The sequence below is a fragment of the Astatotilapia calliptera genome, chromosome 11 (genome assembly GCF_900246225.1).
Source record: "Astatotilapia calliptera chromosome 11, fAstCal1.2, whole genome shotgun sequence".
NCBI lineage: Eukaryota > Metazoa > Chordata > Actinopteri > Cichliformes > Cichlidae > Astatotilapia > Astatotilapia calliptera.
The window spans coordinates 19,935,362-20,179,154 of record NC_039312.1 but is presented as its reverse complement, the minus strand read 5'-3'; the positions used below and the strand labels follow the sequence as shown (position 1 = coordinate 20,179,154).

Here is a 243,793-nt window from a genome sequence, read left to right as displayed (position 1 = left end):
GTTTGTTTTTGATTTGTATGGTATTTCTAAAGGTTAAAAGCCAAATTAAAGCAGTGCTTCAGTACACCTGCACAGAAGCGACTTTTATCTGCTCCCTTATTCACGTGGAGTCGCCACAGCGGGCAGCTTTATTCAACCTGAATAAAGCGACCAAATTAAGCGAAGAGTCGAGCCTCGAGGAGCTTTCCTTTGTTAGGGAAATGCGTAAAACACTATTCTCACACACACACTTTGTCATAAAACTATCTCGGCGGCTTCTTCCGAGTAGTCAACAGGTATCTGTATTAAGTAATATCTCTTGGCTTTATGGTGTCTGTTTATGTATCAGTCTTTAGCTGGGCCAATCACGCTCACTGCGCTGGCCAATCGTGAGGTGAGACGACCGAGTAAACGAGTAGTGTTTGTCCAGCTGTGAATAGAGAGCAGAGGGTAGGGGGGCGGTGGGATACAGTGACAGAAGCACTCAGTTGCCACTGTGCTCAGCGGAGTGAGATAAGTGGAGGCCTTTCATTTCACTCCGGCTATGTTGAAGCTACGCGCAATGAGGGTGAGGTGTCCCCTCGTGCGAGAGTGCATGGCCGAATTTTTGGGAACTTTCGTCTTAATGGTGAGTGACTTTGAGTTGGATTGTAATTTTCAAAATCAATCAAACGGGTTTAAAAAAAAAAAAAAAAAATCAAAGCTGGAAAACAGTTTAGAGAAAGAGGAGTTGAAATGTGTATATGCATATCCCAAACCCTGGACAATTATCCTTTAATTTTTCAGGTTTATTATTTTTTAATTTTCTAAATTTATGCATAAAACGTGTAAGTAGCTTGAGTTTGATTTTATACCCTCACATTGACTGAATGTTTACGGAATCAAACAGCTCTCGAAAAAAAAATGAAACTACATAATAGCATCAGATTAAAATTGTTTTTCCCACTGTATCGGATGATTTGGGTTATTTTGCAGGTACAGGACCTGAACACCTACAGTCATTGAGTAGATCACAAGGTCCTGTGTATACCAAAGTATTCTAGAGTCAAATGTGAGGCCACCTGCTCAACAGTTCAAGCAAAAGGGCAATGATCCCAGCACAGCAGCAAATCTACAGCAGAATGACTGAAAATCAAAATGATCAACATGCTGCAATTTCAAGTCAAAGTGCAGACCTCAAGCTGTTGCGAGACCTTAAGAGAGCTGTGCATAAAAAAATACCCACAATGAGCTGAAGCAATATTTTAAAGGCTGGGGGGAAAAGTCCTCCACAATGATGTGGGAGACTCATAAACTGATGACTAATAGTCATGGAAAATTATTACTTCAAGTTATTGCTGATAAAGCTGGCTCACAAGCTACTGAAAGACTGGGAGCTTTCAGTTTTAAACAGTATTGCAGAACCTGTTTTGTGAAAACTTGTCACATGACTTTACATCTATCACTAAAACTAAGGCTGAAGCCAGGTGAAGGTAATTTTCTTAAAAATAAAATAAAAAAATTGCTTCCTAGAATGGGATTTATAAGGTGTTCTCAGTCTTATCTCTCTCAAGCATGTTTGTTTTCTGTAGGAATCAAAGTCAGCTCTGCAAGACATAAATGAACTAATCTGAAAAATGCAGGCGTATGAAGTTAGATACTGTTATGGTTCGTTCGATTTAGGGAAGAGAAGAAAGCAAGCCCAAGCCGAAGTAGGTGTCAAAAATAGTGATCTTTATTACACACTTTGTGCACTAAGTGTGGGAAAAGACAATTTGCAATCGAATCCTTTCGTCAACTGAAGCATCAGTCTCCTTATATTGCCATTATGACATCACAGTTGGATCTTTACTGGAAATGATCTCAAATGATGACAATTCCCCGCCTATCACAAAGTTTTCCCTTATATAGACATCAACTGCTACTCTTAAGAGAAAAACAAGTGTGTATTACATTGTGCATTTTGTGAAAGTGTATCTATCAGAGAAACTGTCCTCAGACGACCCTCCTATTATTACTAAATGTGTAGGTGAACGTGCGTGTGTGTTACATAAGTGCGTGCATGTAGTTACAGGCCGGCGTACGTGCAGAACTACACGCAGGCCTGGGCCCAACAGGACTAGTGGGTCTGTATGGTGTGACTGCACTAAAGTGCAACAACTTAAGTAGATAGCAAGAATGATACAGAACCTCACTGAACAGTCAGTGTGCATTAATACTTGCTCAAAGTAACACAGATGTAATTAAAAGATTATTCTGTCAACCGATTCAACAATGGTAAATGATTAATCAATGATAACTGATTGTGAGAATACAAAATAAAATATCTCCTGATCACAATACATAAATTGATGTAATGCATTTAAAGAAAGCACAATCCATATGAGTTGAAATTGAAACCCTTAATTGTGCCACATGTCTAAAACAGTTTTCACCTGACTGCAGAATCTCTACTGAGATTTTATTGGGAACTTTGCTTGGAGTTAGAACAGATTACAATAATTTATGCTTGTATATCAAATATTAAAAAGATTAAAATGAAGAAAAAGATCAAAAAAATATTAAAAAGAAGTTATATTTGCAGCTTACGTAATTTTCTACATAAATCTTCTCATCTGTGGTGAGATCACAATGTAACAGCCATACTGTCCCTTACATGGTCATTCAGATAACACGGGTCATTACAAAGTCTAAAGAGGAGGGCATTAAATTACACTTTAACAAGAACAAATTTGTCTCTGTTTATCAATTAGTTAGTCAAGAAAGGTATACTGAAATTTGCTCATGTGCTTTCCTCTACGTCTATTTAAGTTAGTTTTGATGTCGGGATTTTTAGCTGTGGAAAATCTCGTTTCTTTGTTCACCTGAGTTTTGCAGTAACTTCTGACTTCTCATGCACCTTCCACCTTCTCTGTCCTCTTTATCTGCAACAAAGCTCTTTGGCTGTGCTGCTGCTGCACAAGTAAAAACCAGCAATGAGACTAAAGGCCAGTTTCTATCTGGCAACATGGCCTTCTCTGTGGGAGTTATGTCAGCCATGTATCTCACCAAGGGCATCTCAGGTAAAAATTAAAAGATATCCATAATGGGCACTAACATTTCCTTTTTTCTTTTTTTTTTTACATAGTATTACATTTAAACTCATTACAATATGCTCTGCACAGTCTAAAATCCCTCAGGTAATTATGACTTTTATTGCAGTTATTAAATGAGTACACAAAATTTATCACCAGAGCTCTTTACAAATAAGATAATAGATAATAATAAATTATCTACTTTCTTTTGCAAAGTGTTTGCTTTGGCTCATACCTATGACAATCCACTGTTATATGATAACACAGATAATCAGAGACACGATCACCTGCCAGTGTGTCTAATTACCTTCATTTTTAACTTTCACCTTCCTGTATCCTTCTCCAAATATGTACCCTACATCCCTGCAGGTGCCCATCTGAACCCAGCGGTGACCCTGAGTTTCTGTGTTTTGGGGAAGGTGTCCTGGTCGAGGCTCGTGCCCTATTCCCTCTCCCAGGTGGTGGGGGCTTTCGTGGCGTCGGGGGTTGTCTATCTCGTCTACTATGGTTTGTCTTTTTAATTTTTGTGACATATAAATAAAAAAATTAGTTTGTTTTGTTTCCTGCAACACCTCTGTTTCGGTCGCAGATGCCTTAATGACTTTTAGTGGAGGAGTGTTGACTGTGTACGGCAGGAATGAGACTGCCTCAATATTTGCCACATACCCCTCTGACTACCTTTCTGTGGGCAGAAGTTTCTTTGACCAAGTGAGTATAATTATTAACAGGATTGGATCTTTTAGCAGCTGCTCCCGTACCCAACGTAATGAGTTGACATTTCATTAGGTAGTGGGCACCGGCATGTTGCTGTTGTGTATCCTGGGTTTGGAGGAAAAGAGGAACACCCCGGCTCCCTCTGAGCTGGTTCCTGTTGTAGTGGCAGCTGTCGTTCTGGGGATCTCCATTTCAATGTCGGCTAACTGTGGTGCTGCCATAAATCCTGCTCGGGACCTGGGGCCTCGCCTCTTTACCCTAGCTGCAGGCTGGGGGACTGAGGTCTTCACGTAAGTATCTTATCTGCTTAAGTTATTGGTTTTATTGAAACTTTGTTTATGTCTTAATTTCACAAAAGTATGTCAAAGATTGTTGGACAATGGAAGAGTTATCCTGAGGGTTTTTCCATGAAAAAGCTGTTTTCTCTTTATAATCTTATGATCATGTGAGACGTGTGGTTCCACAAATGCTCAGTGCACAGTGTCTTAAACACTTAAAGCTGCGTTATAACACTATGGGCAGAAAAACAGCAAAACAGGCCAAGAGAAACACAAATTTAACACAAGATCAACATGTAAGGCTTTTATTAAATAGACAAAGAGGAATTCATCTCATCTGAGTTGAGTTTATAGCTTCTTGATTAATTATTATCAGGCCTTTCAGCTTATTGTTCAGCTGTATTCGAAATAACAGATTGTTTTTGTTACTGATCGCAGTAACGCGATTACCCTTTCAAGTAACGAGTAAAGGAAGGGATTACTATTGCAAAAAAGGAATTAGATTACTGTTACTTTCCCATAAGCACGCTGCGTTACTAGACCGTGATTTTTTTTTTTTTTTCCGAGAGTGTCTCATGACAATGATGTAAGCGCGTGCGATGTTCGTGGTAACGGACGTGTGCAGATCAATGATCAACCATGGATAATATATAGAGGGTGGAAGCACTGACATTACTTTGAGTTTGATTATGTAAAAAGTGACAAAAACATTAGCGTACGCTGTATGATGCGTGGGAAGAAAACTTCTTTTTACAGCGAAAAAAACTCCCTAAACTTCTGAGCAAGTACCCTAGCACGCTGCCACGGGAATGTGAAATTCACAGAGAAACCCCCGGATCCTCCCACTGGCATGACCGCTACGCCACCGGGCAAACCCCCGCCTGCTCCGCTCCTGCTAAACAGGTTTAAATAGATTTAAGAGCAACAGGACGACGTAGTCTTTGATTTTATTTATTTTCTGCTATGTTTTACTTGCATCTCTTTGAAAGAGTGAGTGTAAACACAAAAAATAGTTTTATTTATATGTTGGAATATGCAGAAAATAGGTTTAAATGTTAAACAAATTTCTTCAAGTCAAAGACTGTTGCATATAATTTTTTTTTGCTAGATGCAATGTGCATAAAGTTAAAAGATTAAAACAATTTTTATAAAGAGACTTTCATTTGATTACATTTTATATGATGGAGTCTGCAGAAAAAAGTAGAATTGGGCTGAAAGGCCTATTGCTTTATTACTTTTTCAGGTTCCTTATCATGTTTTTTAAAAAGTAATTAATTAATTCTGAAAATAAGTAATCATTAAAGTAACGGGATTACTTTTTTGGAGAAGTAATCCCTAATTACTTTTTCAAGTAACTTGAACAACACTGCTGATGGCTGCAGACAGATTAATCGGACCTGGTTTTCTATGGAAATGATCTTGATGGAAGGTGTCGACCTACAAAACAAAAACTGCTGATCTTAGACTAAAGAGCTCTGAGTGAAGTTTGATATTTAAATATTTAATATGCTACTCTCTGGGGGGTTTTCACTGTGATAAATTCTTCTATCGAAGTAAAACCTGTTAAAAATAATGAATCTGCACTCTTTAACCGTTATGTCCTGCTGCTCTTTGTTCTGCAGGTGTTACAACTACTGGTTCTGGGTACCATTGGTGGCTCCGCTTGTTGGAGGCGTTTTCGGTAGTTTGATGTATCTCATCTTTATCGACTGGCAGCTGCCTGACCCAGACCAACTTGAGAGGATTTCCACCATCAGTGAAAAACTTGCAAAAAAGGAGATGAGTTAAAGGCTGTGAATTTTTAAAGTTTAACGCTGAAACTACTTTTCTACTGTTAGAAAAAACAAAAAGGAATATCTTCTTTCAAATGATGTAGCTGTTTGCTCCTTAAACACAGCCAGCAGAGGTGTGTGTCAGTCATAAGATAAAGCTGTTTGTTTACAATGAAATGTGTGTTTAGTATAATAATCACTGTGTGTCCTTTTTTGACTTTGTAGCTGGGAAAACTGCTAGCATGTTCACCTCGTTGTAAATCAGATATAGAGGACTGTGTAGATTTAAACAGTGGAATCCATCTTAGTCCACTGGCTGGTCTATTGTACTCCCCTCTGCTGTTTTAACGCATTCACATTCTGGCATTTCAGCCTGCAAATATTTCACTTTTATAGAAAACAACACCAAAAATTCATACTTAGCTATGACTTAATATTTGTGAAAAGGTTTTACTTTTATTTTTTTTTCCGTTGTGTTTTATTCCCCTGTTTTATGTTTTTGTTTTTTTTTTGTTTGTTTTTTTGTTTAACCCGTGTCTTGTTTCCCCTTGATGATAATTATGAATTTTATACATTAGTCTGTCAAAAGATGCATGTAGTATTTGAGGGACACTGTAGATAAGTTTTTTTCAGTGTTTTTAGGTTTCTGTGCTCTCATAAAGGAGATATCTATCTATAGAGAGAGAGAGAGAGAATAAACATATATATACATTATTTTATGTAAATTGAACAAATTATTCTCATTTCAAACTACTGAGGGATCTAGGAGGACATTAGAGGAAAAAGCATGACCTTCAAGGTCTGCGTTGCTTCTCCATTTCACTTTGTTCTGTTGTGTATTAATTATGCTACCTCAGTGTTTTTTGCTGATGGCATTAAAAACAACCCTCACTCCCAAGACATGTTGGGATTCTGTGCAAAATGAATAGAGTGCAATGATTTGTAAATCTTGTAATGAGTGCCACCTGGAAGTTTGCTGCTCTCTGTCGTGTGATTGGCAGAGAAGTCTTGAAAGCACACTGAGGAGGGCAAGGCAGCTCTCATCTGTGGAAGCTCCGAGACGATGGATTCGCTCTGGCATGAGTGAGTTTGTGCTACAGTAAAGGACTTTTAGAGCTGGATCAAATGATGACAAGTGTTTATTTATTTTTTAACATGTGTCTTTGGGCATTTGGGTGGTGAGATTAAGGGTTTGGTTGTTTGTTAAGATTTAAAAAATTAAACTGACGTCCGTTTCAAGTGTTTTTTTTTCAAACATGTTTTGCGGCGCTCATTGAAGTGACTTGTCTTTTTAATTTTCTTTCTTTTTTGAGTTGTACTACAAAAAAACTTGGATTGCTAATTGTGAAGACAAATCAACTTTTTTCTCTGACACTTGTCTTTCCCTAAATCTGCTACAGGTGACTCATATCTTTAATTCTTGGCAGGACTGAGACCCAACTTGCTTGCAGTGTATGTACCCACAGGTAAATGAATTAAACTGACTATTGGCAGCAGTGCAGTGGGATGTTTTAACTTATTTTGGAGGGTGTCGTTTTTGTTTTGTTTTTTTCTTTTCTGGGGGGCGGGATCTCATCGGAGTAGATGGTTTGGTTTTTTTTGCGGGCGTTTATTTGAAGTAAATGTCACTTTTAAAATAATTTGGTTTTAATTTAGTTCAGTGGACTCACAATAATGCTTACGACCTCATGTAACTAATTGGTTTAAATGGAAAGAGGTCAGTAACTTGAGTGATATATAAAAAGAGCATCTTGGAGAATTTCTTAGGAGCAAAGTTGGTCAGAGATTTACCTGCAAAAAAATTAATTTGTGGAACAATTTCAGAATAATGCTCCACTTCAGGTTTTTATTTGTAATATCAAAAAATCCAGAGAAACCTCTGCCTGAGAGTGTGTCACAGTATGCGGCAGCACACTGTACGAATTTGCGAAGAGGACCCAAAATGCAGACATCAAGGAACGTGGACAAAACTTGAATGTTAACAGAAAGTGAGCCGTTTATTAAGGCTGGTGAAAACTACACGAAACAAAAGGTGGCGATGAAGCTAAAAAATAAACTGGGGAAACTAAAAAAAAAAAAAAACATTAAAAAACAAAACATAAAACCTGATGTGGATACAAAGATACCTGGAATCTGGAGCATGAAACACAATGTGGCACAAAGGACAAACAACCTGACAAAGAATGAAGAGAAACACAAAGACTAAATACACACAAGAGTGATTAGGGGAAGTGGAAACACATGGGGAAACAGCTGACACTAGTCTGACATAACACAAAGGAAGCAAAGCTGGCTACACTGACATAGGATGCAGACCTTCAAAATAAAGCAAACAGAATGGAAAGCAGACATGACAATACAATTTCACAACATGGACAAGAAGACAAGAAACATGACAGACTAACGCAGAAGACCTAAGTGAAACATAAACTAAAGGCAACCAAAAGATAATCAGATTTACTCAACATATAAAGGGATAACTTAAGAACTCAAACTGAACACGCTGGGTCAGAGACGCAGGATCGTGACAGTGTGAAGCTCAGTACTAGATGACTGTAATCTTCAGGCCCTTTTGGGTGTGATATTTTTTTGTCATGACAATCCCTGCAGGGTCTCAGGAACACTTCCAAAAATCGCTGTCTGTGAACACAGTTCAACCTCCTGTCCACAAGTGCAGGTTACAGCTCAATAACTGCAAAGAAGCTGTCTGAACGTGATCCAGCATGTTCTTTGGGCCAAAGCTCATTTAAAGAGGACTCGGGCAAAGGGTAAAGCTGTTCTGTGATCAGCAGAGAGGGATTCTGGGATCAAACAGCCTCACACCTCTGCAGACTTTGTTCTGTAATATTTCACGCCTTGCAATGATATTAAGACATCAACTATGAGTGTTCACAAAATGTCCTTACCCATTTTTCATGCGTGCCATGTTGTCTGCACAGCCGACAGTTCAATAAACCCTGTGTTGATTACAGATTGTGGTTATGTCCTGAAACAAATGGCAGTTGCATTAGATAACTACAGAGCACTTTATGAGCCAACCTGCTTCTTTAATGAGAATTATGGCTCATTAAAGAAGCAGAAGCTCATCAGTGTTCACTGACAGTATTCTCATTAAAGGTATTGCATGACTCAGTGTCTTTCGAACCTCTATGTCCTGTGGATGTCAAATGATATAAATGGTCTAAACATACAACGTATGTTGGCGGCGACGTGGATGATGTGGATGTGCCCGCCCACTGCTGCGGCGGCTAAAGAGACACGACATACAAAAGCAACATGGACACATGGGAGATGAGAAACAGAACCATGAATACTATTAAATCAAAGGACACAAATTAAACCAGATTCACACAGTCCAAAAGATAAACCCTGGATCACTTGACCAAGGGCCATGACACTATCACACAAAATTTAAAGCTGTTCTTTTAAGTAAATAAACGAAGCAGTAGGGAAATTTAATATTTGTTTTTTTTTATTTTTGATTTGCAGCTAAATACACCTTTTTTTAAATTTGTTTTTATTTGCAGCTTTTTGTGCTCCCTATCAAGTGAACCCCTCACCTGAAATAATTTAAATAAAATGACATTTTAAAGAATAAATCCCAACAATCAAATGATCCCCTATGAACAAGCACTGGGCAACGGTGGCCAGGAAAAACTCCCTTTCACAGGAAGAAACCTGAGGCAGAACCAGGTTCAAGAAGGGGCAGTCATCTGCCGCGACTGGTTGGGGGGTGAGGGGCAAAATAAAACTTAAAGGAGAGCACTGCATAGTTATCGGAGGTTGGTGTAGTTGGTGGACCGTGGTTGGAAAGCAGGGGAGGTGGACGCACCTGAGCGCCAATCTGCAATCATGCCTTGCTGGTTTAAAGGCTGAACTAGGTCCTGCTGTGTTGTTGTTGTTACTGTGTGTGGCTGTGAGCTGCAAAGCTGCAGCCATCTGTAGTGGTAAACCTGTAGTAATAAAAGTAGATGATGAAAAACACCAGTATATGGTCAGGTCTGTCGTGCGTCTTTCACAAGATTATAAACAGGGGTGCACATAAGTGGTCCGCAGGTGCGCATCAGTTATAAACACAATGCCACAGGGAGCAGCTGGGTCATTCACGTCAGGTGGACATCTTTGAGAAGACCCAGAAAGCTGCAGGAACAATAAGGGCCGCTGTGGCAAGACCTAAACCTACTTTAAGTAGGCATTTGGCACCACGATGCCACATACCAGTACCCTGAACCTCATCCTGAGGTGGTTGAGCAACAGGAGTCTCAAGTCCCTCAGGTTCAGCAGCATTTTTGGTTTTTGAAAACTGTAATTCTTCCACTTGACCCTTAATAGTTTTCAAAGCTTTCTCGAGATCTGCATTCCGTTTCTTTAGTTCATTTCTCTCGCTTTCAGCCTTGGACAGCTGAACAACAATGGTGCTGTTCTGTTCAAGGAGAAACTCTTGCGTTTCCTCAAGTTCATGCACATTTTGCTCAAGTGCTCCAATCTGCAGTGTTATCTTTACGGGCACCCCCTCTATCTCGCTTATGCGAATTTTCTTTTTGGGCTCCATGCCCTGGACTATTCCTCTCTCCCCTGAGTTGGACGGTCCTTCCTCTCTCGTTTCTCTGTGAGACACTGAATTGCTGGACGGTTCCTGTGACATTTCTATAAAAGTTTCGCAAAAAACAAAACAAAACCGCTAACTGAATAATTTAAGTGTTAAACTGTTCTCTTTCCCAAGGATTCCTGGCTTGCGAAAACAACAAGGTGTTTCTTGAAATGCCGAGTTAAAGAAACTGGGGTCTATTTATAGATTTTTCTGGCAGCGACCGTGACGTCAGCCATGACGTCAGCTCTCTTCGATCCTTTGATCCTTTGATTCGATCAAAGGAGGACTAAGCCAACTAACCAACCGTCCTCGGTTTTACTATATTCCGACAGCGGATCCATGTGTGTGACGTCATTCATCCCCGTACTGCTGCTTTGTGAGCTCACAGACAGGACAGACAGCGCGTAGCAACGCGCCTGATGATGTTTAAAGGATCCCGAAGCGCAAGTCCATCTTTTCAGACAAACTGCAAAAGAAATTTCCCTCGTAATGACCATAGCTGGACTGGCCATCGGCCCACCGGGCAAGGTGATTTTTCGTGGAATTACAAAAATCTATTGAATCATATTTACTTTGGTGGACAGAAAAATAAATAAATATACCGTTTGGGTATATTTATACCTGACTGAAGTTTGAATTTCAATTTGTCCACAATTAAAGCTGGTCTGCACACATTGTTTTTTATAAAGGCAATTACGTTTTTCCTGGTATTTTGATAGTGCTGTTTGTTTTAAATGGAGCTTGTAATATTTGACCCTCAAATGAAATATATTTCCTCTATATCATAGAGAGGGCTGCCTTTACACCACCACCATCTTGGAGCTGTTCTGCTGGATTACTCGGGTACTAAGTAGAAAGTAGTAGTACATGTAACAACAACAACACAGCAGGACCTAGTTCAGCCTTTAAACCAGCAAGGCATGATTGCAGATTGGCGCTCAGGTGCGTCCACCTCCCCTGCTTTCCAACCACGGTCCACCAACTACACCAACCTCCGATAACTATGCAGTGCTCTCCTTTAAGTTTTATTTTGCCCCTCACCCCCCAACCAGTCGCGGCAGATGACTGCCCCTTCTTGAACCTGGTTCTGCCTCAGGTTTCTTCCTGTGAAAGGGAGTTTTTCCTGGCCACCGTTGCCCAGTGCTTGTTCATAGGGGATCATTTGATTGTTGGGGTTTATTCTTTAAAATGTCATTTTATTTAAATTATTTCAGGTGAGGGGTTCACTTGATAGGGAGCACAAAAAGCTGCAAATAAAAACAAATTTAAAAAAAGGTGTATTTAGCTGCAAATCAAAAATAAAAAAAAACAAATATTAAATTTCCCTACTGCTTCGTTTATTTACTTAAAAGAACAGCTTTAAATTTTGTGTGATAGTGTCATGGCCCTTGGTCAAGTGATCCAGGGTTTATCTTTTGGACTGTGTGAATCTGGTTTAATTTGTGTCCTTTGATTTAATAGTATTCATGGTTCTGTTTCTCATCTCCCATGTGTCCATGTTGCTTTTGTATGTCGTGTCTCTTTAGCCGCCGCAGCAGTGGGCGGGCACATCCACATCATCCACGTCGCCGCCAACATACGTTGTATGTTTAGACCATTTATATCATTTGACATCCACAGGACATAGAGGTTCGAAAGACACTGAGTCATGCAATACCTTTAATGAGAATACTGTCAGTGAACACTGATGAGCTTCTGCTTCTTTAATGAGCCATAATTCTCATTAAAGAAGCAGGTTGGCTCATAAAGTGCTCTGTAGTTATCTAATGCAACTGCCATTTGTTTCAGGACATAACCACAATCTGTAATCAACACAGGGTTTATTGAACTGTCGGCTGTGCAGACAACATGGCACGCATGAAAAATGGGTAAGGACATTTTGTGAACACTCATAGTTGATGTCTTAATTATGGGAATAGCTACTATGTAATTGATGCTTCCTATTCTATCAGATAAGGTGCACCTTGTGTGGAAGTTAAGTTGGCTCATTTTTGCCTATGAGGTCTAAAACTTCTGCTTACATTTCAACATGAATGTACTACTACTTTCTACTTAGTACCCGAGTAATCCAGCAGAACAGCTCCAAGATGGTGGTGGTGTAAAGGCAGCCCTCTCTATGATATAGAGGAAATATATTTCATTTGAGGGTCAAATATTACAAGCTCCATTTAAAACAAACAGCACTATCAAAATACCAGGAAAAACGTAATTGCCTTAAAAAAAAAACAATGTGTGCAGACCAGCTTTAATTGTGGACAAATTGAAATTCAAACTTCAGTCAGGTATAAATATACCCAAACGGTATATTTATTTTTTTTCTTTCCACCAAAGTAAATATGATTCAATAGATTTTTGTAATTCCACGAAAAATCACCTTGCCCGGTGGGCCGATGGCCAGTCCAGCTATGGTCATTACGAGGGAAATTTCTTTTGCAGTTTGTCTGAAAAGATGGACTTGCGCTTCGGGATCCTTTAAACATCATCAGGCGCGTTGCTACGCGCTGTCTGTCCTGTCTGTGAGCTCACAAAGCAGCAGTACGGGGATGAATGACGTCACACACATGGATCCTCTGTCGGAATATAGTAAAACCGAGGACGGTTGGTTAGTTGGCTTAGTCCTCCTTTGATCGAATCAAAGGATCAAAGGATCGAAGAGAGCTGACGTCATGGCTGACGTCACGGTCGCTGCCAGAAAAATCTATAAATAGACCCCAGTTTCTTTAACTCGGCATTTCAAGAAACACCTTGTTGTTTTCACAAGCCAGGAATCCTTGGGAAAGAGAACAGTTTAACACTGAAATTATTCAGTTAGCGGTTTTGTTTTGTTTTTTGCGAAACTTTTATAGAAATGTCACAGGAACCGTCCAGCAATTCAGTGTCTCACAGAGAAACGAGAGAGGAAGGACCGTCCAACTCAGGGGAGAGAGGAATAGTCCAGGGCATGGAGCCCAAAAAGAAAATTCGCATAAGCGAGATAGAGGGGGTGCCCGTAAAGATAACACTGCAGATTGGAGCACTTGAGCAAAATGTGCATGAACTTGAGGAAACGCAAGAGTTTCTCCTTGAACAGAACAACACCATTGTTGTTCAGCTGTCCAAGGCTGAAAGCGAGAGAAATGAACTAAAGAAACGGAATGCAGATCTCGAGAAAGCTTTGAAAACTATTAAGGGTCAAGTGGAAGAATTACAGTTTTCAAAAACCAAAAATGCTGCTGAACCTGAGGGACTTGAGACTCCTGTTGCTCAACCACCTCAGGATGAGGTTCAGGGTACTGGTATGTGGCATCGTGGTGCCAAATGCCTACTTAAAGTAGGTTTAGGTCTTGCCACAGCGGCCCTTATTGTTCCTGCAGCTTTCTGGGTCTTCTCAAAGATGTCCACCTGACGTGAATGACCCAGCTGCTCCCTGTGGCATTGTGTTTATAACTGATGCGCACCTGCGGACCACTTATGTGCACCCCTGTTTATAATCTTGTGAAAGACGCACGACAGACCTGACCATATACTCGTGTTTTTCATCATCTACTTTTATTACTACAGGTTTACCACTACAGATGGCTGCAGCTTTGCAGCTCACAGCCACACACAGTAACAACAACAACACAGCAGGACCTAGTTCAGCCTTTAAACCAGCAAGGCATGATTGCAGATTGGCGCTCAGGTGCGTCCACCTCCCCTGCTTTCCAACCACGGTCCACCAACTACACCAACCTCCGATAACTATGCAGTGCTCTCCTTTAAGTTTTATTTTGCCCCTCACCCCCCAACCAGTCGCGGCAGATGACTGCCCCTTCTTGAACCTGGTTCTGCCTCAGGTTTCTTCCTGTGAAAGGGAGTTTTTCCTGGCCACCGTTGCCCAGTGCTTGTTCATAGGGGATCATTTGATTGTTGGGATTTATTCTTTAAAATGTCATTTTATTTAAATTATTTCAGGTGAGGGGTTCACTTGATAGGGAGCACAAAAAGCTGCAAATAAAAACAAATTAAAAAAAAGGTGTATTTAGCTGCAAATCAAAAATTAAAAAAAACAAATATTAAATTTCCCTACTGCTTCGTTTATTTACTTAAAAGAACAGCTTTAAATTTTGTGTGATAGTGTCATGGCCCTTGGTCAAGTGATCCAGGGTTTATCTTTTGGACTGTGTGAATCTGGTTTAATTTGTGTCCTTTGATTTAATAGTATTCATGGTTCTGTTTCTCATCTCCCATGTGTCCATGTTGCTTTTGTATGTCGTGTCTCTTTAGCCGCCGCAGCAGTGGGCGGGCACATCCACATCATCCACGTCGCCGCCAACATACGTTGTATGTTTAGACCATTTATATCATTTGACATCCACAGGACATAGAGGTTCGAAAGACACTGAGTCATGCAATACCTTTAATGAGAATACTGTCAGTGAACACTGATGAGCTTCTGCTTCTTTAATGAGCCATAATTCTCATTAAAGAAGCAGGTTGGCTCATAAAGTGCTCTGTAGTTATCTAATGCAACTGCCATTTGTTTCAGGACATAACCACAATCTGTAATCAACACAGGGTTTATTGAACTGTCGGCTGTGCAGACAACATGGCACGCATGAAAAATGGGTAAGGACATTTTGTGAACACTCATAGTTGATGTCTTAATTATGGGAATAGCTACTATGTAATTGATGCTTCCTATTCTATCAGATAAGGTGCACCTTGTGTGGAAGTTAAGTTGGCTCATTTTTGCCTATGAGGTCTAAAACTTCTGCTTACATTTCAACATGAATGTACTACTACTTTCTACTTAGTACCCGAGTAATCCAGCAGAACAGCTCCAAGATGGTGGTGGTGTAAAGGCAGCCCTCTCTATGATATAGAGGAAATATATTTCATTTGAGGGTCAAATATTACAAGCTCCATTTAAAACAAACAGCACTATCAAAATACCAGGAAAAACGTAATTGCCTTTATAAAAAACAATGTGTGCAGACCAGCTTTAATTGTGGACAAATTGAAATTCAAACTTCAGTCAGGTATAAATATACCCAAACGGTATATTTATTTTTTTTCTTTCCACCAAAGTAAATATGATTCAATAGATTTTTGTAATTCCACGAAAAATCACCTTGCCCGGTGGGCCGATGGCCAGTCCAGCTATGGTCATTACGAGGGAAATTTCTTTTGCAGTTTGTCTGAAAAGATGGACTTGCGCTTCGGGATCCTTTAAACATCATCAGGCGCGTTGCTACGCGCTGTCTGTCCTGTCTGTGAGCTCACAAAGCAGCAGTACGGGGATGAATGACGTCACACACATGGATCCTCTGTCGGAATATAGTAAAACCGAGGACGGTTGGTTAGTTGGCTTAGTCCTCCTTTGATCGAATCAAAGGATCAAAGGATCGAAGAGAGCTGACGTCATGGCTGACGTCACGGTCGCTGCCAGAAAAATCTATAAATAGACCCCAGTTTCTTTAACTCGGCATTTCAAGAAACACCTTGTTGTTTTCGCAAGCCAGGAATCCTTGGGAAAGAGAACAGTTTAACACTGAAATTATTCAGTTAGCGGTTTTGTTTTGTTTTTTGCGAAACTTTTATAGAAATGTCACAGGAACCGTCCAGCAATTCAGTGTCTCACAGAGAAACGAGAGAGGAAGGACCGTCCAACTCAGGGGAGAGAGGAATAGTCCAGGGCATGGAGCCCAAAAAGAAAATTCGCATAAGCGAGATAGAGGGGGTGCCCGTAAAGATAACACTGCAGATTGGAGCACTTGAGCAAAATGTGCATGAACTTGAGGAAACGCAAGAGTTTCTCCTTGAACAGAACAACACCATTGTTGTTCAGCTGTCCAAGGCTGAAAGCGAGAGAAATGAACTAAAGAAACGGAATGCAGATCTCGAGAAAGCTTTGAAAACTATTAAGGGTCAAGTGGAAGAATTACAGTTTTCAAAAACCAAAAATGCTGCTGAACCTGAGGGACTTGAGACTCCTGTTGCTCAACCACCTCAGGATGAGGTTCAGGGTACTGGTATGTGGCATCGTGGTGCCAAATGCCTACTTAAAGTAGGTTTAGGTCTTGCCACAGCGGCCCTTATTGTTCCTGCAGCTTTCTGGGTCTTCTCAAAGATGTCCACCTGACGTGAATGACCCAGCTGCTCCCTGTGGCATTGTGTTTATAACTGATGCGCACCTGCGGACCACTTATGTGCACCCCTGTTTATAATCTTGTGAAAGACGCACGACAGACCTGACCATATACTGGTGTTTTTCATCATCTACTTTTATTACTACAGGTTTACCACTACAGATGGCTGCAGCTTTGCAGCTCACAGCCACACACAGTAACAACAACAACACAGCAGGACCTAGTTCAGCCTTTAAACCAGCAAGGCATGATTGCAGATTGGCGCTCAGGTGCGTCCACCTCCCCTGCTTTCCAACCACGGTCCACCAACTACACCAACCTCCGATAACTATGCAGTGCTCTCCTTTAAGTTTTATTTTGCCCCTCACCCCCCAACCAGTCGCGGCAGATGACTGCCCCTTCTTGAACCTGGTTCTGCCTCAGGTTTCTTCCTGTGAAAGGGAGTTTTTCCTGGCCACCGTTGCCCAGTGCTTGTTCATAGGGGATCATTTGATTGTTGGGGTTTATTCTTTAAAATGTCATTTTATTTAAATTATTTCAGGTGAGGGGTTCACTTGATAGGGAGCACAAAAAGCTGCAAATAAAAACAAATTAAAAAAAAGGTGTATTTAGCTGCAAATCAAAAATAAAAAAAAACAAATATTAAATTTCCCTACTGCTTCGTTTATTTACTTAAAAGAACAGCTTTAAATTTTGTGTGATAGTGTCATGGCCCTTGGTCAAGTGATCCAGGGTTTATCTTTTGGACTGTGTGAATCTGGTTTAATTTGTGTCCTTTGATTTAATAGTATTCATGGTTCTGTTTCTCATCTCCCATGTGTCCATGTTGCTTTTGTATGTCGTGTCTCTTTAGCCGCCGCAGCAGTGGGCGGGCACATCCACATCATCCACGTCGCCGCCAACATACGTTGTATGTTTAGACCATTTATATCATTTGACATCCACAGGACATAGAGGTTCGAAAGACACTGAGTCATGCAATACCTTTAATGAGAATACTGTCAGTGAACACTGATGAGCTTCTGCTTCTTTAATGAGCCATAATTCTCATTAAAGAAGCAGGTTGGCTCATAAAGTGCTCTGTAGTTATCTAATGCAACTGCCATTTGTTTCAGGACATAACCACAATCTGTAATCAACACAGGGTTTATTGAACTGTCGGCTGTGCAGACAACATGGCACGCATGAAAAATGGGTAAGGACATTTTGTGAACACTCATAGTTGATGTCTTAATTATGGGAATAGCTACTATGTAATTGATGCTTCCTATTCTATCAGATAAGGTGCACCTTGTGTGGAAGTTAAGTTGGCTCATTTTTGCCTATGAGGTCTAAAACTTCTGCTTACATTTCAACATGAATGTACTACTACTTTCTACTTAGTACACAGCAAAATCCGAAGTGTTGATGTGAGTTAAAATTACTGGTGTTAAAAATTTCGAGTTGAAAAGTGTTGGTTTGAGAGTTACAGTAACACTAACGGTGCTGAAAAAGCTCTGTAGCCGGAGTTATTTCAAAGAGTCAATACTATAACACTCATTTGGAGTTGATTTCCACATCCGGGTTTTTCGCGCTCATGGGCATGAGGAGTCCGCCAGAAGTTTGCTGTCAAGATCGAGGAGGTTGTTCAGGTAAGAACTATACAACAAGACCTATGTTATTTTATCATTATTAAATATTGTAACTAACTAGCCTATAACATTATTTATCAGAAGCATGCAATATTTTCCTAATGTGGAGTGTATTCATCTGCGGTAAGAGATGGGATTCGTTAGCTTAGGTAGCTAAACTATCCTCTATAACAAGTTAATATTGCAGCGAAAATAAATGCGTGCTTAATATAATTCTCAATTCTAGTTAGTTCTAATGTCATAAGAGAAATGCTTTCCAGTGTTCAATGCTTATTAAATGAAACGAGGGAGGAGTTAGCTATCCTCTGGATATGTTAAATGTAATGTTAAAATTTGAATTTGTGGTAGCCTAGCTGGCAGCTAAGACAAATGCGTTTAGCCCACTGCTTTTAAGGGAAGGAACATTCGCCTCAGAAATATCCTATTTAAAAGTGAACTAAACAATCACATGGAGACATTCAAGTCAAGTTTTGGAAAGCGTCAAGATAGGCTAATTACACGTGCTACCAGCGAGTTTAGCAGTAGCCTAGCCTACAAATCTTTGAAGTGGCAGGGGGTTATGGAATTCTGTTAGATGTTAGTGACCAAGCAAGGCGCGCTGCGTTTGTGCATGGATTGCTTGCTAACGGTTAGGATATATCATACATGTTGTAGTAGGGCTGCTCAATAATCGAATTTTAATCACGATTACGATCTGGGCTTTCAACGATCATTAAAAATGACTGAGCCGATTATTAGCCCCTCCCTCGTGCTTTACTCTCGCGCTGCTCCGTGTGGCAAATCGAGCGCACCTCTCTGCATTTCGAACACGTGTCACAACAATTAAGAGGACGCGAGGGAAGCTCGGAAAGCTAAGCAGAAGTTATTTGGAGAGGAGAGTGACTGCCGTTGGTTGAAAAGAGAGGTAAAAAAAACTTCAGTGGTGTGGAAACATTATGGGTTCGCGGAGTCAGACGTGGATCAAGTAGACATAGTGTGTAAACTTTGCTACAGTGTTGTAGCTGCACCACAGAGCAACACTGCAAAGTTCACTAAACATAGATGTTTACATTTTTCATTTATTTTTTATATTGCAAACATTTGCACTGTTATCAGTATTTGCACACTATTTTATATTATTTTTTGACAATCTTTAAAGTCATTATTCAATACATTGTTATTGTTAAATAAATATCGTCAAATAATCGAGATCTCAATTTCAGTGAAAATAATCGTGATTATCATTTTTGCCATTATCGAGCAGCCCTATGTTGTAGTAGGCCTAATCTAAGGGAACATTTTCCCCTTTTCTACAGTTTTAGTGAAATAGGCTACCATCCAGTGTTTAAGACAAAGCGGTATAACGACTGAGGGTCGTTGACGTCGCCTCCACTGATAATCCTAGCATGTCGTGTCACAAAACAACCACCACAAAGTAGCAACTAGCCAGACGGCTGTGCATGTGTCAGAAACTCCCGATATAAATGTAAGACTTGCACTCATTAATTTACAGTATAAGGGATATTTGTTGTCATAAGTGAAAGCGTGATGAAGGCAGGTGTGCGTTCAACAGGAAATTTTATGTGGATTATCATCCTGACATGGTTTAAACAGAGATGCTTTTCCCCAAGTAGGCTACAGCGATTTACTCGCAACATAGCAGAACTAAGTATCTAGCCTGCGTGCAGACGAGAAGATCGCCGTTGTCGTCTTATAAACATGTGGATGGGTGGATAATTCATTGGATGCTATTTCTGTGTACCCAAGTTCAGCTATTTTAGTGCGCAGGGGGAAGCCAAATTATGTTCCTGAGGTTGAAGTGGTCTGTCACCCCTTCACAGATCATCACACAATGTATAGCCTAATATTTTCTTAAAGTTGTCCGGATTTGTTGCCACTTAAGCTATGGTTTAAATATATGGTAAAAAATATTCTGTGCCCCCTTCTCTCCACCAGGTGCTGTTGTAAGACATGTTGCTGAAAGTGAAATACCTCAATGTAAAGAAGTACATTAAATTGCACGCAGGATTCACTTATCTAGAATTCATCAGTGAAGGTAAGATAACCTGGCAGAACAAAATTTGTTGCACATGTATCAGTTCATCATGTTTGCATCTCATCTATTTAAAAAACGAATTAAATGTTAACACATTTTATTTTAATGTGTGACATTAAAAACAGTACAGAGCAGTAGGCCTAGGCCTATATTGTTGCTGCAGACTTGTCTAATTTAACCATTTTAAAGACAGGTAAAACAGCTGTTAATAAATATTAGCTAAATAAAAAAGTCAAAATTAGTTTTTAAAAAAGTTTTTCAGGCATTTTAGGTGACATTATGCTTATCTTTTTGTAAAGCCAAAACCAAGTTTGGACTTCCGGATGCTGCTGACCTTGATATTTTCGATGAAACTGACACAGCTGTCGAAGAAGACATTTTTCTGGAGTTACTGGAGGCCCAACCAGACCTATGCCTGACAATACGTGAAAAGATTTCAGATGAAGGTAAATGTTATCATAACTTAAATTTTCAGAGTATAGCCCACTCAATGTAGAGCCAAGTTCTTTTGCTCTTGATGCAGATGACATTGACCTGTCTTCATGCAATATACATGACAGTGGACAGGGCTGGGTCATATTTGTATAGAATGTTGTCTGAACATGAACATTGAAATTGTGTTATTAATGGCATTGTGGAGTAGCCTAAAGAAAGTTAACCAAATCATCTCTCCCAAAGATTTTTGTCCTTTAGCTCATTCCACACCATCCTCCTCGGATACATTATCTTCCCTCACGGACACTATATCACTTTCATCAAGTGACAGTGACCTCAGGGAAAAGGGCATTCCTGCAGGCCGCAGTAGATCCAGCAAAGACAGTTCTGCACCAAATGTTTCTGTGTCAGAGGCTGCAAAAGAGGTAATTGAGAACAGAAAATGTCTTTTGTATTTTTGAGTTGACACCATTTATACTGTAGATTGTTATACAAATTGAAATTCAAAACATGGTGGTTCCCAACTTGCCCTGTATGAAAAAATGTTAGTAGAAGTTAGTGCTTCTTGCTAGATATGTCTTTCACAGGTTTGTTGACATTCCTCTAAACTTTCACCTTTACTGACAAACAAGTTTTTATTGTTATTATTTTCCCTTTTATATGAGCAGATGGTTAAAAATGCCTTGACTAGGAAACCTGGTGGAGAGGAAATTCTTGAAGAATACAATGCCGAAAATTCACTGAGCCACCGCACCCGGCGGCAGCTTGTTAACATATTGGCAAGTGATATGACTGAGAGACATGGGTAAGAGTAATAGTACCTAATAAAAAAGTAAAGATGGGCCATATGGAATATTCTTGTAATGTATACTGCAGTAAAGACACATACTTCTGATTTAACATTGTCAATTGTATTTCCTCTATAGCAGAATTCCCTCCCGTAAGCAAAAGGAGAAATATGCCCTTGGAATAATTACACTCTTTCCCTCATTGAAGGATCCATTTTCTCCAAACGGCTATGTAAGTCATGCAGTGATTGTAAAACAGCACATTATTTAGTTTTCATCATGGAATAATTACATCAGCTAAATGATTTAAAAGAAAAATCTTAATTCCTCTTTCGTAATAACTATTGTCATAAAACTGTATTGAAATTGTGGATGTTGTTTAACATGTATTGCACCTGTTACATGATAATAGTCCTTGGGTTTCTTTTTGCTGAATCTGCAAAGTCTGTAAGATCGCATTTGATGTTTATTTTTCATCTATGTTTAAATGTGACAGGAGCATTTCTACGACGGAGTGAAAGGCACTGGATATATAGCGTGGCGCCTCAAAACCATGTCCAGGTCTACAACCAAACGGCCAGTGAAGGAAGTCCCAGTGCATCAAGAACAAGGGCCTAAGCGCAGAAGATTAGCAACCACATTGCCTCAGCAACTTGATGGAGATGCCTGCAAGGAGGCCATCTCATTTCTTGTTCACTCTCCTGATGAAGCAAGTGTATTTCAGAAGATGAAAATGACGTTCCAACATCGCCAGGATCTGGTGCATGATCCACAAAGAACTGCAGATGTCTTCAAAACATTTCCACGCTTTTTGGATGTCAAAGGACTAGTAAGTCAAATCACTTGATATTTTCAACTGTTAATCCTTTTTTTTTTGTTTTGCTGATGTGGATGGCAACAGTAAAAGATGTGATCATTGGTCATCCCAGTCAGGCTATATCCCATATTGGTCAAAATCACATTGCAATGTAAACAATGTTGAGCACTGTCTTTATGTCCTGTGTGTATGATGAACAGGTCAATCAAGACTTCCTGCTGCTGTTTGGTGCTGAAACAGCCACCAAGTTGCTTGAGAAGTGGGACATGTCATTCAAGCCAAAGGTTATTAAAGAAGCCAAACAGCTGACTCAGTCAACTGACCTGTGTCGTTTGATAAAAGCTGCTGAGAAACCAACAGAGAGTGATGTAAATGGTAGGCGTCGCACCATGCTTGTTTGATTTTAATAATATTTATTTTTACCTGTCATTTTGAAATTGTTTTATAAATTCAACCATACACAGACTGGGACAGTGACATGGCCTCTCTGCTGCTACTCCTTCAACTTTTGCCACCCACAGCTGGACGAAAGAGGAGAACCAAAATAAGTCCAACTGATGCAGCACACAAAATGGTGCACTTTCACAAGGTAAATATGTTGTCTCACTTTTTAAAATCCTACAAAACACTTTTTCAGTTTTTGCACTTTTTAGTTTTCCTCTCCATGAAGTATGTGTCTTAGTATTTTGTAATAAGTTAGCAAGGCACATAATGTCAAACTGAATGAATGGTTCATACTCAGCAAGTATAAGCTAGGCCTATATGTCAATATCTCATTTGTTTTTAGTCATGCTGCAGCATTGATGAACACTTGCAAGCAAGAGATGGTAAACAACCATACATCCTCGCTGTTGGTCGAACCCAGAACAGCATTGACACCTTCTACATCGCAGTGGACAAACAGCTCATCCCCTGCCAAGCCACCAGCTCACTCAGTGCTTTTGATGAACTTTTCAAATCCCACTACGTGTTCAACTTATCTTACGACGAGTCACTGGTTCATCTCTACAGTTTTGTGCAGACCACCATATTCAACATTGATGCCACCTCAACAGATGAGTCACCACGTGTTCGTGAGTTGCGTGCCAAAATGTTGAATGAGAACCATGTTTAAATGTTTTATCTGTCAAACTCTGCATAGCACCAGTCAGGCTTTGATAAGTCATTTGCGACTAGGTCACAGTTTTTATCCAAGCACCAAATTTAATGACTTGTTCAAATTGTTGTATCCAGGTAGGAACATGATTCCCAAACACCACTTTATGTTGCACTACCCAACTTGCATCAGAAAAATTGGGCCATTATTGCATGTATGGAGCATGAGAGGTGAGGCTAAACATAGGGTGTTCAAAGACACCCTTAAGAACTTTAAGAACATCACAGTGTCACTTGCCAAAAAACATCAAACATCCATAGCATACAAGTGGGAGACATGTCCTTTAAGCCATGTTGAGTAGGGGCCCTTGAAATCATTTGATGTTGATAGTGAGGAAAATAGTGAAATGATCTCCCTAGGCTTGCCTGCTGTTGCAGAAGAGGCTTTCGCTGCTAATTGGGTTAACATTAATGGGACTGAGTACAGAACAGGATTGGTCATTTGTTGTGGTTCTGAACATGAGATGCCGGTGTTTTGCAGAATAAAAACAATAGTTTTGGTCAATAGTCACACCTACTTCATAGTTCAGAAGCTTGTGGTTGAAAATTTCAGTGAACATTGCCATGCTTATAAAGTGTTTGAAACGGATGAAAAAGATGTTGTTAAAGCAGACTGTATTGAAATATACAAGCCCTTTGATTTGCAAAGTGCTTATGGTGATGATGATGGTCTGTACATTGTGCCATTATTTTTGTTGTGAACGTATGCTGTATGGTGCTTGGAATTTAATATTTATTAAAATGCTTATGTGACCAATTTTATGTTTTCTCCTTTTATCCTGTAAAGGGACTTAACAAGGACTTTCACTGAATGTAACACAGTAGTCATACAGTAATTGCACTTTAATGCATTTTTGTATTCAGACAATTAATACAGACTAGTATTTAAAAGCTCATATATGTCACTTTAAAGTGCCAAAATAACACTGTAAAAGTTACAGAATAACACTCTAAGTGAAAACAGTCAACACAATCCAGTGTGAAAATAAACACTTAAAAGTGTCATAAATAACACCATAGTTGTTGTGTAGTAACACCCTCAGTGAAAAGAGTTAACCCAAGCCAGTGTAAAAGTGAACACTTATCAGTGTCCTAAAACAACACTATAAATGTTAGGTAGTTACACTCTGAGTGAAGACACTTCACACCATACAGAGTGAAATTTTAACACTATGGGTGTTATATTTTTAACACTACAATGGAGTTAAAATAATAACACTTTGCAAAGTGTTACTTTAACTCTAAACCAGTGAGAATTATATAAACACTGGAAAAGTGTTAACTTTAACACTATAGGAGTTGAATTAACACTGGAGATTTTGCTGTGTACCGAGTAATCCAGCAGAACAGCTCCAAGATGGTGGTGGTGTAAAGGCAGCCCTCTCTATGATATAGAGGAAATATATTTCATTTGAGGGTCAAATATTACAAGCTCCATTTAAAACAAACAGCACTATCAAAATACCAGGAAAAACGTAATTGCCTTAAAAAAAAACAATGTGTGCAGACCAGCTTTAATTGTGGACAAATTGAAATTCAAACTTCAGTCAGGTATAAATATACCCAAACGGTATATTTATTTTTTTTCTTTCCACCAAAGTAAATATGATTCAATAGATTTTTGTAATTCCACGAAAAATCACCTTGCCCGGTGGGCCGATGGCCAGTCCAGCTATGGTCATTACGAGGGAAATTTCTTTTGCAGTTTGTCTGAAAAGATGGACTTGCGCTTCGGGATCCTTTAAACATCATCAGGCGCGTTGCTACGCGCTGTCTGTCCTGTCTGTGAGCTCACAAAGCAGCAGTACGGGGATGAATGACGTCACACACATGGATCCTCTGTCGGAATATAGTAAAACCGAGGACGGTTGGTTAGTTGGCTTAGTCCTCCTTTGATCGAATCAAAGGATCAAAGGATCGAAGAGAGCTGACGTCATGGCTGACGTCACGGTCGCTGCCAGAAAAATCTATAAATAGACCCCAGTTTCTTTAACTCGGCATTTCAAGAAACACCTTGTTGTTTTCACAAGCCAGGAATCCTTGGGAAAGAGAACAGTTTAACACTGAAATTATTCAGTTAGCGGTTTTGTTTTGTTTTTTGCGAAACTTTTATAGAAATGTCACAGGAACCGTCCAGCAATTCAGTGTCTCACAGAGAAACGAGAGAGGAAGGACCGTCCAACTCAGGGGAGAGAGGAATAGTCCAGGGCATGGAGCCCAAAAAGAAAATTCGCATAAGCGAGATAGAGGGGGTGCCCGTAAAGATAACACTGCAGATTGGAGCACTTGAGCAAAATGTGCATGAACTTGAGGAAACGCAAGAGTTTCTCCTTGAACAGAACAACACCATTGTTGTTCAGCTGTCCAAGGCTGAAAGCGAGAGAAATGAACTAAAGAAACGGAATGCAGATCTCGAGAAAGCTTTGAAAACTATTAAGGGTCAAGTGGAAGAATTACAGTTTTCAAAAACCAAAAATGCTGCTGAACCTGAGGGACTTGAGACTCCTGTTGCTCAACCACCTCAGGATGAGGTTCAGGGTACTGGTATGTGGCATCGTGGTGCCAAATGCTTACTTAAAGTAGGTTTAGGTCTTGCCACAGCGGCCCTTATTGTTCCTGCAGCTTTCTGGGTCTTCTCAAAGATGTCCACCTGACGTGAATGACCCAGCTGCTCCCTGTGGCATTGTGTTTATAACTGATGCGCACCTGCGGACCACTTATGTGCACCCCTGTTTATAATCTTGTGAAAGACGCACGACAGACCTGACCATATACTCGTGTTTTTCATCATCTACTTTTATTACTACAGGTTTACCACTACAGATGGCTGCAGCTTTGCAGCTCACAGCCACACACAGTAACAACAACAACACAGCAGGACCTAGTTCAGCCTTTAAACCAGCAAGGCATGATTGCAGATTGGCGCTCAGGTGCGTCCACCTCCCCTGCTTTCCAACCACGGTCCACCAACTACACCAACCTCCGATAACTATGCAGTGCTCTCCTTTAAGTTTTATTTTGCCCCTCACCCCCCAACCAGTCGCGGCAGATGACTGCCCCTTCTTGAACCTGGTTCTGCCTCAGGTTTCTTCCTGTGAAAGGGAGTTTTTCCTGGCCACCGTTGCCCAGTGCTTGTTCATAGGGGATCATTTGATTGTTGGGATTTATTCTTTAAAATGTCATTTTATTTAAATTATTTCAGGTGAGGGGTTCACTTGATAGGGAGCACAAAAAGCTGCAAATAAAAACAAATTAAAAAAAAGGTGTATTTAGCTGCAAATCAAAAATTAAAAAAAACAAATATTAAATTTCCCTACTGCTTCGTTTATTTACTTAAAAGAACAGCTTTAAATTTTGTGTGATAGTGTCATGGCCCTTGGTCAAGTGATCCAGGGTTTATCTTTTGGACTGTGTGAATCTGGTTTAATTTGTGTCCTTTGATTTAATAGTATTCATGGTTCTGTTTCTCATCTCCCATGTGTCCATGTTGCTTTTGTATGTCGTGTCTCTTTAGCCGCCGCAGCAGTGGGCGGGCACATCCACATCATCCACGTCGCCGCCAACATACGTTGTATGTTTAGACCATTTATATCATTTGACATCCACAGGACATAGAGGTTCGAAAGACACTGAGTCATGCAATACCTTTAATGAGAATACTGTCAGTGAACACTGATGAGCTTCTGCTTCTTTAATGAGCCATAATTCTCATTAAATGTCAGGGTCCTGGGACTGGGCGACCCAGGATCCCTGAGCAGTCATGTATTTTTTTATTATTATTATTATTATTATTGTTGTTGTGTATTTTGGTGTTGCTCCTCCTTCCCTGTGCTAGTGTGTATGTGTGTGTGGGTGGCTGAGCACTTGTTTATAGGCGGCGTCAGGCCTGGAGGGTGTGGCCCTGCAAGGGGACTGGCCACACCCGAAGCCACACACCTGCTGCTGATCAGGCCTCGTCGGGGGAGCTACTTAAGAGAGTCTTGGAGCTCCCACCGACGCGGGATCATTGCATGAGACTCCACGTTAGTCACCCTGTCTAAGTTTAGTCAGAAAGTGTATGCCTGCCATTCTGAGTGTCCTGACAGCTGCCGTTATTGTTTCCCGCAGGGAGAGCGTGGAAGGCACGGAGAGCAGCGAGCACCGGGGGGTGCTGACACGGGAGCAGAGAGCACACGGACTATTCACGGGAGACACGACACGGGAGTCTGGGAGAACACGGGGATTTATTGTTACGTTGTTTTCACTCTGTAAATAAACACACTGCTTGAACTTTGAGCTCCGCGCCTGGGTCCTCCTCCTTCCCCACATCCCCACGGTGTGCCATGCCGCACCGTGACAGAATGATCCCGCCACTTATGGACCCAGCGGTCTCCGAGGAGAGGCTCAGGAGGGAAATTATGGACAAAGTGTACCGCATGTGTGACTTATGGTGGGAGAAGCCAGCGGAAGGTTTGCGTCGCGCCGTGGAGAGGCGGCTGCAGGAGATGCTTTTTAAATTCCCCTGGCTGGTGGACTCCCTTAATGCGGTGGTCCTGGACTTTCTACTTTCCACCCTCCACCTCCACTCTCCTCCTCAGGCTGCCCACCAGCTCGGACAGCTGGTGGATTCACTGCCTGAGACGCCGGCCCCGACGTCTACACGGAAGCGACGTTCGCGCCGCCAGCGTTCCTCACCGCAGCCACATCCACGGTCATCTCAAGAGCCGGCTGTGGTGAGTAGTACGGACAACTTTCCATTTCCCTCACCATCTGTGTTTGTGTCTGCAGTGGACGAGCTGACAGCGCAGGTAACATCACCTCGGTCAGAGGTCTTCACACCACTCGCTGCTTCACCATCTGCGGTTGTGGCGCTGTCGTCATCTCATCCACATGCAGTCATCCCTCAGCCATCTTCTCCACCAGCGGCAGCCTCCATTCCACTACCCACTCCAGCAGCCCTGTCCGGAGGGGGCGACCTCACACGCGTCCAACGCCTGATGGACTGGGTAACTCACACCTCCAACGCAAGGGCAAGAGTGGTGGGGTTAAATGCCATCGAGGCACTCCTGGAGGGAGACCCCTACCTCGGCCAGCTCAAGGGAGTTTCCGCCTGCCTTTGCACCCTGCGTAAAGCCCGGGGGGTAGTGCAAGCTCGGGAAACCTCAGACTTCGTCCAGCTGCAGCAGGAGCTCAGCATGCCCGAGCAGGAGCTCGGCGAGCCGGAGGAGCCCGCACCGCCAGCTGAGGAGCTCGGCGAGCCGGAGGAGCCCGCACCGCCAGCTGAGGAGCTCAGCGAGCCGGAGGAGCTCAGCATGCCCGAGCAGGAGCTCGGTGAGCCGGAGGAGCCCGCATCGCCAGCTGAGGAGCTCAGCGAGCCGGAGGAGCTCGGCATGCCCGAGCAGGAGCTCGGTGAGCCGGAGGAGCTCAGCATGCCCGAGCAGGAGCTCAGCGAGCCGGAGGAGCCCGCACCGTCAGCTGAGGAGCTCAGCGAGCCGGAGGAGCTCGCACCGTCAGCTGAGGAGCTCAGCGAGCCGGAGGAGCTCGGCATGCCCGAGCAGGAGCTCGGTGAGCCGGAGGAGCCCGCATCGCCAGCTGTGGAGCTCAGCATGTCCGAGCAGGAGCTCGGCGAGCCGGAGGAGGAGCCCGCTCTGCCAGCTGAGGAGCTCGGCGAGCCGGAGGAGGAGCTCAGCGAGCCGGAGGAGCTCGCACCGTCAGCTGAGGAGCTCAGCGAGCCGGAGGAGCTCGGCATGCCCGAGCAGGAGCTCGGTGAGCCGGAGGAGCCCGCATCGCCAGCTGTGGAGCTCAGCATGTCCGAGCAGGAGCTCGGCGAGCCGGAGGAGGAGCCCGCTCTGCCAGCTGAGGAGCTCGGCGAGCCGGAGGAGGAGCTCGGCGAGCCGGAGGAGGAGCTCTCGCTGCCAGCCGAGGAGGAGCTCTCGCTGCCAGCCGAGGAGGAGCTCTCGCTGCCAGCCGAGGAGGAGCTCTCGCTGCCAGCCGAGGAGGAGCTCTCGCTGCCAGCCGAGGAGCAGCTCTCGCTGCCAGCCGAGGAGGAGCTCTCGCTGCCAGCCGAGGAGCAGCTCAGCGAGCCCGAGGAGCAGCTCAGCGAGCCGGAGGAGCAGCTCAGCGAGCTCTCGCTGCCAGCAGCCGAGGAGGAGCTCTCGCTGCCAGCAGCCGAGGAGGAGCCGGAGCTCAGCGAGCCGCCAGCCGAGGAGCAGCTCAGCGAGCCGGAGGAGCAGCTCAGCGAGCTCTCGCTGCCAGCAGCCGAGGAGGGACCCGCTCAGCCGGAGCCGGAGATCAGCGGACCGGAGGGACCTCCACGTCTAGCGCGGCCTCCTCGCCATCTACGTCCGGTGCGTCCACGTCAGCGGTCGGCGCGTCATGGGCCTGGTGCCACGCCTCGCTGTTGCTCACCGGAGCAGCGCCGCCGCCACCGGACCCGTGGCAGGCCACCGGAACCGTTCCACCGCCACCGGACCCGTGGCAGGCCGCCGGAGGAGCAGCGCCGCCGCCACCGGACCCGTGGCAGGCCACCGGAACCGTTCCACCGCCACCGGACCCGTGGCTGGCCGCCGGAGGAGCAGCGCCGCCGCCACCGGACCCGTGGCAGGCCCCCTGAACTGTTTTGCTGCTGCTGCCAGACCCGGGGCCGTCCGCCGGAGCTGCTACGTCACCGCCGTTGGGCTCGAGGTAGGCCCCCTGAACTCTCTTGTTGTGTTGATGGGCCACCTGTGACTGTTTGTGGCGTCTTTTCGTTTTCTTTTTGCACCGCTGCGGGATGCGCGGTCTGACTCTGAGACTGTGGACTGGGTCGGTTTGTTGTTTTGTTGTTTTTGCTTGTTTTGGTTCTGGCCCTCCGTCCTGGTTCCCCCAGCCGCCCGCCCTGGGTTGGTTGTGCTGTTTTTTTGTTTTGGTTTTGGGGTCGTCGGGAGCCGACCCTTAGAGGGGGGGTACTGTCAGGGTCCTGGGACTGGGCGACCCAGGATCCCTGAGCAGTCATGTATTTTTTTATTATTATTATTATTATTATTATTATTGTTGTTGTGTATTTTGGTGTTGCTCCTCCTTCCCTGTGCTAGTGTGTATGTGTGTGTGGGTGGCTGAGCACTTGTTTATAGGCGGCGTCAGGCCTGGAGGGTGTGGCCCTGCAAGGGGACTGGCCACACCCGAAGCCACACACCTGCTGCTGATCAGGCCTCGTCGGGGGAGCTACTTAAGAGAGTCTTGGAGCTCCCACCGACGCGGGATCATTGCATGAGACTCCACGTTAGTCACCCTGTCTAAGTTTAGTCAGAAAGTGTATGCCTGCCATTCTGAGTGTCCTGACAGCTGCCGTTATTGTTTCCCGCAGGGAGAGCGTGGAAGGCACGGAGAGCAGCGAGCACCGGGGGGTGCTGACACGGGAGCAGAGAGCACACGGACTATTCACGGGAGACACGACACGGGAGTCTGGGAGAACACGGGGATTTATTGTTACGTTGTTTTCACTCTGTAAATAAACACACTGCTTGAACTTTGAGCTCCGCGCCTGGGTCCTCCTCCTTCCCCACATCCCCACGGTGTGCCATGCCGCACCGTGACATTAAAGAAGCAGGTTGGCTCATAAAGTGCTCTGTAGTTATCTAATGCAACTGCCATTTGTTTCAGGACATAACCACAATCTGTAATCAACACAGGGTTTATTGAACTGTCGGCTGTGCAGACAACATGGCACGCATGAAAAATGGGTAAGGACATTTTGTGAACACTCATAGTTGATGTCTTAATTATGGGAATAGCTACTATGTAATTGATGCTTCCTATTCTATCAGATAAGGTGCACCTTGTGTGGAAGTTAAGTTGGCTCATTTTTGCCTATGAGGTCTAAAACTTCTGCTTACATTTCAACATGAATGCATTCATGTTGAAATGTAAGCAGAAGTTTTAGACCTCATAGGCAAAAATGAGCCAACTTAATGGAATATGCTGTTCTTTTCGCCTTTGTGAAGCTCAACTGAGTCGGGCACACATTACAATGTTAACTTCAAAAGTGTCCAAGAATAATTCAGAATGAATAGTTATACGTTTCAATGTAATGCACCACTTTTAGGCTGAACCCTTAAATGATTAAACCCGAGGCAAAGTCTCAGTAATGTTGACCAGAGTTTTCCAAAATAAGTTGGAGCAACTTGTAGCAAAGCAGCCACAAATCTTCACTATAAATAATTCATCAGAAAATCCGACTTCCCACACCTGGTAGTATGAATGAGTGGAGGCTTACAAAGATGTTGGAGGAGATGGCGCTGACAGACCTGTAGAGGGCGATATAACACAGAGACCAAATAAAACGCTTGAAAGGCGATGAGGTGTGTTCAGGCTGCTGAGGGAAGGAGCGACTGTTTATCAAGTTTAAAGTGTTAAAAACGGGTAGCGTGCCGTCAGCACGTGCAAACAGCATGAGTGAAATGCCGCAAGACTGTGCTGCCACATTAAATACAGAAGTAAAACACCTATGGGTTGTCCGGTGTGATGTTGGCTTCCTGATTGCAGGAAGTTCAGAGAGGAGAAAGTGAAGGAGGTGCAACCCCTCCTCCTGCTCCTTCTTCTCCTCTCCGGCAGCTGAAGCCAAACCCTCCCTTACCTCTGCACGGTGCCTGTCTCCCCCCTCCCACCTCACTGGCCTTTATCATATATCACATAGCGTCGCCTCTTCATCCCCCAGACCTCATCATGACCTCAGCGACAGGAGCAGCGAGGACGTCTCCAAAACCCTGTTTATAACGCAAAGTTGCCAAGGTAAGATCCCTATGCTGGTCTCTCTTAGCTTTGGGTAGCTGCTCCCTATCATCATCTTCTTCTTCTAACATGGTCATGAGGATTTGCTATGCAGTCTCTTTATCCTCTGCAAATATTGACGCGAGTCTCGCTTTTCTTGTGAAGCGTTCAGCTCTCATTGCTGCTCCAGTGTGACCAGGCTCATCCTGTACAGTAGGTACGGCTAGTTTCACCCTCACACCTCTGCAGTAGAGTTCCTGTATGTCGGTATTAGTCATAATAACATTTCCAAACTCAAAGTGAAACTCAGTCCCGCCACTGTGGCGAGCATCACTAGACTGAAAGCATTCGCTCTTAAGGTTACTTAAACCAGGGCCGTGAGCTTTGTGGTACACTAAGCTTACTTAATAAACGACTACATCCAAGGCAGAGCCTGATGGCTTTTACCTATGATAGCATTATTTTTAATGGGATGCTGTGCAGCTATACTTAAAGCTACATCAGTGTTTATTTACATACTTGTGGAGAGGAGCAAATATCCTAAAGCACACAGATAATGTCCTGAGTGCGTAAGCATACAGTGGAGGATATTAAACCAATGCTGTGCTTTTTATTCCTTCTGGAAGTTGCCTCAGTGGCATACAGCAGTGTTGTTGCTTTTTCTTTGAACAGATTGCATTGTCAGTAGACAGCGCAACATGTTATTAGCAAGTTAGTATTTATTATGGTATCAAACAGATTAGTCTTATAATGGTGTTGAATCAGACAGGCATTGTGTAAAAGAAGGTTACAGCCTGCACAGCCTGTTATCAGAACATCAAGTGTATGCTGGTTTAACTCTGAAAGTGTTCCACTTTGTTGGCTTCCTGATGACATTGTTAATAAAAGGCAGCTTTGTGGTGTTTGTAACATTACTGTGATAGAACATAATGCAGATTTCATGTGCGTAAGGTGTGCTATAGCGGTGCCAGTGCTTTGCCTGCAGAATGCTTTGATGTGACCATGTGTAGAGGAGGCACGGGGACTATAGCACATACTGGGAGCAGATCATTTCAAAGCGATGCACCGCCTACAAGACACGAGGAAAAACCAAGTCATTTAATTTTGCCTCAGGAAATATATAGCCTGGTCTGTTAGCAGGCTCATTGCATAATAACCTAACTTTGTTAGTTATCTTTTAATCTTTTGCTGTTTCGGTTTCATGTTCTGGGCTTCCTTACGAAAGTTGTGACGTGAAAGTGGTGATCTTGAGATTTATTTCAGCAGGCTTGCATGCAGCTATAGAAAAATAAGTGATTGCAATACATTATTGAAAAGAACTGTAAAATCTGTTCTATAGCATGGATCAAATTGAACCTAGCAGGTCCCTTCTGACCATTTCCCTAATTACATCCCAGCAGGCTGAGTTATTATCCTGCTGTATCTCAAGTTTTAGCTTTTTAGGTGATTAACAACACTGTAAAATAGCGTAATAATGAATTTCCAAGCTTCAAATCCTCTAATACATCAGCCTAAATCCAGCAGGAGCAAAGAAAGGAATTCTGCTCAGAGGCCAAGAAAGGTGTTTGGATATTTACTGTGCCCTCACTCCCCTGGCTGCCAGCGTTATTTCATAATGGCATTTCTTGGGTCCTGTGGGTTATAGAAGATGCCACTCACAGATGGAGAGTGTGTGTGTGTGCATGTTTGTGGAGAGATGTGCAAGAACATGGCAAACACTCTCACTCATTAGTACCTGTTAGAATTATAAATGGGTGGTATATATAGGGTGGAAAGTGAGCAGAGGACATGGAAAAAGGGGACTGTACGTCAGGCTGAGAGATAATGTTGGGAACTCTAGCTGAAAACTGATCAGCTCAGCTCACATGGAGAAAAACAAAGCAGCTCTTTCTCAGGAGTATTGATTAGATCCTGGCTCCCAGTCAGCTACCCCTGACTGTCATATTGTGTGTATCTTGTAGTATCCACAACAAAGGCAAGGCAAAGATTATAATGCCTCACCTGTCATGCCTTTTAGCCTATGTACTTAGCTGTGGCAAAAGAGTGAATAAAAGCAGTGAGGTGTGTGATATTAATAGGTCAGCATAAATGATGACAGGAGAGAAGAGAAGATGCTTAACTGTGCTATGCATGCAAAAAATGCTGCTCCATTACTCTCTTTGATCCACTATAGGGAGAGGCTGACAGTGGATCTGGCCCCAGCCACCAGAGACAGTGTGCTACAGAGACAGATGCAGCTCTCTGTTGAATGTCACATCCTCGTTATGGCTCAAAAGAGACCAGAGAGAGCCTGGTGTGTGTGTGTGTGTGTGTGTGTGTGTGTGTGTGTGTCGTGTTGTGCAGTGGTTTTAATGCTCGACTGATTTTCACTGTCTAAATGGGAGGGCAAAGCTGTGAAAAGAAAAAAAAAAGAAACATTACAGTAAGTAGGTTGCATCACCTGGCCGTGGTTTGGCTTGAAACTGAAAAAGCTATTTCCCTTCCACGCACAATCACATTTTTATGGCTCCCATTTCACTTTTTTTTCCTGCTCGTGCTCTGTAGACGGTCAGCTCTGTAGTCTCCCCTGTATCCTCCTCAGTCTCACCCACCTCCCTTCTTTCCCTTGGCAGACAGTCCCATGGGCCAGAGCAGAAGGACGCCAGCAGAGTGGAGATGTTCAGAAAGAGGCCTCCCCCAGGTCAGTACATTAATCACATCTGCAGTTAAACTAGTTTCATCCAGTGTGGCTTGACAATGAGAAATGCAGTTAACCAAATGACAACGTAGACATGGAAGGTGTGATGCATGCTGCTCGATAGCAAGAATGCGTTCACATATTTATCTACAGGCAGAAACAATATGCTGGAAAACAAACATTCAATACATTTCAGACTATCATAATGTATTAAACAGCACTTATTACTGAAGCTCATCTGCAGATTCTCAGACAGACAATGTATTATGACACCAGTTCTCTGGAGGGGAGGGTGGGGGCTCTAAAACAACCAGATGGAAATGACTGAAAGATAGAAGTTTTTACAAACACTGGCCGAACACAGCTTTAGCCTTCAGTTCAATTCAATTTTGTTTATATTTCACCAAATCACAATAACAGTTGACTCAAATGACTTTATATTGTAAGGTAAAGACCCTAAAATAATAGAGAGAAATCCCAACAGTCAGACAACCCCTTCTGAGTAAGTACTTGGAGAGAGTGGGAAGGAAAAACTCCCTTTAAACAGGAAGAAACCTGCAGCAGAACCAGGCTCAGATTGGGGGATCCATCTGCCACAACTTGTTTTACATCGTTTGACAGTATCATTGAATGCTTCTGTGGTTAATAAAACAAAGGAGGTTTCCAAATTATTACTAAATTAACTATATAAGTTATTTATAGCTTACTGATTGCTCTTAAACCCGGTGGGGCAGCACATTGGTTGCTTTGTGTGTGGACTTCGCATGTTATCGCTGTACCAGTACGGACTCTCTCCTGGTATTTATTGTCTTGTTGTCTAGTAATTTTATTTGTTCTATACGCTGCTGTGAGAAAGACTGCCATCGAAAAGACTTTCATTGTACAAGCTGCACAATGACAATAAAGAATCTATCTATATAGTAGTAATGTTCTAGTTTGGTTACTGTGGGGTTATAAATATGGCTGTAGGTGTGAATGGTTGTTAGCCCTGCAATAGACTGGCAACCTGTCCAGGATATACCTTGCCCTGCATCAGCTGGAATAGGCTCCCAGCCTCTCGACCCTGAACTGGATAGATGTTAAAAAAAACAAACACTTGGGAATAACATTCTTAAACCTGACTTTTGTGTGTGTGGCATTGATGTAGATGTATGGTAATGCCTGACTCAGGCTCCAAGCACCGAGAGGCATTTTAGCCATGAGAAGTCACTTTTCAGACCTCAAAAAAGTAATTGGGAAAAGGCCAAGTGTCTCAGGTATGTGCTAAGTCCGCACAGAACCAGAGTACTAGTTCAAGCTAGTGAACACTAACAAAGGATCTCCAAACAAGTCATATTGTCCCCTTTTCTCATTTCTCATTTCCTGCATTCTCATTTCCTCTCATCTTGGTCCTTCCCATCAGAAAGATGAACAGAGGAGGCAAGGGAGAGAGAGCACTTTAACAAAATGAGACATTCTGGAGCCGTAACCCAATGTGAAAAGATTTTTAATCAAACCCACACAAACTGTGAAGGCCTGAAAGTTTGATCACACAGTTAAATAACTGAACGGCGTATGGACTGAAAGGACTGTAGAGTTTGTTGCATATATTCCAGCTGTGTGACACCGCTTTTATAAAGCGCTCCTGCAAAGGATACATCTTTCCTGGCAAGCCTCCTCTCTCCTCAGTCCTCCAGATGCATTTTAGGAGCTGAGACGTCCTTCAGTGAGGTGCACTGACATGGATTTCAGGGCCAGAAGCAAGACGACAGAGGAAAGGGGAGACTAGGAGGGACAGATTATAGAAAGTGAGAAATGAGAAAAGTTCTCTGTTCTCACAGTCTGACGGTTTCGTAAAGCGTGTGTTTTGACTGCAGTTGATGCTCGTTTGGAGAAGAGGCACTGGTGTAAGCAGAAAATGCTAATTATTAGAATACAAGAAAAGAATAGAGATTAGGTACAGGTGAAACACGAGGTTTACGCACGGTAAAAACCTGACTAATGTTGAATGAATAAATTAATTAATGAATTGCCATCATTGATTAGGTGGTAAGTGGACTATGGTATTTATATACTGCCTTTCTATTCAATTTGAGCTCTCAAATCACTTTCTACTGCAGTCTCATTCCCCCAATCGCACTCAGAGTCATACAGAAGTATTAGCCGTGCTTTTATCTATCTTTCCCTAAGCCTTCACACGATCTGTGTGCGCTCATCTCTGAAAAGAAAAAGTCAAATCAGAGCTCGTGATCTCTGAATACAGGACGCCTGCAGATGCTGATCAAAGTGAAGTGGTTTCATCAGTGATGCATTGCAGGTCATTAAAGAGACTGCCATAATGTCATTGTTGTACCTTGCCGTCATCAGTCCCCATCCATAATTCCTGCCCCGTCAAATCAGTTCTGATAGGTGTAAACTAACTCTTCATGTGCCAAAACAACCTGCTGTTTGTAGAGGAAGTTGCCTGTTCGCCCCCCGCAGTGCTTTGTTTTGGTTTCTTAGGCTCATGCTTCACATATAGATCAGGGAGAGCCTCAGCCTCAACACGAGGATCGCCGCTCAGCACGTGCCCGGGCACCTGTCTGGCCCTTCCCACTGCGGCACACCTTCTAACGTTAGGATCACGCAGGACACTGAACTCCTGCACCGGACATTTTGGCTCCAAACGACAATTGGACTCCACACACGAAAAAACGACTTTAGATCCAAAATGGCGACCAGTTTCGGCTGTAGGACCCGTGGTGATGCGGCTTCCATGGTAACGCCTCTCGCCTTTGAGATTGCGTAATGCCTACACATCATCAGTGTTTATGTTTCGAATGAGGCTGACATAAAGCACGATGTTCACAAAAAATACAGGTCCGAGCCCTGCGCTTTATTTTCCTAATTAGAAAAAAAGATGACATCACTGATCCCGCGGAAGGAGGAAGACGAATCAGCAAGGGGTGGACATCGCGTGCACGTGTGTATATTTTGGGGGAGGGGATGGAGCAATAAGCAGCAGATGCTGGGACTGGGACTGAGTCTCTAATCTAACTTGACTGAGCTGGGGCCGGAGCTTCGTGCGCGCGTCCTTGCGGAGACGTGACGGTCAGATGTGGCTGTGACTTGTTACTGAAACAGCGCATAGCCAGCGATTTAAGGAAAAAAAATCATCACACTGTGACTTAAAGAAATTTAAGATGACAGTGCTCAAAGACATCCCGGAGAAATGGTTTCCAGTCGTTCTTTTCCCCCTGCAAGGAAAGAAAAAGAGAGGACTGGATGGAAGAAAATCGAAAAAGAGGCGGACAGGTACGAGTCTGTGCGGGGAAAATTAAGGCTGAAGTTGGGAAGAAGTCTTTACTATCTTCACCGCCAGGAGGCTGTTCATCGTGCAAACTATTTATTTATTTGTTTCCTAATAAATATCATCTCTCATCTTCATCCCATCTGAGTCCAAGTCTCATTCCTGCTGCTTCATCTCTCTCTCACTCTCTTTTGCATATGTGTCATATTACATCTCTGCATCACAGACCTAGTTGGTTTGTTTGGGGTTTTTTGCACTGTAGCACTTTGTGTCATCAATGACTGTTCAGGTTTTTACACATCAGCATTCTCCTAAGATTTAATAACAGAGAGATATCTGTTGTTCTTCTGATTTCACACTTCAGTCTGTATCTTTTGGAGTTGACCCCAACAGCCTTAAACTAGTTGCTTAATCTCAGCTGTTTTCCGGTGTTTCGTGCTGACAGTGAATCATGCCAAACACCAGAGTTTTGCTTGGATCCGGTCTAAATATGTGGCTGATGTTCGTGTCTCTGCTGCGTGAGTCCCTGATCAATCTTTCAGGCGCCAGCCCTCCTCTCCATCTGTATTCTTATTCCTTAGGTTAACTATCTCAAATCACCCTGGATGTGCACCTTCATTTGACCTCCACTCCATCATTCTCTGACTGTGTCACTAGCATTTTTTTCCAGCAAATTAGATCACCGTATGCGCTTGCTGGGCTGCACACGACTCCGCTATCCCCTTTTCACCTAATTAGATCAGCCACTGTGAGTGATGCTCACTTCTCTGCAGTCTGATCTGACCCTGACTTAGTTTTAGTCGTGGCAGGGACATTAGTGCTTCCCGTACTGCAATTCACATTGAATGACTGTGGTCGTTATTGTTCCGAATTCAATCTGCACTAAATCTGTTGTGCGAGTGTGTCGCTTGTGGAGACGTAAGGAGATTGTGTCCTCACATGTCTAGCCATGAGCAGAGACAGTGTTAAAGAGACAGGAAGGTAGATGAAACAAAATTAGTGCTTTTGTATTAGGTTACAGTTACTCTTTCTATATGACATTAGTTATTTTAGTTTAAATCAATATATATTAACTCGTTTGTGTCTCAGCCCTTTATGGAAACCTTATGCTGGGAGTAAGGCTGCCACTGAAAGTTTCTCCGTAATGGAGCTTTATAGATTCACGCAGGTTTACTGTATGGTATGCAGCTTGCGTCAGGGCTTCTAATGCCCTTGAAGTTGTCAGAGACATTAAACACTTACTGAGCAGTTTGTTAAAGATGCTCATGCATTTAGGCTGAGGTGTTCAGCTTGCACAGCAGTGGCTGGGACAGACACAGGCTGGTCCTGACTTCACATTGGTGCTTAGCTGGCACAAGGATCTTGGCTTTTCCCACCAGGCTTGGCACTGCACGTCAGACAGATCTCTCTGGTGGACATTTGTCTCAGAAAACAGCACGATGACCTTCGTCTTAAGAGGAGAAATGCCAGAGGGATTGGAAAAGTTTGTGGATTGTGCACAATCACATTCACAGCTTTTTGCATGCACCCAGAAATCTCACGTCTGTCAGATAGAAACTCCAAGAAAGAGAAGTTGATGCCTAAAACAATTTTTCTTATGTAACTATTTAGATTTTTTTCTAATAAATCGTGCTACTCAACAACAGCCACAATGACAGATAGGAATATTAAAAACAAAAGTAACTCACTTGCTTTTGGAAACAATGAAAAACAATTTGCCTCTTCCTGGGGGCTTTGTCACACTTACATGCTTTGGATCATACAAACTAATTTTAATAATGAACAAAGTTAACGACTACAGTTTTGTATTTACTTGCGTTAACATCACTGTGGAGGAATTTTGGTCCACTCTTCTTCGTAGAATTGTTTTAATTTAGTCGCACTGGATGGTTTTCCAGCATGTGCAATCTTTTACAAGTCACGCAAAAATATCTCAATCTGGTTTTGTGGCTTTGGCTCAGGAGGTAGTGCAGGTTGTCTATTAATCAGAAGGGCAGTGGTTCAATCCTGCACTTTTTGAGTGAGATACTGAACCCCCAAATTGTTGAATGTTAGATAGACAAATATATTAAAAAAGAAATCGGGAAGGGGCAAATACTTTTTCAGGGCACTGTGCAACAAATTTTGACCATGCTTTTGTTTTCTCGGCCTTCTTTTTCCGGTCCTGGCAGATAGTTACTCTTCACTGAGCGTGGTTCTGCTTGAGGTCTCTATGTGGTAACAGGGAGTTGCCAGCCTAACAAGCACTTTACCGGAAATTATTGCATTGTTGGGGTTATTTCTATAATGTTGTATGGTCTTTGCTTTACAGTGTAAAGCACCATGAGGTGACCGTAGTTGTGAACTGACCTCTTTTTAATAAACCGGAGCAAAATACATTTAAATATGCCAATATTTTATCAACATAACAAACAATGATGTAATCATTTCTGCTAGTGTCCCTCTCATTGTCAGTCTCACTCAACACCATCAGCAATAAGTGGACGTAACGTGTTTTTCTAAATTGACTAAAACCACCCTGACTGGTCTAAAGCCAACCAGAGCTAATCTGTCACATCAGATCTGTCTTATAATCTGACGGTAAAGTGCAGCTCTAATGGGATCACTTTAAGTGGCCTCTGTCTCTTTTGGTGAAGCTGAATACAGCAGGGACAAAGATGTAGGTTATGAGCAGTGCGAAAGCTTCACTGTGCTGCAGAAACACAGGAAACCACAGCGTCTTTGTTTATGTGCCGGCATTTGATTATAGCCTATCGGTTTCTGTTGTGTGATGTCCCTTCCTGTGGCACCTCACTGCCTTTCACAAATCTGTCAAAAGTATGCTAAGGACTGTGCTTTCGTGCACAAAACATGCGCTTGGTCTTGGATATTATTACTTTGGTGTGTGTGTGTGTGTGCAGCCCTGTTCAAAATGACCAGTCATTTCATTTTAAAAGCCACATCATTAATATTAGAAGAGAAGCGACTGGTGTTGGAGGAAGATGAGGAGGGGAACTCCCAAACTACTTTGCATCAGCATAACAGAAACCTAAAAACAGCAATAGGATAAAGTGCAAGGTCAGGAGGAGGGGTGCACAAGAGATTGAGCACAGGAAAAAGAAACGGTCTTAATTTTACTCTCTGAAACTTGGAGACTATACTATGATCTGCCTTTATCGGTGCCTAAACTTTTGCACGCACACTCATGTTTGGTTGCGTGTATCTGGCCACAACTGCACATCTGGTTAATAACAAAGAGTAGTAGCAGCTAACGAAACATCAGCGATGATTGGCCTGCTTATTGGTTTTGCATGCCTCCTGCCTGACACTCTGTATCTATTACACTCAACCAATGCACAGCACAGTCACTGATGTATGAATACATGCTTCAACACTGCCGGCTATTTTCTTCCATACTGACCTGTACAACTGCAATTGCACACAATATAATACAGTATTATATAATAACACTCATACATTCTGAATGTCCATTACCATTAGTAAGTAAGATAGCATCCATAAGTATCTTGTACTTTATATTCTAACCACAATCAAACCTTCTGTTCATACTACTTCATTCATCTTATTTGTTTTTCTATGCTTATTACTCTTTTCTTTTCTTTTAGTGTAGTTATTTATTTTACTGTGAGGGCAACTCACAAAGTAAAACAATCATTGCTCAGTGTAACCACTGTGTTTTGGGGTGTATATGACAATAAACGTCTGGATTTCACTGCTTGATTCCCTCTCTTTTGTTTCCAGGTTTTAGGAAGCTGTGAATAGTGCCGACATTTTTAAACTCTGCAGTTTGCCAAACATGCTAAAAATTCGTCCTTATGCAGACTTACTGCATGTGTTTGTTTTGATGCCTTAATGACTCATCTTGTGTGCTGTGTTTCCGCAGAGGAGGAGAGAAGGGTCAGAGCCAATGACAGAGAGTACAACGAAAAGTTTCAGTATGCCGTAAGAGAGTTTGCTGTTTTCTATTGTACATATTCAAAATATTTATACTCGTAAAGCAATTTAACTGAGAGGTATTTTCTTCTCTCCTAATCCTCCAGAGTAACTGCATCATGACATCCAAGTACAACATCATCACGTTTCTGCCCGTCAATCTGTTTGAGCAGTTCCAGGAAGTAGCCAACACCTACTTTCTTTTCCTGCTCATACTACAGGTGAGAAATCAAAGACAGACAGGAGGCATAAGGGGCACATGATTTTCTAGTTAATGCCCTTAAAGGACCGTGATCAGTAACTGTTAGTTAAAGTTTGGTGGTACAAAATTAGATGAATATTGGTACATTCAAATTCCAAATGGCTGATCTAATCTGTTGTAGAAATGGAAAATAAGCTATTAATAAAAGACTTTCAGGGAAGTAGTGAGCCTCACAGTTTCCTGCACTTGAGAATATGATGAAAAAAAAACATCAATGCGGAATATGAGATCAGTTATTTCATAACAAATCATTTCAAACACATTTCACTGGCAACAAATGCCTCTTGATTATGTCATAATGTCTAGTGGATGGAGTAACATGAAAATTCATACACACAGTTAGCTCATTGTGTGAATGAGGCAAACTATATGCTGTAAGGCCAGACCAGAGGCCCAAGGCCACTTCCCCCTGTTCTCTCCTCTAGCTTTCCTGTCACAATAAAGCCAGAAAAACACACGTGCCAGAGGCTGATCCTTGGAACTTTTTCTGCACACCAGCAGCAAAATTTCATTACGTGCAATACTTTGGTACTGTACTGTATGATTGTAGTGATGGCATGTTATCAATTATCAATATTTTAAATAATAGTAAATGAGTGTGCAATCAAATGATATGCAGGGAAACCTGCACATCATTAGCACGTGACTGTGGGGCAGTGAGGATGCTGATTTTAAGTCCAGGCTAACAGAGCTGCTGTTAATTCTTTTATGTTTTTGCATTTTTAGAAGCCACTGTAAGTTCTCCTGTTCATTAGGCTAGAGATATTGAGTTAGTTGCAATCTTAAACCTTGCTATATAAAATGAAATCATACCCCCTCAGCTCCTTTAAACTCATTTCAAAGCCCCAAAATGTTATATTATGTTATAGTTCAACTAAAAGCAAGGTTTGGTTCCTAACACTCTGGTAAAGTTAGGGGTCTATTATTGAACAAATGCTTATTTTAAAACTACCCAAACAAACCAGTGTACTGTAGCTTTGTTGTTTTTGCCTCCTTGGTACTGTCTCACCACGATTTTGTACCATCAGGTACACTCACCATCATAACAAGCTGTCTTTGATGTGGCTGGGGTTAGACGTAGCTATCTCTTTATCTTACACTGCCTTTGTGTTCCATTTTAAAAGTAATTTGCATAATAAGCTTTGTCTCCCTGTGTTTAGTTGATACCTCAGATCTCCTCCCTCTCCTGGTTCACCACCATCGTGCCTTTAGCTCTGGTGCTGAGCATCACTGCAGTAAAGGATGCCACGGATGACTACGTGAGTATGTTTTCATGCACCACAGGCACAGATACGAGTCTGTATTTCTACTACACGTTACCTTTTGTCATCTCCAGTTTCGTCACAAGAGCGACAACCAAGTGAACAATCGTCAGTCTCAGGTCCTCATCCGTGGCTCGTGAGTCATTACATCTGACAACTTACCTGTTCAGATTTTACCCATCTCTTGATTTAAGAGGTTTCTTAAAATAGAGCAGCATCCGTTACTTTTTTTTTTTTTTTTACTGTTTCTCTTCGTTTTGCTCTTCCAGGCTTCAAAATGAAAAGTGGATGAATGTTCGAGTGGGTGATATTATTAAACTGGAAAACAACCAGTTTGTGGCAGTAAGTGTGCACCCAGCACAGAAACAAAAGAAAACATAGTGATCAGTAGTCCAAAAAGGCCCATTTATCCACCATTACACCAGCTTAGTGTTCAGCACCAGCATCTTCTCGTGTTTTTAGACCTCTGTTTGATCATAATAGCTTTCAGTAGACCACAAGCTCTGATGCTAAATGGATTGTAATGCATTATGTGCCTCATTAGAAGTGCTACATTTAATCACTAACATGCTTTCAGTTGCAATTATTCTGCCTTTTCTTGTAGCTGTAATAGATGCAAACAGTCGTTGCTGTGTCATCAGCGCTTTTCTAGTTCAGTCCATGTTGACCGTGCTGATGCTAATCTCAGCTGTTGTATCCATTTTCAGGCTGACCTGCTCCTGTTGTCTAGCACTGAACCTCATGGTCTCTGTTACATCGAGACAGCCGAGCTAGACGGGTCAGAAAACACGCTGCACCTCAACATCTGTTCGCGTGACCAAAAAAAACCTAAAATCTGCAGAAGGAACGCAACACTACATCTAAACTGCTGTGTGTGGTTTTATCTTGCAGAGAGACCAATATGAAGGTGCGTCAGTCTGTGTCAGTGACATCTGAACTTGGAGACCCGAACAACTTGGCTTCATTTGACGGTGAGTTAGGAGGAGAAACTTGTTTTGTCTTTTTGCATTGCAGAATAAGGATTAACGGTCTTCAGCATGCACCAGGAAGCTTGAATCAAATGTTTTCTCAATCATGCTAATGCACATTTCACACTAAAATTCACACATACACACAAACAGAGACACACACTTTCTGTACGGCTCCACCACCAGTGAATGGCAGCCTATCACACAGCCACCGCATCACTGTGTCAGCACATCACACCCACACACTCCTCACCTGCTCGGGAAAATGCATTACTGCAGCAAATCTGCTCACTTTTTGCCTCACATCAGCTTACAAAAGGTGTGTGATCCTCCCTCTGTGCACGTGTTCAGGTGCACGACAACAGCGTGATGTCATCCGGGTGATTAATTCAATTCTAAAAACATAGCAGTGACTGGATTCAGATGACTATGAATGAGCATCTAATTTACATTTGTGTGTTTGCTTGTCCACACTCTTCTTTGTTTGAAGGAGAGGTGGTGTGTGAGCCTCCCAACAACAAGCTGGATCGTTTTTCCGGGACTCTGTACTGGAGAGAGAAGAAATACAGCCTGACCAATCAGAACATGCTCCTCCGAGGATGCGTGCTCCGCAACACAGAGGCTTGCTATGGCCTGGTCATCTTTGCAGGTAGGTGTGTGCATGTTTGCACAGAAAAATAATGCATTTGCTGTATGTTGCAAGTCTTACCCTGTTTCTGTTTGCCAGGCCCAGACACCAAGCTAATGCAGAACAGCGGTCGCACCAAGTTTAAGCGTACGAGTATCGATCGATTGATGAACACACTGGTCCTCTGGGTAGGACATCCCACACTTCTCATTTTCATAGCTCATAACTATTTCAGGACATGATCTCACTGGCTTGAATTTAGTTTCATATATCTACACTACTGATGTATTCTGTTCTAACTTAGGCTTAAATGACTATAGATCTAACTGTAAAATTCATTTATTTAATCTCTACTTTTTTGCCTGTGTCCATTTTCTGTCAGATATTTGGCTTCCTGGTGTGCATGGGTATGATCCTGGCTGTGGGTAATGCAGGGTGGGAGAAAGAGGTGGGGTCCTTGTTCCAGAGCTACCTGGCTTGGGACACTCCTGTGAATAACTTCCTGTTCTCGGCCTTCCTCTCCTTTTGGTCCTACGTCATCATTCTTAATACCGTCGTGCCTATCTCTCTATATGTCAGGTAGGAAGAAAGCAATAGTTCTATAAGAATATATAAATGATGCTTACAGACAAAAACCCTGTGTTTGCCCTTCCCACATATAAACTGGTGTTTATAAAGAAAGAATGTATGGACCTCATGGATAGAATACTGTGCAAAAGTCTTAAGCCAACCCTCATTTCCTCATATTTTGCTTACTTCAGGCTTACTTCATACTTTTTTTAATTGTCTTGAGCAAAAGTGCTCCAGACTTTCTGAAAATCATTTATAGTGTTTCTTTGGACATTAGCTTCTTTTTCACTCATTTTCAGTCCAGTCCGTGTACCTGACAATGTTCGTAGGACTGCTTGTTTTTGTGTGTTTGTTAATCATTAAAACATAAAAATGAAGACTAACTCAAAACCTAACACCTCAACAACTAAAACGAACTATCTACAACAGATAAATAGCATCTGAAAGTCATTATGGAATTGGAAAAGACAAAGCAAAGACCTGAGGCAGTTCTCTGTTCTCTGAAGCTTCATCAGAAATGGCCTCAATAGTAGTGCAGCTGTTAAGAAGCCATTTTTAAGAACTGGCAACAAGTCTGATGGAGTGATGAATCCAAATATGAAATTTTCACATTTGTGTTTAGTGACCGTTGAAATCAAGATGTTCACAGGAGGTAAAGAGAGAGATACAACAGCGTCTACAGCCATCTGTAAAACATAGTCGAGGCTCTGTCTTGATCCCAAACACACTGCCAAAGCAGTTAAAGCATACCTGGATTTAAACACACACACACACACACACATATAAACATTTATAAGCTTTACTTCTTCCTTATATCTTGCAATCTGTGTGTCAATAGATTGCTGTACTTCAAAATATCAAGAAATGATGGGTTGCACAACAATTTGCATAATACTGGACTTGTGACCATGCGTGTTCCCAACTTTACATAGAAAGTCAACCACAATACTCGGAAGTAGAGATAAAGATTAGTTAGACAGCGATTAATATAAAGCGGCAGTTGGAGATAGTGTTTGCCATTTGCAAACATCATTGAAAATTTATCGTGTACTTGGTTTTATCAGTCCTCTTATCACAGTCATTCATTGGTAATATTAGTGCTGTAAAAAGCTGGTGCCTAGTGGTACAATGGCCCCAATTATTTTTCATTTACAAGAGTTTTTCTTCTGTTTGTGTCTCCAGAAGTGAGGCAAACAAAACCCACATTTCTTTTTTCTTGTTCTCTTCATTCCTCTGGTCAAGCCAGTTGTGGTCTTTTGTTTTCCAGACAGCTTCAGGTGCAAATAGGAGTGCAAGTATTGAAAGTATTGGTGTCTATATCCAGTCAGAGAAGTGGAAATGAGAGTTGTGCACATGCTTAAATTTCATAATGACTGAGATTTAGAAAAGAGGAACATGCACACAGCTGTATAAACGTAATTTTCAAAAATCGCTACATGCTTTTCTGTATTTACATGCACACAATCTTACTGTGTGTGCAAAGAGATCTGGTCCTTGGTAATCAGTAAGTCAGTGAACTGCACTGACTGCATGCCAAATGTATTTGGCCAGAAAATCTTTGTATTGTTCTGTGCTTACTTGTTCTGTTACTTACTTAGTTACATTTATTTTAAACTGTGAACGGCTCGGAGTTTGTAACCTCTCCCTTTCCTCACCTGCTTCAGTGTGGAGGTGATCAGGCTCGGTCACAGCTACTTCATTAACTGGGACCAACAGATGTTCTGCTCACAATGTAACACAGCAGCTGAGGCCAGGACCACCACTCTGAACGAGGAACTGGGACAAGTAAGTGTCCAGACTCACTCTACTCTGCAAATCCATCCATCGTGCTTTGCTTTGAGTAGTTATATACTCCTAAAATGATCCTAGGTTGAATACATCTTCAGTGACAAGACTGGAACGCTCACTCAGAACATCATGACGTTCAATAAGTGCTCCATCAATGGACAGAGTTACGGTAAGGACACACACAATACATGTGCATGTAGCCGAGACCGTATGTACGTGTATATCAGAGCTCATACATGTGGTGCCGATGTGTTTGTCAGGTGATCTAACAGACCCACTGGAAACTCAGCCAAAGGTGCGTATGAGTGTTTTTTGATCAATCATAGATCACATGCATGTCTGTTATCACCTGTGATTTTATTTATCACTCATTTGTCTTCAGAGGCTGGACTTCAGTCTCTTCAACCCGCTGGCGGACCCAGACTTCTGCTTCTATGATGACAAGCTGCTGGAATCAGTGAAAGTGGGAGACTCGTGCACTCATGAGTTTTTCCGCTTGCTCTCCCTCTGTCACACCGTTATGAGTGAGGAGAAAAGTGAGGGTGAGCTTAAAAAAAGAGAGAAACTGCAAAACAGCAAATAATGACATCAAAACTCAACATCTGCTCATTCGTTATCGTATAATATTTAACGACTGTTTTACCTGCCTGCACAGGAGAGCTGGTTTATAAGGCTCAGTCTCCAGACGAGGGCGCTTTAGTGACGGCGGCTCGAAACTTTGGCTTTGTGTTTCGCTCCCGAACACCTGGGACGATAACCACCACAGAAATGGGACGCACCGTCACCTACTCGCTGCTCGCCATACTGGACTTCAACAACATACGCAAGCGAATGTCTGTTATAGGTATGCAGCAATCCGTGCTTTTTCTTCTGATTTAACTACAAAAAACCTGTGTATGGTGGCCCCGAGAGGTCAAATGCACAGCAACATAATAAAACACCAGTAAATAGAAAAATTCTACAAAAGCACACAATGGAAAAGGAAACAAATATGCAAAAACAACACTTATAAATCATTGGCTTCTTTCAAGCGTGTCTCAGTGCAATCCTCCACATATTTTGGTTTCTGTCACTTACGTCACATTATTGTCTTGTTTTGTGAGATTTGGGTTTTTTAACTTTCATTGTGCATTGTGCGCTTTTGCAGCATTTTTCTATTTGTGTTTTCGTAAGTTGCAGTGCATTTGACCTTTCAGGGCCACATGTATCTGTGCAATGTCACAAGACAATCACTTAACAGCTTGCCATAGCAGAAACTGGTATGGCTGTACAGTGCTGTTGTACAGGATGGCATTGTGGTGCAATCTTTATCTTTGTTGCCACATTGTTGCATAAAAGTTCTGGGTTTTAACCTTTGTTTTCGGGGTTTTTTTTGGTCTTTCTGTGTGAAGTGGGTTACTCTGGCTTCCTCCCACAGTCCAAAGACGTGCATGTTAGGTTAACTGGTGATTCTGGACTGCCCGTGAACGTGTATGATTGTCCTTCTCTCTGTGGCAGCCCTGCAATAACCTGGTGACCTGTGTAGGGTGTATCTCACCTCTAGACCCCTTACAGCTGAAATATGCTATGAATGGATGGATGGATGAATATGCTGTAAATTTGACCTCTTGTCATAAATTACTTTTACCTCTGCTGCCAGGCTCTGAGGACACACACATACACCCATAATTATAAAGACTACCGGTGGCCTTTGTTGAAGAGTTCTTCCGTTATTGTAAAGGTGATGGAAAAATTGTCTGAATTGCTGAGATTTATTTTTTCTTCATTTCTCTCTTTTTTATTTTCAGTACGTAACCCAGAGGGCAGGATTCGGCTCTACTGTAAAGGAGCTGACACTGTTCTGTTGGAAAGACTCCACCCTTGTAACCAGGAAGTAATGAGTATTACTTCAGACCACCTCAATGTAAGTCAGCTCTTGGACGGATGGCTTGAGCTGCACTGCCATCTAGAGTCTCCACACTTTAAAACAACTTTTAACAGCACTTCATTTTTATTTACCTTCTCCTAATGAGACAGTCAACCTCATCATGGCATGACACATTTCTTAGATTAAGTATAAGTTAAAAATCATCAAACAACACTACTTAATGCTTAGTCATGTGATTCTTAATGTCCCTGCTGTATATTTTTGTTTTTCTACATGTTTATGTGTATATTTTTGGTGCTAGGAGTATGCAGCAGATGGGTTACGGACCCTGGCTCTGGCCTACAGGGACCTGTCAGAGGATGAATGGGAGGCCTGGTCAGAGAGCCACCGCTTTGCTGATAAGGCCACAGACTGCAGGGAGGATAGACTGGCAGCAGCTTATGAGGAAGTAGAACAAAATATGATGGTCAGTGAGTTTATTTTCAGATAATGTATGAATCTGTATCAAGATAATGTGTCTTATTTATTGCAAGTGTGTGTGTGTGTGTGTGTGTGTGTGTGTGTGTGTGTGTGTGTGTGTGTGTGTGTGTGTGTGTGTGTGTGTGTGTGTGTAGGCCCGTTTGCCCTTCATGTAAAAAGTTCAAATAAAGTAAAAATGTTGCAATGAGCAAGGGGAACTTGTTGGGATCACTGAAACTTAAGCAGTTCGAGGGAAATTCCTTTCTTTTACTTTCTATATTTGGAGCACACGTATGCTTTTGAGTTTGGGTTTTCTACTCATAGTGTTAACACAACAATTGCATTTAAGCCCGTCTTAAATTTCCTTAAATATGCAATTTATTTGTTTGTGTTTCTCTCTCTCTCGGCCTGTGTTTCTAGCTTCTGGGTGCCACTGCTATAGAGGACAAGCTGCAGGAAGGCGTTCCAGAGACCATTGCTGTCCTCTCTCTGGCTAACATTAAAATCTGGGTTCTTACTGGAGATAAACAGGGTGAGATGCACACAGTTTTGCACCAGCTTTCAGAACTTAGTGTGCATGTTTAAAACATTTAAACCGTTTAGACAAGGGTTTAAAACGCAAAAGAATCTGCAAAATTTAAACTAATTATAGAGCAGCATCCTTGTGATGAGGAGGTTGTTGAAACTGAAAACTTTAAGCATCAGTGCATCTATTTGCACCTTGACTATGTGGGTGTATTGTCATTCATGTAAACATACAGTACTGCTACACCCCTCTTGCTTTTGTAGTCTGAACCTATTTACTGGGCTAGCACTGGAAAAATTAATTTCTGGAAATTTATCATGTATTCTGTCATCACCAAAGGACCGTAGGCTGTAGGAATGAGTGCAGTGAATGAAAAATAAAGGGACATGTTGACTGACGTGCCTGCAGCAGCTATTATAGTTTAAGGCCAGAGGCATGCCTGCAAAGGGAGAAGTAGCCGAAACGACGAGCAGTACATTAGCAAATAGCTTTTAACTGAAACAGCACTTGTATTTGTTAGATCCTCTCCCATTCCTTCACACAGAAACGGCTGTAAACATAGGCTACTCCTGCAAGATGCTGACAGATGATATGACCGAGGTTTTCATCATCAGTGGCCACACCGTCCAGAGCGTACGGCAAGAACTCAGGTCAGTCTGGTTATGTGCACACTGTACTAGACTGTACACTGTGGGATCGAGAATAAATGCCAAACTCCAGATGACGGGCGGGCAGAAACTAAGAAATGTATGCATGATTGAAGTCGGTAGGTGTGGTAGCAAAATGTTCCAACTACTCTGTGAGAATCACTCGACAGTGACCAGAGCTTCTTGACTCATTTCTAGTCAAATCATCCAGGTCACCCTGTGAGGACTGATTCATGACCCTGACATTTTAGATAAAAGCAAAAAGGAATAATTGAAAGAGATTTTTCCCAGACTTCAGTGATCATCATGACATGAACTGATAGCAAAGGGTTAGAGTTCCAGTCATCACTGATTATGGCTGAGAACTCACAAGGTTAAATATGAGCAGCATTGCAACATACCCCTTAACTATGAAGTCAGTTTAGAAAGTGAGCAAATCCAGTGTAATGGTGCAAAAGAATAAAATTATCTTTCAAAGACAGAAGAACTCTAAACTGGTATTTTTGATGTTCTTTGTGCAATGTTCAAATTCACTTGGAAAGTGCAATTATTCAAGTTATAAAGAGCCTATATTGGAATATCAGGCTCAGGATAAAACCTGCCATTATCACTAATCTTCTTCACATCCATGTTACTTTTCCAACTATCCCCTATGTACTTGCTTTTGTGAGTCTATATTCCTTATCCCACACTCAGATCTCTTTTTTTTTTTTTGCTGTGCATGATCATGTTGTCATGTAATTATGTCTCTGTGATGCAGATAGACACTGTTGATGTGGGCTTTGTTTGTCTTCCTCTCTAGAAGAGCGAGGGAAAGGATGATTGAGCTGTCACGTACCAGAGATGGAGTTAAAGAGGAGGGAATGCAGGGATGGAGGGAGCCATGTTTCAATGGAAATGGATTCAAAGAAGGACAAGAAGGAGGTGATACGGCAGGTGGAAGTGGAGGAGGAGTGGGGAAGCAGCTGCATGGCTCTCCCCTTCCTCCTCCTCTGCCTCTCTCTAACTTAATGGACAACATCTCAGGAGAGTTTGCCCTCGTAATCAACGGTCACAGTCTGGTATGAATAACACTCCTGCATGATATCTGTCACGGAAATTTAAGCTTAGTTACATAAAAACAATTCTTTCTCATTAAGTACTTTTCTTCAAAGCAGCAACTTGGACTCCTTTTACCGCCTGAACGTCTAAAACCTCTCTCCGTTGTCTTGTGGTAGGCCCACGCTCTCGAAGCAGACATGGAGGCAGAGTTTGTGTCGACAGCGTGCGCGTGCAAAGCGGTCATCTGCTGCAGAGTCACGCCACTGCAAAAAGCTCAGGTGGTGGAGCTCATCAAGAAGCGCAAGAAGGCCGTCACGCTGGCTATAGGAGACGGTGCTAATGACATCAGCATGATCAAAAGTGAGTTGTGCAAAAGTGTAACTGAAATATTGTTTTCAGAAAAGAAGAGAGAAGTTGGGTTTAGCCATTTGGGTGGCTTGTCTACTTTTAAGCAATGGAAATCCTAAGCAGAAGTGCGGCTGTAGAAGTTGTTTATCTGCACGCTGTTCCTAGTAGTGATGTAGGTCATGTGGAAATCTGTGTTGCAGGAGTCCTCCTGAGGTAAAGGTTTGGTTGTCAGTGTTCTTTTAGGCCTTATTTACAAATTATTTGTTCACTGCTTATAGATGGATGTGACGCCGACAAACAAAACAAATCGACAGAAGTCACATTTAATTTTAGTGTCACTCCTAAAATCCCAAAACACCAAATATGTCCTGTTAAGCTTTGAAAAGATGTTTAGAAGAAAACGTATTTGTGTTTAATAGAAAGGAGGCTTGTGTTTGAACTGTTCACTGTACAAATAATTGTACTAAGACTGAACTATACTGTCAATCATTGCTTCATAATATTTATTTCTAAGCTTAAAGGCAAACTAAAAGAGAAAACTATTAATACCTCAGTGCTCTGTTTCTCTGCATGTCTTGTAATCAGTGTGTTGTAAGTGCATCAGCCTGTGTGTGTTTGTCTGTGGATGTACATCATGTCTACATATCTGCATGCAAGTGTAAAACAGAAATGCAATCAGTGCAGCAGTGAGGAGAAGGATTGGTTCACTTCCTGTAATTTCTGATTTAAAAATCTCGAAACAATCAAATGTTTTTCCCCCTTCTGTGCTCTTTTTGTCCAGCTATTGAAAATGGAACACATACTCAAGTTAAACTGAGAATTATGGTTTTGCTGATGGTAATGCTGGTTTCCCAATCAGTTACCAGCAGTTAGTGGGAAGTTTGTGGGAAGTTTGTGGGAACCTTGGGTTCCCAAGTTGTGAAAACATTTTCTGGCTACCGCTTTCTTCCTCCACATAATGTTATGTGGCATTAGTCTTCTCGACAGGAAGGTAATGAGCATGCTAACGTTGCTAAGTTATTCAACATGGCATTAACTATAGCTCATAACCGAGAGGAAAGGTTCTCCGTTAGAAAATGATAAAGTTTTATTAGCTAGAGTTAGCTTTTGCCACAGTTTTCACTTATTAGATTGTGTAAAATACAGACAGCAGGGCCTAAAGGTAACCTGTTGTGTCCATATGTCCCTGTACTCTATTTCTTTACTCTTGGACTCTGCAAGTAGCTTTATATTATTCACAGTTTATAATAATCCTATTTATTTATTATTATGCTCTGGTCCTTTATGCAACAGTTGTTTTATTTCAGTCTTTCTTCTGACTGTCTGCCCTTGATAAACAGAAGGTTTGAACAGTAGGCGTGTGAGGTGTCAAAGATGAGTGCACCATTTTGGTTTTCCCCTCTCATTGATATCATACACATCTGAGAAAAAAACAGTGTGAAACTTTTACCATTGTCTACACTGGGGCAAATAAGTGTTTGCCCCATTCTGGTTTCTTAGTTCTTTGCATATTTGTCACACTCATCATGTTTCAGAGGATCAAAGAAATTTCAATATGAGACTGCAGGCCTCATTTGCTTCAGTTAAGATCAGAGTTTGTGATTCAGCAATAAGAAAGAGATTCAACAAAAATGGCATCAATGGGTGAATTCAAAAGTTAAAAAACCACTAGTGACCAAAAAGAACACAAAGGCTTGTTTCACAAACATCAATTATCAAAAACATCTTGATGTTTGTGAAAATATTCTGTGGACTGGTGAGACAAAAGTTGAACTTTTTTAAAGGTTTGAGTGCCTTTGGCATAAAACGAACACAGCTTTTCATAAAAAGGACATCATACCAATAATCATACATGGTGGTTGTACTGTGATCTGGGGTTGATTTGCTGCTTCAGGACGACTTGCTATAATTCATGGAAGCATAAATTCTGCTCTCTACTGAAGAAGAACCTCCAGCCATCAGTTCGTGCCCTGAAGCTCAGGCTCACTTGGGTTATGCACCAGGACAATTAACACACAGCAAGTCCACCTCTGAGTGGCTCAAAAAACACACAAAAAAATGAAAGATTTAGAGTTGTCTAGTAAAAGTAAAATTTCTTTGATCGTCTGAAACGTGTAAGTGTGACAAATATGTATAAAAACTAAGACATCAGGAAGGGGTCAAATCCTTTTTCCCAGCACTGTCTGTATAGAAAACTGGGGGGGAAAAAATCTCTTGAATTTGTCTTTTCATTTCATCTGCACGCTTCCAGGTGCTCATATTGGAGTTGGTATCTCAGGTCAGGAGGGCATCCAGGCTGTGCTAGCCAGTGACTACTCCTTTTCCCAGTTCCGCTTTCTACAGCGCCTCCTGCTGGTCCACGGCCGCTGGTCATACCTGCGTATGTGCCGTTTCCTCTGCTACTTCTTCTACAAGAACTTTGCCTTCACCATGGTGCACTTCTGGTTTGGCTTCTTCTGTGGTTTCTCTGCCCAGGTCAGAGAGTAGAGGTTATGATTAAAGCATACTGTAAAGGGTTACAGTCATGATTATAACTCTGTTTGTGTGTGTTTTTTTTGTAGACCGTATACGATCAGTACTTCATCACACTCTTCAACATTGTCTACACCTCCCTCCCTGTGCTGGCCATGGGGATATTTGACCAGGTCTTTCACATTTATTCCTTTGTATTGAGCTCTCATAAGATTTTATTTTACATTTCGTTTTTTATAAAACTCCATGAAGTTTCATGAATCAGAAAATAATTTTCTTTTGCATTTGAAATCTGTCTCGTGAATTTTAAAAAAATGCATATAAGACACGTTTTTGGCCAGAGTCTGTTGGACCGTGGCTAAAAATACTGCACACATTGTGGGAGAAAACCAGAACAGACACAAAAAGGTCCCAGACAATCAAGTTCAACACCACATCCTTTTAACTGAGGTGACAGTACTCAGGATTAGCATGAAATATGGAACTGTTTTCACATGCTGATGTTAGCATTTTGCTCAGAACACCAAGCCACAAGTTTTGGCTGTAGTTTCTATATAATGTTATTTTAGTAAACGCAGCATCTCACTTCCTCTATGAATGCAGGATGTTCCTGATCACAGAAGTTTGGAATATCCAAAGTTGTATGAGCCCGGGCAGCTCAACCTCCTCTTCAACAAGAGAGAGTTCTTCATCTGCATTGCCCAGGGCATCTACACATCAGTGGTGCTGTTTTTTGTTCCATATGCTGTCCTGTCCAATGCCACTCAGAGCAACGGAGTACCCCTCGCTGACTACCAGACCTTTGCAGTCACCACAGCGACAGCCCTGGTTATTGTGGTCAGTGTACAGGTGAGGAACTGTAGAGTGCTTTAAGCAGGCGACTGCCTCACAGAGTGCTGTGCAAAAGTGTTGAGCCACCCCTCATTTCTTTATATTTTACTTCAAAGGAGCCAGACGTTCTGTCATTTCTGGTCTTGCAAGGTTTTTCTTTAAATTACATTCCCAGTTTCTTCTCATCTAGTCTTTGTACTTAATCACTTTCAGAGAAGGTTTTTATTTTTCATTTGTATTGAAAATAACATCGTGAAGAAATAGAGATGCATCTGGCGCTGCAGTTTAGCCATCTACTGTTCATCAAAGGTGGTCTCAGTGGATGAGAAACTCTCTCTTCCTTAAGAAGAAGTGTGCCAAATTACACATGAACTGAACTAAAATAATCAGTGGCATCAGGCTTTATGGAAGGATGAATCCAAATGTGAAATTTTTGTTTGAAATCATCATCAATACCTACGGAGAACAGTGAGTCATCTATAAAACACGGTGGAGACTCTGTCATGGTTTATAGCAGCATTTCAGCCAGTGGTGTTGGAGAACTTGTCAAAATTGGTGAAACACAGAAAAGTCCCATCAGATTTTGACCCGCCATGCAGTATCATCGGGAAAGCATCTGATTGGCAACAGCTTCATTTTTCAGCATGACAGTGATCCCAAAGACACTGGGAATGCAGTAAAGGTGCACCTAAAAAGACTGGCCTCCCCAGAGCTCAGATCTCAACATTACTGAAGGATTGTGGGATCATGTCGACAGAGAACAGAACAAAAGGAAGCCAAGATCCAAAGTAGAGCTTTGAGGCTCTACTTAAAGAATCCTGGAGAAATATTCCTGAAGACTACTTAAAGAAATTACAAGAAAGCTTGTCTAAGAGAGCTCAGGCTGAGATGAAGATTAAAGATGGTCATACACAATATTAATTTTCAAACTCATTAGAATTGTGTATTAATGCTTATATCCTGTATTTCCATGTATATTTGCACAGATTTCAATAAACCGCTGCACCTGTTTCCCATTTTACTAGCAAAATATAAAGAAATGCAGGGAAGTGGCAAGCTCAGCGTTGTATAACAATTAATTGTTCAGGAGTGGCATATTAACTGTGAGCATCTGCTGTTTTCTGGGGGTTTATTCTTTTTGTTTTGTTTGCATGTCTGTGTTTGTAGATTGTTCTCGATACCGGCTTCTGGACAGTGTTCAACCATGTGTTTGTGTGGGGCTCTCTGGGCTCCTATTTCATCATCATGTTTGCTCTGCACAGTCAGACCCTCTTCAGGATCTTTCCTAATCAGTTCCACTTTGTAGGTTCGTCCCTGCTCCCATTTCTCAGCCACATGTGTACCAGCAAATCAAATACTGCAATTCTTCTTAGCCGATATCATTCTGCCAACACCGATTTGTTTTCATCCATAATTTACATACTTTTTTGTAATGAAAATCTATTTTGTGAGTCTAAAAACTAAACACAAGTAAGTTTCAGTACTGAGAATAGATTGATTTTGTATAATCTGATATCACTTCATTGCACCAAATGCATTACTGTTGGAGATAATAATAATAATCATGTGTACACAGTGAAAAGCAAGACATGTCTAAAACACATTTGTCTGTTCTCTGTCTGTTTGTAAGTGCAGGTAGTGCCCAGAGCACATTATTGCAGCCAGTCGTGTGGTTAACGATTGCACTGGCAACAGCAATATGCATAGTTCCAGTTTTGGCGTTCCGCTTCCTCAAGCTGGACCTCAAACCTCAGCTCTCAGACACGGTGAGAAAACACACAAAAACACAGCGTTTCTAACACTGATGTCTCCATCTTCTTCCTTGCAACATGCGTTACAGTCTTTCTAGAACGTCAGTTTGAACTCTGTGCAATGATTAACTGCATGTGTAAAAACATTTTATCTTTGTGTGTCTTTGTGTGGGGTGGTCGGGACTAATTGCTAACCGTCACAGTGCACTTTAATACCCTGCAAATATTGACCTAATCAGTTTCCCCTAATGTCATGACTTGCTTTCAGTAAATTCATCCAACATAAGTGTGTGGCTTTATCAGACGTTATGTCTTGAGCTTAGCCGTGCATCCAACCGAAGCCGATGTCAAGATGTTGTGAAGAAGTTCCTGCTTTGATTTGCATGTAGTTTCTCAACAGTCACTATTACAGATTTTTTTTATGATGAGGTTAATTTTGAGTTAAGTGCAAAATGTTCTGGGTTTCGATGACCTAAAACATGAGTTTAAAAGCAGCAGAAATAGTTTGATGAACTGCTGGGTAGATGCAAAGACTACAAAGACTAAAAATAAGGCAGGATGCATAAAAGTTTGAAAAAATGTGATGGTTTAGAAGTCCTAAAGCTGAAAGTTTCACTGAAACTTTCAGTTTTTATTTTGTTGTCAAATGGCGTAAATATTAGTTTGAGTTTTTGTTTTGTTTTGGGGGAATTTTTTTTGTTTTGGTTTTTATTTTTATTTTTGGATGATCTTATTTGTGCGGCTATGGTGAACTAGCCGTGTTCCTATAAACTGAAACGATGTCCCATTTCCTGTCTCATCGTTCTCCAGGTTCGTTACACTCAGCTGGTGCGGCAGAAGAGACGAAAGCCGCCAGGTCGTAACACTGGAAGCGCTTGGCGTGGTACCGGCAGTGTGTCAGAGGGCCGTCTGGGCGCCCGTGGTGGTTCAAGGAGATCCGGCTATGCCTTCGCCCATCAGGAAGGCTTTGGAGAGCTAATCACATCAGGGAAAAATATGAGGCTCTCGTCTCTGGCCCTGGCATCCTTTGCCTCCAGACATAGCTCCAGCTGGATTGACACGCTCCGCAGGAAGAAGCATACTCACACTCCCCCCAGCACCTCAGGGGAGTGCAGCCCAGCACCCAGTTTCATCTCTGTGTCGGTTCCACCACTTTCAAACTCTTCGTCTATTCTGGGCGGCTCTCAAGAAACACCGATCGAAGAGGAAACGGTTGCGGCACCAGCTCAGAACACACAGATGATCCCTGCTTCAGTCACACAAACCTTACCAGCTTTGGCACCAGATGCAGAAGCTCCTGCGTCTCAAGTTTCAGCTCAGGCCACCAGTTCTGGCGTTTTAACCCCCACAGCAGCAAAGTCCCAGGGGGGAGACTCACCTGGAGGCTGGACCCTTTCTCTGGGGACCGTGCAGGTCATTTGAGGTTTTATGATGTAGCAGTAACACAACAGTTATATAACAAATGCAACAATACACACTAGCACTTTTGTATCTGTGTGATGCAACTCTTCTAACACCAAGCTAAAACATAACCTTTCTTTCTTTGTCCAACAGGAAGCTCTGTTTGGTTGGAAGGTTATTGCATCTCGTGCCAGTTCATCCAACAGTCCGGGCCCAACCTCTATTGCCAAGGAAAACAACCAGATTAAGTGAAACGTAAACATCTGATGGATGAATTCTATATTTATTGCGTGTACCAGACACACAAACTGTACACACTGTGTGCTTTTCTGGAGAGAACACAAAGACTGTTATTTAAATAAAAAAAAACTTTACCCGCACAGTGTCTCAAAATGCATCAGTTACATCCGGATCTCTGCAGGAAGCGACATATCGTCTTATGACATGAACTTTCTCAGCCATAAATTAAGATTTACTGGTGAGATATTTGAGCGCACAGTGTGTGGTGGTTATGTTAATGAATGCTTGAGATTTACAGTACATAACTGAGGGACAGAAGCAGGTGCAGAAGCAAATGTCAAAGTAGCCTTTGAAAGATTGTTTCTGCTTATTTCACAAGCCTCACTCACAACTAAGCCACTCAGCGCCTCTCAGTAATGAGACGAATGAGCAAGCAGAATCATAACAGTTTTAACCAGTGAAGTGCAAGCTGTATTATCTGCAAAGGTTCTCAATGAGAATGGTATTTTAATTTAAAGTATTCTCCCAAAGGTCTGTTTTGTTTAGTTCTTACTTGTTATACTGTAACTCTTCCCACATTTGCTTTTTTTGCATCACATTGATGTGTTTATGTGTGATTTAAAGCTAGGCCTTTTTTTTGGTCTAACAAAGGCCAGATCATGTTAATGTGCCTCTGATGTAACGCAGACGTAAGAACAGAATGGAAAGACTTCACTTTAGGCCAGTTCTGCAGAAAAGAAAAGGTAGAAGAAAAATAAATTTAAAAAAAAAAAGTGATTTGTTAAATTCCTAATCATGATTGTTGTCATTGTGAACAGTAGTGCTTATCCGTACTGTACCATATACTCCAGTAAAGTGCTTTATATTCATTTTTGTTCATGAATTAAAGAAAGGAAGTTGTTTGTGGACAATCATGCCTTAACAAAGCCAAGATATCGCCCCCTTTTTTCTTTTATTTTTTCCACCCCTCCACTAATCCAAGTGTTGATGCACCTCAGACTTGGATAATCATTAAATAGGGTAACCAAAGGAACACTGACCTGCTCTTGGACATCTCTCTGTACTACGGTCAGCAACAGGCAGTTGAAACACAGCTCACGTGATCTGCAAAATCTGGTCTAAATGAATGTACTGTACAGTTTTAGCAGGAGGCAGGTCTCTGTGGAAGTGTGGATGTGAATGATATTGAATAAAAATCTGATTTGTCTTTCACATGAGGGAAACATGCTGCGTCTGTGCAAATGATTTACTCATCAAACGAAGTTTCAGGTGGAAATGACTCCCAGTATATATATATATATATGAAATATTAAAAGCTTCAGTCTGTATTGCCACATTTGCCATTTTCCTTTCGTGCGCCATGGTGTATGTACTAAAAACACTACAGTAAGAAAACAGGATATGTGAAAATATTTTTAAGGAACTTTCTAAGTTAAGAGATTTTTCATAAATGAATATTAATATAGCAGAGCTATATTCAGCTTTCGCTGGGTTGGGGGGGCTTATTTTGATGCTGAGGAGGATTTCCTCTGTGTAACGGCGCTGAACAAGGGGAAGAGCGCAGGGATTTCACAATAACGGGTCTCATGGACAGCAGACTGAGCCAACCAGAGAGAGCCGCCTTTAACTTTGCTGTCTGCACAGGGGGTTTTGGTGTTGCATGAGCGGTTTTCGTGGTGTAAATAGCTCGGTCTTGTTTTCACGGTGTAAAACGTTTGAGTGGGGTCAGTGTACAGTTGCTGCCGTCGGCGATGGTGTGAGGACCCGCCGCTGGAAGGAGGATCTCTGGGTAAAAATGGGGATTTTTCTCCTTTTGCTGTTCTTCGCTCCGGTCAGCGGAGTTTTTGAAGGAACATGTCCCAGAAAAGGTAACCTCTCCTCTCATATTGTCTAAATGTAATTTTTTTTCTTCATCTGTTTTCTTTGTTATTAAGAATAACAAAAACTTAGGCTAATTTAGTGACAAAGTTAAAGTTATTGTAATTTAGGATTTTTTGGAGTCTAGTTTTGGAGTTAACTGAAAATCACAGCGTTTAAAAATATTTACTTCATCGAAGTTGACTGTATTATTACAGGATAATATATAAAGTAAGCTTTTTTTCTTGCTCTTTCCGCTTTTGTTCTTTCGGGGAAAATGCGTTTTTATCCTGTTGGGAAATGTTATGACGCGTTGTGGCAGCTAATTTTACAAGCTTTTTTTTATTTTGTTGTAAACTTTACATTTTATAAATATTATAGGCACAGAGTCAGGAAAATTCATATAAAAACAAACAAACAAAAATTAATCGGCCACTTCATTAGGTACACCTGTTCAAGTATGCCGGTCTTATCAGCTGAGCGGATTTACGCGTGTAGACGTGGTCAAGACGACCTGCCGAAGTTCAAACTGAGCATCCGAATGTGAGATGATGATGTAGCTGACTTTGAATGTGGCGTGATTCTTGAAAGGTTAATTTGAGTATCTCAGAATCTGCCTGGATTTTCCCACACATCTGTCTATAGGGTAAACAGAGAATGGTTCAAATAAGAGAAGATATCAGGTGAGCGACAGTTCTCTGGGTGAACATGTCTGGTTGATGCCGGAGGTCAGAGGAGGATGACCAGACTGCTTCAGGTTGATTGGAAGGAAACAGCAACTCAAATATTCACTAGTTACAACAGAAGCATGAAGGTGTATAGGTCTCTGAATGCACAACACATTGAACGTTGAAATATATAGGCTATAGCAGCAGCACATCTGTCAGCTAAAAAGAGGAAAGCGAAGCTATAATTGACAGGGCTCATTAAAACTGGACAGAAAATATTGGCTGCTGTGATGTGTCAATTTCTGCTGCACATGTGGATGGTAGGATCAGACATAAACAGCATGAAAGCTTAGTTTTTATGTGGATCTTATTTTGACCTCTTGTTTTTAATTCAGTTTACTGAAAATGTTTTGTTTTAATTTTATTTTTTTTATTAGTTTCAATGTCAGTTTTAGTATCTTTATTGACTGTTGTCTGGAAACCATATACCAGAGACAGAGAGAGCTTTTTAAAAGTAACAAGTAACAAGTTTAAAAAAAAAAAGTCAGTCAAAGCCTCATTAGGAAACTTGTGACAACAAATTTTACAAAACTAACAAATGTTAAAAGGATATTTTCTCTCCAATTTTACTTTATTTTAGTTAGTTTTCCAAGTTTACAAAATCATTTAAGCTCATTTCAATTTCTTCAAAGTCTACTTTTATTAGTAACTATTTTTTTCACATCGAGTTTTATTTTTATTTTTAAGTTAGTTTGAATTAAGCATAACTTTCTATAGCGACTGTGTGATGCTATCATGTCAGTATGAACAGAGAAGGACTAACCCAGTACCAGCATATAACATAGTGGCTGTTGATTCTACATCAGGCCCTTATCAGCTTCAGCTTCAGTCTCCATCAGATTTATCAGATAAAGTCTTATCAGATGTTTAAAAAGACACAACGGTTAACTGGGCAAGAGCAAAAAGATTTGTTTTACTAAAGACTAAGGGGAATGAAACTATGACTTCAACCCAGTCAAGTTCAGGCAAGTCATACTAAACCAAAACATGTCAGGTTATAAGTGACTGTGTGAGGTCTGAGCAGAAAATCTGAAACATTACGGGAAATGTTAGAAATAATACAAGACTGAAAAGAAATGATGAAGATGAGAGACACGTTAAAAGAGGAAGTTGGGGTGGAGGTTATGCAATGTGTCGCTCTGTGTTGTGCCTAGTCAAATACAACCAGTACTGAAAATAATGAGAAGCTAACATTTTGTACAAAACACTGTATGAACAATCAAATCACAAACATTCCACACACACACACACACACACACACACACACACACACACACACACACACACACACACACACACACACACACGTACATCAAAAATGATTCTGGTTCTTATTAGTTCTACAGATTCTGTGTTTGTGTGTTTTTCTGCAGACCCTCCTCCAGGTGTGTTGGTCTTATCGCCGGGCTGTAAGCTGTTTCTGACCTGTGGCGGTCATGTGAGGGTGGATGGTGTAAAGATCAGTCTGAAGGGAAGCAGCTTAAACATCAACAAAAGGGATGGTTCTTCGAACGGGACACCAGCCGCTCCAAATGATATACAAAACAGTGCAGTTTCAGTCAAAAGTGATGACAGTTCTCTGAAGAATGTAAGTGAGGGCTACAGCCCTCATTTCACGGAGGCAGGAGGAAACAGAAGCCTCATATATTCAGATGCAGGGTACACAACTTCTCCTCACATCGTCCAGCCAACCAGGGCCACTCGATCGCTGAAGGACGAATCTCATTGGACCACTGGAGAAACAGATGTTGAGGATGACTATGAGGAGGATGAAGAGGATGAAGTGGGGGAAGGAGTGAACCGGGTAACAAGGGGGATAAAAGTGATGCCTGAGTGGAAGTGGAACACGATGACAGTGGGGACAGAAGACAGGGACTGGGGTGAAATTAAATTTGGGAGGAGTGGGACAACGCTAACTCTCGCCTCACTGAGAATGGAAGACTCTGGAAAATACAGTTGTCATCACAAAGGCAAAGAAAAGTTTAGCTTAAAGGTGATCGTTGCAGGTGAGTTCTCATAGTGAGGACTTTGTGATGGAGGAGGAAGGTTATATAATTCCATCCATGCTTTCATTTTCAAATAAAAAGCCTATAGGTGGAAGGCAAATGGCTTTAAAATCCATCTTTTAAATCCAGCTCAGAACTTGTATATCATTGGGTCAGGATTGATGTTGTACACACGACTCACTGATAGACAATCAGTAAACAAACCAGCGGGTGAACTGTGACTTTAAATGTTTTTGGGCAAATTTCAAATTTTAAATAGTGACACCAAAAATATTTTGCAGTTTAGCAGTTTTAGGGTCTTTACCTTGCGATGTAAAGCTTGCCTTGAGGCAACTGTTGCCGTGATTTGGTGCTATATAAATAAAATTGATTTGAACTGAACTGCTAATGCACAGCTCTCCTGAAGCCCCATCACAGCATACCAGTCAGGCTGAGGTCGGGACTTTGACTGGGCCATTGTAACACATCCATTCTTTTCTTTTTCAGATATGTTATAGCTTTGCTGCTGTGCTTGCTCGTCGTCCTGTTGCTTGAGCCAGTATGGGTCAACATTTGGCTGTAAAACAGAAGGCCTCACATTTGCCTCTAGAATACTTTTTTTTTTACATAGAAGTATTCACGGTTGACTCAATATCTGTAAGGCACCCAGGTCCTGTGGCTAAATAACAAGCCCAGATCATCACTCCACTGTTGTGCCAGACTGTTGCTGATATGCATCACCAAACGTGGTGTTGTGACTATCGTCTGTCCAAAGTTCATTGTTCCCAAATTCTTCTGGTTTGTTTACATGCCACTTTGCAAATCTAAGTCATGCTGCCATGATCTTTTTAAGAGAGTAGAGGCTTTCTCCTGGCAGCCATTAAAACAACACATAGTTCAGTCTTTTTCTAATCGTGCTGTCATGAAGGCCAACAATATAACAAACTACCTGAGGGCTGTAGAGCCTGAGAGGACCCTATTTAGATAATTGATTTTTAAAAATGGATGGGTGAACAGTGTGTTTACATGTCTTCTTTATCTCTTAGATTCTCCTGAGCCTCCCAGTCTGTTCTGCTACAAAAAGTCGCCCAGTAGTAAAATCCGCTGTGAAGGAATGCCTCAGAAAGCCGCCATAAAGCAGCCTAGTTGTTACCTCTTGCTGAGTAAAAAGTACGTTCATTGCACTTGAAGTCCCCCATGAGTGCTTTGTGTTGTGTTTTAAAAGGATCATCAAGTAATATTTTGCTCCTGTATTTACATACATACAGGAAAACTGATGTGTGCAAGCCATGGATAAAAAAATGTGCATACTGTGGTTGTTCTCGATCAATATTGGTGTATGTTGCAAAACTTCTGTAATCTTGTGCAGTCAAAATGCTAACATTGCTGTTACATAAATAAATACTATTTCCAGTAAACTACTTGAGATCAAAAATGAAAAAGAAAAAAGTGTGAAAGTTGTAAATGGGCCTAATGTAGTAGAAATGTTGTTGTAGGCCACTTTCTCTTTTCCTTTATGTCCATCTTTGTGTGACTGACTGTTCTTTTCCTTTCCTTCTCTCAGTCCAAGAGAGAAATTCAAGCGAGTGTCATGCTCATACTCATCTCGGCTCTCTCGCTGTTGGTGTGCTCTGGACCACATTGAGGATGATCGGAGAACCCCTCACCTGGTCTACATGTGTGTGACAAGCATCACAGGCAATGTCACCAGCCCCCTTAAGTACTTTACACCATTAAAAATTTGTAAGTGCTCAAGTCAAAGTACATGTGTCCATGACAGGACTGAGTATTGGCCTTCTGAAGTGCTTTAAAGTTGTGCTCACTGTGTTTGTTCCCACTCCTCAGTAAAACCAGACCCTCCGTCAAATGTGTCAGTCCGACAGGAGAAAGGAAAGAAGAACAGGCTGACGGTCTCCTGGAATTTACCGACATCCTGGAAGGTGCAAGATAACTTCTATAAATTGATCTATGAAGTTAAATACAACCCTGTCAAACCGTCAATTGGCAACGAACAGGTCAGTGCTGAGACACCTGTTGTCAAACTACTAAGTGTGTATTTTTTTTTTTTCAATGTTCATTACGCTGGCATGAAACAGAAAACGCAGTTTTGTTTCAGAGATTTTTGTCTTATATGTATGTATTCAGGTACTGCCAGTTAATGGCCAGCGGCAAGCAACCATCACTGATATAATGCCTGGTGTTGAGTACCTGATACAAGTCAGAGCTAAAGAGGAATTTGATGGACAATGGAGTGAATGGAGTCCATCCACCTATGCTAAGAGCTGGACAGGTAAATTTACACAAACCCAAGAAAAAAAAATCAGAAAAATGATCCATCCTAGACACAGAGTCATGACGAGGTAGTATTTCTGTTTCTGTGTCATATGATTAGACTTTCTCATGAAAAACTTTGCTTAAACATCCTCTCATGTACATTTATACAGCCTCCAATTTTTCTTCCTCTATGAATGACTTGAATATGTGCAGATTGGCTCAGCATTCAGGATACCAGTTGATGAAGTGGTTGAAAAAGTTTATGAGTAACAGTGTCCTGTTGCACCTTCCCAGATTAAATACTTCAAATTCCCTTTAAAGTCGAAGTTTAGACATGAAAGTGAAACCACTTTGTGGTCTATGTTTTGTTTTGTTCTGTTTTTATCGGTTAATCTTGCCCGTCTGTAAGTTAAGATGCCTTCTGATTGATTTTCACAATTGCTCTACAGACATGAAAGAGGAATACTAGCTAATTTTCCAAGAAGAAAACAAATAAGCATATTTTCATTTTTAGGAAAGTCTTCTGGTTTATATTAAACACATTAGTAATGATTTAAAGACTTATTATTGTACCTTTGGATAAATTGTAATGCTCCTAATTGCAAAACATTTAATTGTGAAATGTATCTGACTAATATTTCATATTCAAGTAAATTACAGACAAATTCGTCATCTTTTAAACTAGTCATATTATTCCACATACAAGACCTTTACATGTTCGTCCCTGATCCCTCAGAGAAGCCTCAGCCTCCGTCAATCGTGTCAGCGACGTTGGAGGAAAGACAGGATATGACGACGATGATGACGGTGTGCTGGAGTTTACCGACAAACTTCGAGGAGCCACACAATTTTAGACTCATCTGTGAGATCAAATACGGGGAAACAAACCTCTCCTTTCACAGCGAAAACGTAAGTAGACAAGGTTTTACTTAGTTGTGAAAAGTTGAACACTCTGTTGTGTCAGTAAATGGAGACGTTTGCCTGTATATGTCCATCTTGGTACAGCAGTTTGAAGGAGAGGGCTCCTACACCATCGTAGTGACTCCTACACCTGACGTTGACTTCCTGATACAGCTGAGGTATAAGGCAGAACATGATGGTCAGTGGAGTGAGTGGAGTAGACCTTATCCTGTGAGCCCCCCAACGGGTAAATAAATACGCACACACACCTCTAAAAAATAAAATAAATAAGTATATTTAAGTTTATCAGTAAGTATTCTATATGCTCAATTAAAGCACAGTACAGGAGTGTAAGTTTTCACAGAAGTAGCTGAGTGGACTTTATTTGTGCTGAATGAAATTAAACTTTAAATCCTGTGACAGATGTTTAAGGGGCGCTTCTGTCAGTCTGCCCCAGGGCAGCTGTGGCTACACCACCAGTGTGTGAATGCGAGAGTGAATGAATAGTGAATGAATAGCTTTTCAAGCGCTTTGGGTGCCTTGAAAAGCGCTATATAAATCCAATCCATTATTATTATTATTAAGAAGTTTCTCAGTGGCTTAGGGGTTCAAGATATTGACCGTGTACCATTAGTGCACTTCCCCTCGTTGTGGTGAAAAAACCCTTTCTTTTTAAACATCAGTCCAACTCTCTGTTCTCTTTAATGGTCACTTCTTTCAGCCTGTTTTTAAAATAAGGAAGAAACAGCCCTCCAAAAAAAGAGAGAGAGAAAGAGAGAAACAAGATTCTGCTGGATTAGGCACTATCATGTTGGATTATTTATAGTCTTTTTTATTTTGAAAGCAAGTGTTAGGCCATATTGACTTTTAATTGGTAAAGAATTTGTCTGCTAAATTACCCAAAACTTCTTACAACCAAAGAAGCAAGTCTTGCTGCTTGGCAACTCTGAACTAACATAGCTATAAACACCTGAAAAGTTTGCAGAATTCAGTTTAGAATAATTTTCCCCCAGGAGTTATTCCTCCCTGCTGTAACATCTCCTTGTCTGCTTATTGGGACCACTTAAACTATGTCTTATTGCAGTCTGACATAGTTCTTTAGGAAATGGACAATTTCAGTCTTTTTTAAAATTGCCTTATACAACTTTGCCTTGTTATCTCAGGTTTATCATTTATTATTATCCTACTAATATGTTTTTAAAATATATTATTTACCCCGTAGGTTCAGGTTCAGGTTCAGGTGATCAATATCCAGATGATGGTGAGTTGGCATGCAAACTGTGAAATATTACAGTTACTTATGCGTGTGTGTGTGTGTGTGTGTGTGTGTGTGTGTGTGTGTGTGTGTGTGTGTGTGTGTGTGTGTGTGTGTGTGTGTGTGTGTGTGTGTGTGTGTGTGTGCGCGCGTGTGTGTGCGAGAGAGCCAAAAGACGAGAGGGAACTCTTAAATGTTGTTAGTGCTGAAAATCCCCTCTGCCCCCTGGGTTTTAACAGGAAACCATGTCATCATAACAACTCAGGCTTGCAACAAAAACAGGCCTCAGGAGTTATGGTTCCTCACACCTACACGCAAACACAGACGTTCAGTTGCACTCAGATGTATTTAGATGGATGCTGTCTTGCTCAGTTAAGATTTATCACAGTCTACCCTTCTTTTTTACCACAGATTCCACAAAACCTCCACCAAAACCTAAAGAGTGGCCACATCATTTGCTGTGGATATTTGGTTTATTCGCTATCTTGTCTGTCATTTTGGCCATCTACACTTTCGGGTACTGACATTGGCACTTTCAATGCATCTCTTCAAAAAAGGGCAGATTTATGACATAACATTAGTCATTTCTAAGATGTGATGTACGGTCAGCTCCTTCATTTTCATATTTCTTTTTCTTTTTTTAAATTGTCATTCAGGCACAAGGACAGATTTATCTCTAAACTGCACAGTCTTTATTTCACCACCCTCTGTGATGACTCATCTCAACCTTCGCCCTCTGTCCCGGTTGCCCCAGAAGGAGTAGCTTTGGTGACCTTTGTCCCTACAAAGAGCAACAAAGAGCACCCACCAAGTGATGAAAACGAAAGTGAAGAAAATGAGGAACAAAAGCCTTTGAGAGAGATGACAGACGCCAGGCACTTCAACAACACAAGTTATTTCTTCCTCCAGAGGGAATGAGAGCTGTGCAGAAAGAAGAATTATAGGCAGAAAATGTGGCAACTTATACTGTTGGACTGTTTTCCAGTTCCGTGCCAGTTTTATAGATGGCACGATGTTCTCCACTGAACTTTAAGAAGCAAAGTCAGAAGCAGCTTTCTGACTTTGCTTCTATCTGTCTTTATCTATCTAACTTTATCTCATACCTAAAATACCTCTTAAACACTTTTTTTGTGTGACTGGTCCAAAGAGTTGCCCTTTACCTTCTCTATCCTACATCATCCATCCAACCAAGAGGCAGGCTACACCTTGCACAGGTGGTCATTGTGTCTCAGAGCTAACACAGAGAGACAGACAACCATTGACACCTACGGCCAATTTAGAATCACCACCTAGCCTGCCATGCATGTCAGAGAACACACACACAGCATGGTGGTCTGATGGTTAGCACCATCACCTCGTATCAAGAAGGTCCCAGGTTTGAAGCTATGTAGAGTTTACTGTCCTGCATCAGAGCAACTAAAATATGTGTTATGCAGGTCAAATAATTTACAATTTTTGAGCAACCTGACCTGTCTGAATTTTGTATATATTGCTAAAGGTTATCAAATATATCACATTGTTTCCTTTCAGGGTGTTCATAATGTATGCAGGGTTTGCAGAAGTAGTGGTTGAGGTCTTGTAAATACTTCATCTGTTTGCCTGGGATTTTAGACTGGGACAGTCATAGTCCCCAACATGCTTTTGATTTTTGTAGTTATTGCACAGTGAAAAAACAACAACTTATTTTGTATAGTTTTTCAGTGACATGGTGGACTTTAAATGGTTCACCTGCTGTTATAAGAATGCAAGGGAACCTTTCAAATAAACAAATGTGAGCTACTTTTGAATAAGCTGTATGTTTCTAGACCAGCATAGATAGATAGATTTTTAAACATGTTAAAATAGTACAAAAACAACAATAAAACATAAGAATAAATAACATTAGTAGCACTTTTTAATTAATAGCAAGTCTAAATGGCATACTAAGGGGGAGTAATGATGTATAAATGATAAATCAGGCACTTGCTAATACCTTACTAATAGTGTGACATTTATATAAAGTGAGGAGGAGGAGGACATGTGTGGATTCGTTTTTGTTTTTTATCCTGTTCAACCACAAATCCTTATTTACATTTTACCACATATATTTGGTTCTGTAACCCCAGTAACATGCCAAGAGATATAAATATTTACATATATATATGTAATATGTAGGCAATGCCAACATATACAGTGCTTAACAAATGTGTAAACAGTTGATGAAAACGGTTGCCTGTCAGAAGATGTTGTGAAGGCGTAATTGTGAGAATGAGATGGCCAAGGAGCAGTGGGGCAGTTTTGGTGACTTCATATCCAAATGATGGGTATATAATATGTCAAGCATATCGATCTGTCAAGAATGATACTAACTCGTTTTGAGCCGGAGAAAAAAATAGTCGTCACAAGATAGAAGATGTAATCGGTTTTCCAGGGGGTTCCAAATAAAAAGTGTCACTGACATTTAAAAAAAAGTATTTTTCAAGAGAAATCTGGCCAAGAAGGCAACAGAAATTGCAAGGTATACATACATAGTGTCACTGTTCTGTAACGTGGCCAAAAAGGGCTGGATGGATTGTAATAAAGATGGTTTCAAAGCAGGATATTTCTTCGTTTAATATATAACCCCTTTGTAGATCATGTTTACTGCAGCCTATTTAAGCAAATAGATCACAGATTTCAAAAGCGAGAGAGAGAATTAAATCGTTATTTAGTAGTCAATCACTTTTTTGCACAGCAACGGCTCAAACGTGGTATTGACGTATGCCGCCACCTCGCGGACACTGCCGTTCATTGTGTACGGTACTTCGTTTCCATAGCAACCGTTACTGCCAAACCACTGTGTTAGCAACGGTTGACTCGTGCTTATCGTGACTTCAGGGTTCGCTGTAGATTTGCAGTCAGTGAACACTGCAGGGTTCGCACTTTGACAGAAATATAGCATTTTCTTAGAGAAATGATGGCTGAGACAGGCGGTGTGACCAAGCTAGACGTCTCTGTACTAAACGCTGAGCAGCAAGAGAAACTGCGACAGTTTAAGGTAACGTGTTGCATTTCTCAACGCTAAAATACCACCTTTATTTGTAAGCTATGTCCTGAAATGCTTTTCGCATTGACTCAGATCAAGACGAGAATCGACAACGAGAGGTATTTGAGGTCGCATCCCGAAGTAGACGTACTCATAGGCGACTTTCTAAGGTCTGCTCAAGTTCACATTAATATCACAAAAATACATGCTGAATGGGGAAAAATGTTTGTGATGTTTTATTGTTGAACTTAACACTGTCTGCTTTAAGTTTAATTTTGTTTGTATTTATTTATCTTACAGCAAATGTTACATTTCTAGGGTAATATGCAAACTTTCATTGTATTTTCACTGTGTATAACATATTATATTAATAACCTCTGTACATTCAGTGGAACCAGCTACCCTTTCAAAGAAATGTATGAAAGATTACAATGTATTTTACAATATAATAATACAATATATGTATACCCTGAAAAGGATTTACACCAATATATGTACTGCAATATGGTTTCTGCTATTCAAGCTTAGTCTCTGTATCATATTTTTAACACATGTTACAACCTCAGTATTAAAATCTGAGTTTTCCCTGCTTAAATTGATTTTGGAGCTGCCAAAAAAGGTTTTAACAGCCTCAAAAAATAAAAAAATAATTCAATAATTCTGGAATATTTAATCTAATATCCGAGCAATAAATGGGAAATATGTGCAGTGATTTATTTAAACATGCATGTGGATACAGTATGGAGCAAAGTACAAACGATTTTACAAAAGTTTTCTTGTAATTTTGTTAAGTAGTATTCAGGAATAGTTTTTCGAGGCTTCTTTAGGACATCCCAGAGCTCTACTTTAGATATTGTCTGCCTTTTGCAACTAACAAATAAACAAACAAACAAACTTAAAATAACCATTCTTTTGATGGACTGACAATGAGCCCAAGTCCAAAGAATAATTTTAAAAGGCCTCCAAACAGCCCAAAGCTTAAAGCACCATCACTCAAGTCTACTTGAGCAATAATTTGTCATTTGCCACCTCTCCTCACAGGGATGTGCTTCACAAACAGCCAGCTGACATTCGTGAGTTTGCTGCAGGTGAGTTGTGTGCAGTGTGCATCAACACCAAAAATGGCCAGTTGGTCACTATTATTTATTTTCACATTCATCCTTTTGCCCAGTGTTTAGTTAGTGAATAAATATAAATACATATTTAAAGTCTGCCACGTTTTTTTTTTTACAATTTCTCTCTTTTGTTGGACTTTTTCAGATCACTTCTCAAACCCAAACCTTGAAGAAACTATTCTCCCCAAAATGGAAGGAAACAGCGAGACAAACTAAAACACTTCCAACAACTTCACCTATGTTTTCTCTATATTGATAAAAAAAATTTATGGACTATGTTTTTTGGAACAATGATGCTGCTTCAGTTGCTCCATTGTCCAGTTTGTGGACAAGGGTCCTAAAGGGTTTTATGCTTATTTATTAATCAAAATCCTTAAATGTATAATTACCTTGATATACCTTGAGTGGTATTAAATATTTTGTCACGTCACCACAAGTATTTATATAAATTACACAATAAAATGTTTTTTAAAGCCACGATCCACACTCTAGAAAGCCATACTGACAAGAAAATGCAAATTATTGGTTAACCTGGCTGATATACAGGAATTATTTATCAGTCTAACCCTTGAAGACAATTTAAGATAAGCTTGTCATATAGTTGTTAGCAGAATACACAGATCTAGCACAACCTGCCTAACAATAACATAATAACATTTTTCAAAAAATAAGTGTTTAAATACAAGTATCTTTAGATGCCTAACTAACTAAATTTTACAGCTGTAGCATAAGTTTAAATTAGTTTAATTTTAGTTATTTGGTTGTTTATTAGACTAGAAAGCAGAAAGAAAGCACTAATACCACTAATATAATTAATGTAAACCTTTGGTTAAGCAAGGGGTCGTGGATATTAGGAATCAAACACAGACACCTAAACCATTTTTAAATTTAAAGAATCACTTTTTCCTCCTTCACAGTGTAAGTTCCATGTGCATTGGAGGTGGACAGAAACTCTTTCCAGGTAGGCGGGCCAGTTTATGATAATCCTTTTACAGTGAAAATAGGATCGACTTGGCTAAACCAAAAAATTACAGAAGGTAAAAAAGTATAGGCCAACTTACTGCATTTATCTGGTGCTTCTTTTCTTTTTGGCAACTATTCTCTGTGATTATTTAAATCTTTATAGACAGATTTTCTATTGTTTGAATGGTACTGCCAGTAACAGTAAGCTAATAAATAAAGGTAATATTAGCTAACTTAAAAAAAACAAGCAAAGTAAAGAATTAATTCGGCAGCCATAAGCAGAAAAAAGTTGGACAGCTGAAGGTAAAAGACATTAAGCAAGAATATTTGCATTATTAACTTTTTTCACCTTCCTATAATCTTTACAGGCATTTTTTGATGTGTAACAATAGGCTAATAAGTAAAAGATAGCTCGTTAGCTTACTTAGCTAAGTTAACAGAAATTTGTTTTAACATAGGGCAAGGAGCTGGTGGCACAGAAATAGTGAAGGTAAATGGATCAATGTGAGCTGAATACACATGAAATAAAAACATCCGTATAAGTTCTTTATTGTTCTTGTAACCATTTCAGTCTTTTTAGGTGTATGTGGAAAACGGCTAATGGTAATAGTAGGCTAATGAGTAAACATTTGCTAACCCGTAACTATTAGCTCATTTAGCTTATGTTATGTTTGGAAATATTAGTAAGTAAGTATTTAATATTAGTAAATGTTAAATTAAAAAATTTGAGCTTAACACTTGACCAGACTTAAACTGACATGAGTGCGATTACTTGGTTGGGGTGTGTTTTTATTTTGATGTCTATTTCCGTTTCTAGTTTGGTCTAATTTGAAGAAGAGTTAAGAAGGAATTCAATTTAATTTCTTTATTGATTTTAACATAACAGTTAGGTAATAGTGTAATTATATTTTAACGAGAAAAGGATGTCCATCTGATGTATTATTGTAAAGAGACAAGGATTTAATTGTGCCCCATGTGTGATTTGCTTTAATCCCATTTGAGCTATTTAAGCTCAGCTACATGGACTTCTTTGAATACTGCTTGTTAGGAACTAGTGAGGCAACTGCACAGTGCTCAGTGCTCTAGATATTATGATCAATCTTAAAAAATATTATTGCTCTAGTGTCCTGTCAGATATTTTAATTACTTAATAGTACGATGGGTGAGCTATTTACTGTTTTTTTAATAGTAGCCTTACCCACCAGTGGCAGTTGTTTAATATTTATGTGCTTTTGCCCTGGAAAATGTAAATAGTCTTTTTTTGTTTTGACTTCACACTTTTATATGAATAATACTTGTATATGAGCTGTGGTATGTTTATCTTAAATACAATTTAACTGAGATATTATCATGACATAAACTCTAAATAAACATTGTGCTTCACTGAATTTATTAGAATAACAGCTTCAGAGTTACCAATTATTACTTTTATTAATGATTTGTGAATGATTTTATTCATAACTTTTAGGTGAATTAATGTTCTCTTCACCAGACCTTATACGCAATTACAGCACTTAATTTTTGTTGACACTTGCTACTAATGTAATTTAACTAGTATACGTGCACAGCAGATGAGAATTACATGATATACATACATGCCCATACATGATATGATCAAAGCTCCTGGACCACTCACACATTAGACTTATTCCAGAGGAGGTTTGGAGGTCTGCAGTTAGGCAATAGGCACGCACTTGTTAGCCCTGCTCTGAAACTTTAAGCCACCTCAGCAGCAACTTTGCTTCTTTATGGTTGAGCTACTGTGGTTCCTAAATGCTTCCACTTTGCAATTTCACATATCGTTAATCGAGGAGTATCTAGGAGAGAGAAAATTTCGCAAACTTGTTGTAATGTTGGCATTGTATTATAATGCCACACACAAATTCAATGAGCTCTTTTTAATTACCCATTCTTAAACAAATGTTTGTTAAAGCAGAGTGTTTAAATGCTTGATTTTGTCCACATACGGTTTTCTATATAGTTTATGCAAACAAATAACAGAATTTTATAAGACCAGATTTATATGTCACTTCACAATTTACCCATTGAAGTGTCCTCTTTCAAGGTTTTTCTTCTGTAGCACGATGTTTGTTTGATTCATACTTGATAATAACTATGCAACTCAATATAATGGCAAAGTAAACAATAATAGACACACATGCAAAAGTTGTAGTAAGTTTCAGTAAGCTGCAGTACCAGCAGAGAGAGATATTTTATTTTGAACATGAAAATATCACAGAAAAGTGTTTAAATAGACATTACCAACAGTTACATGTAAATACATACTAGTAGCCTAGCTTAATTGTTCAAGGACCCTAGATTCATACCTTCCTTGCTCGCCAGCGACTTCTTGGCTTTGAATATAGTATCTCCCCCTGCTGGTACTGCAATTTCTGCATGTGTGTCCATTTCACACTTAGAATAGGCAAAGCGTGAAATGGACATGGTGGACCAGCATGTCTATTAGATGCTTTGCTGTGATATAGGATTTAATTATGAGATATACTGTGTATATATAAAATGTGAAAGTTGATGTTTCTTTTTCTTGTGTGATTGGAGGAACTTAAGAGCTTAATCGCACCAGACACGCCGTAGCACGTTGTAAAATAGTTAGGAGGTAGTAACTGTGGGGTGACAGTTCTAATTTTGCTTAATGTTTTCTTATTTTTTCTAGAACTGCAATACACACATGATTGATTGGAAAAATCTGAGTTACATGAATGTAATAATGAATACTCAGCGGTGTTAGCAATGAGTAAAGACAAAACTGTTTTGACTTATTACTGAGGTTTTGCCTGAAGAATCAGAAATTTTGTGAATTCAACGTGAAACTTATTTTGATTGTTAAAAAAAGCAAATACACACACACACACACACACACACACACACAGTGCTGTATTAATGCCGTCCCCCTGCTTTGACTGTGTCAGTTACAGGTGGACATCCTCCCAGATCACATTAGTCACGAAGTACAGGCACAGAGGACGAACACTCTTATGCTTATGCATCCTGTTTTTTCTCAGATCTACCAAGGAGAAGACTGGTAATCTGTAAGTAACAACTAATTTATATATTCATAAGTTGCAAAAGTTATTATTTTTTTTCTTTCTCAGTTCTTGTAATACTATTATTTAAATTTAACTGTAAACCTTTACAGATCTGGCACAGATGAACATTTATATTTTAATGTTTTGTTTTTCTCGCTAATAGATGATATAATAGTAAAGAGGACAGATATGCTCTAAATCCTGCTCTTACATACACACTGTTGAGACTGCGTGGTTAAAACACTCATTTTTGTTCTAATACTCTTTTCATTCTTTATTATTCATAATCTGCTGAAATATTTAAATGAGAAGAAAAATCTCTGTAAAGTAAACAGTGAATTCAACATAACAGTATACAAATGTTGGTGAAGGGAAATCCTAATGAATGTGAACCAAATACATTAAAAAAAGGTAAAAATGATAGGACAAAAGAAGAGAAGACAACAACGTGGTGCTAAAATATTGTTCCACAGTACATTGCGTGCATTACCAAACCTGTTTTTCACTGCAAGTTATCCTCCAAAGTCCTCAGAGATTCCCAAAGGATGAATAGCTCACACGGTTACTAGGAAAGTGTGATCATAAATCCTCACTGGAGGAAGTATATCACAAAACTGGAGGTGGCTCACATAGAGACAGTTTCAACAACAAGTGAAGACCAATGAGGATTAACTGCATGCAACTAGAAGTGAAATTAAAGCCCAAGAAAGAAGATCTGTGCCAAACATGTCATTTGTGTTCATGTTAACACATTATGTAATACCATCCTGTCGAACAGACGCACAGCCTATCCACATGGCTCCGAAGGGAGGAGCCTGTTTGGTTCTGCTCATCTTGGCCTCTGCAGTTTTCGGTAAGCTCCAAAAACATCACACTCAGTATACCCGTTTTACCCCTTTTTTATACTATATGTTTGTTAATGTAAATATGTGTTCTCATAGGCACATAAACATACATGTATGAATGCTATTAAAAGTGTGTGTTCATTAATACAAACCTTTACGTGTCTGCCTAGCTCAACTTCCACATATGGGGCCTCAAGAAAAAGCTGAGTTAGAAAAAGTGACTGAAAAACTGGTAAGGTGTTTTCTGAATTTCACGTCAGTAGAAATTTATTTTTCAGGCTTAAGAGTAGGGCTGCAGCTGTCGATTATTAAATAATTAAGTATTCTCATCAGTTTATCGAGTAATCCGATATTGAATATTTTTTATAAAGAAAACATTTTCTTAAATCCCAAAATAAATAAATAATCACGGTAAAAAAAATAAGGTATAAATGCAGCCAAAACTAAGATAAAAAAAAGTGAAAGAGCCTTTACGCTGTCTTCTTAGAGATCTTTCTTACATTAGTAGGAGGCTTCATGTGTATTTTTTTTTTTTGCATGTATTTTTTAGTGTGCTAATAAATGAGTGTTTGTGTGTCTGTAAGCCTTTAAAGAAAAGAGCATTAAGAAAAGTGCGTATATCAACATTCTGAGGGCTGAGGTTTCGTCAACCTCCCATCAGCTTTTCCCCAGTAAAGCCTTTAATGGAGCGGGTGAAACACTGGCATTTACATAGTGACAATTGAATCATAGAGTCATGCATTAAACAAAGCATCAAAACGAATAAAATGTGTTCATATTCAGTTTGGGGCCAGTGATTTTATTTTATTTTTTTTCTTCATCAGATGAAGAAGTGCTACTATAGAGGTAAGAAAACTTTCAATACACTTTTTAAAGAGAAGAATGTGTATGTGTGTAAAGTACACCCTCTTTCACATTTTTATACATCACTGCGTAATAAAAATAATCTGTTCATTAAAGAGTCTTTAAGTTAGGCAAACACAACCTCATATGTACAGCAACGCATGACACATTAATTACAAAAGTACACCCTTACTGCTTCCATAGGAATTAAGAGGATAAGTCCTACCAGCCTGGTGCTTCAGCTGCCCTTACTGACGCAACCCCCAAAAAGGGATTCGTGTCTCCGACTGGAATCGAACCAGCAAACCGATCATTCTTCTGTGAAAAACATTGTTCACAAGTGTAATACAGTGGTCCCTCGTTTATCGTGAGATGTACGTTCTAAAAATAACCCGCGATCTGTGAAATCCCAACTTTATTTTTTACATTAAAACCCCTCACTACACACTTTATACAGTTTTCTCAGACAGGCTCGAAGATTTTCACACTTTTCTCTCTTGTTTAAAGACCCTCACAGTTTAAGCCTTCGTAGAAAAATAAGTCCAGTATTATATAATGAAACCAAAGATCAAACCCTGTTTTCAGGTCCAGAACATGGGAATAGAGCCTCAGTGAGAGAATTCAAGGTTAACAAATCAATGATATGGACGTTGAGGAAGAAAGAAGAATGAGTTGAGTAAAGTTTGACTGATCTGACTATTTTGTTGCTTAATGCGTCTCATACTGTGGTGCCTTATGGTCTGAAAAATACGCTAACTTCCACCTTCCTTTAGCATGTCTAGAAGGCTAACCTTTTGTGCGATGGTTAGCATCGTCCTCTGCCTTTTGGGTGCTAGCGCAGGTACCTTTGATAGTGAAAAAAACGTTTCGTCAGCATTGTTGTGTTTGTGAGGGAGAAAACTTACAAACATACAGTACAGCACTTCACAGTCACACTGCTAGAGATAGAAGATTTATATAAATTTGACAAGCTGAACACATTCTGTACTGTACAGGGGACACGGCACGGAGGAGATTGATTGACAATGGTCTACAGCCGACCAGGACGCAGAACACAAAGCGCTGTAAACAACAAAAAATCATGCCAAAAAAAGATCCGCGAAAAGTGAACCGCATTATAGCGAGGGACCACTGTACGTTCAACATAGTTGCCAGTCCCAGGAGTGAATTCCTCTGCAAAATGAATAGCTTCATTAAAAAATTAACATGTATAAAATCTTGGAACTGACACAGGGTGTACTGAAGCTGAACCTTAAAATGTTTTGTTGGAGTAATTGTAATGTAACTCCAGTCACCATGCTGAATTGGCGTCAGTGTGAGAGTGTGAGTACCCTGACCACATTCTGTAATATGAGCCACAACTGATATGTGGCAAATGGTTTGATTTTACAGGATACCCAGAGCCTAATTTGATGCAGGTCAACAGTGTCTTCAACTCCAGGTAATTCGTTTTTGTATTTTGTTGCTGTCCTGAAGAATCAAGTGGTCACTTCAGTTATCACACTTATTTGGACTGTTGTGTAATATTTTTCTTTATGCTTATCCACTTTTTGTCGTCACCCCACTGAAACTCTTTGTGATTTCCATAACTCAAGAAAAAAGTCACCGTAGATTTTCAAATTGATACCATAGATGCATCTACTAAAAATTGCGGACAAGCTCAAATCTCAGTGACCTCGACTTAAAGGTCAAAGGCCAGAGGTCAAGTTTTCTGAAAATGTTGTGAATGCAATAACTCAAGAACGAGGCAATGTGGGATTTTTAAACTGATACCATAGGTGCATCTACTATAAATCTTGGACAAGTTTGAATCTGAGTGATCTCGACCCCGAGGTCAGAGTAAGTTTTCTGTAAGTCTTTTGAACGTGATAATTGGGAATAATTTAGTTCTCTTGTCTTTTTTGTCCCTCAAGTTATTCTTTATCAATTTTGTGCATAAACAAGGAAAAGAAATGTAACTAACCAACTAGTCTAAAACTTGGAGACATACTCCTTCAACGCTTATCTGCCGTTAAACCTAAAAATGAGGATTCGGTCCCAGCTAGTGAACTTCAGAACAAGGTGACATAAGATTTTAAAATTGGTACCATACATGTGTCTACGAGGAGGCTGAGGGGTAACACTGGTGGTTGCCAGTATTTTCATAAATAAGTGTAAAGAAAAGATTTGCTTTTGCTTTTTGCTGCAAAATGTTAGTAAATAACTTATTGATAAGCTATGACATTGGTATTTAACTCCATCTTAAGAATATGGTTTTGCCTGGTCAAATGTGTCTAGTTAATCAAAGGATATTTGGTATATTTCATATGTGAAAACATTTATTCTCATCAGCTTTTATTTGCTCTCTCATTAGCCTTAGTGGTTCTGTGCAGAACAGAGATGCTAACCAGTCGAACGCCCTCCTTTCCACTTTTCGTCATCTCCTGACCTCAGTCACTACAGGAACAAACATGAAGTCATTTGGTCAACTCCCCGTGGATATTTCACAAAAAATGGTTTGAAAATATAAACATCCATACACCCATAATCACACATACTGTATAATCTATCTCCATTTCCTTAAAAAATATAGCCTTTTGAAATCGGATGATTCTTTTTGATGCACTCTGTATTAACTGAAACATGTAATTCATTTTTTTATGAGTACCAGGTTAGTCATTAAAGTCACTGATTATTTAAAGCAGCGCTTATTGTCTTATTAATAGTCAGTATGAATTTTTTGTTGTGCAGTTCTGACCGTTAATGTTTTTTCTGTCTGTCTGTTAATAGACTAACCAGATGTGGAATTGCAGCAATCTTCCAGGCATGATTGAGGTGATGAGAAACTATTCTGGTGGCATATCAAAGGCAAGGGAAACCCTCCCCCCAAAAAATAAATGCAATGGATAAATTGTTACTGTTTTTTAACAGTCTTATCATGTCTGCCATCTATCCTTTTCTCCTAGGAGGATTCTGGATGTTATATGCAAGCGTTTGCAGCCCCTCTTTCCTGGGCAACTTTGACCACACAGGATAAAAACAGCATGGACTCAAATGACTACAGAAAACTGATGTGGGCTGTTACACCCATGGCGGGGCTTATGCCCTTCCTAAAAACAAAACTTCTGATGAACGTAGATATCCCAAAGCTAAAAAACATGTGAGTATGCTTTTATGGAATAATATTATCTGGCTTTTTCATAACCTTTCCTATAAATAAACCTGGTGTTGTTTCCAGGATGGACATGTTGAAGAGTATGTATGATCGCATACCTCCTGGTCAAAGGACTCGTGTGGCTGAATGGGCGAAAGATCAGATCACCCAAAACTACTTCAACTGTTCAATAAAGCCATGGGTTTACGCAACATTAAGTAAGAAAAGTCAGAAATCAATTGATAAAATCTATGTACACACATACAGTTCTGTTAGCATAACTTCAGAGGCTATTACAGTTTGATGGCATTTTTTATGTGAGAAAAACTGTAAATTGACTCATGTTACTTACGTTGGGACTTCCATTATACCCAGAACCTGCAAAACCCTGACTCTGATCTATGTTAAACCTTAATTTGTAGTTTTATCCCATTTGAACAATTTCTGTTTCAATTTAGTAAAATTTAAATGACCATACAGACAGATCCACCAACACACCACAGTCTCGCAAATACATTTTAAGAGGCAATTAAGATGCCTTGTTTTCTACCTCATTTCTCTCGTTGCACTTCTGATAAGTATAAATGTGCATTGTAAAACCTTGATTTATTAATAGAGCATGTGGATATCTGCTCCCCTTCACTGGAATGGCTGAATTTGGAAGCACTGACTATTTTGGGACCCTACCTGTCCTATTTACCACCAAGTGATGTTAATTATTCTTCTAAAGTAGAGGTAAGAGAAGGATAAAGAAGAAATAAGACATGGAAGAGAAAAAAACAACAAGGTTATAATTTTTTCCTGGTTGGTCTGCTTTGCTTTGTCTTCTAGCTATGCAAGTTTTTCTCTTCAGCTAAGTTCAAAACCACGATGAACCCCACTCTGAGTAAGAAGTTGCTCCATAGAATCCAAGAGTGCTTCAGTTCACAGGAGTTTCCAGAACATGTGGAAAAGTGTGTATACATTATTGATGTACATTAGCAGGTGCAGGTGTTAACAGTAAAAATATTGATTTGTCACTATGGGGAAAGCCCAGAGTCTTCTTCTTTTTTGCTCTAACATGTCTGCTGTGAAAGAAGTGATAAGAAGCATTTCAGGAAAAGGATCTAGTTGTACATAACATGTCATGTCATTTTTTAAAAGACTGCCGAGTGGTTTTACTTTACCCGCTACATACCAAAATAACACAACATCACTGAGGTTTCTGATCTTAGATCTTATAGGGACAGAAAGAAACACAAGGTTTCACACAAAAATGTGTGAAGGATTTGAAATAATCACTACGTTGTCTGGTATTTGAATCTCCACAGACTTGGCCCACTGGCTTGCTATTATGATCCCCCAGAGTTGAATGCTAACTTCAGTGGGAAACTCCTCTCTCAACTGGACCAGTGTGACAGCTCCCAAATCAAAGGGGTATTTTTCACTTACGCTTACCCAAACTTTCACATTTATCTTCTTTGATCAAAGATTTGAATTGTTTCTTGAATCTCAATAGTGTCATAATTACTCGTTCTCTCTTTTATCCTTCCCAAAACACAAGCTGAAGACACGGCTTCTCAGTTCTCTGAGGTCACTGTCAAGCCCTGCTCAAATAATACGAGACTTAAGCAGTACTGTTACTGCATTGTCTGCCAAAGAAATTGCTGCAATCCCTGCCACCAGTCTCACACAGGCTCTCAAAAATCTGGGACCCAACATCCGATGGACAAGGAGCCAGCTGCATGCTCTTATCGAGAAACATTTGGGTGAAAAGAAAGTGGGTGGATTCAGCTGACGGCTTGTGTCAGATAGCTGTCCTCATTGCTTGATACTTACCTCATTCTGTTCCGCCTCAGTGTAAACAGATATCCGGGATGGAGCTGATGAAACTTCAGCCCGTTGCAGAAGGTTTGCCAAACTGTATACTGAAACAGGTAAAAGCTGTAGAGGTCCTGAATGAGCCAGAGGGCCTAAAGAACATCTCCAAACGACTGAGCAGGGGACAGCTAATGGCCATGCTGGTAGGGGTGAGTTCTTCATGTTTCTTCATTTCATCACACCAAATACATTGCGTCTTAAGCAAAAAGTATGTATTCTTTCTTTGATTTAATTTCTAAACATATTCTTAAAAGAATTAAATGTTTTCCTGTAGATGCTTAAGGAAATGCATCCTCCTGCGCTGGTGCCAAAGTTGTCTTCCCAGTTACTTAACGTCGTTTCTATTAACATTTTGGCCGATGCAAATGTCACCTCTTTGGACCAAGTGACAAACAAAACTTGGACTCGGTCACAGGTAGTGATGCTAAGTATGCCTTAGGCAGCTTCTTTGTATTATTTTGTTGAGTTTTCTAATTTATTTACTGTTACCATCCATGCATTGCTGTAGTAAGTATATGACTGATTTTGTGATTTTCTCTTTTTACTCAAAAAATGGTGCCACTTGTGGTGTGTTCTTACTCAGGCAGCATACCTGGCAAAGAAGATGGCTGACCTAAAACAGCTTCAATTTAGGTGAGAGAAGTATGCTGCTGACAAAATATCTGAAACTCTTTTTGGCAAAAAAAAATCCTTCTAATAGAAAAACAGAAAGTGCATCCAAAGAATTTATTCACCTAATCGTTTCTACAGTTTTTGCTTAAAGCACTTGACTTTATTACTTGATTCATCAGCAAATCTCAGAAATATTTCTCTATACCTGGATATTTGCCACAAGTGGTAACATGACTTAACTGTAACAGAAAACATTGTATTCATTTAAGATTTAGAGCTCTCTGTCTAAACTTGTCCATATAGGTTCTTGCTGAAGCACCTGAATTGGCCTATTGACTCACTGCCACCCTCATGGATCATTTTTATTGGCAGTCCTTTGACCTTTTTGAAGGATTACAAGTACAGAGAGAATACATTACTGCCTTAGAGCAACCTGTCAATGTTATTGCTTTTCATTGAATGCGTAATGCACGTGAACAGATTGCAGAGCTTATAAATAGTACAAATATGCTGCTGAGATTGTCACTGCAAATATAAGAATAGACCCAAGTTTTTATGTTTATGCAAAGTCTGACAAATATTTGTACACAGAAACGGTTCATAGAATATACATGCATATATATATATATATATATATATATATATATATATATATATATATATATATATATATATATAGATATATATATATATACATATTAGTGCTGTCAGCGTTAATCTTGTTAAAATAACTGCATTATTGCGGCAAATCTCCATTAACGAGTTATTGCGGATCGCCCTGTGCGTGGGGCTGCACGGCATCAGTGTGTTGGCACAGTTAGCTCATTAACGCATTAGTCTACAGCTCTTTGGCCCTCACTTTCTGCCATGTAAACGCAAGTGTTTCACTTACATTTGTGACTTATTTGATCATATCTTGGAGCACCTGTGTGAATGCAAAGTACAACCACATTAAGACCAAGAGCCCCCAGTACTGATATGTTTTTTTTTCTGCAGACTACTATAAAATCGAATTCACTGCACCATAAATTTCCTTACTACTTAATTTTATTCATTTAGTTGTTTCTGTGAAGCTCTTTAAGATTATCGTGTGATCTTTACCAAAGCCTTTAATGCAGGTTTACAATTTTCTTTGGTGCTTAAGTTATTGTCATGTTCTTGTTACTGTGTTTGTTGCTCCTTCATCTGAAACATTGTTGTCTAACACAGGAAGATGCGTTCGGTCCTTCAGGGCATAACCTGTAAGATGATTAATGAAGCTCCTGACAGCGGTGTAATGGAAATGGCTTTGGCCATGGCAGAGTCTCCAGAGTGGCTCTCCAAAGTTCAGGTAGGTATTTACTCACACATAAACATCTTGTCTTTACATAGTGTGTGCAGTCCGCACAGAATAACTATTATAACAAACATGTTTCTAGGCAGGATGTGCTGCCAAAAAACTTTTTGCAACTTTGGTGAAAAAGAGAGCAGACTATTTCAAAACCATCACTGAACAGGAACTGGATAAGATTCCTTCAGCTTTGCTTCTTCACCTGCTGTAAGCAAATGGTGTATTTACTAGTTTAAAGTTTGTTTAGATTTTTTTAAGTTTGTGTTGAAATCTGTTTTCTCATTCCTTTTATCGTAGCCCTTCAGATGTGGACGATTTGCCTAGTTCTGTCTGTCCTATTTTCCTTGACAAGATGGAAGAAGCCAACATCAGCTCTTTGCCTCTTAATTCCCCGTCTCGTCCTGCACTCACCAAGAAAGCCCTGTTCTGCCTAACCAATGTACACTCAAGGATACACATAGTAACAATAAGTATTATCTGATAAATTGATCCGCTTGTTCAACAGCAGTTAGAGATGTCTGCTGTGTTTTTGTAGGGGACAGATTTATCCAGCCTCACCGGTGGTGATCTGCCCAAGCTAGGGCCCCTCGTATGTGAGCTGCAGCCTTCCCAGCTGCGTCTAATGAACCCTGATGTCCTCAACTCCGCTTTCCAGGAGATGGCTTCCTGCAAACATATTCCTCAACAATACAGGGCAGATATCATTAAGATGGTTCACCAGACCTTTGGGTAGGACACCCTCCTAATGAGCATTAAAGTTAATACAAAGAAGGACCATAGACTGTATATAAAAGATGCACAAAGCTTCCAGAAAAGTTATGGTTCTTACTGAATATAACATGAAGTTATATATATATATATATATATATATATATATATATATATATATATATATATATATATATATATATATATATATATGCTTTCTTTTTGAGTGAATAAGGGGAACAAAGCCAGTGTGCTTTGTGTGTGTGACATCCAGCTTACATACATACATACATACATGTTTTGTATAGAGCCAAACAAAAAAGCTAAAGTAGTAGTCTTGTGTACTTTTTTAAAACATCTGTAGAAATTCTTCTGATTGGACCGAGGACACTGTGGAATCAGTCGGTCCCCTTCTTCTTTGTGATAAGGTTGCCACGTCTGCTCTACCCAACAAAGTGCGTATCTGCCTTGTCCATTACATGCAGCTCATCTTGTGTTTGTTTTTGTCATGTTCATTATTAAGTCACTCAGAACTCAGAAGTGACTCTCCTGCTTGTGATTAAAAATGGATATATATTTTCAGTTTTTCTTGATGTTGTCCCTCTCTGTATCTCCGTTAGCCTTGGATGAAGGATGTTTTTCGCTACATAAAGTCACTGTCCTCTGATCCTTCAGATGCCCTGAAAAAGAAAATCTTTGCTCTTACAACCACTAGATCAAATGCAACACGTAAAAAGAGGGGTGAGAAGGAGGCGTGCTTTATCTGTTTTGCAACAATTCAGTTTTATATTTCTGTTTTTTGTAGTTCTTGTGTCTCTAACAGCAAGAGCAACACTGATCATGGTAATAGCAGCGTAACTTTTTATTTGAATCTCTGCCACAGTTTAGTTTTTAGTTTGAATTAAAATACATTTTATTTAAAGTGGTTTTTAAAAAGCCTTATGATTATATTGTCTATACCTGTAGAGATCCTGAGAGAACCCACTGAGAATTTGATTCAAGAACTGGGAATGGATAATGTGTACTGGTCAGCAGGAGAGCTGGATAAGATGTCAAACAGCACTTTCCTGGCCACTGTAGAAATACTTGGAGAAATCCCGAACTACAGTGCAGATCAACTGGCTGTGCTCAGCAAAAAAGCTACTGAGGTACAGTGAGACACAGTCATCTTGGTTTCGTTCATTCGCCAGTCTGTTTTTTCTTTCCAGCATTTCTAGTTTGAACAGTTGGCTTTGATTCGGGGACTCACAGTGAGATTGCCGCAGTAATAAAAAGTTATTGTAAATCAAGGTGGAACATAAAAGTTTTTTTCCACTTTCCCACAATTAATAATAATTAATACAGCTTCACTAATGAAAGTTAAGGTGTACATTTTGAATATCAATATTTTAATATTATTGAACCAAGATCCAATTGAGCAGTTATTATCCCTGTTTGTCTTAACTGATAAACTGACCTAGGTATAATTTGCTCCGCAGCTTAATGGAAGTTAGAGAGGAATAACGTCTGTGTAAATATCCAAACAAATAAAACGCTGCACTCTTCTGGTGTCAAAATTAAAACGCAATCTGTAACTTCTTAAGGTTGCATTTGCTGGTCTGTATGTAGAAATCCTATATTTAGTTATTTTGTGTTAGTGTGAATATTTCTGTATATTTCTTTAGGCTTTTGGCCCCGTGTCACAGATGAACGAGGGCGTGGTCATACAGCTTGAATGTATAAATCAGGGTTTTTCTAATTCTGACCTGGAGAATCTCCCCTTGCCAATGGATATTGTAGAGGGAATTTCCCGCTGTGGGTGGACTCAATCACAGGTGAAGCATAGAAACAGCATTGCATGCTCACCGCTATATCGATTACACACATGACATGACTCATGTGCCAATAGATGGAGTCGTTGTGGAGGGGAATTGCCAAATATAACAATCTGAAAGCGCAGCAGCTGGGAGCTGCAGAGATGGTATCACTGAACCGGCTCATCTGTGGCCTGAGCTCCAGCGAGATCAAACAGCTCAACATCAGCGCCTTCAAGTTTGTCCACCGCACATCTCACTTTTCATTTTATTTAAGTCACCCATTTTTCCAGGCTCTTATTTTCACAGATTATTTTTTGTTAATCTAATGATCCGTGACTGCCCACAGCCCATCTCCTCCCACCTCTGCAACAGTAGTGAAAGTACTTTTGAGAAGTGAAAATTCAAGTGATATCCTGTCATATGCAGATAAAAGAAATCTTAACCTCTGCCACTCATTCAAGACTTTTTAAAAGTTTCTTTTTTTTTTATTTTTAGCTGTGATGTCTTCTTATTTCTGAAGCAGTGATCATAAATAGTTCATAAATACTTTCTTTCTGGTCAGGTGCATAAACAAACCTTTTTTTAGAGTAGACTCGTTCACAGGTAGTGATGCTAAGATTATTTTAACTTTAAAGAGCTGCACAATGATACAGAGTCACAATTGCACGATGTGTGAAAGTTTGTGTTTGTCACAGGAGGGCTGTGGGCTCGATGGATGGTATTAAGTGCTCCTTTCAGATTTTACAGCAATTAAAAACTCTAGCTGTGGCTGCATTTGGGAAACCCAGCACCTGGACAGAACCACAGGTTGCAGACTTGGGCAACATACTTGGTAAGATAATATCTGCAAACAAAAAAAAACCCCATTGGAATATTTCATAGAAATACCTGTAAAGTGTCACCTGGGAGAGAAATTAGCTTTCACTTTTGGTAATGTTTTCATCTGTGTCCCTAAGCTGGGCTGGATGCATCGGAGCTGGCTTCTTTGGACCCATCTGTCTTTCCATTTGTCAGCAGGACGTGTATCCCACTCATCCCTCCAAACAATTTTGCTGTAAGCAGCTTTTTATTTCCTACTATTGTTTTTAAGCTAGAAGCCAAACCTAGAGGCCAGATTTAACAAATACATTCACTCGAAATAGGCCTACATACAAAAACCCTTAATTGATATTTTTACCAATATTTTATAAGAGAAAATTTGAGCTCAGGTGGACTGAGCTCAAATGTATACTATGTTTTACTTTTATTAGGCTCACTCCATTTCAAAGCAGATCATAAAAATGTAATTAGTTACAATAAGGCAGATAAAGGTTTTCACAGGGTACAGTGAAAGACAACAAATATTGTCATTATGAAGAGGATAAATGCATCACTAATAACATTGAAATTAAAGTTCGCTTGTTCTACGTGTGTGAATATATGTCAGTACAAATTTTAAATGCAGGACTTTTATTTTATTAAATGTTGTATGCCTGTTTTCCCTGCAGGTACTCTCTGCTGCTCAGCTGGAGGCCCTTGGGCCTGACAATGCAGCAATGGTGACCACTGAACAGCGAAATCTGTTGAATAATGATCAACTTGACACAGTTGAAACGGCTCTAACTGGTTTTCGTAACCAGGCACAAAGAGCTGTTCAATCAGGTAAAAACACAAATTTGCACAGCATTTAATTCCCACGTTCTTCGTCATCTAAATATTTTGAAGTATTTGGAACAAGTTAAATTTCATCCTGCCATTAAACGCTGCCATGTAGGCTTGGCTTATTCTGAAAAACCTAATTTCAGAGTGTTTTCAACATAAATATGACTTAAATTGTTTATTAACAATATAATAACAATTATTATGATATATTTATATATCAATATGTAAATATTAGACTTTAGTTTTAATGACCTTTGAATATTATCACTGAGAAATCTTTATATTTCACTGCTATGTCCAGGAGCTCCATCGCTGGGTGCAGAGGGGCTCTCAGCCTTCATGAAGCCCCTTCTCTTGCTTCTCATTGGGTTTCTCCTGCTGTGAGTCATCACATCCATCTGCTTAAGCTAATTACAGACCTATATTAATAATAAAATAAAATAAAAATAAACAACAGTTCAGCAATTCTTCAGGTTTATTTAGTGTTGAAGACGTTTGCACAGATTGATGTTTTATGATAATCTATACATGTTTGTGACTGTAGCTCACACGATTAGATGACCTTCTGAGATGTGTTAGAGTTCCTTTACTGTGTTATGTGTTAATAAGAAAATATATTTTATTAATTGCAGAGAAATATTTCATGTTTAATTTTCAGATGTTCTCGGTATGAGACTGTTTTTTGAAAAGTTGATATTTACTGACAAAAACCGAAGAATGATTCAACTTAATAAACGTTATTGTTACGCCAGCAGCCAACAGTGAAGTTTGTTGAAAGAAATGACCAAGTTACAAGTGACTTTTTTTCCCTCTTTCTCTGAAATGATTGGTTTGAAATTGTTTTATCAATGCTAAACACGCACAGGGGAGAGCTAACTTTGACAGGTTTTTTTTTAAAAACTGTTAGCCGTCTATTGATATTATTCATGGATGGTGGTGAGAAATAGCTCAGAACTTGCAGCCTGTCTGAACGTTAATGCAAAGTTACAACTGAGGATCACATTATGAAATCACCCACATGTAGACGTTCATTCAGCCTTTCTAATTTGAAGACAATTTTGTTTTATGGCTGAACATCTTGGCTTCAACCTTTCCAAAACCAATTAAATTCAGTTATTTGTATTTTTTCGAGAAAATGGAAAAAAAGAAAAAAAAAGAAAAACCTAAAACAAAAAAATACCCATGTTTTAGAAATAAAAATACCTTTGCAAATGTAAATATGCAAAATAGTCTGCAGTTAAAAGCAAGTGTTTGATCTTTGTGAGCTGCCAGCCTCAACAAGAGAGTGGTCAGCTGAAAAAGTATAGCAGCTCCTTTAAAAACAAAACAAAACAAAACAAAAATGAAATCCAACCAAAACATCAGGACAGAAAATACAAACATCCATCTATGGTTTATGGTTTTAATACATGAAAGTTCATAAATCCACCCTACAAACCTCAGCTGTGAACTCTATTTGATTAAGGTAGGATTAAATTTATTGGGAGTATTCTTCAGTAGTGACAAAACCTGAGGAGGTGCAACATTTGTTGAGCTACCAAATTAATAAATCTGCATTACATCTGTACTGAATAAACATCCTCTAAACAAGATAACCAGGCGTCTCGATCAAACTGGCACTTATTCCTCCTTTCAGATTTTTTTAGAACACTTGTGTTAAACATGCCGATTTTGCAGTTTCTCTGAACTGATGAGGAAGCTACGTTGACACCTATAGGTGAAAGAACCACGAGAGAACGTGTAGTCGGTTATGGGGAACAATAGTTTTAATCTTTTAGCCGTTCCAAGGACTTTAGACAAAATGCATATATAACAATCTTCCATTTACAGTAATTCCATAAAGCAAGATTTAGGTAAACATATGGCCCGCATACCAAAAAACAAAAAACAATTTCACTTTCCACCTCTTGCTCACTGAATAAATTACTCAATCTGATATAAATACATTCAATTTATAAGGAATTAAACGTTGATTTCAATGCATCAGAAAGTTGCACCCCTACAAATAGTGTGTCTGCGAGTCAGATTATTGCTTAACATTTTCCAAAGCATAGTCAAAAGTTCTTAGAAAAATTTCCAGAAATTTTTGGTCCGCATTTATTTCAGCATCTAAATGTGTAAAGACTTCAAGGATAATATCAATAACGGTAATATGTGGCCTTTAAGTGTACATTATTTTAAGTTAAGTTTTTTTTTTTCTCAAAACTAATCCCAAAGCACCAATGCTTTATTGCACATATGCAGTAAAGTATTGGTGGCCTTAATTATTGCTGCTTTCATTCAGGGATGACACCACCATGATTCCACTATATGCAAGCATATATTGCAAAGTTAAGCGAAAGCTAATGAAAAACTTTCAGCAGTGTGACTCAAAGCAAAATTCAGGGGGAATCTTCTAAAAGTACAAACGTGTACTTTTCCATTTCAGCTCAGTGCAGAAATAGTCAGTGAAAATAGTCAAGAAAAGCGAAATTTAAGTATCTGTAAATTGAAACTAAAATGTAGAGAAGCCAGCGGCTGCAGTTTAAGCTGGGAATGAACTGAAAGAGACAGCATGCTTTGAAAAATGACTGGCAATAAATTCAAAGAAACGCATCAAAATCACTGCAACAGTTTGCTTTAAAAAAAAAAAATAGGAAAAAAAAAAAAAAGCATATTCATTCAACGGCCATCGTTATCACAGCACGGTTAGAACAGTGTTCACCGGCCTCTGCAGGCACATGATTGTGAGGGAAACAGACTAAACTCTAATTTCATTACATTAACTAAACACAGAAGCACAGCATCAGATCCTGAGTGTCACAAAAGCTCGTCTGGAACAATGAGAATCGCATCTGAACATTTCACGTTTTCAGACTATATTGGTAATCTTTGGTAAAATCAGAGCAGAACTCGCACTTTAACCGGTACTCGGTAACAGAAAGGCACTTGTGAGTACTCTTAATCATGACATATTCTTCATGTTTGCCATCTCAGATCGTTTTTCCTGCGTTCCTCGCATTGATAAAAGCCATACCGTGAGTTCTGAAGTGTGTATTCAGATCTGTGACCTTGTCAAAGTGTTTACCACACACCTTACAGGCCAGTGCTCCCTCCTCCTCTTTCCCCTCTCCTGTGGAGGGCTGAGTGGAGGGTGATGCTGGTGCAGAGCCATTCAGAGAACTCTTTTCCTCGTGGTGCCTACTATTTCCAACGGAGGGTGACAGGTGCACACTGGGTGCTTGTTGGTTGTCATTGACCACATCTCTCACTTTGTGGGTGATGAAGCGATGGCGTGACAGTGAGAAGGTGGATGCGAAGCAGGCGCCACACTGGAGACACTGCAGGCCACCGTCGTCCATGCCTCCGCGCCTGTGCTGGCTGATGTGCTCCAGGAACGCCACCTTCTCCTCTGAGGTGAAGCCGCAGACGGCACACCGAAACCCAGACTCGGGAAGAGAGGACGGAGCGAGAGCTGAGGAGGAAGAGGACCGTAGCTTCTTCCCCGGACTAACTCTGTCTGTGGACTCTTCATTCTGCTCCACCTTCACGGCTCCTCTCCGTCTCTTGCGAGCCCCCAAACTGCTGTCCTGTTCCGATGAACTGTCAGCTTCATCTTCACCACTCTGAGATATCAAGATACAAACTTTAGTAAAAAATACTTACTGTTTGACTTCTTGTGTGATCGGATTACTGCTGGCTTACCATTGTGGTTTTCTGGCTTGCAGTTTCTGTGCTGTGCCTCAGCTGAAGGTGCCTCTCCAACATCGTTCTGCTGCTGAAGGTTTTCTTACCTTCAGTGCAAAACCTGCGCGTGCACACACACACACACGCACGCACACACACGCACACACACACACACACACACGCACACACACACACACCAAATTACAGTCATAACTGTCCTCTGTTATGACTTCATACACTTAAGAGTTTTTAAAGTTAGTATTCAGGAGTTTACAACGAGCTTCCCAAAACTTGCACTGGGGACCAGGGTCTGACAAAAGTATATGAGGTGCCCAAAACATGAAAGCTTACAGGCTTGTAAGCTTTCATAATTGTGGAACAATTAAACCTTCTGCTCAACAATTTTTGTGTCACCACATGAAATCAGTGAAGTCTCACATTGCTTCATACACATACCACCTTTAGATTCAACATCTGGAAAAAGTACAATGGCAACATTATTTTAAATGAGTCTGTTCATGCTTATCCAATTCCTGGTGAACTCTGCTGTTCACCTGCTTCCTTCCCCATTGCAGCCTACTTCAACAAGTCAGCCTTATTCACATCAAGCAGGATGCAGTTGGGAATTTGGGAGTCTGCGGGGAAGCACACTTGCCTTTGCAAATACGTACACTAATGGGCACAACTGCGGTACCATAAATTAAACATTAAGCAGTGTAGAGTTTACAGTTAGGATGAACCTACAGTGGACATTATATAAGTATATAAATCCCACATTAGGGAGTAATGGCTATGGTGAATCTTTATAAAGCCTACAACATAACCAACACTGTTACCAGCTAGTGGGGGTGTGTTTGATGTGCACCACAATAGAAATCAATAAAATGCTAGTTAATCCTTCAAAAAAAAAGGTAAATGGTAAATGGCCTGTATTTGTATAGCGCTTTACTAGTCCCTAAGGACCCCAAAGCGCTTTACATATCCAGTCATCCACCCATTCTCACACACATTCACACACTGGTGATGGCAAGCTACATTGTAGCCACAGCCACCCTGGGGTGCACTGACAGAGGCGAGGCTGCCGGACACTGGCGCCACCGGGCCCTCTGATCACCACCAGTAGGCAACGGGTGAAGTGTCTTGCCCAAGGACACAACGACCGAGACTGTCCAAGCCGGGGCTCGAACCGGCAACCTTCCGATTACAAGGCGAACGCCCAACTCTTGAGCCACGATCGCCCCACAAAACAAAAACAAAACAAAACAAAAAAAAACGTTGTGGGGTAAAAGTTGTTGGTTGTTCCCAGTCTAACATGCAGAGCAAGTACAAACAAAATAGGAAGGCTATGGCAAACAAATTTTCTGATATCTGTGAGTCCTTATTTTGAGGTTGTGATTATTATTCCTTATACTGAGGTGATGATTGTTATTCTTTCACTAATAAATTCAAAAGCTGTGGTCAAAAAATAACCAGAAATGCATAGGATTCACTGGTACTGAACAGTGGGGTTTTCCATTCCTATAATGTGCATTTAACAGAAAAGAAAAAATTCCCTGGAAGTAGAGGTTGGGTGGGGAAGTTACTCACTGGCAGCGAAAGCTGCGGTTCATGGCTTTGTGCTTATCTCTGATGTGACGCCTCAGACTGGAGGTGGTTGTGAAGGAGCTCTCACATTTGTTGCAGGGAAACTTCTTCAAAATCTACACAAAAAAATTAAAGGATTTGATTAAATCAGACATTTTAAACCAGTGATTCACAGCCAGGGGTGCAGAAACAGAGAGAATGCAGAAATGCACCACAAAGCTAACAACAACTTATAAATGCTTAACTGATGTTGAATCTGTAACCATTTCAGATGTGATTATAAATGAACTCATCTGCATATTTATCAGCACACGGTGCTGTGATTTTTGAGGCTTCCAAACCTTGCCGTGCAGTTCACCCATATGGGTAATATAGTCCTCCCGGTCCGTGTAGCGCGTGTTACAAGATGAACACCTCCACCCTGAAGGGGTCTTCATCTTTTCTGGCTTCACCTTCTCTTCTTTGTCTTTACGCATCCATTCATCTCCATCAGAGCTCTCTAATTTCAGAGAAGCACCACCTGGAAGCAAAGGTAGCTCTCCTTTTGATTTGGGAGTCTTGTGGGTCTGATGGAAACAAGAATAAAGTTTGATTTTAAAAAGTTTTTTTTTAAAAAATGAGTAAGTAGAGGACGAGATTTTAGCACTACCTCAACTATAACAGTTATACCTTGAAATGGTCCAGCAGTGAGTTCCTCTGAGAAAACAGCTTTGTGCACGCGGGGCATTTAAACACGTGGACCTTTTGATTGGTTAAATGAGTGTCAAAGTGGGCATGCAACAGGGGTTTGTGGGTAAACACTGTGTCACACATGACACACTTATAGATCAGCCTGTGAAGGAAGAAATTCGGGGTAAAGAAACAGAAAGTGATGCAATAAATCCGAGCGTGAACACTCAGACTCTGTGTGCTGCACATACATTGGCTGTCCTTCAGGGAGCCCCGGATGCTGGGCAGTGATGTGGTTCTGAATGCTGGGAGCAGATTTGAAAGCCATGGGGCAGCTGGGACACTTATGGAACATGTCGCAGTGAGCCTGCTGGATGTGAGACTTCACTGAGTTCAGACCTCCAAACACCACCAGGCAGCTAGAACATCTGGAGAAGAGAAAAGTTAAAAATAAATAAATAAAAAAATCAGCAGAGTGGAATCATGACTGGTGTAGCAGTGGTTTAATAAACCAATCACATGGGGAGACGTCACACCTGTAGCCAATACGGCGGGAAAAGTGCAAGCAGGTCTCGTCCACATGTGTTCTGAACTGTGCCTGCTTGGCTGTGCCCCCACACTCTGGACACACATGTGGAGAGGAGCCTTGATGGATGCGCTGATGAGCTGCTGCACTGCAGCTGTTGGGTAGCAGCATGGGAGGCGAGCACTCGGAGCACGACTGGAAACAGGAGAAGCCAAAAAGGAAAGAATTAAGTTTGAGTCCATTTAGCAAGTCAAAGAAATTTAAATTCAATTACTTGACCCTCTTCCATACACGATGGAGACTTACGGTGCTCTGTGCTGGCTTGATTTCCTGGAAATGTTCGGCTACCTCTTCTTTGCTGCAGAACTGAGCCTGACACTCAGGACATTTGTTGCCTGTGTACTGCACTGCTTCTGCTTTCTTAGCTACTGCTTGATGTGCCTGGGGTGCTGCCTTTGGGTTGTTCTGGCCTAAAAGCATGGTGTTGAAAGGATGGAAGAGGCAGTTAAAGCACATCCAAAAATCAAAACAGTGGAGTGGAGACAAAAACATTCCCATACCAGCTGCTGTTGGTTCCTGCTGGCTGATCATCTGATCCACAGGCACTGGTTTCATGACCAAGTGTGAACACTGCATGATCAGGCCTCTGTCCTTGTGCTCTCTGGCGTGTAACAGCAAGCTACACTTGTTGAAGAAGGCCAGCCGTTTGGCGCAGTGATTGCAGGTCACCTCGATTCTGAGCGAGCGCCGGTCATAGTGCTGTGCTAAACTCTGCTCCAGGGCAAAGGCGTCACCGCACTCCAGACACCGGTAACCCTGCAGGGGATCAAACATCCTCTTTCTCAAACTGACATAGAGCTATAATATTAAACAATGCTACAGCTTTGTTCTAATGAAAAAATACTCACTTTGCATTACATGTCAGAGTATGAAAAATAATCCATTGCGAGATATACTGCCCACATTTTCTGTCCTTTTTTTTTTTTTTTTTAAATATAAACACGCTCCTAATGTCAGGATTCCTGCTTTAATCAAGCTTATCTTCATTTTCAGCCGTGTTAACCTGATAACGTGCCTCTTTACATAACATGACTAAAAGAACTACTTTCAACCCTTGATTAGCAGTCTGTGATTGAACGGTGAAACAATCATGATTTTCTTAATTTAATCTAATTGCTTAGCGCTATAGACTGTATATAAATGATGGATATAGTCACTGTGATGTCACCCGTTGCTTTGTGAAGTCTTGTTTTCAAGCCTGAACTTTAGCATTTAGCTGCCTTGTTTTTGTATTGAAACCAGACGTCACAAGCATCAAGCTTTACACATCTAGGGAACATTCAAGACCAGCTTTTTGAATTCTGACAAAACTGTAAAGAAGTGAAACTGGTATTCTCTCACCATGTTATACACCAGGTGGTGTTGTGTAAGTGAGTGACAAAAATTAACCATGTTGCTTATTAGTAACTAAAGTTGGTAACTTCTTCAGGGTAAAACCACTGAATAAGAGTTTGCTACACTTCTGATTAACTGCTGGCAGAGCACTCTAGGTCAATGTCCCTGCTGGATTTTTAGTCTTCCCTCACGGAGAAGAACTTTCCACATCCTCAGAAGATCTACTCTCATATGTGAACAGTCAGTGACGACATTTAACTCCAGATCCTCTATCAATGACAATCACCTCTCTGTTGTTGTTTGCATTTCCACCTCAGACATTTAATCTGACTTTAATGCACTTCAATGAGAAAAATCTAATCTGTTTTGGGCTTGAATAAGAAAAAGAAGCTGAAAAACTGCAGATGTAGTGATTCAACTACAAGCAAACAGCATTACTACTTTGTGAATAAAATGTTCATGTTTTTGCAAAATTTCAAAAACCTTCAGTTGTTTCTGGGAATGTTGAATTTCCACTTTTTTGACACTTTCATTGCTTAATTGTAACATCTACTCTTACCAGTAGCTGTTTAGCGCCCGGTGGCGCCAGTGTCCGGCAGCCTCGCCTCTGTCAGTGCGCCCCAGGGTGGCTGTGGCTACAATGTAGCTTGCCATCACCAGTGTGTGAATGTGTGTGAGAATGGGTGGATGACTGGATATGTAAAGCGCTTTGGGGTCCTTAGGGACTAGTAAAAGCGCTATATAAATACAGGCCATTTACCATTTATAAAAGAGATCAAATTAATACTGTGCAGAACTGAGTTCCGCTTTTAGACTTAGCTTATTGACCTCGAATGATTTACAAAAATATCAAATGCTTCATTTAGCTGCTGACCAACTAATTCTTTAATTTCTAAGAGAGCTTACCTGCGCAGGTAGAGAAATGCCCCACGCTGCAGGAAGAGGGGCGCTCAGATTTGGTTTATAACTGGGCAGCAGGTTCTTGTTATTCAGGATTTTGTTGAAGGCTTCCACTAAGTTGGTCTGGCTCTTTGATATGATGGCCCCAGTGCTGTTGACTATAGATGCTGGCCTGCTGCTGCTTTGAGGGGGCAGCAGAGGTAAAGAAGCAGGTAGTGTCACCCCACTGTTGAGAGTTTTTTGGCCCAGGGTGCGCAGGTTGCCTGTACTCGCACTGACTCTGGAGGAGGAGGTAGTAATAGAGGGCAGAGCTGCAGTTTTTGTGATGTTCACTGCTGTGGGGGAAACTTTAGGCCTGGCGTCAGCGGGGGTTTTCTCTCTAACTGTACTCGCACCTTCTAGTGTGGCAGCACAAGCATCCTGCAGCATCTCCACTGCAGTCAGCTGACTTTCTTGCGGTAACTCCCTTTTGGCTCTTGTGTTATGACGCTGTGGTGATGGTTTTGGAGCAGTCACACCCTTACTGGTGGCTCTTCCGCTTCTTTTAGGCGCCACACCAGTGACAGTCCTTGTGATGCTGCCTGTGGGCATTTTGATTTTAACTTTGAGTGGTCGCAGTGGAGGTGAAACCGTCTCTGTGGCGCTTGCAGCATCCTCAGTGTCAGCATCACACTTCTCCGTGTCTAAATTTTCCCCATCCACCTTTTCACCCATTCCTTCACTGTTACCCGGCTTGTCTTGCTGACAGTCCTCACTCTCCATGTGCTCCTCCTGATGGTGGAATTCGTCATGGTTTGCAGTTAGAGCTGTTGTTGAGCCGGGATCAGGGCTGCTGCTTCTATTTTGGAGTAAAAACCCTGTCTCACTGGGTGGTGGGCTCTCAGGCGACTCCCTCTCATCAATCACATGTTCTGGGTATTTCTCCTCTTGGACTGATGAAGAGCTGGTGCTAACATGTGGGAGGCGGTCCTGGGAACTTTGAGGTGAGGGTGGAGAGCTTGGTGTGGTAGGCAGCCCATCCTCCTCGTGTTGGGGTTTTGGTTTTCTGGAAAAAGTGAGCTTAGGAGGATCAGAAGGCCTCGTTTCAGGAGACCCAAGAAAAGTAGGTGGTAATTTTGCTCTGTATTTAAACTTAGGAGGTGGGGCCATTACAGATTCTGGGCTCTCCTGGATCACCAGCTCTGGTTCTGAGTCATCTTCATCTGTGTGCATAACATGCTTGATTCCGGTTTCCATGCTGTCATTTTGTAGTGACGGTGATGATAGTGTATTATCTCTGAGACAAGTTTCATCCTGCTGAGGGGAGTGAGGAGAAAGGTGATCACTGACAGAGGCTGGGGAAGGAGGAGATAATGGGGTGGGAACACCAGCGGTTGGCGACTTGAGGTGGAGAAGGGGCCTTAAACTGTTCATAACATCAACCGCATGCTGGGAAGATCCAGGCTCAGGCCTTTTATCGGTTTCACTGTCACTTTCACTCAGTGTGGACCTCAGAGGTGAAGCCTGGTGCCATGCTTCTGTGCTAGACTGTCCCTGCCGGCTGGAGGGAGATTCCTCAAAGCCATTAGTCGTCTCACCCTCCAAAGCAGACTCGGAGGGGAGTCTGGGACAAAGCTGTGAAGTGATGTCATCCAACTTAACGTGCACAGGAGAGGCTAAGGCACTGCTTGAAGGATTGTCTGTTTTATCCCTGGCAGACTTCTCTTCCTCTTCAAAAGACTCTGACCGCACTGTGTTCTTAACAATAACACTGACCACAGGAGGCTCGCTTTGAGGGGCAGGAGGGTCGGCAAACCTTGAAGGAGATCCACTCTCTCTCCCATGAACGTTAGTCCGGGCCTCATCCCGTTCCTCGTCTGGACTGGACTGAATGGCCTCTTTGGCGTCAATGTCAGGAATGTCAAACGCTGCCAGCAAATCATCAAAGTCGGGGGTCTTCATATCCCCCATTGCCACTGCAAGAAAAACCAATTAAAGCAACAAATGAGTTGGAACAACTGATTAATTTAGTCAGGACAAGCTGACACAGATAAACTACAAAGGTTACACATTTATGAAGATGAATATATATTAATATACACTGATAAAGCTGCTCCTTATAAAATTCTAATAAACTACATGTTCTATATTTACTAATCAGAAGAGAATCCCTAAGTGTTTGTTAGATTCCACATATACCCCTAATCCACATTAAACTGTAACTTTAATTCTGGTAAAATGAAAGTTTAAAGCATTTAAACGTAGCATTCAGCTGAAAAAAAATAATACAGCTTGTTTGTTTTTTTTAATACTGAAGGTTTCTTTGTTTTTCTGTACCCTTTTTGAACATTTTACGCAGAATTCTTTACCAAAAAGGGAGAAAAACAGGAAATTGGTTGTTGGCAGTGCTTCGATGCCTCTAAGGTCTTTGTGTTGGTTGTATAATGTCCATGTAAAAGCTACAGATTATGTGTAATACTCTCTGGAATTTTTATTGTTTTTAAATCTCAACCACCAAATGCACTGCCACCAGAAAAATCCCATATGTGATATTCGTTTCACCAGTTACTCCCAGTAAAGTGAAAAAAATAAAATAAAAGAAATCTGCACAGTTGCTGCAGATTCGTCAGCTGCACATCCATGATTTGAATCTCCTGTTCCACCACATCCCAAAGTTGCTTTATTAGATTGAGATTGGCTGTGGAGGTCACTTGAGCACAGTGAACTCCCCATCCTGCTCAATAACCAGTTTGAGATGATCTGAGTGGTTGTCCTACTGGAGGCAGCCACCAACAGATGGGCATAAAGAAAATATCCCCCATAACGTTAAACCACTACCAGTAGCTTGAATTGCTGATACAGGACAGGATGGATCCATGCTTTCATGTTGTTTTAGCTCAAATTCTGACCTAACCAACTAAATATTGACGCAGACAGCATTTTTCTAATGTGTTGTCCATTTTTGGTGGTCGATTTTAGCCTCAGTTTCCTTTTCTTAGCCGACAGAGCAGCACTCAGAGTGGTCTTCTGCTGCTGTAGCCTACCTGCTTCAAGGTTCAGTTTGTTGTGCACTCAGAGATGCTCTTCCGCATACATTCTAGGGGTGGGGGGAAAAATGGTTCTGTGTAGTATCGTGATATTTTGTTTGCTAATAATGTATCGATACAGGGACAGCAGAAATCGATATTTTGTTACAAAAAAGGTTTTTTATTCCTTCACTGTCCAAATGTGTTTAACTTTTGCGCGGAAAAATCCTAGCAAATCAGATCATCTAAAATACTCAGAGCATGCTGTCTAACACCATCAACCACGCTACATGCTAGGTCACTTATTAAATCAATTCATTCTGATGCTCAGTTTGAATTTCAGCAGGTCGTACTGAACATGTCCGCGTGCCTCTATGTGCTGAGTGCTGTCACGTGAGAGGCTAGATGGCTATTTGCATAAAAGAGCAGTAGAACGGATGTACTTAATGAAGTGGTCGAAGTGTATGCGCTTAAAGTATTGACCAAAGTTTTATTGCAATTTTAATGAATGAATTATCTGCTCTTCTAGACAATAAAAAGCGTATAAACACTTACCTGTACTTCACATATCTCAATATCACCAAGTCCAAATTACACATTTATATGAATGCATGGTTTGACTGTACGTATTCACTTCAGAATCTCAAAAGTATAAAGCAATTAAATCCAAAACAGCGTTAAACTTTAGGTCAAAGATTTGGGATACCATTTCTACTTGCTTTAAACATGCAAACTTCTGTTTTGTCCACAACAGCTTGCAGGTTTACGCTGACTAAAATCGAAAACAGTTGGCGTGAAAAGGGGTTAGTCAAAGAAAAACTCCAAGAGGAGAGACTCTACCGGTGCAGAACAGCACATTTAAAAAAGGAAAACACTGAAACTACTGCACAATTCTCATACCATCAAGTCAAACTTCACAGTCGTTTTGCAACAAGTGTGTGCTACTGCTAACAGCTAGCTACTTTAGCAGTTACCTGCTAGCTGGCCTTCCTAATGAAAACACACCAACTCTCCTTAAGCAGTCCAAATAACTGGAGCAGTGCAGCACTCGGGTATGCGGGCTCTAATCCATCTTATCCGCTGCGTGTTAAGTGTGCTAGCATTAAAGAGGACACGAGAACTGTAATTTAATTATGTTACCTGCAAGTTAGCGAAGTTGGTTCCTCACTTTGCACTTGGTGTCATACGTGTTTGCGTCATCAAATGCGACGGTGAGCTACTGGACCAAATAAAACGCAGACGTCAGAAAGTGCCCTCTGTTATCTCCCACAAAAGAAAACAACTAAAAAATAATTCGGTTATCGACTTCGTCTTATTTACACACTATGATGTGATTCACAGCATTTTAACATACAGTATCATCAGTCCATTAGGTGCTTGTTCAGGTAATTGTTATCGTAAATATCGAATCAGCCAATCATATGGCAGCGGCTAAATGCATGCAGGCACGTAGACAGGTTCAAGACGACCCGCTGGAGTTCGACCCCACCATTAGGTTGGGGAAGAAATGTAATGTTATTTCAGAAACTGCTGACCTACTAAGATTTACCGCACAATCATAGGGTTCACAGTGGGCCGCTGTTCTGAGTGAAAATGTCTTGTTGATGTCAGAGTGCCCAGACTTCTTTGGGATTGTAGGAAAGCAACAACACCAGAAATGATCAATCCTTAGAACTAAGATATGTAGAAGAGTACCTCTAAAGACAGAACATGCCAAAGCTTAAAGCAGATGGGCAACAGCAGCAACACTGGGCGCCACTCCTGTCCGCTAAGAGCAAAAAACTGAGGCTTCAATTCATACAGGTTCACTAAAATTGAAGCACAGATTCAAAAACGTTGCCTGGTCTGATGAGCTGGATATTTTCTTTATGACCCCAACATTTCCATTCTGACGACTGCTTCCAGCAGGGCAATGCACCGATGCGAAATTGATATCATGGATGTGAAGCTTACAAGTCTGCAGCAATTGTGTGATCATTTTGATATGGACCAAAATCTCTGAGGAATGTTTCCTGCAAAAGGGAATCCAACCTGTACTAATAAGTTGTACAATAAATAAATAAATATTTCAATTATATTCTTAAATGGAAGTGTATGCAAGTATCAGGCCAACATTTTTTTCTAGTTTGTGCAAGGAAATTAAAAACTGTAAATAAACTTTTGAATTCTGGAAATTTATTGAGGAAATCTGTCCATGTAACCATGTAACTTAGTTACATTAAAAACAAAAAAATCAAGATAACACAAGTCCTGAACACAGAAGGGTTAACATCAGATAAGTACATAAAAAAGGCAAATGTTTAGAGTTTACACAGCTATATAAACAAAAGGTGAACAAACTGTTTCCTGTTCTGAGGAGAATAATGACGCTATGGTGAATGACACACACAGGGCAATTCTCATCCTTTATTTATAACACTGTGCATTATGCTCATTTCTTTTTCTCCTCGTCCTTCTTGGCGTCGGGTTTAGAGCCCGTTTGGGAAGCTAGAGAGCCCATGGCATTACGAATGGCCTCGTTGTTGGGGTCGACCCCAGGAAGGTTTTCTAAAACACTCTGGAGGAACTCCGGATCCTGCATAACATCATAATCCTCTTCATCCTGAGTAGAGGTTTTTAAATAAATAAATAAATATATAAAGGTTTTTGTTTTTAGTGTGATGAAAACTTTGATTTCAAACCACAGTTGCTTATATTCACCTTAGCTTCACTGGAGTCGATGTCAGCACCTGTATCCATGTCCTCAGCACCAAACTCTGCAGAACAAATGAAAGCAGTGATGTCTGTGCATAACAAAAAGGGGACTGGAAGTAATTGTAGTTGTTTTAACCTGAAATTTTTAATAGGAAAAAACAATTTTTAAAAAAGGTCTAAAATTTGAATTCCCCCCCCCCAGTTAGCTCAAGTTATACCCAAGTTGTACATTAACACTACCTTCATAAATATCTAACTAAAACTCTTTGGGGACTTGATGACCTACAAGCCAAATCTGGTATTTTGGTATTTTCGTACAGTAATCCAGCGCTGTAGCCATTTTTTCACCCCAAATTTACAGGTGAACTCTAGATACAAGTTAATACAAATTATGCACGTAACATATACAGAGCACTTATAAGTTATGAACGCTCTATAATAATTTGCTGACTGGCTGTAGTAAAAGAAGAAGAAAAAAAATGTAGGTAAACCTGCTCCTGCTCCCTGCATGGACATCTGCAGAGCATAGGCGATCTGCTCATCCTCTGTCATGCGGCTAAAGTCTGGTAGGGCAGGTGTGGCTGAGTCTGTATGTGGAACAGACATCTTCAGCAAGGCATCCTCAGACTCTGAAGCAGGCAAAAAAAGAATATGTTGCATGTATACACTCAGATCACTTGTCACTGAGGGAAAACAGGCAGCAATGGGCATCTATGAATACAATGTTTTCTCACCATCTGCAGCTGGGGAGGAAATGCCAGCTTCAGCAGCTGATGCAACAGCGGCTCTGCGAGCTTCATCCTCCTGTCGCTGTCTCTGCTCCTCCATGGACACACGCAGAGCCTAGTGAGAAGAGCAGGAGACAAAACAAAAATTACTTCCTAATGAAACACGTTGAGTCTTACAACTGTGCAGAAAAAAGCAAAGAAAAGGCAGAAAATATAATGAAGAAAGACTAAGGCTATGTCCACACGTACCCGGGTATTTTTGAAAACGCAGATTTTTCTATGCGTTTGCACCTTTCGTCCACACGTAAACGGCGTTTTTGGTCACTGAAAACGGAGATTTTTAGAAACTCCAGCCAGGGTGGATATTTTTGAAAACTCCGTTTTTGCATTTACGTGTGGACGAGAAAAACTGAGAAAACGCAGCGTCAAAGGTGTGCGCATTTTTTGACGTCACACTGTGCGCCACGTTATTGTTTCGGTGAAATGAATTTCTACAATACTGTTACTGTTAATTGTACTCTCTGCAGTGTTTAAATGCTTACACACAGTTACTGTCCCTCCACACATACGACTCGGTTCTGCTTCTATGCCCCAGCTTTGTTTACTATTTCCCACCGAGGCTTCTAGACTTCTGATTGGCCAACATTTCTGCATGGTTAGGAATATATCGCCACCTGTTGCTTTGGCATGTTCATAGCAGCGTTTTCCTTCATTTCTGCCTTTACGTGTGGACGGGATTATTTTTTAAAACGGAAACGGAAAATCTCCGTTTTCAAAAATACCCGTGTACGTGTGGACGTAGCCTAAAATAGATCATTTGAAGAACTTTTAATGTAGTCACAAAAAGTTGCGGCTATATTAAACTGCACAAACTATACAAACAAAAACAAAAATTGTGTCCTGTGTTCACTCACCAAAGCCAGCTCAGGGTCTGCACTGGGATCTACTCCAAACTCAAAGTCACTGGCACCCAGACCCAACATGGCACCACCCTCTCCTGCCAGAATGGGTGAGGACAGCAGGGCATCGGCAAGACTGGGACCCGGGGGTACTGTGACCAGGTGGGAACCTGCTCCCTCTTTGCCATTCAGCGTGTTGATGAAGGCTGTCAGCTTCTCTGTGTTCATCGCCTGCGGGCAGAGCAGAAGTTAAGGGGTGCATGTAAAAAAATGTTTGAGTGGGTTATAAGCTCAGAAGGTTAAAAAAAATAAAAATACCTCCTCTCCAAAGTTAATGACATCAACATTGACCTTTTCTTTCTTCAAACGCTTTGCCATTTTGATCAACTACAAAAAGAGAGAAACACTTGAGTTAAAACAAACACTAATTTATCAGGCGCGTCATACATTTATAAGTTCAACATTGACATCAGAGACCACTTAGCTAACAAACTGGTGTCTGTTTAAGGAAACAGCAATACTAAAGAAGCTGTTGAAGCAGCTTCAGCTCCCAGGCCAAGATTTGAAGACTTTATGTTCTTTAAAGCAACAGAATCGCTCTGTGAGGTACATTTCCTTTGTAAACAATTCAACCGATGCTGTAACGTTGAGATTGTGGCCTGCATGCTGTGAGATAGTAATGTCAAGTTTGTCACGTCTTTTGTAACCTTAAGATACGACACTGCCGTCCAACTAGTGATTTCAGAGTAAACTCAGTTAACTGTAATAAACTGATTGCTTTCCAGATGCTAGTCTGAAACAGCTGCAAGTCTTCTCACTGGTTATCTTAACCAAGGTGGGGGAAAGCAACACTTTTTGAGCAATACATGAACCCTAATAAGATAATAATAATAACTAATAACAAGAGTTTGGCTTACTTCTTTTTCGTTGTCACACACTGGGCTGCCAACAAACGCAATTATACGCATCTTGTGGTTTTTGCCCTGTCTGTGCTTCAGCGCCAACTACAGACAGAAAGACAGAACATTAAAAAAGAGAAACGAACACATACAAAATAAAATGCATCTGTGTGATTTTCTGTGTGTGAACATAAAAACAGAAATGGCAGAATAGCATTTACCAACATCAATACAATCAGTACCACTGATAACAACTGCATGAACTTTTAGCGATACAGCCAAATGTATGTTATGTAAAAACAACCAAACACATAAAAAAACCTTTTGAAATATCCAAAGTTAAGGAACAATTTCAAGTTGCAAACTACACTGAAAGTATCAAATGGAATTTCAAGGAAACCTGTGGAAAGCTGCCCTTTTTCACAAGTCTGTAACACTTATGCTGGATTCAGACTTCGGCACTGAGTCAGGTGAGGTTTGTGGCATAACCTAAATAAGTGGCCCACGTTTTTGCTGATACTTATACTGATGCTATGATCATTATTCCTTATATTGAGACGATTATCGTTATTCTCTCACTAATAAGTTCAAAGACTGTGACCAAAAGTAGTTTGTCATTATGACGTAGCTACGACATAGATTAACACAAATCCCCAGTTTGTTTGTTTTGCTTCTCTCACAATCTTCTTGTTACTTTTAGCCTTTCCAGTCAAGCTCTTGTACTGCAGTCGAGCTCACTCCTTACGTCCGTTCTTCCTGATTGCTTTCTTGCTCGTACAAATTAAATAACAGAGTACAACTTAGCCTTTCCTGCACTGTCGAACCCACAACTTCTTCTGCAATGGCCACATCCTCCTCCTTTTTTTGAAACACTAGGCTCTGTTTCGTCTAATATTTACTACACTAACTGGGCTTAAGAACCGTTACTTCAAAATATTCTGCAATTCTGCAAACCCAGCAGCTCCTCGCTTAGACAACAAAATTTGCTACTGTATCCATTAATTTAAAAGGACCTCACTAAAGCTGCGGAGAGCAACAACAACACCATTAGTCCAGAGTTTTTAATCAAACTCTGGACTAATGATCCATCCACATGTCTTAAAACTTCACTGCATTCAAGCATTTCTACTTGTCTATTGTGTGTCCAGCAATAAGACCAAGATAGCAGTTGTTGTATGATAAAAATCAATCTCACATGCGCCACCCTGATACCGGTGCAGAAGCTAATGTTTCCACATGGCTGCACAGCATGCAGCTTCGACAGTATCCTCCCCGTATCCGGAGTCAGCGTGGTAAGCACCTCACAGTTGCTGCAGAGCGAATCACAACACTTGTGTTATCATAGGTTTAATCCCATCTTAAACCTCAGTATACTGAAGTGGATTGCTGCTTACTTTGCCATGGAGATGAGGCCCACGTTGTTTTCAGGGTTGCTTCGAGTCTTTGAGTGACATACGATGTTAACAGCATCCTGCTGAGCCTGCAGCCGAGTGGGTAGAAAGTCTCCATTTCGCATGTACTCACTGTTGTCCACACTAAGGAAATTTATAGTAGATTATTTAAAATATAAGCACTTGTTCAATGTAAATGAATGCTATAAGTCAAATAATATAAATATTGCTTGTGAAAAGAGGCCAAAAACAAATATCATCAGGATTTTTCCTACTCAAAATTGGCATTTAAAGGTTGATTATGCAAATAAACGAATCTAAAACCACTCAAATTATTTAAAAAAAATGCCTTAAAAAATAAAAACAAAATTTTTAGGCAGCTTCTTGAACATAGCAGCTACTGTATAAATGTTTACAATTTGGGCTTTGTAAAAATAGGATTTTACCGACTTCATATAGAAATAAATACAATGTTTTAATAACAATGTTTGAAAGCCTTTTATTGTCTCAAAGGATGAGTTATGTTACGTTAAAAGATAGATATAGGTCTAATTTAAGGCAAGCGATAGCATTCATCTTTGTTTACTGCGTTGGTGAAATGTATGTTTTCATATTGACAGTAGCCTTTTGATTTGTTAGCGGGCTAATGCTAACGTATCAAACTGCTTTTAATCTACCGCCAGAAGCAACCTAAAAATTACAGCTAGATTAAATTCAAGTTGGGTAGAAACGATATGAATTAAACTACAAATATACAAGCAGTAGCATGACCAGGTCCCGATTAAAGAGCTGCTGTTCAGCTAACGATGATTGCTTTGAGCTGCTGGCTAACGTTAGGTTGTGGAGTGACTCAGGGAATAGACGGAGTTCATTATTTCCTAAACAAAGCGAGACAAACACGTCCAAAATAATTTATTTAAACAGCGCCAAAACGAAACACACTCAGCTTTTCATGTCACGGGTTCATTTAAACAAAGCTAGCACTCAAAAGTGTTCATTTTCAACATAATTCAAATTCCTTACCAGACCATAGTGCTTTCAAGCACCATCTTGGCGTCTGCCGTTTACTACGTCATCGTGATGCTTTGTGGGTAATGAAGTTAAATCGAAATTTCTCCGATAAAGCCAAATCTTTAAATTTTATATTTCTTGCTGTGTACAATCTACGGATTCCATAGCGTATAGGTATATATAGGAGCTTGTTTTCGATTCTGAAAAATAAATACATAAAATTGCCAGTCAGAAAGAAATTTTAAGCTATTATCTCAGAATTTCAATTTCAATTGCTGGTACAGTGAGCTGGAATGCCTGACTGTTATAAGCTGTTATAAACTAAAGGAAAACAGGTTAAATTATACCGAAATAATTAAAATCTTTACATTGCATACAATTTAGAAAAGATGTAAGAAGCAATAATGGCTTTACATCATATTTCAATGTACATGCTGCAACAGCTTGCTGTGGTTTTCTTAATCGCACTTAATATGTAATAGGAAAAAAATCACACACACACTCACACATCAAAGTCCCCATTAGTTCATATTTTCAGTTTAAAAAAAGAAAAAGAAACCATCCACAGTCCAGTGGAAAGAAAGCAGGTCAACCGATGTTGGCCTTGCAAATAAAAGTGGGTTAAACATCCTAAAGTGGGGGCCAAATCATCCAGAGGCAGAGGATTTCACAACTGGGATGGAAGGTATGAGATATGCATTTCTCTGTAAAAAACTTAGAAGCTCGAAACCTTGACATTATTCACCTGACAGTGACTGAATGACCATGAAATGTTATCAAAAGAACTCACTATCTTCACTGATACTAAACGGTTCAACCTTTAAGTGAAAATAACTGTACTCTTAATGTCTGCAACATGCTACACACACACACACTTGTGACTTATTTCATCTTCCACTTGTGCAGATCTCTAAGGGAAAGTTTTGGTCTTCCTAAAAAATTTGAATTTGAAAAGACCAACAGCTCAGTATGAAACCAAAGTGCATATTTTCATGCAGGAAGTGATATAATAGGGTGCAAAACAAGAAATCAATTTTAGTAACTGCAGCATTCACTGCGATGCTCAGATTTAAAAACAACAACAACCAACCAAAATGAAGACTTACAAAATGTGTTTATTCATTTAAAATCAGACATGAAAACATCACCACCACCACCACATAACTGAAACATGGCCGGAGGGACAGGCAGCACATATTGCATGAGAAGGCATTTCCGTGACTCATATGTACATATACACATTTTGTACACAGTAAAAATATAGTAATCGAAGCATATAGGACAACCAGCAACGGTGGCTCAAGAGCCGTATAACACATTCATGTAGAAAAAAGCATGGAGAAAATCATCATGGAGAGAATATATCTATCGTATCACAATCCAAACATGTAATATAAAAAGTGAAATTGTCAAACAGTCTCCCTTTATAGGCAACACATGCTATAAAGTTTCAGACATCCTTCTGTCAGTATACACTTTACTTACAATCATCTAAAAAGGTACATAACACATCACTTCAACCTACAGCAATCAGTCGTATCAATAAATATGCTTCTTAGAGCTGAAAAGTGGCAGATTGTGGTTCATATTGCATTACTTCAAATTCATTGTAGTGTCTACTACTGAGTGTACTGCCTTAGAAGCACCAAAGGAGGTTTTTCCTTTTGTCACGGTGTAGTACATTACTCCAGCAAAACAGGTGTGCAGCCAGCAATTAACCAGTGCAACCAATTCATCACATAAAAACATCAAAATGCAGCTCTCGCAAAATCAAACCCGGACTCGTTCTGATCTGAAGACACTGTCAGAGTGTTTACTCTGTTGGCTGTGGCATTTCATTTTTGTATTATAACTGTGATTAGTTTACATTTCAGCAAACTACCAGAACTATTTCATTTCAAGTACAACTAAAAGGTTCTAAACGCTACCACAAATGAATGAATTTCACAGGAATGTGGAGATAAATCTTGAAATGAAGAAATAATTGACAAAGAAATGTTATCAGGCTCTGGATTTTACGTCAGATAAAACTTTCAACGTCAGGAAAAACAAAATACATCCAGTTTAATAATAAATCCTTAAACACAGGTCAGCCCAGTGTTATTACCATACAGAAACCATCAGTCCATGCAGTAATCTAAAGCCCTCGCCCTCAGCCTCACGTTAACTGCACTAAATCTTCAGTCTACTCTGCTCTTCTCTTTGGTGACTTGCTTATAATACAAAAAGACTTAAATCGTCAGCTGTGCATTGATGAACATGAGTAATTTTCCTTCTTTCTCTAGTCACAGCTCATATTTCTTCCCAAGCCTCTCTGCTGCATAGACCAAATGTGCTCAACAAACATAAATAACGATTCTTTAAATGAGATGTCTCAAGTTTTCCTTCAGTCACTTTGTAGTGATTTCTCTATCAGAAATATCTCTTGGGGTTAGAAAAAAAAAAATCACTTAGGTAGAATAAACACAGCCACATTGAAGCTGAGCAAGACTTCATAAAAACACGATACAAAAATTACTTATCGTTAATAATATTGGTCTGAGTGGATGTGAGCGAGTGTCATTTCTGTAACCAGCAGAAATGAGGAGGCCGGTATATCCTTCAATGTATGCTGTGACAGGGAGCGATGTGATTGGCTGAGATGAAAAACCGCAGTGACCGAATACCTGATGTAATCAAAAAAAGGGAGATTGTAATAGATTTTAAAACTGAAAGTCTGAAAACTGACTCACTGGTTGGTCGAGACGTATAAATGGCAGTTTGAGGACTTCAGCTGTAGTGATAAGGCAGGTTTCTGTGTAACCAGTGCACTCACCTGTAAAAAGTGTCAGTTTTCATCGCATGTAAGGGAAGGGGACAAACACGGAAAGGCACAGACATGATGCACGGCAACTTTAAATTAAAAATTCAACAGCATCTACTGGTTAGCAATGCTGTTACACTTATACTTCAGCACATACGGCCATAAACAGAGAGGGGAGATGTTCAGGTTAGTATAAATGTGATCTGCCATGGTAACAAGACTAGGGATGGGTATCGAAAACCGGTTCTTGTTGAGAACCGGTTCCCACTGTTTCAATTCCTTGGAATTGTTTGCCATTTTTGCAAACGATTCCCTTATCAATTCCAGTCGCCCCGAATGACGTCACCACGTTGCGGAGCGTCATTTACCTGGCAGGAAACATGGCGGCTCAAACGCTCAAAAGTTTGGTTATACTTTACGAGAACGGATGACAACAGGGCAACTTGCAATACTTGCAAAGTAGATATTTCATTTAAGGGAGGAAACACTACGAATATGCAAAAGCATTTGCTCACAAAACACGCGATGACCTTAAATGAATGTCGTGTTTTTAATTCCGCTCCGGACTCGTGAATCTCAACCCAGCAGCAGCGGTAACGTTTGCACGTCCTCTCCCGTTAATGCGGCAGGTAAATAATCAACTAACAGTGCATATTATGTTAGCGCGATCTGCCTTATTACAAGACCTGCCATTACTGTGCATTTAGGTGACCATGATGAGAGAGACAGACAGAGTCTGGCTCAGATGCTGGCAGTTCTCGCTGCAGTCTACCGGTAGCGTCTCCTTTCAGGCCAGGATAGACGAATGTCACCGAGCAGTGACTAAGTTTGTGGTAAAAGGTTTGCACTCATTTGCCACAGCAGATGCCCCGATTTTCGGTTAGTGAATGTGTTTAATTGTAGGCAGGGACATTACTGGATATTCTTGTGTAATTGCTACAGAATAATTTATGTTAAACTTTGTTATTGCTACAGAAGAATATTTATTTTATTATTTTACATTTACAATTTTTTTTCCCGGGGACCCTGTGACACCCCATTGAAGAGCCGTAGGCTGTGGATCTCTTAAGATCTCACTGTTGGGTTTGTAAAGCCATGTTACTCCTAAATTTCTATCTTATTCAAAAAGAAGAAACAAAGTTCTAAGCTAATCAACCTTAGTGTTCTCCTTTTTAAAAAAAAGAATTGATAAGAGAATCGATAAAGAATCGAATCGTTAAACAGAATCGAAAATGGAATCTGAATCGTGAAAATCTTATCGATACCCATCCCTAAATAAGACACGTTTTTTTATGCGGAAAAACACTACAATGTACATTCAGCAGTGGGAAGATCTATGTGGCACCACTGAGGCTTCCAGAAAAATAACTTATAAGAAAAAAATGACCATATAGGTCAGGTTAAAACCCCATCCCTCTGCTGTTTTAAATGAATACTGTACAATCGGTAAAGAAAAATGCAAACATGACTACAGAGTCGACAGCAGCAGGTGTTGATTTGACGGATTTCTATCGATGGCGGTGAGAGAGCCATGGATAGCTTAGAGTGCTGAGGGGAGATGGATGTGCAATAACAGGTACGCCGGAGTGGGAGTCACGGAAATGTGAACCCACCTAGACTGTGCACGAACGCACAGTAACATTCATTCCTCCTATGTAGGCTATGCCCTTCATGTGCTTTTGTGTGTGTGTTCCTGCTGAACCGTCCCTGCCCACTCCTACCCACATCTCCTCATGCTGTGGATAGTGGGCAGGATGACTGGCTCTTCAAGGGATAATTTGACTGCCTTCCATGATCAACTGGTGATAGTGAAGATGACCTCTTTTTTTGTTATTTCTCTTTCAATACAATATACAACTCATTATATTGTTTATTATATCATCGCTGCAGACGGACATGAAGGGAAATCTTCAATTCAGGGCCGAACGCCTTTTTCTGAGTGTGTATCGGACAGTTTTGGATAGGTGTGGACAAATATGTACACACAGTGACAGTGCTGATGGCTGGGGAAGTCTGGAGCCTACCGCACAACATGGTCCAAATCACTGCTTTCCTCACGGTCACAAACCATGCTGTTTTATTCGGTGGCTACTGTATAAACTGCAGAGGTCACAAAACAGCAGAGGAGCGATGGAGGGTCTGCGGTGGATGACTGACTCCAGTTCATTTTGCCTTTCTTCTACCCACCTCGCCGTTTCCAGAAGTCTCTCATTGCTGGGAGTGTTTTTACTGCAAAGAAAAAATGTAATTAAGATTGTTTTGTATTTCTGACACCATGCATAAACACTAGCGAATGAACACACTTACGAAACAGATGTTGGTCTCAGGGACGATGTCCGACAGAGAAACTACATCTTCATTTCCAGACAGGTTGCCTGAATTATCTGCAGCCCCTTCTACTCCCAAACTGCAAAGCGGAAAAAGCAATCAATGAGACACAATGACTAACATAAGGAGTTAAAAAAAAAAAAAAAACCCATATTTATTGATTTTGTTTTTTTTAAACAGACTTATCATTGGCTGTACTCTGTACCTGTGGGAAACAGCCTGGTCACAGTCAGTGTTTGCCGATTTGTGCACTTCCACGCCTACAGAGCTGCAGAGGAAAGTCAGAGTCAGACCAGAAGAGATGAAAAAACACAGCGTGAGCACGAGAAGGAAGATGAGAGGTTTTACCGCAGGGGAGGAGAGGTGGAGACAACTCCTGTGCTGCCTTGTGATGAGGTGGACAGATTGGCCTCGCAGTCTGCAGGGTTGTCTACCAGCGGAGGAGTCCGAGGAACCAGATCCGGCCTTCCTGACTGCACACCTGAGGAAAAAAAAGATATTAATATGGCAATTACAGAGAGTTTAACAAGCTTATCCAAAGCTGAGTGCAGTTTAGAATAAAATTAAGCCTGTGGGGAATGCAAGGAGCTGCTGCAGATACAGTATGGGGATGAGCGCAACTAGTTGACTAGTCTTTCCAAGGCTGATGCTGCGCACTGCCTTTCTCTTGCCTTCTATGATGGGAAGTTGTAATCAGGTGAAAAGTAGGTGGAAAGTAAGCACACGACAGCTGTGTGCTTCTGCAGGACTCTGTGACTGTACATTGGCTCAGTCAGAGTTAACAAATCACATTCTGCACAGACACATGGACACTCACTGCTCACATTAACTACAACTACCGTAACAGGTCTGACTTTGCACGTGTGTGTGCGTGACATCAGATGACACAAAGCGCCAAACATTTCAGTGACATTTGAAACATCATTTTAGTGTTTCAAATGTCACTGAGTGTCACTACAATGTGTAGTTTGCTGATGCTATCTGCTGAACTTTATCTCAATTTTTCCCCCACCAATTTCATTTTTAATGCTTGACAAAAGTTTGGGGCCTGAACTTGTTCCCACATCAGTGACCACTCCACTTAACCACAGATCTACTTAATGTGACCTCATCTTCTTGGCTCTTACCGCTGTCCGCCTCGGACTCTGTGCTTTTAAAATGGGAGTGGTAAACTAGTCTGGAATCCACAGATGACTGTCCTGTCGCGTGGGAGAGCGGTGTGGGTGCTCCAAGAGTGGGCGCCCTCCTTAGCCCTGCCTGACCTCCACCGCGGCTTTTCTTGGATGGTGATGGTTTAACTGAAGAGGACAACAGGAAATGATCAGTGCAATCATCGGGACTTTTCACACCTCTGCTCTCAATGCAGTAAAATTACAAAGACAGACGTACGTGGAATTTTCTTGAACACTGTGTTGCACATGAATTGTTGGAAGCGCTCTGCATAGAAGCCAGGTCTGTGAACTGAAACTGTGTCCTAAGTACCAGGAAAAGGATCATTAAAACCTGACAGACCTTATAAAGCAACACATCTGTTTTAATTCACCAACTCTTAAAAGTGAAAAAAAGCAGTCATAATTCTTTGTAGTCCAAGCTAATCAGTTAATATGCAAGCTACAATTACAATCAAAGTCTATTAATACATATTGTGATGTATAGTGTACGACTTACCCCATCATGGACCAGCGCCTTCCAGGAGTGCTCCAACTTCTTAATAAACCTAAATAATATCACATAATGAAACTATTTAGTGCAACTTACATAAGTGGCGTGAATCTTGCTTATGAATTAGCATAAATGCATATATAAAGAGTGGATTTTGCTGCTCTGACACACATACCTGTAAGATTGGAGAATATCGATGATGCCGATGTAGATCAGCAACCTCTCTCCTTTGCTATTGCGAGCAGGAATACCACCCATGCTGCAAGGTCACAGAAAGAACAACTGCTTCATTCACCATTATTTCACAGCTACAATTTCCCCAGCAAGCAAATACAGGCTGATACAGGTGTGCTGATGGTCACACTCACTGATCTTCTGAATCCAAAGCTCCCTTCCCTCGAGCCTCCCCCTGGATGGACTCCATGGCGGTGCAATACAGACTTTTCTGGGCTTGTGGTCGGCGCTGATCTGGGGTCACTGCTCCTTCAGACCCCGTATTGTCGACCAAACTGCCTCCACTACGCTCCTTTTCTCTGCTGGCCTGGTCCATGTTGTGGATGCCCATCAACAGACTGTAATCCATGATCTTGAAACTCTGCAGGAGCTGCAACAAAGAAACAAGTGCAATGAGAATCGTCTGGCAACGACTGGAACAACCAACTGTAAATCAATGCAAAGACACACTGTTTCACAACAGGCGCCAAAGACTTAGGCAACACTACAATAAAACATGATACGAGTGTACAATAATAAATGTGACATGCTGTCATATATATTACGCTCATTTAAAAACCCTGCTGCTGTTTCCTTACGCTACAGCAGCAAGGTTTTAAAATATGACAAAACAGGTCTAAGTGTTCAATCCAGCAACAGTTAAGAACAAAAATATTTGTAATGTGACCACTGATTCTGATTTAATCTTGATCCTGGAAACAAAGTTTGAGCCCAAAGTTGAAATACATCCCATCTACACAGGGATCAAAGTGAGATTTTTCAAGGCGGCAGTTGCCTAGGTAACCCTCTAATACAGTTATTTCCAAAGTATGGACCACAAGAGGTAATTTCTTACATAAAAAAATATTTAAAAATTATTTTGGAATCCTTAAAAGTCTTGAGTTGGGTTTTGTGATTTACATGACACAACAAAAAAGTCATCTGATCAGAAAATCTATTTTAAACTTAACTAAATAACACACCCAAATCAAAAAAGCAAAAAACAAACAAACAAACAAAAATACAAATGACAGTCCTAATGATTTTTCTTTGGTGGAAAGCCAGAACCTCTGGTGGCTGAAAACCCTGGAACAATGAGGTAATGGAAATGGATCGAATCAATAAAGCATGTGCAGCTGCTGATTAAAAGGAAAAATGATACAGAACATTCTGGTAGTCTGTGCAGATTGGCACCAGTCTACCCCCATCATTTCAAAAGATACCATCCCTCAAAGTAAATAAGGTATTAGTTTGCAGTGTCATGCAAGCTTGAGTCATCTTTCCGACACTACACACATCTGTTGATGACCCTGGAGCATGACAGCAAACAACAACCAATGCCAACTATCAACAACCACTAATCGACTTTGGAGAAATTGGAAATTATAGTAGTCTCTGTAAAATGTAAAGTTTAATGAAGTGCCAGTGCGCTACATGTCGACATTACATGTGTTGTACAATCTGTCAAGCCATCTGCAGGCCATTTACAATGTAAGGACTTTTCATTATATGGAAAAATAGCCTAAAATAACTAAATGAATCTAAAAAGTCTTTGATATTTCTTCACATTTATGCTGTATGTAGAGAAATTTCATTTTTTTTGTATCTTTTATGCAAGAGGATAACAACAATATAAAGTGGTGGTGTACTATTTGAGCTTGCCAAGCCATTCTCCATACACTTTAGTGCTCAGTACTTCAATAAACAATCTATACAAACCCGCCACATCTCTGTAACTCACCAGGCAGTCCCTCTGTATAGTCTTGCACAGAGCATTGTAGTTTTCTGCTTCCAGCAGCAGGCCATCAGGCATGTCCTGGATGAAGTCCAGGTCTTTGTGAGTGGGGACGGCCTTCTCTCTCTCCTTAGGGGAAGCCCGTCTCTTATAGGTGGAGCCTTTCAGGTCATACTTGAGGTGCATGGGGATGATTCTGGGCAGGAGATTGTTCATCACAACAATACGGATATTCTTACCGCCTGCCTGAACGCAATACAGTCCATAAAACTTAGGCAGCAGGGTGCGCTTGTTTTGGTTTATATTCTGAAAGGGAGAGGGAACAGACAAAAAAAAATTAGACACTGAAATTAGAAGAAAAACCTCCCCTTACTTGAGAATTGTTGCAGTAATAGTCACTCATTCTAAACAAACTCCCACCTCCCACTCTATCCACACTCACCATGAAGTATCCAGGCAGCAGTTTCTGGAGAAACTCTGCCTCTTTGTGTTGGACAGTCTTGATGATAAACTCATCATCACTGGAGACGTAGAAGAGGGAACCGCTGGCTCCGGGGTTCGACAGCTCGATCAGCGGCTCATTACACAGAGAATACTTCCAGAAAGAGACAGATGAACCCGCATTAATATAAAATCCAAAAAAACAAAACAGATTTTGTGTTTCTGAAGTAAGATATATGGGTCACTGGCTCCTGATTGCACAATTGATCGATTTAAACTACAGAGACATGATTATCAGTATTTCTAGTGCTGACTGTAAAAACAGACAGCAGAGAAAGAGTCAGGAGGAAAATAAAACGGAGCCAAAAAGCACTTGGACCACAGCTTATCATTCTGTCTGAGATGGCGCAGCTCCATGCCCACTGTGTCAGCAAATGTGGTGATGATGCAGACAAAAGCATCATCATTTTTGAGGAAAAAAAAAAAGAAAAAAAAAAAGGAGAAAACCTTCAGCTATTGTTCATTATTTCTCCAAAAGGGGATCATGTTTGCTTAAACCATTAAATATATATGCAGCATGTAGAGATTCACACACAGCTGTGGTGAACATGGCAGAATAAGCCTTGGGGTTAATACTGACCAGGTAGTCATCTGGCCGAATGCCAAACAGTTCCCTGAAGTAACGAAAGGCGATAGGAGCATAGGTCTTAAAGCGAAAGTCACTGTAGTGATGAGCAGGGGTCAGGTTACTGCCTTCGCTGGAAAGAGCAAGAAACAGATAAACCATTAAACTATGCAAAATGGAAAAATAACAGTTCACCTCATGCATTCAAACAACTCGTATCACAAACCTCGGGAAGAAGATGCTTTCAACAACTACAAAGTCCTGCATGAGAACATCCCTCTCCGCCTTTTGACTTAAGCTGCCAACTGTGTGAGCGATGCCCAATTGGATTGCTCCCTTTAGGGCAGATGACGTAGTCTAGGGAGGTCAGCGAGGAAAAGAGAGTAAGCACTGGAACAAACAGCATTTTACCCCTGTGACTTCTGCTGTTTCACTCACTATTCTTGGGTTTCCAGCAAGAGGAACTTCCAAACTAATTTTAGAATACAGACACCAAAACATGCAGGCCAACCCACTGAACTGTAAACACCTTGGATCACTCCGGCTCAGTGCTGCGGGTGTCAACAAATCACTGTTGTCACTGACCCCGACCCTTGCCCTTACTTTTTTGTAAGTAGTTTCTCCTGTGGTAGTCTCAACGCCCCGGTGTCCAATGGTCTTCTTCATACTCATGCCTGAAGAGCCGGGCATCTGAGGAGAGAGGCAGAAAGCTGTCAAAGGAAAATCAAACACAGTTTGATGTGTGTTTGTGCTGGTAAACGCAGAAAACAATGAGCTAGCTGTTGTAGTATGCAAGCTTTAGGCCAGATGGATGACAGCCTTAACCAAGCGATCAACTGGGCTCACAAGTAACTGAACTTGCAGAGGAAGGTCAAATTGTAAGACAGGAAACTAATCAAACAGCAATCAGCCTGATGTTACTATTCCTGACCAAAAAACTACCTCTGCACTTCCTCCTTTTATTGATATTGGAGCTACAAAAATGTCATAATTGTTTCTGAACCTACAGTATTATTATGAGTAACTATTCATATTTCAAAGTAAGAAAACTTTTAAATATTAATCTATGTAGAGCTTTGAGGAACAACAATGTGGCTCTCCTGCGTTACAAGAGCCACTCTCTCACTTCCATAATAAACTTTTAGTGACCGATGCCTCAAACTGCCAATGTCTGGATGAAAAAAAGTTCAGCCCTATAAGCCTGCTCTGCTCTCCTTTTCCCCTTAGAGCTGAGAGTAGTTACATTTACAGTATCTGCCATAGTTACCTCGGCGGGGGCCATTTTTCGAATGCTGCTGGTCCCTAAAAAGAAAACAGAAAAAGTTAAATTGAGAGGAAGATAAGTGCTCGAAAACCTGCAAGGAAAATCCTACATATACAGAGTAAGCACTCTGTATAGTTCCTTTGTTGAGACTCTGAAACCCAACCCATGCAGTCAGTACTCAAAGTCAAGGCTTGAAATAAATTTGAAGAGTTTGAGTTGGAAAGGCTTTGACCAATGACGAATTTGTTAGGGACTGTTTATGAATCCCTGTGCTGGTTAATTAGGCTATTTCCAGCACTGACGGATGACTATAAGACCGATGATGAACCCAAACCTAAATGTGGCCACAGTTACTACCGGCTGCACCCAGTATGTGAACTGGAACTACTTCTCCCATGAGCTAGCTGCTCCACATTCATCTGTTCCCCCAGGATGTGTGTCAACATCACCACCTCCTTTCAAAAAATGGTGCAATTTCTAGCTGTTGCTGTCCCAGCCTACTTTAAGCCTCAGACTAACTTTGATTTTATAACTGAAATCCACTCCAGCATGCTCACGAATGCTCAGATGTTTCCTAAAGGCAACCTAACAACTCTTTAAATGCTTTGTTTTGAACGGTGATGGACTGAGGGGCAGCACAAAGGCCTGGTATAAGATAAATAGGGATTTTTTTTGAACAGTGAATCACGCAAAGCTACTCTTGTAGCCCAAGAATGAAATATGAAGCAGGAAATGAGGTAACAGGTCCCCTTTAAATTAGGCCATTTAGTAAACTCTGTTATCCGACTAGAGATCTATGAGACTGATATTCTGTTCAATTCTGTGTAATTCAATGTTTATTTCACCATGTGACAAGCTAATGCCGCATGGAGATATGAAGGAACACTGGAGGGTTTTCATGCCTGCATGAAACCTCAAACACAACAGCTTCTGTTTGTGTGCCTGTAAAATAATAATGCAAACACCAAGCCAAGACCTTTGCTTAATTGCTAAACAAAGATAAGTCATTAAATCCCAGCATACAGATGTTTGGTAAGAAAGGCACTCAAGTGCAACAAAATAAATACAGCGAATGAGTTCCTGTGTCCTGTCCTTATATAAACTTGGTGTATACACTTACTACATCGCCCACTCTGCAATCACCTCTAGCCTGTAACCAATGGCAACATCTCCTCCACTGCAGTACCATAGGTCAATATACACACAAAAAAAGACTGAAGGCTACAAAGTTTTTACATCTGTAGTAACAAGTGAGTCTGAAAAATTGTCTTTCTACCCCCATCAAATCTAAACCTGGCAATGCACAGAAAATGAACATTTTCAACCTAAGAAATGCAGGACTATGTATAATTACACAGACTCACTGAATGCCATGCATCTCTCCTGAGTTAGCAGGGACACACTGCAATCTGCTGGGAAACAATGAGCATCGCTCTGCCCACATTCCCTCTCATTATGTAAAACAACACACTATATCATCACTACTCATGCAGTTGCTGCTCACAGTCACAAACACAGCACACCCATGCGAATACCTCGCTGCAACGCTCTCCTCCAGAACTGAGTCCTGATATCTGCGGAGCAGGACAAGGTCAGGCTAACTGGCTTAACCAAGTACATGCGCCACACTGAACTCATTTAAAGTAGGTGTGCACAGAAGTAAAGGAAGCATGGCCTAAATAATTAAGTCAGTTAAGCAACTGCTACTTTTCTTTTATTGTAAAAGGAAAACCATCAGGACCGTTTACAAAACAAACATGATTAAATGTGCTCAACATGTAAAATAGAATATTGTTTACCAAAAATAACTTAGAAATGGACAATTTTGTTTAAGGTAGATAACACAGACTGTTACTAAATTTGGATCATGCGTACTTGCATGTGTAGTAACCCCAGATGGCCCGGTTTCAGCTATGATTGTTATTATTACTACCATCTGTATTTATTAAGGTCAATATACAACCAGTTAATGGCATATATTGTGCAGCAGACTATGGATAGTAATTAGACTAAGTCAGTTCCCTAACAATGACTTTAGCTCATCAGCGGCAGGCCTCACTACAATAGGCAAACCATCTGTTCCTCTCTGTGTACCAAACAAGTCCCTGCCAGCCTTGTTTACGCACAGCCCACAGCATGCACGGCAATACCATGACCCATGGACACACTCTTTAAGGTCATTTCTGAAGAATCCACAAATATACTGTTTCTTGACCTGATTTGGAAACGATGCTGATAAAAGCTATTAGGGAAACCACAGTGAGTTACTGTCACTGAAGTGTCTGTGAGCGTGAATGCTACATCTTGTGCTTGTGCTGTCCCTGGATTTCAGCCATCTGGGAGCCACAGGAGTGCTTTAAAAAGCAACTATTTTTATTCACTGATTCAGACTGGGTGGTTACCAGGAGCAGAGCAACTCAAACATATACAGGGAAGCTAATGAGTGATGCACAACTAACTGGATTAGAGAGATGCATCTTCCCCATTGCGTGCTTTATCTTGGGGAAAAAGAAGTATCTGAAAGCACATGATCAATCTATATCTGTGAAGCAAGTGGAACCAGTTCCTGTGCAGTGCATAGGTCTGATATCGGTGATCCTAAACAAAGGTGCTTAAATAAATTAAGGCTGCTTTATTGACTTAGATAAGCGTGACAAAGGAACGCAGAAAAAGACAATACACCACCTAAACTGAAAATATTTGTACAGTAACAGTTGGGAGGTGTTTAATGAAGCCCTTAGGTAAGTGAAAGCGGATTTTTTTTTATCCATGTACATCACAAAACGTTCAGAGGAAGAGGAAACGGGATGTAACAGGCGAGGAAGACGTGAGTGAGAGCAGTTACCGTTAACTTCCCATAGATGCTTGATTGGGGGGGGTTAACACCAGCAGTATTACACACGTCCCATTCATTTACCAAGAAACGGCGATCTTTATTTATAAAATCTCAACTCGCCTTCACCTGCTTCGTTTGCGTGTAAACACCATAAAGCGTCAACAAGACAGCCGGTTTGATAACAAAACAGTTTGGTCAACGTGGTGTCGGGAATTACTTTATAGCACGCTATAAAATCAATAGATTGTTCCTCATATTTAAGAGTGGCCTGCACACAAAATCTTCTTGTGTTTTAACACGAGAAGACCAGGATTTATTAAAGAGCCAGCTAAATAAGCGAACCACAGATTGGTTCATTTCTTTGGTGGAAAATCTCGATGCTAATTAGCTAACGGCTAACGAAGGCTCAATTACAGCCAGAGCTCCAGCGTTGCATCACTTTCAATGCTTTAAAACACTGTAGATATCGCTTTTTACGCTAGTTTTGAGACGAGAAAGGAATTAGATTTGATAGCTAGATACCTGTCGGGGCTGCTGATCCCATGTCTGCTGTTCCAGCAGTCGCCATTACGATCTGACTGTTAACATCATAGACAGAGCCGACACTTGAATTTTGATGCTCGTGTTGCTGCTGCTGCAGCACCACAGCGCCTCCAGTGGAGGGACGTGGGACGGTTTCAGTTTGCTGTAGTGCGACAGAAAGGCGCCCGCAATTGAATATATACACTACTCAAAAAAGAAGTTGTCGGCTGACTCTTGTTGTAAAAATAAAACAATTCAGCCCCGTGGTACAAGTCAAAACTTCTTGTGGAGCTAATAGGTTTCATTTCCACCGGTTTATGACCTCTGCTTCCCTTTTCCTGCCTCCTCTTGCTCTGTTTGTTCGCCGTAGCTCTGCAGGTGGAGGACTGCGATTTGGAGTGATGTTTCCAAAGATGCCCTGATTCAGTCTGCTTCCTTTTTGTATTTACTTGACTTTCATGTAAGTCAGGTGGTGACACTGATAGACTTTGAGGTGCCATCTGTACCTGTTCGAAGGCTGCTTTTATCGGCATCCTGTGGACCACCACTTTTAGATGGATTACCAGACTGGTCAGGTGAATCTGGCTTGTGTGATGACAGAGAGGACATGCCTTTGTCCTCATCCTTAAAATAAAGAGTGGATGCCAAAGCTGGTGTTTTGATGCTTCAATGTCTGCAAATTTTCTGTTGATAAGAAGAAAAATGAATGAAACAATGAATCGGGACAACATTAGAAGATCATTTCATGCTATTTTGACTGTGCTAAATGAATATATCCCATATTTGCCAGAGAATTTCTTTTAAATTTAAAATTCTTCTATAAAGGGTTAAAATCCAAAATCTGTAATGAATATTTTAAACTTATAATTCAGGCTGAAGTTTTAAAAGACTGTGTCAGTGGGGGGGAAAAAATACAATATAATAGTTTTTGGGAAGGTGGCATTTTTTTGTTGTTAGGACCTGGAGTATCGTTTTTTGTAAAACAAAAATCTGACACTGCAGAAAAAATAGAAATGCATGAAAATGAATGTCGCTGCTATATCATTGGCCCATCTCTGGGCCTAATAAAAACAATGATCAAATGCATCTTGAAATGTTTTTTATGGAAATTGTTTTTGTTTGGCTGGGGGGATTCAATAAAAATCAATGGAGTTATGTAAACTGGCCTTTAAGGGTTAAAATCCCCAAACTGTAATTAATATTTAATATATACAGTTCAGGCTGAAGTATTTTTAAAAGACTGAGTGATTTAAAGTGGAAAAAAACATTATTGCATAGTTTTTTTACAGCAGTTTTTGGGAATCTGCCATTTCTTGTTCTTAGGTTAAAAAAACTTTTTAATCATCTAAAGCTTTGATGATTGTGGCTGTGTCTCTGTGTTAAATAACGAGCTGACATTTTCCTCAGGACGCGATCAGCTCAACGGCCCTCGAGTTACCTGCATACATCCTGCTCACCTGTCAGCTGTTTAACACCTGCTGCTAATTCAAGAAACACGCCCACGTTACCTGGTGATAGTCACAGTTTAACTGGACAGCCGGTGCTCGATATAACGCAATGCCTGCGCATTATTCTGCACAAGATAAGTAAATATAGTTTGTTTCCTGAGTGCAGAGCTGCTGGAGCTTGTTTCCCTACAGAGCACTTTGTAGGTGAACCCACTTTATCAGCGACCGATGTCCAATCACCGGCACACAGCTGAAATCTCCACTGAGTTTTAGCTTGGAAAACTAACACTGCACATCACTCTGAACACACCATCCCCACTGTCAAATATGGTGGTGGCAGCATCATGCTCTGGGGGTGCTTCTCTTCAGCAGGGACAAGGAAGCTGGTCAGAGTTGATGGGAAGATGGATGGAGCCAAATACAGGGCAATCTTGGAAGAAAACCTCTTGGAGTCTGCCAAAGATTGAGACTGGGGCGGAGGTTCACCTTCCAGTAGGACAACGATCCTAAACATAAAGTCTGGGCAACAATGGAATGGTTTAAAACAAAACATATCCATGAGTTAGAATGGCCCAGTCAAAGTCCAGATCTAAATCCAATCGAGAATCTGTGGCAAGATCTGAAAACTGCTGTTCACAAACGCTGTCCATCTAATCTGACTGAGCTGGAGCTGTTTTGCAAAGAAGAATGGGCAAGAATTTCAGTCTCTATGTGCAAAGCTGGTAGAGACAAACCCTAAAAGACTGGCAGCTGTAATTGCAGCAAAAGGTGGTTCTACAAAGTATTGACTCAGGGGGCTGAATAATCACGGGTGGAGGCCTGTAAAAACATTTGTCCCTCATCATCTTTTTGGACTTTTTTTTTCTAGGTGTTTTTTTTTTGGGCTGTAATTGCTGATAACATGAGGTGATGTCCTTTACTGGTCCCTGAACTCACTGCCAGGTACTGTGGAGTCCAGTTGGCATTTAACTCCTCAGGCTGGGGGACAGCACCTTTTCTGCCATAATATATCAGGATGAAATCCTTGGACCAACTGTCAGACCCTACAGTTGGTACAGGGAGTCCTGGGATCCTCTTGGTGCATGACAGTGCCCAGCCATACAAACTACTGAGCACCTTTTTGAGCTGTTGAGATAAAACTTTTTTCAAGCAGTTTATGAGCCTCTTGGTCAGCTGGGGCCTTTCTGCATGAACCCTGTGATGGACTGGCAACCTGTCCAGAAGATTAACTGCAAATGAAACCAGAGCACCCACTTCCGTCCTGTGAAAAATAATTGTTCCCGAGGGGAGGGGTCTATTCTAGGGAACAAGACCCCTATTCACAGGACAGAAGGTTTTTTTGTTTTGTTTTTTTTACCTTCATTTAGAAGGAGAAGGCAGGGCAGGCTTCATCCTCTGGCCAGGCGGTTTTTTGTTGTTGTTGTAAACCTTTTTTCTTTTTTCTATTTTTTATTGTTTTCCAATACATCCCTAATTTATCCTTTCAACTTCTACCTTGTGCTGCTGTAACAAGGGAATTTTGTGGTCTGTGGTTAAAGCAGCACGGACTTGTATCCAAAGTGTCACACAGTAAACCAGACAGAAAGGAAGATTTTAAAAATGTGTTTATTATCACTTTTTCAGAGAAGATCTTAACTAGAAACCATATAAAAGAGAAAAAAAAGATCTTGAATTTCCAAAAGAATTAAGAAATTAATAATCAAGTATGCAAAGAGCAGCCTATAAAAATAGTGGTACAGTGTCCTAGACAATAGTCTGTTTTAGCAACTATGCATGTAACAGTATGCTAAGTATGTGTAGTATAAATGGTAGAAATGCTCATTTGGTCTCAGAACGCCGGCAGTAGTTGAAGCTAGAAAACTCGGTCAACATTTTACATTTCATTTTGTCTTACAAACATTTAAGTGTTGCACGAATCGTTTCTGTTCAGTGACCTAATGCCACGTCTGCTGCTATCTCACCAATATCCCGAACAGCCCAGCGACAGTGGGGTCAGCAGCGAAAGGCCATACAAGCTTAGGAGATAGGGCACCTTTTCCTCTTCTTCTGGCTTGAGAAGTTGGTTGCTTTGGTGATGGCACTCATGATAATTTTGGAGATGCACTGTGGAGTCTCTTGTGAGGACGATTTGCAGCAGCGGCGGACAGTATTTGGAACAGCCCTCTTTGATGCGCACAGCTTCTGTGACATTTCTTCAAGCTGATGTCATGGAGAGATCAAAGGCAGAACAGCAGCGGGAAATCAGAACTCTCTGTTCAAATTTTAAATGTTGCTAGGCCAAACTTTTTTTTTGCAATTTGTCTTATTTTTGCAGACAAACTTCCCTTTTAATGGCTTTTAATGGGACTTACCAGTCGCGCAGAGCAAGCGGTCTTCTCTTCTTCCTGCAGGGGGCAGCATTGTGTCACAAAGTCCTTAAGAGGAAACCCAACAGGGAATCTAAAACACAGTCACATTGATGCAAATGCATCTCATGTTAGACTGCCCACAGATTATATACTTAAACAAATGTGTTGACATTTCACAGAGCAAAATGAATAGAAAAAATGGAAAAAACATCAAAAGAAACAAAAATAAATTATAGGAAGATCAGATCAAAGAAAAATGCAATAAATAGTGTCTTACTTCTTCTTGATGGTTTTGTGAGTGTCACATATCTTGTTCAGCGACACTTCCTCATGAGCAGAAGTCACATTATAATACGGGTCTGGAGACATCTGCTGGAAACAGCTGTATTTATCACTTTGGTTCAGACAGCAGGGGTAATTCACCCGTCCTGTGTTCTCACGCAAGCAGAACTTGTTCAGTTCCTCACGCCACTGAAATGAAGAGCAAGAATGAAGTGTCACGACATGGAAACTACTCAGTTAAGCGAAAATGTGTATTTTTAGCTGCTATTCTTTTACCTTCTGGTCAGCACAGCTGACTTTAGTCTTCTTATTTTTGCAGCAACTTTTGAATCCCTTCTCTATAAGATTAACGGTCTTCGCCTGAAGAGCCACCATTTCATAGCCTGAACGTGGGAGGCACTTGATGCTGTAGGCGGGGCGAAGCCTCTGGTTGTGACACACTGATTCAATGGTATCTGCGGTGGGTCGTCCAGGAGGAAAGCTGATGTCAGCAGCTCGGGGAGTAGATAGTTTCTTGGTCTTCCTTTCTATGAGGGCTATGGGAACAGGGCCGTGTGTCCTGCAATGCATGAGGCATAAGGTCAGACACAGACATGCCTCTTACGGGCTCAGGATGAATTCAGCATAACGGAAATGTGTTTTGCAATATGAAGCTACTTTTTCTCTTTGCCTTAAATGATAACCTGACATTACTTCTTCTACAGGACTCTTCTCTTCATTGCAATTAAACTTTTGAACTTGACAGATGATGCACGCCCAACAAAATCAATATAAGCAAGTGCACAATAACATCTTTCCACAGTAATAGAATCATTAGTACTATCATTTGCTGTAAAGTGTATTGTTAGATTAATACATAAACATAAATGCAATGTAGTGATAACCATCTCAGCTACTGTATTAAAAATGGTGCCTGCTGCTATGCATTTTTAATGGATTCATTCTAAGTTTATAAGAATTACTAATTTGTTGAAAGGCATAATTACACACAAATCAATATACATTTATGAGTACAATATTTTCTTTCTATTAAACGATCTAAAAAATTACTTAATGTACCTTAAAAGTACTGCCTTTAGTGGCTGAGGCAGCAAAGTATTTATGGTTTAACCTTGGTACTGTTTATTGAGACTGACGGAGAACAAATGCATTATCCTCTTTAATCCGAGTGAGCAAAAATATTGATAATCATTTTTTTTGCTTTTCTACGCACCTCTGGCAAGTGTTCGGGTTAAAGGTGAATTCAGCGGTAGAGGGAAGAGGTTCCACTGGCAGCCCCTGTGTCGGCCCGTAGTTTGGGTTTGGAGCATCATTGCTGAAGCAGTTGAGCCTTTTGTTGTTGTCGTTTATTTTACAGCAGCGATACCAAGGATGCTTTATTGAAAGGTCCTCCTCACAGTACTTTTCAACTGACAGCTCCCACTTGAGTAAGCACAAAACAGAGTAACACAGACAGTCAGGGTGCACAGTGTGAATGAAATTCTTCAATAATAACATGAAGTCTGCACCTTGTCTGCTACTTATTGAATAAATTCACCACCTGAAGTTATGTTGTCAAGAGACAAATTAGAAAACAAACAAGAAGCTGCTAAGGTAACGCTCACTGAGGAATTCAACATAGTTTTGATGCTCGTGCCAAGGCCTGTCCGCCTGTTATGTCTGCCTGGGCTGATTAAACGGGCTTATCGACTGAAAGCGCTCAAGGTTTTCAACTTTGTTTTTAAAAAAACAAAACCCAAGTACCATCACCTCTGCAATGTGAAGAATGTTTCATGCTCCAATTATGTTCAGGTCCAATTCATAAAGTGGTTGAAAAAAATGCTGCTTTTTCTACATTTACAGACTCAAAAATGAAAAGAATATGAGTGCAATAAAAAACTGTATATGTTACTGTATATTATTAGTGCATTGTTCCTAAACAGCACAAATTGTGTTTTTTATTACATGGATGTAGAGAAAACACTACTTCCCTATTCTGAAAAAAACCCCCGAATCATCAGCAAAAGTAAGAGAAGAGGAACTCAAGCAACAAACACAGGTCACCATGACATCACTTTATATTTACGCAGAGCTAAAAAAGTATTGCTGAATTAGCTATAAGAGCTGTTGTGAAAACATACAGCCTGTGTGGCGCAACACAGGGTCACTTCTCTCTCCCACGTCTGGTTGTCTTTGCAGCATGTGCTCAGCCAAGCCTCTGCATTATTCACAGCAGAGGCCCTCAACTTGTCAACTCCGTAGCCTGAGTCAGGAAAGTAGGATGATGGGTAGCGCGGACGAAGGTCGCTATAGTCACAGATGGCTTGGAGATTCTCTGACGTTGGCCGACCGAGAGGAAACTGAACGTTATAAGTTGTCGGAAGAGGACCGCTGTAAGAACGGGGACCAACAGTTGGTGGGCCTGCAGGGGAAAGACCACAGTCGGCACTTTTAGCAGTAGAACATAGTACAGAAGGAGCAAGTTTAAAAAAAAAAAAAGTAAGTAAAGTAGATGCATACATCCTCTTGGTCTGAAACCTAAGAAAACAAATAACATTTTAAAAAAAAAAAAATCAAACAAGAGAAGGCAAGAAAGATTCCCTGACCCAGGTGGTACTTATGAGTAGGTAAGTACAGTACTGTGCAAAAGTTTTGAGCCACTTGAAAAATAAATTGCAGACCTTCTGAAGTTTTTCTTAGGACCATAGCTGCCTTTTTTTTTTTTTAATCACAATCCAGTCTTTTTTTAATTTTAAATTATGCCACTAATCATTGACCTGGGAATCATTCAAGTATAAACAGGCTCTACAAAAAATGACAAAGGTTACAAAGGCATAAAATTGTATTTTTACATTAATAAGCTGATTCACAAAGAGCTATTAGCTGAAAACTGGAGACATATCTCAGCATGGTGTGCGGTGTGTCCTTAAAGAATTGGAAGAAACTCTTAACAGAGAATGGACCAAAGGCAGCCAAAATACAAAGAAAAGCTTTGAGTGTGCTTTTAAGAAGCCTGGAAAAGTATTCCCGAAGACTACTTAAAGACATTTCATGGTGTTGCACACTACTGTGAATATCTGCTCACCTCTCTGCCTTGGTTGAGGCTGCGCTGGCCGCTGTGAATCTGGGAAAACAGCAAAAAACCACAAAATATATTAATTTAATTGGGGGGGGGGGGGGGGGGGGGGGGGGTATGTAGTGCATTTATGCCAAAACATTATAACTAGAGGTAAGACGATAAACAGTGCCCATACCAAAGTGATCTCTCAAGTCCATCTCTTTCTGCATCTCTAAAGATACAAAACATAATACCAGATTTTTATATACATTATTTTAAATGAAGTAAAACACTAAAACAGACAGAAAGACACAGCTTTATATTTTTTTTAAATTATATTTTAGTTCTGTACTCAAACTGGGCCACAACTAACTCAACCTGGCTGCAAATAACCTTAAAACAAGAGTGGTGGGCTCTTTCGGGGTTTAGAATGTCACTTCCATAAAAAGAGAGAAGAAAAACAAGACTATCAGTACATTTTCTAACCTTCTAACCACAGAAGACATTTCACTGCAATCATAAAACAAACCGGTTAAAAGAAGACTTTCATCTCAAAGTCCTAACATTCCTCTTGAAGTGAGAGCTGGCCAAATACAAGTATGAGCATGTGACGTTATAATTGGTAGCTGTGGAGATGCTGCGCCAATATGTGAATGCGCGCGCACACACCTTGCATCAGTTGGGGAATGTCAAAGGTGACCTCGCGCTGCTCAAAGAAGCGCTCATCTATAATGTTGCAGACGGCACACAAAGGAGAGACAGAGAGAAAAAAGAGTGAGACAAAGTTACATAACCATAACTACGCATGTTTTTTTTTTTTGTTATTGTTTGTTTGTTTATTACTACTGAGAGCGAAAAATGATGGAAGTATTGAAGAAGTCAGATCCTTCATCGGAAAAAAAAACTGTAAAAGGTAGAGTGGGACAAAATAAGAGAAGTTTTGGAAGTTTTATAAACAAACAAACAAATAAAAATGTTATTTTATACGTGCATCTGTGTGTAATCTATAAAAATACACGTGAGACATGTCTGAAATGAAGAACTTGAATCAAAGTGCTCAGAGCAGACTGCTTTGTATAAAAGTCTACCTGGCACCAGATCACTGCAAAATAGACGCTCCCACTGCAGCAGGAGCGATCAAACATGGAGCTGGGCAATCGGCCATGAAGCAAACACGAATTCCCTGCGTGGATTTCTAGTTGGAAGCAACAAAAAAGTAGTGTACCAACCTTCGGATGCTGAGCTCAGTAAAACCAAGAGCAAAGCGGTGGAACAGATTAGCGCCCAAGTCGGACCCATTTTGGACCTGATCGTGTCCGTGCCGTGCTATGCGTGCTTTATGTTCTGCAGCTGCAGCTGACTGTCCTGGCAGAGTGCGCAGAGGCCGCCCAGGAAAGCACGCTCCGCGGGGCAGCGCACAGACGGGCCCGTTAATTGGTCCAACACACGCCGCTGCGCTGTCTGTCTGAGGAGCAAAAGCCCGCAACAGGACAAAAACTTTTTACGATTGTTGTGGGATTTAAGGGAGCGGAAAAAAGGTGGGAGGGAAGGAAGTTTTTTGACATGACTCATTGGTGATGCGTTCAAATTCCTGGTGCTGTTTAATGGGAATGTATGGAACCCTTATGTGGAAAAGCTCAGCTTTAGCATTTTTTCCTGCTTAAAAACTTAACATGGAGAGGAAAAGAGAAAACTTTTCAACGAAAATAAACCAAACAAAAACATAGGCAATCTTGGAATAGCAATACAAATATGTCTTGTAAAATAACGTATAAAATACAGTTTGTTAAATAGAAAGTGTTAAAACAAAGTATGTTTATGCTTTCCTATTTCTCAAGGCTACTGAGAACTTAATGCAACACAGTCTGTTTTTCTTAAGGATCAGAAGCTTGTCCTTATCATGTATCAGATGTTTACTTGGTCTTGATGTTATCTTGACCTATATACTGTGTTTACATTGAAATACCACAGTGTGAGACCATAAATGCCAATACTCCCATTAAAGCTGGCTGACTGAAAAGAAATCCTTTAAATAATTTTTTTTTACAAAGCAGCAGAGCCTGAGTAATCCTTATTTTAATAATAGGCGAATCATTCCTAGCTCAGTGATTGTTTTGCTTATTGCCTGATAAATGACAAATTCCATCCAGAGTTTATGCTCTGGATTATGGCAACTTCCTGCCTCATGAGAATGAGTTTCCATAGCTGTCATCGACACCGCAAACACAGTCGTCAGGGTTATTTGTCAGACTTTGTGGAGGCCTGTCTAGACACACAATACTAAATATTTATCTCTGTGATGATTAAACTGATCATCACAACTTTTGTTTTATTGTAATAGATGTGCGAGTTTGCTTTTTAGTCAACCATTTTTAGAAAGTTCCTCAACTAGAAGCATATTTACAAGAGGAAGAGATTTCAGCTTTCGGGTCCCTCTTCTGTTGAACCAGCCACTAGATTTGGGAGAAAGACACCTTCTCTGCTTTTAAGCTTAGGCTTAAAACTTTCCTTTTTAAGAAAGCATATAGTTCGGGTTGGATCAGGTGACCCTGACTCCTCCCTTAGTTAAGATGCAGTAGGTCTAGGCTGCTGTCACGACGTACAAGGTGGACTCACGCGCAGGACTCCGGGGATGATGTACACAAGAGAATTTATTACAGAACAATGTCCAATGAGTTTATATACACAGATACGGGGCAGTGCTATGTACAAAAGGTGAGGGGGGCAGGGGTCCGGGGAAAATCCAGGGGAACACGCTCGTTTCTCTCCACACAATCCAGACACGAATCCACTCGCACACCAGGAAAACAATCCAGGGAATCTGTACACAAAGAGACGCTTGTTAAATGCTAAACACACACTGCATGGGAAAATACTTGCTGGGGCGCTCGACTTTCACTGACGCGATTCTCACAACGATCCAGCGAAGAACAGCCGTTGCTTCCCGTCTTAAATACCACACTGATGAGGCACAGGTGTTTCTTCCTCCGAGGGCGTGGGCCAAGGGCGTGAACCCATAATGAGTTCAGCCCTGGCGAGAGAGAGGAGAAGAGAGAAAGAGGGAGAGACAGCCGATCAGCGACCAGCTGAACCCCCAGGCCGTGACAGCTGCTGAGTGTTTCATTGTCATTCACTTTGTGTTACAGTGTGTATTCTTGTCCCGTCTCCCACACCTCACCCCCAAATGATCATGGCCTCTCCCTGAGCCAGAATCCTGCCAGGTATTTCTTCCTGTAAAATGGAAGTTTTCCCTTCCCACTATCGCCAAGTACTTGCTCACAGGGAGGCATTTGATAGTTGACATTTTCAATCTATTACTGTAGGATCTCTACCTTACAATATAAAGTGTGTTGAGGCAGCTGCTGTTTAGATTTGGTGTTGTAAAATTGAAATCAAATCAAAGAAGTTGGAATATGATTATAGACACTTCATAAAATAACACCAGGATTCAGTATCAAGGTAATGCAGTGATGTGATGGTTAACTTTATATGACAGAGATATGAAAAGCCTTGCTGTCCTTGTTATGTCTGTAATCTGTAGAGATTAGGTCCAGGGTCATCATGGCCTCAGTGTATGAAAGAATGACTGGAACACAGCTTCTCCAGCCAGTTTAATTCTCCTTCAGTTCTCCTTTGCAGTTCAAATAAACTTTAATACTGACTATTGGACATATGTTGTTTACCCAGGAGGAGTATTTTTCTTTTGCTGCTTTGGCTGCAGCTTTGTCGAGTCAAACAAATACGAGTATTAAAGGTGGTGCTGGTGAGTGCCGGGAGCTGTACGAAAAAGCTGAAATTCCTCTTGGAGGTCAGGGTTATGGAAAAATAAACAAGCCCCGCTGATACATCACAGCCTGTCATGGATGTTTAAGAAAATTAAAGGCAACAATTTTCTTTTTCTTTTTTTTGCTTTGACAGCCTCTAACAGTAAATGGTTCTCTGGTAAAAAGGAGTTTTGGGTAAGTCATGTGTCAGTGGAAATGAGATATACAGAACTGCAAAAACATCATAATATTGTTGAAAATCCCACGCCCTGCCCAGCTTTTGGGGGTGGCACTGGACCCAATCAGAAGCCTGGATCAGACATCTGTTCTGTCTTGCGTGCTGCAGCCTGCGAGCAAGCATGCTATGATGTCTTTTTTTAAACGACACTAAAAATGTGTTTGATATGTTTTCTAAGTAAGGTTTCGCATTTTTCTTATGTTTGTTTCTGCATCATTTCAAAGTTAAATTAGTTCCTTATTAAAGTACAACCCTCCTTTTTTTATTTGACTCTTAAAAGTTCTGTTTTAGTCATCTGCAGCAGTCATCTGTACCAGTCGGTTACCTCATCTAAACCACTTAACTGCTCACTCTCATTGTTTCACTGGTGTGTCAGTGCAGAGGTGCTTACTAAAGCCTAGACACCAGGTTAGTCTGTTTTCTGCATGGTTCCTGGAGTTGAGTTGGAGCACTTAGACACTGGATGCAGATCAGAGAGTTCACAATAATAAAAAAGAGACCTAGGAGGGGAGCTCAGCTGAGAAAAATGCCCTCATGCACACAGGACTGTTAGTATTATAAAGTCTCTTATCCTTCTTCACCTCCAAGAACATTCTTTTTTTTTTTTTTTTTTTTTTTGCCTGTCCCGTTTGGCTCTTTTGCCATCAGAATTGTTGTCTAAAGGCAAAGAAAGATGCCCAACGGATTTACTTTACCAAATTGACCATCCCAGCCTTGCCGTAATGGTCCATTTGATTCACCTTTTATTGTTTATTTTATTTTCATTTACTGAATACGGGACAGACTTGACTGGGGGAAAGAAAGAGGGAAAGAGAAACAGCTGAGAAGAGGGACGGGGGAGAAGGGCAAAAGACAAAAACCAACAGAATGAGCAGAAAAAAAAGAAAAAAATGCATATATCAATCACCTGGATCACCTGCTGAGAAAGAAAAAAGAAAACAAGCAGAAGAGAACGAGAGTAATAGAATAAACAACATCACAATGATATATGGGAATATGACAGTAAATACTAAATATTAAACATTATTGTGCAGCACATAAGATCAACAGAACACAGTGTGCTTTGAGGTAGGAGCCAAAAAGGGTGTAGTTTGTGGGTGTGATCACCCGTGTGTACACCTGTGAGCATGGACGCGCTTGATTTTTTTTTTTAAAGGTTCCTTCATGTAATGATCTGCTAGAGGGTGTGGGGGGGCCACAGCCCCGTCCTCCAGGGTATGAAGCAGGTATGGAGGTGATCAAAACTCCAGACATCCAGAGGCCCCCAGAACACAAGAGACCAAGGAAGACCAACAGAGGGGCAGCCGCGCCACTGTCCCAGAAAGAGCTGAGGAGAGTCCCAGATGAGGGCTCACTCAGCAGCCGCGGAGCAGAAGCCAGGGGGAGTTGCAGTGACGCGCCCGTGAGCTCTGCCGGCAGCCAGCCGTGCCTGAGTGACCGAGCCCCAGGCCGAGAGGCCGGGGGCTCGTACGTACTTTTATGACCACACTGTGCTCTTCTGATGGCTGCTTCCAGCAGGATAACGTATCATGTCACAAAACTCAAATCATTTCAAACTGTTTTCTTGAACATGAGTTCACTGTGGCCACCTCACGCCCCGATAAGCGGCCGCCAAGGAGTGAGCCGGTGTGTACCTGGACGTCTAGGTACCCTTGCCCCTGGAGGGGGGAACTGCACCCAGACCCAGGTGGTGTTACCCTTTTCCCTGCGGTGGGGGGAGGCAGACCGCCCCGACTCCGCAGCAGCAGGGAGGCCCCACACTCCATACCGCAGTCGGACGGCCAACTCCTCCTCCTAGCCCCCCCGCTCCAGCAGGTCGCAGAGAATGGGGGTGAGAGAAGACTCCAAACCTCCCTCCACCCGCTCATTGTAGTGTTGATGCATGTGTGTTCTAAGGTGCATTTAAAACCCAGGAGGGCATGGAGCTACCTGCCAGAGAGCAGCAGGTAAGCGCATGGTCCCTCCTGCTAGCCCTCAATGTCTACGTGTATTTAAAATTGAGAGGTGGGCAACGACGCCAGGGGTGGGGTGTACACCCTGATGGTACTTTGGATTCCGTGTATCGTGCCCACCCCCAAGATCCTATATGTATGTGTAATGAGAGTGTGAGTAATGTGAATGTCTAAGTTGTGGGATAAAATTGAGGCAGAGGCAGCCAGAAGGGGACCGGGGGGGGGGGGGTAGCCTCCTCTGCACCCTGGTGACATACCCCTACTCCAAGGTCCTGCATGTGTGGGTGGTTGTGGTGGAGCGGGAAGAGGGAGGCAGCTGGAGATGGGGAGGGAAGGAAGGGAGGGGCAAGTGACCCCTCCCTGGGGCCAGCTCCCCCGCTGACCCTAGTAGGCACACCCATACTCTGCGACCCGCCAGGGAAAGGGGGCCCAGGCCCATCCAGACCGGGGCCCAGCGCAGCAGCGCCTCCCAGCCCCACAGAGCCCGGGACAGTCCACCCAACCCCACCACAGAGAAAACTGCACCCACCCCACCATCCACTCATCTTCCAGACTACATAAGACAATAAACACCCAGGCTGAGATCTTCCTCCACCTCTCCTGTATCTCCCCCTCCTGCAGAGAGAGCCCCTGAGGAGAGGAAAGCTCCTGCAAGATGTGACAATCTTCCCCACCAGTTGAAGAGCCCCCCAGGTGGCTCGATGCACCGGCGGCACCCTGCTCCAGGGCTGGGCCCCCATGCACCCACCCACCCACCTCCAAGAACATTCTCACGCAGCTGTGCCCATGAACAAAAGACTCTCCAGCCCACCCACAACACATAATCCAAATGACTAAATTACAGTTTCCTGCTGTTCTTATCACTCAAGTTATGTGAGGCAGACTATGAAGCTACTAATCCCACAAAAAGCCAGTGTGTACATGCTGCATGCCAACTACAAAGTATACACTCAAGTCTTTAACTGATGTGTATAGAGGAAAAATTATAAAAAGAACAAATGTGTTATCATCCCGATACTCATAGAACTAAATGCACATTCTTCCCCCCAAGAACAAGAATCATTGATCCAAACAGGACAGGGAGGCCATGAAAGATGGGACCAAATGGTGCAGATGGAACAGATGCTCAGCATTCTTGCCGCTGCTTTTTGATCTGTGGCCACCTCACGCTCCTTTTCCTGACTTAATAAATCCTTTGTTTTGAGTCCTCAAACCAACCTATAAGCACTCACATCTACTAAACCAGTAAGTCAGTGTAATACCTGGCAAAATAATTCTCGAGCTTACCCATATGAAACTTCAGAATTCCCACAACTTTATCTTCCATTAAGGAAAATAACTCTTCTCTTTCACCAAATCACTCATTTGTCCGTTTTCCAGAGTAATTATGGTCAAATAGCTACTGCAGACATTCTTGGTGCTGTTTTGATAACTACTGAACACATACTCAACTCAAATTTCCTGGAACATGTCATTAAAGCTCGCTAATCGTAGACTCATGACCCCAAATCTGCTCCTCTTTGGGCAACTAGATGTCTCCCTTCCACAGGCAGGGAAAACAGATTCACATGTTATCATTTGCAAAAGACAGAGACATACCCAGACTGATAATGTTTATTTCTTAGATGCTTTACTACATTTGAAAAACCCATCTGCTTTCCAAGACTTGGGAGTGGGACTTCATCCAGTCAGTCAAAGTTATTTCTGTGGCACATTTAAAACAACAGCTGCCGACCAAAGCGCAACAAAAATAATCAAATGACATAAAAACATAGGACAAGATGGCAGAATTTAAGAAAGAAAAGATAAAATGAGAAAACCCGAGTAAGAAATAACACGAATCAAAGTAATCATTATTCATTCTGGTTTAACAGCCAGCTGATGTGAGCTGATAAGCGTCAGAGTCGGTGTCTATCTGACAGTTTTCTGTTTTGAAGTCTTCGAGTTCGAGTTTCCATTTTGGTTCTTTAGTTATTCCCCTGTGTGGAGATTTTCGTGTTTGTTACATTTTTAGTGTCCTGCTTGTTCCTCTTAAACCTTTGTTTTGGTAATACTTGAGTTTTAAGTTTTGTGTGTTATGAGGTTTTTTTGTAATATTCTTGTGTTTGGATTTCTGTCTTTGACTTTGTGTTTTTTCTGTATCGTGTTTCAGTGTGAGTTCACATCTCTGTGTTTAGTAGTTACCTTTTGGTTATTTCAGGTTACTCCCCCCACGGGACTGTCTACACCTGTATCTCATTTGCTCAGCTATTTCCACTTCCCTCATTACCCACTTTGTGTGAATAGTCCAGCTTTCCCCTCGGCCTTTGTTGCAGCATCCTCTCCATGTAAGTATTTTTTTGGGGGGGTCTTTTAGGTTTTTATTATAATGTTACAGTTGTGAGTGGACAAGTAAGTAAGCATGCGCATCTTTGCTATAATTAATGCTGCCTTTATGTTTAATGGTAAACTAGTGTTTTGATTTACAGTAGTTAGGACCAAATATTCCTATTTCCCATGACCTCGAGTCATGTGTACCACTCATCTGTAATAGTGAAATAACTTGGTGGAAACTGGAAATTCCTTTAAGGTAATAAACTACTAAACCACTCTCCTTCCGCTTACTAAAATCCAGCCACACAGTCAGTTTTCTTACAAACATCTAAGCAAAAGGAAGAAGAGTGGAAATGGTATTTAAGCAAAGGCAAAAATGACCCTTTTATTCTTTTGTTCTGCATAACAGAATATTTAAAGAAACCAAAGACCACTACATACAAGAGCAGTTTAGAGAGTTTTGTTGCCCAAACCTGCATGCAGGAGATGATGAAAGAAAATGTGAGCAGCTTTGATCGGAGCTGTCTTTAACATAAAATCTGTTTGCTGGGTTAATTACATCCCACGGATTTAGAAGCTTTTAATTTGCTTCCTCTCTAACTTGGCTAGCAACCGTTGTGTGCGTGTGTCGATGTGTGACAACCTCAAAAAACCTTTCCACAGACCACTGGTAGTCACCCACAATGACTAATATTTCCTCTGTTTTGCTGCAGCTGCAAATTTACCGAAATTTGCTGGAGACAACTTATTTGGATGTTTTTCAGTATATTCGCTATAGAGCTTTGACTGCAACAAATAAACTTTGGTGTTTGACTTGATAGGGATTTCCCTATAATTCGGTTAATTTTTCTTCCTTGTCTCAGCCTTGCATAAATATTTATGGTGATTTCACAAGCAGTCAAATAAAGTGAAACATCTGCTTGGTGTCACAGCTTCAGCAGTTTATTAGAAGGTTTACAGCAAATTATCTTGAGGGAAATGCCAGCTGTTCCAGGGACAGAGATGATTACATACAGACATACTTAATGCAGAAACATCTCGACATTTCTCATTCACCCGCCGCTCTATTCAAAGATATGTAGAGAAAACAAAACAAGTTCATCTGGGGAAAAGAAGGAAGAGTTAGCACACACGGGACGAGATTTCTACTTTACACGCTTGCACCTTTTTGTATTATCTCTACACTTAATGCAACAGCTCACACAATATAAAAGCATGTGAGGATTCATTTAAAGGGAACCATTTCAGTGGTACTGCTGCCCTTGTAGTATTTATTGGTCAGTCTATGACAGACACCAGCCTGAGGAGGAGAAACTTCTCTGGAGACATACAGACGCAAAGAGGCAAGTTTTTAATTTAGTATTCAGCATCTAAATGACACTTTCCGCTCTTCATGGCTGGCGGGTGTGACTGAAGCTGCTGATGTGAAGAGACAAGATGATTGACTTTCTCAGCTTCCAGGTGCATTAAGCCAGTGTTGCATTAAATACTCCTGAGGGCAAAAACAACCGAGAAGAAACAGGAACAGGATGTAATTTGTGCAAGCTAGCATGCACAGGCTCAACAGGGCATTGCATGATCCTTAAGGAGCATTGCAAAACTTAAACCCTATTATGAGTATGGAAGCTAAAGACAAAGTGGATTTCTGTTTTTAGACCAACATCTGTAGTTGCATATGGTTGCTTTTAGTGCTTGATATTGTTGTTTGTCTTGCAAAGTTTGTTGAAAGCACATTGGTTGGCTTTAGCTTTAACTTATATAGCGCAAATTTTATTTATTTTTTGACAAAGTCAAGCAAGAAACCTCTTGAAATCACTACAAGGTGAAGATACAAACTTTATAAAGTCACATTTGAATCCCTCTGAAGTTTGGTGTTTTCTGCTTGAAAGACAGACTTTCTGTGGACTAACACTTAAAAGTTCGAACTAATGATGAACAGTGGCCTGCCTTTTTGAATTTGTATGTCTGAAAGACACCGTGACACACAGAAGCTACAACTGGACAGAATCACAACAGCACAACCTGAGAGAAAATGAAGCTCTTACTCCACCGACAATGTGCTCTCGAAGAACATCAAAATATGTTTCTCTGGCATCATCAAAATAATTTTAAGCTATCAAAAAAAAAAAAAAAAAAATTCTTCTTGACATCATCTAACAAAGAAAAGCTCTGCTGGAAGTCATATAACACTTAACACACGCTACAATTATTGTGTGTTTTTTATTATTAGAAAAATAGAATCTGCCAGAAAGTAATGAGACTCAAACTAATAGGAGTCTCTGTACGTTGGTGCGCGACTGTTTTTGCATATTCCCGTAGATCATCAGTGAGTGGTCCCCGGCAGAAGCTCTGCCTCTGATGCGAACAGCTCCTTGTAGAGCGGAGGAAACAGAGAGTGAGCTGTGAGCGGGTACCGCTGACTAAACCAGTGAAGCTTCTCCATGTGCAGACTGCACAGCGAGCGCAACACCCCCATCTTCTGGTACAGCTGCAGGGAGGACACACACATTTAGCCGTCAGCTTTCTACAGCAGCGAGGAAAGCCTGCGATCTTACGCGTACTCACAGATATGAAACATGGAGCATACAAGCCTTTTAGTGTTTGAACACCCAGGTGACTGATATTTACCTTGTGAATCAAACTTTCTTGATTGTCTCGGTGCAAAATGTGTGTCAGTCCCGACTCCACGCTTCTTTGAACTCTTTGAACTTTGCTCCTGTCCTCCAGACACGGACGATCTGAACACAAAGATGTTTTATGAAAGAAGGATTGAGTTTTTTTCAGGTTGCTCCCTTTAAAGGTGAAAAACATAACAAAAATCATAAAGTAAAGCATTTTGCAGAACAGGCTAGACAGCATTACTTGCTGCATGGAAGTTAAGTCCCTGGCAGCAGGCTGATGCTCTCAGCAGTGAACTTTAGTCAATTTTGGCAGGCAAAAATAGCAGGGTTGAAATCATAAAAGAGTTTTTTAACAAATACATTCAGAAGTTTGTTTCAATTCTATACTTTAGACATATAATGACATTAAAATCTTCAGCGGAACCCATAAAGCACAGCAGTAAAAATAAGGACTGAAGCGATGAGGTGATAGGATCCAGATATTTATCACGCCCTTATTCTGAATGTCCATTGTTAAAATATTCTCTTTGATTCCTTTTAATTTCAGTTTAAAATTCACGCAACAACAACGAGACAGGAAAGGACTTCATTCAAAGGCCAGAAACATTGTCGCACCTTCCCAACAACACCTAAGAACACTTTTTGGAAAGTGTTCTTTGTCTTTCTTGTTTTTTCCTTTTCTGTGTCTTTTCCTTCATTCATCAGTTCATCCTCATTCACTGCGGCCTATTAACTGAACTATGTCTCTTCACGGCCACTAGGGGGCAGAAAGGTTAACTTAATGGGACAGAATGAATTAAAATTACACAAGACAAAATGGAAAAGAGGCAAACTGGATAAGACACAGACACAAAACATATCTGTCATCTATATTTGGGCAGTAATATGATAAACCTACAAGATTTATTCATGCACATCTGACAGTAAGGTCAAGCTTATTCATCTATGACATCCATCCACCCATTTTTGTAACTGCATTTCCAGTTCAAGGTACTTATGACACTAACTCATAGACGCCATTGCCAATTAAGCCTAACAGTCATGTCTTTGAGAAGAAGTCAGAGTATCAAGACAAAGTCCCCACAGGCACAGGGAGAACGCCAAATGAACACATAAAGGCCGAACCCAAGACCGCACCATGTGCCGCCATCATGGAGGACGAGAAAAGAAAAGACCGCTTCCTTCCTGATGTGCTTAAAATGAACGCAGTACGAGTGAGACAGACCGAGCTGGGCTTACCTGCGTTGATGAGCACCAGGGCACTGAAGAGAGCAATCTGTTGCTCAGTCAGCTTTAGGGCACACATGCCATGTGCGAAGTCAAATACTGCTGCGATTAAATCACCACAAGCTGCAAGACAAGAAACCACTGAGCATTGATAAGTTATGGTGTTTAGATAGACGGTTTCACACCTTCAGATAAATCCTCACCCAAAGATTTGAAGACCTCAGTTCCAGCAAACTTCCCATCAAAGAACACAGTGTTGTTCTCTGTGTTAAAGAACCGGCTCATTCTGACCAGAACCACCTCCATGGAGCCTGAAAAGAGTAGGAAGGCAGGTCAGAAGAGAGTAAGATCAAACCTGTTCAGTTATATATATTGTGTTTTAAGCACATCCTTCTAGAAAAGGGAAAATCACCAGTCTTTAAAAGGGCGATCTGGTCGTTCTGGCTCAGCATACGGAAACCCGGGATGTGTTTTGCAAACTCCACCACGAACTGGACGGCATCAGTAAGTCGGATAGCGCAGTGCTGCCACATCTCATCTACTGACTGGGAAAGAGAGTCAGACAGAAGCTCAGTTTGCTTCGCTCAGTTTGTTTCTCATTAATCCTTTTCTTTCACCATAGATTGTTTAAAATGGGCTCTAAAGGGCAAAACATTTCACTCGTCTCACAAAAACTCATCCTCAGTGTCCCAACAATTCAGTCTGCTGCTCAAGTTTCTGTATTTTATCACTCAATTTACCCTGCTGTTTTCTCTCTGATCAACTGAAAAAAAAGATCAAAGAAAGAAGAGGAGGGGGAAGCGATGAAAGACGTTTTCTCAGTTTCCTGTTTGATTCATCAAACAAAACTAGCCTCAGACGTAAAGCATGTGAAATGACATGTTTTGTTTTGAGACTGTCTGAGTAAGCTCACACACATGAAGGAGAAATCGCAAAATTAAAAAATAAAAAATAAAAATGAAGAGAAAACAGTGCACATACTTTGCTCTGGTATGCTTGGATCTCCTCTCTGCTGAAGAGTTTCCACCTGAGAGCTTGGAGCTCTTCCACTCTGTACTGACTGGTCTCTCTGTGGGAACGCACAATGCTGGCACACAGTTCATCTAAAAAAAGAAGAAGACGCACTTATGAATACTATAAATATGAGAAAATTACATGTTTAGTTTGGCTCACTGTGCTCATTTGCTCACCTATGTTTCGCAGGGAGTGAGGATACAGGCTGTATGGATCCTCCAGACCACTATAAGGATGAATCCCCATCATATCATGAGACGACTGCCTGGAGTCAAATCCTTGCATAAAGAACAGAGAAGAGAGACAAATAAGTAACAAAGAAAGGAGGATTCGTCCTGCATGGTGAAGTTCCCACATCTGAGCCTCACCTCTTATATCAGCATGACCGGCGTTGTCTCCCCTCCCTTGGGATCTTGAGGTGGGAGAGATCCCAGAGGTGCGGTAGATCATAGCAGGCACCTGTGAGTCGTTCGGGGAGCACATCAGGTAAGGGTGAATATCAGCGGCGTAGGTCAACAGTTCGGCATCTCCGCTGTATGAGTAGGTCGGGGCCATGGGCTGAAGAAGCTGGGGGGAGCGGTCCTGGCGGTTCTTGGTGGGGTAGGACAACACGGTCTGGGCGTCTCCCTGAAGCTGCTGTTGCTGCTGCTGCCGGTGCCTTTCCACTTCAGCGATCAGAGAGTCGCGGCTGACGCTTGGACATCCGTCCAAACTTCACCGCTGGAAATAAACAATCAACAAATGACTAAGCAGCTGCTGCGAATTAACAGTAAATAGATTTGTCTGCCTGTCAGTGCATGTGTGCTTTCTCTCACCATCTCTGCTCATGCCCTGGGCCAGGCACTTCTGTAGACGGCAGTGCTGGCAGCGGTTGCGGCTGGCCCGGTCGATCTGGCAGTTACTTTGCCTGGAGCAGGAGTAAGATACGGTAGGCAGCTGGCTGCGCCGGAAAAATCCCTGAGGGATTAGAAGAGTCAAACAAAAGCTCAATTTTTGACTGGGAAATAGTGATTTTTGAGTTACACATAAAAGTCAGAAGAGAAACATTTTTATTTGCTCTTGTTAATGAGCAGAAATGTTCTCTGGTGGCCAAAATATTTTATTATCATCTGACAAGTTCTAAATTAAATCAGTATAACTCATATTTCCTGTAATCTGTCAGGTATAAGTGATACAAAATATCTAAAATAAGCTAAAACTTGCTATTCAACAGTCCAACTGTAATAGTGAAAGGTTAGTGAGAAACTGGGACTGCTGTGGAGGGCCGCACCGATAAGATTACCTCCGTTTGCTCAACAGTTTTTTGGTGCGGCCCTGCACAACAGTCCCAGATTTTTTTTCCTATTGGGAAAATTTATTGGTCACCAATTGTCAAAGGAATTCTTCTAGGAACTAGAGTATTGGGAAATATCGACTTGCTTTCTTGTAGAAAAACAGATGAAATGTTCATTGATTGAAACCAGTTAGCCTGCTAGCAAGAACTTCAAAAATAAAAGCACCTGGATGAGAAAAGTAACTCTGTAGATTCACATGGCTAAATTTTCAAGACACTTTTTAATGAGTTAAACATAAAACATGAATACATATTAAATTATTACGCTTAAGAGACACTGATAACTAGATTTGTTTTATGCTAACATAGCTAAGTGTTTCCTGTTTCCTGCACATTGCTTGACAAATTATTTAAACCAAGTGTTATAAAAACAAAAATGTATTAGAAATTTTAAAAAGCTCAAATGACTGAATTCATGATTTTATATCCAAATGTGGCGCGGCACACTGAAAGTCAGAAGTTAATCAAGAGTAATGTTCAACTGCTAAAACGAATCTTTCTGTTTAGGAAGTTAAAAACTGTAATTTGACATCTTCATCACAAAATAAGAACATGCATTTCCTTTCTGCTTATTTGTAATAAAGGTCATTTTAAAATTCATGGATGACAACATTCATTATATTTTTGCATTAAAAATATAATTTTGATCAAAGAGCTTGCACATACTGATGGATGAATCATTACAGAAATATAAAAACGGATTTTTTTGTAAATTACAGACATTGTTAATTTAAGGCAGCTATGGCATAAACCTTAAAGGCTTCTGGCTGTAGGTTCATAATGAGTGGAGTGATATGAGGTCAGGATCAGAATGATGTGGAAATGAGGTTGTTGTGGCCCATCTCACCTTGCAGCCCTCACAAGTGATGACTCCATAATGAACTCCAGAGGACTTATCACCACAGATTTTACATGGGATAACTTCAATCTGGGCTGAACAAACACAGAAGGAGAGAAAAAGTTTGTTAAATCCAAACTTTAACTTTATAGAAAATAAAATACAGTTCTTAAATGCAGCACTTTTTACGTTTGATCAGTGTAGTTTAACGTGACCTTTGTTGCTCTAATGTCAGCTCAATAGTTCAGACTTTGTATATGCACACACATCTACAGTACAGATGGAAACAAAACAAAACAAAATAGCAGAATAAATGAGTCTGTTATTAATATTAAAAGCAAGCATTTTTAATCATTCCTTTATAACATTTGCAGCACAGAGCTCATCGCAGTGTAAGTAAAACTATACCAACTGTCATTCTAATGACACTGCACATTTTTATCTAAACAATTCAACTGCAAAGTGATTCCCACAACTTTTGCTTTATTCTGTACTTTCCCTTAAGCATCTATCAGTTGTTGTGTGACCATAGTAGACCAAAGGTATTTTCCTCTGAAGCACCTCTTGCCTTAATAATAATGAACAAAATACCTTCAAATGCAATAAGCCGAGAGACTTCTGAGGACATGGAATATTTGCAAATGGAGAAAAGCGGCGAATATGAAGGTGTCAACCTCAGAGTGCTTTCAAGTGGTTGCGTGACTTCTCTTTCACTCTGACTTTCCTGCTTTCATGTCATTTCTTTCTTTGTGAATCCTTCTCTATCTCGCTCATAAAGGACATCGCTGCCAGTAATGCGCTCTCCTTCATCACTGCCAGTAATGGCCATCCCCTCTCACCTCCCCCCATGCCACTGCACTGTGAAATTCTCACACCCCCCCAGTCTTTTGATTAGTGGCGATTTCTGTCACAATCAGATGTCATTTGATTCATTAAAAAAGATGAATTGTATCACGGATCCTTGACAAAAATATTTTTGAGAAGCTCATGAGGAAGTGGGCTTTTTTTCTTTCGCATTATGCCGTGTGGTGATGCAGAGGCATTTCCAGCCTCAAATAACCTAAAATAATGCAGGCGGCTATCTCTTCCCGCCATCGTCTCTCATTAGAAAGTGTGACTGCATTCTTCGAGACAAGCTCTTATAGCTGCAACTTGACAATATACGGGAGTATTTACGTTTCCGTGCATAACTGTGTCAGATTTGTTTTCACGAGTGTGTGTTAGTGTGTCAGTGTGTGCCCTCTTTATTTGGTGCCACAGGGATCACTAGAAGGTTTCTGAGAACAGCCAGTCTGAGATAAAATAAATATAGACACAGAGCAAAGGCATTTACAATCGAGCTGAAAATAATAGAGCCACAAATCTGATAAGACTGCAGCTTCTACTAATGGAACTGTCTGATTAACCTCATGATTGACCATGATAAGAATATTTCACCAGTTTAACTCTGATGCTTAACATTTCACATTAATCTGTCCCTTTAAATTAACCATTAAGCTTGACCAGCAGCCTTTCGCCGCCAGCTGAATATCACATGTAAAAAAAAAAAGAACGAAGAAAAGAGACCGAGCTATGACTAAAATTGTGTTCCTGTTGGTAGTGCTGGATAGTCAGAGAGAACATCAGTGGTCTCTGCTTTTTTAGTTATTTCAGTTCTGATTGTCAACCTCAAACAACAGGAAATCCACCGTGGCCCACAAGCTTTTCGCTGTTCACACATGCAATCTCACACATGCAATCTCACACTCAAACTCATGGCAATCACGCACACCGCTCCTCCAACAGCTTTCCATGTAGTCGTACCTGCGCTCACCTTAAATGAGCCCAACACAACTGTGACATCTTTATTGGTGCCACACAGAAACAAGAATCAATCTGCCTTTAAAAGCCCGACTGCCAAACAGAAATAAACGCCAGGCAGCCACCGAACAGCCCTCTATCAGCAGATTATAGCCATTTTTGTCTCACCTGGTTATCTCCAGCCACAGGCACAGACCAATCAAACCCAGCATCTCCTGGTGTGCGTGCTTGCATGGTTGTATGGTTGTGTGAGATAGAGTGATAAAAATACTGCGCTACCATTATTTCTTCCATTTGTGTCTTTTTCCGTCACGAGCGATTGCGTCTGGTGCGCATTGTAGCTAAACACAGCGCTTGATTTACAAATACATGTTTGTTAAATAGAAAAATGCCAAAATGCTGTCATAACTGGCAACAGTGAAACAACAGCAAGGCCTTTGGGTGCAATAGTAACCTTTTTCAGTTTGATCTGTTTAAGCTCCAGTGACTCTCAATGGCCTTATTAAAAACTAGATGACTGTCTTCATCTTTTTCTTTTGATCATTCCCTTTAGGGGTCGCTACAACAGATGCTAATACAGAATTAAACTATAGTTATTTTGCCTTTTGTCCTGTCTCCTTCTCTTCTTTTCTTTGCCATCACCCTTCACCAGTCGCTGCAGATGGCTGCGCCTGCCTGATCTTGGCCCTGCCGGAGGTTTCTTCCTGTTAAAAGGGAGTTTTTCCTTCCCGCCTTCAACAAGTGCTTGCTCACACGGGGGTTTTGTGATTATCTGGGTTTCTCTCTAATGGTTTTTGGTCTTTGCCTTGCAATATAAAGCGGTTTGAGGCAACTGTTGTTGGGAATCTGCGCTACTGAATAAGATTTTACAAATACACGTACGTTAAAAAGAAAACTGCTAAAATGCTGTCACAACTGGCAACAGTGAAGCAACCACAAGGCCTTTGGGTGCAACAGTAACCTTTTTCAGTTTGATCTGACTTTTAATTTTTTTTGGCATTTTGTTTTTTTATTTATCAGTGCTGTTAGCGATTCTTTACATTCTCCAGCTGTAAAAACACGGCGCAGCCAATAGACCCAATAAAAAAATAAATGTTTTAATACCTAGTCTTTGTCTATCACCTAGCACCCTAAACACATAAATGTCATGACCTGAGTCCTCCTAGTTGTGGAGTCCAAATTTTTTAAAATAAAAGTAATTAGCAGTGTTTAATATGTAACCGAAGTTTAGTCAGAATTAAACTGGTACTATTTGCTTTACTTTTACTGTTTTTGCAGCGGGTATGGTGTTATTTCTTTCATTATATTTTGTGAGTGTAGGTTTCCTTTTCTTTTCATTTGATTAATGTGCGCAAACACAGAAGAACTCAAAGCGCAGTTCTTCTATTTTAAAGTAGGCCTCAGCAGGCGAGTAGATGTTTTCTTCCTCCATTTCAGATTTGTTCTGTTTTAGTGGCAATAAAACACATTGAAAAATGAGTCATTCTAGTCATTGAAGGCTTTATAGTTCATAACTGCAACATAAACATGACAGTATGCTAATGACAATGCAAAGCTTAAGTGCTAGACAGTTATAAATTCCCACTGCACAGTAATCACATGCAGTAATGCTAATAAACTCATATTGATAGAGACTTTTAAACATGTTTCTGCAGTCCACACAGATTTTTCCACTCAAAAAAGTCTCTTTTGATAGTCATGGCTGCCAACACCTTACGTAAGCAATCACAACCTACAAGTGACGACATACAGTGCGAAACTAATCCTATACCAACCACTTAATGATTGAGGAACAATGAAATGAGATCATTTACACAAAAACCGTTCGCCTGAAAAGTTATTCAAAACTGCCTGACACATGCTGTTGGCAAGTGTAGGGGTTTAAGTACACTAGTGGTGGAGATATTTTGATTTGTCAGTACAAACAACAGCGTGCCACCTCCCACGCTTCCGCACACAGTGCACTGTACACCTAAATGCCGCCACACAGAGATGATCTGATGATCTTTAAAACAGTATTGAGATCTTTCACTGAGAACTTAAATGACAAAGCAGGATTGCTGTCAAAGTAAAAAAAAATCATATATTAAATATAATAATATAATATATAGGCTTTCATTTAGAGCTGTAAGCAGAGATGACGTTGTAATGGCTTTTCAGTGAAATTTGGATAATAAATATCAGTCATTAAGGAAAATAATAATGGTGCAAGCATTAAATCTCTTTTTAGGGAAACTGAAAAAGCAAAAAAAAAAATAATAATGATGAGGTTAAATGTGCTGAAATTAATAAACCCTCAAACATTTACAAAGCTATAAAGCAAACTGCAAAATGAGGAACGTTTTCAAAATCATTTAGAAAAAATAAAAAGGATTAAGAAAAGTTCAAGGACAGTTTTTTATTCCTGGATTTCAAATCAAAAAAAGATTAATTAGTCCTCTCACAACGTTTAAGTCAAACTGAGCACAAGTGTGTGTGTGTGTGTGTGTGTGTGTGTGTGTGTGTGTGTGTGTGTGTGTGTGTGTGTGTGTGTGTGTGTGTGTGAATACTGATGCAAACCAGCACCAGTTTTATGATGGGATCAGAACACCTGTGATATAAAATTGTTCTAAAAGAGGGACAATGGGGATTAGCCCCTCGACTCTTAGTTCCCTTTAGTCAGCACTCATGAGTCAGACTACAACCACCATCAATCGAGGCCTTTCTTCTGAACTGAGCTCTCACCTGTAAAGGTTTTCAATCACGACGCTGTGACACAGACAGAGAAACGGACTCGTAAAGTCAAAACACTAACGGCACCGCTGTCACTGCAGGTATTTAAAAAGACTTTTTGACAGGGGTTTATCGTGGAAACTCACGTCCTTTTTCACATCGCCGCTATCAGCAAACTAGTACATCGGACTGCCCCAAATCTCTGAACTCGGCCTTCAGTTTGACCTCACAAAGACGCCAGTTCTGAGACCGTGTCTCTCACGGTTGTGACGCTATGGGCAAAGAATCCCATTTTACCATGATGATACGTACAGGCAGACAGACTCACGGGTGAAAACTGTACCAGCTCCACTGTTGCAGCGTTTAACCAGACACTTTCTTCTCTGTGCCTGAAATTACCTTGTCAGCAGCTTGTTCTATGAACTGTAAACGGACAAAAAAAACCTCAATCTTTCCTCTGACGGAAGCTTACCTTTGAGACATACGCAAGCAAAAGTGCAAACAAGCTTTGTATACAGACTGCATCCACAAACAAACACACTTGCACAGACTCTTTATCCTCATACAGCACATTAACACTCAGCACAGGAGGGCTGTACCTAATGTAGGATCATTTTTTGAGTTTACAACACCAGTGAAGACAAATTCTTTAACCGCTTACTTTAATATGACTCATGGCGAATTAAATTCAATTTTATTTGTACTGTTATTATCTCTAATACATAAAAACACACTTAATGATTTTAATTTAAGGTCGTCCTGAAGTAAAATTTGAGACTTTTGGAACTTTAGCTTAAAACCACTATTTTTCTGCTGCATTTAAAACTATTTTTAAATGACAAAAAAAAAGCAGATTGTCACAGCTTTTTATTTTTAAACAAATAACTGCATGTGTAGTACTGCATTTAAATACATTAGATAAAAGATGAATGTTTTGCTACACATCATACCATACAATACTTTGCAGCGCAAATCCAAACAAATAACAATAAAAAGTCAGGTTACTTTTTTTTCCATTAAAAGAAACCAAGAGTTACAAGAAAACACAAAATAAGCAGCAACTGAATAAAATTAATTTTAAAAAAGGGGAAATAAAGTAAAACCTAGTGCCAGAGAGCGGTTTAATAAGAAGCATTTCACGTCAGCTTTTTTGGACTAAACATTTTCACTCAGAAATAGTTCACTGCTAATGTATTTTTAGGTTTCAGAGCCAGACTGTGGTCGTTTAATAAATGCAAGAACTCCTTCGCTGAGTTTCATTAATTTGCAATAACAAAAAACAGATGGAAAAACCTACTGAGAGATGATTATCTGAGGAATTTTTCAAAGCAGATCTGAACACCAATTAGCATCAGATTTCACATATTTGACTTTGAAGTTGCTCTTGAATTCGGAGGTGTCTGAAAGAGGTAATGTTTTGACAGTAGCAAAGGGTATGAATCAGCTCGACTTGTGTATTTCATTTACCAAATTTTGGGGGGGAATGTGTCACCTGCCATTTTCATGTCTGCTTTGATCTGTAGCCAACTGCTTCTGCTGCTTTGGAAGTGCTTTTGCAGGCTTCTGCACCCAGAGGAACAAGGAAATCCTTTCTGATAAAGAAACTGTGTAACAATCTACACAGGAATCCCCCCAAACACAGCAACAAAGCCATCTCAAGTGCGCCTGATGGAATCAAGTGTGTAACACCAGAGATAATTCATTGTCTCCCAGCTGTGGTCATAACACAAATATATTTAGTTAGTTATTTTTCATCAGAGGCTGCTCTCGTTTTGTTCACACAGGCAGTATCCACAGCACAGCTGCAGGGCAGAGATATGCTGCATCTAGCCGCCATCTAAAAAGCAGCTGCGCATCTGTGTATGCGTGTTTGTGCTTGCGTGTGCTGGTGTGTCTATAAGTGTTTGCAAGTTGCAACGGCAAAAGTGTGTACGCAGCAAAAACAAATTAATCAATTTTCATTGTTCCCTTTGCCTTTTCTCCCTTGTCACCTCTTTGTGTATTTTGTCCATTTTTATTCAGGTAATCTGGGACTTATTTGTGTGAGAAATCATTTTCAGTATCACACTTTTAGCATTTCCTCTGCATCCTGTACGTGCTTGGAGTCGGTCCATTTAAAAGCAACGCACTGCGGTAGTGAAACATCCTGTTTTCCGCACTCAAGTGCAAGACTATGATGATTGATTATGATATATATATAATATATATATGTGTGTGTGTGTGTGTGTGTGTGTGTGTGTGTGTGTGTGTGTGTGTGTGTGTGTGTGTGTGTGTGTGTATGATTTTAAAAATAAATAAAAACTCAACATCTTAAATATTATATTATAACCTGGTCACACTGATCTTCCACCAATCACTGGCTTCATTAAAAGAATTACTTACAATGGAAACTTGACTTGACAAAAGGTGTTACTACAATGTTATGAATGGGTATTATTTCCAGAAATATACATTTTTATACAACCTTTTCACTCTACAGAATTAGCCTAGCCTGAGGTATACTGTATATGTGGGAGTATCAGAGGGCAGAAATATCTGAGACATGATTCAAATCTTAAAATCATCAAAGAGAGCTCAAAATTGAGTCATATTGCCAAACCGTAAAACTGAAACACATCAATCACTGTGAAGGTACTCAAAATTCAGCCAATGGAGGGACTCAAAACAGATTAGATAATCTTTACTCGCTGAAAACCATAAGCACAGGAACACACGTGTGTGTTTTCATGCTTTCTACAATGCTGCTAAAAACATCCGTCGGTGGGATTCAATAAAACTTGTAAAGCTGTAAAATTCTAGTTAGCACACGAGAAAAAATTGTGAAATATAAAGGCACTTGAAACTTGAGCGGCGTTTTCCTGTTCAACGAAGTATTACACCAGAAACTAAAGTGCAAACCTGAACAAAAAGCTTAATGACACACCCTGAGAAAGTTGATGTGTTTGAAGCCACAGGTGTCTGAGTCTGCATGAAAGCACAGATATTTCAGGGTGACTTGGTGAAGGTTTAAAAAGACACAGCTACTTTTAACCAAAAGGTGACGTTATTATCAAACGATACCGATTTCGTGCACCATCAGAGGCATCAGTCGCAACGTTACCTTATAATCGTAAAGTTTGAAATATGGGAGGCTTGGAGAAAAACGTCATCAAAAAGCACGTAACTGATTTAATTGATAAAAAATATCTTTGATTGAAGTGCCCACACACACACACACACACACGCTGAAGAGCTTCATCCCTACCTCGCATCATCCTCACTCCTCCACTTGTGTCAGACGTTTGTCCCACTTTCACAAACTCACTTGTCCTCTCACTTTGTCTAAGAATAGTCTTTCTTTTGACACACACTCGTTTTTTTGGAACCACCTATATCTTTTAATCTTGCTCCTTTTTTTGTTCGTCCTTTATCAAGCTGGGTCGGGTGCTCACTGCAGCTTCAGCATACATATTCAGACTTTTGAGTGTCAGTCACCGCCTCACCTTCCTTGTTTGCGTGTGCATGATTGTGTGTGTGTGTGTGTGTGTGTGTGAGAGAGAGAGAGAGAGAGAGAGATCAAGACAAAGAAGGGGGGACCGTCCCCTGCCCTGTCGTTTTTCTCAAGGTACTTTTTCTTTATACCTTTGTTGTTATCCTTCACCCCCTCACTCTGTATCATATGTCAAAAAATGCTTTATAATGTCTGGCACCTTTGAGACTGTCCATGAGAGAGTTTAAGTCAAACCAGCAGACAGGAATCACTGGAGATGAACTTAAAAAAAATATGTAAGTCACACAAACTTACATTTCTGTTATTGGGAAACTCAGTTTGGAGATTTCAGATATTTTCAAATAATGCATATATATATGTATATGAGAGAGAGAAAATCATTTTAAAGAATTATTTATTCTCCATGTAGCATATTTACACACTTGATTCAGGTTATCTGAGTTTAGCTTACAGATCTCCTCCACTGAAAATGCTCCAAGTAAAATCTACATATTTATCATTTTCATACAATTAGCAATTAGGTTTCAAAAGTACAGTGAGTTAAACATTACCTTAATTAATTATTATGCTGCATGTGTTCAATGTTAAGTTTGCATTTTATTAAAAATTGTTCGGATGATGTAGCTAAAAAAAAAGGTACGTATTTTGAGATCTGTTATTTTTTTATGTGAGCTCTTCAACTTAACTGAAAAATGTATTTCAGACTATTTTATGTCTTCAGTGCTGTGTTTAAGTAAACACTTGCAGCTGCAATCCACCACAGCTTCTTCATTCTCCACTCATATTTCCCTCCACTTCCATCCCGCCACACAGAACCACAGAAGACCCCCAAACGTTGCCCTTCCTTTCTTGTCTTCTCTGGTTTTGGGTACGTGTGATGAATGAAAACCATTATTATTTAGTCTCAGTTGGTTTATCATCACGCCACCTAATATGAAGGTCGGTGGTGTGTTACACACAGCACCTTCACTCTCGATAACATACACAGGTGTGCTAAAGTTGTGGCAGAAGGTGTTAAACCAAAAAAGTTAAAAAAAGACGAGATGTTATCGCTTTCATCTGCATTCAGATGCCAAAGTGGTTGGTATTTTCATCACTGTTTGTCTGCGAGTGTGTTTGTGCGAGGGGGGTAGCACAGGTGCGACACGCCGCGCGCCGAGTGTGTCACTAATGGCCCCGTCCCCGTCGACACTACTGTGTGTATGTGTGTTTTGCTGTACAGGTGCATGCTGCATGTTCACTAACTATGAAGTTAACCACATTGCATGCACAAATATCTAGCACAAACACAAGCAAAGTTATTACTGCACACACACACACACAAATGTAGACAACTTACTCAAATGACTCTTCTTGGACACGGCACCTCCTAAAGGGAGGAAAAAGGGTAGTTAGTGGATTCAAACTAAACAACTTTGTGAGTCTATGCTTTGTACGAGCATCCTAAAGCGCATTTTAGTGAAAGAAACTCAACCTGCTGTATACTCATATGAATACATGGTGGGCGTTACACAGTGGCATCTAAGCTTCATATTGAATCCAGGAGTAAACATTTACCAATAGAGTTTTCCATCTCTTTGAATTGAAAATGTGATAGCCACTGGAAAATAAATTAGGCATCGGATTTACTTCATTTTTGAGATAAATGTTGTACAGTATAACATTTTAAGAAAAAAAGAGTTACAAATGACAGCTAACCCCATCACAAAAGTTAGATGAGACAATCTTTGATTGCTCGATGAATACCTTTGATACCTTAACTTATTGTTACCTTTACATCTGCTACTAAAAAAAGAAGTGATCATGTTTAGAGTGCGGTATCTCTACTTTTACTTAAGCGAACAATTTAAATACCACTGAAACCTACACAGGAGCTATTCGTAGTGCAATGAATGGATTACAAAAGCACGTTTGACATTCAAATACATATCATACTCACCAATCATAATCAAATATCCAAATGAGCATGTTACTACTGTAACAACAAGTAAAATCCTGACTTTCAAATAGACTGAAATGAGAGGGAAAGTAAAACCGGCATAAAATTACACTGTAGCCATTGTCAGCTCCTAAATGGCAGTTTGATACGGGGTTTGCAGTATGCAGCACTTTCTTTGGCTTCTTTTCTAGTGTACAATAGCATGTGGACAGATAAGAAGCCTCAGTGAGAGCGGAGAGGCTAAATTAGAGGATTCCTATTTACACTAGTGTGGGTCTATGATATGTTTGTGTGGTGTTTCAGCGCACGCACACACAGGACATAAAGGTAGAGGAAGGTGGGTGTCTGTGAAGCAATAGGTCCTCTTTCTTGTCTGCCTTTGTGACCGCAATTGTGAGAAAGTCTGAAGTGCAGCTAGAGCGACTAAGGGTCAGTTCTTAAGCAGGGGGTTTACTGCTGTGGGTGTATGTATACGCATGTGTGTGAGGGTATGTGTGCGTTTTCTCTGTGTATTTGCGTGTGAGAGGCTGTGTGTGTTAGACAGAGGTTTGAATGCAGGGCAGATAAGTATCAATGGAAGACGTAGAGCTAGCCGGTCTTTGTCTGGCGCCAGATCAGGCCCTTTGTGGTTTCCTCTGTTTTCCTACCCTCATCAAATCAGTTTTGCTTCATAAGCAGAATATATGGAATGAAAGCGCAGCAGTGCACGCACGGAAAATGAAAAGAAAATTTCAACACTCACAGAGCAACTGTTTTAAAGGTGATCGATTAAGAAAAGGCTGATTAATTACACACAAAAAATCAGCTACATTTATTAGAGCATCATTTCCAAATGAGGACGGCCTGAATTTTTTTCAGTGTTTTTTACATTAGTGTTACATCAATGCTTTCCCCTGCGTTCCTTGAATAGTCATTTACAGAAACGCACATCAGCTTCTCGCCTTACGGAGACGATTTTAAGGCCGACTAATCTGATTTTAAAAAATAAATAAAATGCTGAACCCCGATACGCTGATCGAAAATGAGCGAGAATTGACGCCAACTATTTGCACCGCTGTTATTCCTGAAATGTGTCACCAATGGTATTAAATGCCTAAAATATTGCTGCAGCAGAATTAAATAAACATGCGGTCGATGGCACCTGTGAAAACTAAATGTGACACAGCATGTACATATTTAGCAAGGCACACCTGTTAGCCAGGCCATGAACCATCTACACACACCCAAAAGTGACAGCGGAGGCACAAAAATCAACACCACCCATCAGGCAAAATCTCACTCTCTGCACTGACATCTAAGCTCACTGCTGAAGTGACAGTTGCTGTGTTACATAACAGCACCGAAGACCACTGAACCCAGAGAGGAGGCGACGATTTTGTCTGAATAGAAACCACGACCCATCTAGCACAGAAAACATACAAAACATGTGAACATCCAAGACCGGTGCCAAATACAGTAAACAAGATTAAAAAAGGGCTTTTTAAAAATTAGGTTTAGGTAGAATGCTTAATCAGTAAGCAAAAGAAAAGCATACATTTGAGAAGAAGATTACTAAAACAAGTAAAAAAATTACAACATATAGTACCATAACAACTATAAAATATGAAAAGGAATATATGCTAGATGCTGAAACAAAAAGAAATATGTACAAATCAAGTTAAAAGCAAGTCTGATTTGGATGGTTAAGCTGTTCGCCAGGTTTCAAGAAGAATGTGCCAACACGTGCAGTTCCTCTAAAATCTTAAACCCAAAACATCTACACAGCTGAAAATTTTAGGACAGTCGTGTAGTACACCGTAAGTAATTCACCACAAGTCTGTAAATAAATGTCGCTGCCAATTTGGTGAAGCAAACCTTTGCAGGAGTTTAAGAAAAGTAAGGTATAGAGTGACAAAAAAAGGAGTAGCACTCACAGTGTCACAAATTGTGGATAATCTCTCTGTAAAAAGAGTCATCTGAACATGTTGGCTTCAAAGAGTTTCTGAAAACATCAGTAGGATGGCTGCAAGGCTAGTGTTCTTTTAGAACAGAAAGTATTTCTTGACTTGTCTGCATTGATTTCCAAGAAAATAGCAGACGGCTGAAGAAGGCCAGATGCATTTTGGTTAAAAGAATAATATACTGTCATTGCTGTGAAGACAGTTTTTGGTTCAGAAATGGCTGCAGAATGATTTACGGTGAAATTAATCGGACCTACAATAGGTCCCTGGGGAACACCACAAATGGGCGTTTATTGGATAATGAACAGGAGATTGTTTTGTTTTGTTTTTCTCTTTTCCTATACTGTACAGACAGGAGAAAAAACCCCAAATGTGGAGCAAGACTAAAACTACTGCTTGAGAAAAGTGAGTGACGCCCACAACAGCCGCTAAAACCAAGACTCTCATCAAGTCAAGAAGAGCCGTCTCAGCAGTACGGAAACTAAATATGAAAATAAAACAGTGCAACCACACTCTAGTTTAACCTGAATAAAGCATCAGCTCCAGGGCCAGATGCATTAGGTATCCTGCACATAATGTTCAAGCTTCAGCTGTGCATCATTTTAACAAATTTACCCCAAACGTTGTCATTTTTACACTAAATTCTGCACGACATGACTTTAACTTACCCAAGGCAAGCTATCTCCAAAGGAAACCACTCTGGAATTATTTGTTTGTATTGTCACTTGCAAATAAAAACCAGAAGAAGAAGAAGAAGAACAGAAGGACATAAAACTTTTAAGAGCCATTTCAGTGTCCCTGTTGATACTGGCATTTCTTTTTTCACTTTTAATCTTACCCTATTTTCCTCCCTTGATTACCATTGACACTTTGCAACATAAACAAAACCCATTTTAAATTATAATTGTGCATCTATAATACATCTATAATGGACACTAAATTGTGCCTGTTTCCTCTCTGACCTGCCTGCTGGTCGCTTTCTTTCTAATGGTTACATAATACTATTAAATCACTAATGGTTCCAAATTAAAACTGTTGGCATTGCGGTCTAAAGGTAATCTAGGGTAACCAGCAAATTGTTTATGTTATGTTTCTGGGGGAGTTTAGGGGGGTAGATAAAAGTATCAATCTGTCAATGTTAGTGGCAAATATCGAAAAACTTAAGTCAAGAAAACCAAAAACTATATCAGCAGTGTGGTGAAATTTTCAAAGGTAAAATACAAAGTTCAGGACTTTGAATGTAAACTGTTGCTGCTATGATCCTCCTACATTTACTGGAGAAAAGGGGACAGGCCTCATTATTGTTTCACCTCTTTAGAAATAAGAACCTATTTATTTGCTTTGCCTCTTACATGCATTAAATGGAGGCACACACATACACACACAAATACATTTTGCAGCACTTCAGACAAGCTGTGTTGCTATCCTGTAGGAAAGGTGTGCTATGGGTTTCTGTGACAGAGAGACAGTCTTATCTCCAGTCACTGCCAATAGTTTGATTATGGCCTGGGAGAGGCTTTGAACAGAAAGGCATTGGCCAGTAATAGAGGCAAAAATTAGAGCTAATTCCCATGGATTACTCCGGCTTACTGCCATTCTTACACACTCACAGCACCTTAACCATACCCCAGTTAAAGGGATGAGGAGGTTTACTAGGGTAAAGATGGATGAGAGTGAAGGGGGAGAAGTTAAGAGTGAACAGAGAGGGAGAGATAGGGAGTCAGCTGGTGCACTAGAGGCCAACAGGATGAGATAAAAGTGAGGAGGAAAGGAGGGGATGGGAGTGAGTGGGCACACAAAGGCATGCTGGGAAATAAGCGAGGGACATGAGGGCATAAAATGTCAAGGCACACTGTTTAGTGAGCTGAAACTAGTCAAACAAATTGTATTTTTCTTGCTGTGACTTTAAAGTTCAGTTTTCCTGCACCTGCCACAGTGTAAATGTAACCTGGAGAGGGAAAATCTCACCTCTCTTGATGGGGGTGTCAGCGGAGGGCACGTCGGGCTCTTCATATTCCATAACTCTCCTGTCAAAACACCAGTAGGTGGGCCTGCACACACTCTCCCCTCACTCACTCGCTCTCTCACTCACGCACTCTGGCGCACACAAACCACAAAGTCCTGTAAGGTCAGTCAGTTTTCAAATCTATCTGCTGACACTGCAGTGCTCAGAAAGAAACGAAGCAAAACTCGAGACTCATACTACCTGTTGGTCGCTCTAGCGCCCAGGCCGGCGCAGGCATTTGAAAACGTGCACTGCCATCTCGCCTCCTTCAAGAGTCTTCACAGTGGCTCCCCAAAATCGGCAGTCATCTTCCTTGGCTTCTTTCTTTCTCTCTCTCTGTGTGTCAGGGTCCCTTATTCAACAGCACTCCTCCTCTTGTGTGGTTGTTTTTGAAATAATCCCGTTCCCCCCTGTGGCAGCAGCAGTGCGGAGAGTGCAGCTGGACCGGCCGGCCGCGCGCCCGCCACCCCCCTCCCCTTGCGCTCACAGTGCGCCCTAGCCGTCCCAGGCTGGAGAGAGTTATGTCACCGGCTCTTACGTAATAGCACCGGATCGGGTTTTGCTTTGAAGTGCTCGGTTGAGAAATATAATCCCATGTTGCTGCCACAAATTTCCGCCACACCAATCGAGAAAATAAAATGCACGGTGGAGACGTTAGATTTCAGTCTGTATGGAAATGGAACATCCTTAAATTAAAAATCCCTTTTCGTGGGTTGGTGTCATTTTTGTTAGAATTACTCGTAGGGCCCTGCCCATACAGTATGGCATACACGGAGGGGTTATTTTATGCCCCATTTTAACACGGGTGGGAGGACAAAAAGAAAACGATGAATAATCGATACGTCTTCTCGGTTTACATCATTGTGGTAAATCCTCTAAGACATGGCTCGTACAGTGGTTGCAGACATGGTGCAGACACATGCATGTCAGGAGGGAAACAGACTGTAACCGAGTGCATTTACTCAAGTAGCCTGTAGCAGACAACTCATATGAACCCGGGCTGCAAAATCTTATCTTGATTTAATGTTTGCCACGTGATAGTGACACTTTTCATTCTTCGTAAGGACGTATTTCTTTCACGACAACAATGTTTTTAAACGTCAATAAAAAAAATCTTAGTATGTCCTTAGATCAGCATGTCTTTGAGCAGTCAATTATAATTTGTTCTAACTACTTTAACAACTAAGTTGAACTACTATGTACACAACAACTGAGCTGCTAATTATTAATATTATTAATAATATTAATTATCAAAATAAATAAATAAATAATTGTGTGTCAAACTACTAATCATTTGTTCAGCTATATTTTAAAATCATTTTACTACAAAAATTAACTCGCAATAATAAATCATAATCCTCATAATCCAACACTCACTCAAAACACTGGAGTTCATCTAAATCACCAAGAATCACTTCAGGGTCTTATCAAGTCCTTTCACTTTTACCAGCATTTACAGATTACAAGTCTCAAAGGCTGTTAGGGTTAAAGTTCCTGTGTTTAAAGTTGACTCTGATTCTGATTCTTTTATGCTAAAAGTACTTAAAAAAAAATAATTCAGAGGTGCAGTGAGGGAGTGAATGCTGCATGGCTCGCTTTAACTAACAAACAAACACACATGCTGTAAAAACAGTTAAGTGATGTGTTGGCTAGCTAACCTGTGAGAAAGTGAGTATTTTCATTTCAAATGTTGCTAATAACTGCAGCAAAGAACAATACAAAGCATATTTACATGCTTAAGGTTTTGGATTTTGATTTGTTTGTTTTTGGTTTAATTTTGTACTGTTCTTTTTTTCTTTTTCTTTTTTTTAGTTTTGCCTCTGTGCTCCACCACAGGGGATTATTTTGAATCAAACAATCAAGATTAGATCGATGTGCACACTTTAACTGAAGGGGTTTAACTGCAATTTTGAATTAATTGTTTATTTTTATACACAGTCCCCCATTTGCCTCAAAAGCAACGGGGTAATTGACTGACCAGCAGTTGCATGGCCAGGTGAGGCCTGTTCCTTGTCATTCCATGAACAGATTCAGCAGGATCTGGAGTTGATCCCATGTGTTGAAGTCATTTTGTTAGCTTTGATAGCTGTTCATTGGAACAAAGAGATGCCATGCGAGTAAAAGAGGACAAACAAAAAAATCTTTAGCTGTCCAAATCAAAACTCCGGTTCCTTCTCAAACAGCAGGTATGCATTGTCAGCTCAGTAATACCAAGAAGCCTGAAAGACTGGATGATCAAAATATTCTTTCCATAATTAAGAAAAACAGCTTCACAAGTTGCAAGCCACTTCCAGATTAGACTTTTCCAGGAAACATCCCTAAGAGTTTCTCCAAGCACAGAAGTGGGATATTCTTCAGTGGCCATATCCTGATGACCTGATCTCAACCCAACAGGGCCATGCTTTTTATTTATTGAAGATAAAAACTGAACTGACCTTTGATCTAAAATCTATTGTTGGAGGTGTACAGAAACTAAATTATGAGAAAATGTGTTAATGTCTAAGTATTTGAGAATCTACCTGTGAACTAGAGAACTAAAACACTGAATCCTCTTCAGAGCTACCAAAACATTTCATGACAAGGCCGTGGGATTGTGAAACTGTGGCCCCTCAAAAAAAAAGCACTGAAGACTAAAATGCTACTGGACAGAGCATGCTGCAGGTGGTTTTAACTGAAAGTGGAAACACCTCCACCCGCTTCCTCATACCCAACTTGACCACATGGCTCTTCAGGGGAAAGGAAAAAAAAACACTGCTAGTGCTCACTTGTCCTGTACTCACTCATACATACACACGTACACACAAACACACAGATGCTCACACACCATTAAGGTTTTAAAAAACTTTGGTAGCATTTCCATCTCAATTTTACTGAGGTTAAAGCTATGAGGGGCCCTGAAAAGACCACCAGGCCTGTACTGTGATGAGCCCATACACTCAGAAACCACACATTCGACCAAACTGTGTGAGAACTAAAGTTAAAGGCAGTTGAAAGTCTGTATGGCTTGTAGACCTTAAACCACTAATTGACTGCTGCATAAAAACTTACTTGACAGGATCTACTAAAAAGCAGAACAGAAAAAAAAATTTCTTGAAAATAATTATTCTCATATTAACTTTAAACAGTCACTTTTTGCAGTTGTGCATAAAACCTCTTTACAACAGAGGCACTCTGTTTAAAGGTTTAAAAATATTCTCCTAAATGACCAAGAATTTTTAAGATTTCATGACCTGTGGTTCTTCATATATATGTGTGTGTGTATATATATATATATACACACACATTTATAAATCTCTTTACGCTCTCTTAATAGACTGACTGCGATGTTCAGACCCTTGAGCAGCACTGAATTTTAAAAACACATAGACACACAAATCTGTAGTGGAAATCACTGCATGAGCCCAGGAAGGCTGCACTCTAATTCGCAAGGGGTCATTCAGCATATTCTTGCACCTGATGCCCTTTCTGATGCAACCCAGTCTCCTCCCAGGATTAAACCAGGAATCTTTTGCTTGTTTGGCAAATGTGCAAACCACTATATTATAGAGCCACATATAGAACATTTCTGAAAACCATACTTTATCATTGCTTACAAAAATTAAATTATGTACAGTTTTATTTCATTTATATTAATATTATTATTTATATAGCACTAAATCACAACAACAGTCACCTCCGGGCGCTTTACATTGTAAGGTAAAGATCCTACAATCAGATGACCCCCCTATGAGTAGGCACTTGGCAACAGTGGGAAGGAAAAACTCCCTTTTAACAGGAAGAAACCTCCAGCAGAACCAGGCTCAGAGAGGGACAGCAGCCATCATCTTTCACTGGTTGAAGGTGAGGGGAGGAAGACAGGACAAAGACAAACAAGTACCACGCAAAGAAAACCATCTGTACCTTCCCCAGGGCTGAGCTCATTTAAGGTGGAGTGTGGGATAGTGGAAAATCAGCCTGTGGACTGAGAAATCAAGATGTTAAATATTAAACTGCAAGTCTTCCAGGCAAAAGAGTATAGGGGCCATCCAGATTCTTATCTTTGTGTTATCTTATTCCAATCCCAATGTGTCCAACAGCTAACGCTTGGATGGAATTTGATCATGCAACAGGAGAAAGATCCACAGCAGCAAAACAGAATGACTGAAAAAAGAAAAATAATCAAGGTGCTGCAACAGCCGAGTCAAAGTCCAGGCTTGAACAAGACTGAAATGTTGTAGTGAGACCTTAAGAGAGGTGTGCATGAATGAGCCTTAATGAACTAAAGGAACACTGTTAACAAGAGTGAGCCAAAATTCCTCCACCATGACGTGAGAGACTGACAAAAGCAAGAAGAGAATAAATACTTCAGGTTATTGTAGTTGATTCTACAAGACGATGAATTATGGGGTGTACTCTGCTTTTTAACAGGGCTACACAGACACCAATACAATCTTTGTTTTTCATGTGACTTTAAATGTGACAAAACAACTATAAGGTAAAAACTAATCTGAAATGAAAATATAGCTAAACTAATACTTTTTAATTGGGTTGCACTGCATAATGAACATTCACATTTGATGTCATGGTCTCAGCAAGCCATTTGAAAGTCTATGTAAAGTTACAAGCAGGAAGGCTTTGCTCTTATATATTGCTGGTTGGACATGGTGCATTATGACTTTAACTTAGCTCTGAAAGGTCAGGTAGTCATCGTACATATTTGATATTATATATATATATATATATATATATATATATATATATATATATATATATATATATATATATATATAAAGTGAACCTGCTACCTCCCTAAAAAAAACTAATCCCACATATAATATTTTTATGTTTTGGAGTCATTTTGTAATTGCTCCTCAGTTACAAGATGCCAGCCTATTCGGGAGGTATGTTGTCCTCAACCTATAGTCAGTACAGTATGGGTTTAATCAAAAACAGTACTCTACATACTCTCAGGTGTCATGTTTTGTAGAACTGTGGTCTGCAGTGGCTGCTAGAGCAGCACTGATCTCTGTGATGTGGACTGTGTTACTTATTATGGCATACTGCGGCATCCGTCAGCCGTTTCTGAATGTAGAAACGCGTTCAAAGTGTCAGAGTGAACGAGAATAACCAGCTCGTGTAAAAAACAGCCAGTTGTCGTGACGATTTTGGGTTTGAAGTCCTCGTGCCTTCATTGTATGTCATAATTTCTCATGGCATGCAAATTCACACCCCACATTCAAATAAAACCACAACCACCACACGGGGGGTAACAGTTTACAACCCACACATGAAAAACAAAACTGTGTAACATTTGTGATGTAAGGGGCACAAAACTTCAAGAATAAATTTGGAACCCATTCGTCCTTCAGTTGTGTGATTTACTGACAAAAAGTAGTAAGCTGATGTTGTATCACATATATTTCAGTATCCCTTAATTAAACCTTTCAACATTTACTACACAGTGTTTACTATTAATAGTATTAACCTATGAATATCATTAAGTTCAGCAGATTACCACAGAATTATTTCAAGATTAAGTCTGACGGTATCCACTCAAATGTAAAGATCATCAGTTTCAAAGTATCCCCAAAAAACGTTTTATTTCTCAATGCAGATTATTTAACTCTGACAAACACACCACCTGCATGAGCAACGCAATACCAATAGAAAAGGCTTTTTTGGAGAAAATAAAATGATAAATAAATGAACAGTACATTTAAATCAATAACATTGTTCTCAAATACAGCAGTCTTAATTAAAACCATCAATACTGCATCAATACCATCAATACTTCTGAATTAGTTCAGTAAATTTGTTCATGAGTTAGTAACATGAAGGAGCAGCAGTCAAGTAGAGCTAAGTATCAGATCAAATGCAACATATTAGTAGTATAAATAGAAGGTTAACTTTTTTATTTAATATAAGAGTTTCCTTCTATCACCTATAAAATATGTACATCCTTTTAATTAAAAAAAAACAACTAATGGCCCACTTAGACAAAACAAAAAAAATGCACACTGTTTCTGAAGTCTCCTTCTTCATAGATGGCTGGCTGGCGTGTTCGTGTCACCCTTTCATTAGTTGGCTGACGCCGATTGACACAAACAGTGCTGCAGAGAAGAAAACAGACAAGCAGATGTACCACTTACCAGCAGCTTTCACAGTAACATGTCCATCTGAGATTTTGTATGTGTGTGTGTGTGTGTGTGTGTGGGAGGGGGAAAACCTGTTGCTTTACCTGTTGCTTCTGTGTGCAATCTGGCGCCGTCAGCACTGGTCACTTTACACGAAACTAACGTTTTCCTGCCTTCCTTCTTATCCAGAGAGGATTCGATCAACACTGTACTTCCCAGCGGGATGGGACTTGGAACAAGACAAAATGATCAAACTCACAGTAAATGATCAAAGTAGTGCACTAAGAGGTGTTACTTTGTGTTAATTATATGTGTAATTATTCATATTTTGCTATGTGTTAAACAGAACAACTGGGCAGCCGAGCAAATGTCTGTTGGTCCGTGCTTGACCAAAGAAAGTGAACCGTTTGGGCTGACTCGGTGACACCGATGCTGCATATTTAATTTCCACAATGAATTATCTATGTGACATCATTCAGAGTCGATCTTCATTATACTGACTTGGAGCAGGGAGAAACCTTCATGACTTCTGCATGACCGCCTCAGTGATACTTCCATAAACCCTGCCCAGCAGCTAAATATGCTCCATGTTAACAAGCAGGACAACACACATGAAAACATCTAACATTTTTTTCCTTTAATATACTAAACAGTTTAATCCTCATATTTCTGTAAGGTGTGCTACATGTTCAATAAATATTCTTATCATGTACAATTTGCTGATTTTTGTTCTTGTACCTGCGGTAGTTGATGTTGAGGTTGGCAGTCATAACAGGTCCAGAATGCACACAAGCATGAGTTCCTGTCACGGTATCAATCATAGTGGCTATCGCCCCCCCGTGGACATTTCTGGAAGCACAGACATTGGTACATGAGACAGTAAAACTTATGAGATTTGACGGAACATTTAGAGTTAAGTCTAGCTAAAAATTCTCAAGTCTTCCTTTATTTTTTCCCATTTATTTCTGCCACTTTGGGTTTACTGGAAAGCTGCTGGCTGAGAGGATGACAAAGAGAATGGAGTATAACAACGTGAAAAGCACAGACTTCGATAAGCTTGGACAGGAGTGTGTTATCTCACCCTGGTGGTCCCTCCAGAAGGTGTCCAGCCTGGAAAATGCACACACACCTTTGCTCCTTTTTGTTAGCAAAGATAACGTACTCAAATGCTGCCCCCGGGTCTCTGATGTTGCGGGTGAAAAGACGAGCTTTTGCCTGGATTATTTTGCTAAGGTATACTCCACCTGATGGGAAAGAACACAAGTGAACATTCAGCAGCCACGTTAAGCTTTTGGAGCTTTTGGAAATTCTCTTGTTCTTATTTCAGGTCAACTTTTGGGTCTGTATATTTACCTGCAGCATACTTCAGAGAACGATTGTAGCTTGGCAGTCTGTTCCATAGTCCACCCTGTTCCTCTCCTCCATCTGTCACTGCCTCACATTGGCTGTTATAATGTTCATACAGCTGCCTCATTTCTGTGCCCCATGAGGAGTTAGGAAGACTGAAGTCCCGGGGGTTGGATGAAAAGAGTGATGGAAGCGCTCGCTAAACAGAGAAATGAATTACAATGTCTGTTAGTAGCGAAAGGGTAATGACAAAGTGTGGATGTCTCATATAGATACCATATGGATGCTGCTTTAATATTTGTGGTTCTATTAAGTCAACGGGGGTCATGAAAACATTTTCCAAATGAGCGAAAAGTATTAAAATAGCTATATTTTGATATTGGATATTATATTTATTATATTTGATATTGGCAAACCAATGCAGCACCTTGATTCTTTTCTTTTTCAGCCATTCTGTTGTAGATTTACTGTTGTTGTGTTTGAAATCATTGTCTTGTTGCATGACTCAATGTCAGCTCCACTTTTGCTGTCAGACAAATGTCCTCACATTTGAATTGTTAATACGGGTACTGCAAGGTACCCAGCTCCTGTGGCTGAAAAGCAAGCCCAAATCATCACCGCTCCACCACTGTGGGTTTGAGGTGTTTGTATTCATATGCTCTGTTTCGTTTTTACCAAACACCTCCACTTTGGTCTCATCTGTCAAAGGGACATTTTTCCTGATATGTTTGTTCAGGTGGTACTTTGCTAACCTGAGCCATGCAGCCAAACTCTTTTTATAAGGAAGAGACATTCACTTGGCAGCCCTTCCAAGCAAACCCTATTTGCCATTTTCTAACTGCACTGTTATGAACTTTAATATTTATCATTATAACTGAAGCCTGTAGAGTCTGAGATGTTGCAATTTCTCTGAGCATTGCACAATCTGACCTTGGGGAGAATTTGTTGTGATGTCAACTCCTGGGAAGACTGGATACTCCTAACCAGCAAAATGCCAAAACGTCTGCCTTTATAAAGATCTTAGGAATTGCTGATAATTTAAAATCGAATAAATCTGTTGTCTTACTTCCATTAGGAGAATTTGACTGATACTTACCCTCCTAATTCTGTTTGTATGCCTGTGTGTTTGAGGTGCATATGTACACTTGCATGCATAGAGACATTCTGCTATTGTAAATGACCTTATTGCCAACTAGTTGTTAGCACAAAGAGTAAAGAGTTAGAACAGGATAAGTTTCTTGATGTAAATGTGGAGATTATTATGATCTTATAAATTCTAACTCATATAAACTCGAATACCTAATTCCTATGGAAACAGTCAGGACGTAGATTTTAGTAGTACTTTTTAACAGGAAGAAGTACGGAAAACCTTCTTCACATGATTGTATGTTATTATATTTAGCTACAACACTATTATTTGTTACTGTTTACATGTTTGTCATAATGAACTTCATTTTTCACTTTCTTTTTATTGTTTTTCTTAAAACGTTATATAGGGGAGATGGAGGGCAAAAACAAAGCAGAACACAAAAAGAAAAAGAACTGAATGAACTTCATTTTTAATTGTGCTAACAAAATAATTTTCCAACTCTTCGATAAAGTGTTTCTTATGTTATCTGTGATGATGTTGACCTCTGTGGTCGTGTTGTAGTGACATGGCCTGCTATTTTAAGTTGTAATCACTACGTTATAGTCATCTTAAATAAATGTGTTCGTTTGTTGTTGTTGTTTTTGCGACAAGCTAACAAACTCTCACGCTGGCCATGTGTTTTGTTTTGGTTTTTTAGCTGTACAGTCACAACACTGGAGAAACATCTGGCAGGAGTGAGGAGAACATGACACGGCAAACAACTCACATACAGCATGAAAAAGTATTTCATAAAATACGGCTCACAGATCTACCTACCACCATACTCTTCAATGAAACGCTGGCAGGGAGGTTGCTGAGTTCAGACTTCATGAATGCGAGTGAACCGAGGCTCTGAAAGCCCCTGAGTATTCGACCCAGTCTCCTTGCCATCTGTAAACTGTCCCCGCGGTGATATCTTCTATATTCTGAGGTAGATAAATGATCCTGTAACTGGTCGTTGAGAGTTAGCTGGCAAATGCTTTCGTCAGTTAGCGCCCAAACACACTACGGTCGCTGCAGTAAACACTGGTCTGTTTTAAAATAAAAGTGACTTAACCATCTTTGACTCGTGTTTATGTTCCACAGAATAGGAATACGTCCTATGGCGGGTGTCACTGCTATTATTTTACCGGTGACTTTCATTTGTCAAGATCAGGCTGTAAACTTCCGGCGTGAGGGAGTTCTGCCGTTGCGTCGTTTGGGTACAGTCACGTGCCGTACAGATTCCAATATGATTGGGTGTCAAATAGAACTTTTTTTCTGTTCCCGTGGTAACCACCATTATTTTTTCTAACTTTTCCGAGACAAAAAGACAGATTTTAATGGTTGATTAAGTTTAAGTTTAATAGTGATTAAGTTAAAAAAAAAAAAAAAACTTTATACATTTGTAGAAAACAAGTAAATAGTTTTATAAGAGAGACTTAGATCACATGGGGATTAGACAATAAAAAAATTAATAGAGTTATTATTATATATTATTATTTTTCTGTAGCTTTTTTACTCATAAAGCTTAGAGATTAAAGTACGTAACATTTATTTTATTAGAAATATAACTTTCTTTACTTACGCATATTGCAATATTTGGAACTTATTTCTGGTATAGCACATATAAAGTTTTTAATCTATATTGTTAACTTAGCTAATGCAACGCAATTTTAAAAAGTAATGTGCAAATAAAAATCTAAACGTAAGAGACAAGATAATAGATAATAGTTTACTATCCGCAACTGTTACTGTCCTACCACATCCCAAAGGTGCTTTATTGGATTGATCTCCGGTGTCTGTGGAGGCCATTTGAGTACAAAGATGACTTGAACTTTGTGACATAGTGCATTATGCTGCTGGAAGCAGCCTTCAGAAGATGGTTACACTTTAGTCACAAAGAGATGGTATTAAGGCACCCAAAATGGGACAAGAAAGTATCCCAATAAACATTTCACCACAATCGCCAATCCGAAGCATTGACACAAGGCAGTTTGAATCCATGCTTTCATTGATCCAAACTTTCATGTAGTTAACACCAAATTCTGACCACATCATTGAAATGCTACAGCAGACATCAAGACTCATCACACCAAGCACCATTTACCAGGTCTTTTATCGTTCTATTTTTGGTTCAAATTGTAGCCTCGGTGTCCTGTTCTTAGCTGAGGGTTGTGAAGCCCAGTATGGTCAAGCAGCCTGGTCAGTCTGCTCTGACCTCTGGCATAAACAAGACATTTTCACTCAGAGAACTGCTGCTTGCGTGATATTTTGATGTACGTGTACAGTGACAATAAAGGGCTAATCTTTTCTCTTCTTAAGACTATTCTCTGTAAACACTGGAAATAGTTTGTGTGGGAAAATCCCAGCATGTTGGAGATTAGCTGAAGCCGGTAAAGGGAACTGCATGAACGCAAAGGTAAAGGTAAAACAATATCACATCAACTAAAAAGTCCTAATTTTTTCTCAGGGTCTGATGGAACCCAAATCATAGCTAAAATTAAGGAATAATGGACTTGTGTTCAAATACCACTCCAAGTAAATTGTTATGTTTCACTGTGTAGGTAAGCTTGATGTGGAATGGGTAACAGAAATGTGATACTGTAAAGTTTGATTTTAGCCATACAGCTACCAAATGGACAGAATGTACTTTTGATTTAATGTATTTAATGCTTCATTTTAAACTTAAACACTTCTTTTATTTCCATAAGCTGGACTTGGAGTTTGGCAATCTTACAGGAGGAAAGGTGGACCTCTTTTTGCGAAAATGGGAAGCCAGTATCATTCCGAAGCTCAAATCAGTTGCTGCCCTGGAAACAAGAACCCCCCCCCCCGCCGTGTGTTAACACACCTACCTACTCCCACCAGTTGGTGCCAGTCGTTGCAGCCTTTTTTTGCACTGGTATGTATTCAGTAAAGTTCTTACGGTTTACCTGAGGAAAGCATTTGTCTACACCTCACTGAATACTTCTCTAAAAATCTATCTTTATCTTCCCCATCTCCAAGCCTGGAACAAGTATTGCATCGCTTTGCAGTGATCCTGAAGCATCATCCACAACACACCAACCCCAGCTGATATGCATCGGTGATCTAAAGAGGGCAACCAGGCAGTACATCATTGTTGCTAAGAATGACAGAGTAACCATTTCTCTGAATGATGGCCTGACGTGTGCTGTGGATAAGCTTTTCAAACTGTACTGGGTATGTAACTTGTCCTATCCAGCACCACTTGGCTCCGTCTTCACCTTCTTTGAGTTTGTCTATGACCTGCCGCTGTCCACCCAAAGGAAAACCAAAGTACTGGAGCTGATTGCACAGATTAAAGGATGCAAGTAAAATGTTCACCTGTCCAAAATGTAGAGAGTCTCTGTTCACAGAGGTGAGAAACCTCATTTGGCATCTTTGTCAAATACACTGCTTATCAGGACTGACCATTTTTATACCTATGCAGTGGAAAGGACAGACAATATGAACTGATTGGCTGAAATTTTTGATTTTCGTATTTAAACTGTTGAAAACACGCAGTTCTTTGAATCTTTGGGCTGAAGGAGGGACAATACTCGGTGTATCAATGCTCAATCAACAATCATTTATTTGCATACAATTCAACAATAAGAGCATTACAACGTCCGGACGGGAGAGATGCTACCAGAGGGTCAGGCACATGTCTCAAAATGGTGACGGGTTGCTCAGCTTTTTATAGTCTCTAGTGGCCCCCAGCTAGTCGTAAAAGCCAAAACATCACATTTTTTCTCTGTTACAGCGCCTAAGTTATGACCTCGGCAGTTGTTTCTCTGCTTTCTGTAAGGTGGGGGTGTGGAATGTGGTCTGTCTATCTCCCCTGTCTTTAGACACAGAGTCTCCTGCTTACAACCTTCTCTTCATGATTCAACAATTAAGCATGTCAAGAAAACAGTGTAACACATTCCCAGCAGATCAAGGATACAGAGTGGTGCACATTTATATGTGAATATGTTCTGTTAACTCAAAAGTATAATGAGAACTACACTACATACAGATCACACACTCTATTTTAAAGGGTATAATATGATCTACAGCAGTATTCTAATTCAACTACTTTGATTACATATATAAGGTAACATATAATAACAGAATAATATCACAATACCCTCTTTTGATCTCTCATTAAAGAGATCACTAATAACAAGCACTTCAGCGTTGCAAGGTCCAGGTTTTCTTGATCCTGAGGCCCTCTGTCCCCCTTTAACGGGTGGACCATATGGGGGATGACCTCTGTGTTCACGCAGTTCAGATGCAAGCAAAGTTAGATTTACAACCATAACAGCAGTTACAGATGACACTCCCATCATTCCCAATTTTCCCACAGCTTTATTTTGGTGCTCCAGTTTTCCACTCCCATTTTAATGCCCCCTTATACCTTTCAAATGTACTTAGACTAGAACCTCTGTCTAAGGAGCTTTTAACCTTTATTTTTATTGCTGCAGCTACCAGTGTCTTCCAGTTGGGTGATTCTCAGCTTCTTTCTTCGTCCTCCGGGGTTAGACCACCCTTTAGTCATTGCACAGTTCTGGGGATTATTGCGATTTCAAACAAGGATCTGTGTGTTTTGGGGTCACCGCCGTGTCCCCCTTTTTGCCAAGAGCCTCTCGAACCTCGTTGGTCTGGTGTTCCTGGTTTTCGCCAACCCCTTCATGGTTATTGCTGTATTTGTGGGATCCATCTTCTCCAGGAGCCCAAACGTCATGACACTTGACCCCAGTTGCTGTCTCGGCAGTCCCTACATCTGTCTCTGCTGTGAAGGGTCCTCACATCTCCGTGTCCCCGTCTGGTGTCTGTTCCTTTCTCTGCAAGAGACAGAAAGCCAAAACACCTCTCTCCCTATCCTTGATAATCTAATATTGTTATCCATTGTTGTTCTAATGATTCAAATTTGGTTTAAAATATTATGTTCAGGACCTATTCTAATCATAATCTATGTGTGTGTAAGCATGTTTGCATTTCGCCCTCCGCACTCAAGGCATTTCTTACACTTTATCAGTCCGGACAGTCACGCCGAACGAAGCTTCTGACCTTCAAAAGGCCGAGTGCCAACTCGTTATAAGCACATTTGCAAGGTGTGTCTGAAAATTATTGAAACCCCTCTTTTTAACAAAAGACAAAAAATTAACAAATCTTCTAAACGCTATTCAGTTCATTTCAATGAGTAATGATTAAACATGAAAGTGATAGTTTATGCTTTTTCACTGATTCTCTAAAAGGTCCGTCTTCTCGGACCGCTATTAGCTTAAGCTTTACCATTCCTAAATTATTAAAGACACAAATGAAGTTATAAAATGTTCAAATAATCCTGGTTTGATGTTAAAGCTCAACCTTCCCCCCCTTTTTTGACACATTCCAATGTGTCAAATCAACGGAGCTAGAACATTCAAAAAAGTTAGGCAGCTACAAACTTTCCCAGACTCTTAAGGTGATCCGCGTGTAACGTTCTGACTCAGGTATTTAATATTTTAATAAATCTCGTTTAATTAACTGCCACTATTTAAACTAAACTTAAAGACATAATTTAAGAAAAGATCACAAAGAATAACATGATATCAGTGTTTTGTAAGCGCGTGCGGCCTTCTATGCTCGAAGCCTTTTCCCTCAATAGATCAGTCAGACATTCGCGCTGACTGTAGCTTTTAACCCTTATTAACTTGAGCACAACTCTACAATGAGCAACAAGTTGCAATATGTATAAAAACGATCATGGTTACACCTGCAATGAAAACCATCACTGGCGTCTGACAGGGTGGTGCTGCATACTCTTCCTTTAATGTCACTATTTTCACCCTGTTAATTAGAGTGTTTAAACCTGAAGTCGACTACGTCCACAACAAGTCAATACAGCTGTAAATGTGGCCAATTATCAATCTATTACCAATCAATAACAACAGATAACTTCTATTTTATGCATACTTTTAATCAACCACTCACCCAGAGGATCTCCAATCCCAGCAAGTTCCTTCTCCTCCTTTAATGAGTCTGTCCTCCTTCCATGCCCTGGTAACCGGTCCATCCAGAGCCATATGATCTCAAATATACATACGACAAGCCAAACCACACCTTGGTCACACCAACCCTTTTCTGCCCCGAAGATGTCCAATGCCATCCTAGTATGGACTGTCAAAAGTGGCTTTAACGCTGACTATCCTGACAATCCATTTTATAACGTTTCCTGGTCAGATTTGCCAATCTCTGCACCAGGGTTTTAAACGTTTCGCCATTTCCATTAGTTGTTATTTTTATTTAGTTTCGACTCCAGATTTTCAATTTTTACCAGTTGTAATTAGTTTTTACCAATTCTTTTCTAGCTTAGTGTAGTTTTTATTTTCTGAAAATCCTTAGTTTCAATTTAGTTTTATTTGTGTTTTGCAAAAATTAAGTGTAACAAAATCCCAGTTCCATCATATCAGTCATGCTCCTCTGGTTATCCTTGGGTGTTGAGACTAATAACTATTAACTCTTGCCGCACCGTGTGGTCCTAATTTTGGTTCAAGTGAATTGATAATCTTTTGAAGGCGATTGTTTCACACCTTTATTTAGATGTCCCAGTCCTGTTGTCTCGGGATACATCACGCTGCCTTATCTGGGGTTAGCTGTTTTCTGGGGATGCGGGTTGAGTGGGTGAGCTCTTCAAGGAGGTGTGCTCCCCCTGATGAGGTCTTCTAGGTAAGCTAGGTTAACCTTCTTGTGTGAGCTTTTCAAGTGCACTTTAAGGTTAGTGGGACTTTTAGTTTTATAAATGTCCCTCATGTCCCCCTGATGACCCAGTATTTCATTTTTTGCACACTGTAGTACACATTTTAGTTTTTGCTTGTAGCTCGCATACTCTACTTGCCACTCCTCTAAGTCCTGATGTTTCTTAGAGAGGGCAACAGTACCTTTAAAATTATATCACATGTGTGGGGGTGTGGCCTTGCCAATTGTTTTGCCCACCTTTTCAAAATGGCTGGCGTGCCCACAAGCATATTTCATGGAAAAAGAAAGGTAAGCTTGATATTTACATTTAAAATGTTTTGTTAAACTCAGATTTTTATTTTATTCTTTTTTTTGCAAGTACCCCTCCTCGGTGGCGAGAAACTGTTGGTGTGGTCAAGTGGGTGCTCTAGAAACAAACGCTCAGGACAGAACAGTTATCAGTCATGTACTTCCTACAAATTTTGCATATGTTTTATTTCATATTGATCCTCTGAGTGTAATGGTACATTTTAATTTGAATTTATCCAAACTAAACACAATATTTCTTTATTTACTTTGCTCTTGTTCTTTTGCAGTACCACATCCTATCAAATGTCCCTGTCGATTATATTCTATATTTAATAACTTACTATTTCAAGTGAGAACCTAAATCACGTGGACCAATGTTTATTATTGCATATCTCTATTCTGAATGTGGCCAGTCATTCATAGGTATTGTTCAATTTTGGCGATTTTCCTCTATAAAATTTAATTGACTTTTTACAGTGGCCTGCTATGGTTAATAATAACATGTTCCAGTCATGAGTGATATCAATAGTTATCTCCACTGTAGCATTTGGCATTTCCAATAATATAACATGATACCTTAATCAAAACACAGCTAATATAGCACAGTTTTCTTAATGCAAACATCAGTAACTCAAAATCAGCAACCACAGTGTTAAGTCTGCAGTTCATACTTATGTGAAGCTAGAGTCTCCTCCTCCAGTCTCTCTTATCCTCCTGCTCCTGAAAAAACAAAACAAAACAAAGCGAAGCATCCACCCTTCTCTTGTCGCCTGGGTGAATTGTTTATGAATTGTTTATTGGCATTTACTAATCCTAAAGTGGGTGCAGTCCTTGTCTCAGTATCAAGTCAGTCAAAACTTTTAGTCGTCAGTCCATCACAGTCCATTCACATGCATACCTCCATACACATTCATACCAGATGTTGCTGATAATGGAGTCTCACGCGCAACCTATTCAAGCCTCCATCACCAGCAAGATGACGTCATCATTTTAAAGGAAAACAATTCCTTGTTGTTTTTTTTTTTGGCCGGATTGACTCGGTGCAATCCTTTTAGACTCAGAACTTCTCAGTGTTCCCTATAAGTGAATTTCTCCCAAGCCAATTACAATCATGGAGAAGCACACTTTGCAACTGTTTTTGTAAGAATATTTCATAGCGCTTTAAATTTCAATCTTTCAGGCCTTGTTTAAAGAGCTGATTGTTAAATCATGAACTCACAAAATATCAACATATCACCACCGGTGGATCACACCTCTCAGATGTTTTTTCTCCAGTGCACTGTAACAAAAACGAAAACAGACATAACCAACAAAATACTACTAAAATAACACAAACTAGGGCCCGTTGCAGACATGTCCAAGCATAAAACTATCCCTCTCTCGCTTACGAGAAAGAACACAAGCCAAAGCTCACTGATAAAATCAAGCTAGCGCTAAACAAAACCAAACAATCAACCAGAAATTCACAGGAACATTTTGCTTCCTGCCGGGACAACATTGTGTGGGAATGAGAACCTCAGGTGCCGTAACACCTTTTGTTCCTCCTTGATTTAAAACTCAATCACAGAAAATGCCGTACTCCGACCTAAAACTTACACTATTAATTCATCATTTTCACTCTGTGCCACTGTTCCTCATCAGGGCTGTGTGAAGCACAGCAAAGAATTCAGTCAAGGCCTTGAGCCATAAACAGACATCACGCACAGACATTGTTTTCATAACCAAACTTTTAGCGCTTATTCCTAAAATCTACATAAATGCCTTCTAGGTGACATATAACACATTCTAAGTAATCAATGGTAATCAATGGCTCCTCATAAAAATTATGCATTGGGATGTTTGTGTGCAGCATTTTGCATATCAGCATAAGCAAAGCATTCTTCATTGCATCAGCGTGTATGTGTGTGTGCGTGTGGATCACTCTTTATTGCACAAGCGTGTGCATGTGTATGTGTGTGCATCACTTCTCAGTGAATCAACATTCCCGTGTGTGTGTGTGTGTGTGTGTGTGTGTGTGTGTGTGTGTGTGTGTGTGTGTGTGTGTGTGTGTGTGTGTGTGTCATTTCTCACTCACTCAACGAGTGCACGTGTTCATGTGTGTATTTCACTTCATTCTGAATCTGTGTGTTTGGAGACGTGTGTGTGTGTGTTTCTCTTCATTCTGAGTCAGTGCATGTAGATGTGTGTGTTTGTGTTTGTGTTTGTGTTCATCACTTTCCTGTTCTGGTGTTCTGGGTAAACCACGGCCTGAAGCATGCCCTGGGGTCCTGCCCCCCCCTCCTTTTCAGTTTGTTTGCGACCATTGCTGCTGCTGCTGCTCAAAATTCAGTCCGTCCTGGTTCTGACCCCAATTGGGGCAGTCCTTTCTCCAGTGTCGATGTTCACCGCAGGTGAAACCTGCATCTTCTTCTGTGTTTTTGTCCATTCTGAGGTGCCTTCTGACCTCAGTTACTCCTCTTGTCTCGGTCACGCCCTTTTTCGCCACCCGATCATCCGTGTTGGTCCATCACTGTCCTGCACAGTGTGAATGCAAAGTTATCAAGGTCAGCATTCTTTCGCTCGGCCTTACTTTTCATTCGGGCTTGGCGGGCGTCTCGTCACAGCTCTGTCAGCTGACGCAGTCTGGGAATTTTTCCCCCGTGTAGTGAAACGGGCCTTAGGTTTAGTGCTCTCCGTCTCAGCTGCATGAGATCACATTCCTGCAGGTCGGTTGACATTCTCAGGTCGTTGTTGTGGGTCCAGCTGTTGCAGCATTTGGTCAGTGTCACGTATGGGGGAGAGCAGGAGTCCAGTCAGCCTCGGCTTTCAGGGCCGGCAAAGCAGCCTGTAATTAAATATGTATAGAAAAAACAAAAACAAAACAAAACAAAAACAAACAAAAAACAAAAACAAACGAACAGGAAAATGTTGTTGTGTTGGCTGTGTTATTCAGAGGGGAGGCAATGGGGCCAGGCCCTGTGTCAGCCTTCTCTCCCCCTTTTTTCTTGTTTTTTGTCTCCCGATATAATCAACTCCTAACCCACCAAGTTGACAGGACAACACCGGTATATGTTAAAATTCTTAAGATCATGTTTAAAAGCCCAAAAAAGGAACTTTCTTTCATTCAGTAATCACTTTTATTAATCAATCAACAGAAAACATGTCACAATTTGAATCTTTTAACCACTAAATTTGTTGTGTCTTGCCTGGTTGGTTAGACCAGTGTTCCTTTTTTATTTTTTTGTTAAATTGTTGTCCTGCAACCCAGAGGGTTTCTTTGTCAGTAATGTATAGACTTCATCATTTAAGTATGTTAATTTTTCTTTAACCTTGCTGGAAAATCTTCACGTGTTCATGAGTGTAAGCTGTTTCTTCATTGCGTGTATGTGCATTTGTATAAAAGCAGGTTAATTTTATCTTTTTCTCAAACTAGGCGTTACCTTAAAAGGAGCCTTTCTCTCAGATTTCTCTGCTTGTGTGTGTTTTTTGTTTCACCTTTTTGTTGTGATGCTCCGGACGCCTTCCCAACCTCCACAAGTCCGTTGGCCCCAATTTTATGTGTTAAAACTTCTCTTAATTTCTCCTCTAATTCTCTCCTCGCTGCTGTCTTTTTCACAGCTGCTGATTCGTGCTGGGTGTGGTTCCCATTACCTATAATTTTGCTTCGGCCGCTGTGCTTGTGGGGGCAGTTGGTCCAGGTCCGCAGCTTCCTGTATTAACACACTAAGAGGGTATTTAATTTCATTTTCATCACATGTTAAACAGATAAGCAGGCAACCCGCCTACCTTGACAGCGTAAACTGTACGCCAGTCTCCCAACTCATTCCTCTCTGTACTCCTCCATAATTCTCCACTGCACACCTCTTACTATCTCTCCTTTTTATTTTTATTACACCACAGAGTAATACACCCAATTATGCCCGTCTATCTCTATGTGGCTCCAAATTCCCTCTTTATTCTAATTTCACACTCGTCAGGGGACAGGCACACAACAATTTCAACCACTGAAACGAGGAATTCAACCTTTTTATATTTCTTTACTAAATCTAGACTCAACGTTTGTTCGCAAAATGTGTCTTGTTCTAGTCCGGAAATAAATGTGAACCCGTGATTACACGGTCGTTCCAGTGTTATTTCCGTGGCTATGCGGGGGCCCTCACCTCCCCAAGTCACCACCTCAGCACCCGGACGCCGCCGGTCCTGGCCAAGCGTCCCTGGACAGGAGGGTCGCTACTCCATAGGCAAAGTTCCACAGGTACACTAGGCATCAACCTTTGATCCTAAAATGTGTATTTGCTCTAATGTCCTCCTAATCAAACACATTAACCGTCACTGTCACTGTGCTCACGCTTCACACTCCACACAAAACACACTCAGAGCGCGCCTCAGTCACACTCTCCCTCAGTGCGCGCTTCACCCACAAGACAGCACCCAGAGCGCGCCTCGCAGCTTCACACACACTCTCTCACCCAGAGCGCGCTTTGACACTCACACACAACACTTTTCCTCAGCGGGAATTTTACACAGAAACCTCTGAGCTCAACTATTAGATCTTCTGAAAGCACACTGCACCATAGACCAAAATACCCTTTTCTCTGCGATTATGACCGCCACCACGGGGCAAAGTCGCATCATAAAAGTGATGCTTGCATCCCCGAAGTTATACCTGACATCATAAACCAGGTGTTGCTATTTACTTAAATTTTTACTTTGTATTATGGCCGCAGCCCTTTATACTCGACTGACGCCACAAACCACCGTCAAAACCTCTATCAAATGTACTAAAACTAGCACCAACCACTACTGCACTTCACGGCCGCACCACCGGAACACGCCGTATCATAAACCAAACCTACGGACGTGTTTCGCTCTCGCGTTGCCAGCGTCCAACTGCACCGTGAAGCCAGCATCTGCTTTTCCTTAAATCAACTTCTATTTCATAGCCGGCAAAAGCCAGGACGTCACTGACACCATAAACAAAATAAACAAACCTCGACTTCAATGTACTGAACTTATGGCCGCGTCTTCAGAATAAATTCTAACGTATTATTGCTACAGAAGCCAGTATTAGACAAAATTAAATGTGGAAGGTAAAGTGGCTGCACTCTAGTCCAACGTAGTATGTTATTAGTATCTCGGTAGAGGCAGATTACTGCAATCTAGACCAACGTAGTGTGTTATTAGTATCTCGGTAGAAGCAGATTACTGCAATCTAGACCAACGTAGTATGTTATTAGTATCTCGGTAGAAGCAGTTTATTTAACACCCTGGAATTCAGCCTCAACTTATGTTGTTAGTATCTTGCGCCAAAAACCAGACACCGACAAATTTACTGTGAAAATACATGTGACTCAGTGAACAGATTAATTTGGAAAGCCCAATATGCACATTTGGTATTTATAATACAACAGGCTGTGCTTACCTTTTTATTTTTGGACCGGTCCTCTGTTCACCTCGCCTCACGATCTCACCAAAGGTCAAATCTGCACCTCCTCAGCACACCAAAGATCCGGGTCACACGGCACCAAGTTGTTGAAAACACGCAGTTCTTTGAATCTTTGGGCTGAAGGAGGGACAATACTCGGTGTATCAATGCTCAATCAACAATCATTTATTTGCATACAATTCAACAATAAGAGCATTACAACGTCCGGACGGGAGAGATGCTACCAGAGGGTCAGGCACATGTCTCAAAATGGTGACGGGTTGCTCAGCTTTTTATAGTCTCTAGTGGCCCCCAGCTAGTCGTAAAAGCCAAAACATCACATTTTTTCTCTGTTACAGCGCCTAAGTTATGACCTCGGCAGTTGTTTCTCTGCTTTCTGTAAGGTGGGGGTGTGGAATGTGGTCTGTCTATCTCCCCTGTCTTTAGACACAGAGTCTCCTGCTTACAACCTTCTCTTCATGATTCAACAATTAAGCATGTCAAGAAAACAGTGTAACACATTCCCAGCAGATCAAGGATACAGAGTGGTGCACATTTATATGTGAATATGTTCTGTTAACTCAAAAGTATAATGAGAACTACACTACATACAGATCACACACTCTATTTTAAAGGGTATAATATGATCTACAGCAGTATTCTAATTCAACTACTTTGATTACATATATAAGGTAACATATAATAACAGAATAATATCACAATAAAACCCAAGGTACAAAATTGTATAACCTGGATGCTATATTCGCCAAAATGTATGTTTTTCTGTTCGCATGCAACTGCACATTTGTTAAATGTTGACAATTTGTTGAAGATGACAATTGTTACCTTTAAAATTTTTAATTCATGTATTGTCTGGATTATATCAGAACATTATATATATAACACCCAGCACGCCCCTGCGGGCGGTTTATCCTTCAAGCTCGGGTCCTCTACCAGAGGCCTGGGAGCTTGAGGGTCCTGCGCAGTATCTTAGCTGTTCCCAGGACTGCGCTCTTCTGGACAGAGATCTCCGATGTTATTCCCGGGATCTGCTGGAGCCACTCGCCTAGCTTGGGAGTCACCGCACCTAGTGCTCCGATTACCACGGGGACCACCGTTACCTTCACCCTCCACATCCTCTCGAGCTCTTCTCTGAGCCCTTGGTATTTCTCCAGCTTCTCGTGTTCCTTCTTCCTGATATTGCTGTCATTCGGAACCGCTACATCGATCACTACGGCCGTCTTCTTCTGTTTGTCTACCACCACTATGTCCGGTTGGTTAGCCACCACCATTTTGTCCGTCTGTATCTGGAAGTCCCACAGGATCTTAGCTCGGTCATTCTCCACCACCCTTGGGGGCATCTCCCATTTTGACCTCGGGACTTCTAGGTTATACTCGGCACAGATGTTCCTGTACACTATGCCGGCCACTTGGTTATGGCGTTCCATGTATGCCTTGCCTGCTAGCATCTTGCACCCTGCTGTTATGTGCTGGATTGTCTCTGGGGCATCTTTACACAGCCTGCACCTGGGGTCTTGCCTGGTGTGATAGACCCCAGCCTCTATGGATCTTGTACTCAGAGCTTGTTCTTGTGCTGCCATGATTAGTGCCTCTGTGCTGTCTTTCAGTCCAGCTTTGTCCAGCCACTGGTAGGATTTCTGGATATCAGTCTGGTCTTGCAGTCTCGGCTGATTGTTCTGTCTACCAGTAGCTGGTGTTTTGCACCTCTGGTATTCTTGCCAATTCCTTTCTGTGTCCCGCTCATGTATTGACCCATGTGCCTGTTCATCTTAGCCGATATGATGCCTGACAGGAGCTTCCATGTAGTACTGAGGCAGGTTATTGGTCGGTAGTTGGAGGGGACCGGTCCCTTCTTGGGGTCCTTGGGGATCAGGACCGTCCGGCCTTCAGTTAGCCATTCCGGGTGTCTCTCGTTAACTAGCAGCTGGTTCATTTGTGCTGCCAGACGCTCGTGGAGTGCAGTCAGCTTCTTCAGCCAGTAGGCGTGAACCATGTCGGGCCCTGGTGCTGTCCAACTCTTCATACTGGAGACCCTTTCTTGGATATCTGCCACTGTGATGGTTACTGGACCCTGTTCAGGGAGGTCGCTGTGGTCTGCCCTCAGATCCACTAGCCACTGAGCATTGCCGTTATGGGTTGCATCCTTCTCCCATATGCTCTTCCAGTATTGCTCGGTCTCCAGCCTTGGTGGTACTGTTCTCTTGCCACTGAGAGTACACCTTTGCTGGTTCTGTGGAGAACAGCTGGTTTATTCTCCTGCCTTCTATCTCTCTGGTGTACCTCCTCAAGCGGCTGGCCAAGGCTGTGAGTCTTTGTTTGGCAGTTTCCAAGGCCTCAGGTATGGACAGCTTGCTGTATTTCTTAGGCACCTTATTTGTCGCACCTTTCTGCAACTCCAATAGTTGGCTAACCTCCCTCCGTGCTACTTTGATCTTGCCCTCTAGCCTCCTTCTCCATGGAGGGTACTGCCCCTTGTCGCTGTTCAACTTGTAGCCAAGCATCTCACTGATCACTGCTGCCGTATTGTATATCAGCTTGTTAGTGTCGGTAATCGTGGTTGTAGGTATTGCCCGTAGTGCTGCATTAACATCATCTAGCAGACCTTCTGAGGGTACTTCACGTAATCTTGGTAACCGGCTACGGGGGATCCAGGTTTCAAGCTTGGCCATGATCCTATTTTTCAGGTCAGTTCCTCTCGCACTCAACGATCCTTCTCCTATCGCACTTGGGGCTATGTACCCAATCTCGGGTGGGGGTGATGATATCTCCCCCCTGACCTGGCGTCCTGACTCCTCCTTGCCGTAGCATTTGTGTTGTACCTCGTCAATCTCTAGCTGTGAGAGCAGTCCCTTCTTTCGAATGTTGGAACACTGAGCTACTAGTTGTTTCGCCGTCATTGTGGATGTTGGGTATCGAAGAATCCATAGGTCCCTCATCCTATTCATGTAGCCCCTTCCGCCGGGGTTACTTGCGTAGTAGCATTCCAACAACGCCCTGTTTTCGTCCCTTGCCCACCGATGCCTTCTTGTTCCAGTAGCCCACTTTTCGTCAGGGTGCCCTGGTTCCTCAACACCTGACGCGGACCTTGTTGATCCGGGCGACGTCCGAGCCGGCATGCCTTCATATTTATCTGTCTCGCTCATGTCTGCGGTAGGCTTGCTTAGCATAGGGGGTCTAGCCTTAGGACCCTTACTGGATACAGACGCCCCAGGCAGGAATCGAACTTGCGATCCTCTGTTCCAAAGGCGTGTAGTTTAACCACTACGCTATCCAGCTGCTCAATATATATATATATATATATATATATTTATTTTTTTTTCAATTTTTTTGACATTTTAATGATCTAGAGAGATAGAAAGCTAGTCGGATATGAATTTTGTTTGATTTTGTCAAGTAGAAATTGTGATATAGCTTTGGCTAAAATTTAATTTAAAACATTTTAATTGAAAAGATTCTGACAGCTGTTGTTCATTCAGTTTGTAATGATTTATAATATGCCAAATAAAAAATGGAATTCAATAAATGTATAATATATACCCATCTTTTTTCTCCTTTTTTAAAAAAACAATTGAAATGTACACATTTTAACACATCTTTGTGTCAAAATAACACATCCTTGTGTTTACATTTTTTAACACAGAAGATGTGTTAAAGGAGTAGACACATTAATTGTGTTAAAACTGACACATCATGTGTTGTCCCTAATATGATGCAGCACATGTGTTAAAATTTAACACATGATGTGTCAATTTTAACACATCCCTTCTAAGAGTGCAGCTCAGCAGCTTCTGAAATACTCACACCTGCCTGTCTGGGACCAACAACCCTGCCACCTTCAGAGTCATTTAAATCACTTTCCTTCTTCATTCTGATGCTCAGTTCTAACTTGAGCAGGTCATTTAAATGTTTACATGCCAGAATGTTTTGAGTTGGTGCCAAATGATTAGCTATTCGGATATTAATAAAAAAGATAATAAGATGACATTTTAAAAGTTTGCAAGTGGGTGGAGGTTGAAGGAGAGGTAGCAATTATTTCTGTAACAACTTTCAAAAGAACAACAACAGCAAAACAAAACATTTAGAATATTAATGCATTATTTATAATAATAATTTGTGATTATCATATGTTTGTAATTGATTCAGTGTCGTTATATACTTTACAAATACAGGTTATTTTCAATACAAGGCTATACAAGTCGAATTTCCCAGAGGAACCCACCCGAGGGATTAATAAAGTTCTATCTTATCTTATCTTATCTTATCTTATCTTATCTTATCTTATCTTATCTTATCTTATCTTATCTTATCTTATCTTATCTTATCTTATCTTATCATGAAACCATAAGGAAAGGCATCTTGCCTGCAGATTAGCTGAAGGCGGTAAAGGGAACTGCATGAACGCAAAGGTAAAGGTAAAACAATATTTAGAAATGAGCAATAATAAGGTTGCGCTTGTTAACTTATAGGAACTTTAGGAACACAAAACGCTTTATTTAGTAATTGTACATCCATACAGCACTCATTAAACCCACAATAAATGCTTTTGGCAATCTAATTTCATACAAGACGTTTTGTAACAAGTTCAGTGTACTCAGATTGTACTTTTAATAGTTTCCTCCAAACAAGATCCCCTGTAAGAAAGTGTTTCCTCAGTTGTATCAGCACAATATCAGTAACATGCTCTGTCTTAACCTAGGTTCTGCACTAGGGGGAGTTAAAGGAGCATTAATTTGAACAGACGTGATAATTTAGGTTTTGCCTCTTAAATCTAAAATGTTTTATCATTTTGGCTTCCTTTATATTCAGAGTCGTATTAACTGATATATACAATGCTTTTACACTTTTACACACATTGCATCTATTTTCTAGACTGCTTAAAGGTCTGCTGTTTATGGCCCAAAGCATTAATAGTACATCAAATTTATAAAAACCAAACAGAAACTGAATAAAATCTGGGTCCGTGTGTCCTTTAAAAAAACTATCTGGTTTATTTTACTACAAGAAATTACAGGAACTATTTTAGCAAAAATATTGTTTCCACGATCATAAAACCAGTGCAAAATAACTGCAAGGTCGCTTTTTCATTACTGCCTGAGCTAAAATGAAAGTGTTGTACATTGTTACAATAATAAGTGAACTTTTGCTATTTTTTATTACATTCGAAAGAATAACTAAAAAATAGTAAAACATAATATGATAAAAGGAGACACTACAGTGTTTCACATCAGGTACCCAACCATAGCAGTTAAACAGCTTCTGCAGGGGTTATTTCAGCTCGAACACACTGTCACAGAACGCTCAGACAGACGTGGCAAACGTTGATATGAGGGTCACTTTAACCAAACCATAATCTTTCCCTATAACTAACCAAATAGTTATTTCTATTATTTACATTGCTTATTTCTATTGTTATATCATCATATTAGGCGCAACATTTTGAGCACATAGAATTTTTGTCGGATGATCCCCACATTATACATTACAAATACAACCTTCATTGCCTTCTTATGATATGAAATGAATTCTATTTCTCTATTCCACATGTCTGTATACTTGTTCTCTGAGTGAATGCACAGAATTTCTTTTCTTTTTTTGTTATTATTCCATAATAACCTTAGAGGTGATACAAAACTTGGATGCACAAATATTTTTCTGAAAAAGTTGGTAGTCATTGTTGAACAGTTCTGAGGTGACTTCACTGTGATTGTTGAAGATTTTCACACAACTTCCTGAAAAATCAAGAAATCAAAAGACAGTTTTCAGTTTTGCAATAGAGGCGTGTTAAATAGACTTGTACAGTAGCCCCCAGTAGTGATCTATGGTAATCCAATTTATTATTGACGATGCATGCTGGTGATTAAAATCTTACCGTCCTTTGTCCTTGGTTGTATCAAGAAAGGCACAGACTGCTTTATCTCTATTAAAAATCTCCTCTTTCAAGCTCTGAATGTTCTCCTGGGCTTTACTTTTAGCCGCTTCATGATTGTCTGAGACAATAAAAGATAATAACATATGAGAGTGTAAATGTATTATTTGAAACTGGTAGCTTTGCGTTCCAAGTAAGCCCGTGTGGCTCAGTGTTGCAACAGCTGGTTTTACAGGTTTTTCATAAAGGAATGTAAAAATGAAACAGTTCTTTTTCTGCTTTTGTAGACAATTGGGGGGGACGACACCCAGTGCATTTAAAAATGCAAACAGAGAAATGCTTGTCTTATTCTCCTATGTGATCCATATCATTGTATAGAAGCAAACATATTTGTAGATCTGTCAGTCCAGAGCTCATAACAACAAAGCAGAACTTAAACAGAAAGCTGGCTTACCTTTGAGTTTATCTATTTCCCCAGTTGTACTATCCCTCGTCTTCTCCGCCTTCTCCTAATGCGAAAACAAGTGGAAGTCAGCAGTTACGGTTTACTGCGGAATGAAGCTCAAATAGAGACAATCAAGCAAATACTTAAATGTATTACAGTTAGTCACATGATCATTTTCTTTTTTTCTTTTTGTTAATGTTTAGACTGCACGAGCATGCAAATGAATTAAAACCTGTGGAGAGTCGAAGTGCAATTGTGTGCGTGTGTGCGCCCACGAGCCTTGCCTTCTCCGTGGTACAGGCCGCCAGACTTTTACCCGCGTCCTCCGATGACTTTTCAATTTCTGCCTTTTTCTTTTTCAGTTGTTCCACCTTTGTGTTGACGTCGTCCAGCGATTTCTGCAGCTCGGAGATTTTGGCTTTCAGTTCGACTATGCCTTCCTCTTTCCTGGTAACCTGCGCCGAGTTCTCCACTAAGCGGAATTTTAAGTGACTCAGGCGGAATTCCTGATGCACGACCTGGAAAATCAAGACACCCATCACAACAACACTCAGGCCAACTAACGCCATCGCCAGCTTCATCTTGGTTTCGACGGGGAGACACGGGATACACGATGAAGAACTCTTGAGGGTCACTTGTTCATCCCAGGTCTCCGACCTTGCGCACGCGTCTCCTTACCAGTCCGCCGGTGTGACGGGAAACTTGCAGGCTGCGTTACCTGCTGAACTGGATGGGCGTGACAAACCACCTGTTTCCTCCTGTGGCACTCCCTCTCTCTCGCTTGCTCTTGTTGGCAGTCACTTAAACAAACACTTGGGATGTATTTGCATCATGATCAGCCTATCTCGAGCCTTTCTCTTATAGGCCTAACATCTGCTGTTTGCTTTCAACATAGTACACACACACACACACACACACACACACACACACACACACACACACACACACACACACACACACACACATATATATTTATTTATTTATTTTAAAGAAAGGCAGTTCACTATATTTTCTACAGAACTATATGTGCGTTTACCTTCGTACATAGTTTTTTGAATTATGGAGGTTATTATTTGGCCTACTAATTTATATACGTGTGTGTGTGTGTGTGTGTGTGTGTGTGTGTGTGTGTGTGTGTGTGTGTGTGTGTGTGTATACAGGCCTACATGCATGACCACATGCCTATTAAGGCAAACCAGTTTGCTCAAAGCCAACAGGCCCAACCTGTCTATCTTTAGACACGGCATGCTAGGAGAGGGCGTGTTTACTGACGAGCTCAGGAACAACCACAATGATTAAAGTCCAATCCAGGTAACAGCAGGTGACTCACTAATTCATTCACGGTGTTGCCAGGGTCACGCACAGAGCAACTTTGCTCGTGAACGTAGAAGAGGCCGCTCTGTAAGAAGATCCGCTCTTCACTTTCCACAGTAAAGGAAGGCTCTCAACGCCGGGCAAACAATGAAGTCATTTTTGCTACCTGCGACCATAGTGGTGTCGGTCGCTTTAGTGGGGATCATGAAACTGCGGAAAGGTGAGCACGAAAAATACGAGAAGCAGTTCAAGTTTCAGGATGTCAGACTGCGGGTTGCCTATGATGTGCTGGGAGAATATCAGAACGATAAGGCAGAGAAGCAGAACATGCTGGAAAAGGCCAGCACTGCGCATAAAGCGCTGGAGGAGGAGGTGAACGAGCTCCAGACCGACGGGGACAAGTCAAAGGGAGATGCGAAATCCTGCCAGGGAGACCTGGTGAGTAGAAATATTTATAATTATTAGGTTCACACAGTTGTATTCCTTTTGTTTCTTTGTAATTCTTACGGGTAGAGACAGCTAGTGTAACTCCCAAAACCCGTTCCACCTGTTGAGGAGCATAGGTGTACTCGGGTGCACTCAGAAAATCAGGCTTATCCGCCTGACAGTGGACTTTATGCCACCACTAAACTGAAGCTGATTTCCTACATTACTGTACAAAATATCAGTCTTTGACATCCAGCACCCCCGCTTTTGAAGATTAGGCTTAAAACTTGATAAAGTATATAGATGGATCCCGTAGCTATGCTGCAATGGGTTTGTGATTTCACTTCCCATGATGCACGTTTCTTCTTCACCACATTGCATCCAATTATTAATTAATATGAGTAACAGCGTACATGGTCGTTTGTATTGGCAAGTTCCTCATATGTAGGCTACGTAAATTTACTAATGATGCAGCACAGTGTTTTGATTTATAGCTTGTTTTGTCTTCGTGGTTTTTGAGGCCGTCTAATGGTTAATGCAAGAAGAAACACCTGTAAATTCTTCATCATGTGAACTGTTCTGGCTCAGTCATTTCTGATTTATGATATAACCCAATTCTAAATCTTTCTGCTGCAGCAGTAGTTTTGGCCTGTCTGCCTGTGGTTTCTTCCTGTTAAAAGGGAGATTTTCCTTTCCGCTGTCACCAAATGCTTACTCAGAGGTGTCATTTGATTGTTGGCTTGTTCTCTGTATTGTTACAGGGTCTGTGCCATATAATATAAAATGCCTTGATGTGATTGATGTTGTGATTTGGATCTAAAAAAAAATGATGATTTTTTTTTTTTGTTAATTCAAACAATATATTATAGCCTCTGCTGTATATATTGCAGGCCCTATTGGGAAAGTTAGCATACTCCTTCACCCAAAGAAACAGTAGTGGATGGTGCTTTCAACTGTAAGAAAAACAGCATGTAGGCTAGTGCTTATGCTAGGTCTATAAATGCTATATATCTTCTACATGCCACATTACCAAATGGAAGTGCCTTTGCTGTGTAGCATCATTGTGCATGTGGCTGAGGAGAAAGCCAAGCGAGCCACTATTTTACTCCACTTTGGTTCTTGTGGGTTTTTTCTCTCCAAATCATTTATATTTACATACTTATCACATTCACATTCTGCAAACCATTTGTGCAAATTTGATCTCTGTGGTTTCACCAGTGCTTTGTGTTGCTGAGCTTTTTCTTTGCATTTGCAGAAGACAATAACAGATGAGGTGGCAGCAGCAAAGATACAGTTAAAAAGTCTGAAAGGTAAGTGATGGTTTATGAAGTCTAGTGAATGAAAGTAGTCGTGTAGTTGGAAGTAAAGAAAGTAAAGACTTTTTTGTATGTTTTACTAAGCTCATACTAGCTTCGAACCCATCTTGTAATTTATAACACTTACAGCTCACCAGGAAAAAGAGAAGACGAGCTGGACAACAGAAGAAGACACTCTGAAGCAGGAACTAGCAAAATACAGCTCAGCGTGCCAGTTCATAAAAACAGATATTCCAGAAGCTAGGTATGGTTACCTCTTTGATTAACATAAATCAGCAGAGCCTACTATTATATGTATTGTGATATTGATGCACATATTATATTTTTATTGTAATTTTTTCTGTTAAAAGAACTCTGTGTGGAATACAAGAGCAACCAAAAGCTGAAGCCCCCAAACAAGAAGAGGCAAAGGGCGAGGCCCCCAAACAAGAAGAGGCAAAGGGCGAGGCCCCCAAACAAGAAGAGGCAAAGGGCGAGGCCCCCAAACAAGAGCAACCAAAGGCCGAGGCCCCCAAACAAGAAGAGGCAAAGGCCGAGGCCCCCAAACAAGAGCAACCAAAGGCCGAGGCACCCAAACAAGAAGAGGCAAAGGCCGAGGCCCCCAAACAGGAGCAACCAAAGGCCGAGGCTCCCAAACAACAAGAGGCAAAGGCTGAGGCCCCCAAGGCTTAAAAGGCTAAAGGAATTGGACCCATAAGATCAGGCATGGATACTAGTATCCTGGACTTGGTCTAATTTGGTGTGTGATATACAAAGCCTTCCCTGTAAAAGAGTTTGTCTGGATGGGAGAATATGTTCATTTAAAACCCATATATATCTTTCTCCCCTCAGTCATGTCGCTGACCTGTTACTAGTTGTACTACTCACTCTTCCAGCCTCTTGTTTCCATCCCAACTTTTAATATTAACCTTGTTTAAGAGGAACAATGTTTATCTGCTCTGGTTTAGTTGAATTCATGGCACAAAAGTAATGCAAAACTGTAAACTAACTATGTTTTGACTGATTGGTTGTATGCATGTAATATCTTGTAAACAGTATGCTTGAGTTTAGGTTTAAAAAATTTAAATGAAAAAAAATGAAATGCATGTCTTTTGGCATTTTCAAACAGTAGGGGGAATATTTCTGTAATGTAAGTTCAAAGTCTGCACAGCAGTCTTTTTTAGAATTAAGTAGCAGAATAATTACACAGAAATGCACTAAGAGTTATTATAGTGCAAAAAATCCTCAATTATATATGCAGGGCACATTATTGTTCTTAGAAATGGAACATCATGATCATTTGTGTGTGAAATGGAGTACTGTGGCATGCTGCAAATTTTGGTATCAATCAGATACCAAGTAAAAGGGACAATATTGCCAATACCAATAATGGTATCAATGCTTTTAGATTTATTACTTATAAAGGCAGCTTATGGAGGGAAGAGCCACGTGTCAAGACTTTTGAGATGAATCATCATAAGTTTGCAATTTCTGAACACATTTTAATGACCAGTAAATCAATGATTTTTACTTTCAACATCACACCTTTCAGCATTTCATGTTTTTAAAAAAAAAAAAAAAATTGGGATACCTGAAATGAAATGTACCAATCTCTAAAGCACTTTGAGTCAACTTCTCTTGTTTAAATGTGCTATAGGCTATAAATAAAACAGATGTGACAACACAAAAAGGTTCAGATATTTTTATATTGGGTGTTTGCGGAATATTTACATTTTTTAAAAAGTATTAATTTGACACAATCCAGTCGGCTACATACTGAACTAGAGGATAGAAACAAGGTATTGATCCTATCGCGCTAGTATTAATATGATACCACTACCAGCGCTGGTATCGATACTTGCTGTGCTTGCTTTATTTCCAGGCTTACTGACCGCTCAAAGTGCTATACACCACAAGTCACATACTCTTATACAGCACCTCATTCAACAAAGTTCAACCCCTGTATCTGCTTTACATCCACAACTAATTCAGAAAAAACAAGTAACCTAACATCTCTGGACTGTAGGAGGAATACAGAGTACCTACACAGGAGAACCATTAACCAGATTCAAGATTCAAGAGTCAAGATTCAAAGTGTTTATTGTCATGTGTACAGAAGAAATGGCATTTCTCTGTGCAATGAAATTCTTCCTTTGCTGTCCATACACAAATGCCAAGTTAGGTAGGGTTGATGGAACAAGATAAATAAGGATATGTTCATGGATGTTCAGGAGTCTGATAGCAGTGGAGAAGAAGGAGTTGTTGACTCGAGATGTTCTGGATTTCGGACTTCTAAACCTTCATCTCGAGGGCAGACGTGTGGTTTCTGGTGATCTTCTCCACAGCGGGTCAGTTGCTCTCCACAGTGCAGCTGTAGAAGCTGCTGAGGATCTTGACTGACATCCCAAATTTCCTCAGCTTCCTCAGGAAATACAGCCGCTGCTGAGCCTTCTTGACCAGCTGTGTAGTGTTCAGTGACCAGGTGAGGTCCTCAGTGATGTGGACACCCAGGTACCTAAAGCTGCTCACCCTCTCCACTTCACTCTCCTGGATAAACAGCGGCTGGTGAGGCCTCTTCTTCTTCCTCACGTCCACTATCATCTCCTTTGTTTTGTTAGTGTTGAGGGTGAGGTTGTTGTCCTCACACCATGACACCAGACAGGCCACCTCTCTCCTATAAGCCGCTTCATCCCCTCCAGTAATGCGACCGATCACTGCAGTGTCATCCGCGAACTTAAGTATGATGTTCTCTTTGTTGGAGGCGACACAGTCGTGACTGTACAGGGTGCAGAGGATGGGGCTGAGGACGCAACCCTGTGGAACTCCAGTGTTTGTAATAATGCTGACTGAAGTCCTGTTGCTGATCCTGACAGACTGAGGCCTGCCAGTCAAAAAGTTCTGTAGCCAGTCGCAGAGGGTGGGGTGCAGGCTGAGTGCAGACAGTTGCTGATGAGTTCGTAAGGGATGACCGTGTTGAAGGCGGAGCTATAGTCAGCAAAGACTACCCTGATATTTCTCTTAATATCACCACTCTCTCAAAACACTTTGCAATGATTCGAGTAAGTGCAACTGGTCATTTAGTCATTTAGGCAGGTGGCGGGGCTTTTCTTGGGGTGAGGGATGATAGTTGTGGTCTTGAAGCATGTGGGAACGATGCTCTGACTGAGGGAAAGGTCAAAGATGGAGGTGAGAACATCAGCCAGCTCATTCACATGCTCTAAGGGCCCTTCCAGGGATGTTGTCTGGTCCTGATGCTTTGCGGGGGTTGATCTTCCTCAGGATTTTGTGCACTTGGTCTATTGAGACCGCTGGCGGGGGAGACAGTCGGGTAATCTGGGGTTTCTGGGAGGTCTGGAGGGTCTGGGAGATCTGGGAGGTCTGGGAGGTCTCAAAGCGGGTGTAAAACAGGTTGAGATCATCCATCAGCCTGCGTGCAGAGTTGATGGTGTTGGTGGTGGCCCTATACTCTGTGATATGCTGCAGGTCTTGCCACATCCGCCCGGGGCCAGCAGAAGAATGGAAGCCATCCAGCTGCTTTCTCTACTGCCTCTTAGCTGCTGTAATGGCTTTCCTCAGTCCGTACTACGAAGCTTTGTGCTCCATCTCATTGCCTGATCTGAATGCAGCATCCTCCACTTTGATCCAGGGCTTCTGGTTGAGGAACTTTCTGATTTGTGTGGTGGGCACAATATTGTCAACACAGGTGCTGATGTACCCAGTCACATATTCAGCATAGTCCTGTATGTTGACAGAACAGTTCTCCTTAGTGGCTGCAGTTTGAAACACATCCCAATCTGTTTGAGCAAAACAGTCCTGCAAGATGCTCTCAGTTTCTGGGGTTCTCTGGGGATCAAACCAGGAACCTTATTGCTGTGGGAGGACACTGCTGTTGTTTTAAGCCGACAAAATTCTTCCTTAGTAGATTAAAAAACACTGTGGGCCACCACCAATCACAATTTTATCCTGATCCCTATCAGTATCCTTTAAAATACCACCAATACATTTCAATCAGATACATTTTTTACAGCAAAGGTGCACATTATAGGTTAGCTATTTATAGCACCAAATCACAACAACAGTTGCCTCAACCAGCACATTATAGTAAGGTAAAGACCCTACAATAACACAGAGAAAGCCAACGTAATAACATTTTTCAAAACAATGAAATCGTACAATTTATATCCATGAGTCCATGAAATATTTGAAACATCTAATAGTTGGATTAACACCATTCTGATATGGTGTTAAATGTCATTATGAGCATCAAGAAGAAATACTTTTTGTTCAGAAATGATCTTTTAGTTTCTGATTGCCACCCAGCTGCAAAGAACCTTTGTGTGATTTTTGGCAGTGCTTCTATGCAAAGTAAATTCCTCAGTAAGCTGGAGGCTTACCACCCTTCACGTGACTTTGAGAGAGTAATTCAAACCTTTAATACTGCTTGATTAGACTGTTGTAATTCTCTCATTGTTGGGTTTGATCCGTTGTCACTTGTTGGCTGTGGGCTGTATAAAATGCTTGCCTTCTGGTAGGAAAAATAGGACGTGATCATGTCACACCTGTACTGGCATCTTTACATTCCAGGATCCAGTTTAAAAATGAACTTACTTGCTTTTAAGAGTTTGAATGGCCTGGCACCACGCTACTTAACTGAGCTTTTACAGTCCTACACTGCTGCCAAAGCACTGAGGCCTACAAACCATGCAAAATCAGTCTTATGTATGGTGCTTTATAATGCATATAGTGTATTTATTGGTGATTTAATTATTTTTTTTATTGGATATTTAGCATAACCTGTGTAGCACTTTTGTAAAATACAGTATAGAGATAAACTTTGACTTGACTTGCAGCAGGTGCACTTAGTAAACTAGTCCCTGAGTTTCTCTGTACCTAAAAGTGTAAAGCAGAGCTAAAGTTTTTTGTTTGTTTGTTTGTTTTTTAGACAACAACAAAAAAACAAGTGTCTGAAAGCATTAATGAAAAATCAATATATGTAACATTTCTCACAGCTTTGCTAAAGAGTGCAAACAGATGGTGACCTTCCTCTCACTCTCCCTGCCATAAAGTAATTTATATTAGTTGGCCGAGAACACATTGCACACAATAGTTAAGGCGTGGGACTTGTAAGGCGCATGGTTGTGAAATACTGTTCCTGCCCACTAACCTGTATCCTGGTTGCACAGGTAATAGTTTATACATGCAAACACAGACAGAATGAGAAAGAACAATGAACCAGTCAGACAGTGTTTTTATGTATTGAATAATGCTGCTGTCCTCCATTCTGCTCCTTCGTGAAGGCGTTTGTGTGTCGGTTTCATATTTGACTGCATGTAAATATAAGCTGGCGGAAAAAAAACTAAATGCTGCACAACTAAAATAAAAATGGAAAGCATCTTCCACTTTTGCTTTCACTGTGAACCTATTAACCGTATGTACATCTGATTTGTGTCTTGGACGCTGTGTTCTGGCCTTTAGTTTGGATCACTTTTATTAATTTATTTTCCTCTGTTAGATAACTCCTCCACGTCCAGCGCTGAAAACACAGAGATATTGAATAACCACTGTTAACCTTGTCTGCCTCGCTCCTTTTTAGTGACCCTGCCTCTGCGTCAGTATGTGTGTGCATGAGAGAGAGAGAGAAAGAGCGAGCATAATTAACTGACCAATCGCAGAACCCAGAGCTTTGATGCATCACTCTATATAAACTTCAGTCTGTTATTCTTGTGAAGCTTCGGCTGTACAGCTTGTGTTCTGGTCGATCGTACAGTGTCATTATTTGTGTGTCCTCCATCAGTCCACAGTTGCTCTATCTAATTGTTAATTTTAGGTGTATATATTAATATAACATGAATATTACATAGGGTTATTCATAGCATATATGTTAAACGATATATAACATGAGCTACAGGGGGTAGAAATGACTGTGCATGAACACATATACGTTTGAAATGAAGAGTTGATTGACTGAAAGTCTTACTCAGAGATGAGAACATTTAAGGGTGTCTGTCTGTCGGGTTCAGCATTCATGAATTGACTTTATTATTAAAGGGTTGTTTTTTTTTAAAGCATTTTATCCTTTAACTAGAAACTTAACCAGAGCAGAGAGAAGACAAGAGGTGAAGAGACAGGTGTAAAATGACATGTGACAGAAGTCCTCACTTGGTGTCAAATCAGGGACGTAGCAGCTCAATCCTACAGAAGGTCTGCTATTCCTTTAGATTTGTTAAGCAGTTGCACAGAAGTGATTATATATGAGATCAGTCCCATTAAATTTAATCATGACTGCATGTAACAATCGGTTACTGCATGATCAGGTTTACAAAATCACTTCATTGGTTGTAATTTGTGTTTAAAGTGATTTACTGTTAGTGATGTTATCTGCCCCTTTTTATAAAAGCACAGAATCAGCACGTTTTCACACTCTTGTGATCCTTTTTCTGTCGGACTAAGACAAGCTGCAAGCAATGTCTTAGTTCTGCAATCTTATCAGCAACACAGCAAAACTAATACTTCAGCTAAACTGAAACCTCTTTCAGATTAACTTAAATTAACTCTTAATCCTTAAACATGTTATTAGAAAACAGAAAAACTTGGACTAAACTAAAGGGATGTAATTTTCCTCTTAGGTCTTTGAGATGAGGGCACTATAAAAAGGCTTTCAAGCAAACTCTTTTGTCTTTAGTAATGCAAAGGATGTTAGTTGTTTTGTTAAATCTCATGCAATTCATTTTTAAAATCACTTTCCTCTGTATCACCCTGTCATCTCTCACTCTGCTTCACACTGCCAGCCATCTGCTGGAGATTAAAACACTCCCCCAGGCTCACAATTAGGCAATCGAGGGGCTATCATTCCGCCCCAATAGGCTGACAAGGTCGGCGTCATACCAGGAGAGGATACAGAGGCGGCAGCAAGGGACATTTAATCTGACTGATGTCATAAACGTAAACTGTAGTGTGTGATTTGATGTGTATGAGCAGAAATGTACAATTAAGAATGCACCTGTGTTAAAAAAAATAGCCAGATTCTCTGTAGGCGATGACGCTGTTTTATGTTTAGCGCAAAAATATGTTAGAGTCGTCGAACACAAAGTGGAAGTTATAACAAACCACCCTGACATTCAGAGGTCACACTGACAGCTGGAGGTCACTGAGATTTTAGAGTCAATCCTCAGTCTGCCTCAATGTCACAAGTCTAGCAGAACCGGTTAAACTTTACAGTCATTCTCACGTTAAAATAAAAATATCAAGCAATTGAAAACATAACAGAGCTATTTAATGAATGTCGATCCATGGACACTAAACAGTGTTCACATTTTGAAGTAAAAGTCAACTTTTTGCCTTTGAATTGATGTGGAGTTTGAAATTAAGGTAATATTGTTTAAAGTTCTGCTTAACACAATAAAATTGGGTATTTCTCAGACAAAAAATTACCTTGTACTGCTTTCACATTTAGATGCTCTCGATTGTTGTAATAATGACGGAAAACATATTTAAAAGGATTTTATTTTCCTCCTGTAACCATGTTCAATGCAAACAAACATAATTTAGAAGTTTTATTTGTTTTAAATATATTTATATTTTTAAAGATAATCTTAGATACGACCTGTGACTTTACTGAAATGACCGTCACATTCACTCTTGTCCTCCCTACAGGCAATAACTGAGTGTTATTTGACTCTGCACTCATGTCAGTGTGTGTGTGTGTGTGTGTGTGTGTGTGTGTGTGTGTGTGTGTGTGTGTACTCACAGTGGGATGAACATTACATCTATTGATCCAGCTAATGTGGGGAGGAAAGACTGCAGGCCACAGCAGCTGATCAATATACCTTTAATTACATGGGACACAGAGTGTGTGTTACTGAAAGAGTGGATGTTGGTGGTCCCCCCCCCCCCCCCCCCCCCCATAATCAAGGGACTGCATATATATAAATGCTGTCCCACTGGGGACAGGCTCACAGACTCACACACATTCGACAACATTTTTATTATTTTTCTACTTTTTATTAATCAGCATGCCAGTTTTGCGAAGGACCTGCTGATGGGATGCTGGGACTCCACCTGCGCATAGAGAGAATGAGTGAGTATCTTTATTTTTGTTTGTTTCATTGCTATCAAGAGTGTTTCTTTATGTAGATCATTCCTCTTCTCTTGCCTTTGCACCAACTGTATTTCCTGAAGCTAACAGAGACGCTGATCTCAAATGCCAACACGATCTCTGGCTCCCTCGCCCTCTGGGCCTCTGGTCTGTCTTTTTCTTTCTGGAGAAGGTTGTTCAAGTCAGTATTAGTTAAATTCAGCTCAACAATCTGACTGATTATGCGATGTTTGTCACTTCCTAATTTTTTTTTTACCTCACTGCCTCATGTTTCTTTTGTGCAACAGGTTTTTCCAGCCTGCAGGATTCTTCCTGGTTTGCCAGAAGCTGTGTGATATGTTTGATATTCGGTTGTTCTTGTGCTTTATAATGTCAACTAAATATCAGACATATTCCTACAGAGTCCGGCACTGACTTCTGACCTTGCTTCATCCCTGAAAAAAGGCCTGTGTGACGTGAGACGTTCTGCAAAATAAATATGGCGCCAATGGAAATCTTTACAAGTACATGATTGCAATTCTTAAATAGCAAATTTTTAAAATATATACGTAAATGATTAAGCTTGAGAATGATCTCTTTATACTCTGAATGACGCAAATAAAAAAAATGAGTGAATATCGGCTTCAGCTGTCTGTCCACTCTTTCTCTCAAACACACGCAGGCATGTACACAAGTACACAATTACAATCTTGTTACAAACAGCTGACACAGTAAAGACGTGCATTGTTTGGTTTTTTTTTTGTTTGTTTTCTCTTTAAACGAGGATCTGACTGCATGGAAACATCCTGCTTCATGAGCAAATAGGCGTTGCTGTCAGTGTTTGTCTTACCAGAGAAGAAGTCAGGTCTTTCACGTCCTCCTCTTTATTCTTCCAATCATTTATTTATTTATTTTTTACATTTCAACAATTGAAAAAAAAATTAAACAAAATATAAGGACTTTAGGTAATATTCTGGTTCCCCATCTGCTCTCCTGGAGATTTTCTTTTCCCATTTTTTTCTGGTAGGAATGCAAAATGCGAAATTTTATTTTATTTAATGTCTGACTATTAAGTATCTTTTCCCATAAAATGGAATAGAATAGCCTTTATTGTCGTTGTACATAGTATTATCATGCAATTTGACTTCGACAAAGAGTCCACCCACTGCATTCCTCAAAGGACATTTTATTATGCAATATCTTATATGAATAGGCTGGAAGGAATGTGTCAAATGCAAAACTGGTGGAGCCGGTAGGAAAGATGGTTATCTCCTATTTTCATTCTTTCTTTTTTAATTTCTTTTTATATTTTGCAGGTTTTCAATTAGATAATGGACGTGCTCCCTATGAACGAATCATACCGTACTTTGTGATTATTGCTCCCTTCAATTTTTTTAAAGGTAGACTTAACAAACTGACAAACACAATAAAGCAGAGCCCTCGCCCATAACGACCAGCAGAAAAGTTGTTGGATGATAAGTCTATGATGAGACAGTGCACAAAAATTCCAGTCCACTGTGATCAACTGTCACCAATCCCTCAATAAAGTCATGTAAGCTAAATGTCAGTTTTTCCAGTGTGAGAATTCCCATTAACTCAGCATAGCAGTACTTTGCTGTGGGTGCATTCCTGGGACAGGTTTAATAAAATGATTTTCTCTATGACAAACAGAGCTAACACCTCTGTTTACTTTTATTTAAGTACGTGTAAGTGTATTACAATGGATTACATTGACTCTAACTGTTTGTTTTTTTGAACAAAACTTTTCTGACATCAAGACAGATTGGTTCTTATATAGCTCTAACACTCACTCACACACGTACACTGTTCCTATGCTTCAAATCAAATATGACTAGCCAATGGCCGATCAGATGAACGAGGGTTAAAAAAAATCGCAGTGTGTGTGTGCGCGCGCGCATGTGTGTGCGTGTGTGTGTGTGTGAGTGTGTGTGTGTGTCTGTGTGTGTGTGCGCATATGAGCTTATGCTATCACAGGATTCAAGGTGGCTTCTTCAAACACAACCCACAACAAAGAAGAAAAAACATAATGAGCTCAAATTTTATCAGGCGGCCTTCAGATATTGTTAGATGTTGCGTCGTCTCTTGTGTTCCTAAAATAAACCCCACAATGACGCACGCCACACATGAAGAGACTTTTATAAGAAAAATTAGATAAAGTTCACTGAATCATTTGAAATCCTATTTGGACTAATGTTGTTCCCATGATGATTCATTAATTAAAGGACATGAAATTGAATAAAGCAAGTGACATGCTTCAGTGACTTTTAAAATTAGTCATTTGTAAGCAAAAGACAATCAGCCAAGATCTCTGTTTGAAGGCTAAAATATGATATCAGTCCTTAACTATAAAGAAACAAACCTGTCCTTTCATATTACTTCTTTAGCAGCGGGGTCAAAGGTTTATGTTTTTGCTCATGCACACGCATGTAGCTGCTCGTATGTTAGACAATAGGCCAGAGCCTGGTTGTCCTATATAGGGTGTCATCAGCACGATCTACAGATAGAGTCAAATGGCACCCCATGAAACAAATGTTATCTGAAAGAGTGCACACTGTATACTCTGGGGCACTGTCTGCAAAGCAGTGCAAGGGGGAATGACAAACACTGCAACAAATGTGCTTGTTGTGTGTGCATATAATGTGTGTGTGGTGTATATGTGCCGTAAACATCTGCTGGTAATTAATGAGTGGGAGGTTTGTGGACACATGGCAACAAAGAAAGTAGAAAGTGAGTGTGTTCTGATAAAAAAAAAGGGGGGGGGGGGGGGTGGGGGGAACGTGCTGCTGCGGTATAAATAGAGAGAGACCAGGAGGAGAGAGTGCATCAGTTCAGGAGGGGCACTGAGGAGGAGACGGAGGAAGAAGCAAGAAGAGGGTGGATGACAGAAGGAGGACGCGCAGAGGAGACCTGAGAGACAATACAGCATCAGAACATTTTTATACACAGTGCTGGAAACTTCAACCCGAGTGAGAGCATCAACCTGAGTACTGAGTTGATGAACCTGAGTCAGACTGATGTGTTCATGGTGTTTCTTTAACCTTTGCACTTCTTCTATTTTCAGAAATGGCAAACACAGCAAGTATGCTTCTGGCTCTACTGTCTTTCCTGAGTGCCACTGTTCCATGCTTTTCTGTGTACAGCAGTGGCGAATGCTTCTTCAACACTAAAGGTATCATATATCCTACATTATGTAATTAGACACTTCTTTTTTTCTTTTTTCTTTTTTTTTGGTGCTCATACCTAATGTTTTCTGAATGTCTCCATCCACTTAGTCTGTGTGCTGTGGTTGCTCATCAGATGCACATTTTATAACAGGATTGGTTCAAAAGCTTCAGATGCATACTAATGTAATAAGCTACAAAGTATGAAGAGGTTGCAGTTTTCTTTACACAAACATTCAGAGCATCTATACCTGAGAGAAGGTAATTCAGTGAAGTGCAGGAGGGAAAAAGCTGCATTTAAAGTGGTTTTATAGCATTTTTTTTGTTCTTGTGTAGTTAACTTCTAAAACTGCAAAAAAAAAGTATTTAGCCATTTTTTTAAATATAATTTAATTCTGTGATGAACATTTTTAATATATATACTTATTCTCGTAAATTTTGAATGTAACGGCATGGAATGAGTTTTATTTAATCTTCATCTTCTCTTTCTCATGTTTGTCATTTTTAAGGGACCTGTGAACACATGGGACAGATGTACGGGATAGGAGAAAGCTGGATCACCAGTGACTGCTACCAGTGTGTTTGCATGGAGCCTTTCGGAGTGGGATGCTGTGACCAGTGAGTTTCCTTACACACACACACACACACACACACACACACACACACACACACACACACACACACACACACACACACACACACACACACACACACACACCAACAAGCACAGACTGTATTTTGATGTGGCTAAACATAACTAAACACTAATCTTTCCTGCAGTGGATCTCAGCCTGTGGACTATCCAGATTGGTGCGAGGTCATCCGTAAGCCAGATTCTTGCACCAGCGTTGCAGTGATGAAAGTCAATCACAAACTGCCGTGCCTCTGGGGACAAGGCCGTCTCAGGACAGCTGCAGGGCAGCCGTGGAAATCTGACAACGATCCCTTATTTTGAATTCAGCAAATAAAACCAAAGATAACAATAGATAAAATGTGATACTTATTAAGAATAACTAAATAAATTATTGGTTTTAGTTTATCATAAACTAGTCAATTTTACACAAAAAAGCAATTACCTCCATATCTGTTTCGCAGTATTATATTAATAATTATATTTGTCATTTTAATATTTTGACGTTTGTTATTGAACTGTCACTTTAAATGTGTTACATGTGTCTGGTTCACCTTTTAAGATCAAATAAAATCTACAATATATCTGATTTATGGCTTTTTCAAATTTGTTACTGTGTCATTATTTTATATAAATATATTTCTTTGTTATTTTTCAAACACTTAACTGTAACCATAGTGTTTATAAACTGCACAATGGCTTCTCTAGCTTTCTAACTGGTATTTAGAGCAAAAGTCGGCAACTGAAGAGAGGTCAGTGTTTTGAAAATATAAAGGATCGCAATGGTTATTTCCACACTTATTCCAGCATTTTATATTTAATTTATTTATTGATTCAAATTCCTAATTTTCTAAGGTACGGTATGGTTGTGGTGTAGAAACAGCTAATGGGAGTCATTATATTTGTGCTTCTATGATCACTGTGGGTCAAGACGAGACACTCTCTGTATATATGCACAGCTAATTTTTTTTTCTTTTATTCTAAATTTTTATCAGATAGTGTTTAAAGTTTTCGAGAGTGAAACGCAGTTTTCGAACTTTTATTTTGAAAGCGCGGCGCATAGTTATGACGACACAGTGGCGAGGGTGAAGCGGTCCGGCGAGTTAATAGTTGTTCTTAACTGTTTGCTGAAAACATTGCTTTATTTCTGAGTTGCGGCTAGTTTTAATATATGCCAAAGCAACAGAGGGCAGTATAATGTGGATACTGACGCCCCAGCAGCAGCCTACAGGTAACATTTCGTGTCATGACGGCGTTTTATAGAAGCTTTATTTATGACGCTGCAGGCCGGGCAAAGTTAGCACCTTGATGATGGAGTTAGCAGCTATCTGAGAAACACTAGATTAAAGCATTTAAAGCATGGTTCACACAGGAGGCATCTGTCTGGTTAGCAGCCCGTTAGGCTGCATGTTTGCTGTGCTGTCATGTGTTTATACTCTGTGTTAATTTAATGTTGCTAAACAGGTTAATGTGTTATCTAAGCATGATGCTTTGGTTCTAAATGAGCTTATGGGAAGTTGAAATTAATGGTAGCAACTATAAACAAGACGTCAAATGATCTGAATTTAAATGTTTCCAGCAGTCAAAGTCAAAAACTCAAACCTTTTTTCTAATTAATGACCTGAATATGTAATTAATACGATTTATGTATGGATTGATTTACAGTAGGAGCACAACTTCTTACACCACAGGTAACCTGTAGGTAGAAGAGGATTTAATCGCTGCTTTGTCAGTCATGTGCTCTATCACATGACCCTCAGTTATTTATACAAAAAACCCAAAACAAAACAAAAAACAGGTTTGTTCTGGGAATTTTGATTTTACCCAGAAAACAAATATCAAAGATATAAAGAATGTGGATCATTTTGCGATAACGTTTTGTTTGTTACAAGATAAAATGTACAATTTTCTTAAAAAATTCCTGGATGCAAAACTTCAAAAGGGGATAACTTTTAAGTTGAAGAAAAGATAAGAAAATCACTAACCTGCCGTCTGTCACTCACAGCTGAGGCCTGCTATCTCCTCTCGGGTAAAGCGTACGTGGTGGGCCGAAAGAATTGTGACATTCTTCTTCCGAGTGACCAGTCTATCAGCAGGGCTCACGCTCACCTAAGTGCTACAGAGCAGGTGAGACAAGGCAGGGAAAGGATCAGGTGGTATGAACAGAGAACAAACAGTTGTAGTGTTTATATACAGTTTATACACACTCAGTGGTAACTTTATTAGGTACACAAGTGAAATCTGTTGCAATCAAATACAGCTGTGCTGTCCTGGGCTTTAAATGTGCATTTTTTACTCCCTTTTACTCATTGTTTGCGGTGTATGTAACAACACAAACCCTGCTACTGCTATGACAACAAGCTTTAATCTTTAAATCTTGCATGCTTTTATTTGATCAAGGCTAGACTAATGTAGATGCTGGTCTTAATGTTTTCCATTGCAGTTTTGCAGCTGTTTCAAAATGCTGCAGCTTGCATTTCAACTGGGAAGAACACACTATCAGTTATTTTTCTGATAGATTTTAAGATTTAATTACTTGTTTTTAAATACTTAAGTGAACACCCTCCTTCACATCATGCTTTTAGAGGCATTTAACGAAGCCCAAATCCAGGGGTTCAAATGTTTCTCAGAGTTTACCCCGTTGTGTCAGATCTGCTGCTTTACCAGCCTGTTTTAAATCTATCCTTAGGGCCTATTCCTAAACTTTAATCCAGCTTGTGCTGAGACATATTTATTATATGTAATGTTAAGGAAGCAAAGACATTTTAGTGACTTTTTTTGTCTTTTTCCTGGTTTACCAGAACATCAGTAAAAATCCTCTTGGTATTCCTTGAAGCACCAGTGAAATATTTGCCTGCATGATGACACTTTGGTGCAGAAGGTGGTGCTGCTGCGCTACTCCTACATTACTAGGCCTGAATGTAGTAAATCATGCCACCACTCAGCTGTAATTGTTGTGCAGTCTAAGAAATTCTCCATTTGGTTTTTACCAAAAGCTATGCAAGCTGTGCTGAGTGATGCACTTGCAAAATAAAACACATATGATGTCATTTTAATTGCAATTTTAAAAAACTGCTACATGCTCACACATTGTTTTGTTCTTCTGAGACTCGCGTGGAGCTCCCACAGTATTTATCAGCTGCCAAATATGGATTGTTTGGCTTGCCAGATCTGTGTGGTTTCTTGTTGCTTGCCTTAAGAAGCTTCTGAATTTGTTTCTTTCTCTTTCTGTTTACTTGATGCCTTTTATTGATACATTCATAAACCTGCTGGACTATAAAACATAAAATTAAATTTTATCTAAAATGATAAAATGTCTATTAAAGCTTGACTTTCATTACAGTTTAACTTCTGTGCCATTTTATCTCCCTTGGATGTCACCGTGACCTCCCAAAAAGGGTTTTATTCATAATTCAAGAATGCATTAATTATTTCACATTAATATCTAATCAGCAAAGTGATGGAGTCTGGCTCATAGTCAACACATTTGGTCAGATGATGAACGCTGATAGCAATACTGAGACCGATCTTCAGTAAAGACATTGAACATGTGATGATTGCTCTCATGTATTCTGCTTTTTAGACGCTGACTCTGAAAGACACCTCCAAGTATGGTACATTTGTCAACAACCAACAGATTACAACACCGGTGAACCTGAAATCAGGGGATTTAGTGACTTTTGGGGTTTTTCAAAGCAAATTCAGGTATGCAGAAGAGATATGGTTATATTTCTTGAATTTTTACACAATGTCTTAATGCATGCTTGATCATCCAGGTAAGTAAATCCCAAAAGGTTGATTCTGTTCTGGACGTAGCGTTTTCAGTGGGAGAAATGTTTCATGGTCATGAGAATTTGCATATTGATGATCAAGGAACTGACCTCCCAGCCCATTATTCATTCAGTGGTGCTAGTTTCAGTCATTGTGCAATGTACTGTTTATAAGGTTGGGGAAACCTGCAGTCAGCTGAGACTGAAGAGGTCAATTGGATGAGTGATGAAACGTTTCCCCCACTGAAAATGCTACATCCAGATGAACAGAATCAACTTTTTGAGAACTTTTACAAAAGCTAATTTATTTATTTATTTATTTATTTAGGACAGTGGATGTTAATGAACATAAATGTAAAAAAAAAATTGCATGAATGTAAACATGCCAGATTATAGCCAAAGGCTATCTGTTGTCCTTAAACATAAAAAAATAGACATAATAATTCATAAAAATTCATCATTCATTCATAATGGGGCGACCGTGGCTCAGGGGGTTGGGAATCGCATCTGTAACCGGAAGGTCGCCGGTTCGATCCCTGGGCTCTCTGTCCTGGTCGTTGTGTCCTTGGGCAAGACACTTTACCCTACTTGCCTACTGGTGTTGGCCAGAGGGGCCGATGGCGCGATATGGCAGCCTCGCTTCTGTCAGTCTGCCCCAGGGCAGCTGTGACTACAACTGTAGCTTGCCTCCACCAGTGTATGAATGTGAGAGTGAATGAATAGTGGTATTGTAAAGCACTTTGGGTGCCTTGAAAAGCGCTATATAAATCCAATCCATTATTATTATTATTATAATAAAAACTCCATCACCAAACTTACACATACACACCATTCTGTTCCCAAATAAAACATTAAAACTATACAACTCATACATGAGTTGTATAGTTTAGAATTCATACAACTATACAACTCATGTATGAGTTGTATAGTTGTATGAATGTATAGTTGTATGAATTCTAAAAGGATTGTTTTATCTGCGCATGCATACAAAAAATAACAAGCTCAGTTTCAACTTTGGTTAGCTATACTATTATGAGAGCTGTTTTGTCATATTATTTATTATTTGTACTTGTTTGTTGCTGTTCTTACTGTCTTGGCGCAACAGTGACCTCGTTATTTTCTCTTGGATTAATAAAACGTTCTGATTGTGGTTGGTTGTATCTCAATCACCGTGTCCTCTTTGTGTTAGTGTGGTTCATCTGCAGCCAGTCGTGTGTTCATCGTGTTTGGACAACGATGGCCAAGCGTCGCTCTCTCAGGCCGTGCTAGCTTTGGGTGGAAAGCTGGTCAGCAGCTGGTCTCAGGACTGCACCCACCTGGTTATGTCTTCTGTTAAAGTTACCATTAAGGTCAGGACCCGACTTTGTACCATCGCTAGCTCCTGTGGCATGTTTGTTCGTTACTTTTTTTGTTTTTGTTTTTTTTCTTAATTAGACCATTTCTGCTCTGCTGTGCTGCTGTCCCATCGTGAAGCCAGAGTTCTTCTCAGAGCTCAGCAGAGCTGTTCAGCAGAAGTTACCGCCTCCTAAAGCCGAGAGGTACAGTACAAACCATTCCCATGGATACACGGCAACGCTGAAGCGGAGCTCAACGCCGTCTTCTCTCTGTGTTTTTTAAGTTTCATTCCTGAGATCGATGAGCCCAGCTTGAATAAAGACGATGTTAATCTTGGAGCGGTTCCACTTCGCAAACAGCTTTACAGTGGCCGGACCTTTATTTTCCTCAGCGCCAAACAGGTTAGTCACCTTTTTTTGATCTAATCACAATATACACTCACCTGCCACTTTATTAGATACACTTATTCAACTACTCTTTAACAAAAACATCTAATCAGACAATAACATTGCAGAAGCTCACTGCATTTAGGCACCAGAATTTGGTGTAAATAACAAGAAAGCATGGATCCATCCATCCTAATATTTAACAAAGACATTAGCGCATACTTCAGTACTTCTTGTGTGGCATTTATGGTTAAGTCCCATTGTGATAAATCGTATATGGATAAATAAATAAAAACACCTGACTGTGCAGATGAGGTGAGTTCTGGTGCACCGCAGGGCATTTTCACATTATGAAACCTCATCAGGGACATAAACTTATCTCTGCTGTTTGGCCTTTTCTCTTATGTGAGATGAATGAGGTTAAAGACCTAATGGATTCATCTTTTTATCTTTTTTGCATGTTTTTCTTTTGACGTGCACACTCTGCTAACTGTGATGTGATATTTTTGTTAACTTTATACAACCTACGTTGCATCCATGCTTTGCATAGCTAACTTTTTGGCTTCAAATTATCATTAGAATGTAAATAAATATGACACCGATCATATTTAGATTGTCTGCTTATCTGCTTTGCTGTGCAGCAGGGATGAAATCTCACAGGAAACTGAAGGCATGCGCACACAATGAAAGCAGAAAACAGTGCTTTTGTTTTCTCTGTAGCTCTGGGTAACTTTCCCCAGGTAGCTGAAGTGCTGGATGCTGGAACAATTGAAATAACTATGGAAACTTCACCAGGCAAAAAGAGCTTTTGTCTGAGGAGGCAAAGGAAGTGAAGGTGAAATTCAAAGGAGCCAAAAGCAATCTCTGGGCAGATATTCACTCAAGAGTTTGGCATGAGGGGCATCCTTGCTAAACTGATGTTTCTATGTTTATCTGTAGTTTATTTGTGTATGTGTGTTAATATGTGGCTCTACTGTGCTGTTTCCAGCTGAAGCGCCTTCGTGTGGCAGTGAGTTTTGGAGGTGGCAGGAGTCAGCTGCTGGAGGAGGGCAGCCTGCCTCGTGACCTGCTGGAGTCTCCGCAGAGCTGTGTGGTCGATTTTACAACAGGTGCCTCCCAAACTCTGCTGTCTCCCTCCGCAACAGAGTGGGCAAACTCTGTGAAGAGCATCGTTGAAAGGTTCACACTCCCTTTGTTCTGCAGGGTGTTGATCATTTGTTTGTGTTGACTGAATTATTTCTGAATCTTTCTCCTTTTAACACTGGCACAGAAAAGGCCTTCGAGTCATCACAGAGTCTGAAATCGGTCTGGCTGCCATCTATGCTTCCTGTGAAAAATACTGCAATCCCTCAAGCTCAGACTCAGGTGGCTGACCAAACAAAAAAAACACACAAGAGTTTCTATATTTATTTGTTTTCTTATACGTTTCCTTGGATTGCTTTGTTTCTTTTTTGTGTCTTAGACTCTGTACCAAAAGTGACACCCAGAATCCCAAGCGCCTCGCTGTCACAGAGCGTAGCTGTGGATGAGACCGTGTTACCTGCAGCATCGCAGGACATCACGGCGTATGCAGCGAACACAGAGACATCACAGAGGTTCAGACAAGCACTTACAGACACCATGATGTCCCCGTCAAAAACGTTGCCTTAGTCGTCTTCTTCATCTGAGGTGTTTCAGTTCACTTTTTTGCGTTTTCAGGATGCGGGTTTCTGAGGTCACCGGGGTGACGTCGGTAGGGGAGACGCCTGAGAAGAAGCCGCACCAGTATGCCAGTCAGCTCCGTGTAATCAGCCTCGTGGCTCAGAAAACGACCACTCAGTGTATTGTGGATGAAACAATGAGCTCGTCGCTCACCACTGCAGCAAACGCAGAATCACAGAAGAAGAAGTCTGAATCCAAGCTAGCAGGTAGCTGCATGAGTGAATCAGAAATACAGCGATTGATAGTTTTCTTACATTGTCTGAGCTTAACAGAGGACTAATCCAGCACCCGTGCTGGATTTTTACTCCTTGGCCATAAAAAATGTAGGTATAGGGTTTTGTTGTGGGTGCCGTGAATACGATAACTCGAGAACAACACGATATAGGATTTTGAAATTACTAAAAATCTCAGACGAGTTTAAAACATGGCGCCCTTGACCTCAAGGTCAGTCATCTACCTTGTCAACAGCTATGCATGTTCCAGCCTAATACCTGTTCTGCTAATATCTTTATTTTTAAAAATGAGTGTTTTTCTGTTTCAGGTGAAGACAGTTTTGACATCAGACCACAGCCATCAACTCCTAAGACTAACAGTGGCACCAAGACTTTCCCTCCGAAGAAGTCTCCTCAGAAACCAAAAATCTCTTCACAAGCTTCTCCACAGAAACAGTCGACTCTGACCACTTTCTTTCAGCCAGCCAGCAAGAAAAGGTAAATCTGTGTTTAGGATTGAAAAAGAAAACCCACAGCAGGAAATCACACTGTTTAGATTTTTTTTTTTTTTAAGTTTTGAAGACAAATGTGTGACTGTTTTCTCTCATGGGACCTCAAATTATGACACTTCAGATCTTTGCAAACTAATCTCTGATATACTGAAATAAAGAGGAAGTAGTACCACATGAAAGGAATATTTTTCATATATATATATATATATATATATTAAAGAAAAAACATTATCTATTTCTGCCCATCTCTCTCTCTAATTTATCCTCTCATCCAGGCATTTGGAGGACGAGCCCTCGGCTGTCACGTCAGAGCCAAAGCGACCTGCACTAGCATCATCCGTCACTGCTCGGGCACCACACACCCCGGCCATGTCTGAAGAAATCCCCCCACTTACACACAGAGGCCCTGCTACTGTGTCCCAGACTCCACTCGGGTCAGCAGCTGATTTGTTCGCAGGACGGTCAGAGGCTCGCTCAGAGGAACCACAGAGTAGAAAGAGGAAGGAGATGGAAGATGTGATACAGATGGAGGAACTGGAGTCCATTATGTCTGAAGATATGGACTGCTTTGATGAGCAACCCTCAATTAATCAAGGCCAGCAAGCAAAACCTGAGCACAGTTCAGCTAAACAGAAACAAGTTTTAAATACTGCGGAGTCTTCGAGCAAGAGGCAACGTGTCCACCTAGAGAAAAATGGGATAACCAATCAAAGGCCACAGGCAGGTTCGGAGAAAGAATCGAGTTTGCAGAAGAACAGCCAGCGATCTGAACAGCACGCTGTCCGTATTAAGACAGAGCCAGCTGACCCAGCTGACTGCACAACGGCTAATCGTGGGTCGAGTAAACTAGAAGAAATGTCATCAGCCAGTACGAGTAAAGATGTGATTCCTTTTGAAGAAGATGATGTGTCCTTCATTGAGGTGAGGAAAGATGATTTACTGTCTGTAATTCAGTCTGCAGACAACTGAAGCTGAAACTGAAACTACATCAGTATACCCAACTATAACCCAGCTATGTTTGAGAATGATTATTTCTCAGTTTCCACCTTCTTTTTTTTAGGATTTAGAACTACTCAATGCAGATATTCCTCAGCCTAAAGAAGAGATTAAAAGCCCTCTGAAACCAGTTGTGATCAAACAGGAAGTCCAAGTGAGTTGTTCTCTTTTCCTCCTGAAGACCAAGCTCAGTTTTCTTGCTCATTTCTAGTAGAAGAAATATTTTACGCTTTATATATGTGACTATATTAACAGTGTGTATTTAATGAATCTCAAAGACCTATCAGGTAGGGGTGGGGTAAAAAACAACCTGATACGATGTAGTATCGTGATATTGTATCGATGCAGGGCCAACAAATATCGAGGCTTGAAACTGAAAAATGCCCAACACTTAGCTGGACAATAATAATTCAGAGCTAACTAGTGGTCCAGTCACATGAGTAAAAATCAGACAGCAGATTGATATGGCTGGTTTTAGTGACAGTGATGCTGAAGTGAGATAACTTTATCTTATTGAATAAACCAGATATTGATAAAGTTGAACTTTTAGGAAATAATTTGCTGTTGAAAAGAGGTGATAAATCATAAAAATATCTTATTGCAATACTCGGTATATTACAGCATTTTAGAAATCGCATTGGAGCATGCATGGCCTTTATTTGAAGCTGTCTGTCATCCAGGCGTTGGTAGTTTAGCCTAAGCTTGTCAGGGTCCATACTGCATATAGCCTGAGCACTGTGTTTCTGTTTTAGCTGCTGTTTGATACCATATAAATGTCTTAGAAAGAAGCCTGCCTGACAGAAGTGCGTTGTTGCAGGAGTCAAAGATCGATGAAGACCTTCCTAAGAAGCTGCTGTTGGTGGAGTTTAAATCTCTCACCGTGGCAGCTCCTCCCAAAGCCAAGCAAAATCAGATGCAGGGCAATGGCCACATAAAGAACTTCAAATGTTTCCGCAAGGTCAGCCGGTGATGACTCTCACACACACACACACACACACACACACACACACACACACACACACACACACACACACACACACACAGCAGAGGCTCATTTCAAATGTAAAATAAGTCATTAAATAAATTATTCAGTTAATTCAGTTTTCCATCCAACAATACGTGTCACCCCCTGGGTAAGTTAAAAAAAGACAACTCACATTTCAAGATATGAAGTGAAAGTTTAAAAATAAAAGTTTTTTAATTGTTTTAAGTATTTTTGCATAATCAATTAATCTTTTTTTTATAAAATTTCCTTTATTTTTAAAGATGTTTTTCTGAGTTTATCAGATGTTCTAATTTGACTTTAAGACCCGACAAAGACCACGTCTGTGGTTTTGTTTTTTTGTTTTTGTCTGTGACACAGAGTCGTGTGCCGGGCTCGGAGGGCTTTCATCACATTATTGGAGGATCTGATCTGCTGGTTCACAACCGGGGCAAGAACTCTGATCTGGATGAATGGTTGAAAGATGCAGCTGAGGTGCTGTCGCCCCTCTTATTTGTTTATTATTTGATTTATGACTTTGAATTGAATGAATTTTTGTCTGTCTCAGGAGGAGCAACAGAGCAGGAGGGACGAGACCATAGGAGATGATCTCTTTAGGTGAGAAATGGGATCTAATAATCTGTAACGAGACCACATGAAGTAGCCTTGTTATTCCTTTACAGTGTCCTTAAAACGCATCTATGCCTTCTGTGCCACGATTCAGCTTTGACAATTTTATTTTGGCCGCTTCTTCGGTTTGTCATACAGATTTAGTATATTGTTAGCTTTGCTTGTTTTTTGTGACCTGATGTCTGACAACAAAAGGGACAGGCCAGCTCACCAGGGTTCTCAAACTTTGGACCTGATCTAAGAGAAACCCGTGTAAAACTCGGAACAAGTCAAACACTAATGTGTTGACTTTTTTTTTTTGCCTGTCCTGTTTGGCTCTTTTGCCATCAGAATTGTTGTCTAAAGGCAAAGAAAGATGCCCAACGGATTTACTTTACCAAATGGACCATCCCAGCCTTGCTGTATTGGTCTATTTGATTCACCTTTGCTTTTATTGTTTATTTTATTTTCATTTGCTGAACACGGGACAGACTTGACTGGGGAAAAGAAAGGGGAGAAAGAGAGAGGGAAAGAAAAAGAGCAGGGAAGAGGGACGGTGATAAAGGGCAAAAAGCAAAAACCAACAAAACAAACAGACAAAAAATACATATATCAATCACCTGGATCACCTGTTGAGAAAGAAAAAAGAGAAAACAAGCAAAGAAAAAGAGAGCAATATAATAAACAACATCATCGCGATGATCTGTGTGAATATAACAGTAAATATTAAATATTATTGTGCAGCACGTAACATCGACAGCACACAGTGTGCTTTGAGGTAGGAGCCAAAAAGGGTGTAGTTTGTGTGTGTGAGCACCCGTGTGTACACCTGTGAGCATGGACGCGCTTGTATTTAAAAGGTTCCTTCATGTAATGATCTGCTAGAGGGTGTGGGGGGCCACAGCCCCGTCCTCCTGGGCATGAAGCAGGTATGGAGGAGATCAAGGCTCCAGACATCCAGAGGCCCTCAGAGCACAAGAGACCAAGGAAGACCAACGGAGGGGCAGCCGCGCCACTGTCCCAGAAAGAGCTGAGGAGAGTCCCAGATGAGGGCTCACTCAGCAGCTGCGGAGCAGAAGCCAGGGGGGGTTGCAGTCACGTGCCCGTGAGCTCCGCCGGCAGCCAGCTGTGCCAGAGTGACCGAGCCCCAGGCCAAGAGGCCGAGGGCACCCCACCCCCGAAGGGGCCCGAGCGAGCCCCAGGCTCCAGGCCCCGACAAGCAGCCACCTAGGGATGGCTGGTACGATACCAGTACCAAACCAGTACTTTTGAAACGGTGCCGTTGCTTAAACGGTGCTCGAACCGGTGCTTAAAGAATGGAGAACACACACTTTGTCCAAAAACCTCTCATGTTTAGCTGTTTTTTTTGTAAAAAGATAACAATTTTAGCCTTTTCTGCAACTAGAGGGCATATATGGTATCACTCTTGGCTGGAAGCAGTGCTTAAACAATGGAAAAAACACAAACTTTGTCCAAAAACCTCTCATGTTTAGCTGTTTCCCTCTTTTTCTTTGGTTATTTTAGCCTTTTTGGCCAGAGTGAAGGGAGCATCTGCCATCAAATAAGAGGACAGCCGCATGTAGCTGTGATGATGTTTGCTAGTTCACCTTACGTGCATTAATGTAATAACGTGGTTAGCCTACTCAACATAAATTACACACGAACAACATTAAGCTACTCACGCAGAGAAGAACGGCTGCTGCCATCATCATCATACGTCATCATTTCTGCTACACTGGCAGGGCTAGGGGCCAGGACTCTCCTCTTCGGGTTTTTGGGGGATGTTGCTAACTCCGGGTCCGATAACAGGCAACCCACCCGCAGTAGATGCGCTCGGTGTGAGGTCTCGCAGCAAGCTATCAAATACGGCGCATTTCTTGGCTTTAAAAAAACCCCCGCTATGCGTCGCCAGGTGTTTCATCAGATTCAAGGTGTTACCTCCTTTGACAGTATCAGCTTAAAGCACTTGTTGCAGGCTGCTGAGTTTGCATCTTTTGCTGTGAACTACAGCCAGACTTTTGACCGCTTTGCCTTGGGCATTTTTAATCTGTAGCTCTGCTCTAAAAGAACGTACGTACCTGGGCCCGCCTATTATCCTTGGAAAGGTAAAATGATTGGCTAGAATTCAAAGTGTATGACATCTCAGGGGGAAAAAGCACCGAAATGTGCACTGCTTTACGGTCTGGTTACTACCGTTTATGTCGGAACCGGTGCCATAATGGCACCGGATACCGGTACCCATCCCTACAGCCACCAGGAGTGAGCCGGTGTGTACCTGGACGCCCATCCCCAGGGCCGTGCAGATCGTAGTAGTTTAAAGGGGCGGGGGGGATGCCTCACATCCTTCACAATGTTATTTGCCTTACTCCATCCATGGTCCCTATAAATGCTTTCTAAGCTTGGTAATGCAATTCCCAACAGCTTACTACCTCGTGCTGCTGTCTTGCCTCAGAAGCATTTTCAAACCAACAAATGATACAGCAAGTAAACACAATTTCAGTAAAGGCACAAGAAAACATGTGATGCATTTTAAAATCTGCTTAGAAAGATAAAAGTTTCCTTGAAAACGATGTTCTTTGTTGTGTCTTACTATCCACGAAGAGTCCTGTTTCAGTCTATAGTCGAGCACAACTCAACTCCAGGGAGCTACTCATGTGCATGTTTGTGACCAAACTGGTGGTCCAAATGATGCCAGGAGGATGCCTGGATGTTGCTTTTTAGAGGTTTTCTTGTTGTTGCCTCTCCTGTGCACCTCTTGTTACTTTAATGTACTTTAATGGATTCACACTGGATAATACTTCCTACAAAAAGCTCCAAATCCTTTCCCAGTAATTGTTGACCCCGTTGTCATTCAAGTGAAACCTTCACATCTCTGTCTCTCATAGAAGAGCTGTTTGCTCTCATCCATGACAGCCTGGGAGGTAAAAATACTCCAAAGGTTCTACGAAGCCTCAGCTGCTACACTCAGGAGCACAGGACATAATTAGCCGAGAATTATGGATACGGGGCTTCAGCAGCTCCAGCTTAACCAGTCAGAACCTAGAGATTGTTTCGTCACCACCGTTGCCTGGGTAACGGGTGATGTAAGCCGGCGCTGGTTTTTTTCTTTCTTTGACTAAGCAGAAAAGAGACCGTCTGAGATTGATTTTGTGTGTGTGTGTGTGTCAAGGCTGAGTTGTTTGATCACTGAGTCATGCTCAGTCAGTCATGCGTAGTCAGGGAACAGACTCTGCTGCTAAGAAAACAGTCCAGTACCTTTTTTTTTTTTCAACGTCTAAACCAAGTTTCCAGACGTGGTTTATTGGGAGCTTGTTTGCTTTGAGCTGTTCAAACATTGTCCCCGTTTTACAGGGCTAATTTGGGCTGTTTTTTATTGTTTGTTCAAAATGCCTCTTAGGACATTGAGGAGTGATGCATGAGGAATGTTAAAAGCCCGTACTGAGATTGTGTTTTTGTGTGTGTGTCTTTAGGTACAACCCCACCAAACTAAGCAAGAGGAGATGAAATGCCTTCGTTTCAACATCCTCCAGAGGGGATTCATTTCAGAGGTACAGGAAGTATCAGCCCTGTGTGGAAGGACTCTAACTTCATGTATCTCTTTATGTTTGTATTTCATTTGTAAGTCATTGTTTTGGTTGCTGTTCCTGTTCTGTTTTTTGTTTTTTTTAGCTCGTCTAATTAAGCCACTGACAGAGGAAATGTAACCAAAAAAATAGTCGCATGTTCTGAGTTTTTTTTTTCCAGTTTTTATTTGTCAATAATAAAAAACATGGCATACAAAACATTAAAAATGCTTCAGTTGTACAAGAGTGCTTCAAAACTCTACATGCTGAAAGCAGCTTTTCCTTCACTTTGAAGTTTAAGACCCAATGTGTTCCCTGGTTTTAGCAGAACTACAGTAGAAACTCCAGAGAGATTCAAGTGTTACCGTTTCTTGAGCGATCTCTAGAGAGCCGACCTCGCAGGCACTTTACCAGATATGAGACTGTTCAGATAAAGAGTCCTCGTGCCAAGCATTTGTTGGCCTTTCTGTGCAGATAACTAAATCCTACCTGCCCCCACATAATCACAGATAGTGTGGCTTATAAGTTAAGGGTTAATTTGGCATTCAGCATGAATTGTGCAATAACAGAAGTTATTTGTTTTTTTTGTAGTGGGCTACAGTGTGGCAAAAGTAGTCAGGAGACTGCCTTCAAACACAATTTGAAATAATAAGGTTACATAGCTTAAGTTTTTGATTCCTAAGTTACCTTTTGAAATCTGTACAAGTCTGAACAGAAAATATAAATAATCTTGTTGCTTTAGAAGCTATGATCAGGTGTGTCTTACCCTGATGTAACAGCCTCATATTTTTCTCTTTAAGTAAAGACAGTAATCTCCATTTTTGAGTCATTCAGCCCCCTGTGTCGTCCTTAAATTCACTCTTCTCGCATCTGTCCTCGTAGCTTTACTGTCTGTTAACTCAGCAGCTGCTGCTAGGCAAAAGGTCATGCCTGCATGCATATATTTAATATTTATATCAAAACAGTAGTCCAAGTACATGAAAATAGTTCAAGGGTATAACTCAGGTGGAACACAAGTATCAACATTTTCACTAGTTAACTGTTATATGAGTGTCAAAACAGTACTGCTTTAAGCTATTCTGTTAGTGGAAAAAGTAATATGACTACGTTACATCTTATTTAGTAATGCATTGCCCCCGACACTGACTTATTTTGTACTGAAGGGGGGCACATCACATCACAGTAAAGAAAGCATGAGCTGTGCGTGAGCGGCAAAAAAAAAATATTCATGCACATTATTCAGACAGGGATTAAATTAAAAACAGGAATTAAAAATTGATTGCTATGGTCACTTTTTAATAACCTTTCTCTTATTTGGCACTTAACAAAACAGTCATGGCTGTCTACTGTGATAGTGTAATGGTAAATGGGCAGACATGAGGTGCAATCAAAAAGTTCTAGGACTGCGCTTGTAAAACTCAAAATGCTTGCTTGACTTAAATTTGGTCTATATCCCCCTTCAGGGTTAACTTCCTGTGCACCGCTGGGCTGCTGTCAGTTTGACGTTATTTTTAGGTCGCTTTGTAGCGGTGTCAATTTTGTTAATAAATAATTTTTAGTTTTTGTAAATAATCTTCTTCTTTCTGACAAAAACTTGGGGTTCGGGTTTGCATGGTTCGGGTCTCACTCCTCACCTGATGCTCTACTTCTGAGCTTGGAAACTATGGACTCTACAGTGACATCTGCAGGATTGTACTCAGACATGAGTGAAGTTGGTTTAAACAGAGATTTTGAAGCTTCGTGAAATCACAGACTTTGGACTCTCAAGAAAATATTTAAAAACAGCGCCCTGGAGATGTGCAAGAAGAGGATCTTGAAGGAGAGATCTTTATTTTGTTGTTGTTGTTGTTGCTTATGAGCCCACCCCAACTGGTCACGGCAGATGGCCCCGCCCCTCCCTGAGCCTGGTTCTGCTGGTTTCTTCCTGTTAAAAGGGAGTTTTTCCTTCCCACTGTCGCCAAAGTGCTTGCTCATAGGGGGTCATATGGTTCTTGGGTTTTTCTCTATTGTAGGGTCTACCTTACAATATAAAGCCTTGAGGTGACTTTTGTCGTAATTTGGCGCTGTATAAATTAAAATTAAAATTGAAATATGTGCAACTGTTTGATTGTACCATGTGGACATGTATAAAAGTAGAGCTTTTAGCAGTATAGCTCTACGTGTCAATACAATTTAGGAAAACGGCAGTGAATATTTGACCTGTTTGGTGGATCATGTTTCACACCATTAGTAAAAATCTATTAAATTAATATAATGATAGCTCAGTATTAAATCCTGATATGAGATTATGTAGTAGGCTTTTTAGCCCTTTAAAACACCATCATCAAATTACATAAATGCAAATGGATTAAATTTTTAAATAAGAAATACTGGATGGTATAACTGTAAAAGTGTGTATTCTGCTGTTTTAAAGCTCTTTAGCTCCATATGGCTTTAGATTAGGGTAAGCTAGTGTTTATTCTGCCCAGATTTATTTTTTAAAAGTGCAGTAAGTATTGTAATTCTGGTATTTGAATAAATACATTATCAAGGCGAGACTCATTACTCTTTTAGCGAGATTTGAATTAATAATATATAATTGCCATTTATTTTCAAGGGTAAAGTTAAAGACTCATACTGGTGTTTCTTTTTTTTTTTCCTATTCAGTGAATGTTTTCTTAAATAATTCTCTGAGTAAAGATAGGAAGCGTGCATCTAAACAAAAATAATGTTAGTTTTTGGCTGAGGTGTTTCACACACTGACTTTGACAATACTTAAAAAGGAGAAAAATGTGAAACACCAGAATGAGCTTTTAATAAACCTAAGTTTTTCCATGATATTTGAGTCCAAACAGTAAAATTAGCAGTGGATGTGCAAGAATACATTCAGATCTACTTTAAATTATTTGCATAGAAAACCTTGGAGAAGCAGTATAACTGAAGCAACAGGTCAAATTTATCAGACTATAGCTCCAACTACCTGCAATAGCAGCTAAAAGCAGAAACTCCCGTAGCAGGCTCAACAATCAGGAACATTAGGACTTCTGAAGCCTCAGTCACACTAGAGTAAAAATATGATGGCAACCTCATTACAACAAGGAAAGATCTGTGGTCACTGGTGATTGGGTTTAATTATTTTTCTGTCAGCAACCAAGTGGAGACCCAGAGGCTGAGCGTTGAACATACTAAACTTCTAGCAAGGTGGCTGCGCAGGTTGCCATGTGGTGTTTTAAGTTCTGAATTCACTAAATTACATTGACAGGTATAATAAATAATAAATACTCTGACAGGGCTCAGAGTAAATAGGTGGTTCCTGGATTATTTTTCATTGAACAAACCCCCAAAACATTCCCCTCAGTTTTTTTCCCCATATTTCACACCCTGCATTGGATAATTTGGAGAGCCCTGATATGATGCCGACACCTCCAAAGCCCCAACAGATTCTCATTCTGGGTGGCACCACCATCCAGAATGAGAATAAATATTTTAGTGGCAACAGATTTGAGACTTTCACCGATTTTTCACAGTTTATCTCTGTATTATCACAAACAAATTGCGCATGATTTCCTTCTTGACCCAAACTGATCCCAGATTGGCTCGGTCACTCACAAAGTTGCTTTGAACACACCAGCTGATTGCGAGTAGTTGCAGACCTGGTCCCCATTTTCAAAGCAACCATCTCAAAGGCAACACAATTGCAAGTTCATTGCAGATAGTTGCAATACATTTCTATTTTCCCTAGTGTGACTGTAGCCATGAAACTGTTGGGTTACAGCATGTCATAGAACAAACACTACTTGTGGCTGAATTCCAGTTTGTAGGTTTTGTAAGTCGGACCACAAAACCATCACTTACATCAGTAAGTTGGATGGGAATTAACAAGTGTCCTTTATTTTTTAGTTTTCCCTACAAGCTAAGCTAAAAAAAGATTTAAAGCATGATACAACATCGAGTTAAGCATTGTTAGTAGATGAATTGAAGACACATGGTGAATGAATAAATAACCCTGATGAGTGTAAGGTCCTGTTCAGTTATGAGGTTACAGACTGACTAGAAAACGTTGGCACACAGTAGCTTGGACATATGGGGACTTCACATGAAGTCAGAAAAGACTCTTGAAAGTTGTCTTTTGTTTCGTTAGAAACAAATTAAAGTACAACCATTGTCTTTTTTTGGTCTTAAAAAGTTGTAAAAATGCTTTAGCTTTGATGAGAAAACACTGCATTAATGAAGAAAATATATTAAAAGTTTCTCCTCACCTTTTATATCATGGTAAAAGGGTTTGAAATGTGTGCCCTAAGATCAACGTGTCAAACTCTTTTCCTCATCGTGTTTTCACATTATGTTGTTTCCTCCGTTGCTGATGAGCTTCCCTTTCTTCTTGAGTCTCTTCAGCAGACAGGAGGCGATGCCTAACGCGCCACCCTTCAAAAAGCGAACAAAGTTGTCACCCACCAGTGGCCCCATGGCAAACAGACCTGGCTCCTTGGTGCACTCGAAAGTGTAGGGGTCGATATCTATTGGATTTTGCTTGCAGGAGATGGGTCTTGTTGGATCCTGACCCAGGTACTGGCCTTGCCCCTTCAAGAAAAATAAGTCTGGGTTGGTCCCAATCAGAACCAGGACCATGGAGATCTTGAATGCCTTGAGGGAGTTGTTTCCCTGCAGCAAACACTTCATGTCAGACTGGAAGGACACCACACAGTGTTCGGGGAAACTGGTGTAGTCAGGAAACAGGTTGATACTAGCGTTACCAGCCACATTACCCGCAGCAAGCTGAGGCTTTGGGCACATCTTGGCACATACTGAAGAGGCAATACTAACTGCCTGGGGTCTGTTAGAAACAGAAGAGGGAGCCACGTTTGTGTAAGCCTGAGAGCACATCATGTTGTAGACTTTGTGGTACTCTGGGTACAGTGTCTTGGGAAGCTGCTTAAAGATGAGGTCTGAGTCGTCGATTCTCTTGCGAAAAACATGCAACACTCGAATGTTGCTGTTGCAAGCACACAGAACTGCATCGGCAGCGCTTAAACCAGCACCCACGATTAGAACGGGATCGGAGTTCTTATCCAGTTTCCTCTGGCTAACTGCCAAGCCTAGGTCTGAGATACTGTGGGACACAAAAGGCAGATCCTCCCCCTCTACACCCAGTCGAACTGGTGAGTCGGAAGCACCGGTGGCCAGGACTACATTTTCAGCAAACAGGCAGAAAGGGACGTGAGTGTCGTTCTGCACCTGCTGGTATCCCCTTACTTCCCAGAGAGCCCCCCCTCCTCCACTCATTACGCACACTTTTCCATTTCCCTCAAAGCTCTCATTCACTCCATCTCCCACCCCTCCATCTCCTTGATGAGTGTGACCGTTTTCAAGACCTTTTCCCTCATGCCCCCGGTAGAGTTTCTGGATGGAGGTCACGTAGGTGTTGTCAACAAAGTTCTTTTGAAGACCCTTTAGCTTTACATAGTTACAGTAATAGGATGAGATCTCCTCTGGTGTGGCTCTGTCACTGGTTACATCCCTAGAGCAACAACAGAGACAAAGAGGAGCAATAGTACAGAACCGAACTGAAGCTTGAGCCATATCGTTGCTGTAAACCTTCTCCTCTGTCATTACCTGCGTTTCCCGTTGGTCAAGTCTTTGTAGTTCACCCCGGGGAGCTCCATCCAGATGCCAAGACTAATAGTCAGCATGGAGCCTTCCATTGCCTGAAGCGATGAGAGAGGGAACGCCATAGATTATACAGGTGAAAACAAAATGGCTGACTTTAAATCAAGATCAAAGTTTGTTACTTACATGCCAAGCACCCCCAGGTGTTCCCCTGCCCAGAACCAGATGTGGGATGTGTTGCTGCTTGTCCCTCCTCCACTGAAGGACAGAAGGGAATTTGTAGCCAAAGTCAGCATTAGGATGCAGGAGTGTGTCGAAAAGCACAGCCACCGGATTACTTGACCTCCCCTCAAGACCTTCACTCAGATATTCCAGATCCTGTAAAAAAATAAATATATAAATGAGGAAAGTCATGCCTATGAGGTACCAGACTGACTTTGGCCATTTTTAAATAAGCAAGGATTGGTAGTTGCTTTGTTTTTTTTACCTGTTCGGTAATGGGTAGATGCTTGGTGTCCTGTAGTTTCCTGTATAATATTGGGTTTGGGTGGACAGTTGCTGGGTCTAAGTACGGCTTGTATCCACTCAGCAGGTAGGACAAACAAATACCCGATGGCCCGTTGCCTAAACATAAATCCACATTTGGGAAATTACAGGATAGCATTGCAAAGAGGCACAAGGTGATGTATAATACATGTTAGGTTGAAATGTGTGCTTTTTAAGCAGTTTTCAAACCTGCAATGAACATCTTGATGTTTATGGAAGAAGGTGCACATGACACAGAAATAGATGAACTGGCCACAAAACCTTTCTTATTGTGCCTACTCAGTGGTTCAAAGTACATGTGAAGAGGTTAAAGCTCCAGCAATACTTATCATACAAAAAACAACTATATTGCTTGAGTTTTTCATCTTGCTGCGTTTACAAAAAAGGAATGATCCTCACACAGGACCTCCCTATTCTCTTTTTTGTCTTCTGTGAAGAGCATCTTGTCCTGATTTTCCCAACTATTGATTTGTGCCTTAAAATGTGTGCATGATTGAAGGATGTATTAGTTATGTTAAACCAGTGAAAGGTCAGGCAAAAAGTTTACCTATGATGACCACAGGGACGGTGGGTGGGTGCTCTTGTGGCAGAGTGGTCTCTTCCAGGAGAGGCATGGCTGCAGCCTGGGCCAGAGCCGGCACTGAGGAGGACAGGAATAACAGAAATGTGAAGAAAGTTCTAGAAATTTCTGTAGCTGCGTCCATTCAGTAGTGAACTAAAAGCAGAGCCTCATTTGTTCTTTGTCCCACTGTTTCCATGCTTCTGGGTCAAATTATTTGAACAGGTTCAAACCAGCATACTGTCTTTTTGTCTGTCAGAGTTGTTGTTGTCTTATGTTAGCTTAGATCCTGTCTCCGTCGACCATCATCAGCTGACTCAGAAACACACACTGGGGGGGGGGGGCTTTATTCATCCTGTTATTGTGCTTTCACGCACAGCTATGGCCCTCCCTGTCTGTCTGGGGCTTCACACACGTGGAAACACCCCGCCACAACACAGCATGCCCCCAGTTTTTCTCATTGCCGTCCCGCCGTGTCCACAAACCCCACGTCCTACCGCACATGGCCCGGGGCAGAGCTAGCCTCTGTTAACCCCGGCACTGCTTTCCAGACAAAAGGGACTTCTAATCAGATTTATGTAGGCCTGGGTCTGTTGTGAAATGTAGCCGTTGAGCATGTGTACTGTGTGTTTGTGTGTTACGCGACAGTGCCATTGTGTGCCCGCCGGGCAGCAAATCCCCCCTGATCACTCCTCCGAGTGGGCCCTAATCCCACTGGGCCTGTTTATGTCTTTACCGCCCCTTTCAATGGCAGCAGGATGAGAATGTGGTCCTGGCATGCTGACAGATCAAATCATCAGAACACCCGCTCCTCTCATAGCCCCCCCACCTCCACCCCAATATACACACTCACGCTCACTCCCGCCAAAACATTACCCAACGGCTACAGCAAACCAGTGCCCACTTGCCCCACTTTCATACCAACCAAAACAGCGCCCACACTGCCTTTGTACATCCCAAAAGTCTGGCACATGTCCCTTAAAACTCCCCGCCGCCCATACAATCTGACTCAAGTCCAGTCTCCCCCTCTCTCCCTCCCCCCTGTCTGACCCGTGTCTATAGACCAACCAGTTGTCTTTGGTTGTCGGCTTATTTACCCTCTTCAATAAAAGCAACGGGATTCCACACATTGCATACCGTATCCATGCCCCCAGTTGGCAGACTGATACTGTTCAGGCCTCTGGTTGATCTGACAAAACAAAAACACCCGTGTGTGCAGTTGTTTTCTTTTGTTTGAAATTTCACGCACAAACCAGTGCTTATGTTATCCCACAGTGGATTTATGTTTGATTTTATCAACAGATAACAAATAAAACTGGACAAAAAAAAATGTAAAAAGCCACTTCCAAGGGCTCACAGAGCACCTGTGCTCTATAATTTCTACATGATGCCACAGCAGCACATGATGCATCATGAGCAAATCATGGAGCTAGATCTGTGGGCTGCATTTACTGTATCTTTGTGATCAGATATAATGTCATTCAGTGCGCAAAAACAAACAAACAAACAAACAAACAAACAAACAAAAAACCCCAGTTCGGATAATCCAAAAACGCCGTTTTAAGTTCAGTGAAACTTCGACAGCACAAGTCCTTAACACAGAACAGACCAACATCCATAGTTTAAACGTGACGATAATAATAATACGCCCCAGGTGTTAGTGCGCTTCATCCTTTTGGGGTTTGTTTTACTCTCTTCCAGCCCGTGTACGCGCCTACGTGTGCGCGTTTGCCAGCGTGTAGGACGCACCATACTTTTCTAGAACATGGTGCACGATGTACTGTTAGCTACCTACCACAAACAACTGAAACTTTGTGTTAAGCCTTTACAGCTTCACAGGAATGGAATGAAAAGCATGCTAAGAAATATTAGTGTGTATAAACCCTTATGTGTACACTACGTCTCACAGCAGGTTTAACTACACCCTCCTCTTTGCAACTTGAGATCATTTTGCACGGACCAGTCTGCATCTCACTTAAGAAAATTAGATTAAATTCAAAACAGGGCCGGGCTGGTTATACACGGTATCCGGGGATGATGCTGCAGCACGCGCTAAAGGATGGAAAGAATGATGCAGCAGTCTGGTACCCGATCGCAAACACCATCCTCATGGACCAGCAGCCTTATATCTTCCACTACACCGCTGACTCCGGGAAGCCTGCGTCCACTGAATCTCAACGAGCACATGCTACAGCCGCTATTACACCATTATTGCATAATTTAGGTCAAACATACACATGCGGCCACCCGCATCACTCAGTAACAGGATCTCTTACCGAGCTGTGATGTGTGTCAGTATCTCCCGGTCTCGTCCAGTTATCACGACCCACGGCAGCGTTTCAAATCGTATAAATAGCCAGACACCGGTGGGAGGACCTACCCAGCTGTCTGGGGTCTTGTGAGAGATAATAAGCCAACCTCTCTTTCGTCATCACACACACACACACACACACGAACAGGCACGCACACACACAGCCTTACCTCCGCGAGGTTAAATCCGAGCAGACTTGGTGTATGCAGATCTGATCGATGTGCAAATGTCCACTGAGGGGGGAGATCTTCTGTGTGCCTTGGTGGCAGAGTGTGAAAGAGAGAAACTGCGTCTTCGTTTTCGTCGTCACATGCGCATCTCTGCACCGCCGCGCGCGAGCGCGCTCACGGGGGAGAGCTGGAAGATCAGAGCATCTCTCTCAGCATCCTCGCAGCTCCGCCGACACTGCTGCCCGCTAGGTGGGCTTACCTGAGAGAACAGTTTTATTTATAAGACGTGCACTGCTCAAATGTAGGACAGACAGTGATCCCTGCTACAGCTGCATATTATGGTCTGCCTTTATTATTTAAGGACTTAAATATCAAATCTGGCTTTTACAATTTGAATTTTTTTTATTGAGAATGGTTTTGGTTAGAAACTTGCATTTTCTTGAAGTTTTAAAGGTAATATTCAGTGCTGTAGGTCATAGTTGCCAGATTTCTGGACAATACAGCCTGTGTGCGTTTTAGGTTGTGACACACCTATTTTCAGTTACTCTAGATGAAAAACTACATTTATTTTATTATTGTAACGATATTATTATTTTTACTGTTATCACTATTAAACCTTTATTTAAATAGGTTGTCTCAGTGAGTCTCAGATCTCTTTTTCAAGAGAAAACTGTCTAGGACCAAAGCACATAGAGACATTACACAATCTTGTGAAAAACAAAGTACACCCTCTTACATTCCTTAATGTTTAATGTATCAGGACATTTTAAAATAAATCTGATTCTTAGCAGGTCCTAAAATTAGGCAAATACAACCTCAGATCAACACCAAGACGCGAAACAGTGTTATTATTTAATTTAAAAAATGCAGAAAGCAGTGTGTGAAAAATTGAGTACACCTTTACTACCTTTATAGGGATATAGCATATTAATAAATAATCCTTAAAAGTTTATATATGTCCTCAGCAGATAAAAAATGCACTCATAAAACAGGCTTAAAAATAAATTCATACAAATCAATAAGTCATTCGTCATCAGTTTTTTGTACTAGTATTTGTTGACCAAGCTCATTCTGAACCAGTATGTGGCAAAGGCAAAAAAAAATAAAATAAAATGTTGGAAGAATAGATTTTATCCTTTTGTTAAAAATATATACAAACAATTTGGCTTTTTAAATTTCTTTTAACAGCTTGCATAATCACTTATAAAACCGCTGATTCTCCCTCTGCTCTTAAGATAAAGGAAACGTCCATTTGACACATCCCTGGTTAAGGTGAAGTTGATTCACAGTTAGTGAGAATGGGAGCCCCGCCTCCCCGCTTCATCATCCAATAAGCGGAGAGAAAAGAACCACTACTTCCTGTCCCCGATCCAAACACATGTACGTATGCTAGCAGTTAGCTTTGGCGAAAATACTTCTTAAGAGTGGCAATAAGTGCCACTGAAGATGGTTCACATCACTAGGATCTGCTTACGGAAGGTGAGTGCTATAGAAGATTTGTACTCTGAATGTCACATATTTAACGGGGGATATTATACGGTTTTTGACATTAGCTGGAAAGCTAACTGTCAACGCTAAATACACCAAGCAGTAATCGTGTTTGTCTCTCATGTGGTATGTTAGATGATACACCAACTATCTCTATAGCTATTGCACATGAGCAGCCTGCTGGAGATTGTTTGTAGGGCTCTGCCAACTCTCCTCCTCACACAGAGGGGCAGACACCAGTCCTGCTGTTGAGATGATGCCCTGTCCAGCTCTCCTTGAGTAAATATCAATTTCCTGCTGTCTCATCCACACTCCTGATATTGTGCTGGGAGGCGTGGCTAACCTTTTTTGTGGCTGCACATATATGAACGTGCCATCCTCGAGGAGTTTTTGAGCACTCTAGTTGCTCATCAATGCGATCAATACACCTGTCAACCCAGAACAGCTTTCTGTATAGACTACGTCATGTTACCAAAATAAAGTACATACACACAAATAAAGTACATCAAGTAAACAGTAAAACAACAATAAAGCCCCTATAGACTATACATAGGCACATATTTGTATATTTAAACTCATATATAAAATATATATGAGTTACTGTTTAGCTTGAGTGGACTGAAGAAAATAGGAAGGATGCTCAAGCTGCTGTCAGATTTCATTATTCTTGTGAGATATGTAGGTCGCACTCTGGTAAATGATGTCAGTAAAACTTTTGAAAGATTCAATCACTTGAAGTTTCCTGTTAGGATCTCTGGTGTTCTTCGATTTCTTAATACCAGTCTGTGTCTTTGACTCTTTGCAGTATGGAAACTTTGTTGACAATCTGCGGCTGTATGTCCGTGGAGGCAGTGGAGGGATGGGTTTACCCCGCCTTGGAGGACAAGGAGGGAAAGGGGGAGATGTTTGGGTGGTGGCGACGAAGAACATGACCTTAAAAAGGATAAAGGACAAATTCCCACAAAAACGTTTTGTAGCGGACGCAGGAGCCAACAGCGGGTAGAAATACAATTTTTATTTTAAATTCTGTCGATCATTAAAAAATGTCTATTTTTCAGACCTTCATAGAGGTTTTGAAATAGTCCTGTAAGCACGAGAGGGTGAGAGCTGTTTGGATCTCTTTTATCAACAGCGTTCGAGCTCTGAAAGGAGAAAGAGGGGCAGACAAGGAGATCCTTGCTCCTGTCGGTATCACCGTCACCACTGATGAAAGCAGAACACTCGGTACGTCAAATCTTTCACAGTCAGTCATGTGAATCTTGTTTTTTCTAACAGAAAAAGAACTGCCAGTGCAGTAGCTACCTGACTTTTGCTGTGAAGCTTCTTATTTCCTCTACCATTCTTCTTACAAGGTGACTTGAATGTGGAGGGCGATCGTGTGATGGTGGCAAAAGGAGGATCAGGAGGCTCGCTGTACTCTGCGTTTCAGCCCAGTAAAGGCGAGGCTAAACACATCAGACTGGACCTCAAGCTTATAGCAGACATGGGCCTTGTGGGGTGAGAATAGAGGGGGAACAAACCACACTAACTGAATTCTGCTGAGGTTCAGATTAGCAAAGGGGAACATCTGATTTTGTTCTGTTAAATCAACACCAGGTTCCCGAATGCAGGAAAGTCCTCTCTGCTGACAGCCTTGTCTAACGCCACGCCTCAGATTGCCAGCTATGCTTGTGAGAAGACAACCACACGCATATAGAAAAAGAAAACGTGTCTTTTTTTTAAATTCTAAAAATATGCTTTGAAAGAAGAAATAATTCTGTGTTTCATTAAACTTTAATATTTTTCTGCCGTTTCACAGTCACAACCTTGAAACCAGAGATTGGCAAACTGATATATGACGATTATAAGCAGGTACAAGAATTCCACGTGTTGCCTTGTGCTGTAACTGTCTGCGAAAACATTTCTTTTTTCTTTTTACTTGGCTTACTTGATTGTTTGCTCTTTTTTGGGGGGGCGGGTGTAGATTTCTGTTGCTGATCTCCCTGGCTTGATTGAGGGGGCTCACATGAACAAAGGCATGGGCCACAAATTTCTGAAACACGTGGAGAGGACCAAGCAGCTGTTATTTGTGGTGCGTAACTAACACAAACTGTTTTTGCTTTCGGTGTAACCAGGTGAAAATTGCTTCTGATGACAATTTTGCATTTTGTCTGAATGCAGGTCGATGTTTGTGGTTTTCAGCTGGCAAGTAAAACACCGTTTAGGTCAGCCTTCGAAGCTGTGCAGCTTCTAACCAAGGTGAGCCTGAAGCTGCAAAGGCTGATGACTAGTTTTTAGATATTCATTCTGATCTCCTGACTCAATCTTCGCTCCTTTTATTTATTTTTTTGTCCCTCGTTCTCCTCTGCTTTCTGACTGCTGCCTAAAGGAATTGGAGTTGTATAAAGAGGAGCTTTTGTCAAAGCCTGCATTACTGGTGGTGAATAAGATGGACCTGCCTGATGCTGAGGACAAGCTAGCAGAGCTGAAGGAGCAACTACAAAACCCAGAAGGTTAGACTAGAATTAGCACTTATGAGTAGAAAAATCATTTAGGAGAAAAGACTGAAGACGGATTTCTACTTCCAGGGTTCACAGGCGTCCTAGTCTGTTCCAAACATTTCTCTGGCTCTGTCTGAGCCATGCCGTTTGCTCTGTCAGATATCGACACAAGCGGCATGATGACTTTTTCGTTTTCATGCATCTGAACTTCCTTTATGTGAGCATATTTTTGCAGTTTGTTGGGAGGAAAAATTGGTTTTGAGAGTATTTCTGTTCCTTTTCTTTCCCCTGTACAGAGTTCTCTGATCTGCTCCCTGAAGATATGATACCACAGAACTATTTGACCTTCAGACACGTGGTTCCCGTTTCTGCAATCACCGGGTTTGGCATCAGCCACCTTAAGAGCTGCGTTCGACAGTCCCTCGATGAAGACGCAGCCTTAGAAGTTAAAGCCACTCATCGAGAAAAGCTGCAAGCACTGAGGAAGCAGTCACAAGGACGTGCGTGAGTAACGTAGACGACATCAAGCATCATCACGCAGGACTTTGCAGATAAACATCCTCTACCACGAAGCTCCTGGGAGAGCAAAACCACTTCAATTTATACAAGTGATGGAGGTCTCTGCTTGGAGATGATCAAATTCTCACTGACTGATGCAAACTCCATCTTTATTTATTTAAAAGTGATGTGTTGTATAAGGCTGATAAAACTTTGTGAATATCATAGAAATTCACAGGCTGGTGCATAAAAGGATTCTAGTCAAGATGACTACATTAAATGATAAATACAATATATTCAGTTTCATACTACGATTTAAAATGTTTTTATTATTATCGATTAATGTTTTGTGCATACTCAGCTGCATCGTCTGTTTCACTTTAAATGGGGGCATAATCTACAATTCAAAGAACATGCAGTGTTGCAGAAAACTTGAAACTAGCGATTTAGGCCATAAACTTATTAGGAACATGTTAACTGAGATAGTTTGTTTGCTGTAGGCTTATATAGAGTCTGATTTAATTTGCAACCAAGCAGGAACCTCAGTAATGACCAATTGAGGCTGGCTCCAGCAGTGAGTCAGTCATCACAGACTCCCACGTTAAAATGCTCAACAGCAGTAACACATCCTGATGCAAAAATGGGTTTTGTCCTCATTGTTTCCCCGTTCAAAGCAATTCCAGTGGGGGTGAATCTTTGCTATAACTAAACAGTTTCATCGCTGATAAGACCTAAAGGTAAGAGTTTGGTTGCTTTGCTTGGCAGGTGTACCGACACAGGTAACCCGTTCCTTTCCACTTGGCCTCATTTCCGCTAATTTGAGTGACTGAACTGGATCTCCTGACTGTTTTTCGATCAGTCATATGGTTTGCTGTGAGGTACAGCCTGGGCTAAGGGTTCACTCAACTTTTTGACAGGGGGAAATTTTAGTTTTTATAAGGATGCGAGTTAAAATGAGCAAATAAACTTGAAGCAAATTTGTGTTTGGTGATTTTTGGTTTTATTGCTAGCAAACATTTAGTACAAAGATGTAATCGATTTAACAAATTTCCTTACTTTTTGTGCTAAGTTTACATGCGTCTGTGCAGTGCACCCATGTAGTTTCTGGGTGCACATGCTAGCATTGCATGAGAAAATACAGTAGTACTAAATATGGACACTCCAAGCTCCAAAAGAAAAATGCAAGTGTCAAGTACAAAACCAGTAGATGATATCTTACCGGCCGTGTATGTTGTCTTTAACTCATTGGTCACCTTATTAGGTACACCTTGTTAATATCAGGTTTGACCCCCTTTTTAATTATTAGTAGCTTTCAGTACTGCTTTAATTCTTCATGGCAGATTCAACAAGATGCTGGAAACAGTCATCAGATTTTGCTATATATTGTCATGACAACTGCTGCAGATTTGTTGGCTGCACATCCATGATGTGAATCTCCTGTTCCACCACATCTCAAAGGGGATCAACCTTATTGAGATCTGCTAACACAAATACTCAGATGGACCATGGGGTTTGAACAGTGCTTGGGGGTTGCCCAAGAACACTGAGCGGGTCCATGCTTCCATACAGTTTATGCCAAATTGACCGTACTGTCTGAATGTCACAGTAGAAATCGAGCATGCATTGTTTAATCTCTTGTTGAATTCTAGTAAGCTCTTTTTCTTAGCTGACAGCAGTGGCACTTCATGCGGTCTTCTGCTACTGTAACCCATCTGCTTCAAGGTTTGATGTGTTGTTCATACAGAGATGCTCTTCTGCATACCTTGGTTTGGTGTGCTCTGACTGCTGACAAAGACATTTAAGCCCAGAGAACTGCCACTCACTGGATATTTTCTCTTAGTCAATTCTCTGCAAATTCTCAAATGGTTGTTGGGAAAATCCCAGTAGATCAGTTATTTGTGAAATACTCAAACCAACACATCTGGGATCAATAGCCATGTCACATTAAAAGTCACCTAAGTCACTTTTCTTCCCCATTCTGTTTCAACTTCAGCATTCATCTTGACCATGTCTACATGCATTGATCTGCTGCCATGTGATTGGCTGATTAGATATTTGCTTTAACAAGCAGTTTAAGAGATGTACCTAATAAAGTAGCCAGTGCATGCGTGTCTTTGTGATGACAGAAAATTGGCATGCCACTATACTTGTGGGGACCAACAGTGACTTATGGGGACAAAGTGCCCGTCTCCACGAATTTGAAGGCATTTTTGAGACTCAAAATGTGGTTTTATTGTCAGGGTTACATTTAGGTTTAGACATTCATTTTTGATGGTTAGGGTAAGCATTATGTCAATTAGATGTCCTCACTAAGGGGTAGGGGTGTGTGTGTGTGTGTGTGTGTGTGTGTGTGTGTGTGTGTGTGTGTGTGTGTGTGTGTGGTCTATAATTTGCAACCAGTGGAGTCAGGTTTCTTTTAAACCTACAGACTATGATGCTCTTACAGTCTGATTTTCGGGTTACCCCAGTCTGTACCTCAACACAGGGTAGAGATGTAAAGCATACTACAGTATATAAAATGCTAAGAGGCCGAGGAGTATTGTGCAGAGTGACTTAAATGTTTTGATAACACTGAGAATTAAACTGTCATGTAACCCTCATTCAGCTGAATCAGGTTTTATTAACTGGTTATCAAACCATCCTGGGAAATCAGAAGATAATACAAATGTCTGCACAGACAGAGGTGTTGATGAAAGTTTTATTTTATATTAAATATATTACAATACTGAATGATAAAGAGGAAAAAATATGGGGATTTTTGCATCATCAGTCTGTACAGCATACAGGCAAATTAAAAAATAAAAAAGACAACTGCAGTGTCTGAATTAGTACATATGGGGCTCTTTAGGGTTCCTGGAGCAGAGTGCTGATGATTCTGGTGTGATGGGAACGCATGGCTGAGACTGGGTGGTACACAAATACATTCAAGTCTCTGGCCAGACAGCTGCTCTGCAGGGATCGGTCAGTCCAGCTGTGTGCGGAGGCAGATATGTTTGGAGTAACACCTGTACAATCACACAAATCACTACTGCCTGCCAAATCACTACTGCCGTCCTCGATGGAGAATCCTGTAGAGTTTTGCCCAAGGCACCAGGACAAATGTCTTGCTGCTGCACAGTATTATGATGTTAGAAACATTTGTAAGGAGCTCAGAAATGATGCTCTCCCCAGCCTGGGGAAGCCCAGAAAGATCACTGGGCCGCTGGACACCGATAGTAAGACCAGAGGAACAAAAATAAAGAAAGTTCTGGTAGAAGGCAAATCATGAGCCCAGACAGCAACATGTGTCCAAACCTTACATCAGCACGTAGCATCGTATCAGCACATGCGTAAGGAACAACAGCTTCTATTGGCCCCAAAGGACAAAGGTGATGAAACGAAATGCTCTCCATCAAACTCATCAACCCACGTAATTACAATAATGCACTTAATTAATGTTTAAATAGCTGCTGTACATAATGCTGAGGGGGAAAAGGTGAACATTACAAAGGTACTTAATAAAAAAAAAGATACTAGTAGCAATATTAATCCAATATTGTGAAGCTCATATTACCTATACAGTCCTAATGCATACATGAATTACAAATGTAAAAGTGCCCACACTGGAACAAAAGCTAACAACAGTAAAATGACAAACATGAGGCCTTGACACAACAGTTTCTCCACAGTGTAGAGCACTGACTGTACAAAGAACTTGTTGGTGAGCGGGATTTGCATCCAGAAAAAAAAAGAAACCACCTTAAATAATTACACTGGCACGACAGTTAGCTTCGAACCACCTGCCATGAGCTTTACAAGCAACTGTGGTACACAGACCCATTAAAAACAACAGGAAAAGGCAATAGGGGGGAAAGACTCATCCGGTGACATGCTCATTTCCTGTTATGACCTCATAAAGAGCCTACCGGCGAAATAATCTGATATAGATCTGTCATGCTGTTGGGTCTTCGTAAGCTCGAACAGCAAGCACTGTACAGCATAGTTAATCATTTACAAGGCTAAATATCTCAGTCGTCACAGCTAAATTCAAAATGCGCATTTCAGTCAATTTCCAGATGCTGGCTGAGGCGGGTCACCAGCCAGATGTTCAATTACTCACATTCAAGTGGCTGCCACTGGAAAAATGGGAGTGCAGCCGTCTCAAACACACAAACACCTTGTCACCATCATTGGGAAATTTTCAGGAAATTCCGTGAGTGACAAGCGGCACATCTATAACTACGCCAAACACATCTCGTCCGTTCGTTTCACTCGGGAACGGGACGTAAAACTAATAAAAATGTAGCTAAATTAATATCGATCGAGAACGGTCTTAGTGACGCTCTTATTAATGTGCCACAGTCAACATCGCTGGATGTCTGTGTGTGTGTCTCACAGAGATGCATGAAAATAGTGGCTAAGGTAAAAAATAAACACACATTCTGCTGTGGATGGAGAAGGCTATACAGGTCACAGTCACAGAGCGGGAGAAACCCAGACTGCAGGGTCTCTGAACTTATCTACAAATCAACAGGAAACAAAGAAATGCCTCTCTCTCTGTCTTTTTGTCTTTCAAAACAAAAGAAAACCCATACTCTTGTGTGTATTTTACTGTACATATTTACACACAAACCAAAGGGAGGAACAGCAGAGTGGGGTCCATGTTGCGGTGATACAATATGAGTTACCTTTAGTGGAGAGAAAGCATTAAGCCTACAGACGTTATAAAATCACAGCCCCATTTGCATGCTTTCCTTTCGGGTCAGACCGCTGTCCGTCTCGTCTTTTCGGTAGGAGGGAGTTGCCGATAAACACGGTCGTCTCATGCATACAGTGTTGGCGTTTCTACAGTAATTCACGTCAAAATGATCCGACGCAGATCCGGCGATGGCCTGGCTCCCACAGCTCCTTTCAGAGAGGAGCCTGTACAATTCAGATGGGATGATGCTGAAGTGAATACGACATGAGACAAGCTAAAGAGGGGTAAGGGTGGTGTGGGGGTTTTGGGTGGGGTTGTGTCGCGTTGGTGAAGCTTTAAGCAGACAGCAGGAACAGCTCAGTCTGAGCTCCAGCTGGTCTGGAGAGGATGTGGAGCTGGTGTCTCTGCCGGGACTCCACATCGTCACGTAGAGATCCACTGAATGAGGCTGTTTGGCAATACGGCCTCGCAGATGCTTGGTCACATTAACTCAAACTCAAACTCTGCCTGTTTCCTGTCCAGTGGGTGGGTGGGGCTCTCTCTTTTTCCTCTTTAGTCGCTTAGAGTCAATTTTGTATCATTTTTGTGTTTGTTCATTCATAGAAAAGGAGAGATGTGTAGTTCTTTATAGTCTTGTGTAGAGAGGGCAAGACAGCTGTTATATTGAGGTCTCCCACAACTGGAAATAGAAGAGAAGAAAGAGAAGCCTTTTAGCATCTCCCAAAGTTTACTGCTGGTCGGTCACATCACTTCCTTTTTCCACAGAGTTCAGGCTGGACTTACAGTTCTGCTGTTTTCCTTAAACCTTATGTCATTATAACGTGCCTCAGTAGTTTCATTTGCACACACAACCACCATTAAATGCAGAAATCCCTGTATTGTGTTTCTGATTGATACTTACCCTGGCACTCTGCCTGTTGGCTTTCCTCTGGTCGTCGGGGAGAGGAGGCATAGGGTATGGGTACCTCCTGCTGGATGCAATAGATCCTGTGGAGGAGGTGGGAGACTTGGCAGGCGATAGCGTCCTGAGAAAAGAAATAAAGTGATCGTGATGTGACGTGATCATAAAGCTATTGCCCCCTTTTTTTTTTAGTTAGGGTAGGACTAAGATGTCCAAAGACACAGATACATAAATCAGGTTAGATCTGTGACTTTGGGCAACATCCTCCTTCAGCTGCTCCACCTATTCAGTTTTCACCTTCCTAAATAGCGAGTTTGCTCCTAGAAGCTGCTCACCAGAAAGCAAAGAGACAAAATTATAAAATAATCACTGCAAAAAATGTTTAGCTTTTAAGAGCAAACCCTGTGCATGATATGTATTTATTTACACAGCAGTAAACAGTTCCCGGCTGCAGTGTGGGCACAGTCATAGTTCCCTTCATGCTTCACCGTCTCACAGCATTTTCGGCAAGCGCCAACACACTCTTAGCTAGAAGCTGCAGAACAATAACTTTAGCCACTGTGGACAAAGCATGCTGCTAAAGGTAACTTCTGCTCTAAGCTTAGCTGGTGTGTTGTCTTGATGGGATAGCTCAATCTGCGGGAGCATGAAAAGGCGACTGGGACAGCGGGCCAGACCGGAGCTGGGTAAAAAAAAAACAAAAGACCAAGAGTCAGAGGAAGAGGTCCAGTCCAGTGAAACAGCAGCAGAAAGCCTGCAGCGTGTGCAGCGGCTTCTATACATCACTGCACCGTGGTGACTGAATGGTCCTGGGTTGGCCAAAATGATGGAAAGACCAGAGCAATTTGACGGCAGGTTGCAGAAGTTATTTTTTTCTCCTCGCATGAAGGAACTTTGAAGTGTTTAAACCTTTAACGTGTCTCTTCTGTAAAACAGTGGCATCTGATCAGCTTCATATTCATTCTGTAGCTTACTGTTGGTCTATTTCCTTTTCTAAGTCTTTTTACAGAGGATTCAATATTCAGTTTGCAGTTAAAAGTTCTGCAACCTGCTGCTCCATGTCTCTTCATTTTTTGGGCTGTTTCTACTCTAGGTAAGAAGAGGGAGAGGGTTAGAAATGTGCGCCTGGACAGTGAAGGTCTATAGATTCCAGTGTTGGTTTGCTGTTTACTGATGTTTGGGGTTTTTTAGCGAGCTTCAGCTTGTGTTTCTAACCATCTATAGACCTTGGGCACGATCAGAGATTTTGCCACAACAGCGCAATGATGATGTCAGAGCGGCACCCGAAATATCTGGCTCTGCGGTGACATCACACTGACGCGACGGCTCGTGAGGTCACTGTGAGCGAGGCGGAGGGCCGAACAACACAAAACACTTACTGACGGAACAACATTGAACATGCAGAGGTAACAAGAGACTGAGAGGGAGGGAGGAGAGCAAAGAAGGGAATAAGGAGAAATTAGGAATAAAAATGACTGGATTATAGTTTTACACTAGCACAGACAGTAATAGCCATCTTTGTTTTTGCATCAATACAATAAAGCAGGAAAATAAAAGTCTGCAACTTAAAAATTCAGCACTTGAGTTGTAAGAAAAAAAGTAAAGTTTAAAAATGTCTCTTTATCATCCTTATTTATGCACAAGTGGCAACCTTTTCTCAGTTGCAACATGCCATTCTCTGAGATATAGCTTTGAATTGTCTCCAGAAAGGAAAAAAAGACCAGATTGGCACTAAGCCTTCCTTTCCAAACCACAAATCAAACCAAAAAGTGAGGGAGTTTTTAGACAAGCGTGTGGGGTATACAGGACGTGGTCCGAGGTAATACCTAAGGTAAGGTCCTTGAGTGTTTCTATTCACATCTTCTACCCATTTAGTTACATCATAAAACTCTGTTTTGAGGCGAGGGGTTAAATACCTGTGGGAGGGTTGAGGGGGAGGGAAGTTAAAGGGACACAACACAAGGTGAGGGGGAGAAGAGAGAAAAGAAAGGAAGAAAAAAGAAACGGACAGAAATTTCTCCAGAAATAAGCGAGTGTGAGGGAGTGAGGTAAGGGGAAGGGAGAGAGGAAGAGGAAATATTTTAGGAAAGCAGAGCAGAGCAAAGATATTCTGAACAAGATGCAATTGAGGAAAAAATGGTGAGAAGATGGCAGACAGACCTGTGTGTGGTTTCAGATGAAAACGGCACTATGAAAATCACAAACACCTGTGTCGCGTGTTACAGGCTCGGTTGCATGTTGGTCTCATCATTCCAAGCAGCTATAGCTTCTTTGCCACTCCGGCAGTCTCATGCTTATATCGAGAACATGTGCACTACACACTACTCCTTATGCCAAGACCTTCAGACGCACAAACCGACCGACATACGAGGCTGGGAGGCAGCTGATGCACACAGCTCACTGTGCATTCACAGTCAACAGGCAGGTATGCACATATCTTATTTGTTCACAGGCTGTAGGTAAAGTCTAAAAGATTTAAAGCTTCGGCCTCAAAAGCCAAACAGAAGCTTAGAGTTCACGTTGATAGAGCAGGTCAATGTGAACAATGCAAAACGAGATACAATTACATTTTTCTGTCTGATACAAACAGAAGCATCGTTTCATTTTCTTTACAGAAATTATTTAATGACAAGAATATCAAACTTTATCATTTATTTGTTGACTGTCAACAAATCTAATAAAAAGACCAAAACCAACAATAAACTGATTGAGCATACGTGTTCTACCCTCTCTGTCTCCATTTAACTGTGGCCAAAGATGAAAAGCCACAAATAAAAAAAAGTCATAATAATTAATTGTTGCCCACACAATACTGAAACTGCACACTACTGTTACAATAAACACAAGCACTGCAGTTAAGTCTCTTCCTGCTAATGTTATGATTTCTACAAACACAGAGTAATGGTCTGAAGCATTCAGGTGTGTTTTAATACACAAATAATACAATCTTCCCAAGACCGGACGTCTCAGTAAGTTCTCCCCGAGCTCAGACAGTGTAATTCTCAAAGAAACTGCTTAAAACTCAAGAGCTACATCTCAGACTCAACAGGCATCAGTTAGCTTGTTATTTGTTAAAGTTCATGACAGCACAAATGAAAAAAGACTGAACTTTTTTGGCTAGTTTGGAAGAGTTACCAGTACAAAGCCTTGTTTTTGAAGAAAAACAAGTTGGCAACATGGCTTAGGTTTGCAGAGTTGCATCTTATCAACAACAACATTCCTTCAATTGTGTCCTTTGGACAGATAAGACCAAAGTGGAGATGTTTGGCCATAATGCACAGCACCTTATTTGGAGAAAACCAAACACCGCATATCAGCACAAACACCTCATACCAACTGGCAAGCATGGTGGTGGAGGGGTTATGATTTGGGCCAAGCAGAGCTTGATCCAGGCCAAGCTTTAGCTGTTAGATAGATGACTCGAGAAAGCTTTGGTACAGAAGAGTGCATGGTTGACCTCTTCTGTACCAAAGCTTTCTTGAGTCACCTGTCCAACAGCTAAAGCTTGGCCTGGGTCATGCAACAGGACAATGATCCCAAGCCTGCAGCGTGTGCAGTGGCAAAGCTGTGAGAGAGACAGACAGATGTGCATAGAGTCCTGCAAAAACTTTTTTTTCATATGACTGTATATGTGCATATGAACATGCAGACTCTGTGGGTCATTGGTAGTCACATCACATGGCAGTAAACAGTTGACTTGGAGAGCAAAGGAGGGAATGCAGCACAGAAATGTAATCTTGAAACTATCAACTACCTTCTGATATTGCTTTGGATTTCATTACCTTTATAAAATCGTATCTGCATTCATAAACAGTGACCGGTGCACGGTCTTGGCACAGACACCTGCTGGCCTAAACTGTCATCCTCAGAGTCTGGCTGTCTGGCCAAGACTAAAGGGTTCCCAATGTGACTGCCAGTGTTGTAAATATAACTATTCAGTAATCCACAGGTGAAAATACTGATCTAAATTTGCTCCTTTTCCCTAAAAACTGTTGGTTTTGGTCTTTTTGTGAGATTTACTAAAATAAAGAATGAAAATTATAAAGATAATGTCAGCTTGATTCTTTAATAGATCCTGATACATTAGTGTTTTTTACTACGGTGTCTCTCTATCTGCAAGTAGAGCGTTCACTGACATCACAACTTAATCAGTTTCCCAAATATTACTTACTCTGTGGAGTTCGAGCGAGCACGGAACTTCTTTCCTTTCAGTTTCTTACGATTACCGCTCAGGTTTCCTGAAGACAAACAAAACAGAAGTGCACATATAGATTCACATGCTAAGTATTTAATGGGATGATAATGAAAAAGCAGGCCTGTATGAGAAGGGCTACAATTGGTTTGTTAGTTGTGGTTTGAATTTAGCCTAAAGATCAGAACGTGAGTTAGATTCTTTCACTGTTTCCTGTCCTGAACAAACACATTCATTTTCTTTCATCCTGAGAAACAAAAAAAAGCACCGCTTACCTTGCCACGAGTTGCTTCTTGGTCGCCCATTTTCACAGATGTCAGTGATGTGTTTGGCATCTGGAATTCTCTCACTCCACGAGTGGGACAGGCCATTAGATCTAGGTCACATGAGAGAAGGAAAAAAAAAAAAAGTTCAGTAACATCTTCCTAAGATGCTGCAAGTCTGCTGCAAATGAGGCTAAAATGAGGCTGAGGTAAATGAATCAGAAGATGAAGATGCCATGTCATCATTATGAGCCATGAAAACATTTCATGACAGATGAATATGACATGAGATGAAAGCACTTGATGCAAAACTGCCAAAATGCTCACAGGTTTCTGCATTTTGGTCATTTCCAGAAAAAGGTAAGACACCTAATGAAAGCACGAAAACATATTGAGCTCATCTACACCGGTGATGCACACGCACACACTTGCCAGCAAATGACTGAGTGATGGTGAGATAGCACACCTGAAGGCAAACAGTGAGCGGTTCTGAGAAATGGATGGGATGGAGGGAGTGAAGGACGGGGTGCAAATCTGCAGGTGCGACAGGCAGGCTGACCTCTTCTTGGAGCTGCAGCCCGAGTTTGTGCTTACACCCGGAGGCATGTCGCTGTAAAATGAATCTGCATCCCCAGGTTTTGTGACATAGTCACCTGGAGGCATTTGCCTGGAAGTACAGAAGAATTCATTTAGATGCTGCAGAGATGAACACCATGACAGGAAACAGCCACCTGCATATATTTTAATTAAAAGCTTTTTATAGTCCATTTATGATCTGTGCCACATTTTGTTTTCTTCTACTCTGGTGACTGCTTTGCATTTTTCATGATGTAATTAGTTGTTCAGTTATTGCACTAAGCTTGCACTAAGAGCCCCCATTTACATTTCTCCCTATTTTTGTTCTAGCTCAGTCCAGTTGGCTAACATCATTATACTCTCATGTCTAAAAAAAGGGAAAAATGTTTTTTTTAATACATATATATACATACACATATATATATACATACACACACATATACACATACATATACACATACATACATACATACATACATACATACATACATACATACATACATACATACATACATACATACATACATATATATATATATATATATATATATATATATATATATATACATATATATATATATATATATATATATATATACATATATATATATATATATACATATATATATACATATATATATATATATACATATACATATATATATATATACATATATATACACACACATATATATATATATATACATATATATATGTATATATACATATATATATGGTGGCTGACTAAATACTTTTTTGCCCCACTGTATGTTTTCTCTATTTTCTATAATAAAAACACTCATAAGCATTTCAAAGACTTTTACTGGCAATATAAATATGCAAAGAGTGTTTTGGCTACTTCTTGCTTTTTACTTTAAGAAGTGGTACAAAAAACCCAAATGTAAAAGATTTCTGACCTCATTAATAATTGGCTTGTTGAAGGTAATTTTCAAAACAACTTTTCGTGACCTGATATTCGTCACTTTCTTACAACCTTTTCTTGCCAACGATGAAAATAGGTCATACAAATAAATAAAGGATGTCCATAAAATGTATATAAAAGGAAGAAGGACGTTTGTGGAGTGGCCGTTTGGTTTCTTCTATCGAGGAGACAGACCCCAGCGGGGTTTATTTCTTGCCAGTTGTTTTAGAATTGTAAAAATCAATGAAACAACTTCACCAACCCATCTTTACAAAGCTGAAGAAGTCAATCTGCCTTCTTTTCCAAGCTCTTAAGAGTAAAATGTATCCATTTATAAATGTTACAAATTATGCTAAAAAAGTGAATTACAAGTCTGTTGATTTAAAACTTTGTTATTGTAAATCACCTGCTGGAGCCACATGCAGTACGATCGGGGCCCACCACAGACTCATGGCCCTCATAATGCATATTTTTACATTTGATATTTAGTTTTCCTTTTGATTATATAACTTCATGTAGATGACATTTAAATGCAAGACGATTACTTGTAGCAGATTAGAAAACATTTTTGGTCATTTTTGTTATTATGCAGGGCGGGGATATTTCAGATTTCCTCAGGGTCTCGCTGCAGATTTGTATTTAAGATCTTGCTCCGGGTTTTGGATCATTTGAGCACAAAGAAACGACTGAGTATTAACTACAGGTTTTGTGGTCTTTGCAAAAAAACAAAACAAAACAAGGAAAGAAAAAGTTACTGAGAGAACAATAACACACTCAAACAAGCTGCAGCTCTGTCATGCACTTTAGAGTCACGCTTTAAATAACAGAGTAAGAAAAAGATGTTAAAGTGTGCAAACCGGCAGAATCTCCGGTGAACCTCAGACTCGATGTAGCATTTCTGCTTGTAGCTCCTGTAAAGAAAACAGCAATCTTATAACAATCCAGAAAGTTCATACTTTTATTTATTATTATTTCCACTCATCACTCATCATCAGACATGCACAAACTATGTGTAGACTCACTTGTAGCACCAGGCTGTTACAGCCAGTATTAGGGCGAGGAAGAGGATAGAGCCCGCAATAGCCCCGATGATGATGTTAGTGCTGTTGATACCTGAGACAGAGGAAGAGAGTAGAGTGGGAAGCCAAATGTGTATTAACTGAGATGTGTGTGTCTCTTGTATCTGGAACAATGCAGACACATGGGGATACACAAACCACAAAACAGTGCAGCAGAGCACAAAAACACAGAACATTTAGCAAGAAAAGTTCATCAGGAAGACACGGGAGAAAAAAAACACCAAAACCTCAGTCACCCTCCAACACTACTCTGAGGGGGAACCTACAAGCGCTTCCCATTCAGGGTAACAATAAAAACTGCTTGCTTCTCAATTGAATGAGGGCTGTAATTATCTAACTGTGATGGGACTGAAGTTGGAGTGAGACAAGACGAGGAGGAGCGGGAAATGACATCAAAGACAAGACAAACACAATGAAAAAGGAACCTAAATCTGACCTCAAATCACTCCGTCAAAGACATCGGCCTGTCGACAAAGAATGAGTGTGAAAATAATGACAAACAAAAAGAATGACATGCAAGGTTCAGTGAATACAAATGCAGCAGGTTTAATGAGCAGACGTGAGCCCCCAAAAATAACAAAAATTAAAAGACAATTGAAAAGCAACAAAAAGGATGACATATCTGTGGTGAAGTGGAAGGACAATGAAGAAAGAAATGAAACGGGTGTAGCAGGTTGGGAAGAGGGGTGGGGTTTTTACAGAGGGACAAGTGTGCAGAGCAGCCCTGAAATATGACTGGAGGGAAAATGTGATGTAGAGACAGAGGCAGGAACAAGTGGAACAGGTGCAGAGGGCAGATAAAATGTCTACCTGAAACTGAGGCTGTGGTTTTGGCCACAGGAAACATGAAGCTACAATCCTCTCCTGTCCAGCCCTGGTTACACACACACTTCAGCTCATTGCTGCACACCTGCAGGATGAAAATGTAACATAATTAGATATTTGTCGAAGTCTGTTATGGGCACTTTATGGGTCAAAATTCAAGTTGGTCTGATTGCAACCACAAAATATGGTGACTCAAGTCTTTATGTTTTCAAGTTATTTCAAGTCCACAATCAGGCATCAAAACATTAAAATAAAAAGAAAACCCCGACAGCAGCTAAATAGATACTTCCCAAATACTATAAGTGGGAAACACTTATATTATATTATATTATATTATATTATATTATATTATATTATATTATATTATATTATATTATATTATATTATATGATTGGATCAATTCTAGGCGTTGGTGTATGAGTTCGCTGTTGGCGTGTACCCCATTTCCAGAGCAAATGGCCTTGTCAGTCGTCCCTGGGCAGGTGCTGAAGTTGAACTGCTGGATGGGGAGACATTTGTGGTTGAAGCAGATGCTGTCTGTGCCGCAGGCTGTCCCGTCCTCGACGTATCCCAGGTCTATATCTCCGTCGATCACCACGTGAGCACCACTGAAGAGCAAACAAGACTGAGTGACTTGAAAGGCTATGTTGGCTTGCAGTAAACGTGGCGTGATGTGCAGGCTGCTGTTTCTTAGTTCATCTGTGATGTTTAGAAGAATGTAGTTTTCCTGGCTCGGTGGGTCTCTAACAATCAATGAAGGATTTACTTGATGCTAGAGTTATGTGCTTTGTAAACAACTGAGAGAGCAACAAGCGAGGAGATTTTTTTAAGAGCGTTCCTCCTTCAGTGCTGCACAAACAATAGTATTCCATAGACTAAACACAGATCACAAATGATCATTATAGACTGTTTTAGGTGTTTTCTTTTTTGTTCCTTTGGCTACCTGCAGTCCAAAGAGGCACTGTGTTGGGCTACAGAGAATGAAGTCAGCCCTCCCTGCAGCTCTCCCAGTCGTGGAGCAGGAGAGATGTTGGAGCACAGCAGATAGCCACAGTGAACATCCCTGAACACAAAAGGTGCAAACACATATCAGCAGGAGAGGAAAGTAACCCAGAGCTCCACAGGAGGCACAGACGACTGGCTTACTGCTTGTTACACTGGATCCACGTGTCCTTGTCTTTTCCACAGTTGCCTTTTTCTGTCCCTTCAATGTTAAGCTTCTCGTAGCAGAACTTGTCAGCTGCTGTTGCCTCTGAGGGAAACACAAGCAATTTTAAGGAGAATAATACGAGGGTGTTTTCTGTGCAGCTCCTCTAGATCTCCTTGCGTTGGAATGCACATGAGAGAAAACACCTACTTTCTCCCCAAATGAACTTGCACTGTCTGTCTTTGGTTT

The 243,793-nt window shown here is 40.8% G+C and overlaps 18 protein-coding genes and 1 long non-coding RNA gene across 42 annotated transcripts in view; 10 read left to right on the top strand and 9 right to left on the bottom strand.

Annotated features, from left to right (window-relative positions):
- The first annotated feature begins 434 nt into the window (after positions 1–434).
- Positions 435–7,292, top strand: aqp10a (aquaporin 10a). The gene is made up of 6 exons (XM_026184071.1): positions 435–607; positions 2,894–3,020; positions 3,402–3,539; positions 3,622–3,740; positions 3,819–4,036; positions 5,647–7,292. The coding sequence occupies exons 1-6, from the start codon at positions 524–526 to the stop codon at positions 5,810–5,812; spliced, it is 852 nt and encodes a 283-aa protein (XP_026039856.1). The 5' UTR covers positions 435–523; the 3' UTR covers positions 5,813–7,292.
- Positions 7,293–11,550: 4,258 nt separating this feature from the next.
- atp8b2 (ATPase phospholipid transporting 8B2) lies at positions 11,551–60,247 on the top strand. Of its 4 annotated transcripts, XM_026184012.1 has the most exons (37): positions 11,551–12,255; positions 14,633–14,735; positions 14,895–14,974; positions 17,351–17,692; positions 26,873–26,975; positions 30,979–31,058; positions 32,033–32,106; positions 32,251–32,302; positions 34,698–34,765; positions 41,914–41,972; positions 42,071–42,184; positions 43,386–43,484; positions 43,562–43,623; positions 43,757–43,829; positions 44,195–44,265; positions 44,379–44,458; positions 44,946–45,104; positions 45,183–45,271; positions 45,466–45,662; positions 47,318–47,438; positions 47,523–47,610; positions 47,702–47,736; positions 47,824–47,983; positions 48,097–48,285; positions 49,229–49,344; positions 49,610–49,774; positions 50,188–50,299; positions 50,838–50,943; positions 51,743–52,001; positions 52,158–52,341; positions 54,581–54,804; positions 54,891–54,974; positions 55,405–55,650; positions 56,800–56,938; positions 57,268–57,398; positions 58,194–58,796; positions 58,938–60,247. In XM_026184012.1, the coding sequence occupies exons 6-37, from the start codon at positions 31,039–31,041 to the stop codon at positions 59,034–59,036; spliced, it is 4,278 nt and encodes a 1,425-aa protein (XP_026039797.1). In that variant the 5' UTR covers positions 11,551–12,255; positions 14,633–14,735; positions 14,895–14,974; positions 17,351–17,692; positions 26,873–26,975; positions 30,979–31,038; the 3' UTR covers positions 59,037–60,247. The 4 variants fall into 4 exon arrangements, with proteins under 4 accessions (XP_026039797.1, XP_026039798.1, XP_026039800.1 ...); XM_026184013.1 differs by lacking the exons at positions 11,551–12,255; positions 14,633–14,735; positions 14,895–14,974; positions 17,351–17,692; positions 26,873–26,975 and adding an exon at positions 30,843–30,925 and having other exon boundaries at positions 31,008–31,058; XM_026184015.1 differs by lacking the exons at positions 11,551–12,255; positions 14,633–14,735; positions 14,895–14,974; ... (2 more) ...; positions 30,979–31,058; positions 32,251–32,302 and having other exon boundaries at positions 32,051–32,106.
- Positions 19,378–24,666, top strand: LOC113031715 (uncharacterized). The gene is made up of 9 exons (XM_026184060.1): positions 19,378–20,163; positions 20,463–20,609; positions 20,842–21,023; positions 21,267–21,403; positions 21,525–21,618; positions 21,883–22,215; positions 22,404–22,578; positions 22,668–22,792; positions 22,991–24,666. Exons 1-9 carry the CDS (start codon positions 20,079–20,081, stop codon positions 23,315–23,317), a joined length of 1,605 nt encoding a protein of 534 aa, XP_026039845.1. The 5' UTR covers positions 19,378–20,078; the 3' UTR covers positions 23,318–24,666.
- Positions 60,248–60,527: 280 nt separating the features above from the next.
- Positions 60,528–70,599, top strand: il6r (interleukin 6 receptor). 3 transcript variants are annotated; one of them, XM_026184044.1, is made up of 11 exons: positions 60,528–60,892; positions 62,983–63,615; positions 64,641–64,764; positions 65,159–65,337; positions 65,440–65,609; positions 65,740–65,884; positions 66,605–66,777; positions 66,877–67,015; positions 67,991–68,029; positions 68,435–68,540; positions 68,680–70,599. In XM_026184044.1, exons 1-11 carry the CDS (start codon positions 60,685–60,687, stop codon positions 68,939–68,941), a joined length of 2,178 nt encoding a protein of 725 aa, XP_026039829.1. In that variant the 5' UTR covers positions 60,528–60,684; the 3' UTR covers positions 68,942–70,599. The 3 variants fall into 3 exon arrangements, with proteins under 3 accessions (XP_026039829.1, XP_026039828.1, XP_026039830.1); XM_026184043.1 differs by having other exon boundaries at positions 60,529–60,892; positions 66,874–67,015; XM_026184045.1 differs by lacking the exon at positions 67,991–68,029 and having other exon boundaries at positions 60,529–60,892; positions 66,874–67,015.
- A 69-nt stretch (positions 70,600–70,668) lies between these two features.
- On the top strand, positions 70,669–89,385 carry otoa (otoancorin). 10 transcript variants are annotated; one of them, XM_026184024.1, is made up of 34 exons: positions 71,135–71,197; positions 72,069–72,100; positions 73,060–73,103; positions 73,564–73,595; positions 76,036–76,041; positions 76,129–76,155; positions 76,931–77,005; positions 77,168–77,229; positions 77,822–77,843; positions 79,233–79,281; positions 80,194–80,335; positions 80,610–80,687; positions 80,786–80,979; positions 81,058–81,191; positions 81,590–81,708; positions 81,805–81,926; positions 82,284–82,389; positions 82,517–82,732; positions 82,812–82,982; positions 83,108–83,248; positions 83,417–83,466; positions 84,655–84,775; positions 84,864–84,982; positions 85,073–85,214; positions 85,311–85,504; positions 85,848–85,938; positions 86,104–86,224; positions 86,450–86,631; positions 87,148–87,297; positions 87,372–87,514; positions 87,975–88,111; positions 88,236–88,333; positions 88,767–88,920; positions 89,222–89,385. In XM_026184024.1, the coding sequence occupies exons 2-34, from the start codon at positions 72,071–72,073 to the stop codon at positions 89,302–89,304; spliced, it is 3,555 nt and encodes a 1,184-aa protein (XP_026039809.1). In that variant the 5' UTR covers positions 71,135–71,197; positions 72,069–72,070; the 3' UTR covers positions 89,305–89,385. The 10 variants fall into 10 exon arrangements, with proteins under 10 accessions (XP_026039807.1, XP_026039808.1, XP_026039809.1 ...); XM_026184022.1 differs by lacking the exons at positions 73,060–73,103; positions 73,564–73,595 and adding an exon at positions 70,669–71,039 and having other exon boundaries at positions 71,121–71,197; XM_026184026.1 differs by lacking the exon at positions 73,564–73,595 and having other exon boundaries at positions 71,164–71,197.
- A 1,279-nt stretch (positions 89,386–90,664) lies between these two features.
- znf687a (zinc finger protein 687a) lies at positions 90,665–102,751 on the bottom strand. Of its 3 annotated transcripts, XM_026184018.1 has the most exons (11): positions 101,806–102,751; positions 97,667–99,615; positions 95,926–96,181; positions 95,672–95,835; positions 95,376–95,560; positions 95,091–95,267; positions 94,840–95,002; positions 94,512–94,736; positions 94,174–94,286; positions 92,605–92,707; positions 90,665–92,525 (listed from the first exon to the last, which is right to left on the bottom strand). In XM_026184018.1, the coding sequence occupies exons 2-11, from the start codon at positions 99,608–99,610 to the stop codon at positions 91,893–91,895; spliced, it is 3,963 nt and encodes a 1,320-aa protein (XP_026039803.1). In that variant the 5' UTR covers positions 99,611–99,615; positions 101,806–102,751; the 3' UTR covers positions 90,665–91,892. The 3 variants fall into 3 exon arrangements, with proteins under 3 accessions (XP_026039803.1, XP_026039801.1, XP_026039802.1); XM_026184016.1 differs by having other exon boundaries at positions 95,672–96,181; XM_026184017.1 differs by lacking the exon at positions 101,806–102,751 and adding an exon at positions 101,640–101,795 and having other exon boundaries at positions 95,672–96,181.
- A 72-nt stretch (positions 102,752–102,823) lies between these two features.
- LOC113031718 (26S proteasome non-ATPase regulatory subunit 4-like) lies at positions 102,824–108,380 on the bottom strand. Its single transcript, XM_026184062.1, has 10 exons — positions 108,300–108,380; positions 107,280–107,420; positions 107,081–107,195; positions 105,904–105,990; positions 105,305–105,373; positions 105,002–105,217; positions 104,094–104,202; positions 103,851–103,988; positions 103,366–103,421; positions 102,824–103,267 (listed from the first exon to the last, which is right to left on the bottom strand). The coding sequence occupies exons 1-10, from the start codon at positions 108,323–108,325 to the stop codon at positions 103,097–103,099; spliced, it is 1,128 nt and encodes a 375-aa protein (XP_026039847.1). The 5' UTR covers positions 108,326–108,380; the 3' UTR covers positions 102,824–103,096.
- Positions 108,381–112,942: 4,562 nt separating this feature from the next.
- pip5k1ab (phosphatidylinositol-4-phosphate 5-kinase, type I, alpha, b) lies at positions 112,943–122,846 on the bottom strand. 3 transcript variants are annotated; one of them, XM_026184049.1, is made up of 17 exons: positions 122,717–122,846; positions 120,894–120,932; positions 119,362–119,396; positions 118,698–118,784; positions 118,321–118,451; positions 118,110–118,227; positions 117,471–117,623; positions 117,035–117,334; positions 115,449–115,684; positions 115,256–115,339; positions 115,087–115,135; positions 114,808–114,892; positions 114,546–114,716; positions 113,767–113,899; positions 113,624–113,686; positions 113,398–113,497; positions 112,943–113,319 (listed from the first exon to the last, which is right to left on the bottom strand). In XM_026184049.1, the coding sequence occupies exons 1-17, from the start codon at positions 122,760–122,762 to the stop codon at positions 113,317–113,319; spliced, it is 1,833 nt and encodes a 610-aa protein (XP_026039834.1). In that variant the 5' UTR covers positions 122,763–122,846; the 3' UTR covers positions 112,943–113,316. The 3 variants fall into 3 exon arrangements, with proteins under 3 accessions (XP_026039834.1, XP_026039836.1, XP_026039833.1); XM_026184051.1 differs by lacking the exon at positions 120,894–120,932; XM_026184048.1 differs by lacking the exon at positions 122,717–122,846 and having other exon boundaries at positions 120,894–122,695.
- Positions 122,847–125,750: 2,904 nt separating this feature from the next.
- ecm1b (extracellular matrix protein 1b) lies at positions 125,751–131,325 on the bottom strand. The gene is made up of 10 exons (XM_026184061.1): positions 131,061–131,325; positions 130,501–130,557; positions 130,028–130,063; positions 129,859–129,897; positions 128,915–129,195; positions 128,008–128,216; positions 127,071–127,353; positions 126,790–126,983; positions 126,516–126,603; positions 125,751–126,363 (listed from the first exon to the last, which is right to left on the bottom strand). The coding sequence occupies exons 1-10, from the start codon at positions 131,128–131,130 to the stop codon at positions 126,181–126,183; spliced, it is 1,440 nt and encodes a 479-aa protein (XP_026039846.1). The 5' UTR covers positions 131,131–131,325; the 3' UTR covers positions 125,751–126,180.
- Positions 131,326–139,018: 7,693 nt separating this feature from the next.
- LOC113031716 (nuclear receptor ROR-alpha) lies at positions 139,019–159,133 on the bottom strand. Its single transcript, XM_075410386.1, is given in 13 exon segments — positions 139,019–140,586; positions 140,727–140,836; positions 141,959–142,069; positions 142,150–142,257; positions 142,359–142,491; positions 142,928–143,049; positions 143,137–143,238; positions 143,329–143,647; positions 143,649–143,680; positions 143,776–143,917; positions 145,141–145,226; positions 154,473–154,502; positions 158,981–159,133. Coding segments are annotated over 13 exon segments (1,512 nt in total). The 5' UTR covers positions 159,033–159,133; the 3' UTR covers positions 139,019–140,421.
- A 5,220-nt stretch (positions 159,134–164,353) lies between these two features.
- them4 (thioesterase superfamily member 4) lies at positions 164,354–168,818 on the bottom strand. Its single transcript, XM_026184088.1, has 6 exons — positions 168,384–168,818; positions 166,484–166,676; positions 166,212–166,374; positions 165,869–165,979; positions 165,235–165,359; positions 164,354–165,106 (listed from the first exon to the last, which is right to left on the bottom strand). The coding sequence occupies exons 1-6, from the start codon at positions 168,495–168,497 to the stop codon at positions 165,063–165,065; spliced, it is 750 nt and encodes a 249-aa protein (XP_026039873.1). The 5' UTR covers positions 168,498–168,818; the 3' UTR covers positions 164,354–165,062.
- Positions 168,819–184,479: 15,661 nt separating this feature from the next.
- On the bottom strand, positions 184,480–187,158 carry LOC113031733 (M protein, serotype 12). Its single transcript, XM_026184091.1, has 4 exons — positions 186,620–187,158; positions 186,345–186,399; positions 185,894–186,011; positions 184,480–185,753 (listed from the first exon to the last, which is right to left on the bottom strand). Exons 1-4 carry the CDS (start codon positions 186,914–186,916, stop codon positions 185,720–185,722), a joined length of 504 nt encoding a protein of 167 aa, XP_026039876.1. The 5' UTR covers positions 186,917–187,158; the 3' UTR covers positions 184,480–185,719.
- Positions 187,159–187,558: 400 nt separating this feature from the next.
- LOC113031729 (involucrin) lies at positions 187,559–190,912 on the top strand. Of its 3 annotated transcripts, XM_026184087.1 has the most exons (6): positions 187,559–188,087; positions 189,331–189,385; positions 189,521–189,635; positions 189,742–189,778; positions 189,809–189,868; positions 189,899–190,912. In XM_026184087.1, exons 1-6 carry the CDS (start codon positions 187,797–187,799, stop codon positions 190,061–190,063), a joined length of 723 nt encoding a protein of 240 aa, XP_026039872.1. In that variant the 5' UTR covers positions 187,559–187,796; the 3' UTR covers positions 190,064–190,912. The 3 variants fall into 3 exon arrangements, with proteins under 3 accessions (XP_026039872.1, XP_026039871.1, XP_026039870.1); XM_026184086.1 differs by having other exon boundaries at positions 187,561–188,087; positions 189,809–190,912; XM_026184085.1 differs by having other exon boundaries at positions 187,562–188,087; positions 189,742–189,838; positions 189,869–190,912.
- A 6,425-nt stretch (positions 190,913–197,337) lies between these two features.
- Positions 197,338–198,087, top strand: LOC113031737 (uncharacterized). Its single transcript, XR_003273776.1, has 2 exons — positions 197,338–197,646; positions 197,753–198,087. It is a non-coding gene; the product is annotated as an uncharacterized LOC113031737 (long non-coding RNA).
- Positions 198,088–200,302: 2,215 nt separating this feature from the next.
- On the top strand, positions 200,303–201,740 carry LOC113031734 (prostate-associated microseminoprotein-like). Its single transcript, XM_026184092.1, has 4 exons — positions 200,303–200,431; positions 200,527–200,634; positions 201,136–201,244; positions 201,407–201,740. The coding sequence occupies exons 2-4, from the start codon at positions 200,529–200,531 to the stop codon at positions 201,579–201,581; spliced, it is 390 nt and encodes a 129-aa protein (XP_026039877.1). The 5' UTR covers positions 200,303–200,431; positions 200,527–200,528; the 3' UTR covers positions 201,582–201,740.
- A 579-nt stretch (positions 201,741–202,319) lies between these two features.
- On the top strand, positions 202,320–215,519 carry nbn (nibrin). The gene is made up of 17 exons (XM_026184042.1): positions 202,320–202,488; positions 203,263–203,384; positions 204,841–204,962; positions 206,217–206,376; positions 206,462–206,565; positions 206,646–206,763; positions 207,737–207,927; positions 208,019–208,113; positions 208,211–208,343; positions 208,447–208,655; positions 208,991–209,159; positions 209,449–210,094; positions 210,234–210,323; positions 210,987–211,127; positions 211,533–211,646; positions 211,720–211,769; positions 215,231–215,519. Exons 1-17 carry the CDS (start codon positions 202,455–202,457, stop codon positions 215,262–215,264), a joined length of 2,532 nt encoding a protein of 843 aa, XP_026039827.1. The 5' UTR covers positions 202,320–202,454; the 3' UTR covers positions 215,265–215,519.
- Positions 215,520–217,362: 1,843 nt separating this feature from the next.
- osgin2 (oxidative stress induced growth inhibitor family member 2) lies at positions 217,363–224,850 on the bottom strand. 2 transcript variants are annotated; one of them, XM_026184058.1, is made up of 6 exons: positions 224,496–224,850; positions 222,003–222,095; positions 221,397–221,533; positions 221,096–221,287; positions 220,916–221,007; positions 217,363–220,820 (listed from the first exon to the last, which is right to left on the bottom strand). In XM_026184058.1, the coding sequence occupies exons 2-6, from the start codon at positions 222,067–222,069 to the stop codon at positions 219,638–219,640; spliced, it is 1,671 nt and encodes a 556-aa protein (XP_026039843.1). In that variant the 5' UTR covers positions 222,070–222,095; positions 224,496–224,850; the 3' UTR covers positions 217,363–219,637. The 2 variants fall into 2 exon arrangements, with proteins under 2 accessions (XP_026039843.1, XP_026039842.1); XM_026184057.1 differs by lacking the exon at positions 224,496–224,850 and adding an exon at positions 224,291–224,485.
- A 912-nt stretch (positions 224,851–225,762) lies between these two features.
- gtpbp10 (GTP-binding protein 10 (putative)) lies at positions 225,763–229,942 on the top strand. Of its 2 annotated transcripts, XM_026184063.1 has the most exons (10): positions 225,764–225,974; positions 226,789–226,982; positions 227,116–227,207; positions 227,336–227,480; positions 227,580–227,653; positions 227,782–227,834; positions 227,947–228,054; positions 228,144–228,221; positions 228,352–228,475; positions 228,760–229,942. In XM_026184063.1, exons 1-10 carry the CDS (start codon positions 225,942–225,944, stop codon positions 228,969–228,971), a joined length of 1,113 nt encoding a protein of 370 aa, XP_026039848.1. In that variant the 5' UTR covers positions 225,764–225,941; the 3' UTR covers positions 228,972–229,942. The 2 variants fall into 2 exon arrangements, with proteins under 2 accessions (XP_026039849.1, XP_026039848.1); XM_026184064.1 differs by lacking the exon at positions 227,580–227,653 and having other exon boundaries at positions 225,763–225,974; positions 227,336–227,422.
- Positions 229,943–231,327: 1,385 nt separating this feature from the next.
- The window catches only part of adam22 (ADAM metallopeptidase domain 22), a 76,208-nt gene continuing 63,742 nt past the window's right edge, over positions 231,328–243,793 (bottom strand). Inside the window, exons 20-31 of one of the 2 annotated variants that reach the window (XM_026184039.1) lie at positions 243,755–243,793; positions 243,544–243,649; positions 243,341–243,460; positions 242,837–243,005; positions 242,383–242,482; positions 241,516–241,606; positions 241,351–241,404; positions 239,462–239,662; positions 239,008–239,108; positions 238,712–238,778; positions 234,541–234,664; positions 231,328–234,318 (exon numbers count right to left, since the gene is read on the bottom strand). The exon at positions 243,755–243,793 is cut by the window's right edge and continues 25 nt beyond it. In XM_026184039.1, coding sequence (XP_026039824.1) covers positions 234,298–234,318; positions 234,541–234,664; positions 238,712–238,778; positions 239,008–239,108; positions 239,462–239,662; positions 241,351–241,404; positions 241,516–241,606; positions 242,383–242,482; positions 242,837–243,005; positions 243,341–243,460; positions 243,544–243,649; positions 243,755–243,793 — 1,193 coding nt within the window. In that variant the 3' untranslated portion in view covers positions 231,328–234,297. The remainder of the gene's footprint in view (positions 234,319–234,540; positions 234,665–238,711; positions 238,779–239,007; positions 239,109–239,461; positions 239,663–241,350; positions 241,405–241,515; positions 241,607–242,382; positions 242,483–242,836; positions 243,006–243,340; positions 243,461–243,543; positions 243,650–243,754) is intronic. The other variant, XM_026184040.1, reaches the window with a different exon arrangement.

Bases quoted from the DNA above. Each gene is read 5' to 3' on its own strand.
- nbn (XM_026184042.1), top strand. From the start codon at position 202,455: ATGTGGATACTGACGCCCCAGCAGCAGCCTACAG. The intron at 206,566-206,645 runs GTACAGTACAAA...GTGTTTTTTAAG, and splicing joins CCGCCTCCTAAAGCCGAGAG to TTTCATTCCTGAGATCGATG. The intron at 206,764-207,736 runs GTTAGTCACCTT...TGCTGTTTCCAG, and splicing joins TTTTCCTCAGCGCCAAACAG to CTGAAGCGCCTTCGTGTGGC.
- LOC113031729 (XM_026184086.1), top strand. From the start codon at position 187,797: ATGAAGTCATTTTTGCTACCTGCGACCATAGTGGTGTCGGTCGCTTTA. The intron at 189,386-189,520 runs GTAAGTGATGGT...TAACACTTACAG, and splicing joins ACAGTTAAAAAGTCTGAAAG to CTCACCAGGAAAAAGAGAAG. The intron at 189,636-189,741 runs GTATGGTTACCT...TTCTGTTAAAAG, and splicing joins ACAGATATTCCAGAAGCTAG to AACTCTGTGTGGAATACAAG.
- atp8b2 (XM_026184012.1), top strand. From the start codon at position 31,039: ATGGCACGCATGAAAAATGG. The intron at 32,107-32,250 runs GTAAGATCCCTA...TTTCTTGTGAAG, and splicing joins TATAACGCAAAGTTGCCAAG to CGTTCAGCTCTCATTGCTGC. The intron at 44,266-44,378 runs GTCAGAAAACAC...TTTATCTTGCAG, and splicing joins GAGACAGCCGAGCTAGACGG to AGAGACCAATATGAAGGTGC.
- gtpbp10 (XM_026184063.1), top strand. From the start codon at position 225,942: ATGGTTCACATCACTAGGATCTGCTTACGGAAG. The intron at 228,055-228,143 runs GTGCGTAACTAA...GTCTGAATGCAG, and splicing joins CCAAGCAGCTGTTATTTGTG to GTCGATGTTTGTGGTTTTCA. The intron at 228,222-228,351 runs GTGAGCCTGAAG...TGCTGCCTAAAG, and splicing joins CTGTGCAGCTTCTAACCAAG to GAATTGGAGTTGTATAAAGA.
- il6r (XM_026184043.1), top strand. From the start codon at position 60,685: ATGAGCGGTTTTCGTGGTGTAAATAGCTCGGTCTTGTTTTCACGGTGT. The intron at 63,616-64,640 runs GTGAGTTCTCAT...TTTATCTCTTAG, and splicing joins CTTAAAGGTGATCGTTGCAG to ATTCTCCTGAGCCTCCCAGT. The intron at 65,610-65,739 runs GTCAGTGCTGAG...GTATGTATTCAG, and splicing joins CGTCAATTGGCAACGAACAG to GTACTGCCAGTTAATGGCCA.
- aqp10a (XM_026184071.1), top strand. From the start codon at position 524: ATGTTGAAGCTACGCGCAATGAGGGTGAGGTGTCCCCTCGTGCGAGAG. The intron at 608-2,893 runs GTGAGTGACTTT...TCTGCAACAAAG, and splicing joins TGGGAACTTTCGTCTTAATG to CTCTTTGGCTGTGCTGCTGC. The intron at 3,540-3,621 runs GTTTGTCTTTTT...TTTCGGTCGCAG, and splicing joins TGTCTATCTCGTCTACTATG to ATGCCTTAATGACTTTTAGT.
- znf687a (XM_026184016.1), bottom strand. From the start codon at position 99,610: ATGGGGGATATGAAGACCCCCGACTTTGATGATTTGCTGGCAGCGTTT. The intron at 95,561-95,671 runs GTAAGTCTCCAT...TCCTGTTTCCAG, and splicing joins TCAAGCCAGCACAGAGCACC to TCGTGCTCCGAGTGCTCGCC. The intron at 94,737-94,839 runs GTATAACTGTTA...TGTTTCCATCAG, and splicing joins CACTGCTGGACCATTTCAAG to ACCCACAAGACTCCCAAATC.
- LOC113031718 (XM_026184062.1), bottom strand. From the start codon at position 108,325: ATGGTGCTTGAAAGCACTATGGTCTG. The intron at 105,374-105,903 runs GTAAGCCAAACT...CTCTTTTTGTAG, and splicing joins TGTGTGACAACGAAAAAGAA to TTGATCAAAATGGCAAAGCG. The intron at 103,268-103,365 runs GTGAATATAAGC...ACCTCTACTCAG, and splicing joins TCGACTCCAGTGAAGCTAAG to GATGAAGAGGATTATGATGT.
- LOC113031733 (XM_026184091.1), bottom strand. From the start codon at position 186,916: ATGAAGCTGGCGATGGCGTTAGTTGGCCTGAGTGTTGTTGTGATGGGT. The intron at 186,012-186,344 runs GTAAGCCAGCTT...TTATTGTCTCAG, and splicing joins GGAAATAGATAAACTCAAAG to ACAATCATGAAGCGGCTAAA. The intron at 185,754-185,893 runs GTAAGATTTTAA...TTGATTTTTCAG, and splicing joins ACAACCAAGGACAAAGGACG to GAAGTTGTGTGAAAATCTTC.
- LOC113031715 (XM_026184060.1), top strand. From the start codon at position 20,079: ATGTTGCTGAAAGTGAAATACCTCAATGTAAAGAAGTACATTAAATTG. The intron at 21,024-21,266 runs GTAATTGAGAAC...TTATATGAGCAG, and splicing joins TGTCAGAGGCTGCAAAAGAG to ATGGTTAAAAATGCCTTGAC. The intron at 21,404-21,524 runs GTAAGAGTAATA...TTTCCTCTATAG, and splicing joins GATATGACTGAGAGACATGG to CAGAATTCCCTCCCGTAAGC.
- pip5k1ab (XM_026184048.1), bottom strand. From the start codon at position 120,996: ATGAGTTCAGTGTGGCGCATGTACTTGGTTAAGCCAGTTAGCCTGACC. The intron at 119,397-120,893 runs GTATTCGCATGG...TTTTCTTTTTAG, and splicing joins GAGGAGAGCGTTGCAGCGAG to GGACCAGCAGCATTCGAAAA. The intron at 115,340-115,448 runs GTGAGTGTGACC...GTGACCTTGCAG, and splicing joins GCTTTGGATTCAGAAGATCA to CATGGGTGGTATTCCTGCTC.
- ecm1b (XM_026184061.1), bottom strand. From the start codon at position 131,130: ATGGGTCCGACTTGGGCGCTAATCTGTTCCACCGCTTTGCTCTTGGTT. The intron at 129,196-129,858 runs GTGAGCAGATAT...TTTCCCCTGCAG, and splicing joins GCCTCAACCAAGGCAGAGAG to GCCCACCAACTGTTGGTCCC. The intron at 127,354-128,007 runs GTGCGTAGAAAA...CATGCATTGCAG, and splicing joins AACCCGAACACTTGCCAGAG to GACACACGGCCCTGTTCCCA.
- them4 (XM_026184088.1), bottom strand. From the start codon at position 168,497: ATGGCAAGGAGACTGGGTCGAATACTCAGGGGCTTTCAGAGCCTCGGT. The intron at 166,375-166,483 runs GTAAATATACAG...CTTTCCCATCAG, and splicing joins TTCTCTGAAGTATGCTGCAG to GTGGAGTATACCTTAGCAAA. The intron at 165,980-166,211 runs GTGAGATAACAC...CTGTGCTTCCAG, and splicing joins CTTCTGGAGGGACCACCAGG to AAATGTCCACGGGGGGGCGA.
- otoa (XM_026184022.1), top strand. From the start codon at position 70,956: ATGATGGCTGAGACAGGCGGTGTGACCAAGCTAGACGTCTCTGTACTA. The intron at 81,192-81,589 runs GTAAGAAAAGTC...ATTTATTAATAG, and splicing joins ATGGGTTTACGCAACATTAA to AGCATGTGGATATCTGCTCC. The intron at 84,983-85,072 runs GTAAGCAAATGG...CTTTTATCGTAG, and splicing joins GCTTTGCTTCTTCACCTGCT to CCCTTCAGATGTGGACGATT.
- osgin2 (XM_026184058.1), bottom strand. From the start codon at position 222,069: ATGCCTCTCCTGGAAGAGACCACTCTGCCACAAGAGCACCCACCCACC. The intron at 221,288-221,396 runs GTAAAAAAAACA...ATTTTTTTACAG, and splicing joins ATCTACCCATTACCGAACAG to GATCTGGAATATCTGAGTGA. The intron at 221,008-221,095 runs GTAAGTAACAAA...TCATCGCTTCAG, and splicing joins CACCTGGGGGTGCTTGGCAT to GCAATGGAAGGCTCCATGCT.
- LOC113031734 (XM_026184092.1), top strand. From the start codon at position 200,529: ATGGCAAACACAGCAAGTATGCTTCTGGCTCTACTGTCTTTCCTGAGT. The intron at 200,635-201,135 runs GTATCATATATC...GTCATTTTTAAG, and splicing joins ATGCTTCTTCAACACTAAAG to GGACCTGTGAACACATGGGA. The intron at 201,245-201,406 runs GTGAGTTTCCTT...TCTTTCCTGCAG, and splicing joins GGAGTGGGATGCTGTGACCA to TGGATCTCAGCCTGTGGACT.